The sequence below is a fragment of the Oncorhynchus tshawytscha genome, linkage group LG21 (assembly GCF_018296145.1).
Source record: "Oncorhynchus tshawytscha isolate Ot180627B linkage group LG21, Otsh_v2.0, whole genome shotgun sequence".
Classification (NCBI taxonomy): Eukaryota; Metazoa; Chordata; class Actinopteri; order Salmoniformes; family Salmonidae; genus Oncorhynchus; species Oncorhynchus tshawytscha.
In genome coordinates this window covers 22229664-22518021 of record NC_056449.1, presented here as the reverse complement: position 1 = coordinate 22518021, position 288358 = coordinate 22229664, and the positions used below count along the sequence as shown (strand labels likewise).

At 43.6% G+C, this 288358-nt stretch overlaps 9 protein-coding genes, 1 long non-coding RNA gene and 1 other non-coding gene across 20 annotated transcripts in view; 7 read left to right on the top strand and 4 right to left on the bottom strand.

The window, feature by feature from the left end:
- The window catches only part of LOC112221104 (ecto-NOX disulfide-thiol exchanger 2), a 302937-nt gene extending 233042 nt beyond the window's left edge, over positions 1-69895 (top strand). For 3 of the 4 annotated variants that reach the window (XM_042303213.1, XM_042303214.1, XM_042303216.1), the window contains 13 exons: positions 5510-5659; positions 14667-14873; positions 25555-25788; positions 34719-34931; positions 43196-43302; positions 49251-49356; positions 53415-53617; positions 55982-56122; positions 60754-60810; positions 61046-61102; positions 62306-62414; positions 63935-64020; positions 68848-69895. In XM_042303213.1, the coding sequence (XP_042159147.1) occupies positions 5510-5659; positions 14667-14873; positions 25555-25788; positions 34719-34931; positions 43196-43302; positions 49251-49356; positions 53415-53617; positions 55982-56122; positions 60754-60810; positions 61046-61102; positions 62306-62414; positions 63935-64020; positions 68848-68979 (1802 nt within the window). In that variant the 3' untranslated portion in view covers positions 68980-69895. The remainder of the gene's footprint in view (positions 1-5509; positions 5660-14666; positions 14874-25554; positions 25789-34718; positions 34932-43195; positions 43303-49250; positions 49357-53414; positions 53618-55981; positions 56123-60753; positions 60811-61045; positions 61103-62305; positions 62415-63934; positions 64021-68847) is intronic. The other variant, XM_042303217.1, reaches the window with a different exon arrangement.
- A 27232-nt stretch (positions 69896-97127) lies between these two features.
- On the top strand, positions 97128-148193 carry wu:fb13g09 (multidrug resistance-associated protein 5). 3 transcript variants are annotated; one of them, XM_024383217.2, is made up of 30 exons: positions 97128-97399; positions 99143-99346; positions 101450-101605; positions 105201-105348; positions 109537-109770; positions 113150-113323; positions 114533-114680; positions 120274-120422; positions 120589-120696; positions 120835-121197; positions 125101-125172; positions 125404-125528; positions 125825-125897; positions 126191-126394; positions 126795-126920; positions 127320-127437; positions 127758-127942; positions 128419-128583; positions 129586-129715; positions 129873-130026; positions 132555-132683; positions 133189-133375; positions 135124-135213; positions 135998-136190; positions 136474-136633; positions 141337-141415; positions 141719-141832; positions 142318-142482; positions 146786-146904; positions 147305-148193. In XM_024383217.2, exons 2-29 carry the CDS (start codon positions 99153-99155, stop codon positions 146888-146890), a joined length of 4248 nt encoding a protein of 1415 aa, XP_024238985.1. In that variant the 5' UTR covers positions 97128-97399; positions 99143-99152; the 3' UTR covers positions 146891-146904; positions 147305-148193. The 3 variants fall into 3 exon arrangements, with proteins under 3 accessions (XP_024238985.1, XP_024238983.1, XP_024238984.1); XM_024383215.2 differs by having other exon boundaries at positions 146786-148193; XM_024383216.2 differs by lacking the exon at positions 97128-97399 and adding an exon at positions 98631-98833 and having other exon boundaries at positions 146786-148193.
- Positions 148194-154534: 6341 nt separating this feature from the next.
- med12 (mediator complex subunit 12) lies at positions 154535-198645 on the top strand. The gene is made up of 44 exons (XM_042303212.1): positions 154535-154700; positions 155492-155596; positions 155711-155902; positions 156278-156437; positions 156711-156886; positions 161744-161854; positions 163220-163492; positions 163807-163953; positions 164718-164817; positions 165080-165216; positions 166999-167130; positions 167606-167732; positions 169100-169329; positions 169441-169500; positions 169681-169854; positions 170404-170548; positions 174776-174894; positions 176959-177102; positions 177343-177506; positions 178259-178390; positions 178586-178813; positions 178977-179121; positions 179319-179439; positions 181334-181444; positions 181568-181681; positions 182070-182233; positions 182959-183138; positions 183755-183826; positions 184119-184276; positions 185718-185879; positions 186104-186215; positions 186782-186871; positions 187374-187483; positions 188848-188983; positions 190365-190514; positions 190957-191322; positions 192069-192219; positions 192598-192812; positions 193100-193174; positions 193392-193612; positions 194036-194165; positions 194885-195160; positions 197898-197994; positions 198180-198645. Exons 1-44 carry the CDS (start codon positions 154599-154601, stop codon positions 198215-198217), a joined length of 6552 nt encoding a protein of 2183 aa, XP_042159146.1. The 5' UTR covers positions 154535-154598; the 3' UTR covers positions 198218-198645.
- Positions 198646-203750: 5105 nt separating this feature from the next.
- On the bottom strand, positions 203751-217931 carry mars2 (methionyl-tRNA synthetase 2, mitochondrial). The gene is made up of 3 exons (XM_024383213.2): positions 217276-217931; positions 206998-207332; positions 203751-206608 (listed from the first exon to the last, which is right to left on the bottom strand). Exons 1-3 carry the CDS (start codon positions 217568-217570, stop codon positions 205415-205417), a joined length of 1824 nt encoding a protein of 607 aa, XP_024238981.1. The 5' UTR covers positions 217571-217931; the 3' UTR covers positions 203751-205414.
- A 3636-nt stretch (positions 217932-221567) lies between these two features.
- Positions 221568-226092, top strand: zgc:101583 (uncharacterized protein LOC494104 homolog). 2 transcript variants are annotated; one of them, XM_024383208.2, is made up of 6 exons: positions 221568-221922; positions 222848-222986; positions 223138-223194; positions 223588-223678; positions 223952-224112; positions 224467-226092. In XM_024383208.2, the coding sequence occupies exons 2-6, from the start codon at positions 222848-222850 to the stop codon at positions 225129-225131; spliced, it is 1113 nt and encodes a 370-aa protein (XP_024238976.1). In that variant the 5' UTR covers positions 221568-221922; the 3' UTR covers positions 225132-226092. The 2 variants fall into 2 exon arrangements, with proteins under 2 accessions (XP_024238976.1, XP_024238977.1); XM_024383209.2 differs by lacking the exon at positions 221568-221922 and adding an exon at positions 221955-222400.
- A 58-nt stretch (positions 226093-226150) lies between these two features.
- On the bottom strand, positions 226151-227524 carry timm8a (translocase of inner mitochondrial membrane 8 homolog A (yeast)). Its single transcript, XM_024383212.2, has 2 exons — positions 227279-227524; positions 226151-226888 (listed from the first exon to the last, which is right to left on the bottom strand). Exons 1-2 carry the CDS (start codon positions 227393-227395, stop codon positions 226727-226729), a joined length of 279 nt encoding a protein of 92 aa, XP_024238980.1. The 5' UTR covers positions 227396-227524; the 3' UTR covers positions 226151-226726.
- A 10-nt stretch (positions 227525-227534) lies between these two features.
- On the top strand, positions 227535-229898 carry LOC121840374. The gene is made up of 3 exons (XR_006079570.1): positions 227535-227681; positions 228157-228343; positions 229649-229898. It is a non-coding gene; the product is annotated as an uncharacterized LOC121840374 (long non-coding RNA).
- btk (Bruton agammaglobulinemia tyrosine kinase) lies at positions 228026-249951 on the bottom strand. Of its 3 annotated transcripts, none has more exons than XM_024383203.2 (19): positions 249810-249951; positions 242429-242496; positions 241830-241996; positions 241034-241138; positions 240007-240088; positions 239679-239807; positions 239109-239167; positions 238798-238985; positions 235547-235609; positions 235080-235134; positions 234684-234760; positions 231751-231878; positions 231397-231471; positions 230931-231102; positions 229953-230172; positions 229270-229334; positions 228986-229104; positions 228605-228762; positions 228026-228363 (listed from the first exon to the last, which is right to left on the bottom strand). In XM_024383203.2, exons 3-19 carry the CDS (start codon positions 241968-241970, stop codon positions 228292-228294), a joined length of 1908 nt encoding a protein of 635 aa, XP_024238971.1. In that variant the 5' UTR covers positions 241971-241996; positions 242429-242496; positions 249810-249951; the 3' UTR covers positions 228026-228291. The 3 variants fall into 3 exon arrangements, with proteins under 3 accessions (XP_024238971.1, XP_024238972.1, XP_024238973.1); XM_024383204.2 differs by lacking the exon at positions 249810-249951 and adding an exon at positions 246176-246321; XM_024383205.1 differs by lacking the exon at positions 242429-242496 and having other exon boundaries at positions 249810-249935.
- Positions 249952-250563: 612 nt separating this feature from the next.
- On the top strand, positions 250564-255250 carry LOC112221099 (60S ribosomal protein L36a). Its single transcript, XM_024383210.2, has 5 exons — positions 250564-250701; positions 251578-251683; positions 251792-251859; positions 254156-254278; positions 255169-255250. Exons 1-5 carry the CDS (start codon positions 250633-250635, stop codon positions 255187-255189), a joined length of 387 nt encoding a protein of 128 aa, XP_024238978.1. The 5' UTR covers positions 250564-250632; the 3' UTR covers positions 255190-255250.
- Positions 253668-253804, top strand: LOC112221299. The gene has a single exon (XR_002949008.1). It is a non-coding gene; the product is annotated as a small nucleolar RNA SNORA9 (small nucleolar RNA).
- A 360-nt stretch (positions 255251-255610) lies between the features above and the next one.
- gla (galactosidase, alpha) lies at positions 255611-264036 on the bottom strand. 2 transcript variants are annotated; one of them, XM_024383206.2, is made up of 7 exons: positions 263762-264033; positions 262957-263131; positions 262187-262361; positions 261939-262030; positions 261604-261765; positions 261136-261333; positions 255611-257359 (listed from the first exon to the last, which is right to left on the bottom strand). In XM_024383206.2, the coding sequence occupies exons 1-7, from the start codon at positions 263938-263940 to the stop codon at positions 257096-257098; spliced, it is 1245 nt and encodes a 414-aa protein (XP_024238974.1). In that variant the 5' UTR covers positions 263941-264033; the 3' UTR covers positions 255611-257095. The 2 variants fall into 2 exon arrangements, with proteins under 2 accessions (XP_024238974.1, XP_024238975.1); XM_024383207.2 differs by lacking the exon at positions 261604-261765 and having other exon boundaries at positions 263762-264036.
- Between the last annotated feature and the right edge of the window lie 24322 nt (positions 264037-288358).

Sequence of the window (288358 nt, the reverse complement as noted above, 5' to 3'; positions counted from 1 at the left end):
GAGATGAAGCCAGTGGGGTGGGGGGTGGAGAAAGGGAGAGATGAAGCCAGTGGGGTGGGGGGTGGAGAAAGGGAGAGATGAAGCCAGTGGGGTGGGGGGTGGAGAAAGGGAGAGATGAATCCAGTGGGGTGGGGGGTGGAGAAAGGGAGAGATGAAGCCAGTGGGGTGGGGGGTGGAGAAAGGGAGAAATGGAGCCGGTGGGGGGTGGAGAGATGGAGCCAGTGGGGGTGGAGAAAGGGAGAGATGGAGCCAGTGGGGTGGAGAGATGGAGCCGGTGGTGGCGGTGGAGAAAGGGAGAGATGGAGCCAGTGGGGTGGGGGGTGGCGAGATGAAGCCAGTGGGGTGGGGGGTGGAGAAAGGGAGAGATGAAGCCGGTGGGGGGGTGGAGAGATGAGGCCAGTGGGGGAGCCAGTGGGGTGGAGAAAGGGAGAGATGGAGCCAGTGGGGTGGAGAAAGGGAGAGGTGGGGGGGGTGGCGAGGTGGGGTGGAGAAAGCGAGAGATGGAGCCAGTGGGGGGTGGAGAAAGCGGAGAGAGAAGACAGTTCTCTGCTGATTTTTCTTGCTCTGTCTCTGTCTCTAGACCGTTTTACCTCTGGCTGGAAGAGGTCTGTTTCACACTGAACATGGTGTGTGTGCATGTACACACTTGCATGCACCCGCGTGTGTCTGCGTGTGTCTGCGTGTGTGGGAGTTTCCAACCGAATATGTTGAAAGATGTGAAACATGTATTGAGGGGTTGAGTCTCCATTGTTCTGTCTGTACAGGGGGCTCCCAAGTGGCACAGCGGTATAAGGCACTGCATCTCAGTGCTCGAGGCGTCACCACAGACACCCTGGTTCAATTCCAGGCTCTATCACACCCGGCCGTGATTGGAGTCCCATAGGGCGGTGCACAATTGGCCCAGCGTCGTCTGGGTTTGGTCGGTGTAGGCCGTCATTGTAAATAAGAATGAGTTCTTAACCAACTTGCCTAGTTAAATAAAGGTTAAATAACAATCCTGCTGTAGCTGAAAATCCCTGAGAATGGCAGAGGGTAAATTGTTATCATACACAGTTCTGTCCTCTGGCTGTCAATGGAATAGGACACAGACCAGGGATGGGCATTTGACATTTTTCAACTGTTCGAGTACTCGCATTATTTATTTTTTATGTATACATTGATATATACTGAGTGTACAAAACATTAAGAACACCTGCTCTTTCCATGAGACTCTCCAGGTAAATCCAGGTGAAAGCAATTTCAAACCCTGCCTATTTCTACGATTTTTAAAAATCAAATTTTAAACGTAACCCTTAATCACACTGGTAAACCTTATGCCTAGCACTGACTTTAAATTTACACCAAAAAGTGTTTTTTTATTATATATTTTTTGCAATAAAGCCAAGTAGTTGTGTAGAGAGAGAGGTCGGAACGCAATTGAGTGCGACATGAAGGAGAAAGGACATTTAGGAGAATAACTGTTTGTTAACAAAGGCACATGTACTGATGGAATAGTAGAGGCAAAGCACATTTATGTTGTCTGGTTTTACAGTATAAAAAAATAAAAACATTTAATGGATTTGTGGTTCAAAATAGGGTTTTGACGTCAGGTCAAGTACTCGATTACCTGTCACAGACAGACACATAATCACATATAATCACACAAACACAGACAGACAGACAGATATAATCACAGACAGACAGATATAATCACAGACAGACAGATATAATCACAGACAGACAGATATAATCGCAGACAGACAGACAGATATAATCGCAGACAGACAGATATAATCGCAGACAGACAGATATAATCACAGACAGACAGACAGATATAATCACAGACAGACAGATATAATCACAGACAGACAGATATAATCACAGACAGATATAATCACAGACAGACAGACAGATATAATCACAGACAGACAGATATAATCACAGACAGACAGACAGACAGACAGATATAATCACACACAGACAGACAGATATAATCACACACACACACAGACAGACAGATATAATCAGACAGATATAATCAGACAGACACAGACAGACAGACAGACAGACAGACATAATCACACACACACAGAGACAGACATAATCACACACACACAGACAGACAGATATAATCAGACAGACACAGACAGACAGACATAATCACAGACAGACAGACAGATATAATCACACACACACAGACAGACATAATCAGATAGACAGACAGACATAATCACACACAGACAGACAGACACAGACAGACATAATCACACACAGACAGACAGATATAATCACACACAGACAGCCAGATTTAATCGCAGATAGACAGACATAATCACACACACACAGACAGGCATAATCACACACAGACAGACATAATCACACACAGACAGACAGATATAATCACACACACAGACAGACAGATATAATCACACACAGACAGACAGACATAATCACACACACACAGACAGACAGATATAATCACACACAGACAGACAGACAGACATAATCACACACACACAGACAGACATAATCAGACAGACAGACATAATCACACACACAGACAGACAGAGACATAATCACACACACACAGACAGACAGAGACATAATCACACACACAGACAGACAGATATAATCACACACAGACAGACAGACAGACGGATATAATCACACACACACAGACAGACAGACACAGACATAATCACACACACACAGACAGACAGACATAATCACACACAGACAGACAGACAGATATAATCACACAGACAGACATCACACACACACAGACAGACATAATCAGACAGACAGACATAATCACAGACAGACAGACACAGATATAATCACACACACACACAGACAGACACAGACATAATCACAGACAGACATAATCAGACAGACAGACATAATCACAGACAGATATAATCACACACACAGACAGAGAGACAGACAGACATCACACACACACAGACAGGCATAATCAGACAGACATAATTACACACAGACAGACAGACACAGATATAATCACACACACAGACAGACAGACGGATATAATCACACACACACACACAGACATACAGACAGACAGATATAATCACACACACACAGACTGGAAGGAATAAGACAAATTCAGCAGTGAAATGGAAACAGGCTGGTCTTGATCAAACCAGATCTTTTCTTGATGTGCACCCGGAGCCTGGTTTGGTTCCTATCATCTGTCATGTTCATGAATAAATATGGTGCAGAAATCTTTTATTTAATAGCTTTGTGTTTCTTCAAGAGTGACTCTGTGACTTTGAGGAAATTATTCTCTGTGCTCAAAATGTGTGTGTGGCAGCCAGGAGTGTTTTCCATTATTCATCAGCACTGTGCCCATTTCCTCAGTGTCAAGTGGTAGGGCTGCACGAAGTGGGCCAAAAATCGAGTTGCGGATGTTTTACAAAATATTGCAATTTGACGTGCAATAAAGATCAGAACATATGTGAGCTGTGTGAATTCTAGAAATTGAATGACATGTTAAAAAGAAAATCATTGTTTCAAACAATAATCTGTTCTATCTCAGAACAGCAACAAGCAGCCAGGAGGAATAACTGTCTTAAAAACCCACTGACCAGGGTCTGGTTTCACTGATGGACTCTTGACATAGAGGAACTAAGTCACTTCCTATGTCTATAAGAGAAAACAATTATTCCCGGGACTCAATCAACAAATCAAGAGGCAGACATGCCAGACTGTCGCGATTCAAAACCAAAGTTTGCAGGAAAAACCTTTGCAATGGTTTAAGTTAAGGTAGTTGATGTGAAATAACCTCTGATCTCCATCTTGCTAGCTACTATTTAGTATTTTATTCACGTGCATAAGGTAGTGACGTAGTTCCTCTATGATAGGAGTCCATCATCGAAACCAGACTCTAGTCGCTGGGGCCGAGGCTTGGTGTGTGTGTGTGGGAAGCAGCCGCAAGACGGTTGCGTTTTTATAGTTTGTCAATATTGCAATTTCGATGGGAATTTGATTAACTGTGCAGCCCTACTAAGTCGCCGTTATGAAGCAGCTCACACCTGTTGCAGTAAGGCCCATGACAGAGTTCTGCAGTGGGCCTCCCTCCCTAACCCAGAACAGCCCGACGGTTGACCAGAGATTTCCTCTGTGGGCCTCTTACTGCCACTGAGACTGGCCTTGGTATTCAGAAGACACTGTGTCCGCTGTACCCCTCCCTCCCTCCCTCTATCTCTCCTACTGCCATCATTTTACCTCTCCTCCGCCTCTCTGGGCAGAAGTCATCATCACCCAGGCAACAGGGTCCCTCTTATCACTTACTTACCAGAGATGAGGTCATCAATAAGGGTCACTGTAAAAGAGATGAAGCGGACCTAGACATTCTCTTCTACTTTTACTGTCCTCTCCTCTGATTTGTCCAGTTACACCTCTGGCTTGTTTCCCTCTCTTCCTCATCCTTCATCCAAATACCTTCCTCTCTCACACACAGAAAGCTGAAATTATTGAAAAGCTTTCGTTGCCCTTTCTGGGATTTAAACATAAGTTATCCACATGGTTTTACTAAGTGGTATTTAGTTATACTCAGGCTTTTGTGTGGTCAATCAAGGCACACGCGCGCACACAATGAAGACAAGCTTTCAAGCCCACAGTTATCTGCAGGTGCAGTAGAGGAAATGTAATTTCCATTAAAAAAATGATCTGCTGGAACTCAGCTAGTGTGCAGAGTGAATCCAGCTGCAGTCCAAATCAATAGTCTCCTACCTGTGAATTGAAGGCTCACTTGTGTGCTAATTCTCAGATCCATCTCTCCCTCCCTCTGGCTGACCTTTGATCTTCCTGTCAGTAGTCAATCAGTAGCAGAGAGGAGAGTCAGTAGAAGCTCATGTAGCTCCACTTTAAACATGTAGGATGTTTGTTAATTTATTCATTTTTTTTTTCTTTATGCCCTTATTTTGCCAGGTAAGTTGACTGAGAACACGTTCTCATTTACAGCAACGACCTGGGGAATAGTTACAGGGGAGAGGAGGGGGGGATGAATGAGCCAATTGTCAGCTGGGGATTATTAGATGACCATGATGGTATGAGGGCCAGATTGGGAATTTATCCAGGACACCAGGGTTAGCACCTCTACTCTTACAATAAGTGCCATGGGATCTTTAGTGACCACAGAGAGTCAGGGCACCCATTTAACGTCCCATCCGAAAGACGGCACCCTTCACAGGGCAATGTCCATTGGGATTTCTTTACCAGAGGAAAGGGTGCCTCCAACACCACTTCCAGCAGTATCTGGTCTCTCATCCAGGACCAACCCTACTTCGCTTTAGAAGTAAGCCAGCATTGGGATGCAGGGTGGTATGCTGCTGGCCTTGTGTGTCACCATTGTTGACACACAAGGCCAAAGTGTTCATGGAGAGACGCACAATGTCTAATGAAACATGAAAATGTCAACATGGATGAACTAATGCCTGTGGAAATGTTGTTTTTATATGCGTGTTATTCCATTCTCATGTGTGTGTGTTCTGGTGTGTGTCTCCTTCAGATTTCGACTCAGGCCTTGGCATGATGACAGGCATGAACCCCATGATGCCCGGCCTTGGTTACGTGCCCCCACCCCCCCTGCCCCATGATCTACCCATCGTTAAGGAGATCATTCACTACCAGAGCTGCACCCTCTTCCCCCCAAACCCAAGTAAGTCTATTGACCTCTTACCCAAGTAAGTCTATTTAATTTAAGCCATCAGCAAAAAATCGATTGAAGTGATGGGGCAACCCGCATGCTAGCAGATACCCATAGACTTATAGTTATTGCGCTAATGCTAGCTAGCAACTTATTTTAAACTGCACACAAAGGCATAAAAATCATATTTGCTAATTCATCTGACTCTGGGGATGTAGATAAAGGGCCTCATTGCTGAAATCCCAAAGTATCCCTTTAAGTTGTAAAATACTGAACTTCCCCTTTAATAAAGAAGTCATATTTTTACTACATTACATTCTTAGCGTCTACCTTCTCTCCTCACAGTTAATTTATGCAGCCATAAGCCTTCTCTCCTCCTGCGTTGTAAATGCCAATATTGACTCCAGTGGTCTGGTCTAAAATGCAAGGGAATGAAAAGGTGTCAAGGTCTCTGTGTAACTGATCTGGCCCAGGGAAGTTCTGCAGGGCCTTATCGTCTCCACATTACAATTCTGACAGCTTATAAACTCTCAAGCCTAGCAGTAGGTGTTATGGGTACACACCTTGTAGATACAGACACCATGTAGACACACACAACATGCAGACATACACACTGGTTCTTGTGTAAGAAACTATATACACTCATAGTCCACTGATAGACCTCCTACTCCCTCATGGTTTCACCTAGGATTTGTTTCAGCAGCGGTGGCAAAGTCAGCTACCGCAGAGACAAAATGTTGCTGTTTTTAAGCTAATCTCCTGCAATTCTACATGTTTTGCCAAAGTGCAGATAGAACACTTAAGTTGTTTCCTGAAATTCTACATACTTTGTCATGGGGCTGAGAGAAAGAATTGCCGTTTTAAAGCTAATTTCCAGCAATTCTGCTGATTTTGGCATGGCTTATGCCGTGTTCTTATTCTTTCTGAGTACCGTCATAAAATCTGATTTTAAACCTAACCACACTGCTAACCCTAATGCCTCACTAACATTCATCGTCATCTTGGAAAGCAACTCCAGTGTAGATTTGGGCTTGTGTTTTAGGTTATTGTCCTGCTGAAAGGTGAGTTAATCTCCCAGTGTCTGGTGGAAAGCAGACTGAACCAGGTTTTCCTCTAGGATATTGCCTGTACTTAGCTCCATTTGGTTTCTTTATTATCCTGAAATCCTCACCCGTCCTTAATGATTACAAGCATACCCATAACATCATGCAGCCACCACTATGTTGACAATTGAGTGGTATTCAGTTATGTTTTGTATTGGATTTGCCCCAAACATAACACTTTGTATTCAAGACAAAACGTTAATTGCTGTGACACATTTTTTTGCAGTATTACTTTAGTGCCTTGTTGCAAACAGTATGTATGTTTTGGAATATTTTGATTCTTCACTAGCTTCCTCCTTTTCACTCTGTCAATTAGGTTAGTTTTGTGAAGTAACTACAATGTTGGTCCTGAGCAGTTTCCTTCCTCTCCAGCAACTGAGTTAGGAAGGACGCCTTTATCTTTGTAGTTACTGGGTGTATTGATACACCATCCAAAGTGTAATTAAGTGTCACCTTGCTCAAAGAGATATTCAATGTCTGCTTTTCTTATTTTTACCCATCTACCAATAGGTGCCCTTCTTTGCGAGGGATTGGAAAACCTCCCTGGTCTTTGTGGTTGAATCTGTGGTTGAAATTCACTGCTTGACTGAGGGACCTTACAGATAGTGTGTGGGGTACAGAGATGAGGTAGTCATTCACAGTGAGTCCATGCCAAATGGTCCTCTACAATTTATTTAGGCTTGTCATAACAAAAGGGTTGAATACTTATTCACTCAAGACATTTCATCTTTTCATTTTTTATTAATTTCAAACATTTTGAAAAACTTAATTACACTTTGACATTATGGGGTATTGTCTGGCAAAAAAAAACTCAATTTTGAATTCAGGCTGTAAAACAAAAAAAGTTGATAAAGTTAGAGGTGCAAAATCATTGCCGCCACACAAAAAAATATGGATCATGAAAAGATATTTCTGCAGAGGCGCACTATGAAGATGCTAGAACAATCCAACAATTTACTTTTCCACGGCAAACAAAATGAGCAATGAATAGAAAAAACCCCATAGAATAGTTTATCTGTTTACCTAGTTAGCTTGTTATGTGTTCTATGTGAGAGAAATATTCCTCTCAAGGTGCATTGAAGTTGCAAGTGCCATAGGAGTGAAACATGCATTCTGACATGCAGTCAATGCACAACCATTCATAATGCAAATTTTAATAGCAGCAGTTTTAATGGCATTTGTTTAAAGAAGCGGATCCCAGGTTTTCATTCCTTCTTTATTGATTTATCAACTCCTTTAATATGTGTGAACTGCACCATTTTAAACCCAGTGTTTTTAGCAACTGCACGGTTAAGCATGTTACTGCTCTGCAATTTGCAAAGAGTGCCTAGGGGAGATTGGGTAATTCACCACCCTACCTCAAAATATTTTGGATAGTGACTTAAACAATTGTGATTAGATATTACATTTTTAGTTGAGCAAGAGTAGTGGCTACCAGGAAAATCATTGTGAGTGGAAATGGTTGCATGAAGGGGTTTCTGTGAGAAGTACAGGCAGTGAACGTCGGTAGAAATGCATTCATTAGGCCATAATCTATGGAATTCACATGACTGGGCGGGGGCGCAGCCATGGGTGGGCCTGGGAGGGCGTAGGCCCACCCACTTGGGAGCCAGGCTCAGCTAATCCGAGTTTTCCCCCACGAATGGGCTTTAATACAGACTGAAATACTCCTCAGCCCCCTTTTTGTGCGTATGGAAAATATCTTGTCTTTTATTTCAACTCGTGACCAACACTTGTGTTTCTATTTTTGTTCAGTGTATATATACAGGTGATAATGCTTATTGCTAATAGCATACCTGATAATATAGACCATGCATAGGCTATATGCATGGTCCAATCTGTTAAATTCATTTTCAGAAATCATTTTGACTATGTTATTGGGCTCATTTCTGGAAATTTAAATTATATTTTAGATGGTGTCAGCAAAATGTAATTTTCATACATTTTGAAGTAGAATGTCCTTTTAAAAAGTCACCAGAATGAACGGTGCTTCTCGGTCTCTACATAACAATTCTGATTGTGTGCGTACATGCGTGTTTGTGTGTGTGTCTGTGAAGAACACCCAGTAGGAGCTCTCCTTTAATATCTCTGAGAGAGAACTTTGTCTGGTGACTTTTTCAAAGAAAGCTCACTTGTCAGATTTGGAAGGGATCAATTTCACCCTAAACTAAAACAAAAGCCATTTTTCTCTCGTCAGTTGTTGGGAATTCAGGCTCCTTCAGAAAACAGAAAATACAGTCTGGAGTCACACCCCCTCTCCTTCCTTAAGAACACAATGCTTTCATGTTGTGTGTGTGTTTTCAATGTGAATATTCTTCCTGTCTCTCTCTCCCTCTTGCCTATTATTATGGTCTTCCCTCTCCCCCTGGTTTTTTATCTCCTCTTCTACCATCTTTCCCGCCCTCCCTCCTCTTCTCACCTATGGTCTTCCCCTCTATTTCTGTCTCCTCTCTCTGTCCGCTCCCTGAGTTCCTCCTCTTTCTGTCTCCTCTGAGTTGGCTCCTTGTCTTCCCCCTCTCTTTCTCTCGCTCCCCTCTGTCCGCTCCCTGAGTTCCTCTTTCTGTCTCCTCTGAGTCTGCTCCCTGTCTTCCCCCTCTCTTTCTCTTGCTCTCCTCTGTCCGCTCCCTGAGTTCCTCGTCTTTCTGTCTCCTCTGAGTCTGCTCCCTGTCTTCCCCCTCTCTTTCTCTCGCTCCCCTCTGTCCGCTCCCTGAGTTCCTCTTTCTGTCTCCTCTGAGTCTGCTCCCTGTCTTCCCCCTCTCTTTCTCTCGCTCCCCTCTGTCCCCTCCCTGAGTTCCTCTTTCTGTCTCCTCTGAGTCTGCTCCCTGTCTTCCCCCTCTCTTTCTCTCGCTCCCCTCTGTCCGCTCCCTGAGTTCCTCTTTCTGTCTCCTCTGAGTCTGCTCCCTGTCTTCCCACCTCTCTTTCTCTCGCTCCCCTCTGTCCGCTCCCTGAGTTCCTCTTTCTGTCTCCTCTGAGTCTGCTCCCTGTCTTCCCCCTCTTTCTCTCGCTCCCCTCTGTCCGCTCCCTGAGTTCCTCTTTCTGTCTCCTCTGAGTCTGCTCCCTGTCTTCCCCCCTCTTTCTCTCGCTCCCCTCTGTCCACTCCCTGAGTTCCTCTTTCTGTCTCCTCTGAGTCTGCTCCCTGTCTTCCCCCTCTTTTCTCTTGCTCCCCTCTGTCCGCTCCCTGAGTTCCTCTTTCTGTCTCCTCTGAGTCTGCTCCCTGTCTTCCCCCTCTTTCTCTCGCTCCCCTCTGTCCGCTCCCTGAGTTCCTCTTTCTGTCTCCTCTGAGTCTGCTCCCTGTCTTCCCCTTCTTTCTCTTGCTCCCCTCTGTCCACTCCCTGAGTTCCTCTTTCTGTCTCCTCTGAGTCTGCCCTGTCTTCCCCCTCTCTTTCTCTTGCTCCCCTCTGTCCGCTCCCTGAGTTCCTCTTTCTGTCTCCTCTGAGTCTGCTCCCTGTCTTCCCCCTTTCTCTCTCGCTCCCCTCTGTCCGCTCCCTGAGTTCCTCTTTCTGTCTCCTCTGAGTCTGCTCCCTGTCTTCCCCCTCTTTCTCTTGCTCCCCTCTGTCCGCTCCCTGAGTTCCTCTTTCTGTCTCCTCTGAGTCTGCTCCCTGTCTTCCCCCTCTTTCTCTCGCTCCCCTCTGTCCGCTCCCTGAGTTCCTCTTTCTGTCTCCTCTGAGTCTGCTTCCTGTCTTCCCCTTCTTTCTCTTGCTCCCCTCTGTCCGCTCCCTGTCTTTCTATTCATTTTCTCGCTATCACTTTTATGTTCCTCATGAAAGGCAGTCTCTTCAAGGAGGGATATCTTTAAAGCCCTAATTCAGAGGAAGCCTATTTATTCTCCAGATTAAAGTTATCACAGGGCTCCGTGATGAGCCTCTGTCCTTTTCTGTTTGCCAAATAGAAAGACATCTGCTCAGCCATTAGTTAGTGCATCATTGTGACTGTTGAGAATAGTAAACTCCACTGCGGCGGTTACAGCACCATGAGGATGATGTTTAGAGGACTTGTGGGGGGCCAGGAGGAAGAGGAGGGGGTCTTTTAGACCTCAACCTGAAGACGATGAAACAGAGTATTCGAGGTAGATTAGAAAATATGCCTATTGGGCAGTGATATAGGTGATGAGGAGAGAAAATAGATTACATCTACTAGGAAAATAAAAGAAAGAAAATGAATATAGAGAGAATAAAATAAAGGTCAGAGCTGAAGGGTCTGTTTTCTCTTATTTTCATAGAGATCCAAGCCATGTCATCTTTTTTTCTGCCCTTCACCTGTATGTTTGTGTGTGGTCCAGGGGCGTGTGAGGGTTAGAGGAGCCTGGTGAGTTAGTGGCCCTGTCATCCCCAGGGCAGCAGGTCAACAGGCTGCATATGGTGGCCATCACAGGGAGCAGGACCTCCAGGCTACCCTGACACCATACTGCCCCTCACACTGACCTTGATCTGAATTACACCTGCAGTGGCTCTCTCTCTCTCTTTCTCTCGCTCTACTCTTTCCCTCCCCTTTTCTCTCACTCTACTCTTTTCCTCCCCTTTTCTCTCGCTCTACTCTTTCCCTCCCCTTTTCTCTCGCTCTACTCTTTCCCTTCCCTTTTCTCTCGCTCTACTCTTTCCCTCCCCTTTTCTCTCACTCTACTCTTTTCCTCCCCTTTTCTCTCGCTCTACTCTTTCCCTCCCCTTTTCTCTCGCTCTACTCTTTCCCTTCCCTTTTCTCTCGCTCGACTCTTTCACTCCCCTTTTCTCTCGCTCGACTCTGTCTTTCTCTCGCTTTGAGCCGTTCAATTCACGTCTATCTAGCCCCCTCTTTCCTTATTTTCCCTCCTGCTTTTCTTTTTTCTCCTGCGTCCCTCCAAACAAACGTTCCAAAAGAGATATTGGCTGGCAACAGTAGGCTAGCCAAGACCAATGCTAGCTGTCTTTTTGTAGCTCAACAGTAGCCAGCATATTGCTAGTATGTTCACTATTGAAGGTTTAATATTGTAAATGACTTTCTCTAAAAGAAATAAGCTCAGTGAGTAGATTGATGGGTGCTTCTTGTTGCTCTGGGCAGCTGGTGTATGCTGTGTGATGTCATCAACTATGTACTGCTCCAGAAGTTGTAACTCGTGGAAGCGTGGTGGTGCTTGAATGAACGGCCAATCATATTGCCCAAATGCAAATTGCATGGCATTTACGCTTGTGGTCTTCAATGGTTGGTGACAGAGCAGGTAAATATTGAACTGGAATGCGAAGATGCGCTGAAAATGTACTGTCGGGCCATTGACTGACACATGTTTTTACTGGTCCTGGGCCGGCGGGCCATCATTATTATCGGATCCTGCACACGAAAGAAAATAAATGAATGTTCTAGAAAATAAATGGACTAAATGGATTTTGACTCCACGTTATATGGGACGTGCAAATTCATGCTCTCTCCATCCGAGTAGAAATTTGACTGCAACCACAATGCACACAGCGCACACACACACAGGTACCGAGAGGCGGGACAGATAGCAGACTGTCAAACCAGCAGTCTTTCCCTGTCATCGCTCACTTTGTGACTGACAGGCGCCTGTCCTATCAATAGATCGCTAGAAGATGCATATTGTTCATTCTAGACGCGAAGTGCACTAGCAGACTTTTTCTGACTAGCAAATTGAAAGGTTGTCTAGTTTAATTTAAGGCTGAAAATGAGTCTGTAATTGGCTGTATAGACAAAAGCTGGCGCAAGTGGAAAACACTGATGATGGATCTTAACATAAGTATAGGTGTGTGTTTGTCCCAGCAAGCAGAGTGGGCTGTACAGGATGGCCGTTATTGTCTTGTTTCGAGGAGATTTCGAGGAAAGAATGGAGAGCTCTATTGTCATTAAGTTACCGTTTGTCTGTTGTCCTGTGGTGCTGAATATCAGCTCCCAGGATACCAATGTTGCCTCTCCATGGTGCTGAAGATTCTGATCGGTGCTGAATATCAGCTCCCAGGATACCAATGTTGCCTCTCCATGGTGCTGAAGATTCTGATCGGTGCTGAATATCAGCTCCCAGGATACCAATGTTGCCTCTCCATGGTGCTGAAGATTCTGATTGGTGCTGAAGATTCTGATCTCCTTGTTGACAAGTAGCCACCACATTTTGCGTTCTCCAGAGTCACTCCCACCGTTCATACTCTTTCTGTAGTATCGAGTCCCCCCCGCTGAACCTAGAAAATACATGCACATTGGGTTTTAAAAGCAGACTTTCAGATCATACAGCCATCGGCTAAATGTCGAATGACTTTAGCTGAACAACAATGGCACAGGTCTGGTCCTCTGGAAGAGCTGAGCTTTGAAACAAACTTCATATCACTGACGTTTTAACATAAGAGGCCTTGCTCTTGCACCACAAGGCTCTGCCATAGATCCCTAGGAGGGCAGAGGCATCTCAGAGTAGGAATGAACCATTCACATGAGAGAATCAACCAGCTTTTGGCAAAGAGGATGCATTTGTGTTTATCCCACAATAGTTTTCACATTAACATTAGATATCAATAGAAAAGTTATCCAAGCGTATTGCTGTATGTTTTCGTCATTATTGCTACTCGTTGGTCATGGGAGATATTTCCAAATGTAATTTTTCAAATAATACTTTAATAGATTTTTCCCAGCATGAAGCCTCTGAATTAATCAGATGGATATTGTATAACATAAATTACAGCCTGCACATTGCATTATGATAACAGTACTTCTAAATGCATAAATCAATTTCACATAATTTTTTTCACTATAGAAACACTAGTTTTATATTGTGTTGTAAATTCAGACTGAGTATTTAACTGCTTCTTTAATGCGGTTCTGATTGATTTATGGGACCCAGTTTGTAGGTGGCATGTAAACCAAGGTTATTATAGTAAACTGTAATGAAAACTAATCATGAACTATTTAGTAAACTGAAATAAAATAATTAACAAACCTGTTTGAAAAACGAAAACTATACTGAAACGATTGTCTTTGACTCCAAAACTAACAAAAATAATAACCATCAATAGTTGTTTTTTGTGGGGTTGAATGAGTGTGTTAAGCTTTTTAAGCCTTAAGTTTTCAAGGTTCTGGTGGGTCACATTGAGGTTGACTTTATCATTTAAAGGTAGACTCAGCAAGACGACGTTGCCACGAGCAGCACTGCAGATATTGGACGCGTTTAAGTGGTAAGACTACAGCTTCCGACTATAGACTGAAGTCAGGAGAGGTACATCTGTGACAGCCGAAAGTCTGATACTAATGTGGTTTTTCTTCAGCAAGGCTCAGATCAACCGTGTCTGGTTTGGAGATGGCATAACCTATCACAAAAGCATGTCTGTTATACAAACAAAATAAATGGCCAAATAAATGCAGTCTTTACCACTAGCGCCAGCTCTTCTCTATACAGCCGATTAGTTATTTTATCTTTTTTCCACTTAAATTAACTAGGCTACTTTTCAATTCGCTAGTCAGAAAGTCCGAGCCTTCTCCCACTAGAATGATATGCATCTTCTAGCAATCTATTGAAATGACAGGCGTGTGCACTGAGGTCTTGCTCTTGCGACTCCTGTGGTGGGCCGGCCGCTGGCACCGTCGCCAGGTGTCCGGTGTTTCCTCCGACACATTGGTGCGGCTGGCTTCCAGGTTAAGCGGTCATTGTGTCAAGAAGCAGTGTGATTTTGTAATTATCATTAAATAAAATAACTGATTAGTTAGCAATGCTTATAATAATCTGGCTAGTTTTTAGAAGTGCTAGTGCAAACAGATTATCAGTTAGCAGTGCATTCAAAAGCATGGTGACGTTAACTAGGAGATGCTTGCCAGGAGATTCTGGACATTGTTAGAAAAAAACGCTAACTAACGCCTTTAAACTCAGGTCAAATTAATACTTTATCATTCATAGTGTCCAAGTTTACGGGTAGTTTTCTGTATTGATGCCTCTCTCTTCTCATCTACAGACCTTCCCTTTCCGGCCATGAGGGAGCGCCCTCCCGGCTGTAAGACTGTGTTTGTGGGTGGTCTGCCAGAGAACGCCACTGAGGCGCTCATTGTGGAGGTATTTGGCCAGTTGGGGGAGATCATCGCAATCAGAAAGAGCAAGAAGAACTTCTGCCATATCCGATTTGCCGAAGAGTTCACTGTGGACAGAGCCCTCTTCCTGTCTGGTACATTTCCTACGTTTTCTATTAAACTTCAAGCTGTATTGTGGAATAAATGTCTTCCCTCTTCAGTCAGAGACCTTAACTATGTTGGTCAATGAGGAGACAACGAGAGGTGTTGTGCAATAAATGTCCTCCCTCTTCAGTCAGAGACCTTAACCTCTCTGGGATCGTTCGGGACGCTAGCATCCCACCTCGCTAACAACCAGTGAAATTGCACGGCGCCAAATTAAAAACAACAGAAATCTCATAATTAAAATTCCTTAACCATACAAGTATTTAACACCATTTTAAAGATACACTTCTCGTTAATCCAACCACAGTGTCTGATTTCAAAAAGGCTTTTCGGCGAAAGCAGAACATATCGTAATGTTAGGTCAGCAACTAGTCACAGAAAGCATTCAGCCATTTTCCACCCGAAGAGAGGTGTCACAAAAAGCAGAAATATAGTTACGGTCTGTGACTGAAGAGGGAGGACATTTACTGCACAACACTTCTTGTTGTCTCCTCATTGACCAACGTAGTTAACTTCTTGGTGACAGGGGGGCAGTATTGAGTAGCTTGGATGAATAAGGTGTCCAGAGTAAACTGCCTGCTACTCTGTCCCAGATGCTAATATATCCATATTATTAGTAGTATTGGATAGAAAACACTATGGAGTTTCTAAAACTGTTTGAATGATGTCTGAGTATAACAGAACTCATATGGCAAGCAAAAACCTGAGACAAATCCAACCAGGAAGTGGGAAATCTGAGGTTTGTAGTTTCATTTAAGTGATTGCCTATCCAATATGCTGTGTCTATGGGGCCAGATTGCACTTCCCAAGGCTTCCAGCAGATGTCAACAGTCTTTAGAAAGTTGTTTGAGGCTTCTATTGTGGAAGGGTGTTGAATAAGAGCTGTTTCAACAAGTGGACTAGGCTGAGGCCAATCAGTTGTTTACTGCGCGGTCCCGCGGGCACGCCGTTTTTTCTTTTTCCTCTGTTATGAATACGCTATTGTCCGGTTGAAATATTATTGAAGATTTATTATAAAAAGACCCTAAGGATTGATTGTAAACATCGTTTGACATGTTTCTACAAACTGTAATGGAACTCTTTTGACTTTTGGTCTGGATTTTGCACTCGCGCATTGTGCCTTTGGAATATTTAGACATAAATATGGACGTAATCTAACAAAACGAACATTTCTTGTGGAAGTGGGAGTCCTGGGAGTGCATTCCGGCGAAGATCAGCAAAGATTTATAATGCTATTTATGACTTTTGTTGACTCCACAATTTGGAGGGTAACTGTATGGCTTGCTTTTGTGGCTGAACGCTGTTTTCAGATTATTGAATATTGTGCTTTTGCCGTAAAGCTTTTTTGAAATCTGACACAGCGGTTGTATTAAGAACAACTTTATCTTTAATTCTATGTAAAAACATGTATCTTTCATCAAAGTTTGAGTATTTCTGTCATTTGATGTGGCTCTGCAATTTCTCCAGATGTTTTGGAGGTATTTCTGAACATGGCGCCAATGTAAACAGGTTTTTGGATATAAATATGAACTTGATCGAACAAAACATACATGTATTGTGTAACATTGAGTCCTGGGAGTGTCATCTGATGAAGATCGTCAAAGGTTAGTGATTCATTTTAATTAACTATGTTGGTCAATGAGAAGACCACTACAGTTGTTGTGCAGTAAATGTCCTCCCTCTTCAGTCACAGACCTTAACTATGTTGGTCAATGAGGAGACCACTAGAGGTGTTGTGCAGTAAATGTCCTCCCTCTCCTAATGGTTCTAAATGAAGGAAATTAATCTCCAGTAGTAGTCCAGTTCTAATCTCCAGTAGTAGTCCAGTACTAATCTCCAGTAGTAGTCCAGTACTAATCTCCAGTAGTAGTCCAGTACTAATCTCCAGTAGTAGTCCAGTACTAATCTCCAGTAGTAGTCCAGTACTAATCTCCAGTAGTAGTCCAGTACTAATCTCCAGTAGCAGTCCAGTACTAGTCTCCAGTAGCAGTCCAGTACTAGTCTCCAGTAGCAGTCCAGTACTAGTCTCCAGTAGCAGTCCAGTACTAGTCTCCAGTAGCAGTCCAGTACTAGTCTCCAGTAGCAGTCCAGTACTAGTCTCCAGTAGCAGTCCAGTACTAGTCTCCAGTAGCAGTCCAGTACTAGTCTCCAGTAGCAGTCCAGTACTAGTCTCCAGTAGCAGTCCAGTACTAGTCTCCAGTAGCAGTCCAGTACTAGTCTCCAGTAGCAGTCCAGTACTAGTCTCCAGTAGCAGTCCAGTACTAGTCTCCAGTAGCAGTCCAGTACTAGTCTCCAGTAGCAGTCCAGTACTAGTCTCCAGTAGCAGTCCAGTACTAGTCTCCAGTAGCAGTCCAGTACTAGTCTCCAGTAGCAGTCCAGTACTAGTCTCCAGTAGCAGTCCAGTACTAGTCTCCAGTAGCAGTCCAGTACTAGTCTCCAGTAGCAGTCCAGTACTAGTCTCCAGTAGCAGTCCAGTACTAGTCTCCAGTAGCAGTCCAGTACTAGTCTCCAGTAGCAGTCCAGTACTAGTCTCCAGTAGCAGTCCAGTACTAGTCTCCAGTAGCAGTCCAGTACTAGTCTCCAGTAGCAGTCCAGTACTAGTCTCCAGTAGCAGTCCAGTACTAGTCTCCAGTAGCAGTCCAGTACTAGTCTCCAGTAGCAGTCCAGTACTAGTCTCCAGTAGCAGTCCAGTACTAGTCTCCAGTAGCAGTCCAGTACTAGTCTCCAGTAGCAGTCCAGTACTAGTCTCCAGTAGCAGTCCAGTACTAGTCTCCAGTAGCAGTCCAGTACTAGTCTCCAGTAGCAGTCCAGTACTAGTCTCCAGTAGCAGTCCAGTACTAGTCTCCAGTAGCAGTCCAGTACTAGTCTCCAGTAGCAGTCCAGTACTAGTCTCCAGTAGCAGTCCAGTACTAGTCTCCAGTAGCAGTCCAGTACTAGTCTCCAGTAGCAGTCCAGTACTAGTCTCCAGTAGCAGTCCAGTACTAGTCTCCAGTAGCAGTCCAGTACTAGTCTCCAGTAGCAGTCCAGTACTAGTCTCCAGTAGCAGTCCAGTACTCGTCTCCAGTAGCAGTCCAGTACTCGTCTCCAGTAGCAGTCCAGTACTCGTCTCCAGTAGCAGTCCAGTACTCGTCTCCAGTAGCAGTCCAGTACTCGTCTCCAGTAGCAGTCCAGTACTCGTCTCCAGTAGCAGTCCAGTACTCGTCTCCAGTCGTTGGTAGTCCAGTACTCGTCTCCAGTCGTTGGTAGTCCAGTGCTAACCCCTAGAGGTAGTCCAGTACTAATCTCCAGTAGTTGGCAGTCCAGTACTAATCTCCAGTAGTTGGCAGTCCAGTACTAATCTCCAGTAGTTGGCAGTCCAGTACTAATCTCCAGTAGTTGGCAGTCCAGTACTAATCTCCAGTAGTTGGTAGTCCAGTGCTAACCCCCTAGAGGTAGTCCAGTACTAGTCTCCAGTGGCAGTCCAGTACTAATCTCCAGTAGTTGGCAGTCCAGTACTAATCTCCAGTAGTTGGCAGTCCAGTACTAATCTCCAGTAGTTGGCAGTCCAGTACTAATCTCCAGTAGTTGGCAGTCCAGTACTAATCTCCAGTAGTTGGCAGTCCAGTACTAATCTCCAGTAGTTGGTAGTCCAGTACTAATCTCCAGTAGTTGGCAGTCCAGTACTAATGTCCAGTAGTTGGCAGTCCAGTACTAATCTCCAGTAGTTGGCAGTCCAGTACTAATCTCCAGTAGTTGGCAGTCCAGTACTAATCTCCAGTAGTTGGCAGTCCAGTACTAATCTCCAGTAGTTGGCAGTCCAGTACTAATCTCCAGTAGTTGGCAGTCCAGTGCTAATCTCCAGTAGTTGGTAGTCCAGTGCTAACCCCTAGAGGTAGTCCAGTACTCGTCTCCAGTCGTTGGTAGTCCAGTACTCGTCTCCAGTCGTTGGTAGTCCAGTACTCGTCTCCAGTCGTTGGTAGTCCAGTACTCGTCTCCAGTCGTTGGTAGTCCAGTACTAATCTCCAGTAGTTAGTAGTCCAGTACTAATCTCCAGTAGTTAGTAGTCCAGTGCTAACCCCCTAGAGGTAGTCCAATACTAATCTCCAGTAGCAGGTAGTCCAGTACTAATCTCCAGTAGTTGGTAGCCCAGTACTAATCTCCAATAGTTGGTAGTCCAGTGCTAACCCCCTAGAGGTAGTCCAGTACTAGTCTCCAGTGGCAGTCCAGTACTAGTCTCCAGTCGTTGGCAGTCCAGTACTAATCTCCAGTAGTTGGTAGTCCAGTACTAATCTCCAGTAGTTGGTAGTCCAGTACTAATCTCCAGTAGTTGGTAGTCCAGTACTAATCTCCAGTAGTTGGTAGTCCAGTACTAATCTCCAGTAGTTGGTAGTCCAGTACTAATCTCCAGTAGTTGGTAGTCCAGTACTAATCTCCAGTAGTTGGTAGTCCAGTGCTAACCCCTAGAGGTAGTCCAGTACTAACCTCCAGTAGTTAGTAGTCCAGTGCTAACCCCCTAGAGGTAGTCCAGTACTAACCTCCAGTAGTTAGTAGTCCAGTGCTATCCTCCAGTAGTTAGTAGTCCAGTGCTCACGTCCTAGAGGTAGTCCAGTGCTCAAGTCCTAGAGGTAGTCCAGTGCTCACGTCCTAGAGGTAGTCCAGTGCTCACGTCCTAGAGGTAGTCCAGTGCTCACGTCCTAGAGGTAGTCCAGTGCTCACGTCCTAGAGGTAGTCCAGTGCTCACGTCCTAGAGGTAGTCCAGTGCTCACGTCCTAGAGGTAGTCCAGTGCTCACGTCCTAGAGGTAGTCCAGTGCTCACGTCCTAGAGGTAGTCCAGTGCTCACGTCCTAGTGGTAGTCCAGTGCTCACGTCCTAGAGGTAGTCCAGTGCTCACGTCCTAGAGGTAGTCCAGTGCTCACGTCCTAGAGGTAGTCCAGTGCTCACGTCCCTAGTGGTAGTCCAGTGCTCACGTCCTAGAGGTAGTCCAGTGCTCACGTCCTAGAGGTAGTCCAGTGCTCACGTCCTAGAGGTAGTCCAGTGCTCACGTCCTAGAGGTAGTCCAGTGCTCACGTCCTAGAGGTAGTCCAGTGCTCACGTCCCTAGAGGTAGTCCAGTGCTCACGTCCTAGAGGTAGTCCAGTGCTCACGTCCTAGAGGTAGTCCAGTGCTCACGTCCTAGAGGTAGTCCAGTGCTCACGTCCTAGAGGTAGTCCAGTGCTCACGTCCTAGAGGTAGTCCAGTGCTCACGTCCTAGAGGTAGTCCAGTGCTAACGTCCAGTAGTTAGTAGTCCAGTGCTAACGTCCAGTAGTTAGTAGTCCAGTGCTAACGTCCAGTAGTTAGTAGTCCAGTGCTAACGTCCAGTGGTAATCTCCAGTACTAATCCCCCGTCGTAATCTCTAGTCGTAATCTCCAGTACCAGGTTGCACCAGGGTCTTTTTTTATCTCCTTTTCCATCAAAGCTTTTATACTCCAGACACATGCCATCTTAAATCTCTCTCTATATGCAAACTAGATACATATATCACAGCCCGACAAAGTACATTTAACACTGGCCTCTACAATAATATCCTATGCATTATTTATTGTGTGTGTGCGTGTCTGTGTGGTGCATATGTGTGTGCTTGTAGTGACTGTTTCTCATGAAACCAGTTTTGAAACAAGTAGTCACACCAAATCCTCATTGCTGAAATGTGTCCGTATTTAATTCTCAGGTCATTGTACTTCAGAAAAATATAAAACACAAAATATGTTGCTGTAGTTTGTCCATAAATCATAATGTTATATTACACTATATTTATTACGTAAAAAGTGTCTGGGTACATGTCTCATTACCGTAAACTCCAATCAGTTTTTCGACAGAATGCATCATGTGTAAGTAAAACTGTGTGCATTCTGTCTGCCCCCATGGGGCAGGACGGAGTTTGGGAAAGCCTGATCTAGAGGAGTTGTCCTTAGATGAGCACAAGTTCATTTATTTGCTTTTATGCCTTCAGAATGAGGTTCTTATTCTCAAACACTCCCTTTACCCCACTTGACTTTCTCACATTATGGCAAAAAAATTATAATTGGGGCAAAGTTAGAACTATTACCTTACCAACATGGGGGCATGAATGGGCTTTAGTGATGTGGTCAATTGTTTACTGACTCCTTTTATTTGCAGATTTAGCTAAGGGCTTCTCATTACCAAAATGGGAACCTTAATATCAGTAATTCTAATGTATAGACAATGGGTGTGCTGTGCTGGTAACTTCAATTATTTACTAGGTCCACTGCTTTTACTGGTTTGTATAGATGATTTGTAAAACAATTGAGTACAGGCTTAACTGAATGAACAACATAGACAGAATGCAGTGTGGAATTGTATTAAATAGTTTGGGGTATGGCAAGTGAGATAACATGGGTAAATTGACATGTAAATAGATCCCAAGGTTTAAATCCATTTGTTGACAGGAAAGTCATAATTGTATGAGTTAGCCCGTAGGTTAAACAGCAAGCGTGAGGAATGTGCGTTCTTGTGCCGTGCTTATAGGCTACAAGGTAAATAGGTGAATGACGTTCCACACATGGCAAATAGGAATGTGGAGAAGAACGAGATGCAATGCTGATGATACGTTTGTTTTCATTCCCACTACGCCTGTAAAATAGGAACCAGAGTGAATTATGTTATGCTGCTTCATGAAGTTAAACAACCATTCAGACCAGTCTTCCTGATTTGAACGTATTATTTGACAGGGTTTGTCAAGAAATATGGGGTGTTTAAACCCCATTTAACTTACTTTAAGCCACAATCTGCAATTTTAGCAAAAAGCAACCCTGCCACTTAAATTAGGATATGCCCCATTTTGACATGTGTACCTGTTTTAGCACTTACTTATACTGTTGTTTGATATCATAAGCCAGTTTTTGGTCCGTATCTCACATATTTAGATACTGTTGCTGTATATGACAACTGAAATGCTGAATTGTTTCAATGAGCACATTGTATCATCTGGTAAGCTGTCTGATTCAGTGTCCTCTGTCTCTGTACAACCCTGTGTGGATGAACCAGTGAGAGCTGGTCAAACTTTTAGCTCTTTGCCATTCTCGGTGCAGGTGGTACATAACGCCCTGAAATCCTTAGATCAGAGAAGGCCTGCAGGTCCTGATCTTTTGGATCCCTGCTTTTTAAATCTGGCATCTGATTTCATAGCTGAACCACTTACATATCTGTTCAATCTAACCCTGGAATGTCATGAAAATCTGGAAATCAGCATTTGTCCTACCACTTTTAAATAATTATGGGCCAATCTCAAAGCTGTCACCCCTGGTGGAAACACTTGAAACCCTTGTGAGTGAACAGCTAAAATAGTTTTTATTTACTAACTATATTTTATCAATGTACCAATCGGGCTTCAGGAAGAAGCATAGCACAATTACAGCAGCCATGATGGTTTTAAATGATATCACTGAAGCCCTTGATAAAAACAGCACTGTGTCTCACTTTTTATTGATCTCTCTAAGGCTTTTGATACAGTTGATCATGCTATAATAAGGCAGAGATTGTCAAGTGTAGGTCTTTCAGAGCATGCAGTTGCATGGTTTTCTAACTATCTGTCTGATAGAACTGTGCACTCAATTTGATGGGCTTATGTCTGTTAAATTGTCTGTCTTTAATGGTGTGCCCCAAGGCTCTGTACTTGGTCCTCTCTTATTCACTATTTATATAAATGATTTAGACAAAAATATCCAAAATGCAAAATTTCATTTTTATGCTGATGATGCTGTTATTTACTGTTGTGCCTCGTCTCTTACAAAAGCTTTCCAGAACTTGCAAACTGCTTTTTATACTGTTCAACATACCTTGTGTCAATTGAAGCTTATCCTCAATACTGACAAAACTAAACTAATGGTGTTTTCTAAAGCAAGAAATAGACCTCTGAACCTTTCACCTATTACTACCTGTCAGGGCAAGGAGATTGAGGTTGTAACCTCATATAAATATATTGGAATTTTAATTGATGACGGCCTCTCTTTTAAATTGCATATTCAACAACTTACAAAAAAATTTAAGCTGAAATTGAGATTTTATTTTAGGAATAAGGCCTGTTTTTCTTTTGAAGCCAGGAGGCGGCTAGTATCAGCTACATTTATGCCTTTACTAGACTATGGGGATATTTTATATATGAATGCTTCCATTCAGTGTTTGAGATCAATTGACACCCTTTACCATAGCACTTTGAGATTTATTTTAAACTGCAAAACCCTTTCGCACCACTGCACTTTGTATACCAGGGTTGGCTGGCCTTCTAGTCACTCGTAGGCTCAGTCACTGGTATACTTTTATTTACAAAGCCATTTTGGGTATACTACCTTTTTATTCTGACCTTTTTATTGTTCAGAAATGTGGTGGGTACCCTCTTCGTTCGCTGGACTTTATCCTGCTAACTGTTCCAAATGTCCGAACTGAATTTGATAAAAGGGCTTTTATGTACTCTGCGCCATCACCTTGGAACGCCTTACAAAATCATTTTAAACTGGAAGAACTTGTCCCGATTGGTATTTTTAAATCACTGATGAATGATCTTGAGACTGATTCCCTGACCTGTCAATGTTTTTAATTAGCTGTTTTTGATTTTGTTATACTCTTGTGAATTCTATGGTTTTTATGAGATTACTTGTAGTTTTTCATGATGTTTGTCTGTAATTTTTGTAATGACTTGGTGCTGCCTATCTTGGCCAGGACACTCTTGAAAAAGAGATTTTAAATCTCAATGAGCCCTTCCTGGTTAAATTAAAATAAAATTATAAATAAATACTTTGTTAAGCATTTGCCCATAGGATCCCATTCAATCCAGAAATGCATCTAAATGACCTTACATCCACGTCATAGTCCACCAATATTACCTTTAAAGACCTTTAAAGATCATGTATTGCTTTTTTTTAAATGAATAACTTTGTTTTGCGCTTAAGTTCACTTTTGACTCTTGAAAATACATGAATGTAGTTACAGTACTATACTGAAATAAGGGGTATTTTAGTCAGTTGCATTAAGAGCAGTAATTTTAGTATTATGCAAGTATGATGTATTGGGTTTCTGAATCTCTAGAGATCAGTACAGTTTTTCAATGGCAAACTATGCAACTCTCTGGGCAGGTGAGATTTTGTCCCAAAGACAACTGTTAATTCATGTTGACTCTAGTATTCCTTCCATTTGTTATGTGCATTAGCGACTCTCAACAAAAAATACACCTTGCCAAGTGATCAGTTCTTCTCCCTACAATTTCTCTTCCCTTTCTCTTACAAAATTTTGTTCCGACCACTCCCATTAGGCCTACAGAAATATAATGTATCTGATGGGATACACAAACAAAACTGTAGACAAGCTACATTCCTTGCCAAATCACAACAGCTTTATCACAAATTCAAAATGGACTGGTTGATTAAAAGTAGGGAAGTATGTGTTCCAACCACGTGCTGCAGTTTTGGAATAATAGATGTGGCTCGTCTATTTCAGGCTTTTTTGTGAACTGCTGTAGTGTGCCATTTAGAAAAGGTTATAGCCACCATAAACCTTCCAGACTGAAATATGCAACAAAACCATTGTTTTGATGAAGGCAAATAGTGTATTTATTAGTCTAGTCTATATCAACTGCAGTCATTTCTATAATCAGTACCTTTGTTCTCCAACTGTTGCTGGCGATGATGTGTGGTAAATAATTAGAAATATGCTCCGTATCCCCTCTTACAGCGTTGTTGCGTTAGGTAGGTCTATTTGTAAATAATGTTGGCTTCGTGGTGGTGATCGAGGCCTGTTGGTGGACATTTTTGTGATGAACATTTTGTGGAGAATATTTTTTTCTTAAAATTGACCATTCAATTTTGTTTTAACATTAACCGACCTTGAAAAATGCATAATATCTTATCAATAAACACAATAATGATCAAATAAATAAGTACAGATCCTAATATAAGTGATCCTAGAGGAACTTTTCAGTCTCCCTATGAAATATTGAATCACATCTGTGAGCCTGGAGCAAAGAGCAGGCCGTGTTCGTGTGAGAGCGCCCGTTTTCACCTAGGGTCATTTGAGTGAATGAGCAGCGATGGAGAGGAGGAGGAGTGAAAGAGACTGAAGAGTGAGACAGCAGAAAGCAGGAGGGAGAGAAAGAGAAACAGAGAGGAGCGGGAGAGAGAGAGCGAGATACAGAAGAAAGATGAGCAGGAGAATGGAGAGTGATGTTTGCTTGGGTGTCACTAGAGGACCAATTAGTCTCTAAGTCTTCTCTATGAATTAGTTTAGAGAACAGAAAGGTGTTTACTTCAACCCCACAAAGCTACTTTAGCTGGGATGCAGCTGTGACAGGAACCAACAGATTAAAAAGAGGAGAGCCTCAGAGGGATGGGGAGCGATGGATGGACCGATCGTTTCAACCCAAATAGAGGATGTCAAGAGAGAGATGCAGGTGTCTGATAGAAAGTGGTTTGTGGGTATTTACGGCGCTTTATCGCCCTGCACCTGCCCGTTTAGCAGAGTGAAATGTCACTTGTGATGTTACCAATAGGTTCTAACGCTCTCTACCCCTTCTCTCTCTCTCCCCCCTTCTCTCTCTCTCCCCCTTCTCTCTCTCTCCCCCCTTCTCTCTCTCTCCCACCTTCTCTCTCTCTCTCCACTCCTCCCTCTCTCTCTCCCCCTCAACCCCTTTCCTCTCCCTCCAGGCTACCGTATGCGTCTGGGCTCCAGTACAGACAAGAAGGACACAGGGCGGCTCCATGTGGACTTTGCCCAGGCCAGAGACGACTTGTATGAGTGGGAGTGTCGTCAGCGCCTGTATGCTAGAGAGGAGAGACACCGCAGGAGGATGGAGGAGGACCGTTTCAGACCCCCCTCCCCTCCACCCATCGTCCATTACTCAGACCACGAGTGTAGCCTGCTGGGCGACAAGATCAAAGGTGGGGCTACACACACAGTACACACTCACACAAAATAGAGATATAGAAATGTTTACACACACACAGCACACAGACACACACAGTACAGAGAGAGACGCAGAGAATAAAAACACACGGACACACACAGAATACAAAACTCACACATTATCAATGTGGTGGAAATTCTACCTTTAACTAATGAGGAGAGGCTAAATCAATAATCAATCAAGGTATTACTTTTATTAAAAACCTATTATAATGAGGCTGGTTGACTCCGCCCACACAGGTGAGATGGAGTGAGAGCCTCCTGTACAAAGAGTACAGGATCATTTATATAGTCAAGCTACCTCATGCAAGCATCTGCAAAACACGTGACCCTATGTGTGTGTGAGGGGAGACAACTGGGTGAAAAGGTTGCCTCAGTCTGTTGCAACTGAGTGAGAGCAACAGGGGCCAGAATGACAGGAAGTCAATCCAGACATACTTCCTCTAACAGTAGCTCTACAGTTCCCCAAAGTTGGGCAAGCAAGCGCTTTTGACTGTCGGGCCAGATGATGTATGGTTGTACTGGTCGCGCACGTGTATCTTTGGCCCAGAAACAGGCTCCAGGCAGAACAATAGCTCTGTTACTGGTGTGCAGGATATAACCTTTAGTCTGTCTCCGATCAAGAGGAACCAGTCAGTTTCTGTCAATCTTGGCTGAGTGGCCAGACATCATGGGGTCATTCTACACACAGTCAGGACAGGCCTCTATTAATGCACGCACACACGTTTCTATCCTATATATGTTAGTTTATCTGACAATCTCAAACCCAAAGTCCAGGCTAAACACAGATGTTTTAGTACACAAGCATTAGTAAGGTTTAACTTCAAAATGCCCTCACATCAAGCTGATCAACCGGTACACAATGTACAGTGTTCCACTGTGGTCCTCCTCTGGGTTTGATTTGGTTGACAAATCCTCCTGACACACGGCAGAGCTTGATGTTGTCTATATGTCTGATGAATCTGTCTCTGGGTTTAAAGAAGCTGTAGACTCAAAAGCCCCATCTTCTCTGAGGCTTAGTGTGATTCTGTACTTTCTCAAAGGCAGATGAACTCATGGATACCATTTTTATGTTTCTGCGTGTATAAAGGAAGTTTGGTAGTTTCACGAGCCAATGCTAAGTACAAAAATGGCCCTTTAATATGTTTGTGTGCATGCGTTCGTGCTTGTGTATTTATATGCTTAAAGATAGTGTAAAGCATGTCCCCACTGCTGAAGGACATAACTTTCTCCTCCCACAACTTGTACAACTTAGACCTCTGAATGTGAGGATTCCAGTGGAAAGAAGCTCAACATCATGTTTTGTGAATTAGGTTAGCAGACAGGTAGCCTCACTGCCATCTTAACCCAAACACCTTGAGACGTTCTCCATTAACTGCTACACAGAGCAGTGGCCAAGTAATGAATGTGGCTTCTCTACTTTCAGTTTAGCTGAGAAGCTGCTAGATATGAAAATGAGCTGCCAGGCAGTAGTTTTAGTAAACCACACATCTCTTCAACACATTCCTGTGCTTTTACTGTATGTGGGTTTTGTGAATCTTAGGGACCTCCTCAAAATTGGTTTCCTTGATAAGCCACTTCGCCTCCTCCCTGTATAGATGCATTGAAAGATATGTTTTTCATTATGTCCCAAATGGCACCCAATTACTATATAGTGCACTACTTTAAACTAGAGCCCTGATCAAAAGTAGTGCACTATATAGGGGAAAGGGTGCCTTTTTGGATGCAACTTCCATGCAGCAGATAAACCCTCATTTTGTCCAGATGTTATATTTTATTGGGCCCTGGTCATTGTCAGACATTGTGTGTGTATTGATAATGGACCTGTAGTTGGTAGGGAGGACTAGTGACTGTGGAGAGCCTGGAAACTAGATAGACTAACACCTCAGGGGCCTCTGGTTATGACACCTTAGGGGCTTCACCTTAAATAAATCAAAAGCCCTCTCGATCTTAGTGTGTGAACATGTACACAGAGTGGACAAAACATTAAGAACACCTATTTCCATACAATAGACTGACCAGGTGAATCAAATCAAAGTTTATTTGTCACGTGCGCCAAATACAACAGGTGTAGACCTTACAGTGAAATGCTTACTAACAGGCTCTAACCAATAGTGCAAAAAAGGTATTAGGTGAACAATAGATACGTAAAGAAATAAAAACAACAGTAAAAAGACAGTGAAAAACAGTAGCGAGGCTTTATACAGTATCGAGGCTACATACAGACACCGATTAGTCAGGCTGATTGAGGTAGTATGTTCATGTAGATATGGTTAAAGTGACTGCATATATGATGAACAGAGAGTAGCAGAAGCGTAAAGAGGTGAATCCAGGTGAAAGATTTGATCCCTTATTGATATCACTTGTTAAATCCACTTCAATCAGTGTAGATGACAGGGAGGAGACAGGTTAAATAATGATTAAGCCTTGAGACAATTGAGACATGGTTGTTTATGTGTGCCATTCAGTGGGTGAATGGGCAAGACAAAATATTGAAGTGCCTTTGAACAGGGTATGGTAGTAGGTGCCAGCCGAACCAGTTTGTGTCAAGAATAGCAACGCTGCTGGGTTTTTCAAAACTCAAATCAAATCAAATGTATTTATATAGCCCTTCGTACATCAGCTGATATCTCAAAGTGCTGTACAGAAACCCAGCCTAAAACCCCAAACAGCAAGCAATGCAGGTGTAGAAGCACGGTGGCTAGGAAAACTCCCAAGAAAGGCCAAAACCTAGGAAGAAACCTAGAGAGGAACCAGGCTATGTGGGGTGGCCAGTCCTCTTCTGGCTGTGCCGGGTGGAGATTATAACAGAACATGGCCAAGATGTTCAAATGTTCATAAATGACCAGCATGGTCGTATAATAATAATCACAGGCAGAACAATTGAAACTGGAGCATCAGCACGGCCTCAGGCCAGGTAGTCCATAGGCATGGTCCTAGGGCTCAGGTCCTCCGAGTGAGAGGATTAGAGAGAGCATACTTAAATTCACAAAGGACACCGGATAGGACAGGAGAAGTACTCCAGATATAACAAACTGACCCTAGCCCCCCGACACAAACTACTGCAGCATAAATATTTGAGGCTGAGACAGGAGGGGTCAGGAGACACTGTGGCCCCATCCGATGATGGGACAGTGCCAAACAGGAAGGATATAACCCCACCCACTCAACCATTTGAGGGTATGTCAAGAATGGTCCACCACCAAAAGGACATCCAGCCAACTTGACACAACTGTGTGAAGCATTATGGTAAACATGGGCCAGCATCCCTGTGGAACACTTTTGACACCTTATCAAATCAAATGTTATTGGTCACATACACATAGTTAGCAGATGTTATTGTGAGTATAGCGAAATGCTTGTGCTTCTAGTTCCGACAGTGCAGCGATATCTTACAAGTAATCTAACAATTCAACAACGACCTAATACACACAAGTCTAAGTAAAGGAATGGAATAAGAATGTATAAATATCTGGAAGAGCAGTGACCGAGCGGCAAAGGCAAGATGCAATAGATGGTATAAAATACAATATATACATATAAGATGAGTAATGCAAGATATATAAACATTATTAAAGTGGCCAAGAATTTCAAGTATATATGTAGGCAGCAGCCTCTCTGTGTTAGTGATGGCTGTTAAACAGTCTGATGGCCTTGAGATGGAAGCTGCCTCTCGGTCACAGATTTGATGCCCCTGTACTGACCTCGCCTTCTGGATGATAGCGGGGTGAACAGGCAGTGGCTCTGGTGGTTGTTGTCCTTGATTATCTTTTTGGCCTTCCTGTGACATTGGGTGCTGTAGGTGTCCTGGGGGGCAGGTAGTTTGCACCCGGTGATGCGTTGTGTAGACCGCACTACACTCTGGAGAGCCCTGCGGTTGTGGGCGGTGCAGTTGCCGTACCGGGTGGTGATACAGTCCGGCAGGATGCTCTCAATTGTGCATCTGTAAAAGTTTGAGGGTTTTAGGTGACAAGCCAAATTTCTTCAGCCTCCTGTGATTGAATAGGCGCTGTTGCGCCTTCTTCACCACACCATCTGTGGCTGGACCATTTCATTTTGTCCGTGATGTGTACACCGAGGAACTTGAAACTTTCCATCTTTTCCACTACTGTCCCGTAGATGTGCATTGGGGGGTGCACCCTTTGCTGTTTCCTGAAGTCCACGATCGTCTCCTTTGTTTTGTTGACCTTGAGTGAGAGGTTGTTTTCCTGACGCCACACTCCGAGTGCCCTCAACTCCTCCCTATAGGCTGTCTCGTCGTTGTTGGTAATCAAGCCTGCTATTGTTGTGTTGTCTACCAACTTGATGATTGAGTTGGAGGCGTGCATGGCCACGCAGTCATGGGTGAACAGGGAGTACAGGAGGGGGCTGAGCACGCACCGTTGTGGGGCCCCAGTGTTGAGAATCAGCGTAGTGGAATGTTGTTTCCTACCCTCAGCACCTGCGGGCAGCCAGTCAGGAAGTCCAGGACCCAATTGCACAGGGTGGGGTTGAGACCCAGTGCCTCAAGCTTCATGATGAGTCTGGAGGGTACTATGGTATTGAATGCTGAGCTGTAGTCAATGAACAGCATTCTTACATAGGTATTCCTCTTGTCCAGATGGGATAGGGCAGTGTGCAGTGTGATGGCGATTGCATCGTCTGTGGACCTGTTGGGACTGTATGCAAACTGAAGTGGGTCTAGGGTGGCTGGTAAGGTGGAGGTGATATGATCCTTGACTAGTCTCTCAAAGCACTTCATGATGAAAGGAGTGAGTGCTACGGGGCGGTAGTGATTTAGTTCAGTTACCTTTGCCTTCTTGGGTACAGGAACAATGGTGGCCATCTTGAAGCATGTGGGAACAGCAGACTGGGATAGGGAGAGATTGAATACGGCCATAAACGCACCAGCCAGCTGGTCTGCGCATGCTCTGAGGACACGGCTAGGGATGTCTTAGGGTTAACACGTTTAAATGTCTTTTAGAGTCCATGCCCTGTTCTGAGGGCAAAAGGGGGTGCAACTCAATATTAGGAAAGTGTTCCTAAAGTTTTGTACACTCTGTGTATTTGGGTGATTGTGTGTGTTAGAGAGACCATAGAGAACAAAACCATCTTAGACGTTTCCACTTAATAACAGCACTTGCAATTGACCAGGGCAGGAATTTAATGAACTGACTAGTTGGAAAGGTGGCCACGTAACCGGTGTGGCTGAATTTCAAAGTATGCGGTGTCCATATTGCAACAGAGCTTTCAACCGCAAGGTGGCCTTGCGTTTTCACTGCGTAACATCCGGCGCAGCATAAAGGATTGCTTATGGGTAATGTGAACGAGGACATCAACAATGAAAGTCAATAACACTCGTCTCTTCACATCTCCTTATCAGTCTACAACCCAAAACATGAATAATGCAAAACAACCACTGTTGTTCATACAAAGGCATTTGAAACATGATATTCACATCGCTACCATCCACTGCCCTCTAGTTAACATGCAGAGCAGACCTGGAGAAGAGCCAGAGCCTGTGCTGCCATTTAGAATACATTTTCGTGATTTTATTAAAGATATCACTATTTTCTCTCCTCCCTCTCCTTTCCTATCCTCCCTCCGTTTATCTCCTCTACTGCTATCAGCTTTGGGCTGAATGAATGAACTTGTTTCTCTTATGAGCTATGATGAAGGGGATGGCTGCCATCTTGTCGGCTCCTAACCAACAATTTTTGTTTTTTCGCATTGTTCGTAACTTGTTTTGTCCATAATGTTGCTGCTACCGTCTCTTATGACCGAAAAGAGCTTCTGGACATCAGAACTGCGATTACTCAACTCAGATTAGACAGATTAGCTAACATTAAATCGCTGGAAAATAAATGGGGCGAACTGAAAACACGTATATCCTGCCAACGGGACATTAAAAACTGTAATATCTTATGTTTCACCAAGTCGTGGCTGAACGATGACATTAAGAACATACAGCTGGTGGTTTTTACACTCTATCGGCATGCAGCCTCTGGTAAGACACGGGGCGGGGGCCTATGCATATATGTAAACAGCTTGTGCACAATACCTAAGGAAGTCTTGGTTTTGCTCGCCTGAGGTAGGGTATCTTATGATCAGCTGTAGACCAAACGATCTACCTAGAGTTTTCATCTGTATTTTTCATAGCTGTCTACATACCACCACAGACCGATGCTGGCACTAAGACCGCACTCAATGAGCTGTATAAGGCCATAAGCAAACAAGGAAAACACTCATCCAGAGGCAGCGCTCCTAGTGGCCGGGGACTTTAATGCAGGGAAACTTAAATCCGTTTGACCTACTTTCTATCAGCATGTTAAATGTGCAACCAGAGGGAAAGGAACTCTGGACCACCCATACTCCACACACAGAGATGCGTACAAAGCTTGCCCTCACCCTCCATTTGGCAAATTATATCCTCCTGATAACTGCTCACAAGCAAAAAGTTAAGCAGGAAGCACCAGTGACTCTGTCTATAAAAAAAGTGTCAGATAAAACGGATGCTAAATTAAAGGACTGTTTTGCTAGCACAGACTGGAACATGTTTCCAGGATTCTTCCGATGGCATTGAGGAGTACACCACATCAGTCACTGGTTTAATCAATAAGTGCATCGAGGACGTCATCCCCACAGTGACTGCATGTACATACCCCAACCAGAAACCATTGATTACAAGTAACATTCGCGCTGAGCTAAAGGTTTGAGGTGCCGCTTTCAAGGAGTGGGACTCTAACCCGGAAGCTTATAAGAAATCCCGCTATGCCCTCCGATGAAACATCAAACAGGCAAAGCCTCAATATAGGACTAAGATCGAATCGTAGTCCACCGGCTCCGATGCTCGTCGGATGTGGCAGCGCTTGAAACTATTACAGACTACAAAGGGAAGCACAGCCGAGAGCTGCCCATTGACACTAGCCTACCAGACGAGCTAAATAACTTCTATGCTTGCTTCATGGCAAGAAACACTGAAACATGCATGTGAGCATCAGCTGTTCCAGATGACTGTGATCACGCTCTCCGCAGCCGATGTAAGACCTTTAAACTGGTCAACATTCACAAGGCCGCAGGGCCAGACGGATTCTATGTACTCCGGACGTGTACTCCGAGCATCCGCTGACAAACTGGCAAGTGTCTTCACTGACATTTTCAACCTCTCCCGGTCTGAGTCTGTAATACCAACATGTTTCAAGCAGACCACCGTAGTCCCTATGTCCAAGAACACTAAGGTAACCTACCTAAATGACTATTGAGCCGTAGCACTCCGGTCTGTAGCCATGTAATGCTTTGAAAAGTTGGTCATGGTTTACATTAACACCATTATCCCAGAAACCCTACACCCACTCCAATTAGCATACCGCACCAACATATCCACAGATTATGCAATCTCTATTGCACTCGACACTTTCACACCTGGACAAAAGGAACACCTATGTGAGAATGCTATTCATTGACTATAGCTCAGGGTTCAACACCATTGTGCCCTCAGCTCATCACTAAGCTAAGGTTAGGCAACAATATATCCACCACGCTGATCCTCAACACAGGGGCCCCTCAGGTGTGTTCTCACTCCCCTCCTGTACTCCCCTGGGACTAAACACCTCCCTCCGCAAATGGATCCTGGACTTCCTGACAACCTCCCCCAGGTGGTAAGGGTAGGTAACAATACATCTACCACGCTGATCCTCAACACAGGGGCCCCTCGTGTGTGCTCAGTCCCCTCCTGTACTCCCTGTTTACTCATAACTGCACAGCCAGGCACGACTCCAACACCATCAATAAGTTTGCTGATGACACAACAGTGGTATGCCTGATCACCGACAGAGCCTATAGGGAGGAGGTCAGAGACCTGACCACGTGGTGCAAGGACAACAATCTCTCCTTCAGCGTGATCAAGACAAAGGAGATGATTGTGGACTGCAGGAAAAGGAGGACAGAGCACGCCCCCATTCTCATCGACAGGGCTGTAATGGAGCAGGTTGAGAGCTTCAAGTTCCTTGGCGTCCACATCACCAACAAGCTAACAAGGTCCAAGACAGTCGTGAAGCGGGCACGACAAAACCTATTCCCCCTCAGGAGACTGAAAAGATTTGGCATGCGTCCTCAAAAGGTTAACAAGACATTTGTGAAGTGGTTGAAAAATGAGTTTTAATGACTCCAACATAAGTGTATGTAAACTACAGACTTCAACTGTATTTACCAGGCGGTGTCATAGGAAGACCCTAAAAATTGTCCAAGATTCCTGCTACCGCACAGCAAGCGGTACCGGAGCTCCAAGTGTAGGTCCAAGTGGCTTCTACAGCTTCTACCCCCAAGCCATAAGACTTAAGACTATTTGTGTCACTCCCCCTCTCCTCTGTGCTGCTGCTACTCCGTTATCTATGCATAGTCACTTTATTAATTCTACCTACATGTACATATTACCTCAATTACCTTGACACCTGTGCCCCGGCACTTTGACTCTGTAACGGTACCCCCTTTATGTAGCCCCGCTATTGTTATTTACTGCTGCTCTTTAATTTGATATTGTTATCTCTTTCTTTTTTGGGGGGGTAATTTCTTAAAAATGCGTTGTCAGTTAATGTCTACTAAGTAAGCATTTTACTGTTGTGTTCGGCGCATGTGACAAATACAATTTGATTTGAAATGAGTTCGCCAAAATCTGTGACTTTCTGCTTCTGCCATTTCTGTATCGCCTTTCCTCTCAGTTCTCAATCAGACCATGATAAATAGGACAGAAGAACTTTCATACCATAGAGATCCTATTGAATTAATTGTTATTTAATTCATAAATGTATGTTCTAGTTCCTACCTATGTTTCAAACTATAAATGCATTTATTTTCGCCGCTAGTTGTAACCTTACCCCAAACAAACCACTGACCTTAACCTTAAGTTTTACCTTAACCCTCTCCTCAGATGAGGCAGCGTTTGCGGCAGCGGTGCACGTGCTGCTGACCTGGGTGGAACGAGGTGAGGTGAACCGTCGTAACGCCAACAACTTCTACTCAATGATCCAGTCGTCCAACAGCCACATCCGCCAGCTGATGAGTCAGAAGGCCGCCCACGAGAAGGAGTTGGAGGTGGCCAAGGACAAGTTCAAGACCGCCCTGTCTGGCATCCTGGCACAATGTGAGTACACACCAGGCTGACACACACACAGGACCCACAAAAGGGTAAGGGTCAACATAAAACCACGCGGCATTCCCTTTGAAGCAACGTCACATTGTCCCTCTAAACATTCTCATCCCTCAAGTGATTTTCATGTCACAAGTTCACAAGTTCCAGGTCAGTGCTCCATACATGATGGATCAAATACCCAGGGACATGGAACAGAGATGGTCTTTTCTGCAAACACACTCACACACATGCATGGCTGCACACAAACAGAGGATAGCACTTCTGAAGACCCACTCTATGGGATGACTCTTTGTAGGAGTAGTTTTGGGGCAGTTTGCCTGGTAAAGGCCAGTGATGGCAGCAATAACATTGAACAGGTTATTTAGGGAGCTGTTAGCTACCTCTCTTAGCCCATCATCATTAGGCCCAGAGTGGCTGCTTTTCTCTCTCCATCTCCCATCTTTCTTCTCTTTCTTCATGTCTCTGTCTCTCATAGTAATTAACACCTGTCTGAGGAGAGCAACTGTCAGCCGATTCACTAATGAGGCTTTTAGGTACTGGTGCTGATCTCACTGTAGACCCCTGTAAAGCTGACCCTGGATCAGTCAGAACTATTAGACTACCTGGGTCAGGTAGAGACATTCCCATAGTACCAGGGTCTACCAGAGACATTCACATAGTACCAGGGTCTGCCAGAGACATTCACATAGTACCAGGGTCTGCCAGAGACATTCACATAGTACCAGGGTCTGCCAGAGACATTCACATAGTACCAGGGTCTGCCAGAGACATTCACATAGTACCAGGGTCAGGTAGAGACATTCACATAGTACCAGGGTCAGGTAGAGACATTCACATAGTACCAGGGTCTGCCAGAGACATTCACATAGTACCAGGGTCTGCCAGAGACATTCACATAGTACCAGGGTCTGCCAGAGACATTCACATAGTACCAGGGTCAGGTAGAGACATTCACATAGTACCTGGGTCAGGTAGAGACATTCACATAGTACCAGGGTCTGCCAGAGACATTCACATAGTACCAGGGTCTGCCAGAGACATTCACATAGTACCAGGGTCAGGTAGAGACATTCACATAGTACCAGGGTCTGCCAGAGACATTCACATAGTACCAGGGTCTGCCAGAGACATTCACATAGTACCAGGGTCAGGTAGAGACATTCACATAGTACCTGGGTCAGGTAGAGACATTCACATAGTACCAGGGTCTGCCAGAGACATTCACATAGTACCTGGGTCAGGTAGAGACATTCACATAGTACCAGGGTCTGCCAGAGACATTCACATAGTACCAGGGTCTGCCAGAGACATTCACATAGTACCTGGGTCAGGTAGAGACATTCACATAGTACCAGGGTCTGCCAGAGACATTCACATAGTACCAGGGTCTGCCAGAGACATTCACATAGTACCAGGGTCTGCCAGAGACATTCACATAGTACCTGGGTCAGGTAGAGACATTCACATAGTACCAGGGTCTGCCAGAGACATTCACATAGTACCTGGGTCAGGTAGAGACATTCACATAGTACCAGGGTCTGCCAGAGACATTCACATAGTACCTGGGTCAGGTAGAGACATTCACATAGTACCTGGGTCAGGTAGAGCCATTCACATAGTACCAGGGTCTGCCAGAGACATTCACATAGTACCAGGGTCTGCCAGAGACATTCACATAGTACCAGGGTCTGCCAGAGACATTCACATAGTACCAGGGTCTACCAGAGACATTCACATAGTACCAGGGTCTGCCAGAGACATTCACATAGTACCAGGGTCTGCCAGAGACATTCACATAGTACCAGGGTCTGCCAGAGACATTCACATAGTACCAGGGTCAGGTAGAGACATTCACATAGTACCTGGGTCAGGTAGAGACATTCACATAGTACCTGGGTCAGGTAGAGACATTCACATAGTACCAGGGTCTGCCAGAGACATTCACATAGTACCAGGGTCTGCCAGAGACATTCACATAGTACCAGGGTCTGCCAGAGACATTCACATAATATCATCCACAAAGTCCCAGTGCATATCCCATTCCTATTCCCATGTTGAGTTCCAACTAGGGAACTCCTGTGTCATGTTGCCTCTCTGTTTAGCTTGAGGCCGGAAATACCCAGGGGCATGTTGGTAGTCTACAGACGTAACTCTTGTCTGTCAGCTTTTCAGCTTTACCTCCTGTTCATTTTTCTAAAGGGAAAAAACATAGTTTTATTAACCTGCTTCAACTTGTGCTGTGGCAGCCTCTCTGTATCTCACAGCTGTGACGTGCCTGACACTAAGAATCAAGATATAACACAGCTGTCATATACTCACATACACCTGTGGGGAATAGAGAGATAAACGTCTGAGGTTGCAGGAAACCTGTGATGGGTGGCGCTACCTTGCAAAAGGACAATTTGAAGTCACTCAAGTGATAATTGAATGGCAATGACCTGTCATTGGGCCTTTGTGAAATATTGATAGCACATACAGTAACTTTTTATGTACTAAGTACTCTTTCTATTGTAGGATTCATGAAAACTCAGCGTCAATGACACTTGAATATGATTCATGCTAAGGCTGTTGCGGTGACCGTATTATCGCCACACCAGTGGTCACAAGTCGTGAAGGCAGTCAAATGCCCCTGATGCTGCCGATGGTCCTTAGTAGCCTACTTGCTAACTGCCTGGTACTCAGCACTATATTGTCCCACTAATCACTCTGACATCAATGTAATTGAAAATCTAATCAAACACTTCATGAGAGCCCATGAGCTCATGTTGTGCAACATTTCTATAGGCTATGCAATTGAGTGAGAATACAGAGTGATTGCCTATATTAAAAAGAGGATCCCATCAGCTTTCTATAGGCTAGGCCTACTATATTTATTTCTCAACTTTCCTAATATTAAGCACATTGCTTATCTTTACAACAGGACAGTGGTGGAAAAAGTACCCAATTGTCATACTTCAGGAAAAGTGAAGATAGCTTAATAGAAAATGAGAAAAGTTTAAGTCACCCAGTAAATTCTACTTGAGTAAAAGTATTTGGTTTAAAATATACTTTATCAAAAGTAAGTGGAATTGTTGAAATATACTTTAGTATCAAAAGTAAAATAATAAATCATATCATCCTTATATTAAGCAAACCAGACTGCACCATTTTTTTTGTTTTTTAAATTTACGGATAGCCAGCGGCGCACTCCAACATTCAGACATAATTTACAAAAGAATTGTGTGTTTATTAAGTCCGCCAGATCAGAGGCAGTAGGGATGACCAAGGATGTTCTGTTGATAAGTGCGTGAATTGGACCACTTTTCTGTCCTGCTAAGAAAACGTAACGAGTACTTTTTCAAGGAAAATGTATGGAATAAAAGGTATAGTAGTTTCTTAAGGAATGTAGTGAAGTAAAAGTAGTCAAATATAGATAGTAAAGTACATATACCCCCCCAAAAAAGTGACTTAAGTACTTTAAAGTATTTTTACTTAAGTACTTTACAAATAGCCTAATAGTTTATGAACATTTTAAGATAAACACCCGATCACGTGATGGAGAGCCTTGCGAGTACGCAGCACTCGGATAGAAGGGCACAACGCAGCACTCCGGGCCAAGGGCAGAACAGCCACTGGCCGCAGAAGGCATAGATTTTTTTAGGGTGCATTACGGCCACACAAAGGGGGTGCCGCCGTGAAATTTGAGGCATTATTAAGTGCTTGTCAAATTGTGAATGAGAGACTGATGAAGTGTGTACGGCCTGCGCAAAAAAAGAAAGCAGAGCTCATGCCTTTCAAGTGACTCAAATCATCATTAGTCGCATCATGCAGCCTTACAATGTATTAAAAGTCTAAACATTTAGCCCAACGTTTGTAGAACTAAAGTTACATTAATAACTCTAAATGAAGCATATAGGAGTACCTATTTATTTTGTTCAACGCTCAACACAGAATAGCAGCATGTGGCACTCCTCAAATCATTTGGAGAAAATATCCTTTCTATTATATTCAGCTTTGTTCAATTGTCTTCGTATTATAAAATATAAACTAATGCCACAGAATTCTAAGCAAATCTTGTCTGCTAAATGAACTAGTGTAGCACACAGCCATTTGGCATAGCCAGATCAGGATAACTCACAACTCATAATATTCTATTCTGTTTTTCTGAAATAGACTTATTGTGAAGGTGTAGGCTATATTACATAGATGTATTAGTCTTTTTAAAAGTACATGTTCCAAAGACATGCATTTGTGGCTTGTAGGTTATGTGTGGAAACCAGGAGATGCTGAATGTGTTTGTTAATTAACGGCCAATTACTGTGAGACCAACCAGTTATTTGCTTGACAATCACTGGCTGACAATATTCTGTGACCCTAATTGCACCAACACAATCGCCAGACGGACGGACACAACAAATGCCACATAACACACACAACAAAGAAACACCTATGATTGAACAACTCTTTAATCACTTGATACACTTGCTATTGTATACATCTTGTGTGTTGAACTAGTATTTAGGATCAATGTTTTTTGATGATACAGAAGGTAAGTTTGTTTTTGGCCCCATAAGAACAGTATATTGGGCTGTATGTAGAAATAGTCCACTGTGATAGGTTCCCCAATGGTTGTGTTACCTGGTTAAAGCACCAGTTAGAGGTTAGCTCCCCACAAACTCCTCTGGTTAACTTTAGCCTGTATTGGTCTGTGGACAGCTCATCTGAAAGAACCCACTCAGCCATAGAATCAAAGTAAGTAACACCTCTCTACATGAAAACAACTGGAACTGAAGGAAGACATGAAATGAGTCATATTGATGATTGAAAAGCCAAAAGGGGAAATGTAGAGCTGACCTGATTCACAACTGCCAATGCTAAGAGCATGTATGAGTTCAGATATCTTTGGTGATACACCACTTACAGTAGTGTGCATACTGAGTGCTGTGTTAGTATGGATATTGGGATATACCACATAATCGGTTCCTGTTTATACAGTAATACAAATATTGGAAAGAGCAAAGTGGGTCTTTCCCCCCCTCTCTCTATCTCGCTCGCTCTCTCTCTCTATCTCTCGCTCGCTCTCTCTCTCTATCTCTCGCTCGCTCTCTCTCTCTCCATCGCTCTCGCTCTGTTTATCGTTGTCTTTTAAAGGCCACCGCCCTCCATCACAACAATCCACACAAACACTTAGTTGTATTCATGAGTTCGTCTTTCTCTGCAGTTCCACACATGCAAATGTAAACACAGAGGTTGGTGTCCCGGGAGACAGGTTCACACTGTCGTTCTGTCAACTAAAGGTGTCCCGGGAGACAGGTTCACACTGTCGTTCTGTCAACTAAAGGTGTCCCGGGAGACAGGTTCACACTGTCGTTCTGTCAACAAAAGGTGTCCCGGGAGACAGGTTCACTCACACTGTCGTTCTATCAACAAAAAGTTGTCCCAGGAGACAGGTTCACTCACACTGTCGTTCTATCAACAAAAGCCACATCCATATTTTCACAGGCTTTTTCACAGCCACACATTACATTATGAGTTGTTGAATAGTTTTATATCGCTGTGTTATGTGTGAGTACTCTGTCTGGACAATCTGTGATTATGTGATGCTGCATTATATCAACAGGTAGGTAAACGGGTCATTCTGACGCACACACACACACACACTAATTATGATAAATGAAAAGTTAGCACAGTCTCACAATCTTTTGTCTATTGAATCCTTTCTCCCTGCTCTGGGTTCACACACACAGGTGTTTTGGTAACTAATCTGGGGGTGGTTAAGACGAGGTCTAGCTGTCAATCACAGGTGTGGTTAGGTTGGAGTGATGAACAGAAGTGTGTTCCAGCAGCTCTCCTCCTCCAACCTTGAGCTCTGAATCATAGTTGCTCACCCTCTCACTCTTTCATAATCTCGCTCTTCTCTTCCTCAGGGATTAGACCATCCACCATCTCTCTCATCCCCAAGACTCTAGATTACCTCTTTCAAATCTGATCAGATTTCAGGGTCTTTATTATTGAGTGGTCGTTAGCGATACCTCCTCTCTAAAGATATAATAAAGACATTAACCTCTTGATGCTACCCATCCCGGATCCGGGATCGTGACTACGGCTCAAGCTCATTAGCATAACGCAAAATGTGAAAAAATATTCTTAGACATATTTAACCTCCACACCTACACAAGTCCAATAGCTCAAATGAAAGATAAACACCTTGTTCATCTACCCAGCAAGTCAGATTTCTAAAATGTTTTACGGCGAAAACATAGCACACATTTATATTAGACCACCACCGAAACAAAATGCAAGCGGCGGCCATTTTGTCCCAGAAAATATAAAATTTAAAAGTAGGATTAAAAAATAAATAATTCACTAACCTTTTGAAAATCTTCATCAGATGACAGTAATATTACATGTTACACAGTACATTTTTTTTTTTCAATAATATGCCATTAATATCCATAAATCTCTGTTTACAATGACGACATTTCAAAAAAATGCTACTCAAAATGTCCGGAGAAATTATGATAGCTCCGACAGATAACGTCAGATAACAAGCAATAAACATGACTAAATATACATGTTCTACATATAGTTACAAAGATACACTTCTTCTTAATACAACCGCTGTGTTACATTTATTTTTAACGTTACAGAATTCGTTCACTAGTCTATGCTATGAGTCGGCGCTCAGATATTAGCAGTGTCTCCTCTACGTTTGGAGTCCACAGAAACCCAAAATAACCACATAAATATTCCCTTACCTTTGATGTTCTTCGATCAGAAGACGTAGAAGGAGTCATACTTACCCAATACATCGTTTGGTTTCAAGTTGTGCGTCTTTGTATTAGCATATGCTAACAGCTTCAGCTGAAATGCACCCAAAATAACTTCTGCTCCTTCTGGTCCCGCACTCTTGCGCAATCAAACTTCAAAATTACATATTATATGTTGACTAAACTGGTCAAACTAAGTGCAGAATCGAGCAAAATGATGTTTTTATCATGTAAAACAATGATCATCGCGAACAAACGAACCGGCTTCAACTGGTGTCTATTGGAAAAGAACGTTCCCCAAATCGGCCGCGCGCAATAGAGTGCATGTATGTGAGAGTGAACCGGGCATTTTCGCCCGCCAAAGGATGAGGGAGCGCGAAATTCAAACAATGAACGTGCCAATTGAAAGCAGACATCGCGCTGAACAAATACATACTGTTCCCAGATCGGTAGCTGCCTGGGAAGGGTGGGGGCGATGACGTCAAAGTTGACCCAACTTTTCTCTTGACAAGAGAGAGTTTGGGAGAAAGGCTGCCCTGAGAGTTCTGCTTTACATACAGACATAATTTAAACGGTTTTAGAAACTTTAGAGTGTTTTCTATTCAATAATTATTATTATATGCATATATTAGCAATTTTGGAAAAAATATTTTCAGTTTACTATGGGCACGCACTTCCTCCAACGGGGGCAGTATTGAGCCATAAGCTCAAGAGGTTAAGATCAGCACTCCTGTCTAACCCACAGTGAGGAGAGCCAAGTCGGTCCCAAATGACACCCTGCTCCCTATATAGTGCACTACTGTACTTTAGACCAGAGCCCTATGGGCACTATATAGAGAATAGGATCTCATTTGACACGCAGCCCCACTCTCAGATAGAAACAGGCTTTTCCTTCATTAGGTCTGAACTCTACACTCTTTACACAAAGGCAGCCTTTGATTATGGCATTCCAAGCATCTGAGAGTCGATGAAGGTGAGAAATGTTGTGGTCATTAAAAACAGGAGATGTTTGAGAGGAAAAGAGGGTTTCAGTTAGAGGTAGATACTTTGATCTCTTTATAAGATGGCCTCTCTCTGTCCCTCTCTCTGTCATCACTCTTAGAGAATTCCCTTGTTCTACTGTCAGGCTCTCTTGAGAGACTATGTCCCTGTGGAGGATAGGAGGAGGTGGTGTGTTTGTGTGTGCCTTCCCATTGTCTGGGGGGGTGAGAGGGGAGCAGGAGCCTGCTGGTTGCGGTCTGGTCCTCCTGTAGCTTTCAGCACCATCTTGTGTTTTAGGACAGGTGCTCTGTGGTCACCTTGAGATATGGTGGTTTCCTTCTCCACCCCATCCCACATCCCCCACTCTAGACACTGACCCAGAACAGACTGTACTATAGAGCAGAATAGAACATTGAAAACACATCAACATGAACATACAGTGAAGTGCCTTCCTACCTGATTCCACTTTCTCACTCCTCTGCTCCTTCCCACCCGCCCCCTCTCTCCCTGCATCCCCCGCCACAGTTGAGCAGATTGTGTCTGTATTCCACGCTGCTTCCAAACAAAAGGCATGGGACCATTTCTCCAAAGCTCAACGCAAGAACCTGGACATGTGGCGCAAGCAAGCAGAGGTTGGTCCTTTACTTTTTCTACAATTATTCACATATTTTATTCATTTGGTGAAGTGCAGTATAGTCTACATATTATTGTTTCCTTTATGTGAACATAATGTGAGCATCCCCATCTCCAGTATTCCCGGATTCTAACTACTTTTTGTGGAATTCATGGTGTTGTCTTGGCAGGATGATTTGTGTTAAACAGTGTTAAAGTTAACACCAGCTTTAAAACTACACTCAGCATGATCCTAAAACTGACCTTAATATAAATGGGAAAAGGGAACCTTGTTGTATTCCTCTAGTAGTATCAAGGAACTGAGATGGTAGAACATCAACATTAAGTACTAGCCTAAGAGGTCATGTAAATGCTATAGCTAGGCTGAATGCTAAGCTACACCCAGGCTCTCTACTTAGTTCAGTCCCAGAGTGGGTGCTCCGGTCAGGTCCAGGTCCCGGCCACTCCAGCCCGGTGAGTGCTCAGTCTCACTGCCAGAAACAGGTAACTCACCCTTTAAGTCAACAACAGTACCCTGGACTGGTCTCTGTGCAGATCACTTCATCATACATGTATACTCTCTATCTGTTATTACTGACTGTGCTTTCTTCCAATAGAGAACAAATAACCAACTTTCAGTTTTTGTTTGGTGTAAAATCGAGGTCATGCTCCATGTTGAGATACACAGGTATTAGCTAATGAAACCTGGCAAGATTTGTTCTCTATTTTGTTCAGTACTTCCTGTCCAACAACCGCTGCATTAATTACCTCAAACATGTTTTCCTCTTTAATGGAGGGTGCTCAAGTGTGGCGCTGCTGTCATTTTAAGGCCAAATGGGTAAGTTTGATCTGGGTACAAATCTCTGAGGGTGTTAGTGTGTAAAAAAGCAGATTTGGTATGTAATTAACTGCCTAATCTCTGTATCATAGCAACACTGAAACAGTCACCATGGATCGCAGGCTGGAGATGGTTTATCTTTCCTTTGCAGATCCTAGTGCTGGAGATAGATTACAAACTAGTGGAACACATTCATTATAAACTCTTCATGCAGTTTGCCTGTGAAAGTCATTCTGTAAAGTGAGAAGAATTTGTATTTGTACAGAGTCATATGAATGTGTAACTGATGGTATAAATTGTAATGGGTTGGTAGCTGTGTGTTTGGGTGTGTGTACATCGTGATGGACTCTGAGATATAGCAGGTATGTTTGGTATTTCTTGATCTCAGACTAGGGACTCTTCTTCTCTAAAGGTAGGTGTGAGTTGGTGTGTGTAGACTAGTGACGTCACTCCTCACTAAGCGAAAATTACAACTAAAGCATAATTTATACCTTACGTACATACGCAATTAGCTACTCAAAATGGCGGTCTTGCGTCAAGTTTGTTATTGCAGCGTTGCACAGGTCTGCAAACAGGGCAGGCCAGCTCATTAGGCAGGATTAGGCGGCAGATTGACGAGCTGCATTTTCTGAGCTAAACTGACCAAGATGCACCAACAACAACACACAAAACCTTGTAATTCTGCCCCAAAACAATGACAATTTCTCACAACCAGTGGCATATGGGCTTTTTAGGTGAGCACTGATGCTGCTCAAAAAAATATGTTGCTTGTCCATTTCCAACACTCCTCTCCAGGGTGCTGTTGGAGAGACGTATTGCTGCGGCGCTCCACCAACGTTCTGTCAAAAAAACCTATCTAACATAAATTGTGTAGCACATATAGCCAGAGTAAAACATGAGCCATTCACAATAATTAAAGCATAATGTCAAGAAAAATTAGGCCATTACATCACTTTTTATCATTACTGCATTTCAGAGCCATGAAAAATGAGGGAATGGACTTAAATGGGTGGTTTAGCCTACGCGCAAATGCGTGGACCAAACCAAATGGATGGAAGGGTATTCGTAAAATCGCAGACACTGTAGACTACACCCCAGTGAGCACAGACCGACGCAGACGTCTTTTCGGCGTCTTGTTTTGGTCCGTTCCCGGACCGGCCGTCTTTTTCGGGGTGTTTTGCAAACGGTGGGCGTACCTCATGGATGGGTATTTCTAACATTTTATTTCAGGCGACACTGTAGGTTCCACCTCAGTAAGCACGGGCCGATGCCTTTTGGACCGGCCTTGATTTCCACATCCACAGGATGTTGGTTTTTAGTCCTGTCCGGACCAAATCTGAATCAATCATAGACGTCTATGTTTGGTTCAGATTTGATGTGGTTCGGACCGGCCTTGATTTCAATGTACACGGACATTGATTCTATAAATTACGTCTTTTCAACTTTCATTCAGAACCTAAAATTAACCTGATTTCTAACTGTAAAGTTTGGTGGAGGAGGAATAATGGTCTGGGACTGTTTTTTTCTTCCAATTCACAAAGACTGCTGCAACGTGTCCCTCTGCTGTCATACAGGATAATAGTAGTACAGGTAATGCAGGGAAGCAACATATTTCCAACATTTCCCCCCAAATTCCTAGGTTTTCCAGAAATCCTGGTTATAAAGGTTTCCCGATTTCCTGCTTATTCCATCCTGATTCCAGAAACCTTCCAACTAGGATTTCTTGAAAACCTTGGAATTTTGCAACCCTACAGCAGTATCTTTCTTGACGGGTCTGTTCTGTAGTCATCAGACAGAATGCACAGAACAGCAGGACTGAAAGACTGCAGGGGTTTCACTATCTGTCTGACACATAATCACAACACCCATATTCTACCATCCATCCTTTCATTTATCCATTTACCTGTTCTAATCCATCAATCCATCCATTTGGCCATCTAGCCATCAACCCTAAGAACACATCCATCCATCTCAGGCTGCATCCCTCTGGTAAAAAGTAGTGCACTATATAGAAAATAGCTTGCCATTTGGGTTGCAGTCAGTTTTTCTACGCATTGCACAGACACATTAACTTTTAATAAAATTTTTCAAGATTTCAATTGGTGCGTACACATTTTGCCGACATTATCGCAGGTGCAGTGAAATGCTTATGGTTCTAGCTCCAACAGTGTTGTAATACCTAACAATACACACAAATCCCAAGAAAAAATAATTAAGAAATATCAGAACGAGCAAAGCATATAATGGTGCGTATGGACAGTATACAGTATGAATAGAAAAGGTGTGTACACAAGCAAGAAATACCATAAACAACTTTCAGCTCCAGTCCACTGTGATTAAGGAAATGGACCTTGATAATAGTCCTGGACTGGCTAGACACCAGGGGGAATAGATGGAATAACCGAGGGCTAACTAGAGAATACAAACTCCATCTCCACTATACACCAGGGGGATGATAGATTGGAAGTAGAAATAAATAATACAACCCCTATATTTTACAACCCAAGTTAATTCCATCAAATCAAATCAAATGTATTTATATAGCCCTTCGTACATCAGCTGATATCTCAAAGTGCTGTACAGAAACCCAGCCTAAAACCCCAAACAGCAAGCAATGCAGGTGTAGAAGCACGGTGGCTAGGAAAAACTCCCTAGAAAGGCCAAAACCTAGGAAGAAACCTAGAGGAACAAGGCTATGTGGGGTGGCCAGTCCTCTTCTGGCTGTGCCGGGTGGAGATTATAACAGAACATGGCCAAGATGTTCAAATGTTCATAAATGACCAGCATGGTCGAATAATAATAAGGCAGAACAGTTGAAACTGGAGCAGCAGCACAGTCAGGTGGAAGTTGAAACTGGAGCAGCAGCATGGCCAGGTGGACTGGGGACAGCAAGGAGTCATCATGTCAGGTAGTCCTGGGGCATGGTCCTAGGGCTCAGGTCCTCCGAGAGAGAGAAAGAAAGAGAGAATTCCATGAGGGCTTAATTCCTTCAACATCCTGTGATAATCTATTCTTCTATCAGTTTTACTCCTTTAGGGCATTAGCTGGAGAGAGTAGGGACAACCTGTCATCCGACTGAATCCAGATGCTCTGTCTTTCTCTGTCTCTGTCTGTCTCTGTCTACTCCATTACAGACAAAGGTAAGAACCAGCATACATGCATGAAGGAGTTCAGCTCAATCTTGAACCTTCACCTAGTATCCCCTACCAGTGTAGCTAGACTCTGATGCTACCTTCACTGTTAGTGCAGCTGGCTGGCAGACACACCAAACAGTGAGTCTTGTCAGGTAGCAGTTAGCTGGATAGTCTCGTAGCTGCGACTCAGAGGCAGGATCAAAGTCTAACAGCTGGCGATTCTTATCTCACTGGGCAGATGGGTGTGCTGGTTTCTGACTACCTGTTTGACATCTTTGATTGGCCAGCAGCTCAACGTGTTATAGACACCAGACAGATGGTTGTTTACTTCAGGCTTTTTGTTGGTGTGAAATAATGATTCCCTCGCCCAGAGTTGTGAATGCATTTTTTGTGTGTGTGTTGGCAGAACACAGAGCTGTCTGTCTTTCGAATATACTCGCCTCATTAGCCGAAAACAGCACTGCCGAGCTAGCCGGCCAGACATACTGCTAGTTGACATACACACTACTGTAGCTCCCATCCACACACAGCAGGTCATGCCTCCTACTGAGCTAGAGGCTCCAGGGTGAAGTTTCCCCAAGGTACAGATCTACTCTACATGACCAAAAGTATGTGGACACCCCTTCAAATTAGTGGATTTGGCTATTTCAGCCACACACATTGCCTACAGGTGTATAAAATCGAGCACACAGCCATTCAATCTCCATTGACAAACATTGACAGTATAATGGCCTTACTGAAGAGCTCAGTGACTTTCAACATGGCACCATCATATGACAAGTTAGTTCGTAAAACTTCTGCCCTGCTAGAGCTTCCCCGGTCAACTGTAAGTGCTGTTATTGTGAAATGGAAACATCTAGGAGCAACAACGGCTCAGCCGTGAAGTGGTAGGCCACACAAGCTCACAAAACGGGACCGTTGAGTGATGACGCGCATAGCCCGTAAATATTGTCTGTCCCTGGTTGCAACACTCACTACAGAGTTCCAAACGGCCTCTGGAAGCAATGTCAGCAGCTATAACTGTTTGTCAGGAGCTTCATGAAATGGGTTTCCATTGCAGCCGCACACAAGCCTTAGATCACCATGCGCAATGCAAGTGGTGTAAAGATCGCTGACATTGGACTCTGGAGCAGTGGAAACAAGTTATCTGGAGTGATGAATCACGCTTTACCATCTGGCAGTGCGACGGACAAATGTGGGTTTGCCAGGAGAACGCTACCTGCCCCAATGCATAGTTCTAACTGTAAAGTTTGGTGGAGGAGGAATAATGGTCTGGGACTTTTTTTTTCATGGTTTGGGCTAATTCTACAGCATACAATGACATTCTAGATGATTCTGTGGTTCAAAATTTGGCAAAATCTGTGTGGAAAAACTTTTTTGCCGTGCACAGAGCCCTTACCTCAACCCCATCGAACACCTTTGGGATGAGTTTGAACACCCACTGCGAGCCAGGCCTAATCAACCAACATCCGTGCCTGACCTCACTAATGGAATGGAAGCAAGTCCCCGCAGGAATGTTCCAACATCATGAAAAGCTTTCCCAGAAGAGTGGAGGCTGTTATAGCAGATCAACTCCTTCGACGAGATGCTCGAAAATGCTCGACTGCTGCTGTCTATCTACTGTCTCATCAGTGTAGAGGCAGACTGCTGCTCTCTATCTACTGTCTCATCAGTGTAGAGGCAGACTGCTGCTCTCTATCTACTGTCTCATCAGTGTAGAGGCAGACTGCTGCTCTCTATCTACTGTCTCATCAGTGTAGAGGCAGACTGCTGCTCTCTATCTACTGTCATCAGTGCACCAGAGGGAGATATCAGTCCTGCTGTGTATCACTCTGGGTAGAAGCTGCCCTTAGGGACAGGTCTAGGATCAGCATTTCTTCCATAGGTGTGTGCGTGCGTACGCGACATTGTAAACCGTACTCCAGCCAGGCTACCCAGGAGGATCGTGTTCAGTATGAACATCCAGTGATATTCCTGTTTTGTTGTTTCCCTCCAGGAGATCAGAAACATGCAAAATGAAGAGCTGATGGGGATCAGACGAGAAGAGGAGATGGAGATGTCTGACGATGACATGGAGGATACACACGATCCTGACGACTCAGGTACACATACACTACACACATGCACACACATACCACACACACAGATGCACACACATGCACACACATACCACACACACAGATGCACACACATGCACACACATACCACACACACAGATGCACACACACTACACACATACCACACACTACACACATACCACACGCGCGCAGACACACTACACATACCACACACACTACACATACCACACACACACATATGAACACACACAACACACATACCACACACACACACACACGACAGAAAGGACTCTGACAACTATTGGTATATGGCTGGTGTCTTTTCTCCTTTGTTGTAGAATAGATCTGTAGCTCAGCCTTCTCTGTGTTGCTAATGAGGTGTTTTGTGAGTTCCTCTCCAGCCTCAGTGTGAATGGAGCTGTAACATTAGAGAGAAAACAGTCTCCAGCTCATTCACTCTCTAAATGGCCAAATTAAGCTGGAGAGGAGACTGTGTAACTGCATGCAGAGACTGTGTTACGGCCATCTCCAGACTGTTTGTGGCTGTGTGTGTTTGTGAGAGTAAGAAAGGGAGTGGGTGCATGCGGCTGGTAGATACTCAGTCACAGCTGGAACGAAGTGTTTATGTTTCTGTCTGTTGGCATGGTGCTGGTGTAATTAGCTGGTAGAGACACTGAGCTGGCTACTGCAGGCTCTTTTGCTCTCTTGGGCCCAGATTCACAAAACCTTTTTAAGAAGAAATGTCTTCACTGCCATTTTTTCCCCTAAACTATAGATTTAAGAAGAAAGTTAAAGCAAAGTTGCTATTCCTCAAAAAGTTATTTGGAAATGTTCTTGAAATATTTCTCCTTATGCAAAAAGTTGAGAAATTAGATTCTTGAAAATTAATTTATTGGAAATATTCTTAATTCCAAGATAGCTAAACCCTTGTCTTAAACTCAGGGGAGAGAGAGAGAGAGAGAGCTCCTTCAGTGCTGTTCTGGGCACCAGTGAAGTACCATTAAGGTCGTCTTTACGCAGAACATCCTGTTTATGTCTGCTGAGCCAACAGAGCTACTGATGTAAAACAGATTGAAACAGACCATAATATTCACCTGGACATTCAGATGACCCTCTGCTTCTCTCTAAAGCAGTTAGAGAGAGAAGGGAATTGAAGCCAAGAGAGCGGGGCTAACTGCTACAATCAGGTCTCCTTTTCAAGTGTGTCGTTTACTTTCTGCTTTTGAATTGTTGTGGTCTCTCCCGGTTAAGACCGCCTACCTAATTTCTATGCAGATATATGCAAATGTAATCATCAGCCAAGCAGGTTTTGATTTCCACCTTTTCATGTGTGACCTTGCTTATTAGAAAACACTAACAATCATTGTCAGGAGGCTGTCACAATGTTGGAAAGGAATGCTGTGGAGAAGGGCACAGGATGTGGCAGGGAGACAGGTGTTGATGTGACACCCTATCATATGTACAGTCTCAGTCACACCTGCTAGGGCTTCCTGTAATGCAGGAGCACAGGGGGAGGAGCTTGTTTAAACCTCCTCCAATCCTGTTTAAGAAGCCTAGTCTCTGTGCTCTCAATTATAGACAGGTGGTCTGTTTAACCTATCGGCAGGCTTGAAGAGGAACACCTGTATTCTGGGTTGGTGCTTCTACACTAATACAGTGCAGAGTGGGAATGGGTTGGTGCTTCTATACTAACACAGTGCAGAGTGGGAATGGGTTGGTGCTTCTATACTAATACAGTGCAGAGTGGGAATGGGTTGGTGCTTCTACACTAATACAGTGCAGAGTGGGAATGGGTTGGTGCTTCTACACTAATACAGTGCAGAGTGGGAATAATACAGTGCAGAGTTGGTTGCTTCTACACTAATACAGTGCAGAGTGGGAATGGGTTGGTGCTTCTACACTAATACAGTGCAGAGTGGGAATGGGTTGGTGCTTCTACATTAATACAGTGCAGAGTGGGAATGGGTTGGTGCTTCTACATTAATACAGTGCAGAGTGGGAATGGGTTGGTGCTTCTACACTAATACAGTGCAGAGTGGGAATGGGTTGGTACTTCTACACTAATACAGTGCAGAGTGGGAATGGGTTGGTGCTTCTACATTAATACAGTGCAGAATGGGTTGGTGCTTCTACATTAATACAGTGCAGAATGGGTTGGTGCTTCTACATTAATACAGTGCAGAATGGGTTGGTGCTTCTACATTAATACAGTGCAGAATGGGTTGGTGCTTCTACATTAATACAGTGCAGAGTGGGTTGGTGCTTCTACATTAATACAGTGCAGAGTGGGAATGGGTTGGTACTTCTACATTAATACAGTGCAGAGTGGGTTGGTGCTTCTACACTAATACAGTCCAGAGTGGGTTGGTGCTTCTACACTAATACAGTGCAGAGTGGGTTGGTGCTTCTACACTAATACAGTCCAGAGTGGGTTGGTGCTTCTACACTAATACAGTCCAGAGTGGGTTGGTGCTTCTACACTAATACAGTCCAGAGTGGGTTGGTGCTTCTACACTAATACAGTGCAGAGTGGGTTGGTGCTTCTACATTAATACAGTGCAGAGTGGGAATGGGTTGGTGCCTCTACACTAATACAGTGCATAGTGGGAATGGGTTGGTGCTTCTACATTAATACAGTGCAGAGTGGGAATGGGTTGGTGCTTCTACATTAATACAGTGCAGAGTGGGAATGGGTTGGTGCCTCTACACTAATACAGTGCATAGTGGGAATGGGTTGGTGCTTCTACACTAATACAGTGCAGAGTGGGAATGGGTTGGTGCTTCTACACTAATACAGTGCAGAATGGGTCGGTGCTTCTACATTAATACAGTGCAGAGTGGGAATGGGTTGGTGCCTCTACACTAATACAGTGCAGAGTGGGAATGGGTTGGTGCTTCTACACTAATACAGTGCAGAGTGGGAATGGGTTGGTGCTTCTACACTAATACAGTGCAGAGTGGGAATGGGTTGGTGCCTCTACACTAATACAGTCCAGAGTGGGAATGGGTTGGTGCTTCTACACTAATACAGTGCAGAGTGGGAATGGGTTGGTGCTTCTCTCCTGTCAGCAGCCTTGTGCTGAGGTGCTGGGGGTCGATACTAAAGCCTGTCACGTTGTGGAAGGGGAATCGGTCGAATACCCCAGACAGCATCTTGATGAGGCTCCCTGATCAATACACACCTCACCCAAAACCTCCTCGCCTGCTGGCTCTCTCTCTCACACACACACACACACACACACACACACAGCAGGTTGATGACTCAGAGGTCTCTCTCTCAGCTCAAACAGACATAATGCCGGATTTAAAGCAGGCAGCTGGAGTCCGTGTGTTGAGTTACGCATACGCACGCGCGCGCACACACACCCTATGCTGGGCCTCCCTCCCTCACACACTCACTCTCAGGTCTTATCTCCCCAGCTCAGCCACTCAAACACACCCTCTCATTACATTACACACATCCCCCTCCGACAGCTGTAAAGAACAGACTCTCCTGTCAAAGGAACAGGGGAAGAGTAGTTCTCATCACACTGTCTCTCCTCTCTGTCCAATAGGACAGGTTAGGATTTAATGAGCAGTTTTCATCACACCGTTTCATGTCTGTCCAATAGGACATTTTAGGATTTAATGAGTAGTTCTCATCACACTGTCTCCTGTCTGTCCAATAGGACAGGTTAGTATTTAATGAGTAGTTCTCATCACACTGTCTATCCTGTCTGTCCAATAGGACATTTTAGGATTTAATGAGTGGTTCTCATCACACTGTCTATCCTGTCTGTCCAATAGGACAGGTTAGTATTTAATGAGTAGTTCTCATCACACTGTTTCATGTCTGTTCAATAGGACAGGTTAGTACTTAATGAGTAGTTTTCATCACACTGTCTATCTTGTCTGTCCAATAGGGCATTTAATGAGTAGTTCTCATCACACTGTCTATCCAATGGGACAAGTTAGGATTTCATAGCCTCTCCAGTATAGTTACAGTAAGTCCTCAGATCACCAGTACAGACATTTGAAGGCTGTCTATACAGTACAATGTTATGATAGTTGTGATGTTCTATGTCTCGTGTGTGTGTGTGTAGGCCCTGTGGCCCAGGTGGAGGCCCTAAAGGAAGAGAATGACTCTCTGCGCTGTCAGCTGGACGCCTACAGGAACGAGGTGGAGCTGCTGAAGCAGGAGCAGGGCAAAAACCAAGAACACACACCTCCACAACACAGTGAAGAGGACACCATCAGGCAGCAACAACTAACCTTTCTACAACAGGCACTACAGGGAATGCAGAAGGTACTACTTCTACCAGACATACCCACTGTAGTTAACTTCTTGCAGCAGTTCCTGCCTTGGATTTATTTTAATCAATTCCACAGGAATTTTTCATTTCCTGGTTCCATAAAGATATTAAACCCCTGCAGATTCTGGCTGGTGAGACTCATAATCCATTGGTTTGGCTTCCTGGGGTGACCAGTCGTATTGAGGAAAAGTGACTTTTAATAGAGGTGGATAGAGAACTGCCCTCCCAATCTCACACACACATACGCACACACACACACACATACGCACACACACACACAACACTGAGAAAGAGGGAGAAAGAAGAGTAGGCGTAGAGAGAGAGAGCAAGAGGGGTGCACTCTGAGAGTAGGATGGATAGAGAGACTTGACAGGAAAAGAGTCCTTCTAGAATCTGATCAGTCTGCTGACCTAGACGCTGTACACAAACTAATACCAGCTGGAGGGGTTTTCTAATAAAATATCCCCCTCAGGGAAAACAAACTGTTGGTTAAACAACCCTCAGGCAGGAAATCTGTTGCTTCCATCACCTGCTGGGTCATCAAATATCCTCAAGTGGTCAACGGTCATGCTCATATGAATAGACAGATGGTAATTACATTTCCAAGTTTTGCGTGAAAATATTAAATGAATGGATAAAAATGAGGAGGAAGAGACGAAAATAGAATACTTCTTATTGCTGTGTGCTAAATTGTGATATCAGGCAGGCTCTGGCAAATTACCATAACATTTTATCAGCAGGTGATTTGAGTCTGCCCAGGTTCTGTGAATTTCTTCCACTTCTGAGTCATGTAATACTTGTGTATTTCAGCCTAAACCCAACTGAGACTATGATATAGTTTTTTAAGAAATGGATAAGGAGAAAGGACTTTTCGGCTTCTACATGGTTCTGACCTACATAGAGAAGCTATAAGCTAAAAGTTCCTTACTCGATGGCAAATCCTGAAACATAAGGGTTAGCACCGCTGGCTAACATGGTTTCCTCTATGGAGCTGATGGGTTAATAACCAGCATGAGTCATATGCCTGTAGAAAGCAAGAATCTGTAACTGTGTCTTCTCTGTCTTAAGGATTAGTTAGCATCTGTAGCTAACTGTGCCTTGGGTTAGGTATCATCTGTGGCTAACTGCTTTCTCTGTCTTAAGGATTAGTTAGCATCTGTAGCTAACTGTGCCTTGGGGTAGGTATCATCTGTAGCTAACTGCTTTCTCTGTCTTAAGGGTTAGGTATCATCTGTAGCTAACTGTGCCTTGGGTTAGGTATCATCTGTAGCTAACTGTGCCCCTCTCCAGGCCCTGAAATAAACATCTGCTACCTGCCAAATGACGGTAGATTTTGGTATTGACATTGGCTATTTCACCAACCACGTTGGCAGGTGGTCAGGGCTCCACCGTGGAGGCATTTAACTCTCATTTGTGAATAAAAATAGTCCAGTATGATCACATTTATAATCAAATAAATGCTGCAGTAGCAGTATACAAAGTATTTCCGCTGGTAAATTAATCGCTGGTAAATTAAAGTCAATGAACTACAAATCCTATATAGCCTATTCCATCTCTAAAGGGCAGGGGAACATTTTGGTAAAAAAGGTCTCACAAAATGTAATTATTCAATATACCACATTAGCTCTTACTAGTAATACATTTTTTTTTAAACATGCTCATCTGTTTTTTTGGGGGGGGTTTTGTGTAATTTTGACAGCAAAAAAACATTTAGGCTTATAAAAAATCTGAGTGGCTGATAGGTTTTTGTATCTCCCTGCCACAGTGGCTGGTGGACCAAAAAGTTAATTTTAGGCCCCGCTCTGTATCAGATGCTTAAGGGTTAGTTAGCATCTGTGGTTAACTTTGCTATGTCTGTGGTAGAAGCTAAGTGTTAGTTAGCATTTGGGGCTATCTGTCTTCTCTCTGAAGACTAGTGACTCCTTGTGGAGGGCCAGGCGCATACACGCTGACTTCGGTTGCCAGCTGTACAGTGTTTCCTCCGGCACATTGGTGCAGCTGGCTTCCAGGTTAAGCAAGCAGTGTGTCAAGAAGCAGTGCGGCTTGGCGGGGTCGTTTTTCAGAGGACATATTTCTCTCGACATTCACCTCTCCCGAGTCCGTACGGGAGTTGCAGCGATGGGACAAGACTAACTACCAATTGGCTGTCACGAAAAATAATATCTGTACTTAACTTTGCCGCCTCTGTATCAGAAGCTTAAAGGGATATTTTGTCATTTTGGCAATGAGGCCCTTTATCTACTTCCCCAGAGTCAGATGGACTCATGGATACCATTTTTATGGTATCCTTGAAGTGTCCCTTTAAAGGTTAGTTAGCGTACTGTATGTGGCTCACTGTATGTCCTTTGTGTTTGCAGCAACTGCTGAAGATGTGTGAAGAAATGAAACAGAGGGAGGCAGAGTTGGAGAAGAGTGTGGAGGACAAACAGCAGCTGGAGAGCCAGGTACAGAGCCTCAAGGAAGGACTGGAGAGTCTGAAGAAAACACGCATACCACAGGTCAGTAACACACACACACACCACAGGTCAGTAACACACACAACACATGCCCTTTACAGGCCCTAACACACTCATAGTGCAAGATTCAAAGAACACTTTACAGCTTGGCTCATTTCAAAGGTGCCTGTGGTTTGAAATGGAATTACCATATGGTAGACTTGAATTGCTATTTATTTAGTTTCATTCTTCAATATCAACTCACAGGGGTAAAGAAGTGTCCCCACTAGACATTGATTTCAAACAGTTAATTTAGAATCCCATAGAGCGAGAGGTTATAGAATGTTCTATATAGAGAGAGACAGGTCATTTTAGTAGTATGCCATACAGAGCATTCAGAAAGTATTCAGAGCCCTTTTTACTTTTTCCACATTTTGTTACGTTACAGCCTTATTCTAATGATCAATTTAATCCAATCTACACACATTACTCCGTAATGACAAAGCAAAAACAGTTTTTTAGACATTTTTGCATGATATCACATTTACATAAGTATTCAGACCCTTTACTCTGTACTTTGTTGAAGCGCCTTTGGCAGCTATTACAGCCTCAAGTCTTCTTGGGTATGACGCTACAAGTTTGGCACACCTGTATTTGGGGAGTTTCTCCCTTCTCTGCAGATGCTCTCAAGCTCTGTCAGGTTGGATGGGGAGCGTTGCTGCACAGCTATTTTTAAGTCTCCAGAGATGTTCGATTGGGTTCAAATTTGGGCTCTGACTGGGCCACTCAAGGACATTCAGAGACTTGCCCCGAAGCCACTCCTGCGATGTCTTGGTTGTGTGCTTAGGGTCGTTGTCCTGTTGGAAGGTGAACCTTCATATTTCCCTCGATCCTAACTAGTCTCCCAGTTCCTGCAGCTGAAAAACAACCCCCACAACATGATGCTGCCACCACCATGCTTCACCCTACGGATAGTGCCAAGTTTCCTCCAGACGTGACACTTGGCATTCAGGCAATCTTGGTTTTATTAGACCAGAGAATCTTGTTTCTCATGGTCAGAGTTTTTAGGTGCCTTTTCGCAAACTCCAAGCGGGCTGTCATGTGCCTTTTACTGAGGGGCTTCTGTCTGGCCACTCTACCATAAAGGCCTGATTGGTGGAGTGCTGCAGAGATGGTTGTCCTTCTGGAAGGTTTTCCCATCTCCACAGAGGAACTGGAGCTTTGTCATAGTGACCAATCGGGTTCTTGTTCACCTCCCTGACCAAGGCGCTTCTCCCCTGATTGGCAAGCTTTTGGATGAGTCTTGGTGGTTCCAAACTTCTTCAATTTAAGAATGAGGGTGGCCACTGTGTTATTGGGGACCTTCAATGATGCAGACATTTTTTGGTACCCTTCCCCAGATCTGTGCCTCGACACAATCCTGTCTCGGAGCTCTACGGACAATTCCTTCGACCTCATGGCTTGGTTTTTGCTCTGACGTGCACTGTCAACTGTAGGACCTTATATAGACAGGTGTGTGCCTTTCCAAATCATGTCCAGTCAATTGAATTTACCACAGGTGAACTCTAATCAGGTTATAGAAACATCTCAAGGATGATCAGTGGAAACAAGATGCACCTGTGTTAAATTTCGAGTCTCAGAGCACAGGGTCTGAATAATTATGTATTTCTATTTTATTTGTTTTGCAAAAAATTCTGAATACCTGTTTTCGCTTTGTCATTATGATATATTGTATGAAGTTTGAGAACAATTTTTTATTTAATCAATTTTAGAATAAGGCTGTAACATAACGAAATGTGGAAAAAGTCAAAGGGTCTGAATTAGGGATGCACAATATATTGGAATCGGCTGATATTAGCTAAAAATGCCAACATCGGCATCGGCCCAATGTCTAGTTTAACGCCGATGTGCAAAAACCAATGTCAAAGCTGACGTGCATACCTGTATAACGTAGGTAGATGATGTAATGATACCACAAAAAAATATAGCGCTTACACGTGCAACACAGCATTCCTAACCTAGCCCACAATGTCTGCTCTGTGGATCGAGCAGTCAAGTCGAGCAGTCATTTGAAAGATTAAGAACATTTCAGCGAGACAACTCAAAGGCGAAATCCATTAACACCAAGATAATGGAATTCATTGCCCTTGACAATCAACAGTTCTTTGTCGTGGATGATGTTGGCTTTCGCCGATTGGTCAAGCACCGGTACACACTACCAAGTAGGCGCTATTGTTCAGATGTTGCCCTACTGGAGTTACACAGTATTGTTGAAATACATCCATGAGCATCATCGCTATTCGCTTCACGACTGACATTTGGAGCAGCGATGTCATCCCCATGAGCATTATGAGTCTGACAGCACAGTGGGTCAACAAGGATTTTGTACTGAGGAAAGCCGTATTGCATGCTCCAGAATGTGTTGGTTCTCATACTGCTTCTGCCATTTCAATGGCATTTGAGAACATGTTTGAAACATGAACACTCCTAGCGCCATTTGAACAACTGACTCGAGAAATTAGCTCAACTGCATCTGCAGCAGACGTGATACCCTGTCATGACATTGAAATGCCTGCTCAACCAAAATGCCAACACAGACCATTGGGTTAACTTGAAAAACTACTTTACCAGAGGCTGTGAACAAGCGATTCGGTGGCATTCTCTCTGAGCCTCTACTGTGTTGCCACCATGCTCGATGATAGGTACAAAGACCACTACTTGGATGCAGACAACAGGGTTAACGTGAAATGTTAGACAGCTTGACAATAAGGAAACGGACACAGTGACAGTGGGCACCAAGCAAGAGAGGCCATGGACAGACAGAGCTGAAACTTATCATGTATGATGAAATCCTGGTTGAGACTGAACAAATTAACAATGAAACAGCACAGCAAGTAAGTGAAAGAAATATGTTTTGATTGTGTTTTACTGGTAATGGGGACATGTAAATGCCAACAAAATAACTTTTTGGTCTGTGTGTGTGTGTTTCAACTGTCTGACTACTAGAATGCTTAAAAGGCCGGTAAAATTATAATTTTCTTTATTTGTCAAGGAAAATATCGGTATCGGTGCATCTCCAGTCTGAATACTTTCCAAATGCACTGTATATAGAGAAGGACGTCTCAATCATCTTTACATCAAACTAGACTCTTCAAACTATCTACTAGACTCACCACCTCTTTATCTGGCTAGCTTCTTTAAACTAAACCAGCCTCTGTAAACTGACATAGCATATTACATTTACCATCTGTTATGATGTTTATGGCACTGTGCCATCGCACAGGCTAAAACTTTTTCATATATTTACATGTACCTTAGCCAAATACATTTAAACTCAGTTTTTCACAATTCCTGACATTTAATCCTAGTAAAAATCCCCTGTCTTATGTCAGATAGGATCACCACTTTATTTTAAGAATGTGAAATGTCAGAATAATAGTAGAGAGAATGATTTATTTCAGCTTTTATTTCTTTCATCACATTCCCAGTGGGTCAGAAGTTTACATACACTCAATTAGTATTTGGTAGCATTGCCTTTAAATTGTTTAACTTGGATCAAACATTTCGGGGAGCCTTCCACAAGCTTCCCACAATAAGTTGGGTGAATTTTGGCCCATTCTTCCTGACAGAGCTGGTGTAACTGAGTCAGGTTTGTAGGCCTCCTTGCTCGCACACGCTTTTTCAGTTCTGCTCACACATTTTCTATGGGATTGAGGTCAGGGCTTTGTGATGGCCACTCCAATACCTTGACTTTGTTGTCCTTAAGCCATTTTGCCACAACTTTGGAAGTATGCTTGGGGTCATTGTCCATTTGGAAGACCCATTTGCGACCAAGCTTTAACTTCTTGACTGATGTCTTGAGATTTTTTTGAGATTCTTTGTGGTGACATGTTCGTAAAGCTCACCATGAAGCCCTGACCACCTAACAACATGCCTGGTGAAATATACATCTTGCCCGCTAATGCCAAAATATACCCGCAGGTGTTATATACTGTTAATGCTTGTGTTGCTCATGGGATACCGTTGGCTGAGTAGGATTCCAGAGGGAGGGTTGACAAGAGCATGAGATTCCTGTTCAATCAGCTATTTAATTGGATAAAGATAATACTGATATGAGAGAGTCTAATGGTGCGTGGTCCATATTTGATTTCTTCTTTTCAAATCGAGACATTTTCACTTCTCTGCCCCCCGTAGCCGCTTGGCTAGTTGTTTCATTGACTTTGTTAATTTGTCATTTTAGACCTGAGTCTGGCTTCATCTAGGACCACTGAGTCGGGCTTCATCTAGGACCACTGAGTCGGGCTTCATCTAGGACCACTGAAACAGGGTGTCTTAACCATTTTAATAGAAAATGGAGAGACACCACTCACTGTGTGAATGTCAGTCGTGAACAGAGGACGTTTTGACATCCAATTATGTTTGGTTCTTACTCATGGAATGAACACAGATTCGTATGTACTGTATGTCTCTGCTTGATCTGATCTGATTCTATATCTGATTGCACATTACAACATACCCCCTCAAACTATTCAGGGCTTGTATATGTGATGTTGACCTCTCCTTCACGGTTATATAGTGGTCTTGCCAGAGGAGAAAGTGTGTCTGTATGTTTGTGTGAGTGTGTCTGTCTGTTTGCATGGGTGTGTGACATGATTGTCAGTGACGGCTTTTCTCATTTTTATAATTGACTCTAGCTGGAGACATCACCGCGAGATGACAGAGGGAGCGAGGAGAGTGCTGATCAAGTCAATGTAAGTGGAAAAGAGATGAGCCTCTCCATCCCTCTCTATTCCCTAGTTCCTCACTCTCTTCCAGTGACATGACAGAGCACCTTGTCGGTTCTGAGATTTAAACCAGCGACCTTTCGGTTACTGGCCCAACGCTCTTAACCGCTAGGCTACCTGCCGCCCCACATGCCTGTCTGTTTAAATAAGAATCTGAATGTTAGACAGTGACGGCTTTTCTCATTTTTATAATTGACTCTAGCTGGAGACATCACCGCAAGATGACAGAGGTAGCGAGGAGAGTGCTGATCAAGTCAGTGTAAGTGGAAAAGAGATGTGATCCTCTCCTTCTCCCTGTATCTGTTTCTCTGTTCCTCACTTTCTCTCCTCTTCCAGTGACATGACAGATCATTACAGACCAATCCAGTGCAGGAGGACTTTATTTGTCACAGGATTAATCAACCCGACACAACTGGGTTAGGAAATCAAGGGCTTGTCTCATCACACACACACACAGAATAAAATAGTGAGGACAAGCCAAGTCAGAAGGGCCACCACGACTGTAACGATAGGTCAGCGCCCACTAGGGTTGCCAACATTCTCACTACCAAATAAGGAACAGTGTATATTATTTTCCAATGGAAAGGCAAAACATTTTTATATTCCATTTAGTCTATAGCTTTACTAAAACTGTATCATTATATAAACTTATGTGAATAAACCTCAAAATAAATTATCAAAGAAATCACAATTTGAACCTTTAAAACAAAAACAAAAAAAACATTTCAAATGGAAAAGAGGCTTAACTTGCCGTCACGAAGAATGCACCGATATTACTACAGTAGCACCTTTAGCTAGCGTGGCCTTGTGCATTTCTATGGATGCATGCTAGGTCATTCTCCCCTCCATGGCCAATTGAGAATTCCCAACGGCATAAAGTACAGAAAGATTTCATTGCGTCACCACTGACGGGCTTAACCCATGTATTTGTTTGCTTCCCATTGTTTGTTGTAGCTGCACAGTCTTTTCTTTTTTGCAGGTTTATCCATATTTCCTTGATCTGCCAAACCGACTGAACAACAACATAAATTACTTTGCAGGAATTGGCGCGTTGACACTATACTGTGATTGGATGAATATACAGGACAAGGGAGGTCCTGTATGGGACAAACCAATTTATCCCAATATAAGGGACATCCCGGCTAATACGGGACAGTTGGCAACCCTAGCGCCCACACACATACCCGACCCTCCCTCCCTCCAGCCTGTCAAAGGCCCACAGTAAACAACAGCTTCATCATAAGCATCGCTAAAACTCCCATCTCTCTCTCTCCCTCCTCCCTCTGGTAGAGCTATTACCATCTCCTCTCTGAATGATCTCCCTGCCTTTGACTCCCCTCTTCTTCCACTGCATCTGTCTGTTGTTGTGTGGTGCGTCATCATGGCTGCTGAGCACTGATTGCTTGTGTGTGGGCAGGCGGGCATCATCTACCAGTCTGTGTTTTCTCCTCTTGTCCTGTAGGAGGCGACAGCATTAGAAGTGGTTTCCTGCAGTCAGGAGAAGGAGAGTCTGCCCCCAGAGAAGATTCCCTCTAGTCCGGTTTACTCTGAGAGAGAGGCCTTGCTAGTTGGTAAGTTCACCTAAAATTACAATAACCTTACTTCAACATTGTAACAATGTTGTGCTAACCTAACTATAGAGGAGTAGGACCCCCCTCCAGTCCAGTCCACTCTGAGAGGCCCAGCTAGTGGGTACATTCACCTAACATAACGTTACTAGGCTTATAACAGTACAATGACGTTATTTTACCCTAACATTAGTACAGGAGAAGATTCCCACAAGTCCTGTCAACTCTGAGAGAGAAGCCCTGCGTGTTGGTACGTACAACATGCAGGGCTTGGTACGTACAGAGGAGAACATTCCCCTTGCGCTGTCCACTCTGGCAGAGAGGCTCTGATTGTTGGTACACTTTTTGCTAATGGAACAGGTTATTTTTAGAGAAACTTTCATCAACCTCAATCATTTAGCAGGTTATTTGTGGAAAGCCTGGTTTTTCTCCCCAGTTTATTCCCAGTTCTCTGGGCGGGTTCACACGTTTTAATTGGCTGGTTGACTGAGGCCTTCAGCACCTCTACTGTTTCTAATCACCACAGCCTTCTGGCACATTCTCCATTTCAGTGGAGCGTACTTTCACAGGGAATGGTTGGTCCTGGATCAAAAAGTTTTTCTGAAATTGAGGTCTTGTGGAGTTACAAGGGAAAGGAGTTGTGGAGTTACGTGTAGGCCTGTGCCAGATGGCAAGATGCACACTATTGTGTGTTAGTGGGAGTTACCTGTCCTGTCCCACAGTGGTGTCATGCCAGAATGATCATATGATTGGCTCAGAGGTAGTTGTGTAGCCAATGAGGCGTTCCGCTCCCTCCCTCCATGCCGGCCCACTCTGACCTCTCAGCGGCTCCCAAGTGAACTCATGAAGAGTCTGCATCTTCAACTGCTTTATTCCTTCTAGAGCAGGGGTTCCAACCTAGGGGTCACGACGCATAACTCTGCCATGCTTAAGGCTAGAAACAAGCAGTAAAATGCCTGACGAAGATGTGACTGATTCATATGGGGATATAAATTGGACTTTTTCCTGTGTTTTTTGAGCTGGCTCCTCAGTGTACTATAATATATTATTACACAGAGGTTCAGGATTATCACTAGTGGATGATCTGATAACAGATGTTATCGTTGAAATTGATGAGAGAGAAAAACATGCTGGTGGTGTGTGTGTGAAGCGCCATGGTGCTCTGATCAGAGAAGCTTTAATGTAGAAAGCAGTGTCAAAGTCCTCATTAAACACTTATCTTAATCTGGACTGTTCAAACACAAGAGTCTTCCATAGAGCTGGGAGTGCTTTGGAGAAGACACACACTTGAAGAGTCCAGATGCATTTCATCAGTCAGACAGCATGAGTTGACGAGAGGTCTCTTGAATGTGAGCTTCTCGCTGGTTTTCATTTTGGACAGATGGGTAAATCAACACTGACTGAATTGAGGTGTTTGTACATATGATTGTAGGGTTGTAGTTTTTGAGAATTAAACTACATGTTAATATGGTATTCCAGTTTGATTGACAGCTGTATTGATGTCTCTGTTTGTTCTTCCTCAGGGATCATCTCTACGTTCCTCCATGTCCACCCGTTTGGAGCCAGCATCGAATACATCTTCTCTTACCTACAGCAGCTGGACACCAAGGTACTGCTGGCACACACACACTGACACACACACACACACACACACACTCTGTAATGGTTTTGACTTGAGGTTATTGTTTGTAGGGGTGCCAGGTAGGTCGTACCTACCAGAGAAAATATTGATTTCTCCCTTTTGTTTGTGAGGGAATGAGTCCCATCTGGTCTGTCAAGTCTACACCAATACAAAGGACAAACACATAACCCAACATGGTGTAAAACAAATTAAATACCGGTTGGAAAAAGTTGTAGTCAGTCAATCCAATCAAATCCATCAACGGATCTCCACGGAGAAACAGTGGAGACCAACTGAGATGAGTAGTTCAAAGGAAGAAATGCGTGGATCCTGGTTATTCTGAGACACGGCTACAAAGCACACTTTATAAATACAACAAAACTAACGGAGTAGAGGAGTTTCGGGAAACAAGGGTTGCACACTTCCTCATTCGTTCTGCCTTCACAACCATTTTTTGCACAGCTGATGCTGGCCATTTAATAGGGAGTTAAAGGGGAAGTACTGATGGTTCAGACCAATTCAGGGCTGTCACAACACACACAACACAGCCAGTTCAGCAATAGAGCCGTCTTGACACCACATACCCAGCACAAACATGGACTAAGCATCCCTACTGCACTGACATATGGGCCCGATGTATGCCAGGGCCCCACAATGCAGTTGGAGCCCCCTGGTGCAAGCAGCCTCCCCCTAATGCAATTTGAATCATCCCCTTGTGACAGCAGATCCCCATCGTGCAGCCAGACCCTGCTCATCTAATTTGATCCCCCTGGTGCAGGCAGGGCCCTCATAATGCTGAGGCATGGGTTAGAGTTGGCGTTAATGAAAAGTCCCACTCTCCACTCGGTGTAGCTACCATGGAGAGATATCCTATATTCATGTATATAGTACTGTAGCTAAGGGAGATATACATGAATATAGGACATCTCTCTATTTTTTTTCTCACCTTTATTTAACCAGGTAGGCTGGTTGAGAACAAGTTCTCATTTGCAACTGCGACCTGGCCAAGATAAAGCGTAGCAATTTGACACATACAACAACACAAGAGTTACACATGGAATAAACAAAACATACAGTCAATAATACAGTAGAACAAAAGAAAACAAAAAAGTATATATACAGTGAGTGCAAATGAGGTAAGTTAAGGAAATAAATAGGCCATGGTGGCGAAGTAATTACAATATAGCAATTAAACACTGGAATGGTATCTCCCTTAGCTACAGTACTATAGACATGAATATAGGATATCTCTGTATCTCTCAGTGCTACAGTTTCAACTAGGACCTGAGCCCTAGGACCATGCCCCAGGACTACCTGACATGATGACTCCTTGCTTTCCCCAGTCCACCTGGCCGTGCTGCTGCTCCAGTTTCAACTGTTCTGCCTTATTATTATTCGACCATGCTGGTCATTTATGAACATTTGAACATCTTGGCCATGTTATAATCTCCACCCGGCACAGCCAGAAGAGGACTGGCCACCCCTCATAGCCTGGTTCCTCTCTAGGTTTCTTCCTAGGTTTTGGCCTTTCTAGGGAGTTTTTCCTAGCCACCGTGCTTCTACACCTGCATTGCTTGCTGTTTGGGGTTTTAAGCTGGGTTTCTGTACAGCACTTTGAGATATCAGCTGATGTACGAAGGGCTATATAAATTTGATTTGATTTGAATATAGGATATCTATATCTCCCAGTGCTACAGTACTATAGACATGAATATAGGATATCTGTATCTCTCAGTGCTACAGTACTATAGACATGAATATAGGATATCTATATCTCCCAGTGCTCTTGTGGAAGTGTCTCAGTGTGATTTCCCTGGACACTGAGACCTGTTACATCTGGATCCTTCTTGTCTCTCCCTGACGAAGCAGAGCGGTTTTATTTATTCTGACTCTTCGCTAAAACACCTGTCTCCACATGTCGGGTTCCTCAGGGGCCTTTCTGGGATCTCAGCACTCCTCTGCTCTCGACTGTCAGATTGATTCTGTTCTTTTCTCTCCTTCACATATGACCACTACACTCACTGACACCTCCGCAAGGAGGCCTTCAGATATACTATATGGCCACTCTTACTGCTACCTCCATGAGGAGGCCCTCAGACATGACTACTGCTACCTCCATGAGGAGGCCCTCAGACATGACTACTCTTACTGCAACCTCCATGAGGAGGCCCTCAGACATGACTACTCTTACTGCAACCTCCATGAGGAGGCCCTCAGACATGACTACTGCTACCTCCATGAGGAGGCCCTCAGACATGACTACTCTTACTGCTACCTCCATGAGGAGGCCCTCAGACATGACTACTGCTACCTCCATGAGGAGGCCCTCAGACATGACTACTCTTACTGCTACCTCCATGAGGAGGCCCTCAGACATGACTACTCTTACTGCTACCTCCATGAGGAGGCCCTCAGACATGACTACTCTTACTGCTACCTCCATGAGGAGGCCCTCAGACATGACTACTCTTACTGCTACCTCCATAAGGAGGCCCTCAGACATGACTACTCTTACTGCTACCTCCATGAGGAGGCCCTCTCATTTATTGTTTGACCACTCTCACCACCAGCTCATTAAAACCTCTCTGCACTCATCAACACACTGACTCATTCCTTTTTTCTCCGTTTGGATTTTCCATTAAGGTCTGAGGGTGTGTTTGTTCCCACGCTGCTTCTCTGTAACACCACACAACAAGTCCACAGAGCTTTGTCAACAGTCATCACTGGATTCTCCACTAACTACATTACTCTCTACTTATCTACTGTGTTCATGATTCACTACTACATTGTTAAAGATGATACACCATTGACATCTTCATGATATAGTGTTTAATACATACTGACAGGGTTTTACCCATCTGGTTCTTACAAATGTTTTTTCTCTGTACACAATGATACAGTGCTTCCTGCTGTCATTGTTTGGTGTAATCTCACCTTTTGAAAGTGATGCTACAGTGCCTTGCGAAAGTATTCGGCCCCCTTGAACTTTGCGACCTTTTGCCACATTTCAGGCTTCAAACATAAAGATATAAAACTGTATTTTTTGTGAAGAATCAACAACAAGTGGGACACAATCATGAAGTGGAACGACATTTATTGGATATTTCAAACTTTTTTAACAAATCAAAAACTGAAAAATTGGGCGTGCAAAATTATTCAGCCCCCTTAAGTTAATACTTTGTAGCGCCACCTTTTGCTGCGATTACAGCTGTAAGTCGCTTGGGGTATGTCTCTATCAGTTTTGCACATCGAGAGACTGAAATTTTTTCCCATTCTTCCTTGCAAAACAGCTCGAGCTCAGTGAGGTTGGATGGAGAGCATTTGTGAACAGCAGTTTTCAGTTCTTTCCACAGATTCTCGATTGGATTCAGGTCTGGACTTTGACTTGGCCATTCTAACACCTGGATATGTTTATTTTTGAACCATTCCATTGTAGATTTTGCTTTATGTTTTGGATCATTGTCTTGTTGAAAGACAAATCTCCGTCCCAGTCTCAGGTCTTTTGCAGACTCCATCAGGTTTTCTTCCAGAATGGTCCTGTATTTGGCTCCATCCATCTTCCCATCAATTTTAACCATCTTCCCTGTCCCTGCTGAAGAAAAGCAGGCCCAAACCATGATGCTGCCACCACCATGTTTAACAGTGGGGATGGTATGTTCAGGGTGATGAGCTGTGTTGCTTTTACGCCAAACATAACGTTTTGCATTGTTGCCAAAAAGTTCAATTTTGGTTTCATCTGACCAGAGCACCTTCTTCGACATGTTTGGTGTGTCTCCCAGGTGGCTTATAGCAAACTTTAAACAACACTTTTTATGGATATCTTTAAAAAATGGCTTTCTTCTTGCCACTCTTCCATAAAGGCGAGATTTGTGCAATATACGACTGATTGTTGTTCTATGGACAGAGTCTCCCACCTCAGCTGTAGATCTCTGCAGTTCATCCAGAGTGATCATGGGCCTCTTGGCTGCATCTCTGATCAGTCTTCTCCTTGTATGAGCTAAACGTTTAGAGGGACGGCCAGGTCTTGGTAGATTTGCAGTGGTCTCATACTCCTTCCATTTCAATATTATCGCTTGCACAGTGCTCCTTGGGATGTTTAAAGCTTGGGAAATCTTTTTGTATCCAAATCCGGCTTTAAACTTCTTCACAACAGTATCTCGGACCTGCCTGGTGTGTTCCTTGTTCTTCATGATGCTCTCTGCGCTTTTAACGGACCTCTGAGACTATCACAGTGCAGGTGCATGTATACGGAGACTAGATTACACACAGGTGGATTGTATTTATCATCATTAGTCATTTAGGTCAACATTGGATCATTCAGAGATCCTCACTGAACTTCTGGAGAGAGTTTGCTGCACTGAAAGTAAAGGGGCTGAATAATTTTGCACGCCCAATTTTTCAGTTTTTGATTTGTTAAAAAAGTTTGAAATATCCAATAAATGTCGTTCCACTTCATGATTGTGTCCCACTTGTTGTTGATTCTTCACAAAAAAATAGTTTTATATCTTTATGTTTGAAGCCTGAAATGTGGCAAAAGGTCGCAAAGTTCATGGGGGCCGAATACTTTCGCAAGGCACTGTATATGCTAACGTGATGCGATTGCATATGTAGGTGTGGGTTTGTGATGAGTATAGTGTTGGTGTTGGCGTTTGTCACTCAGATCAGTTCATCTGAGATGTGGGGCTCTGAGTTTGTAGGAGTGTGTATCAAATCTGTGTGTTACGTTTGTATTGTGATTGTATCTGTTGATGTGTGTCAGTGTATGTATCAAATGTGTATTTATAGTGTGTGTGTGTGTGTGTGTGTGTGTTTCAGATAAACACCGGACAGGTGGGGGCTCTACTGGGTCGGCTGCCCTGTACCTTCAGACAGGAGCTGACAGGGGTGGGTGCCAGCCTGGAGAAACGCTGGAAGTTCTGTGGTTTCGAGGGAATCAAGACCACATAGAGCATTACAGAGACACAGCGGATATCACAGGAGAAACAGCATAGAGATCTGACGGTCTTATGAGGATATTGTTTTATGGGGACCGGCACTGGTCCCTTAGCTGTTGCTCACCAGTCCCTGTGATGGTTAACTGATCTTGATTTAGTCCGTTCTTAAGTGCTAGTTATAATGTAAACAGTTTTCTGGTCCCTGTCACAAATAAGGTTGAGAAACACTGGCATAGAACTCTTGACTGTATTATGAAGACACAGAAGTAACAACATAGAACTCAGACTGTCCGTCACATGAGCGGGTCGGACCGTTCTCAGAACCTCTAATTGGTTAACTCTGCTGTCACTCAGCCAGGACTACTACCCAGGGAGGTTATCAGGGTCTGCTGAACACTGTCAACCTCCAACCCCTCTGGCCTCTCACACTCTTTTCTTTCCTTGTTTGTACAATTCTATGAGTAAAAATGAATATATTTCTTCATTTTCTGTAAAGGCTGTTGAAGGGATACTTCTGGGTTTTGGCAACGAAACCCTTTCTCTACTTCACCAGAGTCAGATGAACTTGTGGATACCATTTTATATGTCTGTGTGTAGTTTGAAGGCATTTCCTAAGTGATGCTAGCGCAATGACTGGAAGGCTATGGGTATCTTCTAGCTAGCATGCTAGCAGATACCCATAGCCTTCCCGTCATTGCGCTAGCTAGAGGTAGTTACTTAGAGGTAGTTTTGTAAGCCAATGCTAACTTCCTTCGTACTAGACTCGGAGACATAAAACTGGTATCCACTAGTTCATCGGATTCTGGGGATGTAGATAAAGGGCCTCATTGCCAAAATCCTGAAGTATCCCTATAACAGTTGCATAGATTGATTTGTTTTCCTACTCTGTAAATGCTTGGATGATATTTTTAAATAAAAAATCAAAGCAATCTGAAGAATTGAGAATAGAGTTGTATTGAATAGAGTTATGCTCGCTGGCACTTAGGTAGGTTGCGTGTAGATGCTGTATGTAGCATGAGTGGGAGCAAACTGCTAATCCAGTCAAGGATGGTCCCCAGCCACATGAGGAGCCTCTGATAGGTACACACTCACTCACACACACACACACACACACACACTGCTCCTGCCCAGCCATGCCTGGAGAGATGCCCGAGACCCTTTGTGATGCTGTTTTTTTTTTTATCTCTTAGCGCTGCCCAAGGCCTGTCATTAAACCTTACCTAAGGCCATTTAGAACCATCAAAATAACATTATCTGTGCTCTTGTGCCTGGGCAAAGCTGAAACACGCTGTTGGGGGTCTTCTTAATGAAGCATCCTTATCTAATTATAGAGGCATGTGTGTGTGCCTCGGTGAGCATGCGAACATGTACTGTTTGTGTATATAAGGCTGTTTTACAACAGAACAGATGTTGGTCTCCCCTCCAGTTTCCCCTCCTTCCAGGTTGAATCCTGGCTGCCAGGACCGGAGGTCCTTCCCAAAAGCCTGCTGGAGAGTTCCTAATGCGCCTCCGTCGGGCAATTTGTCGGCGTACTCTTTCCTTGTTGCTCGGGGAAACCGAAGGTTTATTACACATGATTTGCTTTCATCAGACTCTGCCATCTCCTAACGCCTTGTGTATGAAACATTAAGTCCACGCACTTGTCAGAACACCATCCGTCCTTCCTAAATTAATGATAAGTATTGAGTTGGTTTTCCCCCTGCAAGGCTCCCTTCTATACATATGAATTTGCCTTGGCATGTGTTATTATCATGGGGTCCAAAGGGGAAGAGAGTGGAGAGAACACACATGGCAGAACCATAGAGCTGAGTGGAGATGTGTGTGTACTGTATTTTATATAGATCTGCAATGCATTCGGAAATTATTCTGACCCCTTGACTTTTTCCATATTTTGTTACGTTACAGCCTCATTTTAAAATTGATAAAATATTTTTTTTCCCTCATCAATCTGCACACACTACCCCATAATAACAAAGCAAAACATTTTTGCAAATGTAAAAAAAAAAACTAAAAAACATCACATTTCCATAAGTATTCAGACCCTTTACTAAGTACTTTGTTGAAGCACCTTTGGCAACGATTACAGCCTTGAGTCTTCTTGGGTATGACGCTACAGTCTTGGCACACCTGTATTTGGGGAGTGTCTCCCATTCTTCTCTGCAGATCCTCAAGCTCTGTCAGGTTGGATGGAGAACATCGCTGCACAGCTATTTTCAGGTCTCTCCAGAGATGTTTCATCGGGTTCAAGTCCGGGCTCTGGCTGTGCCACTCAAGGACATTCAGAGACTTGTCCCAAAGCCACTCCTGCGCTGTCTTGGCTGTGTGCTTAGGGTCGTTGTCCTGTTGGAAGGTGAACCTTCGCCCCAGTCTGAAGTCATGAGTCCTCCGGAGCAGGTTTTCATCAAGGATCTCTCTCTACTTTGCTCCGTTCATCTTTCCCTCGATCCTGACTAGTCTCCCAATCCCTGCCGCTGAAAAACATCCCCACAGCATGATGCTGCCACCACCATGCTTCACTGTAGAGATGGTGCTAGGTTTCCTCCAGACTTGGCATTCAGGCCAAAGAGTTCAATCTTGGTTTCATCAGACCAAAGAATCTTGTTTTTCATGGTCTGAGAGTCTTTAGGTGCCTTTTGGCTAACTCCAAGCCGGCTGTCATGTGCCTTTTACTGAGAAGTAGCTTCCGGCTGGTCACTCTACCAATTGCTCAGTTTGGCTGGACTGCCACTTTTCAAGGATGATCAATGGAAACAGGATGCACCTGAGCTCAATTTCGAGTCTCATAGCAAAGGTGCTGAATACTTATGTAAATAAGGTATTCATTTTTTATTTGTAATAGATTTCTAAAAACTTGTTTACACTTTGTCATTATGGGGTATTGTGTGTAGATTGATGAGGAAAAATAATGTAATCCATTTTAGAATAAGGCAAAATGGGAAAAAGTCCAGGTCTGAATACTTCCCGAATGCACTGTATATAGTCCTCTTCTAATTCTTAGGTTTTGTCTGACAACAAAGAGCATGGTGGTTCTAGTAATGAAGTTGGGCCCGCACACTCAACTGCTTCAACACGTTCCCTTTTCAGGTTGGTTAAATGCACAGTTATTTCCATGCTTGGAATGGTTCATGTTTGGCATTCAGACACAGTGTTAAATACTTTGAGTCAGATTCTCTCATGGACTCACCAGAAGGCCCAGGGAAAAAAACGTGGACCCCCCCCCCTTTCAAACACTTATCTCTGTCATACCAGGCCAGCCCCATTTGACAAATGAGAGTGCACTTCACAGCATGACTTCACTCTAGTCTCCTACAGGCACCGATGATCATACTGCCAGTTTCTATCCTCACTGAAGTTGCTGTGTTCTTTCTGTCAAGTCCAATCTCCCCATAGACTTGATGCCTCTGTAGAGTTAGATGGGAGTCATTCATAATTCATCTGTTCTTCAGACTTGAGAGTTTTTTTGGCATGTGAAGCTTTCAGTGCGTCACACAAAGGATATAAACACAGCCTAATTAAATCGGCCCGCAGTCCCCGGTGGATTTTTTCCATTTGGTGTTGTCTTCCCATCGTCCCACCGGGGAGAGTTCCTCATTAATTCAATCCAAGGTGGATTCAAAATTCAAGCTAAAGCTATTCAAGGGTGTGATTCACCGTGCCAGCGAAAGCCGAGGCGCATATTTCCCCTATTTGGAAGATGAATCTACAGAAGCTTTTCGGAGGATGTCCTTGAGCATCTGCCCTCATTCTGCTCAAGTTGTATAGAAGAACAAATATAGGAGCCTGCAAGTAGGAAGGGAAGTAGTGTCAAACTATGAATACCCAGAAGTTAAGAGTTTAAATCTCTTAAGACATTCAAATCATGTGTAAAAAAGGAGTAATTCGATTTGAGACGATAGCAAGGTTATTTTGGGTGGTATCATGGTGCTTGAGAGAATTGTAATTACTGCAGCCTTTAAATCACTTCCTGACGCCATCGAGATCCAGTTAATTATAAGCATGGTCTCCATTGACTACACAGGTGAAAATATGCTGGGCGCATGTGTTTGCATATCTTTGGTTGCAGCTTATGGGTCTACGTGTGTTTATATGGGTGCGAAAGTGATGGTACTTCTGAAAAGTAGGACCACTTTTTAAGAGCATGGCTCCATCCTTTCCCGTGACCCCTAACAAAATCCATCTGTATAGGAAACAACTCAGACGGAAGCAGCCAATGGCCCTACTGAACACAAAGTGGAGAGGGAAGCTGCCAGTGTCCCTACTGAACACAAAGTGGAGAGGGAAGCTGCCAGTGTCCCTACTGAACACAAAGTGGAGAGGGAAGCTGCCAGTGTCCCTACTGAACACAAAGTGGAGAGGGAAGCTGCCAGTGTCCCTACTGAACACAAAGTGGAGAGGGAAGCTGCCAGTGTCCCTACTGAACACAAAGTGGAGAGGGAAGCTGCCAGTGTCCCTACTGAACACAAAGTGGAGACGGAAGCTGCCAGTGTCCCTACTGAACACAAAGTGGAGAGGGAAGCTGCCAGTGTCCCTACTGAACACAAAGTGGAGAGGGAAGCTGCCAGTGTCCCTACTGAACACAAAGTGGAGAGGGAAGCTGCCAGTGTCCCTACTGAACACAAAGTGGAGACGGAAGCTGCCAGTGTCCCTACTGAACACAAAGTGGAGACGGAAGCTGCCAGTGTCCCTACTGAACACAAAGTGGAGACGGACTTTACTAGGGATGTCGCGGTCATAAAATTTTGTCAGCCGGTGATTGACAAGCAAATAACTGCCGGTCTCCCGGTAATTGTTGGTTAATTAACATAAACACTTTTACTGTATCATCTCCTGGCTTCCACACACAGCCTACAAGCCACTGATGCAGACCTTTGGAAAACCTACATTTTAGAACATCTAATAAATCCATTTAATATAGCTTACACATCACAAATTCATTACTTATTTTAGACCGACTACATTTTATTTTATTTTTTTACCTATTTCAGAAGAACAGAATAGCATACTCATCCTTATGTCAGGCCCTGATCTGGCTATGCCATATGGCGGTGGGCTACACTAATTCATTTAGCAGACAAGATTTGCTTAGAATTCCATGGCATTATTTTATAGTGTGAAGAATACAATAGGATGTTTTATTCAAGATTTCTGAGGGAGTGCGCAGATGCAGCTATTCTGTGTTGAGGGGTTAACAAACAGGTCCTCCTATGAGTTAAGTATGCAACACGTTTTTCTTTTGAATACATTCTAAGGCAGCATGATGCGACTAATGATGATTTGAAAAAAGTCTCATGAAAGGCATGAGCTCTGCTTTGTTTCTTGCACAGGCTGCACACACTTCATCAGTTTGACAAGAACTTGATAATGCCTCGAATTTCCCAGTGGCATCCCCCAAGTGTGGGCGTAATGTCCCCTAAAAAAATCCATGCCTTTTGCGGCTAGTGGCCATTGTGCCCTTTGGCTGAAAATAATAATTATAATTCCCTTCTCTTGGCTGCGTGTTCCGAAACACCTCACACTCACATGGTTCGGTCAGATATCTCAATTCTTATTAGCCAATGCCTGTCACGTGATCGGGTTCTTCTCACAGGCATCTATCTCAGCTCCGAAGTAGGCTACAAGTGAAGACATTTTCAACTGTTCTGCCTATGGCCATGGAAACCTGACCTGTTCACCAGACGTGCTACCTTGTCCCGGACCTGCTGTCTTTGACGCTCTCTACCGCACCTGCTGTCTCTAACTCTGACTGATTGGCTATGAAAAGCCAACTGACATTTACTCCTGAGGTGCTACCTGTTGCTGTCCTCTACAACGACTGTGATTATTATTATTTGGCCCTGCTGGTCATCTGAACGTTTGAACATCTTGACCATGTACTGTTATCTCCACCCGGCACAGCCAGAAGAGGACTGGCCACCCCTCAGAGCCTGGAATCTTCCTAGGTTCCTGCCTTTCTAGGGAGTTTTTCCTAGCCACCGTGCTTCTACATCTACATTGTTTGGGGTTTTAGGCTGGGTTTGTGTATAGCACTTTGTGACATCGGCTGATGTAAAAAGGGCCTTATAAATACATTTGATTGATAGGGGATGCAACTGAGCACGTCCTTCTTATCGAATTCCAAGGCACATATTGAAGATGTTAGAAGAACTGTCCACATTTACTTTTCATCAGCCAACAAGATGAGTAACAAACAGCAAAAGCATTAATACCCATAATACAAAAGTTGACCTATCAACTTGCCCTTCTGTGCGAGAAATATATATTCCAAACATAGTCTGGGAAAGTAGTGGGATGCGATAGATCCCAAATGAATACAACCACTAGCATAAAAAAAAACTTTTAAAAGCAATGGGGCTGATGCAACAAATGAGAACGTTTAGCTTAAAATGTTGATCTATTTGGCTATTAATTCACATTATAAGCGCAGCAATGTGCACGCGGCAGTAGGATATAAGTGAAAATATTCCAAAATGAAACAATTAGCAGGAAAACACCATTCTCAAAAGTGACCACGAATGTGGTTATGCATGTAATGCTTTTATTATAAAGGTGCATTTTTATGGTGAAAATTATCTTCTCCAAACTCACACGTCACCTATGTATGCCAGTTAGCGGATTAATAAAGCGGATTAATATTCTTAATTGTACTTGGCCACTTTTTTTTTTTTTTTTGGCCACTTTAGTTGTGATACAAAACATATAGGCCTATGATTCGAAAAATTTGCAAAAAAAGGCATACGCCTTACTGCTGACCAGCTGGGCATCATTCACAAGTGATATGTCATTCACAAGTGATAGACTTATATTGTCACCCATCAACCTTTTCTTGATTTAATCTTGTCTTTACATATTCTCAATAATATATGTGTGAATTGAGTTTTGATTTAGAATTGACCATTATCATACACCTATACACTTAAATAACTCTGTGATTAATTGTCATGCTAGCCCGCTAGGCTATACTCCTGTTGTAAAGTGAAGCAATATGCTTAATATTATGAAAGTTGAGAAATAATTATAATAGGCCTAGTCCATAGAAAGCTGATGGGATGCTCCTCTTTTTAAGAGCCCATCAAAACTCTGTTTTCTCATGCGATTTCATACCCTATAGAATTATTGGGCAACATGATACTGGGCTCTCATTTAGTGTTTGAATTGATTTCTGATTACATTTGCATTGTTGTCAAAGTGTTTAGAGGGACAATAGAGGGCTGAGTACCAAGCAGTTAGTTTGGTAGGCTACTAATGACCAGCAGCAGCATCAGAGCTTGGAGAAGCCTAATTACCCTGACTAAACGGTCACGACTCGTGCATCTGCCGGTGTGACGGTAATATGGTCACCGCAACAGCCCTAGACCCTACTGAACACAAAATGGAAACGGAAGCTGCCAGTGACTATACTGAACACAAAGTGGAAACGGAAGCTGCCAGTGACTACTGAACACAAAGTGGAAACGGAAGCTGCCAGTGACTACTGAACACAAAGTGGAAACGGAAGCTGCCAGTGACTACTGAACACAAAGTGGAAACGGAAGCTGCCAGTGACTACTGAACACAAAGTGGAAACGGAAGCTGCCAGTGACTATACTGAACACAAAATGGAAACGGAAGCTGCCAGTGACTACTGAACACAAAATGGAAACGGAAGCTGCCAGTGACTACTGAACACAAAGTGGAAACGGAAGCTGCCAGTGACTATACTGAACACAAAGTGGAAACGGAAGCTGCCAGTGACTCTACTGAACACAAAGTGGAAACGGAAGCTGCCAGTGACTCTACTGAACACAAAGTGGAAACGGAAGCTGCCAGTGACTACTGAACACAAAGTGGAAACGGAAGCTGCCAGTGACTCTACTGAACACAAAGTGGAAACGGAAGCTGCCAGTGACTCTACTGAACACAAAGTGGAAACGGAAGCTGCCAGTGACTACTGAACACAAAATGGAAACGGAAGCTGCCAGTGACTCTACTGAACACAAAGTGGAAACGGAAGCTGCCAGTGACTCTACTGAACACAAAGTGGAAACGGAAGCTGCCAGTGACTACTGAACACAAAATGGAAACGGAAGCTGCCAGTGACTCTACTGAACACAAAATGGAAACGGAAGCTGCCAGTGACTCTACTGAACACAAAGTGGAAACGGAAGCTCCCAGTGACTATACTGAACACAAAGTGGAAACGGAAGCTCCCAGTGACTATACTGAACACAAAATGGAAACGGAAGCTGCCAGTGACTACTGAACACAAAATGGAAACGGAAGCTGCCAGTGACTCTACTGAACACAAAGTGGAAACGGAAGCTGCCAGTGACTATACTGAACACAAAGTGGAAACGGAAGCTGCCAGTGACTATACTGAACACAAAGTGGAAACGGAAGCTGCCAGTGACTACTGAACACAAAATGGAAACGGAAGCTGCCAGTGACTCTACTGAACACAAAGTGGAAACGGAAGCTGCCAGTGACTCTACTGAACACAAAGTGGAAACGGAAGCTGCCAGTGACTCTACTGAACACAAAATGGAAATGGAAGCTGCCAGTAACTCTACAGAACACAAAATGGAGATGAAGCTGCCAGTGACTCTACTGAACACAAAGTGGAAACGGAAGCTGCCAGTGCCTCTACTGAACACAAAATGGAGATGAAGCTGCCAGTGACCCCACTGAACACAAGTTAAGTGTTCTATACAATATAGAGTTCCAATAACCCATTGAAAAGCCCTCACAAGTCCTCCTTAATGAGTTGGTGAGTCAATAGCTCCCCCTATGGGCCAGAAACGCAGCTACATAACGGTATAATGGATTCCACAGCTAATGTGATGCTGGTCATTTGCTGTGGCAGCTGGTATATGGCCACAGCATTAGGGAGCAGCTCACGCGGACTCATGTCTCAATAAACCCTGAACCGAGCTCATTCATTTATGTATGGGTAGAAAGGGGCTTTAAAATCAGTGTCCCCTAAGAGCCAGTGCTGAGACAGCACAGGAAGCACCGCTCCAGAAACTCTTGCCCTGTGGGCACTTGGAATGGCATCTTAGAAATGGCAAACTATTGAATATTAAAGCTCGAACTAAAGAGATTTCTCTTTCTTTGAGGATATTAGTGGGAGAGCGGAGCCAAGCTGTGCTATGTACAAAGATTTCCTTTAATTATTTATATTCAGTTAAATAATTATTAACACCTCCAGACTTTGAATGACTGGCAGGTTTTTGGCCACTGTGCTTTCTTAGCTGGCACAGAATAGTGTCGGCTACAAGCTTGGGGAAAGGGTGCATGTCAATTGTCTAAAGTGGCTTTTTTATTTTTTATTATCTGCACTGAACTGAACATAGAATAGGTAGAATGTCCTATTGAAGGAAAGGAGTTGGTAGAGGAAGCTACTTAGACTATTGAGATGTACCCATGGAGTGAGAATCTGTCTCAAATCCTATCACAGTGTGTGCTGACAGTGTAGTTCATATTTAACTCCCAGGGAGAAAGGTGCTATTTTTTCTGGCCCATTAAACAGTGTAATGACCATCCTGATCTGCTCCTAAAATGTTTGATTTGAAATGCCAGCCTGATGGTTCCAGCCCCTGATGCCAGAGAGATGGCGTAATGTAGCACTGCACCTAATGAACGATGCCTGCTCTTCATGCCCATTAGATTGCATGACCTTTCGCAGAAAGAAGAGGAAACTGATTGTTTGTACAGGTGTAATTTTTCTGCTCCAAAAGCATGTCATATTTATTGTTGTAGAATTATTATCAGATTTTAGATGCTGTTCTTCGGGAGACTGTTTTCTCTGAAAGCTGAGCCATATTGTCTTTCTCACAAACCAGCTCCAAACCAAAATTGTAGATGGAAATTTCAAAGAAATTAATTGCCTGAGTGAATTGTGATTTACTGAGTGATTCTGAGGGTGAAATAAATGATAGAGGGCATTGCATTTCTCATTCTTTCAGACAGTGATCTGCAGATAGGCACACTGTAGAACACCCCCAGTTGACTTTATATGGTCATACAACATGATAGTGCTAATTATACATTTTAGTCATTTACAGACATTCTTATCCGGAGAGACTAAAATCTCATTTTATTTGTCACATGCTTCGTAACCAACAGGTTGTAATACTTACTTACGGGGCCCTTACCAACAATGCAGAGAGAAAGATAATTGAGAAATAATAGGAAAGTAATAATAAATACAAAGAGTAGTGATAACTTGGCTATATACACAGGGTACCAGTATACACGGGGTACCAGTACATAGTATACACGGGGTACCAGTACATAGTATACACGGGGTACCAGTACATAGTATACACGGGGTACCAGTACATAGTATACACGGGGTACCAGTACATAGTATACACGGGGTACCAGTACATAGTCAATGTGCAGGTTGTAGCGGTGTTTCTTTGAGCGGGGTAAAGATACAGATTTTATTCGGGCGCCAGGCAGGTATTAACCATGCCGAAAGGAAAAGAGTAGAATAGAGAGAGTACCACTACCAGACCCACAACTTCATACAAGAAAGAACCCAGTCATCAACAGAGGAATATGTATTGTCTTTCAGTGGAGGAGTGCAGAGGGTATGAATGTGGGGGGTGTTCATAGATACAACAAAGGCCTTAAAAATGTCCCCAATCTTCTCGGCCACATGTCATTAGTACACCCCGCCTCAATACAGTTCAAATAACAATACACAACTTGCAACAACCTCCCTTTTAATTAAAATGTCCACCCAAATAATCCTGGCAGGGCAATAATAGTCCAGCTCCGTGCAGGATTTCGCCACACTCCTCCCCCCATGAAAAAACAAAGCCTGTAGCAACCGGGAGGATGCAGGCTTTGACAGGTTCATGTTCCTGCTACACAAAACCATTGAAGTCCTCATCAGAGTCCTCCACGAAGAGGTCCTGCAGGTGTTGCTTTGGCCTGCGATCCAGCTCTTCTGCCGTAGGGTAGCAGGGCTTTAGGTCAACAACATGCACCGTCCTGACATCTTACCCAGTGTCCTCCAAACATACCAAGTAGTTCACTGGTCCCAACTGCTGTACTACACGGTATGGACCTTTCCATCTCGAAGCTAGCTTGGCAGTGAACTTCTTAGACGCCTTTGACAGATGATGTGAACGTACCCAGACACGAGACTTGGGTGGGAAACACGTCTCGTCTATGTTTTTCATAGTTTCTCAGCTGTCGTTGTTTGGCTTTGGTTTTGCTGGCCTCCACCCTGACTAGCAAGGTGTGGTGGTGTTGGACGACATCAAATGCTGGGCAGTCAGGTGAAACATTGGAACTTTGCAAGACTCAGTCCATCGGACCTTTTAGTGGTCTTCCCAGATGGAGTTTTGCGAGAGTGACCTCAGAAGTCTCCTGCACCGCAGAGTTCAGTGCAAAGCAAAATTCAGGAAGATGCTGATCCCAACTTGTGTGCTGATCCCCCGCGAATGAAGCAATCATCCCCTTCAAAGTTTGGTTTACCCTCTCGGTCAGGTTGGTCTGAGGATGGTAGGCTGTGGTCAGCTTGGCATTTACACCCCAGTAGGTACAGAGCTCTTTGTAGATTCCTGATAAGAACTGCAGACCTCGGTCAGAGAGGATTTGGTCTGCAATTCCGAATCTGGTAAAGACCTCCCGTAGCAGAATTAGAGCAATGACTGATGCAGTGGCTTTGCGGAGGGGAAACAACTCCAGCCAGTGTGTGTAGTAGTCCACTACCACCAATAAAAATTCATTCCGGGTCCCCCGGCTGGGAGGAAAAGGTCCCATGAGATTAATTCCCAACATTTCATTTGGATGGTTCACCACGGTCTGCTGCATTTTCCCGGCAGGTCTGCCAATGTCTGGTTTGTATTTCTGGCAGACTTCACACTGCTGTACAAACTTCCGGGTGTCAACCCACATGCCGGGCCAGTAAACCACCTCTTAAAAACTCCAAGGTGGCCACTCACGGGATTGGCATGATAAACTTGGATTATCTGGTTACTCAATGTAGAGGGAATGAAGACGCGGTAATGGGTGCTGTGTATTCCATCTCCTCTTGGAGTTTTTCGATACACTTTATCCTGAGTTATGCTGAACTTATCATTGAAGCGACTCTTCGAGTCTTCTTCAGACAGACTATTTTGGATCATCATGATGGCAGCATCCTTCTGCTGTGCTCTCCATACACTCTCATCATCCAGAGGAAAGGAATCATCCAGACACTTAGCGGTAGTGTAAGTGCTGCACAAGGGAGGACAAACATTGGCAGTCTCTGTAAAAAGGGCATCTGGTACAACGTTCAGTTTTCCTTTGCGATACTCTATGACAACGGTGAAGATCTTCACCTCCAAGTAGTAGCTCTATTTCTCCAAAGCCCAGACCACAGCGATGTACTCCCTTTCAGTCGTTGAATAATTCCTCTCGGCTGAATTAAGGGTGTGACTTGCATAGACAAGAACTTCTTCTGTTTCAAGTCCTGTTTGTTGAGACAAGACTGCTTCAAGTCCTGTTTAACTTGCATCCGTGTACACAATAAAATTGGCATTCAGGTTAGGATGTCCAAGCACTGGAGGAGTAATAAGACTGTTTTTGAGTGCTTCAAATGCACTTTGGCATGCAGGGGTCCATTGGAATTTCACACCCTTCTTAAGGTGGATGAGGGGTTCGGCGACCTTTGAATAGTCAAGCACAAATCTGTGGTACCATCCAGTCATACCCCGAAACCGCTGAACAGCATTGAGGGATGTGGGAATTGGGAATTCCTGCACGGCTGCAACTTTGGCTGGATCTGCATGGATACCTTCAGCATTAACCACATGACCAAGGAACTTGAGTTCTGGCAAACAGAAACAACACATCAAGGTCAAACCTGCAGCCTATAGTCTGTCGAAGACGGGCTGTATGTCTTTCAGATGATTTACGACAGAGGAAGAATAGATTATGATGTCATCCAGATCCACAAGACAATTTCTACCCCTCAGATCTCCCAGGACAGTCTCCATCAACCTTTGGAAGGTTGCTGGAGCATTCTTCAAACCAAAAGGCATGACTTTGAAGGAGTACAAACCAGCAGGGGGGACAAAGGCAGTCTTGTCCTGACTAGTGGGATCCATTGCCACCTGCCAATAGCCACTGTTCAGATCCAGATTACTAAAGATGGATGCTCCTGCCAGAAATTCCAGTATGTCATTTATGTTTGGTAGAGGGTAGGCATCGCTTTCTGTTATGGCATTCGGCTTCCTGTAGTCCACACAGAATCTATATCCACCATCTTTCTTAGGAATCAGGACAACCGGAGAAGCCCATCCGGAAAAATGAGATTCCACAATTCCATTGTCCAACATGCTATTGAGCTGTACATTGAGAATTGCCAGTTTGGCGGGGGACAGCCTGTAGGGACGCTGCTTAATGGGGACATCATGCCGGGTATAGATTGTGTTTGAAGACGGTTGTACGGCAGAGTGTAACAGTACAGACCTCACTGTTCTTCTGCAACATCTGGGAGAGCTGCCACCTCTCATCATCCGACAGACATGCCTGTTCCACTGCTTGTTTGATGTAGAAATCAGCATCATGTTTACTTTTGCTCTTGGATAGAAGGGGGGGTATGGCGGTAATCAGGGTGATGGTTGGGTTGTCGGACTTCACTGGTGGAACATGTTTTTGTCTTTCTCTTTATATTTTCTCTGTCTCTGACTTGACCTTGTCTGGACTCTGCATAATGTAGCAGGATCCAGCCTGAAATCAGTGCATTACCAGGTTGAAATGGATGAGGCTGGGAATATAATGAGTGCAGCCAATAGGAGGGTTCGGACGTAGAGATGGTCAGTCCACTGAAGAACAGGAAGTCTAGGCCAAGGACGACAGCAAATGCAAGGCTTGAATCTGCGAGAATAGCCACAGGAAGATAATAGTCTCATCATGCAGTTTTATTATTATACCAATCCAGCCCAAGGGGGTGGTAGGTTCTCCATTGGCCAAGTACAACGGTCCCTCCTCCCATGTTCGTAGCTCCTCATGAGGTAATGCCATGTTCTGCCACAGGGCCTCTTCCATCAGGGTGTAAGTTGCTCCTGTGTCGATTATGGCCTTCCCTCTCCAGTTCCTAACAGTCAGAGGAACAAATAGTTGTTGCGGAATAGGAATTGGAGTAAGACCGCTAGTTGTGCTGTCTAAAGGCTTCATGGTGGGCATTAAGGCTGACCCAATTGTATGCAAGCCACCACGCCTGTCTAGACTGTCAGTCTTCTGTCCTTTCTGACCTTTTCCTGAATCCTGACGCTGGACATAGAGGGGACAAGAACCTGGAGGATGTTGGACTTTACACCTCTAACACATCACTGGACTTTTGTCTTGGATCTTGGGTACCAATATCTGAGACGGTTTAGCCCCAGGAGAGTTATGGGTATACTGGGATGAGGGAACATGGTTTTTAGTTTGGAGGTGGTGCTTCCAGTCCCAACACGCACCAGATCATCTACATTCTGCACACATTCTCGAAGTTGACTAGCAAGGCGGGGAACCATGTTCTGAAGAATGAGTTTGACCATCTCCTGCTCAGTAATGTCAGCCTTCCATCTCCTACATAGAACTCGATAGGAGAAGGCAAAGTCCCGTATTGTCTCTGCTTCAACCTGGACTCTGTTACGAACACGTTCCGCCAGTTCATCCCCATAGTTCTCTGAGAGGAAGGCTGAGAGGAATATTTTTTTTAACTCCTCCCAGGTTGACATGTTCATGGGCTATCTCCCACCAGTCTCTTGTTGTACCATGGAGGACACTATGGAGGGTGGCAAGAACCTCCAAGTCAGTAAGGGGCCGGATAAAAAGAAAATCATTACACATAGATAAGAAAAACAGTGGATCCACATCATCTTCTGGGCTGCCAAAAGTGGGGAAAAGTAGTTTGATAGGGAGGGAGCGCTCTAGAGGAGGCATGACAGTGGCAGCGGGAGTTCTGTTGCTTAACAGTATCTTCAGAGGGTTTTTTGTAGTACTACCTGTTCCTATTCCCTTACTGGCCAAGCCAGTGGCAGAGGGAGTTCTGTTGTTTAACAGTATCTTCAGAGGGTTTTTTGTAGTACTACCTGTTCCTATTCCCTTACTGGCCAAGCCAGTGGCAGAGGGAGTTCTGTTGTTTAACAGTATCTTCAGAGGGGTTTTTGTAGTACTACCTGTTCCTATTCCCTTACTGGCCAAGCCAGTGGCAGAGGGAGTTCTGTTGTTTAACAGTATCTTCAGAGGGTTTTTGTAGTACTACCTGTTCCTATTCCCTTACTGGCCAAGCCAGTGGCAGAGGGAGTTCTGTTGTTTAACAGTATCTTCAGAGGGTTTTTGTAGTACTACCTGTTCCTATTCCCTTACTGGCCAAGCCAGTGGCAGAGGGAGTTCTGTTGTTTAACAGTATCTTCAGAGGGGTTTTTGTAGTACTACCTGTTCCTATTCCCTTACTGGCCAAGCCAGTGGCAGAGGGAGTTCTGTTGTTTAACAGTATCTTCAGAGGGGTTTTTGTAGTACTACCTGTTCCTATTCCCTTACTGGCCAAGCCAGTGGCAGAGGTAAAACCTGAGGGAGGTGCAGAAGATTTGTCCAGAAGGGAAAGCACTGTATTACCTCCTGGTGCAGCTCTTCCAGTTGAAGGTCTGTGGCCTTCTGTGCTTTTTCCATCTCATTAACGGTGTCCTTTTGAGCCTGTTCAATCAAACATCGTAATTCCCCTGTGAGAGAGTTCTTCATGTCCTCCATAACTTCCTTCAGATAAGAACACACTCCCTTCACAACAGAGGCTGACTCTTCTGCTCTCTGTTTTTGTTCCTCCTCAAGATAGATTATGACTTGATGATGGTTAGTTTCCATTTGTGTTTTGAACCAGTTCAGTTTTCCTTGAATATCCTGCTTCAGAGAATCTTGTAAATATGTCTGTCTCTGAACAATTTGTTGTTGGTCTTCCTCCATTTGACAGGGAAGGTAATCCAACCTCTGCTGCACTTCTGTCTGATGAGCTTCCACACATTCACTGAGTTTGCGAATATCATTCTCCTGCGTTGTCAAACTATGATTGGTGTGTGTCCATTGATGTTCCATTTGTCCAGTGATCACAGAGACACCTCTCCCAGTCTCTCTGGACAGGGTAACGGGAAGAGGTTGAGGGGAGGGTAATTGTGGAGATGTTATAGGTGAGCCGGAACCCTGTGGATTAGGATCAGTACTATCCAACTCCATTAGTCCATCGAGTCCTTCCACAATGAAAGAATCCCGAACATGATTACCATCAGGTGTGTCCACATTGACACATTATGGGGTTCCAACAAAAGACATGATTCAATCTTGTGTGGATGGTGTCATGGGTGTTTCTCTTCAAGTCCCTGTTCGGGCGCCAATTCTGTAGCGGTGTTTATTAGACAGGGGTAAAGATACAGATTTTATTCGGGCGCCAGGCAGGTATTAACCATGCCGAAAGGAAAAGAGTAGAATAGAGAGAGTACCACTACCAGACCCACACACAGCAGAAGAGACTGCCTAGAGTGTAGCCTGTTTCCCAGATAGCCAGTGGAGAGAAGAGAATACACACCCTATAAAACCCACATCACAGCACAGGGGTAACCCCACCAAGAATACCTCATACAATAATAATAATAATAATAATAATGGCAGAGCAATTGAGCAGCAACTTCATACAAGAAAGAACCCAGTCATCAACAGAGGAATATGTATTGTCTTTCAGTGGAGGAGTGCAGAGGGTATGAATGTGGGGGGTGTTCATAGACACAACAAAGGCCTTAAAAATGTCCCCAATCTTCTCGGCCACATGTCATTAGTACACCCCGCCTCAATACAGTTCAAATAACAATACACAACTTGCAACAACCTCCCTTTTAACTAAAATGTCCACCCAAATAATCCTGGCAGGGCAATAATAGTCCAGCTCTAATGAACATCAATGGGAAGTGCATTTGAAAAATAGAAAATCTGTTGCAGGGTAAAGCACTGGATCGATAGAGGAACGAGAACAAGAGAGATCTTAGCTGTGGTCTTCAGGCTGGCAGTTGTCCTGTCTGACCATCCGATGGTTTGTATGTTAAAGCTTCACAACAATGTTGCTACTAATCCATGCGATCCATAACAGGTGCGGTCCCAAACGATAACAACCACAACCTAGAGCGGTGTTATGGGATTTATATGAATAATGACTAAATGATGTATACATTTAACGTAGAACTATAACTAAACAGAATACTACCCTGTCACTGTATGAATGTATGAATCTTATTATAATCATAACACTGAATATAATATGTGTAGTTTTAGTTCTGAATTAGAACACGGACTTTCTGTTCCTTGTTAGAAACTAATGGAGCTATCGTCAGACCGGCTGGAATACTGTGTTCCTTACAGGACATTCTGTCTCCACCCAGGGAGGGGAGAGACCTTGGGCTTGTAGTAGATTGTTTAACAGGTGGCAGAAAATGTGCATGAGTAGGAGAAGACTTGTGAACTATGTTGCCATTGTATCTGAGAGGAGATGGGGTATTTATGACGAAATGTGTGGTATATAGACCAATGTACAGGAAATGATAAGCAGAACGTTCCCGTGAATAAACATTTAACTATTGTACGATTGTAGACTGGGCCTCTGTCTGTCTTCATTTATATGAGTATCTTACAAATCCTGATATAGCAGACTGAGTAATTACAATTGAATTGGTTAATGAACACGAGAACAAAATTCTCTTGACAAGCCGTCACACTGATGATTGAGTTAAATACTTTAAAAATGAACAAGGACATCTGCAGCATAGCACACACAATCAAACTGTCGCGCCAACCAAGAGCTCCTCCCCAGAGAGCTGAAAGAGCTGTCTTTGTTTCCTCCTTCCTTACTGCTGATGCGCTCTTAAAGTGGCAGCGCATGGTGAAGGCTCCGTGCAGGATTTCGCCACAAGGTGTGTGAGGTAAATATGTACATTTAACCAGGAATAGTGTGACTAGGCAACAGGATAGTTAAAACAGTATCAGTAGTGCATGTGATGAGTCAAAATTCTATGCAGGTAGATATTTGGTTCACTATTTAACTAACTATAGCAGTCTTATGGCTTGGGGATAGAAGCTGTTCAGGGTCCTGTTGGTTCCAGACTTGGGTGGCTGGAGTCTTTGACAATTTTTAGGGACTTCCTCTGACACCGCCTGGTATGTTGGTCCTGGATGGCAGGGAGCTCGGCCCCAGTGATGAACTAGGCAGTACGCCCTACCCTCTGTGTGCCTTACGGTAGGATGCCAAGCATTTGCCATACCAAGTGGTGATGCAGCTGGATCAGTCAAGATGCTCTCAATGATGCAACTGTAGAACTTTTGGAGGATCTGCGGGCCCATGCCAAATCTTTTCAGCCTCCTGAGGGGGAAGAGGTGTTGTCGTGCCTCTTCACGACTGTGTTGGTGTGTGTGGCCCATGATCGATCCTTAGTGATGTGGACAAGAGGAACTTGAAGCTCTCAACCCGCTCCACTACAGCCCCATTGATGTGAATGCGGGCAGGCTCGGCCCTCCATTTCCTGTAGTCTATGATCAGCTCCTTTGTCTTGCTGATGTTAATGGAGAGGTTGTCGTCCTGGCACCACATTACCAAATTGACCTGTCTCATTGTCATCAGTGATCAGGCCTACCACCGTCATGTCGTCAGCAAACTTAATGACGGTGTTAGATAAGTGCACGGCCACGCAGTCATTGGTGAACGGGGAGTACAGGAGGGAACTAAGCACGCACCCTTGAGTGGCCCCCGTGTTGAGGTTCAACATGGCGGATGTGCTGTTACCTATCCTCATCACCTGGAGGTGGCCCGTCAAAAGTCCAGTGATGAGCTTGGAGGGCACTATGGAGTTGAACACTGAGCTGTAGTCAATTAAAGGCATTTTCACATAGGTGTTCCTCTTGTCCAGATGGGAGAGGGCAGTGTGCAATAGAGATTGCGTCATCTGTGGATCTATTGGGGCGGTTTGGGATTTGGAGTGGATCCAGGGTGTCTGAGATTATGGTGTTGATGTGAGCCATGACCAGCCTTTCAAAGCATTTCATGGCTACAGATGAGTGCTAAGTGGCGATAGTCATTTAGACAGGTTACCTTGGCGTTCTTGGGCACAGGGACTATTTACAGTCAATGCTTTGAAATAAGTTTAAAGGGATAGTTCACCAAAATTACAAAATTGACACATTGGGTTACATACCCTGTTATCGGTCTATGGACAAGGTACTGTATGACAGCAATCCATGCTTTGTTTTATTTTCCCTGGTACTGATTCCACATGCTAACATTTCAGCATTTGTGGCACAAATCCCATTCAAGTCGGGACCGGTAATATAATTTTCGTACATGTCCAAATCATCCGAAAGTCACTTAGATGTTTTGAATACGGTGTGTAAAACATGCTAATATTGTTCCCATGACTTGAGTAAAAAACAACCACAGCAGAAAAACAAACACATACTGTATCACAGTTATCATGCTGATTTTACTATGGTTGTCATTACCAAAACGATTGAGTCAAACATCAATCACTCTTCATTATAAGACTACCTATGAAAATGGGTAAATACATTTAAGTGTTCTTTGTGTAATTCCTATTTAATCTGCATCGGCCCAGTGTGTTTCAAATGGATTTTTATCCTTTACTGTAGAGTCTGAGAGAAAAGCTAAGACAAAATGACAGCCATAAGTCCGTGAGCTCCCACTGAACACATGACTGACCCCTTATTGTCTCCTGTGGCATCACAGAGAGCACACTACTGTCTCTGGAACAGCTCTGAACTGGTTCTCCTACCTCTCCAATTGGAAGCAACACATCACTATTGGAGAGTCCAGAGTCTGTAGTCACATGTGGTGTCCCATAGGGGTCAGTGCTGGGGCCTATCCTGTTTTGAATTGACATGCTCCTTCTCGGCCAAATCCTCCGATTACAACATCCACTTCCACTGCTACACTAACGATACCCAGGTTTACATTAACACCAAACCGGACACCATCTCTGCCCTAGCAAATCTCAGCAGCTGCCTAGAAGACATGGATGAAAGAGAACTTTCTCCATTTGAACAGTAGCAAGATTAGGGCTATGCTTATTGGGACACCCAAACTGGTCAACAATGCAGGAAACTGCCCTACAATCAGTGGCCAGGCTATCCCTGTCATCTCTAACGTAGGAGTTAAGTTTGATCCTTCTCTGTCCCTCAATGACCCCCCCCCCTCCAAAAAAAAGTCCATCTAAAAAGTATTGCCCGCGTCATACCATCACTCTCCCAGCCAGATGCAGAGAAACTAATCCACGCCTTCAACTTCTCTTAGATTGACTACAGCAATGCGCTGTTTGGGGGCCTCCCAGCCAAATCACTACAGAGGCTCCAACTAATCCAACTAACAGTGCTGTCAGAGTCCTGACCAGGACCAAGAAGTCAGACCACATGACCCTGATCCTGGCCAAAATCCACTGGCTACCGGTTAACTACAGGATCGGCTTCAAAATCCTCAAAATGCTTGTATTTAAAGTCATGAATGGATTAAAACTCCCTTCTATGTTTTTCATAGTCCTAGTCTCAATCTAATACGTATTTGCACCAAACCCACTATTGCTATTTTACCTGCCTTGATTCTAAATATTTGTTGTTTTCATTGTATGTAATATTAAAAAGAAATCCTCAGACATTTGAAGTGTAATGAAAGTAATGTATTATTATTAGACCTGATTGATAGTCAAGTTGTAAACCATGCTCCCCAAAGATTGCCCAGGGATTTCAGCGCCTCTTGGTAAAGAAGAAGAATCCCAATAGCAAGCTAATAGGATTGTAACTTATCCAGCCGTAACATTTACATTCGTTATTATTCAGGTCATGTAAGGGCCCAATTATGAGATGGGTTGCCAGGTTTGGATCTCTGACTTTATGAATTTCTAGCATTGAGATAATCTGATTAGAGTTGCTGATTGGAAGTCGACACCATTCTGAAGGCCACCACTGAGCATGCTGTCAAATTGCTGGTGTAGCTCGCCTGCTCTGTCTTGCAGGAGAATTAAATGATTTCTTCCTCGTGTGAAGTGCACCAGAGCAGCATGAGGCCTTCATTTGCTCCAGCCTGACACAGCTAGTCTTAAAGGGATACACTCCAAATCCAGTTGGTGCTTTATATTTCCCTTTCATTTGCCTGAAGTCTGCAGATCTCTTCCAATGCATAGAGCATTACTCACAGTAAAGATAAGCATGGCCTTAATTTGACTTTAGACCACTTCTGATTTATTGAAACATCTGCCAAACTATTGAGTGAACCATCTCTTTAACTATTCCATCTTTGACCCAGCGCTCCCTCAATCTAAAAGAGTTTCTCTCAGTTTCTTCACCATAGCAACAAAGTTCTGTCTGTGCTATGGAACTTTTTCTCCAAACTCAGCCATCGGTTGCTACATATCAGGAATCACCCAGGAAATGGAAAGAGGAGACTGGATCCAGTTCATTGATCTCAGGCATTCAGAAAATTTCCCAGTTCAGTAAAGTGAGACGACTCCAATGATTTTCTGGGCCGGTTTATGTATTGATTTCTGCTGGCTGCCGGTGGTACAGAGAAACCAGTCCATGAGATGGCATCACTGTATTAAGATGATGGCATTGGGCTGAATACAAATTATCAAAGAAATGGAGAGCGAGACTCTGGGTCCTGTTCCAATACTATGACAAGCCTTCCTTCAGCCCTTTCTCACTTCCTTATTGGTACCTATCCAATGATCGGTCATGACTGGATTGGAGATTAACCTACGTAGTAAACCCTTGATTTTCACCTTTCCAACAGTATTAAAGGTCAACTGTCGCTTAGAACCAACTTGTCTCGTTTAAAATGGCCTCTGTGGCATCGATATGATTCAAACATGTATAGTGTCTTAATAGGATAATTTTCGTCATAAGGTCAGTCTCGTTCCAAACTGAGTTTTGCAAGTGAGTTTGTCACAACTTACAGGAGGGTTGGGTGTTGCGATCTTACCCAGTGCCCACTGACATGAGAGAAGCTGCTGTGCTGATTGCGCTCTATCAGTTGTGTGCACTGTATTCAACCATAGCAGCCAGAACCTCCAGACAGTGTGACGACAGACCTGCCCATTACACACCGCCTCACGACTTGTTTACATAAGATAAGTCGCCAATGTAATGTTGAAATGACCCTTGGCCATAAGCTCTTTATGGTGCGGCCACTTGCTAGTGTGTTTTATAGTGTCTGCCACTTTTTGGGTAAAATGAGAATTGAGACTATCAGAGCGCACTTGTATCCCAACTGCAACCTGTCAAAATTCCAAAACCCATTCAGAAGCATCTTGTCCCCCGCGACCTGTTTTGTAACATGATTCCATATGAAACACTGCCGGACAGATGCACAATTTTTTATTATTTTTTTTAATAAAAAAAACAAGATGCACAAAAAACAAATAGCAATGAAGCACACACAGCCACTCGCCAGTGACCTGATAAGCTGATTGTAGCCTGGCTCAATGTGCCTGCTAGCTTCATTGACAAACACAGAGTTGGAATTTAGCTAGCTAGCAAGTGATTTTGGGCAGTGTTAACAGCTTAGTTTCAGAAGAAAGTTATTTGTTTCTGGCCATTTTGAGCCTGCAATCGAACCCACAAATGCTGATATTCTAGTCTAAAGAAGGACAGTTTTATTGCTTTAATCAGAACAAGATTTCAGCTGTGCTAACATAATTGCAAAATGGTTTTCTAATGATCAATTAGCCTTTTCAAATGATTAGCTAACACAACCTGCCATTGGAACACAGAAATGATGGTTGCTGATAATGGGCCTCTGTACGCCTATGTAGATATTCCATTAAAAATCAGCTGTTTCCAGCTACAATTGTCATTTACAACATTAACAATGTCTACACTGTATTTCTGATCAATTTGATGTTATTTTAATGGACAAAAAAATGTGCTTTAAAAAAAAGGACATTTCTAAGTCACCCTAAACTTTTGGGACAGTAGTGTATATAAATATAGGACAGCACACACATCACGACAAGAGACAACACTACATAGAGACCCAAGGCAGCAACACATGACAACACAGCATGGTCGCAACACATGGTAGCAGCACAAAACATGGTACACACATTATTGGGCACAGACAACAGCACAAAGGGCAAGAAGTTAGACAACAGTACATCACGCCAAGCAGCCACAACTGTCAGTGAGTGTCCATGATTGAGACTTTGAGTGAAGAGATTGAGATTAAACTGTCCAGTTTGAGTGTTTGTTGCAGCTCGTTCTAGTCGCTAGCTGCAGCAAACTGAAAAGAGGAGCGACCCAGGGATGTGTGTGCTTTGGGGACCCTTTACAGAATGTGACTGGCAGAACGGGTGTTGTTTGTGGAGGATGAGGGCTGCAGTAGATATCTCAGCTAAGGGAGAGTGAGGCCTAAGAGGGTTTCATAAAATGTAATAAGCATCAACCAGTGGGTCTTGCAACAGGTATACAGAGATGACCCGTGTACAAAGGAGTATAGAGTGCAAACATAATGTTATCTTTCACTGCTATGCGGATGACACACAGCTGTACATTTCAATGAAACATGGTGAAGCCCCAAATTGCCCTTGCTAGAAGCATGTGTTTCAGACATAAGGAAGTGGATGGCTGCAAACTTTCTACTTTTAAACTCGGACAAAACAGAGATGCTTGTTCTAGGTCCCAAGAAACAAAGAGATCTTCTGTTGAATCTGACAATTAATCTTAATGGTTGTACAGTCGTCTCAAATAAAACTGTAAAGGACCTCGGCGTTACTCTGGACCCTGATCTCTCGTTTGAAGAACATATCAAGACCATTTCAATGACAGCTTTTTTCCATCTACGTAACATTGCAAAAATCAGAAACTTTATGTCCAAAAATGATGCAGAAAAATTAATCCATGCTTTTGTCACTTCTAGGTTAGACTACTGCAATGCTCTACTTTCCGGCTACCCGGATAAAGCACTAAATAAACTTCAGTTGGTGCTAAATACGGCTGCTAGAATCCTGACTAGAACCAAAAAAATTTGGTCATATTACTCCAGTGCTAGCCTCTCTACACTGGCTTCCTGTCAAAGCAAGGGCTGATTTCAAGGTTTTACTGCTAACCTACAAAGCATTACATGGGCTTGCTCCTACCTATCTCTCTGATTTGGTCCTGCCGTACATACCTACACGTACGCTACGGTCACAAGACGCAGGCCTCCTAATTGTCCCTAGAATTTCTAAGCAAACAGCTGGAGGCAGGGCTTTCTCCTATAGAGCTCCATTTGTATGGAATGGTCTGCCTACCCATGTCAGAGACGCAAACTTGGTCTCAACCTTTAAGTCTTTACTGAAGACTCATCTCTTCAGTGGGTCATATGATTGAGTGTAGTCTGGCCCAGGAGTGGGAAGGTGAACGGAAAGGCTCTGGAGCAACAAACCGCCCTTGCTGTCTCTGCCTGGCCGGTTCCCCTCTTTCCACTGGGATTCTCTGCCTCTAACCCTATTGCAGGGGCTGGGTCACTGGCTTACTGGGGCTCTCTCATGCCGACCCTGGAAGGGGTGCGTCACCTGAGTGGGTTGAGTCACTGACGTGATCTTCCAGTCTGGGTTGGCGCCCCCCTTGGGTTGTGCCATGGCAGAGATCTTTGTGGGCTATACTCAGCCTTGTCTCAGGATGGTAAGTTGGTGGTTGAAGATATCCCTCTAGTGGTGTGGGGGCTGTGCTTTGGCAAAGTGGGTGGGGTTATATCCTTCCTGTTTGGCCCTGTCCGGGGGTGTCCTTGGATGGGGCCACAGTGTCTCCTGACCCTTCCTGTCTCAGCCTCCAGTATTTATGCTGCAGTAGTTTATGTGTCGGGGGGCTAGGGTCAGTTTGTTATATCTGGAGTACTTCTCCTGTCCTATTCGGTGTCCTGTGTGAATTCTCTAATTCTCTCTTTCTTTCTCTCTCTCGGAGGACCTGAGCCCTAGGACCATGCCCCAGGACTACCTGACATGATGACTCCTTGCTGTCCCCAGTCCACCTGGCCGTGCTGCTGCTCCAGTTTCAACTGTTCTGCCTTATTATTATTCGACCATGCTGGTCATTTATGAACATTTGAACATCTTGGCCATGTTCTGTTAAAATCTCCACCCGCACAGCCAGAAAAGGACTGGCCACCCCACATATGCTCTCTCTAATTCTTTCTTTCTCTCTCTCGGAGGACCTGAGCCCTAGGACCATGCCCCAGGACTACCTGACACGATGACTCCTTGCTGTCCCCAGTCCATCTGACCGTGCTGCTGCTCCAGTTTCAACTGTTCTGCCTTATTATTATACGACCATGCTGGTCATTTATGAACATTTGAACATCTTGGCCATGTTCTGTTATAATCTCCACCCAGCACAGCCAGAAGAGGACTGGCCACCCCACATAGCCTGGTTCCTCTCTAGGTTTCTTCCTAGGTTTTGGCCTTTCTAGGGAGTTTTTCCTAGCCACCGTGCTTCTACACCTGCATTGCTTGCTGTTGGGGGTTTTAGGCTGGGTTTCTGTACAGCACTTTGTGATATCAGCTGATGTACGAAGGGCTATATAAATAAATTTGATTTGATTTAGAGTGCAGTGATGTGTCCTGTAAGGAGCATTCCTGGCAAATTTGATGGCCGAATGGTAAAGAACATCTAGCCGCTTGAGAGAGCACCCTTACCTGCCGATCTATAAATGATGTCTCTGTAATCTAGCATGGGAAGGATGGTTATCTGAATCAGGGTTAGTTTGGCAGCTGGGGTGAAAAAGACATGTTATTCGGCCTCCCGGATGGCGCAGTGGTTAAGGGCGCTGTACTGCAGCGCCAGCTGTGCAACCAGAGACTCTGGGCTCTCGCCCAGGCTCTGTCGTATACGACCGGGAGGTCCGTGGGGCGACGCACAATTGGCCTAGCGTCTTCCGGGTTAGGAAGGGTTTGGCTGGGAGAGTTATCCTTGTGTCATCGCGCACCAGTGACTCCTGTGGCGGGCCGGGCGCAGTGCGCGCTAACCAAGGTTGGTGCTGCTGGCTTCCGGGTTGGATGTGCGCTGTGTTAAGAAGCAGTGCGGCTTGGTTGGGTTGTGTATCGGAGGACGCATTACTTTCAACCTTCGTCTCTCCCGAGCCCGTACGGGAGTTGTAGCGATGAGACAAGATAGTAGCTACTAACAATTGGATACCACGAAATTGGGGAGAAAAAGGGGTAAAATTTAAAAATATATATTTATACAGTGGGGCAAAAAAAGTATTTAGTCAGCCACCAATTGTGCAAGTTCTCCCACTTAAAAAGATGAGAGGCCTGTAATTTTCAACTATGACAGACAAAATGAGAAAAAAGACCTGATGCAGGTCTACAATTTTGTTTCTGGTGTCCTTTGACAGCTCTTTGGTCTTGGCCATAGTGGAGTTTGGAGTGTGACTGTTTGAGGTTGTGGACAGGTGTCTTTTATACTGATAACAAGTTCAAACAGGTGCCATTAATACAGGTAACGAGTGGAGGACAGAGGAGCCTCTTAAAGAAGAAGTTACAGGTCTGTGAGAAACACATTGGGCTTATTTTGGACAGATTTTGTCAAGAGAGAAACCTCTTGCTTCACCTTTTTTTCCTCTCTGACATAACACACCCACATCAAACCACACCCCCACGACCCTTGTTTGGCTTTAGTCATGGCTGCTTGCATTTCTTAATGAGCAATCTTCAAAACGAGGCAAAATTGAGAAGTGCAGTCTCCCTTTAACTTCAGTGTTTGGACTGCATGGGCTGGGTTGGACAAAGAAACAACTGCTCTGCCTCTCAAAACCCATAGAGGACACTGTAAAGAGTTATGGTTTCTTAAAAATTTTCATACTGTAACAACACAGTTTCTTTTGTCCTCAAGTGGCTTTTACAAGCGTGTTAGTTCGGAGTGGATCACATCACTGGCCAAGGTTAAGCAGCACTTACAATGCAAAAGAGTTCGACATGCTAACAAGGGTCACAGACTAATTCAGAGGTGAGATGATTCGTCCATTGGCCACCCTGGGGATCTCTACAAGAAGCAGCAATGTCATCAAGTATTTTTCTATTAGATAACAGTAGATTCTGAATAGAAATGGATGTTGGCCATAATGACTTGATTAGACTACATCTTTGTATCTGAGGTGTTAATAATAAATGAGTGCAGTGCGCCCTATGGGTATTTCAACTTTCTCAACCTCTCAAGTTGACTCTTCAAAGCTTGATTATTTATTGTTATTCATACATCTACCGGAAACATTATCTTTTTCATCCCATCTTGCCAGGGGCCGACTGACTATTCAGTTGCAAAAAAATATAACTTTGTCTCCCCCGCCCACTCCCCTGTCAGCTGGGTAAACAAAGCCTGGTGCAGACATCCCTACTAAGAGCTACAACCTGGCCATTACACCAACTGTAAGAATGCTAATGACTACCCTTCCTATACACACAAACACAGGGTGGCAGGTAGCCTAGTGGTTAGAACCTAGTAACTGAATGGTCGCTAGTTCGAATCCCTGAGCTGACAAGGTGAAAAATCTGTCCTAATTACTCAATGGTCACCGTTAATAATTTCAGACCCCAGCTGTGATTCCACTCTCTGAGGGTGTTTCGGGAGAGTTGGAAAGTGTAAAGAAACACATTTCCATTTACATGTGTGAAATAGGACAAACATAAGGACCCACCAAATTATTTTTCAGTTTCAATAGTTTATTGAAATACATTGTGAAAAATAGGTTGATTTTGAAGAAATTACATAGGCCTCTCAACCCCGTGTTTTTCATAAGGAATCTGTGCATCTTATCAACAACAGAGCACAATATTCCTTATTGTATTTGGGGAGCTTGCATCCATTCATGATGCAATGCAGGCATGCTTAAAGCCACCATGTTATCTAGATGATTGTTCTTCCTTGGAAATCACATGCACCCAACCCAACTAAGCGCCAAAGAGCACACAACTCAGCTTCTTGGCCTTGGCTGGACTGCTGTTTCCCGTCTCTCCATAGCCAAATATAGACAGAGAAACGTAAGCTGTTCGCGCGCCCTGCTGGAGATCACCACGTGGCTTTCTTGTAGTCACCATTCACGTTGCTACGGCGACGATGCAAGCAAGGCTACGGTTGGTTGAGCAGCGATGACGTCAGGTGGATATCGGGAATTCCGTATGCACTGAGTGGAAGAAAAGCTGAGTTGAGAACTCATCAGAGAGGTCCGGAAAAAGTGGTAACACAACTAGCAAGAAACATTCTGTGGGACATGGCTTTTAATTATTTTAAAGTTGATGTTATAGAAGTGTTGCCTATGTATTTTATTAAGAGAAAATTAGATGCAACCTTCGAAAGTGGTATCAAACCCAATGACCATACCTCAACCAATATTCATAAACATCAGATTTGAGAGCTACACCGCTGGGGGACAACTGAGGGCAGACTGCAGACTTGCACATGTAAGTTTCTTACACAGAATAATGTAGATGTTGACAACTTTTTACAATGTTTCACTGGAGGTGATGATTGTGAAGGATGTTGGTGATTGTGGTTGTTACACATGTATATACAATTTTCGAATTACATCAATACATAGTTTTTTCCAGATAAATTTGACTTTTTTACTGAATGACCTCATTTATTTGGACTTGACATTTCCAGCAAACAGGGCAGTTCGAATGTAGGGTTAACAAAAATGTTTTGTTTGCTTATGCTCCGGTCACATCCTTTTAACGTGGGTCAATTAAAAGTAGAGTCTACAATGGAACTTGGGTTAATATTAACCTGCTTTGGCATCATTCTATATGTTTGTTTTGTCCATTTATCGTTCGCTGAGTTCGTTTTTAGTGGACTATTGAGTTCATGCACTTACCCATCCTCCAGGACTTATTTGACATAAGGAAATTGTATAACCGATGTAAACTTGATCATGTAACCGATGTAAACTTGATCACTTGAACATGTTTGGGCAGTCCAGGGGCTGTTTCCTTGGCGGTGGCTGTTTTTAATAATTATTTAAACCTGGTCTCTGCTATAGCAGCTGGTTCTGCAAAGTTATCAGCCTGGTGACCAACTTCACATGATGAAGGGGCCACGTGATAAAGGTTGGAAGTGAGGGAAAATCAGTGTGATCTTTCTCGCGTATGTCAAGTGAAACGTCTCACTTCTCTGCAGTTCTCATGCTACATACACTGTCCACTGACTCGTACAGTGCTACTTCTCAGCGCATATATCGATACGATCTGTCTGACGTACATGTAACTGACTCTTTCAACATGCTACTTTACTGTGTGTGTCTGACCCATTGGGTGTAGTAGACCTATGGCTGCTTTTCCTTGCTAAACTTTATTGGCAGCATGTCTGTGTCAATAAATACATTCTTAAATAAACCTTTAGTCTCCAGTCCACATTGCTGTCTTTAACCTGGTCAAGGTCGATCTGCAACATACGTACTCTGAGTGACCTTATCATGGAGCTTTGCCATAGAAGGATCACTGACGCTGTGCGAACACACAAGCGGCTCAAATATCCTCCCTCCTCTCAATGTTTCCCAAGCCATTGAAGCCGCCAGCGGGCCGTCTTTAAATAGATAAGCACTTCATATTTGTGGCTGAGGGCTGTGGGGGGGGGCACAACCTGAGTGTAACTGGTGTGAAATGGCTAGATAGCGTTAAAATCGGGGACGTCACTGGGCCTGAGACCTTGAAGTAGTTGTTTCCCTTACCCTGCAAGGGCCGCAGCTTTTGTGGCGCCATAGGTAACGAAGATTCATGGGAGGCTGTTGATGTGTTCAGAAGGTCTCTGGTTCAAGCCTAGTTTAGAACATGGAGAGGGCCAGAAGCAATATTGTTACAAGAGCAAGGTGCTTTTCAGTCATACCAGGTCTCCACAAGGTGAGTCAGCAAAACAAATATACTTCTCTAATAGGGCTCAGAAGAGAGGTGGTTAGGCAATAGATAGATGGATAGAAAGGGTTCCCATCAAGATCATGAATTGAAAATGACCCATTATTTGCTATGAGGACTTTTCAACTCAAGTGCTTGAAATCACTGCACTCAAACTTGCTGTTAGGTTGTTCAGATTGTTTAAGTGTCTCTCCAAAAACCCTAGTTCAACTCCAACCCAGGTTTTGCACAGAAAGGGCCAGTTCGAACACTTTTACGTGTCAACTAACTTTTATGTTTGCATTTTCCCCTCTACAGAAAGTCAGCCATGTTCCCTGATGCTCTGGAGGCAGTTGGCAGGGTGGAAGGCTTGCCCCTGACCTCCCCCGCAAACCCAACCTTAACCGACCCCGATGAAGAGGAAGGCCAGAGGGAGGTTGTGCCGTGGACCAGTCCCAGGCGGAGGGCTGGCCGCTATCGTCACAGCCTGCAGATACTGAAGCCCTTCAGGATAACACACAAGTAAGTAAGCACACTTTTTTTTTAGGCCAGGGGTTCCCAAACATTTTGGGCCCACGAGCCCATTTTGATATCTGAAAATTCTTGTGACCTTGACCATGTTTATTTTATTTTATTTTGGGCTATGACAGTCAATTGAAAAACATTCTAGCATTATTTCTGACTGTCTTCTCAACTCATCATCACATAAAATATATATATTTTTATTTTTGGTACTTTTTACCCCTTTTTTTCTCCCCAATTTCGTATTATCCAATTGGTAGTTAGTCTTCTCCCATTGCTGCAACTCCCATACGGACTTGGGAGAGACAAAGGTCGAGAGCCATGTGTCCTCCGAAACACGACCCTGCCAAGCCGCATTGCTTCTTGACACACTGCTCGCTTAACCCGGAAGCCAGCCGTGCCCGGCCCGCCACAAGGAGTCGCCAGAGCGTGTTGGGACAAGGACATCCCGGCCGGCCAAACCCTCCCTAACCCGGACGAGTTCCCAGTTGTTTTGAACGCAACCTTAATACCCAGAGGGAGACGGCAGGCTATTCCCTTTGAGTCAGTAACCAAAACTCCTCTGTAGTGACCTATGAATTTGGATACATTTCACTCACCGGCATCGCAACTGAGCCAGAATCACAGTCAAACGGATTGGGAAGTAGGTACCAAAGTCAAAGTGCTCTTCCAAGCATTGGAGGTGAGCAGTCGTCCCTTGTGTGGGACACTTATTGATGCTGTTTTTTGTTAGGAAACATGCACAGCCGATGGGAAGGGGGCATGGGTCACTTTTGAAAGACTGTCCAATAAGAATTATTTCCACTGATTCGGTCACTTGTCTGTAGAATGTTTTTTTTTATTTTCCCTGCATGCTTGCGTTCAGTTTCCCAAATATGTCTGTTACGTAGGCAAGGAGACACAACAGTTCCTCTCTCAAAGCAAAAAAATATTTCAAACACTCCCCCTCGATAACCACAAAGCCTCAGTATGAAATAGAACGTTGTCATGCTCTGATATCGTATCTCCACATAGCTTTGCAAACAGGCGTTCGCTCAGTGGATGTGGTAGTTTACAATCGAAGTTACCTGCTGCAGTATACAGTATCTCAGATTTCTGTGCTCCGCTCTCTTGCCACCAGTTGCTTTTGGTGTATCATACAATGTGTCCATATGGCAGAGGGAGACACATTCATAACTAGAGTGCAGAGGCCTGCCCGTCATACATTTTTTAACAGTGCTATATGACAAAGGTATTGATTTGAGTTTGTGCCTCCCCACACATTGTTTTCAATTGCGGACGGTAATATCGAAGTCTCATAGCGTAACAGGCCTAGCCATTCACCGTGGGAATGATTCAAGTGCAACAGTCAAGTGAGGCCTTTTCCCATGATCTAAGGGAGCTCTCTGGTTTAATTTTTTCTTTTAGATTTGAATAATTTCATTTTGATTTTTAAGGTTAACCACATTACAATGATTTTGAGATACAAAGACGATATTATAATATATTTATTTTTGTATATATTTCCAGAATTGTGGAAATTCTCCCACGACCCCGTTTTCATATTAGGCAACCCCTAATTTGGGAACCGCTGTTTTAGAGCCTTTACTAATCGGCATAAATCCTGCAATGTCAACATGAGACAGTGTGCCCTGCTGAGTTGTGAGTGTATAGGGTAAATGTTTGCATCCCAAATGGCACTCAATTCCCTTCATAGTGCAGTACTATAGGCCCTGGTCAAAATAAGTGCACTCTGAAGGGAATAGGGTGCCATTTGGGACTCATATATAGTCTTCCTGTTTCAAGCGAGCAGCAGGAGGCCATGATAAGGGAATTGACTTATCCCCCGCTAACAGAGGGCTCTGTGTTTGAACGCACACTGACTGATAAACTGTCCCTGAACTTTTTTCACAGCTCCCCAAGATTTCTATGAAGTGCCTGCAAACTGCTGTTCAAACAACGGTGGTTCATGATTCATCTTTCCCCGGTCAAAGTGAAGGTTCAGGGGCTCTTTTCTTTTCTCTCAGGGGCCAGTGTGTTCTCTCTATCTCTCTCCACCTAGCACCCAGATGATGCCTAGATTTTCACTCAGTCCGTTCTTTTCTGCTCCTGGCTTTCTCGCAGGCACCAGCACCCAGTCGACAACGCTGGTCTCTTCTCCTTCATGACTCTGCACTGGCTCACCCCACTCGCACGGAGGGCCCACAAGACATCCAGCCTCTCCACAGATGACGTATGGGGCCTATCCTGCCACGAGGCCTCTGAATTCAACTGTCAGAGGTGAGGCTATTGTCAAACATCAATCCCCAAGCACCCTATGGTCCATTGACTCTCCATAGGTTCAACAGGGTTATTATTTTGTATCTTATCAGAAACCCAATGTTTTCCCCTTCAACAAATATTTGATGAATCACTTTTCCTGCCCCTGTACGAATTAAACCAGTAAACACTAGTGCAGCCAAGGTTTCTCAAGGTAATCTCAGTGGACCTCCACATTTGCCGTTTGTGGGATTTCCCAGAGTCACCTTCCACAGAGGTTGATTGCCTGATTTGATGAACATCTTGTCACTTCCAGGAGAGTTATGGCAGTTAGGGAGGGTGGTATTAATAGCCTAGGATTAGAGATTAGGGTGTTAGAGTTAGCCAGGACTAGCCTCGCTCAGTCTTGCCTACAGAGAGAACGGTTATGTCATTATCCCTTGTCCTCGCCTCAATGCGGCTGCCAAAACAGCATCTCAAGCAATCCTTTGAGTCTTGTGTCCTCACCCTTATGGAGGTGAATCTGTCATTCATGCATGAATGAATGAACACAAGAAGGACATTAAATGGTGGATCATTTGTGACTCAAATCTTAAAACGACTTCCACATTTTGATCAAGAGCAAAAATTCCTGTCAGCTAGGCTTATAACATGTTATACGGGACTACAGGAGAGAGAGGCATGAGAAGAGCTCGCATTATGTCCCTGGCCTGGGTCCAAACGTGGCCCAGAAAACGGACACAATGATATATGCTTGTGTCACGTCTGAGAAAAAGAGGTAGAGTGGAGGGTTTAACTTTGTGTTTACATGGCTAGAACAGTTACGTAACGCAACTACCAAAGAGAGGGATGGGAGACGAGCCAGAGAGCCCCTGGGAGAGCCCCTGGGAGAGTTGACACTTGAGTGCCAAAAGAAGGTGCTATTCATGAAAAGCTAGCAGACTAGCCCCTATCTTCATTCAGTCACCACATTTGTTTTCTTAGGCAGGTTTTTTTTCTAAGGCTAGCCAGTACAAAGTGTTGCTGTTAGGCCTACATTTTGTAGCACCGACTTCTTATTTTATTACTTTCAGTATTATTAAGACAAGTGAAAGGCGATTTATAGTTGCTTTATGTGCATTTACACTCCATAGTGCACTACAAATAGACTCTAGACAGTGGGTGGGATTTATTTTGCTTGTATACCTTTTACAGGCTTGAACGGCTTCTCTCTAAGTTAAACTGCTTGACTTATCGACCATTGATATCAATTCAAACCAAAAACTCCAATGGATATATATTTACCCAAAGCTTTGAATGTTTCATTTCCTGCAAACCTCTCTCTGCATAGACGGCTTAGTGTAGTTATAGTGTTAATTGTAATTTCTCACTCAGCTCGGAGGTAAATGTGAATTAATGAATTATCTGCCCATGGGAGAATGTGCACGGGTTAGTGCACTTTGTATCTCTGTAACGTTTTTAATAAACTCATTAACACATCAATTAGATGTGACACCTGCTCTATCCTTCTCTTTTTCCAGCCATTAGGAATGATACATTTTGTCAAGGCATTTTTCCCTCTTTATGGAGAATTTACACACCGGTAAAAGAGTGCATTACCACATATTTAACATGCTTGCATGTAATGCTCACGCGACTATTATCCTACGTGCCATCCATTCTCATCTCCATTGGGCTCGTTGGCCGTTTTTGTGATCAATCTGACCCACGATGTTAAATTAGTCTATTTAGTGTAAAATACTGGTATGAATTATGCATTTTTCCAAGATAATAATTTTGTCCTCAAAATGCTAATTTCCATCACCATCTTAATATTAGCTGATCTATCACCTTCATCTGTCTGCAGAGTGCATACTAATTTGGAAAGATGTACAGATACAGTGCATTCGGAAAGTGTTCAGATCCCATAACTTTTCTACATTTTGTTACGTTACAGCCTTATTCTAAAATTGATTTTAAAAATATATATCCTGATCAATCTACACACAATACCCCATAATGACAAAGTGAAAACAGGTCGAGAAATTTTTGCAGTTGTATAAAAAAACATGTTTATATTTTTATTCAGACCCTTTGCTATGAGACTCGAAATGAAGCTCATGTGCATCCTGTTTCCATTGATCATCCTTGAGATGTTTCTACAACTTGATTGGAGTCTGTCTACATAAGGTCCCACAGTTGACAGTGCATGCCAGAGCTAAAACCAAGCCATGAGGTCAAAGGAATTGTCCGTAGAGCTCCGAGACAGGATTGTGTTGAGGTACAGATCTGGGGAAGGGTACCAAAAAATGTCTGCAGCATTAAAGGTCCCCAAAAACACAGTGGCCTCCATCATTCTTAAATGGAAGAAGCTTGGAACCACCGATACTTTTCCTAGAGCTAGTCGCTTGGCGAAACTGAGCAAATGGGGAAGAAGGGCCTTGGTCAGGGAGGTGACCAAGAACCCGATGGTCACTCTGATGCTTTTCATCCAACCTGACAGAGCTTGAGAGAATCTGCAGAGAACAATGGGAGAAACTCCCAAAATACGGGTATGCCAAAGCTTTTGTAGCATCATACCCAAGAAGACTTGGGTGTAATCGCTGCCAAAGGTGCTTCAACAAAGTACTGCGGAAAGGGTCTGAATACTTATGTAAATGTAATATTGACTTTTTTGGGGGTTTCTAAAAACCTGTTTTTGCTTTGTCGTTATTGGGTATTGTGTGTAAATTGATGAGGGAAAAAAATTATTTAGAGGCTGTAACATAACAAAATGTGGAAAAGTTTGAGGTCTGAATACTTTCCGAATGCACTGTAACTGCCAAAATAAAGGAAACACCAACGTTGTCTCTTAATAGGGCATTGGGCTACCACAAGCTGCCAAAACCATTTCAATGTGCCTTGGTAGAGATTCTATAAGTGTCTGGAACTCTATTTGAAGGACGTGACAATTCTTCCACGAGAAATTCCATCATTTGGTGTTTTGTTGATTGTGGTGGAAAACCCTGTCTCAGGTGCTGCCCCAGAATCTCCCACACATTCACACATAACACACACTCACACCCCTTAAACACCCTATGCTCCTTTGAGATCCCTCATTCAACATCACTGAGATCTCTTTTAGCGATGGTAGCCAAAAGATTGGGCTACTGAGCATTTCATTTATAATATTTGGCCTAATTCCAATACTTCCAATGTATACAGCAAATAAGCACATTGTCACCATAAAAGGTGAATGATGGACATTTTTCAGGCGGCGTTATAATGCTCTTTCACGCTCACGCAGGTTTACGATGTGTGTGATTTATATCAGAATCATGCATCACCCCTAGATGGGACTGCCTTGCCTAGTTAAATAAAGGTTAAATAAATAAAATAAAAAATGGCGTGGGCCAAGTTTATAAATTGCAATATTTTTGTGTGTGCACAATCTTTGCAGAAGTGGCTAATTATTTAGTGTCAAATTTAGGCAACGGTTATAAATGAGGCCCAGGTGTTTTTGCCATCCCTTGAATAGGAAAAGGTTTGAACTGGGTGAAGGCTAATCAGATCCTTTTGCCATGGTCTCCAGTTTCATCTGTCTATCTTAACTCCTCTCTCTCTCTCTCTCTCTCTCTCCTCCCCCACCCATGGTCAGACTGGAGAACCTGTGGTATGATGAGCTGAAACAGAAGGGGAAAGACGGGGCATCACTGTCTCGCGTCTTCTGGAGGTTCTGCCAGACCCGCATGCTGGTTGCCATCTTCTCTCTCCTCATCACCATGGTCACTGGCTTCGTTGGGCCAGTAAGTACACTCCAAGTCCCTCCTACTTCTTTGTCTTCTGCTGCAGCCCTCAATCTGCCTGCATACTGGCTCAGAGACTGGGGATGTGTTCACACATAATGCCATATTCCCTATGTAGTGCACCTACTTCTGACCAGGGCCTGTAGGACTCTGGTCAAAAGTTGTGCATGCTCCAGCAGCGGTCCCCATTGCACCATGGACCGTTTTCATATAGACAATATTTTCCAGGACCGGCTGTGGGATATCGATTAGGCCTACAAGTTTAGTATAGCTGCTTTTTCGTAACATTTTAGTTTAAGTAGGTCTAACGTGATATTATAAAAACATAAAGTGCATATATTTTTCTCTAATAACAATATAATAAACATTGCAACTCACCTTGACGCTGAATCAATGGCAACCTCAAGGAGTTGATCTTCTTCCTGTACGGAGATGGACAATTCACCTGGGACATTCACAAATGGGTTGAGTATCCATTCCTTAACACTTTGTGGGTCTTTGGCGGGAAGTAACACTCAAACTCCATTGACAGCGAAGCTAGATGACCGTGCACCAGCTGGGAGAAAGACAGCCCAGTCTCAAGTCTCCCGAAATCCCTGCTAATGTTTGGAACATGTAAAATATGCCCCTGTCCACTCGCCATCCCCGCAGTTCCAGTTTGGCTTTGAATGCAGCCACTTTATCTGCCAACTTAAAGACAGTTGTCATTCTCCCCTGAAGTGACCGATTGAGTTCGTTGAGCAGGTTGAATATGTCACACAGGTAAGCAAGTTTTGCGACCCATGCCTCATCTATGAAATGTGCTGCCAGTGGTGACTTTTTTTCTGAAAAATCTCTGCAGTGGCTCTCATAACTCAAACACTCAGGCAATCCAGGGGGAGATCGCTTGCCAATCTCCACATACTGTGCACAGGGGTCTTGGAGCATGCGAGTCACCTGTTGCAATAAACCATATTTGAGGTAGGAGTCATATTTTCTATTGAATGAGGCTTTATTTTATTTATTTTTTGCAGCCTCGGGCTCTGCTATCTTTGCATTATCGTCATCTTTGGGCCTTTTTAATATCCTTTACCCCTTCAGAAGAAGCTCTCCAGCGACGTTTATTTGTTTATATTCATGTCAGCTAACGTAGCTAGCTAGTAAAAAGTTTGCGGGCAACACAGCTCAAGCAGACCGTGATGAACTCGCAGCCAGTGATGCCAACTTAGCAATTTTGTTTCTATATTTAGCAACTTTTCAGAGAAACCTGGCAACTTTTATTTCCAGACAGCACCTAGCTACAAATTTAGCTACTTTTAAAAAATGTATTTGGAACTTTTAGCAACTTTTGAAAAGTGACTCAAACGCTAAAATGCACGCATTTTCCCTCAAAATGACACAAAAACGTTTTTCACTGTCACACACTCAGTCACAACACACGTGCCTGGCTGCAAAAGTGCGTTGTGAGTGACGTCAGCAGCAGGCGCTCAGCTCGTGCACAGACAGCAGCAGCAATTTGCAAGTCATTGTTGGCTGGCTGGCTGACAGAAGCAGTAGTACGGGTTCGACGAGCCAAACCCAGTGAATATAGTTGGTCACCAATGTTTGATCTTGAACAGAACTTACAACATCAAACAACATGTCTCAATCAAAATTGTACAGAAAAGAGTGGGAGCCTGTACCTTAACAAAAATGTTAAATCATATTTTTTGCCGAGATGGCCAGTCAATTTGAGTAACGTTATTGTGTATTCTACGTAATGACGCAGTTTTACGTTATCACGCAATGACATCACAACGTCATTTAGCAACTTTTAGCAACAAATCAACCTGCCTCTAGCAATTTACCCTGAAAATTAGTCGGCAACACTGCTCGCAGCGCGCACATTACTCATTCAAAATCTGCAAACTGTTGTGGGCGTGACAGAGATATTAGAGTGGTGAGAAAAGGACCAACAGACTGCAACACGTTCAACATAATTACTGCACAAATATACAATATGGGCTATTATTTTTTTATTTTACAGATTTAAAAAAAATTATGATTTATCCTTTCCGTGCGGCCCGGTGGTGGGGACCGCTGCTCTACAGGGAATAGATTGCCATTCGGGACATACCTACCCTAGCTCGAACTGTTTGAAAAAGCACTTCATCCAATTTCACGCTGGTCTGAAAATTGAAATGAAAACATACCCGAAGATTAGAAAGCTTTAGATGGTGAACCAATATTAATCCTCCAGCTTTAGATGGTGAAACCCATATTAATCCTCCAGATTAGCCATTGGTACCACGATTACACTTTGTCCCAGAAATAGGCTGTTCTTTTCCAACTGCCATACTTCGGACTTCATTTCTCCCTCCCACCTAAAATTCCCCAAATTAGTACACGTGTGCTGATATTGCACCACAATGCGGGCGCTTATTACAGCCATATTAAACACAATTTCAGATGAAAGGCAATTCAATTCGTGGGTTCCTTAACTGAGATATTGAATGGCTGTATTGTTTCCAACACCTTTGGCTGTTTATATGGATGTTAATCTAGGTCCATGTGTGGCATGCTACTGTACATGCTAGCAGCTTTCCTCATTCCACTAATTATTAACTGTATTTACAAGTTACACAATGAATCATTTGTCTCACATTCCTGCCTGGGTGCTATGTAGGCCTACTGTACAGATTTATTTGGCATAAATTGAACTATAGTAGCACTGGTAATCTTACTGTAATTACAATTTTGGACACCTGCACATTTTCAGACCTTGAGTGGTCTAATGTTGAGATGAGTTCATGACCTCAGTAAGTTGTTATGCACGGTGCATTCAAAGTATTCAGACCCCTTGACATTTTCCACATTTTTTACTTTACAGCCTTATTCTAAAATTGAGAACGTATTTTTGGGTGCAAATGTATATAAGTATTTAGACCCTTTACTCAGTACTTTGTTGAAGCACCTTTTGGCAGGGATTACAGCCTTGAGTTCTTCTTGGGTATGACTACAAGCTTGGCACACCTGTATTTCTCCCATTTTTCTCTGCAGATCCTCTCAAACTCTGTCAGGTTGGATAGGAAACGTCACTGCACAGCTATTTTCAGGTCTCTCCAGAGATGTTAGATCGGGTTCTAGTCCAGGGTCTGGCTGGGTCGCTCAAGGACATTCGGACACTTCTGCGCTGTCTTGGATGTGTGCTTAGTGTCGTTGTCCTGTTGGAAGGTGAACCTTCTCCCCAGTCTGAGGTCCTGAGCGCTCTGAAGCAGGTTTTCATGCAGGATCTCTCTGTGCTTTGCTCCGTTCATCTTTCCTTCAATCCTGACTAGTCTCCCTGCCGCTGAAAAACATCCCCACAGCATGATGCTGCCACCACCATGCTTCACAGTAGGGATGGTGCCATGTTTCCTCCAGAAGTGACGCTTGGCATTCAGGCCAAATAGTTCAATGTTGGTTGCATCAGACCAGAGAATCTTGTTTCTCATGGAGGCCGCTGTGTTGTTTGGGGACCTTCAATGCTGCAGACATTTCTTGGTACCATTTCCCAGATCTGTTCCTCGACACAATCCTGTCTCAGAGCTCTTTGACCTCACAGCTTGGTTTTTGCTCTGATATGCAATGTCAACTGTGGGACCTTATATAGACAGGTGTGTGCCTTTCCAAATCATGTCCAATCAATTGAATTTACCACAGGTGGACTCCAATCAAGTTGTCGAAACAAACATCTCAAGGATGATCAATGGGAACAGGATGCACCTGAGCTCAATTTTGAGTCTCAGAGCAAAGGGTCTGAATACTTATGCAAATAAGGTATTTCTGTTTTTAATTTTTTAATACATTTGCTAAACTTTAAAAAAAAATATTTTTTCGCTTTGTCATTATGGGGTATTGTGTGTAGATTGATGATTTTTCATTTTAGTTAATCCATTTTAGAATATGGTTGTAACGTAACAAAATGTGAAAAGTCATCAAGAGGTCTGAATACTTTCCGAATGCACTGTAGATCCGTATAGATGGGCACCATCTAATGTCATCATTTGTCCTTCCAAAGTCTTCAGTTCACTCTACGTCGGTCTTCCTCAATTACCATATTGTATGTCTCTAATCTGGCTCAAAATGTTCCTCTTTCTGCCTACTCTTTCTGCCTACTCTCCTCCTTCCTCTCCCTCTTCTACACTTCCTTTCTTACCTCTCCCTTTCCCACCTCATTCCCATTTCCAGGCTCTCCTGGTGCGTGCCCTGCTGGAGTATTCTCAGAGTGCGGAGGCCTGGCTGCCCTACGGCCTCTCCCTAGTGGCAGGGATCTTCCTGATGGAGCTCATGCGTTCCTGGTCGCTGGCGCTCATGTGGGCCGTCAACTACCGCACTGCCGCTCGCCTCCGGGGTGCAGCGCTCACATTCGCCTTCCACAAGATCCTCCGCCTGCGCAGCACCAAAGACATCAGTGCTGGAGAGGTGAGTGATTGTTAGCCTGGTCCCAGATCTGTTTGTACAGTATAGGCAACTCCTATGGTCATTGTCATGCCTGGGCCCAAACAGATCTGCGAACAGGCTAGGGTGTTTGAGTGATGGTGGACCAAATCTACCCCTGTACCCCACAGTAGGATTACGAAGGGTCTGAACATTACGGTAAATTTCCGGAATTTTTCCATGGGAAGTTAAGCCCGGGAATATGGGGAATTTTGCTTAAATTTATCAAAAATTTATCTCATAACAGTGAACCTTTTTTGTGTGATATGCATAAGGAAATTCTAGGTCTTGTGGCATATTTTGGTTAAACTATTCCTAATTCAATGGAATTGCAACCCTCTGCATGCACAGTGCATTCTTCCATCACATGTGCAGTGTATTCTTCCATCACATGCGCAGTGCATTCTTCCATCACATGCGCAGTGCATTCTTCCATCACATGCGCAGTGCATTCTTCCATCACATGTGCAGTGTACTCTTCCATCACATGTACAGCTTATTCTCAAGATCTTGCACACTAATGAGATGCTGTTGAGCCCATACTACTACACTGTCTGAGCCAAGGACTACATGCTTTCTGGTAAGTTTTTATTTCAATACTGGGTGGGGTGAATATACTTTATAGGACATACATGATTTTTTTGTTAACTAGTAAATAGTAGCCTACAGCAATGTGTGTTTAAATCCTTTCTAACTTGTTAACAATTTCAGCTAGTTAGTTTTTGCTACCATGTGGGTTTTAGCTTGCTTGAGCCTGCTAACTGAGTGTTAATTCACCTGTTTCCATACATGTTTAATTTGAAAACATTTCTTACAAAGGTGTTAAATAGTTCAGCAGTTAGATTAATCTGTAGATTGAATTTTATTTTTATTTTTTTACATGTATTTTTTCTCATCTTTACAGGAAAATGCCACGGGCACTATCTGATGTGTGGAGACATTACACTGCAGCTAATGTAGAAGGAAAAGCGGTGTACATTTGCAAATACTGTCCCAAATCATATGTGAAGAATGCCACAAAGATGCAGAATCATCTGGCCAAGTGCATAAAGTTCCCTCTGCGCTCACAACAAGCAACCTCTGACAAAAGTTCCTCTATTTCTATTCGAGGTGAAAATGATGAATCAGACGAGTCAGAAGTTTTTTTGACTCAAGGGAGGAACGTAGTCAGAGAAATGCTGATGAATGTCTTGCTCGAGCTGTCTATGCAACTGATTCACCTCTGATGCTCATAGGCAATGTGTATTGGAAGAGATTTCTGAATGTTCTTCGCCTAGCATACACCCCTCCAACCAGACATGCTTTATCTACTCATTTGCTGGATGCAGAGTTCAAGTCAAGGTCAAGAAAATCATAGAGAAAGCAGACTGTATTGCAATCATCTCTGATGGGTGGTCAAATTTTCGTGGGCAAGGAATAATTAACTACATAATATCCCCCCTCAACCAGTTTTCTACAAGAGCACAGGCACAAGGGACAACGGACACACCGGTCTCTACATTGCAGATGAGCTGAAGGCAGTCATCATTGACCTTGGACCACAGAAGGTATTTGCACTGGCGACAGACAATGCTGCGAACATGAAGGCTGCTTGGTCTAAAGTGGAGGATTCCTACACTCACATCACACCCATTGGCTGTGCTGCTCAAGGACATCATGGCACTGAAGATGCACTCTACAAGAGAGCCAAGGAAATGGTTAGGTATGTGAAGGGTCATCAAGTTATAGCAGCAATCTACCTCACTAAACAAAGTTAGAAGAATAAGCGCACCACATTGAAGCTGTCCAGCAACACCCGTTGGGGTGGTGTTGTCATCATGATTGACAGTGTCCTTGAGGCGAAGGAGTCTTTCCAAGAAATGGCCATACCACACACAGTCAGCTCATATGGACAGCCCCATCAAGAGGATGATGTATTTTGGGAGAGAGTGGTAAGCAGCCTGAATCTCCTGAAACCTACTGCAGTAGCCATTGTACGGATTGGGGGAGACGATGCCATCCGGTCTGATGTTCAGACTCTGCTTGCAGATGTAAGAGAAGAAATCCGTACTGCCCTGCCCACTTCACTGTTGCTCCAAGCAGAGGAAACTGCAGTTCTGAAATGCATCAAAAAGCGTGAAGACTTCTGCCTGAAGCCCATACACGCCGCAGCGTACATGTTGGACCCCAAGTATGCTGGCAAGAGCATCCTGTCTGTTGTGGAGCTCAACAAGGCCTATGGTGTCATCACTACCATGTCTCGCCACCTTGGCCTGGATGAGGGCAAGGTTCTTGGCAGTCTGGCGAAGTACACTTCCAAGCAAGGGCTTTGGGATGGAGATGCAATATGGCAGTCGTACCAACATATCTCATCAGCCACCTGGTGGAAGGTACTTTGTGGCTCTGAGGCTCTTTCCCCTGTTGCCTACATCATCCTCAATCTCACCAACATCAGCCGCCTCTGAGTACAACTGGTCCTTGTTTGGGAACACACACACCAAAGCACGCAATCGGCTGACCATTACAAGGGTCAAGAAATTGGTGTCCATCTGGTCAAATTTGAGTCTTTTTGAGCCTGACAACGAGCCATCCTCAACAAGGTTGGAAAGTGACAGTGAAGATGAGGCCTCAGAGTCTGATGTTCAAGAGGTGGACATTGAGGAGGTCCAGGGAGAAGACATGGAAGCCTGAGAGGATGACAACCAACGCTTTAGTTTCTAGACTATCATTTTACAGATGTACGTTGAAAACATTTTTGGGAGATGCGATGGATCATTGGGGATCATTCAATATTCCCTTTTGTGGTTCAATGAAATCATCCCATGTGAAGAGTCAACTGATTTAATTAAAGTTAAATTTGTAACTAAATAGTTTTTTATTTCTATTGGAAGGATTTAATCATTTGCAATTATGTCTACTTATGATAAAGGTTTCTGTTTCTGTTTCCATATGATATGGTAAATATATCCAATGCAAAGAAACATCTACATTTAAATGGTATTAATACTAATTTGCATATATTCCCGTTAATTCCCACAGAAAGTTTCCACCTCTCTGAATATTCCCCAAAATGTGCAACCCTACCCCACAGACACTGCCTTCAGTTCTGAAAGTGAAATGCACTTCTAGTGGTTACATTGTAGGTGTGTCTCAGATAACAAATAACTATTAGTTTGATTGTTTGTTTCAATTAAAAAAATAAAATCCTCTGTCGTGCCAATGTCTCAGCCCTTTGTCCATGCTCTACTATTGTAGCTTATTCTCATTGCAACATTTCAGGATTCTGTGGGTTAATTTAATTCTCTTTGACTCACTATGTCCTTGTGAAGTAAATGGTCTGTTCAATGTGTCCACTAACATTCTGTGTCAATGTCCCTCCCTACAGCTGATCAACATCTGCTCCAGCGATGGCCAGCGGGTATACGAGGCAGTCTCAGTGGGCTGTCTGCTGGCCGGGGGCCCGCTGGTTGGCATCCTGGGTCTGTCCTACACTGCTTACTTTCTGGGACCCACTGCACTGGTTGGATCAGCCATATTCATCTTCTTCTACCCTGCTATGGTAGGAAGTCCTCCACATGTCTCCTAACAAAGGAATGCACACCTTATGGAAAACAAAAGTGTTGACTAATGAAAAAATGTGAACCGATGTCTAAAGGAAAGTTACTCCACTTTCATTAACTCAGAGGCATCTTAGTGCGACCTTTTCATATAGTTTATTTATTTAGGAACAAAGCTTTAGTTACTGAAAAAAGAATACACTATGAAAGTAAACATTATTTTGACAGCAGTGTTACTTGGAGCATGATTCCTTTGAACTTATCTCATTCTCAGCACTTAGTCATTCATGAATTGTCTTTCCTGTTTATAGTATTAGTGATGAACAGCATCATATTTCCCCATAACTGTAGAACTAAAGTGAACGTCCTTCACTTCACAGACCGTTATCCTTTACAGCACAGCCTGTTAATTCCCCTTAAAAGGGTTTTGGGGAAGTTAACGGGCGATTCTGCCATTTTTCAATCTCATATTCTTCATCTACAGCAGTAAACCAGTGTCTACACATGTGAAAACAGCTTGCTTCTATGATCTGTGGTTAAAAAGATAAGAAAAAAGGTCCTAAAAAGGGCTTCTCTGTGGCATCACAGGGTAGGTTAAAAAACAGTGATTTTCAAAACCTGCAACGGATTTCTAGGGAGGGTATTTTCTTGCTCCCCATGTCACTGCAAATCTGTGTTTTGAAAATCACTGTTTATATAATGTTTTAACTTTCGAGGATGTCATCGGGTACAACTGTTTTTAAACTTGATTTGTTTCTACAAAACACAGTTTTGCACTGTTTTCACATATGTTGACACTGGTATTGTGCAGGAGATAATGAAATTGTGGTGGAGTTGCCCTTCAACTTCCCCAAAACTCTCCGCCTGCCAATCTCCTGTCGACTTTGCTGCTGTTAGTCTTTCAATTGAGTTCGCTTCAGTCTGAGCCTGTCTGTTGGGGACCTTTGCCTTGATGTGGAATCCGTTTATAGCCTGTTCCTTGCAGTAACCCTGCCGTACAGCTGATGCAATAGGGCTGTCTCTGCGTCCCAAATGGAACCTTATTCCCTATACAGAGCACTACTTTTGACCAGGGCCCATGGGGCTCTGTTCTAAAGTAGTGCACTAGGGGAAACATAGGGATGTAGACTGTGTCTGCCTTCATTTCCCTGTTACGACACTCACATTTCTCCTCTGTTACTTATTTTCTTGCTTCTCTCTATCCGGGACAGATGCTGGCTTCACGTCTCACAGCGTATTTTCGTAAGAAGTGTGTGTTAGTGACTGACCAGCGCGTGAGGCTCATGAATGAGATCCTCGGCTGTATCAAGTTCATCAAGATGTATTGCTTGGAAAACGCTTTCGCTCAGAACATCCACAGTGAGTGTTTGGTAACACTTGCGTGCACACACACACACACACACACACACACACACACACTGGGCTTGTATTGTTTTTTTTCTGGTCAGGTCACTTGGTGAGGATAAACACCAGACCACAGTCATATTGTTTATAGCACGGGCCCAGTGACTCAGCAGTCATATTGTTTATAGCACGGGCCCAGTGACTCAGCAGTCATCATGTTATGGCACGGGCCCAGTGATTCAGCAGTCATCATGTTGTGGCACGGGCCCAGTGACTCAGTAGTCATCATGTTATGGCACGGGCCCAGTGACTCAGCAGTCATCATGTTGTGGCACGGGGCCAGTGACTCAGCAGTCATCATGTTGTGGCACGGGGCCAGTGACTCAGCAGTCATCATGTTATGGCACGGGACCAGTGACTCAGTAGTCATCATGTTATGGCACGGGGCCAGTGACTCTGCAGTCATCATGTTTATGACAGAGGGCCAGTAGCTCTGCAGTCATCATGTTTATGACAGAGGGCCAGTAACTCTGCAGTCATCACGTTTGTGACAACTGGCCCCAAACTATAAACATGATAACTCATAAGTCATCATGTGTGTGACAAAGGGCCAGTGACTCAGCAGTCATGTTTCTAGCACAGGACCAGTGACTCAGCACTCATGTTTCTAGCACAGGGTCAGTGACTCTGCAGTCATGTTTCTAGCACAGGGCCAGTGACTCTGCAGTCATCATGTTTATGACAAGGGGCCAGTGACTCAGCAGTCATGTTTCTAGCACAGGGCCAGTGACTCTGCAGTCATGTTTCTAGCACAGGGCCAGTGTCTCAGCATTCATCATGTTTATGACAAGGGGCCAGTGACTCAGCAGTCATGTTTCTAGCACAGGGCCAGTGACTCAGCAGTCATGTTTCTAGCACAGGGCCAGTGACTCTGCAGTCATGTTTCTAGCACAGGGCCAGTGACTCTGCATTCATCATGTTTATGACAAGGGGCCAGTGACTCTGCAGTCATGTTTCTAGCACAGGGTCAGTGACTCTGCAGTCATGATGTTTATGACAAGGGGCCAGTGACTCTGCAATCATGTTTCTAGCACAGGGTCAGTGACTCTGCAGTCATGATGTTTATGACAAGGGGCCAGTGACTCTGCAGTCATGTTTCTAGCACAGGGCCAGTGACTCTGCAGTCACGTTTCTAGCACAGGGTCAGTGACTCTGTAGTCATCATGTTTATGACAAGGGGCCAGTGACTCAGCAGTCATGTTTCTAGCACAGGGCCAGTGCCTCTGTAGTCATGTTTATGACAAGGGGCCAGTGACTCTGCAGTCATGTTTCTAGCACAGGGTCAGTGACTCTGTAGTCATCATGTTTCTAGCACAGGGTCAGTGACTCTGTAGTCATCATGTTTATGACAAGGGGCCAGTGACTCTGCAGTCATGTTTCTGGCACAGGGCCAGTGACTCTGCAGTCATGTTTCTAGCACAGGGTCAGTGACTCTGTAGTCATCATGTTTATGACAAGGGGCCAGTGACTCTGCAATCATGTTTCTAGCACAGGGTCAGTGACTCTGCAGTCATCATGTTTATGACAAGGGGCCAGTGACTCAGCAGTCATGTTTCTAGCACAGGGCCAGTGCCTCTGTAGTCATGTTTATGACAAGGGGCAGTGACTCTGTAGTCATGTTTCTAGCACAGGGTCAGTGACTCTGTAGTCATCATGTTTATGACAAGGGGCCAGTGACTCTGCAGTCATGTTTCTAGCACAGGGTCAGTGACTCTGTAGTCATCATGTTTCTAGCACAGGGTCAGTGACTCTGTAGTCATCATGTTTATGACAAGGGGCCAGTGACTCTGCAGTCATGTTTCTGGCACAGGGCCAGTGACTCTGCAGTCATGTTTCTAGCACAGGGTCAGTGACTCTGTAGTCATCATGTTTATGACAAGGGGCCAGTGACTCTGCAGTCATGTTTCTGGCACAGGGCCAGTGACTCTGCAGTCATGTTTCTGGCACAGGGCCAGTGACTCTGCAGTCATGTTTCTAGCACAGGGTCAGTGACTCTGTAGTCATCATGTTTATGACAAGGGGCCAGTGACTCTGCAGTCATGTTTCTAGCACAGGGCCAGTGACTCTGCAGTCATGTTTCTGGCACAGGGCCAGTGACTCTGCAGTCATGTTTCTGGCACAGGGCCAGTGACTCTGCAGTCATGTTTCTAGCACAGGGTCAGTGACTGTAGTCATCATGTTTATGACAAGGGGCCAGTGACTCTGCAGTCATGTTTCTAGCACAGGGCCAGTGACTCTGCAGTCATGTTTCTAGCACAGGGTCAGTGACTCTGTAGTCATCATGTTTATGACAAGGGGCCAGTGACTCTGCAGTCATGTTTCTAGCACAGGGTCAGTGACTGTAGTCATCATGTTTATGACAAGGGGCCAGTGACTCTGCAGTCATGTTTCTAGCACAGGGCCAGTGACTCTGCAGTCATGTTTCTAGCACAGGGTCAGTGACTCTGTAGTCATCATGTTTATGACAAGGGGCCAGTGACTCTGCAGTCATGTTTCTGGCACAGGGCCAGTGACTCTGCAGTCATGTTTCTAGCACAGGGTCAGTGACTGTAGTCATCATGTTTATGACAAGGGGCCAGTGACTCTGCAGTCATGTTTCTAGCACAGGGCCAGTGACTCTGCAGTCATGTTTCTAGCACAGGGTCAGTGACTCTGTAGTCATCATGTTTATGACAAGGGGCCAGTGACTCAGCAGTCATGTTTCTAGCACAGGGTCAGTGACTCAGCAGTCATGTTTCTAGCACAGGGTCAGTGACTCAGCAGTCATGTTTCTAGCACAGGGTCAGTGACTCAGCAGTCATGTTTCTAGCACAGGGCCAGTGACTCTGCAGTCATGTTTCTAGCACAGGGTCAGTGACTCTGTAGTCGTCATGTTTATGACAAGGGGCCAGTGATCCGCAGTCATGTTTCTAGCACAGGGTCATTGACTCTGTAGTCATCATGTTTATGACAAGGGGCCAGTGACTCTGCAGTCATCATGGCACAGGGTCATTGACTCTGCAGTCATCATGTTTATGACAAGGGGCCAGTAAGTCAGCAGTCATCATGGCACAGGGGCTAGTGACTCTGCATTCATCATGTTTATGTTACAGGGCCAGTAACTCAGCAGTCATCATTTTTACAGCACTGGCCCACTGACACAGCAAAAATCATAATACTCACTTCCTGTTTTTGCGTCTGGGTCAGAGTGATTATTTCCAGCTGAGAATGCGCCTCTCAAATTCGTACTTCCTTTATTTGACTTTATTTACATTTTCTTCTCTGTTAGGCCAATTCTCGTTCAATTCCAGTCAGTCCAGGAAATTCAACCCGTTACCTGAAATCCATTAGTTCAAATCCTCCAACCATCAATTCAAATTAGATTCATCCCCGGAATTGACCCGGCAACTCCATTCCCGTTAGGTTCCATTGGCTGAGATTCCTCCCATGCCTTCCCACATTACACAAGCCCTGATTGGATCACTGCGCCCAAAGTTTAATTTGAAAAGCGTTTAAAGCTCTTTGATACCTAAGACCTGCAGAGGGTTGTTCCACTTAGAGGATATTGAAGAATTAGAGAGGGAGGGGGGGCATTTCTCACGAGGCTCTGCCTTACATTGTGGATAAGAAAAGTTTGGTGCTTTTAATCATGACTGTAATTAGCCAGGTTGGACTCATATCCTCATAACAGCCCGCTGTTTGGATAATAGTGATAATACCTATTATTATGATCATTAATTGCACATTCATCTTAAGGGCTATCGAGTTTCATATCAGGAGTTCTGATATCGTTCTCTTCAGTTAGTGTTAGTATATGGCCCTATTCCACCTGCTGATAAAATATACATTGTATATGTAGCAGCTTCTACAAAGGCAATCCAACAACCCTGCTGTGAGTCCCTGGAGAATAATATGAAATGTGTTTTAGGAGGAGTGCAGTCATGTTATAGCTTTCCTGGAGCACGTAGTAGCCTTGGGTGTGTTAGAAAGAAACCTTTGCTTGGAGCCAGAGTGCACTGAATGGTCTGTTGAATGAAGCAGCCAACACATGCATTTAGAAGATGTACACAATCATGGATGACAAGCCACTTGACTTGGACAACTGCCAATGGCCCACAATTTTAAAAGTCCATTTCATACCATTTATGGCCGCGAGGCCCAACATGTCTCTCTTATTTCTGGCAATGACTGTAAGGGACTCTCTCTAATGTTGTTTGGGGCTGAATATAACTGTACAGTGCCAGGCGTAAATTCCTGAAAGACTCTACAGTGGTAATACAAGGGCTCATTGTCTCTGTCTGTCGCTCGCTCGCTCTGTCTGTCTGTCGCTCGCTCGCTCGCTCTGTCTGTCGCTCGCTCTGTCTGTCGCTCGCTCTGTCTGTCGCTCGCTTGCTCTGTCTGTCGCTCGCTTGCTCTGTCTGTCGCTCGCTTGCTCTGTCGCTCTCTCGCTCTGTCTGTCGCTCGCTCGCTCTGTCTGTCGCTCGCTCTGTCGCTCGCTCGCTTGCTCTGTCTGTCGCTCTCTCGCTCTGTCTGTCGCTCTCTCGCTCTGTCTGTCGCTCTCTCGCTCTGTCTGTCGCTCTCTCGCTCTGTCTGTCGCTCTCTCGCTCTGTCTGTCGCTCTCTCGCTCTGTCTGTCGCTCTCTCGCTCTGTCTGTCGCTCGCTCTGTCTGTCGCTCTCTCGCTCTGTCTGTCGCTCTCTCGCTCTGTCTGTCGCTCTCTCGCTCTGTCTGTCGCTCTCTCGCTCTGTCTGTCGCTCTCTCGCTCTGTCTGTCGCTCTCTCGCTCTGTCTGTCGCTCGCTCTGTCTGTCGCTCGCTCTGTCTGTCGCTCTGTCTGTGTCGCTCGCTCTGTCTGTCTGTCGCTCGCTCTGTCTGTCGCTCGCTCTGCCTGTCGCTCACTCGCTCTGTCTGTCGCTCGCTCTGCCTGTCGCTCGCTCTGTCTGTCGCTCACTCGCTCTGTCTGTCGCTCACTCGCTCTGTCGCTCGCTCTGTCTGTCGCTCGCTCGCTCTGTCTGTCGCTCGCTCGCTCTGTCTGTCGCCGCTCGCTCTGTCTGTCGCCGCTCTCTGTCGCTCGCTCTCTGTCGCTCGCTCTGTCTGTCGCTTGCTCTGTCTGTCTGTCGCTTGCTCTGTCTGTCGCTCGCTCTGTCTGTCGCTCGCTCTGTCTGTCGCTCGCTCTGTCTGTCGCTCGCTCTGTCTGTCGCTCGCTCGCTCTGTCTGTCGCTCGCTCGCTCTGTCTGTCGCCGCTCGCTCTGTCTGTCGCCGCTCGCTCTGTCTGTCGCTCGCTCGCTCTGTCTGTCGCTCGCTCTGTCTGTCGCTCGCTCGCTCTGTCTGTCGCTCGCTCGCTCTGTCTGTCGCTCGCTCTGTCTGTCTGTCTGTCGCTCGCTCTGCCTGTCGCTCGCTCGCTCTGCCTGTCGCTCGCTCGCTCCCGCTCTCTCCCTGTCGCTCGCTCCCTCGCTCACTTCCTCACTCACTTCCTCTCTCTGTCGCTCATTCTTTCTTTCTGCCTCGCTCGCTCTCTGCCGCTCTCTGCCTTGCTCGCTCTCTGCTGCTTTCTCTTTCTGCCCCCCCCCCAGCGGTGCGATCTGAGGAGAGGAAGATACTGGAGAGGGCTGGTTGTGTTCAGAGCCTCACAGTGGGCGTGGCCCCCATCGTCGTGGTGATTGCCAGTGTCTGCACATTCACTCTACACATGGCCCTGGGTTTTGACCTCACTGCTGCCCAGGTAAACCCCTCCCCTCAGCTGTCACTAACTTTTCAAGAGTCAAGTGACTTCAATATCTACCAGTAGCTTTTGTTGTTTGTTTCAATAGAAAGCTCCCCAGTAGCTTTTAAATATGTGGAATTCCACTAAATGTGAAATTACTTGACCACTTTGTTGCTCCCTTCAGGCCTTTACCGTTGTTGCAGTCTTCAACTCCATGACCTTTGCCCTCAAAGTCACGCCCTTGGCTGTACGAGCATTATCAGAGGGTTCTGTGGCAGTCAACCGATTTCAGGTAAATGAAAGACAGGCGAGATTGTTGTACAACATTGGGAATGATTGTAGCGTTCAGTTGTCAGCATAGCACTTCAAAATAGACATGTTCATTCATTAATCTTCTCCATATATCATACAGTATATCATATGTCAACAGAGACTCTTCTTGATGGAGGACCGAGAGGTTGTGTTGGCCAAAACGGACGACCCGATGAACGCCGTGGAGTTCCGGTACGCCACGTTGGCCTGGGAGAAGGCCAAAGCTCCCGCCAAAGCCACCCCCGTCCCCAAGAAGCAGTGCAAGAGAGGTGGAATGCATCGAGTACTGCGCAAGGAGAAACTGAGCTTGTATATCACAGCAGAAGAGGGTAAGGGAAACAACGAGGGTCCCAACGGACAGAGTCTCCTTACCCACATGGAACAGGAGAGCCCCCAGAGCACCATCTCCTCTACCCAGAGCTCCATCATCCGCCCACCGCTGCACAAAACCCTACATCGCATCGATCTGCGCGTCAAGAAGGTAAACTGCTCGAACAAGCACCATCAATCAGACAGGTGTACTCACCCGTGCACAAAACAACCCTGATTTACATTCATACAAGCCTACACAAATGTTTGTACACATTGACAAATATATGCATGCACGCACACATGCAAACCTGCACATACACACACACACACACACACACACACACTAAAGCAGTGGTGTTCAAGGTCTGGGGGGGAACGCAGTGGGGTTGGCTATTTATTTATGAATACAATTGGAACAAAGAAATCAGAGGACAGATTATTGTATTCAAACATTTTTAGAAAATTGTATTTAGTAAAAGTATTTTGTATTTAGTAAAAGTATTGTATTTTGTATTTAGTAAATGTATTTTGTATTTAGTAAATGTATTTTTTGGTTTCTTTCATATTGATAAGAGATGAAAATGTAATGACTTGAAGGTTATTTGTTGATGTAAAATATATACAGTTGAAGTCGGAAGTTTACATACATTTAACTCATTTATCAACCACTCCACAAATTTCTTGTTAACAAACTATAGTTTTGCCAAGTCGGTTAGGACATCTACTTTGTGCATGACACAAGTAATGTTTCCAACAATTGTTTACAGACAGATTATTTCACTGTCTCACAATTCCAGTGGGTCAGAAGTTTTACATACACTAAGTTGACTGTGCTTTTAAACAGCTTGTAAAATTCCAGAAAATTATGTCATGGCTTTAGAAGCTTCTGATAGGCTTATTGACATCATTTGAGTCAATTGGAGGTGAACCTGTGGATGTATTTCAAGGCCTACCTTCAAACTCAGTGCCTCTTTGCTTGACATCATGGGAAAATCAAAACAAATCAGCCAAGACCTCAGGAAAAAAAATTCTAGACCTCCACAAATCTGGTTCATCCTTGAAAGCAATTTCCAAATGCCTGAAGGTACCACATTCATCTGTACAAACAATAGTACGCAAGTATAAACACCATGGGACCACGCAGCCGTCATACCGCTCAGGAAGGAGACGCGTTCTGTCTCCTAGAGATGAACGTACTTTGGTGCGAAAAGTGCAAATCAGTCCCAGAACAACAGCAAAGGACCTTGTGAAGATGCTGGAGGAAACGGTACAAAAGTTACTATATCCACAGTAAAACGAGTCCTATGTCGACACCTGAATGGCTGCTCAGCAAGGAAGAAGCCACTGCTCCAAAACCGCCATAAAAAAGCCAGACTACGCTTTGCAACTGCACATGGGGACAAAGATCGTACTTTTTGGAGAAATGTTCTCTAGTCTGATGACACAAAAATAAAACTGTTTGGCTATAATGGCCATCGTTATGTTTGGAGGAAAAAACGGGGAGGCTTGCAAGCCAAAGAACACCATCCCAACCGTGAAGCATGGGGGTGGCAGCGTCATGTTGTGGGGGTGCTTTGCTGCAGGAGGGACTGGTTCACTTCACAAAATAGATGGCTTCATGAGGATAGGAAAAGTATGTGGATATATTGAAGCAAAATCTCAAGACATCAGTCAGGAAGTTATAGCTTGGTCGCAAATGGGTCTTCCAACTGGACAATGACCCCAAGCATACTTCCAAAGTTGTGGCAAAATGGCTTAAGGACAACAAAGGCCTCAATCCTATAGAACATTTGTGGGCAGAACTTAAAAAGCGTGTGTGAGCTAGGAGGCCTACAAGCCTGACTCAGTTGCACCAGCTCTGTCAGGCAGAATGGGCCAAAATTCTCCCAACATATTGTGAGAAGCTTGTGGAAGGCGACCCAAAATGTTTGACCCAAAAACAATTTAAAGGCAATGCTACCAAATACTAATTGAGTGTATGTAAACTTCTGACCCACTGGGAATGTGATGAAAGAAATTAAAGCTGAAATAAATCATTTTCTCTACTATTATTCTGACATTATTTCACATTCTTAAAATAAATTGGTGATCCGAACTGACCTAAGACAGGGAATTTTTACTCGGATTAAATGTCAGGAATTGTGAAAAACTGAGTTTAAATGTATTTGACTAAGGTGCATGTAAACTTCCCACTTCAACTGTATACAGTACAAGTAAAGTTTGGATACCTACTCATTCAAGAGTTTTTTCTTATTTGTTTCTTATTTTTCTTATTTTTTCTTATTTCTTTCTTATTTGTACTATTTTCTACATTGTAGAATAACAATGAAGACATCAAAACTATTAAATAACACACATGGAATCATGTAGTAACCAGAAAAGTGATAAACAAAATATATTTCAGCTTCTTCAAAGTAGCCACCCTTTGCCTTGACAGCTTTGCACACTCTTTGCATTTTCTCAACCAGCTTCACCTGGAATGGTTTTCCAACAGTCTTGAAGGAGTTCTCACATATGCTGAGCACTTGTTGGCGGCTTTTCTTTCACTCTGCGGTCCAACTCATCCCAAACCATCTCAATTTGCTTGAGGTCGGGTAATTGTGGAGGCCAGGTCATCTGATGCAGCACTCCATCACTCTCCTTCTTGGTCAAATAGCCCTTACACAGCCTGGAGGTGTGTTGGGTCATTGTCCTGTTGATATTCAAATGATAGTCCCACTAAGCGCGAACCAGATGGAATGGTGTATCACTGCAGAATGCTGTGGTAGTCATGCTGGTTAAGTTTGCCTTGAATTCTAAATAAATCACAGACCGCGTCACCAGCAAAGCACCCCCACTGCATCACACCTCCTCCTCCATGCTTCCCGGTGGGAACCACACATGTGGAGATCATCCGTTCACCTTCTCTGCGTTTCACAAAGTCACAGCGGTTGGAACCAAAAATCTCAAATTAGGACTAATCTAACCAAAGGACATATTTCCACCGGTCTAATGTCCATTGCTCGTGTTTCTTGGCCCAAGCAAGTCTCTTCTTCTTGTTGGTGTCCTTTTTAGTGGTGGTTTCTTTGCAGCAATTTGACCATGAATGCAGCGGAGGTAACTCTGGGTCTTCCTTTTCTGAGGCGGTCCTCGTGAGAGCCAGTTTCATTATAGTGCTTGATGTTTTTACCGAATGCACTTGAAGAATATTTCAAAGTTGTTGAATTTTTCCTGATTGACTGACCTTCATGTCTTAAAGTAATGATGGACTGTCGTTTCTCTTTGCTTATTTGAGCTGTTCTTGCCGTAATATGGACTTGGTCTTTTACCAAATAGGGCTATCTTCTGTATACCACTGCTACCTTGTCAGCACACTACTGATTTAAGAAGGAACTCAAACGCATTAAGAAAGAACAAAAATCCCACAAATTTACTTTTAACAAAGCACACCTGTTAATTGAAATGCATTCCAGGTGACTACCTCATGAAGCTGGTTGAGAGAATACCAAGAGCTACTTTAAAGAATCTGAAATATATTTGTATTAGTTTAACACTTTTTTTGGTTACTACATGATTCCATATGTGTTATTTCATAGTTTTGATGTCTTTACTATTATTCTACAATGTAGAAAATAGTAAAAATAAAGAAAAAACATTGAATGTGTTGGTGTGTCAACCTTTGATTGGTACTGTATATATTTTTTATTCTGAGAATTTTATTTTTTAGCTTTTGCGGCAGCAGCTTCTCTTCCTGGGGTCCACAAAATGTACAGATTTTTAAGGTTGTGTCATTATATTTGGGGTGGGGTTGCTAGAAATTTGTGCCCCAAAAAATGGTGTCATCTGAAATTCTGGTGGAAAACATTGGGTCCCTGCTGAGAAAGTTTGAATACCACTGCTCTAAAGCATTGAGTCACTGGCACTGGATTTAGCATGCAAGGAACATTTGATTATAGTAACACAACTCATAAAGAGAACGACTGAAAGAGTAGACAATTGGAGGGAGTCAGCAACTTCTTTCCTTTTTGAAATGGACTGAGTGTTTCAATTTCAAATCCATACCAATACTCCCTGGTATCCTTCTGATCTGCAGGGGGCGTTGGTAGGAATATGTGGAGCTGTGGGGAGTGGAAAGAGCTCTCTGCTGTCTGCTCTGCTGGGACAGGTGAGGTTCTATATCATTGGCCTTCAAATCAGCTTACTGGGGGATTTCCCCACAAACCAGACTGGAAAGCATTTGAGGTGCGTTTGATTAAGCTTGATTTTTGCACTTTTGGGACTGTTCCGTTGTACCAGGCAATCAAACGCAGTTCAAGTATTTTCCCTCTCGTGAAAGCCCAGGTCAGCTTTACCTCTAGTATGTTTTAACATGAGTCTTATCTCTGGTGTTCAACAGATGACTCTGCTGGAGGGCAACGTGGCAGCCAGTGGCGGCTTTGCCTATGTGGCTCAACAGGCCTGGATCCTCAATGACTCACTGAGAGAGAACATCCTGTTCGGAAAAGAATACGACGAAGACAAGTAAAGATTGATTGATTTATTTGTGTTTATTACTTTTTGAGTCATTTATTATGGAACAGTACACAATGAAAGCAACAACGCAGACCATTTAGAGGTGTCTTAGTGCTGGATTTAGGTAGACGGCTCATTTTCATCTGTAGTCTATGACCAGTCACGTTTGGATGTCATAGTTTGATAGTTTCACATTCAGAAGGGCCAAAGGCTCATTTCTAACTCATGGTTTACTCATTTCTCTGGACCATGACTGCGTTTCCCTCTCATGTTAAGTCATGTCCTTGGCTGTGTTTCCTTATTAGGTATAATGCTGTGGTCTCTGCCTGCTGCCTGATTCCTGATCTGACAGAGCTGCCCTATGGGGATATGACTGAGGTATGTATCAGACCGCTATTACATCTCTCTGCTGGAGATGCTCTCAATATGAACTCTGGCCATTCTGGACAATACATTTGCCTTACACTTTCTGCTACTTTGGTATAGTGTATTTAACATGTAACAGGCTAGTAAGTAGTACATGCATTTATAGATGTGGTGTTTTGTGAGAGAACATGATAAAGTGTTATATAAGTACATGTCTGGTCTGTTGCTGCCTCTGTGTGAAGCCTATCAGTCAGAAATGATCCTTGATACATTTTGTCAACATTGTCCCAATGTTTTCACTCCAGATAGGTGAGAGGGGTGCCAACCTGAGTGGCGGGCAGCGCCAGCGGGTGAGCCTGGCACGTGCCCTGTATAGCGAGCGGCCCATCCTGCTCCTGGACGACCCTCTCAGTGCCGTGGACGCCCACGTGGGCTCTCACCTCTTCCACAATGCCATCCGAACGGCGTCCAAGGGCAAGACCACCATCTTTGTCACACACCAGCTGCAGGTAAGAGCTTCTGATTATCTGAATGATCAATTCAAATTGTATTTATGTGAGAAACAGAAGAATTTGCAGCAAATAAGTGACTTGTGTACTATGGCCAAATTATAGGAAATGGCTTTCTTAACTACTCTCTTGTATATCTTTGTGACGCCTAATCTGAAAGGAAATGAGACCCTATGTAGACCACCTAGGTCGGTGATTATAGTGCCACTTGAGTTTTCACACAAGTCTCCCATTGACATTAATGCATAAAAGCTAAGTTAAGAGTGTGACTCTCAAGAATTTGTCCCGAAATGAGAAGGCTGAGGAAAGGGAGCCATATAGAAATATAGAGGAGCATACTATAGCCCAGGATTCTTCATCAGGAGAATCACAGATCTCACTGGTGTTGCCCCTCTCTCAGTACCTGGCAGAGTGTGACCACGTGATTCTGATGAAGGACGGGCAGATTGCCGAGCATGGCACCCACTCCCAGCTTATGGGCAGAGACCGTGACTACGCCGCTCTCTTCAACAGCGTACAGCAGGAGGTAATGCCAACCACAGAGCGCATGTCCAGCTCTAGCCTGATCACAGATCTGTTGCCTTTCATTGTCATGCATTGGCATGAGCTGGCAAGACAGCATAAACTGACCTGGGACCAGGCTAGCCCAGCTCTCCTCTATTTAAAAACACCTTCTTCATCCCTCTTTACACAACACTATCGTACGTCACATCCTGCGTAATTCATGAGGCAGGAGAAGCCAAGTGGGTGGCTGGGAAATGTTAATGCATACACAGGGCCTTTCATTATTTAGGTCTGCGTTGATTTATCGGTGTCACACTGCTAAAGACCCTGTCACCAATATCTCTGTTTAAATGACTTACTGGCAGTGTTATGACTTGGCCGATTGTCTTATGCTGTAGGTCTCTTTGGCTTGCTCTCCTAGAACCTGGTGAAAAAGAACCTGGTGAAAACAAACCTGAAGAAAGAGGGAGATGAAAAGGTTGAGACCACCGGGAATTTCGCCAAAATTGCCAGACCGCCGGTGGAGAAAGGGAAAGGAGGTGAGACTCGACTGCGCCAAATAGAATGTGTTAATGTGTTCCCTTTTAAAGCGGTTGGCTTGAAATGAGGAAATTACTCACAGGTTTCTTCCTTCCTCTCTCTTCCTTCCTCTTCCTTCATTCCTTTCTTCCTCTTCTTTCCTTCCTTCCCTTTCTAATTCTCTTCTTTCCTTCCTTCCCTTTCTAATTCTCTTCTTTCCTTCCTTCCCTTTCTAATTCTCTTCTTTCCTTCCTTCCCTTTCTAATTCTCTTCTTTCCTTCCTTCCCTTTCTAATTCTCTTCTTTCCTTCCTTCTTTCCTTCCCTTTCTTCACTCTCCAGACCAGCTCATGAAAGCGGAGGAGAAGGGCTCTGGTGCCGTGGCCTGGGATGTGTACAAGGCCTACATCAATGCGGCTGGAGGCCCTTATGCCTTCATCATCAACGTCATCCTCTTCCTCTTCACCACTGGCAGCATCGCCTTCAGTAACTGGTGGCTGAGCTACTGGATCCGCCAGCGCAGTGGGGTGAGTTTGGATTTTCTGATGGCCTTACACACGGACACATAACTAGGATCAGATTACCCTACCTACAATACTTAGAATTATTAGAATTTAAAGAAATATCTGATGCTGTGTTAGTGGGATAGGACAACTTCTGCCTACTCTGAGGGATGTCTATACTGTAGCAGGCTGTCTCCCACGAGTAAAACGACTTCTGTGCATCACTGAGTTGTAGTGGGGAAAGTGCGAGCATTAATCTCAGCACGTGTAATTAAAAAAGTACCGGTGTCTCTGTAAACGTAATTAAAACAAGAGACGAGCCGGCAAAAAGCAGATGTGCTGCAAAGCTGTCATCCGTGTCTGATTGAAGGATGTGTTTGGAATAGCGACATTACCCAAATGGCTGCTTCTTTCATGTCTTCTGTCTCAGCTGGCTTTGTTTAATGTATTTCCTTCATTGGATAGAAATGCCGTGTGTGTATCCCTCCATCTGCCCTCAGAATACATCATTAATCCTGGAGAACGAAACCAATGAAACATTGGCGGGGTTGGCAAGCGACAGCATGAGGCTCAACCCTCACATTCAATACTACTCAAGAGTTTATGTGCTGTCCATGGGGGCCGCTCTCTTCCTGAAGACAATGAGGGGGCTAGTGTTCGTCAAGGTAAGCATCTTGCTCAAATGTCTTTTAGAGTGGTTCTTGTGGATTGTTCTCTCGTCTTGAAATGTCAGGACCATTCATTGATGCACTCTAAGGCCTGTCAAAGGAGAGTGCATCACTGACCGATTCACTCCAGGGTACTACTTTTAACAAGGGCCCATAGGATACCATTCTGGACGTAACCATAGTCTCCATAAGTCAGGTTTTCATTGATTTACGCTCAGGCCCTTTTCAAAGGAAAGAAGTGCAAAGTTGTTGTGGTACAACCTTGACTCTCTCTATTTGTCTTTAAGACATTTTCATGAGTTGCACTACTATAATTGAAAGTGCCTGCAGGCTAAATCCATTTCTGTCCAGTGCCGTGACACGCTGCTTTAATGGCTGTGTGTGTGTGTGTGTGTGCCGCTGTGTGTCCCTGTCCCTTTGGATATGTCCCCTGTGTTTGTTAAACTTTCCTGACAGCCCATTACAGAGGTTATGTCCTCACGTAATTGTGTGACACAAACTTTTCCCGAAGATGGCTAATCTTATTTTTTTTTTACGCTTAACTGTAACATGAATGTGGGAGTGTTGCATATTCTATTAATAGATTGAATGTGTTCTCTCCTGCCAAAAGTCATTTCTGCCAGATGTTTCTCACTGCGTTAGCCTAGACATGGGTTCATAACCTTTGTGTCAGCCTGCCAGACATTCATTTATGTCTGAGGATTTGACAGTTTGCATGACCCGAGAAACTTTCCACTTGCTCTTAAGAGCACTGTGACTACTATTAGGGACACATCATCAACAACAACAACATATGGCCAACTAGCATTAGCAACATGTCATATGAGCGTTAGCTAGTATGTGTTCATAGCTGTGAATGCTGGCAACAATTCTCTAATGTCTACTCCTACTTGCATTTGTTGCGCCTGGGTGTTGAGCTTTCCCGAGTCCCGACAACCCATCTGTTTACCAGTGTTATGTCTGGCTCCGTGTTGAAACACCACTGTGTTTGTCTGACAGTGCACTGTTCGGGCTGCCTCGGTGCTCCACGACAAGCTGTTCCACCGCCTCCTCCTGAGCCCCATGCGCTTTTTTGACACAACACCTTTGGGCCGCATCCTCACCCGCTTCTCCCGAGACATGGACGAGGGTGAGGTGTCTTGCCTTGACTTCATACTCCGAGCCTTGAGGTGCCCATACCACCCAGACAACACAGTGTGATCTGACAGTTTTTTGTTTTCTCTCTCCCTTTGTGTCCTCTTTCTTTCGGTCTCCTTTTCTCTCCCTCTCTCTCTAACCATCCACAGTGGATGTCCGTCTGGCCATGCAGGCTGAGATGCTTCTCCAGAACATGACCCTGGTGCTCTTCTGCCTGGTCATGGTGGGCATCGTATTCCCCTGGTTCCTGATCTCCCTCCTGCCCCTGGGAGCCTTCCTCCTCATTGTCAACCGCGTCTCCAGGTCAGGCTACAACCAATCGATTTATACGTGTATGCTCATGCGTGCTTTGATTTAAAAAAGATAAGTGTAGAGATAGATTAGGGTTCCCTAGGTCTTTGGGTAATTTATTATTCAGCGTGACGCATCTAACCAGTTTCCTCATTAAAAGCAAGCTCAAAAGGCACCCCATTCCCCATATAGGGCACTACTTTTGACCAAGGCCCGCACAATATAGGGAATAAAGTGCTTTTTGGGACGGGTCCCATTTATTGATGTGGTGTACTTTGCCAGCTGGCATCTTGAGATGAAAGTACAAACTGCATAAACATGTTTGTGTAGGTAGTCTCAGAATAAGGAGTGTCATGTTCTTTAATCCCCTGCCCTCTTCTCCTTCCCCTCCCGCTGGGGATGATTCGTGAGCAGACTTGTTATTCACATGTGCAGCCTATCTATGGACCTAAAAGTAGAACTCCACCCCACCTTTGTCAATAAAACCCTCTCTCTCACACTTCCCTGCTGACTCAGTCGAGTGTTGTGGTAGTGTGGGTCTGTGGCTCATAAATCACACATCATTCAGAAATGATTCTAGCGGAGCCAAGGAATGGCCTGAGCTGTGCCAGGAAATTGTTGTCCTGTCCTGGGCAGAATTACACTCTGACTCCCCTGTGTCCTCTCATCATACACTGCTCAAAAAAATAAAGGGAACACTAAAATAACACATCCTAGATCTGAATTAATGAAATATTCTTATTAAATATTTTTTTCTTTACATGACAACAAAATCACACAAATGATCAATGGAAATCAAATTTATCAACCCATGGAGATCTGGATTTGGAGTCACATTCAAAATTAAAGTGGAAAATCACACTACAGGCTGATCCATCTTTGATGTAATGTCCTTAAAACAAGTCAAAATGAGGCTCAGTAGTGTGTGTGGCCTCCACGTGCCTGTATGATCTCCTTACAATGCCTGGGCGCGCTCCTGATGAGGTGGCGGATGGTCTCCTGAGGGATCTCCTCCCAGACCTGGACTGAAGCATCCGCCAACTCTTGGACAGTCTGTGGTGCAACGTGGCGTTGGTGGATGGAGCGAGACATGATGTCCCAGATGTGCTCAATTGGATTCAGGTCTGGGGAACGGGCGGACAAGTCCATAGCATCAATGCCTTCCTCTTGCAGGAACTGCTGACACACTCCAGCCACATGAGGCCTAGCATTGTCTTGCATTAGGAGGAACCCAGGGCCAACCGCACCAGCATATGGTCTCACGGGGTCTGAGGATCTCATCTTGGTACCTAATGGCAGTCAGGCTACCTCTGGCGAGCACATGGAGGGCTGTGCGGCCCCCCCAAAGAAATGCCACCCCACATCATGACTGACCCACCGTCAAACCGGTCATGCTGGAGGATGTTGCAGGCAGCAGAACGTTCTCCACGGCTTCTCCAGACTCTGTCACGTCTGTCACATGTGCTCAGTGTGAACCTGCTTTCATCTGTGAAGAGCACAGGGCGCCAGTGGCGAATTTGCCAATCTTGGTGTTCTCTGGCAAATGCCAAACGTCCTGCACGGTGTTGGGCTGTAAGCACAACCCCCACCTGTGGACGTCGGGCCCTCATACCACCCTCATGGAGTCTGTTTCTGACCGTTTGAGCAGACACATGCACATTTGTGGCCTGCTAGAGGTCTTTTTGCTAATTGCCTATAATTTCCACCTGTTGTCTATTCCATTTGCACAACAGCATGTGAAATGTATTGTCAATCAGTGTTTCTTCCTAAGTGGACAGTTTGATTTCACAGAAGTGTGATTGACTTGGAGTTACATTGTGTTGTTTAAGTGTTCCCTTTATTTTTTTGAGCGGTGTATCATAGTCCACTAACCTGTCAGATAACTGCACTGTCATTGGAGTTATAATGTAGTGTTTGTCAACCCTCTCCTCGACCACCATCCCTAGATATTTCACAATGTTGTTGTTGTCCTGATCTAGTGTCTGGTTTGGTAAGGAGTTCACAAGTTGAATCAGGTTCCTTAGAACACGCAATGGAAAACATTTTTGCAATGGGAAATTAAAATGTTTAACCCTCCCTAAGGATTGGCTGGAGGGTCACAGAGTAGAGGTTTGGCTGGGGGGGTCACAGAGTAGAGGTTTGGCTGGGGGGGTCACAGAGTAGAGGTTTGACCGGGGAGGGGGTGTTAAAGGAATTTTGTTCCAATGTGTTCATTAACCAATGCAATTAATACACTCTCTGTCTGTTTCTAAGAATTTGTAAGGTTCTTATTTAAATGAAACGGACAGAGATCAGTCAACTTAGCCAATAGTGTTTATTCTCGAGAGCTCTGCTCATAATACCATGTACATTGGTTTATCCCGTAAGACGGCAGCTATCCACTGCATCATTGTGAGTTGAACAGTAGAGGTTTGGCTGGGGGTCACAGAGTAGAGGTTAGAGAAATGGTGAGTGAGTGGACTTCTTTAGCATCCCTAAAGTGGTGCTCTGGTACGTTTAAGTAATCGACTTGATGTTCCACTTCCTCTTTGTCTGACTAGGGTTCTGATTCGCGAGCTGAAGCGTCTGGAGAACATCAGCCAATCACCTTTCACCTCGCACATCACCAGTAGTCTCCAGGGGCTGTCCACCATTCACGCTTATGGCAGAGGGGACGACTTCTTACACAGGTGAGAACAGTACACTAATATACTGTATAGCGCTCATAGGAAGACACTTTATCTGTCACAGGACGTTTTTTCAAACACTGATAAGACATTGGTTTTGACAGTTCATGTCCAGTTAGCTTCGCCCACCACACGTCTACATTTTTAAATGACATTTTTTTGTCATTTAGCAGACGCTCTTATCCAGAACGACATACAGGGGAAATTCGAGTTAAGTGCCTTGCTCAAGGGTACATCAACTTTTTTTTTACCTAGTTGTCTCGGGGATTTGAACCAGAAACCTTTCGGTTACTGGTCCAACGCTCTTAACCGCTAGACTAGGTGCCGCCCAAATTGCACAACTAATAATGAGAGAACCCCCCTAAGTAACATTTCCTTGACTTTTGAGTTGAGTAGCATTTGATTTCTGCTTAGCTAATGTGGGCACTGAGCAGCCTTCCACTTAGTCTGTTATTGGTCCGTTGACTTTCACTAACCATTCCTATTGGTTTATCTCTGTGTATCTCAGGTACCAGGCTTTACTGGACACCAACCAGGCTTCCCACTACCTGTTCAGCTGTGCTATGCGCTGGCTGGCTGTACGGCTGGACCTGATCAGCATCATTCTCATCACCACCGTAGCCCTGCTCATCGTTTTCATGCACAACCAGATCCCCCCAGCCTACGCAGGCTTGGCTATATCCTACGCTGTGCAGGTACACACACACAAAAGCACATTCATGCACACGCATGTAAACAGACACGCACTGCTAGAGTATGTCCTTGCGATCTGTGTATTATTTCGCCTGCCCTTTATGGGAATGTTTTTATGAAGGCTTTTTTGATGTTCCATACAGTACCAGTCAAAAGTTTGGACACACCTACTCATTCCAGGGTTTATCTTTATTTCTACTTTTTTCTCCATGTAGAATAATATTGAAGGCATCAACACTATGAAATAACACATATGGAATCATGTAGTAACCAAAAAAGTGTGAAACAAATCAAAATATACTTTATGTTTGAGATTCTTCAAAGTAGCCACACGTTGCCTTGATGATAGCTTTGCACACTCTGTGTGCAAAGCTGTCATCCCTGTCATCCCTGTCTTAGGTCAGTTAGGATCACCACTTTATTTTAAGAATGTGAAATGTCAGAATAATAGTAGAGAGAGTGATTTATTTCAGCTTTAAATTCATCACATTCCCAGTGGGTCAGAAGTTTACATACACTCAATTAGTATTTGGTAGCATTGCCTTTAAATTGTTTCACTTGGGTCAAATGTTTTGGGTGGCCTTCCACAAGCCCATTGGCCCATTCCTCCTGACAGAGCTGGTGTAACTGAGTCAGGTTTGTAGTCCTCCTTGCTCGCACACGCTTTTTCAATTCTGCCCACAAATTTTCTATAGGATTGAGGCCAGGGCATTGTGATGGCCACTCCAATACTTTGACTTTGTTGTCCTTAAGCCATTTTGCCACAACTTTGTAAGTATGCTTGGGGTCATTGTCCATTTGGAAGACCCATTTGCGACCAAGCTTTATCTTCCTGACTGATGTCTTGAGATGAAGCTTCAATATGTCCACATAATTTTCCTTCCTCAATATGCCATCAATTTTGTGAAGTGCACCAGTCCCTCCTGCAGCACAGCACCTCCACAACATGATGCTGCCTCCCCCGTGCTTCACGGTTGGGATGGTGTTCTTTGGCTTGCAAGCCTCCCCCTTTTTCCTCCAAACATAACAATCGTCATTACGGCCAAACAGTTTTATTTTTGTTTCATCAGACCAGAGGACATTTCTCCAAAAAGTACGATCTTTGTCCCCATGTGCAGTTGCAAAGCGTAGTCTGGATTTTTTTAATGGCGGTTTTGGAGCAGTGGCTTCTTCCTTGCTGAGCGGCCTTTCAGGTTATGTTGATATAGGACTCGTTTTACTGTGGATATAGTAACTTTTGTACCCGTTTCCTCCAGCATCTTCACAAGGTCCTTTGTTGTTCTGGGATTGATTTGCACGTTTCGCAGGAAAGTACGTTAATCTCTAGGAGACAGAACGCGTCTCCATCCTGAGCGGTATGACTGCTGCGTGGTCCCATGGTGTTTATACTTGCGTACTATTGTTTGTACAGATGAACTTGGTACCTTCAGGCTTTTGGAAATTGCTCCCAAGGATGAACCACACTTGTGGTTGAAAAACAAGATTTAATGACTCCAATCTAAGTGTATGTAAACTTCCGACTTCAACTGTATGTCTGTCTATAGGGGTCGTAAAGGTTTATGGTTTGTGCTGCTCATTCATCCAAATGGTATCAGCGCACACAGTGACCAACACTAGTGTTGACGTGAGCCTGGGTTGATTGTAATAGGGTGTGAGGGTGTTAATCATTGACTAATCACTTCTCTCTCTCTCTCTGTCTGTCTGTCTCTCTCTCTGTGTCTGTCTCTCTCGTACTCTCTCTCTTCTCCAGCTGACCGGTCTGTTTCAGTTTACCGTGAGATTGCTGTCAGAGACTGAGGCTCGCTTCACGTCAGTGGAGAGGATCAATCATTATATAAAGGTAGGTAGGCCTAATGACACCAGGGATGCTGCCAACAGTCGGGGGAAGGGTTGCTGATTGGCTGAACCATGTGTGGCCGAATCGAAAGTACACACATGGTGTGACACAAACAAACACAGGCTTATATACTTAACGCAGCAGGACACAGGCACAGATGAAGCAACACACACACATACAGGCACAGCATACTCACATGCAGACACACACTCTAAATCCACATTCCTGCGTGGGGTGCACCCACGCACTTACACAGGTCCATATCCCAATAACAAAAGCTGTTGGATAAGGTTGACATACTCACACATACACAATCATGACGCACACCCATGCACACACACATAACCCAATCCACAATAACACAAAGCTGTTGGTCATGGTAGGCTCCAGACAGACACAGTGTACATCCCAAAGTTAACCCTATTCCCTATGTAGTGCACTACTTTTGATCAGGGGCCCATAGGGTTTGGTTAAAAGTAGTCCACAGTATAGGGAGTCGTGTGCCGTTTGGGACACACCCCGTCTCTGAGAGGCCCAGCAGGAAGCAGATGGAACCCAGTGTGTGGCCCGTCACACATCACAGCACATGACAGGACCTGTTTCACACAACACCCATCAAAACATAAACACCCCCATATCAGAGGAACAACTTTTTTTCTCTCAAAGTGCCAACAAGCTTTTAGAGATCTATAAATTACAGTTATATTGAGAGGTAGAGGTCTTTACTTCATGGGATTGGAGATACAGAGATTAGCACTCCATATTGGATCTATTTTTTCTGTCTCAGACCTTAGAAGGTGAGGCGCCGCGGCAGATCACTGGACCCTCCTCTCCTGCCCCCTGCTGGCCAGATAAGGGACGGATCTCTTTCCAGGATGTGGAGATGTGTTACCGGGACGACCTGCCGCTGGTGCTCAAGAAACTTTCCTTTAACATCCTGCCAGAGGAGACCATCGGCATTGTGGGTCGCACTGGCTCAGGTACTTCCCTCCTTATTTCCATGTATCGTTTTACATCGTTAATGTTTAATTTGATTATCTTTGTTTCCGCTGGTGTTTACCTGGTATTTACTAAGAAATAATGTAACAATGGGTTGAATTGATGGTAATGGTGTTTGTTTTCTAATGATTCTCATTCAAAAATATTCTCATAAAATAAAAGTAATCATTAACCAGTGAACTGTAATCTTCACATGTAGATGTGGTTATCATCTATCCGAACTAATCGTAGTTCACTCACAACCCCCCGTTTCTATCTATCTAGGGAAGTCCTCACTGGGCGTAGCTCTCTTCAGACTGGTGGAGCTGACTGGGGGCTCCATCACCATCGACGACATCAACATTGCACAGATCGGATTGGAAGACCTGAGAAGCAAGCTGTCAGTCATTCCCCAGGAGCCTGTTCTCTTCATTGGCACTATCAGGTATGTATTAATGATTTACCTAAGATTCCCCTGGGTACAGATGTAAGATCAGCTTTCCCTCCCCAATCCTAACCTTTAAGGGATCCTTGGGTAAGTAGGAAATTACCAAATATCCAAGAGTCAGACAAACTCATGGATACCATTTTATGTCTCTGCGTGCATTTTGAAGGAAGTTGAAGGTAGCATATCGTTAGCTTAGCACAATTTCTGGAGGTCTATGTGTATCTACTAGCCAGCTCCTCTCAAAAGCAGGGAAATAGACCTAACTAATACAAAGCTATGTGGTTGGTCATTTATAGTCTAACAAAGGTATACATAGAATCTAATTTCATAAAATATAGATTACTATCAACTTCCTAATTTACGGACTGGGGGTCTTGATATCTATGGCAAAGAAAGTAACGCACACAGAGACTGTAACAAACCCTGAGGAATTTTCTGCGCTTATCAATCCTGGAGTTATGGAGACATTCTTCCATATCCCAAAATGAAACTGTAAGAAACAGCCCCTACCTGCTGGACCGAATGGACAGCTGTCTATCGAGTAAGTGACATTATTCTTGCTTGTCCCACCACACAGTAACAAAATATAAAGAAGATAATCTATCGGTAACTTTTGTTTCATAATTGCACTCTGATCAAATCAAATAATTTATTATTAGATTATTTGTATCTAACGACTCATGAATAATAACTTATTTGTTCTTAGTCAATACAGGCTGGTTGCATATCGACTGGTGTTTGAGTGGGCACTGAAGGGAGAGAGACTGGGATGAGGGAACAGAAGAGTTTTGCATTCAGCTTCACAGCCAGACATTGCCTAACCAATTCTGTCAAATCATTGAAATAAATGCCCTTAGGAACAAAATAGGTGGTACTGGTTCTATCTGCTAGAAGTGATTCATTACAGTATGCTACAACATCTTATTTTTATTATGAAATATAGCAGTCAGATCTATGTGTCAGTAACATTTGAATACTTAAGGTAAATTGGTAGAAGCAACAAAACAGCGTATACCTATGTAATGACATGACAATCGATGAAGAGGCAAAGACCATTATGTATTTTACAACACAGTATAGACATTCAAACAATGCACATCAATTAAAGGTCAAATATACAATAAAATAGACAGTACAAAGTAAGTATGGGGGTGGTGTTATGTAGTAGTCTACAGTGAATGGTATGGGGGTGCTGTTTATCCAGTGGTAGTCTACAGTGAATGGTATAGGGGTGCTATTTATCCAGTGGTAGTCTACAGTGAATGGTATAGGGGTGCTGTTTATCCAGTGGTAGTCTACAGTGAATGGTATGGGGGTGCTGGTATGTCCAGTGGTGTCTACAGTGAATGGTATAGGGGTGCTGTTTATCCAGTGGTAGTCTACAGTGAATGGTATAGGGGTGCTGTTTATCCAGTGGTAGTCTACAGTGAATGGTATGAGGGTGCTGTTATGTCCAGTGGTGTCTACAGTGAATCATTTTATTATGCTACAGATGCAGTGTGATAATGACCAGAGTGTTTGTATTTATGTAGGTAGTTGTTCAAGGACGACCATTTCCATAGATACCAGATGAGTTGGGGGTGTCAGAATAGCCCCCAAGTGTCCTTGAATCTTGATGTATGTCCCGCAATGATCTTGACGTGAGTGACTGTCTTTGTCTATCAGTATATCACTGTTTTGTTACTTGTCATGTTTTATGTTTTTGTGTGGACCCCAAGAAGAATAGCTGCTGCTTTAGCAAAAGCTAATGTGGATCATCATAAACCAAAAATGACATCCTCCTTGCTGGGTTTTGGGATGGGGCTATGTTGGTTTTGGGATGGGGCTATGTTGGTTTTGGGATGGGGCTATGTTGGATTTGGGATGGGGCTATGTTGGATTTGGGATGGGGCTATGTTGGATTTGGGATGGGGCTATGTTGGATTTGGGATGGGGCTATGTTGGATTTGGGATGGGGCTATGTTGGATTTGGGATGGGGCTATGTTGGATTTGGGATGGGGCTATGTTGGATTTGGGATGGGGCTATGTTGGATTTGGGATGGGGCTATGTTGGATTTGGGATGGGGCTATGTTGGTTTTGGGATGGGGCTATGTTGGTTTTGGGATGGGGCTATGTTGGATTTGGGATGGGGCTATGTTGGATTTGGGATGGGGCTATGTTGGATTTGGGATGGGGCTATGTTGGATTTGGGATGGGGCTATGTTGGATTTGGGATGGGGCTATGTTGGATTTGGGATGGGGCTATGTTGGATTTGGGATGGGGCTATGTTGGATTTGGGATGGGGCTATGTTGGTTTTGGGATGGGGCTATTTGGGATTTGGACTCCCAGTATTTGTCCATGCGTCTCTTCAGGGCGCGCTCCATCAGGTCATTCCAGAATCTTTGTGTGGTAGGCTGACATATTGGCTGGGCAATCCACTATTTTGATTGTTTTGGGTGGACAAGTTGAATCTTGGAGTGTCTGAAATGAGGAAAGAGGAGCCGATAAACCAGTGAATACAATGTAAACACAAGGATGTTTCCATACATACAGAAAGAACTGAATGTGATGTTACTCCAGCAAACATGGAGTCCGTTCCTTGTGGACTGTCCACAGCAGGCATGTCTTTTATCTAAACCAGAGTGAGCAATAAAGGGAACAGGACATGCGGTAAATCATTTGAAATATACAAAGGATATACAATATACAAATATACACCTGAAGAAGGCCATAATAGATGTTCTGATTTAGTGGCATGATGTCATGCATTATATAGCTAACACTATAAAGTCAAGTCAATCTATTTGTTTCTCAAGCATGTGGAAAATGTATAATTAGTTGGAAAGTACTTGAATAAAGACTAAAATAATGGCACCACTTAATGTTGAATAATGAAAAAAGGAGAGCACATAATTTTGTTGTACTCTGGTTTTCGTTGGCTTTGAGCGCAGGGCATCGCAGATGTAATGGACAGCCCATCCACAAGAAAAGTGACAGGCCTATCACATTTTATCATGAGAGCAGCTAGCTACTATTCAATCAATCAGATAATGTAAGATCGCATCACACTTACCCCCATTCCACTTTGTCCTGATGTGCGTAGAATGACCACTGATTGGACCGCTGTATTCCTTCAGGAAATGTCTCATCTTATGGCTTGTCAGTTCCATCCTCTCATAATAGTCCCCTAGTTATAAAAAAAATTAGAGCAAACCATTAACTTTCGGAGATCCTTGGTCAGAGTGTTGTTATCTAGCTTGCTAACGTTATTTTCATGGCAACTCAATCAAACAAGGTTTATAAAAAATAGACCCTTACAAACAAATACAATAACATGTTTCAGTTCAATACAATACGCTAAAAAACAAGATATAGATTTATCAATAATGTCTGTTGATGCTGAAAAGGCTTTCAACCGTCTTGAATGACCTTTTTCTATTCAAAACTTTGGAAGCCTTCAACTTTCCAGAAGTATACAGTGAGCTCAAAGTACTGGGACGGTGACCATGTTTTTGTTGTTTTGGCTCTGTACTGCAGCACTTTGGATTTGAAATTATACACGGCCAGCTTTAATTTGAGTGTATTTTCATTCATGTCGGGTGGACCGTTTTTAGAAATTACAGCACTTTTTTTGTCCCCCCCATTTTAGGGGACCAAAAGTATTGGGACAAATTCACTTATCTGTATTAAAGTAGTCAATAGTTTAGTGTTTGGTCCCATATTCCTTTACATTTGTTGGTTCCATTTGCTGTTTTGTTTTGGTTGTGTTTCTGATTATTTTGTGCCAAATGGAAATGAATGGTAAATAACCTGTTGTCATTTTGGAGTCACTTTTATTGTAAATAAGAATAGGATATGTTTCTAAACACTTCTACATTAATGTGGATGCTACCATGATTACGGATAGTCCAGAATGAATCGTGAATAATGATGACTGAGAAAGTTAGACACACAAATATCATACTCCCAAGACATGCTAACCTCTCACCATTACAATAAGATGGGAGGTTAGCATTTTTTATGCCTTTAACATTGTTGACACTGCTGGAAGTTGAGTGACAAACTTTACACTCACGGCTGCGAGGTAAAAATATTTGCTCTGGACAAGCTTTGGCAGTCTGATGTACTCTTTTTCTTTTGTGAGGTTTATCTTCTCACACTTCGGTTACTTGATATCTATCTAGCAACCTCGTTCAAACTGCCGCTGTCTCAGCTGGCCTGCTGTGTTTACACTTGCACACAGCCAATGCTTGTGCCCACCGTCGATGAATGAAATACGTAGTCCGGTGAAAATAGTTCCAGAAATAACTATAATAAAAACATTATAATTTCATATATACTTGTAATGAATACTTAGAGTACAAAGTGCTAACCACCCAGCCTTTGAATAGTTAGGTTAATTTCCATGCTTTTGAGAGGAGCTGAGTAGTAGATACTTATAGACTTCCAGCAATTGCGCTAAGCTAACAATATGCTACTGTCAAATTCCTTCAAACTACACACAGAGACTTACAAATGGTATCCATGACATGAGTTTGTCTGACTCTGGAATTTCGGGAAATGTCCTACTTACCCAAAGTATCCCTTTAACCATTAGTGGGGTATATGTCAAACTGACCCCACGGGCAACTTCACCGGACTCTTGTTGTACTGTTATCTAGGCTTGTTTACAATTATGGACATTGATTCTTTATTCTTATTTTTCCTTATCAAATAGGTCCAATCTGGACCCATGGAATCAATACTCAGATCCCCAGATCTGGGATGCACTTGAGAGGTCCCATATAAAGGAGATTGTAAGTAGGGATAGATGGTAAATGTTAACATAAATAGAGTAAGCAATTCATTGCTATGTCAGTTTAACCCCAAATATATTGATAATGTCTTTCTGTATACAAATGTCAAGTAGTCCTTATGTGTTGACATCATACTATGTATCCATTGCCTTGTACACCTTCTGATAGTGTTACTAGCCCTGACAGTAATTGATAACAAATCCTAGACCTGTGTAAGATTAAAGTTCCCCACTAGAGATTTTTTAACAGTTGAAAACAATATGTGGCTTGTGTTTTGACTCCATTTCGTCTCATCATGTTCAGATCAGCCAACTGCCCCACTCTCTCCAGTCCGAGGTGACCGAGAACGGAGAGAATTTCTCAGTGGGAGAGAGACAACTACTGTGTGTGGCAAGAGCACTGCTGAGACACAGCAAGGTAAACACACACAAACACAGACACATCACACATGCACGTGCACACACACACTCTAGCATTGCATCACGTCTCTTTCTCTCCATAGCACACACACACACACACAGGACAATAGACAAGGGCAGTTAGATTGATTTTCTCTTTTCTGTTACCACAGAGGAAAGCTTTTGTGCCTCACATCCTAATATTGAGGTAGTCACATAAGGTGGGCAGAAGGCAGCAGCTTCTCCAAGGCGTAACATTGCCACCACATGGCTTGTGTTGTAATGTCACTCTGATTCTATACAATGCAGTTGGAAATTCAATCAACTGAAGATGACGACAAAAGACGTTTAGGGACTAGTCCTACATAGTTATAGCACTCCTTAAGATTGTAATATACACATCCATATTCAATGTTGTTTCTATATTGTTACTTCCTTATTCTACCAACCTTTGTGATTGAACCTCTGCAAAGTTTGCTTAAATGTGACGTGTTTGGTTGCCAGATCTTGCTGTTGGATGAGGCGACTGCAGCCATCGACACAGAGACAGACCGGCTGATTCAGGAGACCATCCGCGAGTCATTCAGCAGCTGCACCACGTTGATCATCGCCCATCGCCTCAACACTGTGATGAGCTGTAACAGGGTCATGGTATTGGACCAGGGACAGGTGGGTCTTCTGCACCATAGACATATAGAATGCGTCTTAATGGCACCCTATTCCCTATGTAGTGCACAGCTTTTGACCAGGGCCTTTTGGGAATAGGGTGCCATTTGAGATGCTGCCATATCATTCTATTTCTTCTATGTTCTGCAGCTCTTAGCTCTGTGTTTATTTGAGAGGGACTTGTAACCATTTGTATCTATTGAATCATACCAGTGGCTAATGAAACACATTTGACGTCTTCTAATTCTGGGTTTGTAGTATAGTGTAAAAATATACACAGTTCCTTCAGAAAGTATTCACACCTCTTGACTTTTTCCACATTTTGTTGTGTTACAGCCTGAATTTAAAATGGATTCGATTTAGATTTTTTTTTTTCACTGGCCTACACACAATACTCCATAATGTCAGTGGAATTAATTAAAAATGAAAAGCTGAAATGTCTTAAGTCAATAAGTATTCAACCCCTTTGTTATGGCCAACCTAAATAAGTTCAGGAGTAGAAATGTGCTTAACAAGTTGCATAATAAGTTGCAAGGGCTCACGCTGTGTGCAATAATAGTGGTTAACTACACATACAACTATCTGTAAGGTCCCTTAGTTGAGAAGTGAATTTCAAAGACAGATTCAGCCACAAAGACCAGGAAGGGTTTTCAATGCCTCACAAAGAAGGGCATCTATTGGTAGATGGGTAAAAATGTAAAAAGCAGACATTGATTATCCCTTTGAGCATGGTGACGTTATTCATAACACTTTGGATGGTGTATCAATACACCCAGTCACTACAAAGATACAGGCGTCCTTCTTAACTCAGTTGCCGGAGAAGAAGGAAACTGCTCAGGGATTTCACCATGAGGCAAATAGTCACTTTAAAACAGTTAGATGACTGTGATATGAGAGAACTGGATGGATCAACAACATTGTAGTTACTCCACAATACTAACATAATTAACAGAGTGAAAAGAAGGAAGCCTTTACGGAATAAAAATATTCTAAAACATGCATCCTGTTTGCAACAAGGCACTAAAGTAATACTGCAGAACCATGTGGCAAAGAAATTAACTTTTTGTCCTTAATACAAAGTGTTATGTTTGGGGCAAATCAAATACAACACATTACTGAGTACCATTCTTCATATTTTCAATTATAATGGTGCCTGGATCATGTTATGGGTATTCTTGTAATCGTTAAGGACTAGGGAGTTTCAGGATAAAAAAGAAATGGAATGGAGCTAAGCGTAGGCAAAATCCTAGAGGAAAACCTGGTTCAGTGTTTCATCAGAATAGAGGTCGACCGATTATGATTTTTCAACGCCGATACCGATTATTGGAGGACCATAAACGCCAATACCAATTAATCGGCAGATTTTTTTTATTTTGTATTTATTTATTTGTAATAATGACAATTACAACAATACTGAATGAACACTTATTTTAACTTAATATAATACATCAATAAAATCAATTTAGCCTCAAGTAAATAATGAAACATGTTCAATTTGGTTTAAATAATGCAAAAACAAAGTGTTGGAGAAGAAAGTAAAAGTGCAATATGTTCCATGTAAAATATGTGCCATGTAAGAAAGCTAACGTTTCAGTTCCTTGCTCAGAACATGAGAACATATGAAAGCTGGTGGTTCCTTTTAACATGAGTCTTCAATATTCCCAGGTAAGAAGTTTTAGGTTGTAGTTATTATAGGAATTATAGGACTATTTCTCTCCATACCATTTGTATTTCATTAACCTTTGACTATTGGATGTTCTTATAGGCACGTTAGTATTGCCAGTGTAACAGTATAGCTTCCGTCCCTCTCCTCCCTGGGCTCGAACCAGGAACACATCGACAATTAGCGCGCGCTAACTAGCTAGCCATTTCACTTCGGTTACACAAGCCTCATCTCGGGAGTTGATAGGCTTGAAGTCATAAACAGCGCAATGCTTGACGCACAATGAAGAGTTGCTGGCAAAACGCAATAAAATGCTGTTTGAATGAATGTTTACGCGCCTGCTTCTGCCTACCACTGCTCAGTCAGATACTTGTATGCTCCGTCAGATTATATGCAACGCAGGACACGCTAGATAATATCTAGTAATATCATCAACCATGTGTAGTTAACTAGTGATTATGATTGTTTTTTATAAGAAGTTTAATGCTAGCTAGCAACTTATCTTGGCTTGCTGCATTCGCGTAACTCCTTGTGGAGTGCAACGAGAGAGAGGCAGGTCGTTATTGCGTTGGACAAGTTAAGGTTGCAATATTGGATCCCCCGAGCTGACAAGGTGAAAATCTGTCGTTCTGCCCCTGAACAAGGCAGTTAACCCACTGTTCCTAGGCCGTCATTGAAAATAAGAATGTGTTCTTAACTGACTTGCCTAGTTAATTAAAGTTTAAATAAAAGTGTTTTAAAAAAACGGCAAATCGGCGCCCAAAAATACCGATTTCCGATTGTTATGAAAACTTGAAATCGGCCCGAATTAATCGGCCATTCCGATTAATCGGTAGACCTCTACACCAGACAGATGAATTCACCTTTCAGCAGTACAATAATCTGAAACACAGGGCTACACTGGAGTTGTTTACCAAGAGGACAGTGAATGTTCGTGAGTCACCAAGTTACAATTTTGACTTAAATCATGGCAAGACCTGAAAATGGTTGCCTAGGAATGATCAACAACTAATTTGACAGAGATTGAAGAGTTTTGAAAAGAATAATGGGCTAATGTTGCACAATCCAGGTGTGGAATGCTCTTACAGCTGAAATTGCTGCCAAGGGTGCTTGTACAAGGTATTGACTCATGGGTGTGTGAATACTTATGTCAATTAGATATTTCTGTATTTAATTTTCAATAAATTAGCAAACATTTCTAAAAACATGTTTTCACTTTGTCATTATGGGGTATTGTGTGTAGCTGAGTGAGAAAATAATAAATTTGAATTCCGTCTGTAAAACAGCAAAACGTGGAATAAGACAAGGAGTATGAATACTTCCTGAAGGCATGTATTTAACCCCTTTACACTTGTGGGAATTGGCCTATATGGATAGGATTAAATTGAAATGTTTCTGACGGAAGAAATATGGAAAACATATGCATGACCATGGTAACAATTAAACAGGAATAGTTAGGAGATTGTGGGGAAATTATTGGACTAAAGGTGTAGGACACAACAGTTCACCTGACACAATAATGAACCCAAACATTACACTGTTGCTTTTATGTGCATTTTACATTTACTGTACTTTTCATCTCATTTGACAATAACAAAATCTGAAAATACTCTGGATACATTGAGTAACATGATGAGAATATTCCTGGAAAATGTGGGACAGGTGCAACATAAGAGAAAAAAATGACATGGATTTGAGTGAGAGGTCTAACTGGTGTTTCCAGTTCCTAAGTAATTTCAACTATAAGGTGCTTTTTTGAGCTCTCCTAGCTGTGCTGTTGAGGAACTGGAGCAAGTACACTTGTAGTTGTTTTGTTTGGAACACAGCCCTGAAAACTCCTGCCTTTACACAATTACTGTTGTTTACGCAATCCAAAAGCATCCATTTTAACCGCAATCTGGGACAGGTAGGCATAATTTGAAAGCTTGTTCTATTGCCAACATGGCTAGCTAAATTATAAAATACAATATTACACTGCTAGGCCTTCACAAGGCAATTCAGAGAAGCAGAACATAATTTTGATGGGCTTAGAATGGAGTCTTAAGTGCATTGATGCGTGGTCCATGGCAAATGTTCATCACAATACAACAAACAGGCTCATTCTGTTCAAGACAACCCAGGGTATAACGCCATGTCATCTTGTAACTGTATATCAAACATAGTGATCATAAACACTGACTGTATATTACATGAGTTTTATGATATGGAAATGTGAAGTGCACATTTGGGCTCACAGGCGTTTGACATCAAAGTTATATTTCTCATTGTAATCCTCAGCGTCTCATATTTCAAAATGCATTGTGTCCTCTTAATTTACAGCTTTTCCCTCACTCAGACAAAAAAAATTGTGAAAATTGCCAAGTTCAGAACGGTTGTCAGTCAAAACCCATACAGCGCTGTGAAGAACAGAGCCTGAGCTCTGACGTCATGTATAGTATGTTACTGTACAGCCACTGTGTTCCAATTTAGGCACTTATCAGTGTCCAAATCTGCAATTTTCAACCTGTATATTGGTACGAGTGTAAAGGGTTAACGGCATATACTAAACAAAATATTTGATATACTACTGTGTACCTAAGGAAACATTTTTCTAGTGGGTCGAAACACTTGTTGGTCAGAACTTGTTTATTTTCTTCATTCCAGATTTTGGAGTTCGACACCCCTGCTGCCCTGCTGGCAGATGACAACTCCAGATTCCGTGCCATGATCGAGGCATCTAACGGCAAGCTCAGTGACACAGAGCAGTGAACCGAGGCGAATGGGTACAAATTAGCGCTTATAAAACGAGGCAATACAGCAGAGGACATGACTTGCACAAACTTTGAAGATTACCATCCTGCCATGGAGCGAGTCAGATGTTATTTTAGAAGGCATTAACAGAGGTTCTTACCAACGCTGCTAAATCTAGTGATGTCTGTTGATTTCAAAAACCAATGATGACAATGTTCCAAAAGACGCATCAAAGATGTGGATCTATTGAGAGTTGGGAGTATCGTACCTGCTGACCTTTACTGCTGTGTGGAAAGAGATAATTTCTCAGAGGCAAAAGGAGAATGTGCAAATCAAGAGCAATGACTCTACAATGGCACTTTATATTCCATGATGAAACACTGAAGCGTCTGATAACACTGAATGTTGCTTCCTTTCACCCTCTCTCTACAGGGCTATCAGTGAGACTTGGAAGAGACCGTAAAATGATCTATATATTTCACTGATATAATTCGAAAGGAACCGATCACTTGTATAAGCCTCAATGCTAGTTGGGGTGGAATGGATTTTATATTATGATATTTGCAATCAATACAGCCAGCACATTCATCAGTCAAATCACTGGGCAACTGAGACTTCCAAAGAATCACATTGATATACCAAAGTAGCCATTCCACATGAGCAAGGTCAGGAATATATTGACTGGTAATACGTCAAGTTATAATAAGGCAGATTATTATATGGTAATCATTTCAGTGAATCCTAACAGATGCGGTGTATATGTGCCTCTACAGTTATGTCATTCGTTGTGTAGTAATGTTGTAGCCTATGCTTTTTGGAATTGCATTTGTGTTGCATTATTTTCTGTTCTGGGTGAATCATATGCTGGTATGTGGGAACTGTATCTGCATAGTCTCTTGTATTGTTGCAGGGTATATGGCAGGAATGTTGTTTTTATCAACGTGTAATCATTCTGTTGTGTAGTAATAAAGCACAGTTATATTCATGAGTTTGAAGGACAGCAAAACAGAGTTATGGAACAAATAATGAAAGGTACTGAGTATTGAGTATTTTTTTTTGTTCTAAACAACCACAGACAATGTCTGCAAATCAGTGTTTTTGGACGACGTTTTGGATTGTAAACATCTAGATGCCTTAAAAAAAAAATGAATACACTGAGCAGACATTGTGTGCAATAAGCAATAGGTTGTTAGATAAACCGTAAAGATGGCCTTGTGAAAGACTTGAGATTGTAATTTTGCTATATTTTTTTATTCTTATATGTTAAGATTTTTTTTGTCTTAGAAATGCTTTACCAATAAAAATGTTTTCATACTTGAAATATTGTCCTTGCATTCATTGTTATCGCATATGGAGCCTTCCTGGCATGCATGGTGCTCTGATAATGAATTAGATCAATAGTCCATGGGCCAGAGGGCCAAATTTCACATATTGGTCCACTATGGGGTGGCAAGGGTAATGTCTGTGAGCTATATTTTGATATGATAACCACTATCGGACATTGATAAATTGTGGTAATCACTGCATGAATATTATGACCCCTATGCGGTTAATAAGGACAACTGGATTTATGAAATGTATTACAAAACAACAATCTTCTCAAAACAACTTATGTGTTATTAACTTCATAATACAACATGAAAGAAGGCCATTTGAATCATAGTGGCATCTCTATGGGCCCACGTGGAGGGTGAAAGGTCATTTATGTATGAATGTTGGGGTATATATATTGAGCCAGAATGGACGTACGGTATAGGGAAGTGCTCCATTATGACATGGTACGTAGATAATCATCATCACAAAATCACACAAGGAGACCCATTGAGACATTTTTGTATTCAGACCCCTTTTTCCACATTTTGTTACATTACAGCCTTATTCTAAAATTGATTAATTTAAAAAAAAGTTATCAATCTACACACACTACCCCATAATAACAAAGGGAAACCGGTTTAGGCATTAATGCAAATGTATTAAAAATAACAAACTGCAATACCTTATTTACATAAGTATTCAGACCCTTTGCTATGAGACTCGAAATTGAGCTCCGGTGCATCCTGTTTCCATTGATTATCCTTTGTTTTTACAACTTGATTGGAGCACCTGTGGTAAATTCAATTGATTGGACATGATTTGGAAAGGCACACACCTGTCTACATAAGGTCCCGCAGTTGACATTGCATGCCAGAGAAAAAACCAAGCAATGAGGTCGAAGGAATTGTCTGTAGAGCTCTGAGACAGGATTGTGTCGAGGCACAGATCTTAAATGGAAGAAGTTTGGAACCACCAAGACTCTTCCTAGAGCTGGCCGTCCGGCCAAACTGAGCAATCGGGGGAGAAGGGCCTTGGTCAGGGAGGTGACCAAGAACCGATGGTCACTCTGACAGAGCTCCAGAGTTCCTTTGTGGAGATGTGAGAACCTTCCAGAAGGACAATCATCTCTGCAGCACCCCACCATTCAGGCCTTTATGGTAACTCTTTGGCCTGAATGCCAAGCGTCACATCTGGAGGAAACCTGGCACCATCCCTACAGTGAAGCATGGTGGTGGCAGCATTATGTTGCGGGGATGTTTTTCAGCTGCCGGGACTGGGAGACTAGTCAGGATCGAGGAAAAGATTAACAAAGCAAAGTACAGCGAGATCCTTGATGAAAACCTGCTCCAGAGCGCTCAGGACCTTGGGTGAAGGGTCACCTTCCAACAGGACAATGACCCTAAGTACACAGCCAAGACAACGCAGGAGTAGCTTCGAGACAAGTCTCTGAATGTGAAAATAGCTGTGCAGCAACGCTCCCCATCCAACCTGACAGAGCTTGAGAGGATCTGCAGAGAAGAATGGGAGAAACTCCCCAAATACAGGTGTGCCAAGCTTATAGCGTCATACCCAAGAAGACTTGTGGGTGTAATTGCTGCCAAAGGTGCTTCAACAAAGTACTGAATACTTGCTGTTCAGGGTTTTAGGCTGGGTTTCTGTGTAGAACTTTGTGATATCTGCTGATGTAAAAAGGGCTTAATAAGTACATTTGAGTAATTATGTAAATGTAATTTTATTTTTTAAGTAGCAAACTATTCTAAACCTGTTTTTGATTTGTCATTATGGGGTAGTGTGTGTAGATTGACGAAGCAAATCAACTTAATCCATTTTAGAATAAGGTTGTAACATGACAAAATGTGGAAAAAGTCAAGGGGTCTGAATACTTTCTGAATGCACTGAATATACAAAACATTAAGGACACCTGCTCTTTCTGACAACTGACTAGGTTAATGCAGGTGAAAGCTATGATCCCTTGTTGATGTCACTTGTTAAATCCACTTCAATTCAGGACGCCTACAGCACCCGATGTCACAGGAAGGCCAAAAAGATAACCAAGGACATCAACCACCCGAGCTACGGCCCGTTCATCCAGAAGGCATGGTCAGTACAGGTGCATCAAAGCTGGGACCGAGAGACAGCTTCTATTTCAAGGCTATCAGACTGTTAAATAGCCATCACAAGCCGGCCTCCACCCAGTACCCTGCCCTGAATTTAGTCACTGTCACTAGCCGGCTACCAACCGGTTACTCAACCCTGCACCTTGGATTATGTACATAAAATTGGATTATGTACATAGACATGGAGTCACTGGTCACTTTAGTAATGGAACACTGGTCAATGTAATAATTTTTAGATAATGTTTTACTCATTTCAAATCAAATTTTATTGGTCACATACACATGGTTTGCAGATGTTAATGCGAGCGTAGCGAAATGCTTGTGCTTCTAGTTCAGACAGTGCACTAATCTCTAACAAGTAATCTAACAGTTCCACAACAACTACCTTATACACACAAATGTAAAGGGATGTAATAGGAAGATGTACATATAAATATATGGATGAGCGATGGCTGAGTGGCATAGGTAAGATGCAATAGATGGTATAAAATACAGTATATAGATATGAAATTGCATATCTTACATTACTCATATGTATATACTGTATTCTAGTCATTCCACTCTGACATTGCGCATCCTAATATTTACAGTATATATTTCTTAATTCCATTCTTTTACTTTTAGATTTGTGTGTATTGTTGTGAATTGTTAGATACTACTGCACTGCTGGTGCTAGGAACACAAGCATTTCGCTACACCCGCAATAACATCTAAATAAACTCTGAAAAAAAAGAAACAGACCTTTTACAGGAACCTGTCTTTCAAAGATAATTCGTAAAAATCCAAAGAACTTCACAGATCTTAATTGTAAAGTGTTTAAACCCCGTTTCCCATTCTTATTCAATGACCCATAAACAATTAATGAAGATGCACCTGTGTAACGTCGTTAAGACACTAACAGCTTACAGACGGTAGGCAATTAAGGTCACAGTTATGAAAACTTAGGACACTGAAGAGGCCTTTCTACTGACTCTGAAAAACACCAAAAGAAAGATGCCCAGGGTCCCTGCTCGTCTGCGTGAACGTGCCTTAGGCATGCTGCAAGGAGGCATGAGGACTGCAGATGTGGCCAGGGCAATAAAATTGCAATGTCCGTACTGTGAGATGCCTAAAACAGCGCTACAGGGAGACAAGACGGACAGCTGATCATCCTAGCAGTGGCAGACCATGTGTAACAACACCTGCACAGGATCGGTATATCCAAACATCACACCTGCGAGACAGGTACAGGATGGCAACAACAACTGCCCGAGTTACACCAGGGACGCACAAACCCTCAGACTGTCCGCAATCCCTCAGACTATCAGCGCTCAGACTGTCCGCAATAGGCTGAGAGAGGCTGGACTGAGGGCTTGTACGCAGGTCCTCACCAGACATCACCGGCAACAACGTCTCGCATGGGCACAAACTCATCGTCGCTGGACCAGACAGGACTGGCAAAAAGTGCTCTTCACTGACAAGTCACGGTTTCGTCTCACCGGGGTGATGGTCGGATTCGCGTTTATCGTCGAAGGAATGAGCGTTACACCGAGGCCTGTACTCTGGAGCGGGATCGAGGTGGAGGGTTCGTCATGGTCTGTGGCAGTTGTCACAGCATCATCGGACTGAGCTTGTTGTCATTGCAGGCTGTCTCAACTCTGTGCGTTACATGGAAGGCATCCTCCTCCCTCATGTGGTACCCTTCCTGCAGGCTCATCCTGACATGACCCTTCAGCATGACCAATGCCACCAGCCATACCGCTCGTTCTGTGTCTGATTTCCTGTAAGACAGGAATGTCAGTTTTCTGCCATGGCCAGCGAAGAGACCGGATCTCAATCCCATTGAGCACGTCTGGGACCTATTGAATCGGAGGGTGAGGGCTAGGGCCATTCCCCCCCAGAAATATCCGGGAACTTGCAGGTGCCTTGGTGGAAGAGTGGGGTAACATCTCACAGCAAGAACTGGCAAGTCTGGTGCAGTCCACGAGGAGGAGATGCACTGCAGTACTTAATGCAGATACTGTTACTTTTGATTTTGACCCCCCCCCCCCTTCAGGGACACATTATTCCATTTCTGTTATTCACATGTCTGTGGAACTTGTTCAGGTTATGTCTCAGTTGTTGAATCTTGTTATGTTCATACAAATATTTACACATTAGTTTGCTTAAAATAAACACAGTTGACATTGAGAGGAAATTTATTTTATTGCTGAGTTTGTGTATGTGACCAATGATTTGACTTGAGATGAAGTAGACTAGACAAGCACCATACTTTCATGATGGCCAACATTTATTCTAATGAGGAACTACGTGGATTTTGTATGGCTATAACTAAATAAGGATTCAGTGTAATAAGTCAAATAATGGCTTAAAATGTGTGTTACAATAAGGACAATACACACACCCCGCACACACAATTTAGACAGGGCCACTTGGACCAGCCCATCTGGCGTTTGCCAGAAATGCTATATGGTCAGTCCATCCCTTGACTGATGTGTGCACTATTCTCTTAAGACAAGAATAGACATTCATTTACACTGAACAAAAATGTAAATGCAACAATTTAATTGATTTGACTGAGTTTTACAATTCATATGAGGAAATCAATCAATTGAAATACATTTATTAGGTCCTAATCTATTGATTTTACATGACTGGGAATAGATATGTTGGTTGCAGATACCTTTAAAAAAAATGGGCCTCATATTGGGCCTCAGGATCTCGTCATGGTATTTTTGTGCATTCAAATTACCTTAGACAAAATGCAATTGTAGTTTATGCCTGCCCATACCATAACTCCACAGTCACCATGGGGCACTCTGTTCACAAAACTTGAGACATCTGTGGCATTGCGTTGTGTGACAAAACTGCATGTTTTTTGAGAGGTCTTTTATTGTCCCCACTACAAGGTGCACATGCTGTTAAATCAGCTTCTTGATATGCCACACCTGTCAGGTGGATGCATTGTCTTTGCAAATGAGAAATGCTCACAAACAGGGATGTAAGCAAATTTGTGCACAACATTTGAGAAAAATAAGCGTTTTGTGAATATGGAAAAATGTTGGGATATTTTATTTCAGCTCATGAAACATGGGAGCAACACTTTACTTTTTGCATTTATATTTTTGTTCAGTGTCGATGGGTTTTATAATTGTACATTTTGTCCAGGTGAGAAAGGGCAGTGAGGAGTGCAATAGAGATTATGTCGTCTGTGGATCTTTTTGGGGGTGGTATGAAAATTGAAGTGTGTCCATGGTGTCTGAGATGAAAATATGATGAGACAGCTTCTGAACAAATTGTTATCTCCATAAGCTAGGCCAGGTGTTCTCAAACGTTTTGGGGCCAGGGACCCCTTTTGTTATAGCATCTTCATCAGGAACCCCCTCATAATCAGAACACAACTGAAGTGAGATAAACTCCTTGTATGCTATTTTTAACTGACATCGGGCCATAATGAGGAACATTTAAAAAGCCCTGCCTCTTGGCTTCAGAGAGGAAATTGAGCCGTTTTCAATCTAATTTCTTGCAATTCTACACATTTTGTCACAGGCATATATATTTTTTGTTGTTGCCGCTTTAAAGCTAATATCATACAATTATACACATTTTGTTTTAAATCTTACATTACAGTGCATTCATGTTAAAACACATACATTTTTGGGAATACAAGTATTGAGTTGAAAAATGTATAGTTGGTGGAGTACTGTGGATATCAATATCCTTGTGAACCTCCCAAGCCCATGTTGCCCACGGTTAAAAAAATAAATTGTAGATTAATTATACTACGTTGTATTGTATTACTCCCTCTAAATGTATTCCACGCATCCCTTGTCCAAAATTCGTTGAATCTGTTTTTGTTAGTATTAATAAATACCCCCTACAGTACCGCGGACCCCCACATCGAGAACCCCTGGGCTAGGCTACATAATATTCAATCAACTTTCTGTTCAGCAAATCCATTTATATCTTCAGCCAGACAGAGACAATTTGTACAATGAGAGAGACTGTTTAGCGGACAAACACTTTGTTGCAATATCAGACAGTGTAAATCCCACACTATGCATTAAACATAATGTTTCAGCCAATCAGCATCCAGGATCTAAACTAACCGGTTTATAAATAAACATATAGCATGAGTAAAAATGGGGGAAAATAATAAATAAATGTATTATTTTGTAGCTAGAATATGAAATGACATGCAGTGGGGTATTATGGGATATATTTGAGTTTTCTTGTCTGCATTGGTCTGCATCGGCGTTCTTCCGGCTTCCAAGACTCGAACGGAAAGGGGAAAGCCTTGGCTGTGATGCCGCTGGATGATGGCTGCTTTCGGGATCTTAAGTTACGAACACCGGCCCCTGAAGCGGCCACGACTCGGACCTCCGGACGTTTATCCCCAAGACCCAAAGCAAAAAGAGGTCAGATAAACTTAAATCGTTTGTCAAACCAACGTTGCAAAGAGAAATGGGCACAAAGAGCCTATTTGGAAATGAGCCCTTAGCTACGCTATGGTTGCTAACGTTAGCTAACGTTAATCCCCCCAGACGGCTATCAGGCCCAAACCAGTCTCTAGTAATAACAATGAACAGCAACTTGGCTTGTCAGTTTGCCTGCTCGCACTGAAAACACCAACTAGCTAGCTGGCTAGCTATCTTGATAGCTTTCTATGGGGCTAACGTTAAGTCGTAATTTAGTTAACGCTAGCTAGCTAAATGATTCGACAAATATAATGTTGGTTAACTTTCAAATGAACAAATATTTCACGAACCGTTGTTTGCATTTCAAATAACGTTAACTAGCAATACAACTAGGATACATTTGGAGCAGCTTGGTAGATAGCTAGCTAACGTTAGCCTTATTAGCAACTAGCTAATGTAGGTTAGCTAGTTAAATGTCGTCATTGATGGTCATGATGTATTTAGCTACTTTGACATGTCACTTAACGTTTCTGGCATATGTGGAATGGGATCCTAAGACTTAGTAAAAAAAATAATAATAATTGCCCAACAACCTCAACTCAATTTGATCATGTAGCTAGCTAGTTACCTAGTTGGCAAAGCAGTCCCCCACTGAGATAATCATTTGTTTTGTAAACAAAGGTGGCGAATGTGGTATCCAGTGTCCAGTACATGTGCTCATTGGGTGACTTCATCAACTGCATGGTTTGAATTTCACAATAGAGAACTAATGTAAATAATTTGTGTTCCAGGATGAATTGACTGCGTTGAATGTGAAGCAAGGATTTAATAATCAACCGGCTGTGTCTGGGGATGAACATGGAAGTGCTAAAAATGTCAACTTCAATCCCTCAAAGGTGATCTTCTACTCATCACTGTTTCTTTGTCATCTGTATCAGACACATGTAGTGAATAATGATGCATGTTGTAGGATCTCTTGTTCATAGCATACTTTCCTATTACCCAAACAGATTAGTTCAAACTTCAGCAGCATCATTGCAGAGAAGTTGCGCTACAACACATTTCCAGACACAGGCAAACGGAAGCCTCAGGTCAACCAGAAGGACAATTTCTGGCTCGTTACTGCCAGGTCACAGAGCTCTATCAACAACTGGTTTACAGACTTGGCTGGGACTAAACCCCTCACCCAGCTGGCCAAGAAGGTAGGACTTTGTACCAAAACACCCTTGGGGGCACGTTCAGCAGAGCATCACATTGTGATAGAAATATGTTACTGTATGTAAAACAAACAAGACTCTGACATGTAGACTAAGGAATCATGCTGGCTCTATTCATGCCATTTATATATATATATTGTTCCAAAATGTTTGCCTGCTGAACGTGGCCCTATTCTTCCTGTGACCAACTCAAATTTAACCACAATATGTCTGCCTTGGGAGACTTATACACTATCTTTCTAATATTATTCAAAGTAACTACGTTGCGATTTATAAGACTGACTTGTAAATTATAAAAAAATGTATGTTCTTTTTCTGCTGCATCTTCCTTTACTGGGTTTGTTTGGGTTTGTGTACCAGGTGCCAATCTTTAGTAAAAAGGAGGAGGTTTTTGGCTACTTGGCCAAGTACACAGTACCTGTGATGCGTTCGGCATGGATGATCAAGATGACCTGTGCGTATCACGCGGCCATCACAGAAACAAAAGTCAAGAAGCGGCACGTGATTGACCCCTGCATAGGTAATCAAGCACTCCTTAAAAAATATATAGCCTAACCATTCTCCCTTGAACAACATCGTTTTTTTTAATGATTGAGCATGTTCCAGCTAGCCCCCTGTGGCCAAAGCTCCTCAATAATGGAACATTCCAATATCCTGAGTGTTTTCACTGCCATTTAGAAAAGATAGGCTGCTACATCTCTAGAATTTTGCTCAGTCATGCTGCATTAACAGGAGCATATGCCACTGGGATGAATTGAACTCTAACTGTATGTTATTTCTGTCTGCACTGCAGAATGGACTCAGATCATCACTAAGTACCTGTGGGAGCAGTTGCAGAAGGTGGCCGAGTTCTACCGCCAGTCTCCCAGCCAGGGCTGTGGCTCCCCCCTCCCGGCCAATCCGGCCGAGGTGGACACGGCCATGAAGCAGTGGGAGTACAACGAGAAGCTGGCCATGTTCATGTTCCAGGTTGGTTGGTCCTTTGTTTTATCTGTTGTTTTTTGTCTGTTTGCCTGCCTATCTCAGGTTCCACGTCTGTCTCCACCGGTGACCTATGTATCTGCCATGTCTGATGCGTTTGATAAGCAAAATAAATTTGCTTCAGTTGGTAGAGCATGACCCTTGAAACACCAGGATTGTGGGTTTGATTCCCGGGGCAACCCATGCACCAAATGTATGCAAGTCGCTTTGGATAAAAGTGCCTGCTAAATGTTATATTATTTTTGATATACAGTGCCTTCGGAGAGTATTCAGACCCCTTGACTTTGGGGAGTTCCTCCCATTCTTCGCTGCAGATGCTCCCAAGTTCTATCAGGTTGGATGGGGGGAGTTACTGCACAGCTATATTTGTCACATGCTCCGACTACAACAGGTGTGGTCGACCTTACCGTGAAATGCTTACTTGCAAGCCCTTAACTAGCAATGCAGTTCAAGAAATAGTTAAGAAAATATTTACTAAATAAACTAAAGTAAAAAATAAAAAGTAACATAATAAAATGACATAACAATAACGAGACTATATACGGGGGTACCGGTACCGAGACAATGTGCAGGGGTACAGGTTAGTCGAGGTAGTTTGTACATGTAGGTTGGGGTAAAGTGACTGCATAGATAATAAACAGCGAGTAGCAGCAGTGTAAAAACAAAGGAGGTGTCGAAGTAAATAGTCCGGGTGGCCATCTGATTAATTGTTCGGCAGTCTTATAGCTTCGGGGTAGAAGCTGTTAAGGAGCCTTAAGTTAAGGAGTACCGTTTGCCGTGCGGTAGCAGAAAGAACAGTCTATGACTTGGGTGCCTTTTCAGTTCTCTCCAGAGATGTTCGATCGGGTTCAAGTCCGGCCTCTGGCTGGGCCACTCAAGGACAGTCAGAGACGTGTCCTGAAGCCACTCCTGTGTTGTCTTGGCTGTGTGCTTAGTGTCATAGTCCTGTTGGAAGGTGAACCTTCGCCCCAGTCTGAGGTCCTGAGCACTCTGGAGCAGGTTTTTCTTGGTCACCTCCCTGATCAAGGCCCTTCTCCCCCGATTGCTCAGTTTGGCTGGGCGGCCAGCTCTAGAATGAGTCTTGGTGGTTCTAAACGTCTTCCATTTAAGTATGATGGAGGCCACTGTGTTCTTGGGGGACCTTAAATGCTGCAGACATTTTTGGTACCCTTCCCCAGATCTGTGCCTCGACACAATCCTGTCTCGGAGCTCTACGGACAATTCCTTCGACCTCATGGCTTGGTTTTTGCTCTGACATGCACTGTCAACTGTGGGACCTTATATACACAGGTGTGTGCCTTTCCAAATCATGTCCAATCAATTGAATTTACCACAGGTGAACTCTAATCAAGTTTTAGAAACTTCTCAAGGATGATCAATGGAAACCGGATGCACCTGAGCTCAATTTTGAGTCTCATAGCAAAGGGTCTGAATATTTCTTTTTTTTTTTTAATAAATTTGCGTCCTCTCACTGTCAACTGTGTTTATTTTCAGCAAACCCAGCATGTGTAACATTTGTATGAACACAACAAGATTCAACAACTGAGACATGTACTGAACAAGTTCCACAGACATGTGGATAACAAAGGGGGTCAAAATCAAAAGTAACAGTCAGAATCTGGTGTGACCACCAGCTGCATTAAGTACTGCATTAAGTACTGCAGTGCATCTCCTCACCAGATTTGCCAGTTCTTGCTGTGAGATGATATATATATATATATATATACACACTGCTCAAAAAATATATATATAAAGGGACACTGCTCAAAAAAATAAAGGGAACACTAAATAACACATCCTAGATCTGAATGAAATATTCTTATTAAATACTTTTTTCTTTACATAGTTGAATGTGCTGACAACAAAATCACACAAAAATTATCAATGGAAATCAATTTATCAACCCATGGAGGTCTGGATTTGGAGTCACACTCAAAATTAAAGTGGAAAACCACACTACAGGCTGATCCAACTTTGATGTAATGTCCTTAAAACAAGTCAAAATGAGGCTCAGTAGTGTGTGTGGCCTCCACGTGCCTGTATGACCTCCCTACAACGCCTGGGCATGCTCCTGATGAGGTGGCGGATGGTCTCCTGAGGGATCTCCTCCCAGACCTGGACTAAAGCATCCGCCAACTCCTGGACAGTCTGTGGTGCAACGTGGTGTTGGTGGATGGAGCGAGACATGATGTCCCAGATGTGCTCAATTGGATTCAGGTCTGGGGAACGGGCGAGCCAGTCCATAGCATAAATGCCTTCCTCTTGCAGGAACTACTGACACACTCCAGCCACATGAGGTCTAGCATTGTCTTGCATTAGGAGGAACCCAGGGCCAACCGCACCAGCATATGGTCTCACAAGGGGTCTGAGGATCTCATCTCAGACCTAATGGCAGTCAGGCTACCTCTGGCGAGCACATGGAGGGCCGTGCGGCCCCAAAGAAATGCCACCCCACATCATGACTGACCCACCGCCAAACCGGTCATGCTGGAGGATGTTGCAGGCAGCAGAACGTTCTCCACGGCGTCTCCAGACTCTGTCACGTCTGTCACATGTGCTCAATGTGAAGCTGCTTTCATCTGTGAAGAGAACAGTGCGCCAGTGGCGAATTTGCCAATCTTGGTGTTCTCTGGCAAATGCCAAACGTCCTGCACGGTGTTGGGCTGTAAGCACAACCTCCCCCTGTGGACGTCGGGCCCTCATACCACCCCCATGGAGTCTGTTTCTGACCGTTTGAGCAGACACATGCACATTTGTGGCCTGCTGGAGGTCATTTTGCAGGGCTCTGGCAGTGCTCCTCCTGCTCCTCCTTGCACAAAGGCGGAGGTAGCGGTCCTGCTGCTGGGTTGTTGCCCTCCTACGGCCTCCTCCACGTCTCCTGATGTACTGGCCTGTCTCCTGGTAGCGCCTCCATGCTCTGGACACTAAGCTGACAGACACAGCAAAACTTCTTGCCACAGCTCGCATTGATGTCCCATCCTGGATGAGCTGCACTACCTGAGCCACTTGTGTAGGTTGTAGTCTCCGTCTCATGCTACCACTAGAGTGAAAGCACCGCCAGCATTCAAAAGTGACCAAAACATCAGCCAGGAAGCATAGGAACTGAGAAGTGGTCTGTGGTCACCACCTGCAGAACCACTCCTTTATTGGGGCTGTCTTGCTAATTGCCTATAATTTCCACCTGTTGTCTATTCCATTTGCACAACAGCATGTGAAATGTATTGTCAATCAGTGTTGCTTCCTAAGTGGACAGTTTGATTTCACAGAAGTGTGATTGACTTGGAGTTACATTGTGTTGTTTAAGTGTTCCCTTTTATTTTTTTGAGCAGTATATATATCATCGGTAACACACTACGCCGCCAGGGACTCAAATCCTGCAGTGCCAGACGTGTCTCCCTGCTTAAGCCAGTACATGTCCAGGCCCGTCTGATGTTTGCTAGAGAGCATTTGGATGATCCAGAAGAAGATTGGGAGAATGTCATATGGTCAGATGAAACCAAAATAGAACTTTTTGGTAAAAACTCAACTCGTCGTGTTTGGAGGACAAAGAATGCTGAGTTGCATCCAAAGAACACCATACCTACTGTGAAGCATGGGGGTGGAAACATCATGCTTTGGGGCTGTTTTTCTGCAAAGGGACCAGGACGACTGATCCGTGTAAAGGAAAGAATGAATGGGGCCATGTATCGTGAGATTTTGAGTCAAAACTTCCTTCCATCAGCAAGGGCATTGAAGATGAAACGTGGCTGGGTCTTTCAGCATGACAACATGACAATGATCCCAAACACACCGCCCGGGCAATGAAGGAGTGACTTCGTAAGATGCATTTCAAGGTCCTGGAGTGGCCTAGCCAGTCTCCAGATCTCAACCCCATAGAAAATCTGCATGGAGGAATGGGCCAAAATACCAGCAACAGTGTGTGGAAACCTTGTGAAGACTTACAGAAAACGTTTAACCTCTGTCATTGCCAACAAAGGGTATATAACAAAAGTATTGAGAAACTTTTATTGACCAAATACTTATTTTCCACCATAATTTGCAAATAAATTCATTAAAAATCCTACAATTTGATTTTCTGGATTTTTTTTCATCATTTTGTCTGTCATAGTTGAAGTGTACCTATGATGCAAATTACAGGCCCCTCATATTTTTAAGTGGGAGAACTTGCACAATTCGTGGCTGACTCAATACTTTTTTGCCCCACTGTGTATATATATATTGGAGTTGTTACTTGGTTAGAATTTTGTGACTTCAATGTTTGCTTTTTGTCATTACACCGCTATCTGTCATGGTAGTATAACCCTATTTCACTCTGTCACGGCATAAGAAAAATAGCGGCAAACAGCTAGCAAGTTAGCTTCTATTTAGAGGGTGAGCCGTTTCTGTTAACTAAACTATGAGGTAACTGATAAGACAATGTATGCATTTTATGAATAAGGCCATATAGAATCACAAGCACGACAAAACAGTTTAGGAATTTTTGGGGTGATCGTCTCTTGCTCGCCCGCATCATTGTTTACACTGACTAATAGTGAAGTGAAGTAATTGCATAGCGTTAAAGATGCAGTCTGGAATCTTAAGCACAACAAACTCATAACATAAATTGTACCAATTACGTTTGTAAACATATCATACGAATTGCAACAACAATGCATGGTGTAACTTATCATAGGAAGTGGATCACGTAGTACACAAAAAACGGGGTCCTGCTTTCGCTCGTGATCGCCACTTTCAAAACTAATGGCTGAAATTATACAAAGTTCTGGAGCATCACTTTAACTTACCATAAATACTTCATGCAGTAGAAGAACAAGCAATTACAAAAGGTTGTTTGCTTGTGTCCAGGATGGCATGCTAGATAGACACGAGTTCCTGACGTGGGTGTTGGAATGCTTCGAGAAAGTCCGACCTGGAGAGGATGAGCTTCTGAAGCTGCTGCTGCCCCTCCTGCTACAGGTAATGCCGATATACGATCCCTTTAGCTCCCATCTTAATAATAATTTGGTGGGTGCTTCTATTTGTCCTATTTCACACGTGTATTAATATGCATGTGTGAATTGGAAATGTGGTTTTTGCTCATCCCACTCTCCCCGAAACACCCTCGGAGCAATTAGGGTTAGGTTCCTTGTTCAAGGGCACATTGGCAGATTTTTCACCTTGTCGGCTTTGGGATGCGAACTAGCAACCTTTCAGTTACTGGCCTAATGCTCTAACCGCTAGGCTATCTTTCTCCTAATGCAGTGATGAATTTCATTCTCCATCCAGTAGCAAACCATGTATTTCATGTGGAAGAAGTAACTTGAGGAGACACTCAGAGATGTAGTTTATCTTCACTAATCAGGGACAGTCCAGGTTCTTACATCCTCTAATTATACCATTGGGGACATTAAAAACTTATTTTTCAAATTCCTTTTTTTGCAACAATGGTACATTGTTAATGCAACAAATTATCTTGCAGGGTGATGGCAAGCACCAAGTAAAGTAGCAATCGTCTAACAATAACCTATCTAATGAAAATAAATTCTGACATGCCCTTGGAAGTGCAGTTTAATCTACTTTAAAGAAAATGTTTTTACCTGAGCTGCAGTAAATGTTAAGTTTTGAATGCCCCCAACTGTATATCATTGAGGCTGACCTAGCTACCCTCCCCAGTTTTTCCCCTATATTCCATTGCTGTGATTATTTAACAGCTCTGAAGAGTTAGAACTGACATTGTGAGTCATGTCCCCTCCCTCACTACTCAGGGGGGTTAGAACTGACATTGTGAGTTGTGTCCCCTCCCTCACTACTCAGGAGAGTTAGAACTGACATTGTGAGTCGTGTCCCCTCCCTCAGTACTCAGGGGGTTAGAACTGACATTGTGAGTCATGTCCCCTCCCTCACTACTCAGGGGGTTAGAACTGACATTGTGAGTCGTGTCCCCTCCCTCACTACTCAGGAGAGTTAGAACTGACATTGTGAGTCGTGTCCACTCCCTCACTACTCAGGGGGTTAGAACTGACATTATGAGTCATGTCCCCTCCCTCAGTACTCAGGGGGTTAGAACTGACATTATGAGTCATGTCCCCTCCCTCAGTACTCAGGGGGATTAGAACTGACATTATGAGTCATGTCCCCTCCCTCAGTACTCAGGGGGATTAGAACTGACATTATGAGTCATGTCCCCTCCCTCAGTACTCAGGGGGATTAGAACTGACATTATGAGTCATGTCCCCTCCCTCAGTACTCAGGGGGATTAGAACTGACATTGTGAGTCATGTCCCCTCCCTCAGTACTCAGGGGAGTTAGACCTGACATTGTGAGTTGTGTCCCCTCTCTCAGTACTCAGGGGAGTTCGTGCTGTCGGCCTACCTGTCTCGGAGACTGGCCTACTTCTGCACGCGACGCCTCAACCTGCTGCTAAGCGACGGGAGCCTGGGACCCGGCTCCGGGGGGCACCCGGCACACAGCATCCTGGCACAGCCGGGGAACACCCTGCCCCCCACACCCACCTCCCAGCCCACGGGGGGCAACCAACCCCAGACCCCCTTCACAGACTTCTACATCTGCCCTCAACACAGGCCCTTGGTGTTTGGGCTCAGCTGCATGCTACAGGTACAAACACACGGAATAGCCTTTCCACTGAATTGAATGGATTGTCTGCTACTGCAGTACTATTACACTGCTATTAATATGACTGTTGAGTCATGAGGCTAGAATAGTAAATACTATTACACTACTATTAATGTTATTGTTAAGCCATGGGGCTAGTATAGTAAGTACATGGCTATGTTGGTAAACTAGCTCTGGTTACATTATCAAGTTTGGTATTGTTCCTGATAATTCTATTGTAGATTAAATTTTTCCTGATTTCCCATATTGTCAATCACATCCCTGAATTCTTATTTTGCTGGTCTTTGTTTCATCAGAGTATCGTGCTGTGCTGTCCCAGTGCCCTGGTGTGGCACTACTCTCTGACAGACAGCCGGAACAAGACTGGTTCCCCACTGGACTTACTCCCCATATCCCCGTCCAACCTGCCCATGCCAGGGGGCAACAGCACCTTTACACAGCAGGTAAGGCCCAGAGTCTGGTTCCTGTCAAGGTTTCTTCCCGCCTTGGAAGAATCTGACTTCCATGCCACTGTACCTTTGGCATTGGCTTTATATTGCTTAGAGTTTGGGTTAAGACTAATATATTTGGGGTTTCGGATTATGACTAATGCATTTGGGTTTTGGATTATGACTAATGCATTTGGGTTTTGGATTATGACTAATGCATTTGGGTTTTGGATTATGACTAATGCATTTGGGTTTTGGATTATGACTAATGCATTTGGGTTTTGGATTATGACTAATGCGTTTGGGGGTTGGATTATGACTAATGCGTTTGGGGGTTGGATTATGACTAATGCGTTTGGGGGTTGGATTATGGCTAATGCGTTTGGGGGTTGGATTATGGCTAATGCGTTTGGGGGTTGGATTATGGCTAATGCGTTTGGTGGGTTGGATTATGGCTAATGCATTTGGGGGTTGGATTATGGCTAATGCATTTGGGGGTTGGATTATGGCTAATGCATTTGGGGGTTGGATTATGGCTAATGCATTTGGGGGTTGGATTATGGCTAATGCATTTGGGGGTTGGATTATGGCTAATGCATTTGGGGGGTTGGATTATGACTAATGCATTTGGGGGGTTGGATTATGACTAATGCATTTGTCAGTTGATTGATTGAATGCCCTCCACGCGCTGACAGGTTGACATCATTGCATGCCTATTGACTTTGTCTTCTTAGTCGTCCCGTCTGCTTATCTCAGTCTTATCTGTGCTTTTACCTCAGGTCCGTGCAAAGGTCAGAGAAATAGAGGAGCAGGTCAAGGACAGAGGGCAGGCTGTGGAGTTCCGCTGGTCCTTTGATAAATGTCAGGAGACAACTGCTGGTAAGGAAACTGCTCCTTCATGATTAGATCAATAACACCTGTAAAATGACATGACATTTCATCCAGACAATGACTATATGGGCTGGTTTCCCAGACAAAGATTAAAACTAGTCCTGGACTAATAATCTAATTCAACAGAGATTCTCCACTGAGCATGCTTTACAGCCCAGCACTAGGCTTCATCTTTGTCTGGGAAACTGGCCCTGGATGTATAAGGAAAAAGGAAATTAGTAACATTTTGTGTTTTACTTGCTTTCGCCAGGCTTCACCATTGGAAGGGTCCTACACACCCTGGAGGTTCTAGACAACCACAGTTTTGAGAAGTCAGACTTCAGCAACTCCCTGGATTCCCTTTACAACCGCATCTTCGGCTCGGGCCAGAGCAAAGACGGCCACGAGGTAAAGATGTTTTCTCTTAGATGACCACTCTTGCATATGTCAAGTCTGAAGACTTCAAAGGCCCAGTGCAGTTAAAATGTGATTTTTCCAGTTTTTTATATATCACACACTGCATTTGGAAAGTATTCAGACCCCTTGACTTTTTCCATATTTTCTTACGTTACAGCCTTATTCTAAAATGTATTAAATAGTTTCCTCCCTCATCAATCTACACATAATACCCCATAATGACAAATCTAAAACAGGTTTTTAGAAATGTTTGCAAATGTATAAAAAAAAAAATACTTAGCACATTTACATAAGTGTTCAGACCCTTTACTCAGTACTTTGTGGAAGCACCGTTGACAGTGATTACAACCTCGAGTCTTCTTGGGTATGATGCTTTTAGCTTGGCACACCTGTTTGGGGAGTTTCTCCCATTCTTCTCTGCAGATTCTCTGAAGCCCATGTCAAGTTGGATGGGGAGTGTAACTGCACAGCTACTTTCAGGTCTCCAGAGACGTTCGATTGGGTTCAAGTCTGGGCTCTGACTGGGCCACTCAAGAACATTCAGAGATTTGTCCTGAAGCCACTCTTGCATTGCCTTGGCTGTGTGCTTAGGGTCATTGTCCTGTTGGAATGTGAACCATCGCCCTAGTAAGGTCCTGAGCGCTCTGAAGCAGGTTTTCATCAAGGATCTCTCTGTACTTTGCTCCATTTCCTTCAGATGTGACGCTTGGCATTCAACCAAAGAGTTCAATCTTGGTTTCATCAGACCAAAAATTCTTGTTTCTCAGAGTCCTTTAGGTGCCTTTTGGCAAACTCCAAGCAGGCTGTCATGTGCCTTTTACTGAGGAGTGGCTTCCGTCTGGCCACTCTACCATAAAGGCCTGATTTAGTAGAGCGCTAGTAGAGATGGTTGTCCTTCTGGAATGTTCTCCCATCTCCATAGAGGAACTCTGGAGCTCTGTGAGAGTGACCATCGGGTTCTTGGTCACCTCCCTGACCAAGGCCCTTCTCCCCCGATTGCTCAGTTTGGACAGGTGGCCAGTTCCAGGAAGATTCTTGGTGGTTACAAACTTCCATTTAAAAATGGAGGCCACTGTGTTCTTGCGGACCCTCAATGCTGCAGAATTTTTTTGGTAGCCTTCCCCAGATCTGTGCCTTGACACAATCCCTTTTCAGAGCTCTACGGACAAATCCTTCGAACGCATGGCTTGGTTTTTTCTCTGACGTGCTCCATTTCGAGTTTCATAGCAAAATGGCTGAATACTTATGTAAATACTTTTACATTTTTAAATTATTGTTGTCAAAAATTTCTAGCGCCATTTTCGCTTTGTCATTATGTGGTATTGTGTGTAGATATGGGGGGGTATTTAATCAATTTTAGAATAAGGCTGTAATGTAACCAAATGTGTAAAGAGTAAATGTTTTTATACTTTCCTGAAGGAAATTCATGTTTGATAAATGTCCCTTTGCTAAGAAGTTATTTTTGTTTCTTTTTGACCATTTGAATTAGAAACAATCAGTTAGGTACTTAATTGTTGCCCAGAAATGATTTTGATATTGAGATAAAAATAGCTGCATTGGACCTGGAATGGTTTTCAATCACATATGAAAAGGCAAAATGTCAAGTGTGAGCAAGAGGCCAATTAACACCATCTGGCCCTAACCATTACTGTAGAACACATAGAATTTCTTCTTCTGGAGACAATGAACTGTATTCTTATAGAAACACTACTTAGATGGCCCCAGGCTTCTGTGCTGTATGGTCTTCTCCCTGACATGTTTCTCTCTATTTAGATGTCCCCTGATGACGATGCCGTGGTGACCCTGCTGTGTGAGTGGGCGGTGTGCTGCAAGAGGTCTGGCCGTCACAGGGCCATGGTGGTGGCCAAGCTGCTGGAGAAGAGACAGGCAGAGATCGAAGCCGAGGTGAGACAGTGGCCCACGCACTCGTGCACATACACATTTCCGATTCATGACTACAGCACCGTGACTGCCCCACAGTGACGCCTTGTCACTCGGCCACAGCTTTTCCTGAGTATTCTCAAGGATACTTCTTACCTTCTTTCTTGTCTCGTGAGAACAGGTCTCTCTTGCAAAAGAGATCTTAATCCCGAGATTTCACCTGTGTAAATAAAGGATGTAGATGGCCACAGCCTTTAATAACAAGATTCTGAATTGTTTTAGAAGATGTGAGGTGTAGGTTTTTGTATTTCCTCAGGGCTATTGTTGTGTGCAATGCTGTCTCAATCCATATAATTAAATTGTATTCCCTGCAAACTTGTGTATACAAAACTGAAGAAACTATTGTTCAAATGTTATACCATGCTTATCACAGATGTAAGGGATATTTGCTCAATGGCAGTGGTTCTCAGGCTGTGTGTGTGCTTGTCTGTGTTCACAGAGGTGCGGTGAGTCGGAGGTGGTGGATGAGAAAGGCTCAGTTTCATCAGGATCTCTCTCGGCGGCCACCCTGCCTGTGTTTCAAGACGTGCTCCTGCAGTTCCTGGACACCCAGGCCCCCATGCTCAGTGAGTCTGCCCTTCACTTCACTAGTAGTCAATTATATTCCCTTATTTGGGTTGTCTGTGGCTGCTTCCCAAATCACACCCTATTCCCTATACTGTAAGGTGTCTACCCACTCTGCCCAGATTTCCTAACTTAATACATCTGATAAGCACTGAGCTCTCTTGACAGAGTGGTGCGCTTTCTCGCAGAGACTTTTGAGGATTCTACATGTTGTGGTGTTCGTCTGCAAAGTTGTTTCCGCTGGTCGCAAAAAGCCAAATTAACATGACACAAACTGAATTAAATGTAAAAGGCTTTGAAAATTAAAAGCTAGCGGTACGCTCAGTGGCTCCGTTGGTGTTTCACAAATGTTTTTCTGAGAAATCTTTGAATCATTCATATGAAAAGTGTATACTAGAATATGAAAATGTATATATTTCCTCTATACTGTTTTATGTCCTCTGGGTTTGAGAAGTAAGATGAGTTCCACTGTGAGCCTGTCCGTTAGCCTTAATTCTTCCACAGCATCCAGCCCAGCTGACGCAATACTATTTTCCAGATAGTTTTTTTTAATAACTTTTTTCTTCTTCTCTGACCTCAATTGATTTATTCACTCTAATTTTAGCCATCCTACAAGAGTAAAAATGTTACCCATTTTTGATTAAACACCATATATAATGTTATACTTTTGATTAGGGCCCATAAGGGCACTTGACCACAGCTCAATGGGTCCTGGACAAAAGTAGTGCACTATATAGGGAATATAGGGTCCCATATATGAGCCTGCTAGGTTCTCTGCATCTCCTGATTCCAGCACTCTTTTGGATTTAGTCTGCCCAGCGGTTGAGTTGTTATGCACTACTATGGGTTTGGGACTTGAGCTGTACTGTACTGCGCTGGCCTGGTTACGCATCCACCATAGTGCTGAAAAGGACAATGGTGAAAATTAAAAAATCCATAACAGCACAGTATGGATCAGGTCAGCAACATAGTGGGAAAAGGGTATTGGTGTTGAGTAGGGTGAAAGAAATCCAGGTTAGAAGATTCCTGGACTCTGGATGGAATAAGCAGAAAATTATGGAATTCCCCACAGGTATTTCTGGAAAACCTGGGAGTTTTTGGAATGTTACCCAAATTTTGCAACCTTAGTGTTGGGTTAGCATGGCACACAGGGTCCTGTGTGGCTCAGTTATCAGAGTAGGGCGCTTGCAACGTCACGTTCAATTCCCGCTTTAGCCACCCAATATGAAAATGTATGTGTGCACTACTGTTAGTCGCTTTGGATCAAAGTGTCTGTTAAAGATGATATTATAAAGGTTATGACTGGTCTCTTACTGCTGCTAATGCTGGAGTGTATAGTGACAAACTATCCCCATATGTCCCTTCTCAGCGGAGGCAGGCAACGAGAGCGAGCGTGTGGAGTTCTCTAACCTGGTGCTGCTCTTCTGCGAACTCATCCGCCACGACGTCTTCTCTCACAACATCTACATGTGCACGCTCATCTCCCGCGGTGACCTGGCCTCTGACTCTCACCTGCCCCGCCCCCGTTCCCCTAGTGATGAGCCTTCAGACGAATCAGAGCGCAAGGAGCAGGATGCAGGCAGCAGCGTCAAGAACGAGGCATGTTATGTGGTGGCAGCTGTGCTAGTGTCCACAATGTATCATCGGTAGTTACTCACTGCTTTTGAATTGATTTTGGAATGAAACGTGTATTTTCTTTTCTTTATACAGGACACTGGTCTTTCCGAGTTAATGGAGATCGATCACAACTCGAGCGCTAATTTTGATGAGGTAGGTGTATATGCATCATGCCAGTAGAAGTGGGCAGCTAATGTGTACAAGTGAATATTGTCCCTGGCACAACTATATAGTATTCTTACCTGTGCTCCATCAGACTGTCCCATTGACCTCTGGATAACCTTTCCATGCTGTGTGCAGCCCTATTAACTTGAGTTGTCTCTTTTTTTGTAGATGTTTTCTCCCCCCACTCACTGTGAGTCAAAGGGCAGCCCCTCTCCCGAGAAGCCTGCCCCAGAACAGGAAGGGAAGGGCGCCTGCAAAGACAAGGCCCTGGATCCTGCCTTCCCATTGGTGTACGAGCAACCCCGCCACATTCAATACGCTACCCACTTCCCCATCCCCCAGGTAAGCAGCCCTGAGAGAGGCTTTGGCTCAGCTCTAACACACAGATGGAATTCAATCTGGGTCATCAGTGCAACTGTAGACCATGATAGCCTTCTGAGCTAAAGCCCAGGCTCTGGGTGCTTTATAGCTTCAGACAAGTTTACTTATCACCACAGCAAAGCTTAGTGAACTACCGTAGCTACATTGGGACTGGTTGTTGGTCTAACTCAAGGCAATTTTAGCTCTTCAAGCTAAAACACACATTTTCCGCTTCCTGGCGTTGCTTTGCACCCAACCTCAACTACATAGCCTATGCACAAATTGACTCACTTGACACAGTTAGCCCTCTAAACAAAAGACAGACCTCAGGTGACTCATAACAACTGGGTGGCTCTGTGAACTATCTCCACTATGCATGTATTGACTCACTCCTTGACAGTTAGCCTTCTGAGCTAAAGTCTAGGCATTAGCTATTAGTGCCGGCCTAAGTCCTCAGATCTCAGGCAATGTGAACTACCTCCACTACATAATGCACAGTGCACACATTGACTGACTTGTCATCGTCCCTAGGAGGAGAGTGCCAGTCATGAGTGTAACCAGCGACTGGTGGTGCTCTACGGCGTGGGCAAGCAGCGAGATGAAGCGAGGCACGCCATCAAGAAAATCACCAAAGACATCTTGAAGGTGCTCAACCGCAAAAGCACAGCAGAGACCGGTAAGAACAGTACTAGTTCCAGTTCTTATTTGACTCTTGTTTTTAATGACCTCATCTATGGGCCTTCTGTTTTCCCCGGAGCAATATGGCCTGTCAGTTTCTTTCTGCCGTTGCTTTTAGAATTGTTCACGTAGAGAGAAAGACTGCTCGTTCTGGAAACTCCGGGCTTTGACATGAATTTGAGCACCAGTCGTGGTGACGCGCAACCATAGATTTATTGAGTGAGGTTGTATATTCCCACAGCTCTCAGCAGATGTGCCCCCTGTCTATCACATTACAGATACTGTTTGAGCAGATTGCAGTGATACGTTATTTTGTTAACTTTGTTTTTGATGGACACTGTGCCTGTTTTTAGTGCATCACAAACGGCACCCTACTTAAAGTAGTGCACTATGTAGGGAATAGGGTACCATTTGAGAGAGTCTGCTCTTACATCTGCCTCCATCTGATCCCTTCAATAACATTTCCCAAGTTGAAAACTTTCCTCAGAAACCTTTCTTTTCTCCAACACTCTTTCCTCTCTGTTCTTCATTATTGAACACAGGATTTTGACGATTGACTCCAGGGCTAGCATCCTATATTCAATATTCATTTCCACCCAGTCCAATTTCTATGCTAGTAGCTGTAATTTGCTGCCACTCATCTTATCTCTCTTAGCATGTGACATTAACAGGGGGGATTTGAGAAGTTATAATTATGCAGCCTAAAGGGCTTTTTTTCTTATGTCATTCAAGTCATTTATGTTCAGCCATATTCCTGCTTAGGAGTTGAGCAGATGGCCTTCTGGTTACAAGCCCATTTCCCTTGTGCTTTGCATAACCTTCTCTGTTCCTTTTTAGATGTTAAGCCATTTGAACACTGTCATTATAATGTGAACTTTGAAAGTGAAGGGTCTTGAGAATGTGATTATAATGGGTGCAACCCAAATGCCAACCTAGTCCCTATATATAAGGGCACTATTTTTGACCAGAGTCCTAGGGGCCCTGATCAAAAGTTGTGCACTATTTATAGGGACGCATTCGGAAAGTATTCAGACCCTTTCACTTTTTTCACATTTTGATTCGTTACTGCCTTAAACATTTAATCCATTGTAGAATATTTTCCCTCAATCTGCACACGATACCCCATGATGACAAAGCAAAAACAGGTTTAGAAATTTAAAAAAAATGTAAAACGTAACACATTTGCATAAGTATTCAGACCCTTTACTCAGTACTTTTTTGAAGCACCTTACAGCCTCGGGTCTTTTTGAAGCAATTACAGCCTCGGGTCTTCTTGAGTATGACGCTACAAGCTTGGCACACCTGTATTTGGGGAGTTTCTCCCTTCTCTGCAGATCCCCTCAAGCTCTGTCAGGTTGGATGGGGAGCGTCGCTGCACAGCTATTTTCAGGTCTCCAGAGATGTTTGATCGGGTTCAAGTCTGGGTTCTGGCTGGGCCACTCAAGGACATTGAAACTTGTTGCGAAGCTACTCCTGCATTGTCTTGGCTGTGTGCTTAGGGTCGTTGTCCTTTTTGAAGGTGAACCTTCGCCCCAGTCAGGTCCCGAGCACTCTGGAGCAGGTTTTCATCAAGGATCTCTCTGTACTTTGCTCTGTTCATCTTTCCCTCAAGGCTGACTAGTCTCCCAGTCCCTGCTGCTGAAAAACATCCCCACAGCATGATGCTGCCACCACCATGCTTCACCGTAGTGATGGTGCCGGTTTTCCTCTAGACGTGACGCTCGGCATTCAGACCAAAGAGTTCAATCTTGGTTTCATCCGACCAGATAATCTTGTTTCTCATGGTCTGAGAGTCCTTTAGGTGCCTTTTGGCTAACTCCAAGCAATCTATCATGTGCCTTTTACTGAGGAGTGGCTTCCGTCTGACCGCTCTACCGTAAAGGCTTGATTTCTGGAGTGCTGCAGAAAAAGTTGTCCTTCCATCTCCAGAGGAACTCTGGAGCTCTGTCAGAGTGACCATCAGGTTCTTAGTTACCTCCCTGACCAAGGCCCTTCTTCCCCGATTGCTCAGTTTGGCAGGTCGGCCAGCTCTAGGAAGATTCTTGGTGGTTCCAAACTTCTTCCAATTAAGAATGATGGAGGCCACTGTGTGCTTAGGGACCCTTAATCCCACAAATGTTTTTGTACCCTACCCAAGATCTGTGCCTCGACACAATTCTGTCTCTGCGCTCTACGGACAATTCCTTCAACCTCATGGCTTGGTTTTTGCTCTGACTTGGAATGTCTACATGGGGACCTTTTACAAGTGTGTGCCTTTCCAAATCATGTCCAATCAATTGAATTTACCACAGGTGGACTCCAATCAAGGATGATCAATGGAAACAGGATTCACCTGAGCTAAATTTCGAGTCTCATAGCAAAGTGTCTAAATACACTGCTCAAAAAAATAAAGGGAACACTAAAATAACACATCCTAGATCTGAATTAATGAAATATTCTTAATTAAATACTTTTTTCTTTACATAGTTGAATGTGCTGACAACAAAATCACACAAAAATGATCAATGGAAATTATATTGATCAACCCACGGAGGTCTGGATTTGGAGTCACACTCAAAATTAAAGTGGAATACCACAATACAGGCTGATCCAACTTTGATGTAATGTCCTTAAAACAAGTCAAAATGAGGCTCAGTAGTGTGTGTGGCCTCCACGTGCCTGTATGACCTCCCTACAACGGGCATGCTCCTGATGAGGTGGCGGATGGTCTCCTGAGGGATCTCTTCCCAGACCTGGACTAAAGCATCCGCCAACTCCTGGACAGTCTGTGGTGCAACGTGGCGTTGGTGGATGGAGCGAAACATGATGTCCCAGATGTGCTCAATTGGATTCAGGTCTGGGGAACGGGCGAGCCAGTCCATAGCATTGATGCCTTCCTCTTGCAGGAACTGCTGAAACACTCCAGCCACATGAGGTCTAGCATTGTCTTGCATTAGGAGGAACCCAGGGCCAACCGCACCAGCATATGGTCTCACAAGGGGTCTGAGGATCTCATCTCGGTACCTAATGGCAGTCAGGCTACCTCTGGCGAGCACATGGTGGGCTGTGCGGCCCCCCAAAGAAATGCCACCCCACACCATGACTGACCCACCGCCAAACCGGTCATGCTGGAGGATGTTGCAGGCAGCAGAACGTTCTCCACGGCGTCTCCAGACTCTGTCACGTCTGTCACATGTGCTCAGTGTGAACCTGCTTTCATCTGTGAAGAGCACTGGGCGCCAGAGGCGAATTTGCCAATCTTTGTGTTCTCTGGCAAATGCCAAACGTCCTGCACGGTGTTGGGCTGTAAGCACAACCCCCACCTGTGGACGTCAGGCCCTCATACCACCCTCATGGAGTCTGTTTCTGACCATTTGAACAGACACATGAACATTTGTGGCCTGCTGGAGGTCGTTTTGCAGAGCTCTGACAGTGCTCCTCCTGCTCCTCCTTGCACAAAGGCGGAGGTAGCGGTCCTGCTGCTGGGTTGTTGCCCTCCTACAGCCTCCTCCACGTCTCCTGATGTACTGGCCTGTCTCCTGGTAGCGCCTCCATGCTCTGGACACTACACTGACAGACACAGCAAACCTTCTTGCCACAGCTCGCATTGATGTGCCATCCTGGATGAGCTGCACTACCTGAGCTACTTGTGTGGGTTGTAGACTCCGTCTCATGCTACCACTAGAGTGAACGCACCGCCAGCATTCAAAAGTGACCAAAACATCAGCCAGGAAGCATAGGAACTGAGAAGTGGTCTGTGGTCACCACATCAGTGTTGCTCCCTAAGTGGACAGTTTGATTTCACAGAAGTGTGATTGACTTGGAGTTACATTGTGTTGTTTAAGTGTTCCCTTTATTTTTTTGAGCAGTCTATATAATGTATCTGTTTTTTAATTTTTAATACATTTCTAAAAAACAGTTTTCTCTTTGTCATTATGTGGTATTGTGTGTAGAATGATGAAACTATTTAATACATTTTATAATAAGGCTGTAATGTAACAATGTGAAAAAATAGAGGGAATCTGAATACATTTTAGTGGCCTTTTATAGTCCCCAGCACGAAGGACAAATGCTCACCAACAGGAATATAAACAAATTTAAGCACAAAATTCAAGAGCAATGAGCTTTCTGTGCGTATGAAACAAGTTTTGAATCTATTTCAGCTCATGAAACATGGGACCATCCCTTTACATGATGTGTTGTATATATTTTTTAATTGGACTTTGATTTGTCTCTTCTCTGTCAGGAGGAGAGGAAGGACAGAAGAGGAAGAGGACTAAGCCTGAAGCCTTCCCCACAGCAGAGGACATCTTCTCCAAATTCCAGCACCTCTCCCATTTTGATCAGCACCAGGTCACCTCTCAGGTGAGACCCCCCCCCCCATAGCTGTCCAGTCTCATCGTTTTAAGTGTGCTCCAAAACCTGCTATTGGAATCTTCAAGTTATTCGGTATAAAATCGATACTTATGATATGTCTGCCATTCAATTCTTCTGGGGGTACAGTTAAATGATTCTCATAAAACAATGTCTTTAACAGCAAACTGATTTTTCAATTACTTTACTAGAGTATACAATGTTATGGATATTTGGTTATGTTTTTACTGTAGGCCTGTGTAGTAGTGATGAAGTTCGGCTCTTTACTGACAAGCCTTTTTGACTCGTTCAGTCAAAATAACCAATCTTTTGACTAATTTCATTAATTTGAGTCAGTAACGCGAAGCACACAGGACCCCCTACCGCGAACGATGGAGCTGAAAACTCGAAAGAGTCATGATCAGGGTTGGAAATTAACATCTGCCAAATGCGGGTCGATTTTGTCATTGGTAGAATTGATATTTTACCAGGCAAGTTGGCGGGTGGTCACACAGAGCATTTGGAAAAGGTTTTGAAAAATCCAAAGCCCACATGTAAATGTTGGTCCAATTGTCAAGAAAGGCTACTGAAGTGTGACTTTGTCCTTGTGTTTCTTGACTAGTTATATCGTTCTGTTCACACGCTAGGTTTTTCAATGTTAGTTTGAGTTTACTTTACCTGTCTGCTGCAGTCTGAGATTTTCTTTTTATCACCGACAAGCAAGTGCCCAAATTACTATGGTAATGGCCTGTCCCTTGTTAAAGGGCCATCTGACAATTTTTTTTGTCTCACCTTATAATTGTGCTTGATTGAGCATGGATGACTCCCCCCAAAAATATCAGCGTAGATCCCCGAACTAATAATAATAAATAAGCTGGGCTGGTAAATAAATCTGAGTAGCTGGTAGATTTTTTTTAATCTACTTGCCACAGTAGCTGTTGGGCCAAAAAGTACATTTCCAAGCCTGATCATGATTCTACGAGCATGGCGTTCACCATAGGGGGATTATTGGAGCTGTCATTTGTGACAGACTTGTAAATGTGTGCTTTAAACTATGTATATTGGTTGATTGCTAGGCATACAAATACAATTATTTATTGATAGCTTTGAAACAAGGTCTAGTTCTGGCCGCAACCAGACTAGATTGTGAAATACTCTTGGCGGAATGCATTGACTACTGTCAGGGTAATAAGTATCCTGACAACTCACATTAAATTCTTCCGCTGCTCTGTTGTTCGCTCCATACTGTACATCACATTGCTGAGAAAAAACATATGTGTGGTGTAGCGTTTGGCTAGGGTAAGGTAATAAACACAGTCGTTCGCTAATTGAAGCCCCCCAAACGATTCGAGTTTGTTGAGCAGAGGCTGAGGCTTTTGGTTCTTCAAAGCTGTGTCCATCATAACGTTCAATAATCAATTAATTGCAGTCATTCTTGCTCCAATGCGATCAATTATCAGTTCTAAACACTGTGGTGTGTATTCATGTATGCGCAGGGAAGTCAGGCTTCCCACAAAAAATGTACCAATTAAAATAAAAAAAAATGTATCTTTCGTCTATCTGTTTCATAATTTTCCTTCAATTCGCAAGAGGCTGAATGTATCTCACAGGAGGAAGCATCTGAGTGAGCGAAACAGCACCCCTCTGTCTCTCTACGTGTTGGCCATCTATCTGATGCTGTCTGGTCCAAATGAGTTGACATTGTTACCGCCCGTAGCATTGAAGACGAGGGATGCCTGCGATCATTTGGCCTTGTCCTTCCCAGTGATTTTACCCACCCACCGCTACTGTCTAAACATGTTTTTTTCTTCTCTATGCTCATGACCTATTGTCCTGCACGCATATGACCGACAGTTGGTGGTTGGAGCACGTCTCTGGAGCCGCTGAGCCGGAGGAACATGTATTAATCCTGCTGTAGGACTCATTGCGACCAGCAGGTCAAACAAAGTAGTTACTCAGGGGGAAAAAAATGACTCCAGTCAGTAAAAAGAGTTGTTCCAAAATAACTAATTGTTAGCGAACTGCACATCACTACTGTATAGAGGTAATAATCCTGTTGGCCTTCTCTCTGACTAGGTGTCCAGGAATGTTCTGGAACAGATCACCAGCTTTGCCTTAGGGATGTCCTATCACCTGCCCCTGGTCCAGCACATCCAGTTCATCTTTGACCTCATGGAGTACTCCCTTAACATTAGTGGCCTCATCGACTTTGCCATTCAGGTATAGCGTTGTCTCAAATGTCAAGGCATATAATCACAGCATTTAATTCCACTTCTCATAGTTATACAGTAATATTTCCTTTAAGGTCTACTCTTATGCCTTGAGTCTGCTTCTCTCTCATCAGTTTCTGTTAGTGGTTGTTTACTGCTGTTCTCCCCTTTATGCTTTAGTATAATTTGTATGAATCATCTTTCTATAACTAGCCTTCTCTCTCTTCCCTGTGCATTTGTGTGTATCTAGCTGCTGAATGAGCTGAGCCTGGTGGAGGCAGAGCTACTGCTCAAGTCATCCAGCCTGGTGGGTAGCTATACCACAGGTCTGTGTCTGTGCATCGTGGCCGTGCTGAGGAGGTACCACTCCTGCCTCATCCTCAACCCAGAGCAGACGGCACAGGTCTTTGACGGGTAAGTCTTACAGGCTTAACCATTAGGCTTTAGCCAGACTGCTCCGTGGAGAACGGAAACCAAATTAGAAAGGGTGATTTTTGGTCTGTGTGCGTGCTCTTCTTTTCTAATTGGCTAATGTACCGTCGGCCTGTCAAAAGTTCAACTTATCTGAACTTTTTGTTTGTTGACCGACAACGTGCGACTCTCATTGAGAAAGCATTGGAAATCACGGATATGGATAAAATCTACGGTCCAATTTGGCCACGCCCTTAACCACCTCTATAGCCTGGGTGTTAATGTTATCCAAGCCTTAACCATTCACCTCTATAGCCTGGGTGCTAATGTTATCCGAGCCTTATCCAAGCCTTAACCATTCACCTCTATAGCCTGGATGCTAATGTTATCCCAGCCTTAACCATTCACCTGTATAGCCTGGATACTAATGTTATCCAAGCCTTAACCATTCACCTCTATAGCCTGGGGGTGCTATTCAATAACATTGCGTTATTGGATGCAGAAACAGTCGGGTACCTAATCTATTCACTGCCAATAAACCCGCCTCTGTTTTTTTTACAGACCTGGGTCATAAAAAATTGTAGCTAAATCAAATATGCCCCTCAAATACTTTGAAGTGTGCACTTTTGGGACTATTCCATTGGTGCCCTTGTATCCTGCACTCGATTCAACCTGTCTTCTATAACTCATTTAGTACAGAAAGATTTCTGTCCTTTGTTGTTTTGCATTGTGTTTGAATACTATTCATTGACCAGGTTACGCATTGTGGTGAAGTCGGGGGTGAACCCAGCCGACTGCTCCTCAGCCGAGCGCTGCATCCTGGCCTACCTGTACGACCTCTATACCTCCTGCTGTCACCTAAAGAGCAAGTTTGGAGAGATCTTCAGGTAAAACATAAACATGGACTAGCAACTGTTTAATGCAGTTTTATTGTATACTGTAGTTTCCCTGTGATGTTTTAGGGGGCCAAGTCATGTTGCATGCTAATATTGTTTTGAAACTAAAATATTTTTACCCACATGGTAGCCATATAATGATAGGAGAACCAAACGGTGGCCTTTCTCTCTCCCTCTTTTGTCCAGTGAGTTCTGCTCCAAGGTGAAGAACTCCATATACTGTAACATCGATCCGTCTGACTCCAACATGCTGTGGGACCCTGTGTTCATGATGGAGGCCATCGCCAATCCGTCGGCCCACAATTTCAACCACAGCATGGTGGGTAAGATCCTCAATGACAGCCCCGCCAACCGCTACAGCTTCGTCTGCAACGTGCTCATGGACGTGTGCGTGGACCACAGGGACCCCGAGAGGCAAGCATTGTTTTTCTATAAAACCATTATCAACAATCAATTATTGAAACGTCCAGATGCATTGAAACAATACAGGATTCTTGACTTAGTAACTGTCAACTTACCAGGTATCTTACCTGAATTCAATAGTAAGGTGTTACGAGTTTAATGTCTATCTCTGCAGGGTGAATGACATTGGGATCCTATGTGCGGAGCTGACTGCCTACTGTCGCTCTCTGAGTGCTGAGTGGCTGGGCGTCCTCAAAGCCCTCTGCTGCTCCTCCAACAACGGCAACTGTGGCTTCAACGACCTCCTGTGCAACGTGGACGTGAGTGTTCACCCCCGCAGCATACACACACCTTGCAAGCCTTGCGCCTCTCTCTCTGCACCAATTAATGTGCGTTGCTCACTCAGGCTCTGAGAGGCACAGGTTAGAGGGAAACACTGACAGTTACATTCCAATAATTAGCAGTTCACATCAAATGTGAACATTTCCTCTCTGTTTCCTTCTCTCTTCCGTCTCAGGTCAGCGATCTCTCCTTCCACGACTCTCTGGCCACCTTCGTAGCCATCCTCATTGCCCGCCAGTGTCTTCTTCTGGAAGACCTGGTCCGCTGCGTAGCCATCCCCTCCCTCCTCAACGCTGGTAAGAGCTCCTCTGTCAGCCCCAGACCCGTAGCCAGGGTCCTGTTCTTAGGCATCAAATGGAAGAAAACGAACTGAAACATTGAGGGACTACCTGGACTTGTCCAATAAGAAATGTACTAGGGCTGGGTGATATGGCCAAAATCTCATCCTGATAATGATACATATCACAATATAGCACATTTTCTGTAAATTAAATGAATGTTTATATGAAATGACCATGTAAAGGCCTATTTCTTATTACATTTTGAATTATACTCAAACAAATAGAGGTACTTACTCATATTAGATTTTTTTATTTTATTTAGAACCTGTGCAGATTTTAAATTAAGCATGTAAAAATATGAATGTATAAATAGAAAACACTTCAACTACAGTTGCAAATAAAATAAATGTAGGCGTAAAATATATGTATTTTGGGGGGCTTGCTTATTATGCATGTTTTGCATATTATTTTGGCATTAATACGTGTCACATCAATTTGTATTTGGTACCTTGGGTCGAGTGTTGGCACCAACTCACGAAACACCCGTTTCTCGACCGTGCAAATTGTGTCCGTGTCTTTGCAGATGTAAGTTGTAACTGCAGCTGTTATCTCCTTCCATCTTCGTGATTCTTTGCCATATGGTGTGCCGCGGGCAAAAGCCTCTTGCAATGTCTGAGTCGAGGGTTTGTTTTGAGCACTCGACTGTACTTTTTGGGGTCTCATCCGTAGACTCTCTCCGTACTGTTTTACAGGATTCTTGTGTAGGTGGTAAAATAGGTTAGTGGTGTTTCAGCCTGCTTTCGGGACCGGCCTCCGGCATATTTTGCAGTGCACAGTTTTCTGGTCCGTGTCAGACTTCATACCAAACCACGTCCATGCGACCGAAGTTGCCTCTCTTTTAGGTATGAGCTGTGTGTCACAGACTGTCTTCCATATTTGTGTGGAAGAACGCAAAGCATCATCCAATTGACAAAAAATATTGCCGTAAAGAGTATGATTTGCGACACAACAAAATAAACTATAGAGCACAATATGAAACGATAGAAAAAGGTCTATCATCACACGATATATATTGTCATATCGCCCAGACCTAAAATGTAAATTTTCACTTTTTGTTGGAAAACGTTTTCAAGCTCATGCCCCAATGAATACCACCCAGACTTTAACTAACAGATTCTCAAGTTTCTCTACAGGATCTATATTTAATGTAGCCTAGCTACCCAGCCAACAGGTCCTGTTAGAAATGATTGAATGGTACACCGAGGCCTGCCCTGCTTGAATGACTCTCCATGTTCTGAAGGAACTCCCTGCCCCATAATGCATTGCTTACTTCTGTCTGTCTGAGAGGGAGGTAAATGCCACAGTGTGTTTGAGCCCACTCTGCAGTTTGTGTGCACGCACATGCGCTGTGGCCAGTCAAGGCTGCCCCTTGCTCAGGGGACAAGGCCCCATTCAGCCTGTTTTCAAAGTTCCCTGTGGGCGTTAGTTACCACACGTACGGCCAGACAACCCCCTCCACCCTTCCCTTCTCCTCCTCAGCCAGCAGTTCGAATTCTTGTTTGGCGACACTCCTTCGCAGCCAGACTCTGAAAATGGCACTTAGTATTTGGTACTCCTTGAAAGTCAATTTAGGACACCTTCCAAGTTCTTCAGGCGCTTCTGTTCTCTATAGTTGGCTGTGTTATTCATTTGCCATGTCATCTTGACAACTTGAAGCTCAAGGCTGTTAGTGTAGTCTATATTTTTTTGGTCATACTGGCCCATTCATTATGTATTAGAATTTTGTTTAAATTTGAAAAATGTGACTTTGCTAAAGCAGTTTTAATCCCCTTCAGATTCCTTGTTGAGGGTGTGTGTGTGCCCCTCTAACCTACCTTTCTACTGCTCTCTGTTTGTCTCTTCCCCCCAGCCTGCAGTGAGCAGGACTCTGAGCCCGGAGCCCGTCTGACCTGCAGGATCCTGCTGCACCTCTTCAAGACCCCCCAGCGCAACCCCTGCCCCCAGGATGGAGCCAAGTCAGGTACACACACAGCAATCCCCGGCTCCCCACTCCCATTTGAACTCACATCGGAGCAAATATTAATTAATTAATACATTATTTGATTTAATGGTTGTTTTAAAGATACAATTTTATATTTTGCAGATAAATCTTCTGTTGGGATCCGGTCGTCGTGTGACCGTCACCTTCTGGCTGCCTCACAGAACAGCATAGTGGTTGGAGCTGTTTTTGCTGTCCTAAAGGCCGTCTTTATGCTGGGTACAACTCTCAGTATTATGCTATTATTTTGTCCTTAAAGTTGCATATGAGTCCACTTTGACAATTGAATGTGATTAGATTGATGTAATTATAGTTATTAAATGTCTATCTATTACAACTGGTCAGCAGTAATTTATTTTTAATTTTTTTATTTGACCTTTATTTAACTAGGCAAGTCAGTTAAGAACAAATTCTTATTTTCAATGACTGCCTCGGAACAGTGGGTTTAACTGCCTGTTCATGGGCAGAACAACAGATTTGTACCTTGTCAGCTCGGGCAACCTTGCAACCTTTCGGTTACTAGTCCAACGCTCTAACCCCTAGGCTACCCTGCCACATAACCCTTAAGTTATATATTTTGTAACATTTTATCTCCATCTCTCTCTAGGCGATGCAGAACTGAAGGGATCGGGATTCTCTCACCCTGCCGCCCTCGATGACATCGCCGACGACGACATCGGTTCCAAGAAGTCGGGCGGCCGCACCGTCTCCATAGAAACGGCCAGCCTGGACGTGTACGCCAAGTATGTGCTGAAGAGCATCTGCCAACAGGTGAGAACATGAGAAAGAAGATTATCGTTCACACCAGGGTTACATTTTTCCCCTCACACCAGAAGCTGCATATTTCCGAATGCAGTAATGTCCATGTGTGGAGTCCATTTCATTACAGTTTCATTTCAGTCAACCGAGGAGTAAACTGAAATTCAAATTTTTCAAATTGAAATCTACTGGAAGTTCTGTTCACTTCCTGAATTGAAATGGAATTGACCCCTTCTCTGGTAATGGCACTCTATTTCTATGCATTTAATCTTATACGATAGATAACTTTTGAAAACGGGTCACTTGTGCTCTCATGAGAGGCAAGGTTGACCCCCCCACCCGTTAGTCTGTTATTTTCCTCCACAACACCAACAATTACAAACTTGAGTCCAGTACTTCTGTTTTCCACAGAGAAGCACATTGTCTAGTGGTAGTTGCTGAATGTCGACAGGTGCAGTCATTGTAAATCTCAATTTGCTCTTACCATAAATTAAAGGAGTGTGTGCCTAGATGTTGTAGACAGATTGTGTACAGTGGAAAAACAGTATTTTTAAATTGATGTAGTGAATATATTTTTCTTCATATGATACAATAAGGAATTTTCTAATTATGATTTTAATTTAGATTCTCTTTCTGCATTGACTGAATTGAAAACTGAATTAACCCAAACCCTGTTCAGTATATACCCCTTGGTGATCTCTCTCTCTTCACTCATCTCTCCTGCTATCCTCTGTCAGGAGTGGGTGGGCGAGCGCTGTCTCAGGTCCCTGTCGGAGGACAGCAGTGCCTTGCAGGACCCGGTGCTGGTTAACATCCAGGCCCAGCGGTTGCTGCAGCTCATCTGCTACCCCCACCGCCAGCTGGACAGTGAGGAGGGGGACAACCCCCAGAGGCAGCGCATCAAACACATCCTCCAGGTCAGCCCACACAAGCCCTATGCACTGACCACAGGGCTGCGTTCAGCAGGTCACAATGTTGTGGAACGTTCAGATAAAAACTTTGTGGAACAAACATGCCTTTCTGTAATGTAGAATAAGGAAACATTACATTTCTGTCTGCGCTGAATGTTGCCCTGGCAACAGACAGCACTTCTCATGGGCAGAGTAGACTTTTCACTTTTCCATCAAGGGCAGCAGATGTATGACCTAAAAGCTTTTTCCGGAAATTGCTTTGAAATGGTTTTTTGAAGCCATCAAGGCAAGTTGTAAGTGAATCAGTGTCAGCCCTAGATGATCCTTGGGGATGGCTGAGAGCACAGCAGAGAGACTCACACGGCGCATTCATTAGAAATGGGGGGGTTGTGGGTGCTAGAATGAATCAGTGGGTGAACTGTCTCTGAACCCCTGCCTTAGCTCAGCAGACCACATTAGGGTACATGAGTGTTCTGAGTTTTGTGAATGGCATTACTGCCATCTGCTGACTAAAGCAGCACTACAGGGAGAGTGGAGCTAAAGGTCTCTGACTATTTAACTGCTTAGAGATGATTGTGTTATATACATGTCTAAAAGTGGTGTCCTATCCTCCTGCGTCTAGAACATGGACCAGTGGACCATGAGACAGTCATCCCTGGAGCTGCAGCTTATGATCAAGCAGAGTACTAACAACGTAAGTTACCAGACTCCAGTGTCCTGTAAGGCCCTGAAAACACTCTCAACACTGCCATCTAGGCACAATTAAGCATTTTTGTTTTTTTCTCAATAAAATATTGATTTAGAATACAATCCATCTGTAAAGTTCAAGTGTACCTTTGATTCAATGAAGTACATTGAGATAGTGGAGTATGTCATAACCCTTCATAACTGTAGAATGTGGTGATAATGGCAGCCATCTTGTTCAGGGATCAATTCCCTGTGATTGAGGTTAAGTGGACGAACTCGTCTTCCTTGTCTCCCTGCAGGAGCTGTACTCCTTATTGGAGAACATCGCCAAGGCCACTATCGAGGTGTTCCAGAAGTCAGCGGAGATGAACTCCACCAACCTCTCAGGGAACGGGTCAGCCGGCGCCGGAGGTTCTGCCTCCAACAGCAACAACCCAAGCAAGAAACCAGTGTTGAGGTGTGTATGTGTGACCTTTATACATTCTCCCTCCCATTTTAAAAAATAGTCAGAAACTGCGGAACTGTAGGTAACCTCCCCCTCACGCCCCCATGAATCCCTTTTCACCAGAGCTGAAGATCTGAATCACGTTCTGCGCATGGGTTTCTTTGCCTCTACTTTACACACAAAGTAGAGGCATCATTGTCATGCTGAAAGACCCAGCCACGTTTCATCTTCAATGCCCTTGCTGATGGAAGGAGGACTTCACTCAAAATCTCACGATACATGGTCCCATTCATTCTTTCCTTTACACGGATCAGTCGTCCTGGTCCCTTTGCAGAAAAACAGCCCCAAAGCATGATGTTTCCACCCCCATGCTTCACAGTAGGTATGGTGTTCTTTGGATGCAACTCAGCATTCTTTGTCCTCCAAACACGACGAGTTGAGTTTTTACCAAAAAGTTCTATTTTGGTTTCATCTGACCATATGACATTCTCCCAATCTTCTTCTGGATCATCCAAATGCTCTCTAGCAAACTTCAGACGGGCCTGGACATGTACTGGCTTAAGCAGGGGGACACGTCTGGCACTGCAGGATTTGAGTCCCTGGCAGCGTAGTGTGTTACTGATGGTAGGCTTTGTTACTTTGGTCCCAGCTCTCTGTAGGTCATTCACTAGGTCCCCCGTGTGGTTCTGGGATTTTGGCTCACCGTTCTTGTGATCATTTTGACCCCACGGGGTGAGATCTTGCGTGGAGCCCCAGATCGAGGGAGATTATCAGTGGTCTTGTATGTCTTCCATTTCCTAATAATTGCTCCCACAGTTGATTTCTTCAAACCAAGCTGCTTACCTATTGCAGATTCAGTCTTCCCAGCCTGGAGCAGGTCTACAATTTTGTTTCTGGTGTCCTTTGACAGCTCTTTGGTCTTGGCCATTGTGGTGTTTGGAGTGTGACTGTTTGAGGTTGTGGACAGGTGTCTTTTATACTGATAACAAGTTGAAACAGGTGCCATTAATACAGGTAACGAGTGGAGGACAGAGGAGCCTCTTAAAGAAGAAGTTACAGGTCTGTGAGAGCCAGAAATCTTGCTTGTTTGTAGGTGACCAAATACTTATTTTCCACCATAATTGGCAAATAAATTAATTAAAAATCCTACAAAGTGATTTTCTGTAAAAAAAAATCTCTCATTTTGTCTGTCATAGTTGAAGTGTACCTATGATGAAAATTACAGGCCTCATCTTTTTAAGTGGGAGAACTTGCACAATTGGTGGCTGACTAAATACTTTTTTGCCCCACTGTATGTTCTGGCCCACCAACCATCCGCTGTGACACAAATCATCCCATGGCTGAATCTAGTTTCCTACCCCTAAGCTAAAGAATCATCAAACATGCTTTCTCATTGTTGGTGAAATCTAACCTCAGCGTAACAGCTTATTATTTTTCTTTGTGTTCCCCCCAGTTCGTCTGAGCGGTCTGGTGTGTGGCTGGTGGCGCCACTGATTGCCAAGCTGCCCACCTCGGTCCAGGGCCACGTCCTGAAGGCGGCAGGGGAGGAGCTAGAGAAGGGCCAGCATCTGGGGTCCTCCTCACGCAAGGAGAGAGACCGGCAGAAACAGAAAAGGTCAGACGACTCACCCCGACTATTTTGGGTCATGTCGATAATGCTCATTTTGTCAACATGGTTGTACTTTCCTCCAGAAAGCGTGGTAATCTGCGTTAGATACAACAACAAAAAATTGGATGCAGGAGTTATTATGATGCAATTATGATAACATTTTTGCCCCAGCTTCAATATTCCCAAATTGATGGTGGATGTATTGCCCTTACACTTTTGTCTGTTTCCAGCATGTCTCTGCTGAGCCAGCAGCCCTTCCTGTCTCTGGTGCTGACCTGTCTAAAAGGCCAGGATGAGCAGAGGGAGGGCCTCCTCACTTCCCTCTACAGCCAGGTGCAGCAGGTAACACTCAACACAGCCTCTCCTCCATTTTCCTGTCTACCCAAACTCCAAATCCTACGCCACACCCACAGAAGTTCGTTTCCTGAGTCTCGATCGGAGTTACCTCCCTGACGATTTCTAGAACGCAAACACATTCAAATTTTTTCGATTGGTCCCAGAAATTGATGGGTTGGGCCAGAGCCAGAACACATGTGGGTAAAGCAGCGGTTTGAAAATCCCATTGGTTTTAGTACTCTGATTACTTAGAGATAATCCAATCACTGATGACTTTGTTTTGTACAACAGTCAGACTGACATTGTTGACGTGACGTCAAAATGACAGAAGTATGTAGCTAACATAGAGCAGCGGAAGAATTCAGCTGGAGTCGTCAGACAACTCCCCAGTCTTCTCCCACCTCACCTCCTAGATCTGTGTGCATAACTGAAGATTCCATTGACATCAATGAACACACTTTTGTGTAAAAATGTACATCTCATGTTAGGATTCCCCCCTCAGTGTGCTTAATGTTGGCTAAATGTGCCGTCTCATGCTGACTGCGGCTATTGGCTGCGTTTCCATCTTCCAGATTGTAACGAACTGGCGGGAGGACCAGTACCAGGACGACTGCAAGGCCAAGCAGATGATGCATGAGGCGCTGAAGCTGCGGCTTAATCTGGTGAGGGCTCTTCGTCACCATCGTCATCATAGTCATGTTATCCCTGTCATGCCTGGAAGTGGTCACTTGTATCAGTTTGGACCAGATGGTATCTAAGGGGACAGAAATTCCTCACTAGGAAGGATTGGAAAGTGTTAACTTAAAATGACATGATGACTAGGTTCCAGTTTAACAACGTTTACTAAACCTTATTTCCACAGTACATGGTTGCCATTGCACTCAGGCCAGGTCCATCAACAGTGAGACTCCGGCACAGGCTTACTAATAACAGAGTGATAGCATCGTAATAACAGAAATATAGGGATACTTAAAACATGAACTTAACAGAAAGTACGTCTGTAAACGGATGAAACCCATTTACTTACTGCTACAGAACACTGTTGTTTTATCCATTTAAACTACGTAGAGATCAAATTATTATAATGTTGTTTTTTTTAACTCTCGCCCTTTGAGTTTTCATGCATACTAAAAAGAAATTGGATGTGTTATCTTTGCTGTCCAGGTGGGTGGGATGTTTGACACGGTACAACGCAGTACACAGCAGACCACGGAGTGGGCCGTGCTACTCCTCGACATCATTAGCAGCGGTACAGTGGACATGCAGTCCAACAAGTAAGTCACAACACAACTGCTCACACATTTTAAACTTCATGTGTTCATTTGTTGTTGTTGTAATGTCACAGTGTAATGCATCACTGTATAATTTCCCCCCTTCCCTCTCTCTTCCACCTCCCTCCCCCATGTTCTTTCTCTTTCTTTCTCTCTCTTTCTCTCTCGTTCTCTCTCTCTCTTGTTCTCTCTCTCTCTTGTTCTCTCTCTCTTGTTCTCTCTCTCTTGTTCTCTCTCTTGTTCTCTCTCTCGTTCTCTCTCTCTCTCTCTCTCTTTCTCTCTCTCTCTCGTTCTCTCTCTCTCTCGTTCTCTCTCTCTCTCGTTCTCTCTCTCTCTCGTTCTCTCTCTCTCTCTCGTTCTCTCTCTCTCTCGTTCTCTCGCTCTCTCGTTCTCTCGCTCTCTCGTTCTCTCGCTCTCTCGTTCTCTCTCTCTCTCGTTCTCTCGCTCTCTCTCGTTCTCTCGCTCTCTCTCGTTCTCTCTCTCTCTCTCTCGTTCTCTCGCTCTCTCTCGTTCTCTCTCTCTCTCTCTCGTTCTCTCTCTCTCTCTCGCTCTCTCTCTCTCTCGTTCTCTCTCTCGTTCTCTCTCTCGTTCTCTCTCTCGTTCTCTCTCTCTCTCTTTCTCTCTCTCTCTCGTTCTCTCTCTCTCTCTCTCTCGTTCTCTCTCTCTCTCGTTCTCTCGTTCTCTCTCTCTCTCGTTCTCTCTCTCTCTCGTTCTCTCTCTCGTTCTCTCTCTCTCTCGTTCTCTCTCTCGTTCTCTCTCTCTCTCTCGTTCTCTCTCTCTCTCTCGTTCTCTCTCTCTCTCTCTCGTTCTCTCTCTCTCTCTCTCTCTCTCGTTCTCTCTCTCTCTCTCTCTCTCGTTCTCTCTCTCTCTCTCTCTCTCGTTCTCTCTCTCTCTCTCGTTCTCTCTCTCGTTCTCTCTCTCTCTCTCGTTCTCTCTCTCTCGTTCTCTCTCTCGTTCTCTCTCTCTCGTTCTCTCTCTCGTTCTCTCTCTCTCGTTCTCTCTCTCGTTCTCTCTCTCGTTCTCTCTCGTTCTCTCTCTTTCTCTCTCTCGTTCTCTCTCGTTCTCTCTCTCGTTCTCTCTCTCTCTCTCTCTCGTTCTCTCTCTCTCTCGTTCTCTCTCTCTCTCTCTCTCTCTCTCTCTCTCTCTCTCTCTCTCTCGTTCTCTCTCTCTCTCTCGTTCTCTCTCTCGTTCTCTCGTTCTCTCTCTCTCGTTCTCTCTCTCTCGTTCTCTCTCTTGTTCTCTCTCTCTCGTTCTCTCTCTCTCGTTCTCTCTCTCGTTCTCTCTCGTTCTCTCGTTCTCTCTCTCGTTGTCTCTCTCTCGTTCTCTCTCTCTCTCTCTCGTTCTCTCTCTCTCTCTCTCTCTCTCAGTGAGCTCTTCACCACGGTACTAGACATGCTGAGTGTGCTAATTAATGGCACGCTGGCTGCTGACATGTCTAGCATCTCTCAGGGCAGCATGGAGGAGAACAAGAGGGCTTATATGAACCTGGTCAAGAAGCTCCGGGTAAGATCACACACATCACACTGGATGTACACTATATATACAAGAGTATGTGGACACACCTTCAAATTAGTTGATTCGGCTATTTCAGCCACACCCTTGCTGTATAAAATCGAGCACACAGCCATGCAATCTCCATAGATAAACATTGATGTAGAATGGCCTTACTGAAGTGCTCTGACTTTCAACATGCCACCATCAAAGGATGGCACCTTACCAACAAGTAAGTTGATCAAATTTCTGCTCTGCTAGAGCTGCCCCGGTCAACGGTAAGTGCTGTTATTGTGAAGTGGAAACATCTAGAAGCAACAACGGCTCAGCCGCAAAGTGGTAGGCCACACAAGCTCACAGAACGGGACTGCCCAGTGCTGAAATGCGTAAAAATGGTCTGTCCTCGGTTGCAACACTCACTATTGAGTTCCAAACTGCCTTGAAGCAACATCAACACAATAATTGTTCGTCGGGAGCTTCATGAAATGGGTTTTCATGGCCGAGCAGCCGCACACAACCCTAAGATCACCATGAGCAATGCCATCTGGCAGTACGACGGACGAATCTGTGTGTGGCGGATGCCAGGAGAACACTACCTGCCCAATGCATAGTGCCAACTGTAAAGTTTGGTGGAGGAGGATTAATGGTCTGGGGCTGCTTTTCATGGTTTGGGTTCGGCCCCTTAGTTGCAGTGAAGGGACATCTTATTGCTACAGCATACAATGACATTCTAGATGATTCTGTGCTTCCAACTTTTGAGGCAACAGTTTGGAGAAGGCCCTTTCCTGTTTCAGTATGACAATGCCCCCATGCACAAAGCGAGGTCCAGACAGAAATGGTTTGTTGAGAACGGTGTGGAAGAACTTGACTGGCTTACACAGAGCCCTGACCTCAACCCCATCGAACACCTTTGGGATGAATTGGAACGCCAACTGCGAGCCAGGCCTAATCGCCCAACATCAGTGCCCAACCTCACTAATGCTCTTGTGGCTGAATGGAAGCAAGTCCCTGCAGCAATGTTCCAACATCTAGTGGAAAGCCATCTCAGAAGAGTGGAGGCTGTTATAGCATCAAAGTAGAGACCAACTCCATATTAATGCCCATGATTTTGGAATGATATTCTTGATGAGCAGGTGTCCACATACTTGTGGTTATGTGGAATATATAATAATGTATGTCCTATGTAGCAGAGTATTCCACCATTTGTATTTTATGTATTGAAGTCAATAGAAGGGTGTTACGCACTGTGCTCGCCACAAGAGGTCCCCACTCACCTAGAATTCATTTGAATCAAACTACTTTCAAAAAAATGCTATGAAACATTTCAATGAAATACTTTTTGTCTCGTTCTCTGCTCAAAGGTATCAACAACTCAAATGTTGTGTATTTGCAGAAAGAGCTGGGTGACCGGCAGTCAGAGAGTCTGGAGAAGGTGCGGCAGCTGCTCCCTCTGCCCAAGCAGACCCGTGATGTCATCACGTGTGAACCACAGGGCTCGCTTATTGACACCAAGGGAAACAAGATCGCTGGCTTTGAGAAGGAGGTACAGTACTATGAGCTCTGATCCTTTGAAGGCATTGTCAACTCAATTGTTGGCTAATATTACTGTTTCTCTGTCACCAGTATAGAGATTGACTTTTGGCCCACACGGTTCTTCATAAAATCTTGTCTTTCAGCTGTTCACTAGGAATGTCTTCAGTAACTTCTCTAAATAGCAGACCTGGGTTTTAGTTCAAATACTTGATTGAGATTTCCTGGTGAAGTGGAACCAATGGAATAGTCCCAAAACTGTAAACCATACACTCTGTCTAGATGCAGTCCAGGCACCTTCAAATGCTCAAAGTTTCTGAAAACATATAGTATTTTAACCCATGTCTGCTTAGTTTTCCTGCATCTCAATATCGTAGTTGTCAGGAGATATTTGTGGCAACACCAATAATTGTAATTTTTATCAATGTAAAACCATCTTCCTCCTTTACCGTCAGGGTCTCCAAGTGTCGACCAAGCAGAAGATCTCTCCGTGGGATGTGTTCGAGGGCCTCAAGCACTCGGCCCCTCTCTCCTGGGGCTGGTTTGGTACGGTGCGCGTGGACCGTAAGGTGACCAAGTTCGAGGAACAGCAGCGCTTCCTCCTCTACCACACCCACCTGAAGCCCAAGCCGCGCAGTTACTATCTGGAGCCCCTCCCCCTGCCCCCTGAGGATGAGGAGCCGCCCACGCCCGCGCCCCAGGAACCCGAGAAGAAGATGGCGGAGCCAGTGAAGCCGGAGAAGAGCGTCCCTGCGGTGTCGTCCGATTCAACCAAGAAGAAGACCAAGAAGAAGAAGACACCGTCCACCAACAAGACTGAGGTTAGTGAGACATTGGCACAGGTCCTGTCCAACACTGGGACAGGTCATGTATTCTACCTAGCCTATCAGAAGGCAAGATCTAGAAATATAAAGTTACTCATAGCTTTAAGCACTCATGCGTGGCATCTTGATGAGGGATTTGAAGGCCTTGTTCTAACGGTCCAAAAGCTGGATGATGTTATTGCACATATGACCAGTCTTTCCCCCCCCCCTTTTTTTCGTTTTACTCCTCCTTCTCGCCAATTTCATGATATCTATTTGGTAGTTACAGTCTTTTCCCATCGTTGCAACTCCCTTACGGACTCAGGAGAGGCGAAGGTCGAGACCCATGCGTCCTCCGAAACACAACCTGACAAGCCGCACTGCTTCTTGACATACTGCTCGCTTAACCAGGAAGCCAGCCGCATCAATGTGTCAGAGGAAACACCGTACAACTGGCGACTGTGTCAGTGTGCATCTGCCCGGCCCGCCACAGGAGTCACTAGAGCATGATGGGACAAGGACATCCCGGCCGGCCAAACCCTCCCCTAACCCGGACGACGCTGGGGCAATTGTGCGCCGCCTCATGAGTCTCCCGGTTCGTGGCTGGCAGCAACACAGCCCGGTATCGAACCCAGATCTGTAGTGATGCCTCTAGCACTGCGATGCTGTGTCTTAGACCGCTGCGCCACTCGCGAGGCCCACGTATTACCGTTCTATACAAGTAGCGTGTCTCATAGAAGATGCATGTCTTCTCCTCTCTCCAGGACTATGTGACCCGTACCCAGGGTGGACTGCCGTATGGGACGTGTATACCCCCAGACCCCCTCATGGGCCAGCAGGCCCACCCCTACAGCAGGATAGGCTACAACCAACAGCCCATGGGCATGTATGCCCAGAACCAGCCTCTGCCTCCAGGTCAGTGCCAACATTATCATTGTCTAAAATCAGGGTTCTGATCCACGATCAGGTTTGCCTTATAGATCATGACGAATAAGATGACAAGGACAGCGGGGGTGCGTACCTGATCTTTGGTCAGCACTCCTACTCTGATACTGATGAATACATGCCCTGTTGTATTTATTACTAGTGTGTTTTTACATTACTATCAAGAAACAAAACACTCTGGAAACCTGTATTCCTCTCATGACCTTTGAATGTGACATGTTTTGTTCCAGCCCAGGACTAGATTTTAATGCTGGGGTGGTGCAAAACTCTGCAACCTTGTAGTTCCCCCGGGACTGTTGAAGCTATTTGGAATTTTGATATTATAACGCTCATCTTTTTCCCCTTCAGGAGGCCCTGGTTTGGACACCCCGTACCGACCAGCCCGGAACCCTCAAATGGGCAAGATGATGCCCACACGGCCCAGCTACCCAGGCATGATGCCCGGCATGCAAGGTGGCATGCCAGGCATGATGGGCATGGACAAGCAGTACCCGATGGGCTACAAGCCCCAACCCAACATTCCGCAGGGTCAGATTCTGCGCCAGCAGCTACAGGTCAGACTGGTGAGTGTGCAGTAACTAGACTCCACTGGAAGGGGACAGTAGTGAGTACAGAGGTTATTCTGGACTGGATCTACCACAGTGTGCCTGAGGGGTTTTCTAGAAGTGTTATTAACATGCTCACAGAATAGGACCTTGAACCTGGCTTTCGCTGTACGCAGGACATGTTGATAAGTTTGAGTTGGAATTCACTCCCTGTGGAGAAAAAAATGTTGGCCTTCAGGTGTAAAAAGCAGCACATTGCTTTTAGAGAACGTCGGAGGATGACTGTTGTCTCTTGTAATTCTCAGAACCAGAGTATGATAGGACCACAGATGAGGCAGATGACGCCTAACCAACAATACAGCTCCATGCAGCCAAGCCAGGCAAGTCTTTCAGATGAGACACTCTCAGCAACATTTCATGTGATTTTCTTTCCCGATGAATCCGTATAACCTGTTTTCTTATTTCCTCCACCTCTGAAATTGACCGCATGTATAAACCAGTGTCCTCTATTCCTGATCATCAGTATTCTACCCATCTCCTCCCTGCATATTGGTCCTATTTTCATGAACATTCTGGTTTCCCTCTCTCCATGTGCAGAACATCTCCCAGGGATATACCACGTACGGCTCCCACATTGGGATGCAGCCACACCCCTCTCAGGCGGGTGGTATAGTCCCGCCATCGTATGGGAACCAGGGCTTCCAGGGCAGCCACCCGGGGGCCAACCCGGCCGTGGTGGACTCTCTGAGGCAGAGGCCCAGCGGCTATGTTCACCAGCAGGCACCGGGCTACTCACACACCATGCAGAACACACCAAGGTGGGCAGGAGGGAGGAGTTGCAGAGGGGTGGGGGTGTGGACAATACACTCCAATAGCACAGGGTTGTCTACTGTCCATTTATTAAGGATATTTAGGTTACATTTAGCTCATATTGTGTTCATGGGGTTCCATTTTTCACTCCTTTTTCTTGCACATATCAAGGCCTAAAATATGTCACATTTAGCATCACTGCCTAGTATCTGGATACAGCGTTATCAGTCAGTCCCACCTTTAAACTGGACTCTTGATTTACTTTAATGAGGTAGATGGGAACATTGGACAGTGCAGTCACAGAACACGTCTTTGTTCCATGCTGTAGCACTATTGGACAATAGTGACCTTATTCAAGATATAGTGGTGTATTTATGAAACATTGATGATGTACCGGTCCACTGAATCTGTCTCTCTTCCACCATCTCCAGGTTTCCCCACCAGTCCATCCAGCCAGCTCCCGTCATGCAGCCCTTGAGCCACATGGGGGTCCACCCGGGCATGAGACCAAACCAGATGCTGGCCGAGCAGCAGCAGCAACAGCAGGCCCAGCAGCAACAAGCCCAGCAGCAACAGCAGCAGTACCTCAGACAGCAGGCACTCAGAGTATGCTTTGTCTAATTGTCTAAATACTACTAACAATCTCTAACACTACAGACCAACATGGAACAGTGGGTCAATACTATTGCAACAACACATGTACTGCTATTGCCACTCAATGTGCTATATATCTACATAACCACTTGAACATTAATTCAATGCTTTACCTGATGATCTAACACAGGTGTGGACAAATTTGTTTGGCTCTAGGGCCACATGGGATTTTGAAATTCAACTGAGGGCCACACAGATTTTTTGGGGGGGACCGATTTGTTCTTCAGTCTATTTACAGGCCAGAAAAAGGGCTGTTGTTTGAAAGAATATAGGTCCCATTTCTACATACTTTCTATCTAGTTCTAGATGTTCGAGAGGCCTGGAGTGTTTTTTTGCAACCCAAAATAATCAACCCTAATAACATCCCATGGGCCGTTATTAGCCCACTGCTGCTCTAGCATCATAGTCAGTGTTGGAATTCCTGTATAGTTGTACTATGGTCTAACCCTGCTCTTTTCCTGTGTTTATCCGTGGCCCTATAGGCCCAGCAGCAGGCTCAGCAACAACAACAACAGCAGCAGGCTCAGCAACAACAACAGCAGCAGCAGGCTCAGCAACAACAACAGCAGCAGCAGGCTCAGCAGCAGCAGCAGGCTCAGCAGCAGCAGCAGGTTCAGCAGCAGCAGCAGGTTCAGCAGCAGCAGCAGCAGGTTCAGCAGCAGCAGCAGCAGGTTCAGCAGCAGCAGCAGGTTCAGCAGCAGCAGCAGGTTCAGCAGCAGCAACAGGTTCAGCAGCAGCAACAGGTTCAGCAACAGGTTCAACAGCAGGTTCAACAGCAGCAACAGGTCCAGCCCCAACAAGTTCAACAACAGCAGCAGCAACAACAACAACAGCAGGTAGCGTCGGCCCAGCCCCCCGGTACCCAGGCTCAGAACCAGGCCCTGGGCATGCAGCAACCCATGGTACGTTCCACTTAGAGGGTTACGCTGTCAAATTACCCGGGGGTGGTTCCAAAAAGACGGATCAACTTAGCCAACTAACTGTCCTAAATATTCACATTTAACTTAATCTTTTTGAGAAATATAGACTTGAAATTAGCATGGTATAATTGACTTGACAACCAACAACGTGTATTCAAGTTTATCTTTCAAAATGAACCAGAAAATGATATGTACAAATTTGTGTGTGTGTATACTATGTTTGTGCAGTACCAGTCAAAAGTTTGGACACACCTACTCATGAATTGTAGAATAATAGTGAATACTTCAAAACTATGAAAGAACATATATGGAATCATGTAGTAACCACAAAAGTGTTAAACAAATCAAAATATATTTTATGTTTTAGGTTCTTCAAAGTAGCCCCTGTTTGCCTTGATGACAGCTGTGCACACTCTTGGCATTCTCTCAACCAGCTTCACCTGGAATGCTTTTCTAACAGTCTTGAAGGAGTTCCCACATAAGCTGAGCACTTGTTGGCTGTTTTTCCTTCGCTCTGTGGTCCAACTCATCCCAAACCATCTCAATTGGGTTGAGGTCGGGTGATTGTAGAGGCCAGGTCATCTGATGCAACACTCATCACTCTCCTTGGTCAAATAGCCCTTACTCAGCCTGGAGGTGTGTTGGGTCATTGTCCTGTTGAAAAACAAATGATAGTACCACTAAGCGCAAACCAAATGGGTTGGTGTGATAGCCATGCTGGTTAAGTGTGCCTTGAATTGTAAATAAATCACTGACAGTATCACCAGCAAAGCACCATCACACCACCACCTCCATGCTTCACGGTGGGAACCACACATGCGGAGATCATCTGTTCACCTACTCTGCGTCTCACAAAGACACAGCGGTTGGAACCAAAAATCTCCAATTTGGACTCATCAGACCAAAGGAGAGATTTCCACCGGTCTAAAGTCCATTGCTCGTGTTTCTCAGCCCACGCAGGTCTCTTCTTCATATTGGTGTTCTTTAGTGGTGGTTTCTTTGCAGCAATTCGACCATGAAGGCCTGATTCACACAATCTCCTCTGAACAGTTGCTGTTGAGATGTCTGTTACTTGAACTCTGTGAAGCATTTATTTGGGCTGCTATTTCTGACGCTTGTAACTCTAATGAACTTATCCTCTGCAGCAGATGTAACTCTGGGTCTTCCTTTCCTGTGGCGGTCCTCATGAGAGCCAGTTTCATCATAGCGCTTGATGGTTTTTGCGACTTGAATGAACTTTCAAAGTTCTTGACTGACCTTCTTGTCTTAAAGTAATGATGAACTGTCATTTCTCTTTGCTTACTTTAGCTGTTCTTGCCATAATATGGACCTGGCCTTTTGACAAATAGGGCTGTCTTCTGTATTCCCCCCCCCACCATGTCACAACACAACTGATTGGCTCAAACGGATTAAGAAGGAAAGAAATTCCACAAATGAACATTGAACAAGGCACACCTGTTAATTGAAATGCATTCCAGATGACTACCTCATGAAGCTGGTTGAGCGAATGCCAAGAGAGTGCAAAGCTGTCATCAAGGCGAAGGGTGGCTACTTTGAAGAACCTCACATATAACATATATTTTGATTTAACACTTTTGCTTACTACATGATTCCATATGTGTTATTTCATAGTTTTTAATAGTTTTTCATAGCTATTAATAGTAAATTAAAGAAACCCTTGAATGAGTCGGTGTGTCCAAACTTTTGACTGGTACTGTGTATATTTACTATATATATATAGTACCAAGAAAAAGTATTTGCCCCCTTTCTGATTTTTACTATTTCTGCGTATTGTTGATACTGAATGTTATCAGATCTTCAACCAAAACCTAATATTAGATAAAGGGAACCTGCCACTTTCATGGTACCGGTTATCCCTAACACAGAGTTGTCCGAAGTTACCTCGCTAACTCATCAAACCACGTATGTAGTATAGGGCTCTGCTTTCTGGAACACCCCACAAGTCCAAAATCAAACCCTACCTCGCCTTGATCTATTTCCAAATATCACGCTGACCTGAACAGTTATTTGCTAGTCTATTTTTTCACTGAGGTTGGTTCAGTTTAAGGTTAGCGCACCATGCTTATGTCCAGCCTGGTTTAGTCAAGGCATGGCTAGTGAACTATGCCCCTCTAGGTTGGCACCAGCCACGTTATTGGATAGAGGTTTGGGTCAGCACGATATATCGAAAATATATTTTATTCCTATATCGATAAGGATAATAAGGGTATAAGTAATTAGCAGGAAACTAACATATTAAAGCTGGCTAGAGGAAACTCCTGCCTTATTGCCAGTTGGGGCCCTCTCACAGAGTACTGATATGAGATTCACTAGTACAAGACTGACGTAGCCAGACAGAAATTCATTAATAGGAATTTGTATCTTATAAATTGTCTGTTTTTTCCATTAAAAGTTAAACTCAAGTCAATTATTTTTGGGACGAGTTGCATATGCGCAAAGGCCTAAATGTTGTGTTTTTGGACGGACAATCTTGTCAGCGGTCTCAAACATTGGTTACATTTTCGGATTCTGAATACATTTTCGGATTCTGACCTCTCTTGCCTCATCTTTTTTTCTAAATGTGTGCTACTGGAAAGAGACAATGAGTCCCAAGTCAAGGTCACAGTATTTTTTTTATTAGTTCATTCCTCTCAAATTAGGTATGATGTGAAGTTATAGTCTGTACGTTCAACCACCAAAATATGTGTGTGTGTGTCAGTTCCCACGACAGGGGATGCAGCAGACTCAGATGCAGCAGACTCAACAGCAGCAGCAGACCGCAGCACTGGTCAGGCAGCTCCAACAACAACTCTCAAGTAAGAAACAGACTCATTGTGTCAATGTACTTTAGTGAGATCTGCTATAGCCTTGTACTAACCCCAGGGTCACATTCATCAGGCACCAAACAAGAAAATAAGTCACTAAATGTGACATTCTATTTTCACCATTTCCAGTCATTTTAGGTGTGTTGATAACAGGTGTGTTCTTTTCTTTTCCCCAGATACACAACCCGGACAGAACACCAACTCATATTACTGATAGTGCTTGTTGTATATTAGTGTGTGTGTGGAAGGATAGGGAGACCCTGTGTGTGGGCGTGTCCCCAGCCAGCCCGTAGATTGGCAGATAGATGTGTCCAATGCCCCGCAGACCCCATATTTAGAGGTGTAGGCTCTTAGGAGGGAAAGGCTGCTATTGGCCAAGAAAGACGACCAGGCGGAAGAACCCACAACTCAACCACAGAGGCCCAACATGCCATTCGAAAACCATCTCAACTTCAGTCATGTAATTTCTGAACATCCAAGGAGGGATTGTGCTGTGAAATATGATCATGGAGAATAATGGAATGGAAGAGTCTATGTAAAAAATAAGTACAAGAAATTATAAGAATAATGCAATTTTTTATTTTATTTCAATTTGTACAATTTTTCAGTTTAGTGTATTTCTCATTAAATATCATGTCAGTTTTTATGTCTTGTACTTGTGTTTGGTGCGTTCTTTTCATCCTGACACAGCGTTTTACTAATCAGGTTGTGAATAATCAGGATATTATTAATGATATTGAAATACTATGAGTCATCATTATTATCCACTTATAGATTGTAGATAGTATTGTTTTCATTTTTTGTGTAGTCGGGTTCGCACAGGTCAGTGATTTGTTTTTGGAAAGTCATGGAATTTTCTGATGTGCATTCCAGGGGGATAGTCAGGGAATTTTGCATATTGATCACTCCTTGGAAATGAAATGATCAGAAAAATGTATTCTGTTCTTTTTCCACATTGTATTGCCCAGTGAGCTTTTGTCCATTGTCATGTACATTCTGTAAGGTATATGGAAAGTCATGGAATATTTTAGAAATGGGAACCCTGTTAGATATGTCGCTAAAACCAGGCAGTCCACTAATAAAAAAATATGGAGGTTAGTCTTTTTTTCTTCATGCGAGCTTCTTAAGAGGACTTTTGATCTAAAACCATGCCCCCGCTTCAACATCTTTATGACTTAACAGGGGCTTGATGCTTTCATTGGACAGAGCAACAACAAAAAACTACGAGCAGCAGACTTGTCACAGGGTTACTTGCGCTAACCAAAAAGTTATGCTTATGACTATTAGGGTGTCTTTTGAGACGCATCATGTAATGGTGCAGTACTTTTCTAAGAGTCTCAGGAGGCACGCAGAGGCCACATTTAGCTCTTTACTGCATCGCGGTGAGCTTCACATTTTGCAACAACGCGGAGGGCTCCGCATTGACATGATTATTTGCAGGTAGGTGAGGGCGGGAGGTCCTAACTTCACACCATCTCTGCACTGCTCCGCTAAGCACAAGAAGTATGAATGTCCTGACTTCTGCAGAAGCCACATCACCATAAATGCTGCACGGCCAATACAGACAACAGATTGACCATGCGGCGCATTTCACTAATTACCAGAGACGATGGAAACTGAAATGTCATGACCAGTGATGTACGCAGTGGAGGGGTAAACTCAGTTATGCACCTTTATTTTGTGAGTAGGATTTCCATGGCCAGACACAGCTCCTGTTTAAAAATCCTTTATTTAGAAGAATTTAGATCATTGACGTTTCCATCTTGGCCATTGGAGAGTATGCGTGGGGACAAACTTTCCCGAAAAGAGGGGAAAGTGTAACAAACCATGCCCAAGAAGGCCTGTTTCAATCCCCCCCAAAAGGGTTAACTGTTAGATGATAGTATACTGTAGTGTACAGTAATAAGGAAAAGTATTACTACTATTGGTTGTGGGTTTTTATTGTTGTTATTAATATAATTTTCATGTAAATCATTGTAAATAACTGATGCTAAGGCTCTCTTTGTTGCATTTTATTTTGGTAGCGGTTAGTTTGTTAGTATTATGAACAAACTTCTTTCGAGAGCGACGGCCCTGTCCTTCGTGAGTCCCAGGCTCAGCTGGCCCGGCTGTCAGTACCTGGTAATGCATCGAACACACCGACAGTGTTTTTGCACAAAATAGTATGCAGCGTCATCTGGATAAGTATGAAACAAAAGTTCAACATTCACCTTCTGCTACCATTTCTGTCAAGCCGTCTTCGCATACAGTTTGACGAGTTGTTTTGAGTGACACAAATCATGCTTAATTGACGGCATGGCCAGTGTTGAATGTTTACAATTTTAAACTTGGAAAAGAGACCCTTAATCTTAGACTTGGGACCACACAGCCACTCCACTGAATAGCAGGCTAATGATTGCTTTGCGATGCCTGCTGTTAGCCGATATGTTTTATCTATAATTTCTCTTCATTATTTCTATTCATTTGACAAGGATTAAAAATTATTTGACAGATTGTCGACTTGATACATGATGACTGCCAGCTAAAATTTTGAAAGTATGATGTTGACATGATCAGTCCAATCAAAGCTACTGTAGATATGTGATTTTATGTCATTTTATCTGTGTCCAATGACCTTGAGCCTTCTTGGATGGGCACTTCTAATGTAACTATGGCAGCACCCAAGGGGATAGAATTTAAGAGCTCTAGCCTTAGACTTGGAGGTGACGTAGTGTCCCCATGAGTGACAACACTGAGCCAATCACGGCGCAGAGCTCCGTATTTTCTGTAGGCTTGCTCCACCACCACAGAAAGCACTGAGCTAGGCTGAAGCACCTGCATTTTGGAGCTGCCTTTACTCAAGAAAACAAAAGCGACCATGTTTGTATGCTCAATGATATATATTTTTACATTGTTTGCAAACTGAGATGGGACACATATTAATGCCAAAATAACATGCAAAACAGGCTAAATGTAGGGCTCAAAACAGGTGGAGCTTTGCCCTGAATGACAGGTCACCACAGCATGTCTATGAAGTTTTACAGATTTGTTGTGGAATCCACAAGAGCAGGGATAAGCCCCACGACATGAGAGTCTATTACAGCAAACTGGTTCAAAATGATGCATTGAATGTGGATATTGGTGATAAGGACAGCAATATGTAAGTAGAACAATTTCGTATGTGAGGTGATTACATATATAAATCATATATGATGATACAAAACATAAATAAGTAATAATAATTGAAAATAATTTCAACTCTGTCATTTGGGCCAAGATTGTGTCAAAGATCTATTTTAAACAGTAAACAGTAAAAATATACAGTGCCTTGCGAAAGTATTCGGCCCCCTTGAACTTTGCGACCTTTTGCCACATTTCAGGCTTCAAACATAAAGATATAAAACTGTATTTTTTTGTGAAGAATCAACAACAAGTGGGACACAATCATGAAGTGGAACGACATTTATTGGATATTTCAAACTTTTTTAACAAATCAAAAACTGAAAAATTGGGCGTGCAAAATTATTCTCGATACCATCTACTGTATCTTGCCTATGCTGCTCTGTACCATCACTCATTCATATATCCTTATGTACATATTCTTTATCCCCTTACACTGTGTATAAGACAGTAGTTTTGGAATTGTTAGTTAGATTACTTGTTGGTTATTACTGCATTGTCGGAACTAGAAGCACAAGGATGTCGCTACACTCGCATTAACATCTGCTAACCATGTGTATGTGACAAATAAAATTTGATTTGATTTGATGTGGAGGATGAGGGCTGCAGTATATATCTCAGATACGGGGGAGTGAGGCCTAAGAGGGTTTTATAAATAAGCATCAACCAGTGGGTCTTGCGACAGGTATACAGAGATGACCAGTTTACAGAGGAGTATAGAGTGCAGTGATGTGTCCTATAAGGAGCATTGGTGGAAAATCTGATGGCCGAATGGTAAAGAACATCTAGCCACTCGAGAGCACCCTTACCTGCCGATCGATAAATTATGTCTCCGTAATCTAGCATGGGTAGGATGGTCATCTGAATCAGGATTAGTTAGGCAGCTGGGGTGAAAGAGGAGCGATTACGATAGAAGACACCAAGTTTAGATGTAACTTTAGCCTGCAGCTTTGATTTGTGCTGAGAGAAAGACAGTGCACTGTCTAGCCATACTCCTAAGTACTTGTATGAGGTGACTACCTCAAGCTCTAAACCCTCAGCGATAGTAATAACACCTGTGGGAAGAGGGGCATTCTTCTTACCACACCACATGACCTTTGTTTTGGAGGTGTTAAAAACAAGGTAAAGGGTAGGAGAAAGCTTGTTGGACACAGCTTTGTTGTAGAGCATTTAACACAAAATCCAGTGAGGGGCCAGCCGAGTGTAAGACTGTATCTGCATGAGAGGGCTTCCTACTGCCTGAGCTGTGTTGTTGTAAATTGAGAAGAGCATGGGGCCTAGGATCAAGCCTTGGGGTACTCCATTGGTGACAGGCAGTGGCTGAGACAGCAGATTTTCTGACTTTTTACACTGCACTCTTTGAGAGAGGTAGTTAGCAAACCAGCCCAAAGACCCCTCAAAGACACCAATACTCCTTCGCCGGCCCATAGGAATGGAATGGTCTACCGTATCAAAAGCTTTGGCCAAGTCAGTAAAACTAGCAGCACAATATTGCTTAGAATCAAGGGCAATGCGGACATCATTGAGTGACACATCCATAACCTGAACAGAAACCAGATTGCATACCCAAGATAATACTGTAGACATCAAGAATGCCAGTCATTTGATTATTTAAACATTTTTCAACACTTTTGATAAACAGGGCAAAATAGAAATAGGCCTATAACAGTTAGGATCAGCTTGATCTCCCCCTTTAAATAAAGGACGAACCATGGCTGCCTTCCAAGCAATGGGAACTTTCCCAGAAAGGAGAAACAGGCTTGGCGATAAGGGCCCGGGGGAGGGGGCATCAATGTAAATTGTCCTGTAGCCATTTTGATGAATTGTTCAGCAGTCTTATAGCTTTGGGGTCCTAGATTTGGTGCTCAGATTCCACTTGCTGTGCGGTAGCAGAGAAAACAGTCGATGACTAGGGTGACTGGAGTCTGACAATTTTATGGGCTTTCCTCTGACACCGCCTATTATATAGTTCCTGGATGGCAGGAAGCTTGGCCCTAGTGATGTACTGGGCCGTACACACCACCCCTCTGTAGCGCCTTATGGGCAGATGCCAAGCAGTTGCCATGCCATGCTCTCGATGGTGCAGCTGTAGAACTTTTTGAGGATCTGGGGACCCATGCCAAATCTTTTCAGTCTCCTGAAGGGGGGTCATTGTGCCCTCTTCACGACTGTCTTGGTGTGTTTGGACCATGATAGTTTGAAACTTTCGACCCGCTCCACTACAGCCCCGTTGATGTTATTGGGCCGTTATACAGTCCTTTATTATCATTGTGCTTTGGAATATACAGTGTATTCATTACCAGTTTTCTGTCCATTACATAGCCACTACCATTCCACTACCTTTTCATCCTTGTGTGTAATTCTTACCATGTTTTGTGCTGCTGCCATGTTGTTGTAATGTGGTGTTGTTGTCTTGGGTCTCTCTTTATGTAGTGTTGTGATATCTCTTGTCGTGATGGGTGTATTGTCCTATATTTTTTATTTTGAATCAAATCAAATTACATTTTTAACATGTGCTGAATACAACAGGTACCAAATACAACCTTACCATGAAATGCTTACTTACAAGCCCTTAACCAACAATGCAGTTCAAGAAAGAGTTACTTTTTATTTTTTTTACTTTAAGAAAATATTTACTAACACAAAATAAGAAGCACAACAGACTACTGGAGCTCTTCTGTAGGACTGACCAGACATGTGAGTGTCAGTTCTACACTGAGACAGACCACAAAACTCACCACACCGTCCCTCTAGAGGAAGAGTTTGGAGAGAGGAAGGCTCAGCTGGGGAAGACAGAGGCAGTGCAGTAGATGATCAAGGAGCGATTGCAGAAGGTTCAAGATATCAAACACTCAGTAGAGCTCATTCAGAGAGACTCAGAGAGAGATATGAGACAGTGTGCAGGTCTTCACTGCTCTGGCACACTTCATTGCGAGAAGCCAGGCTGACTACATTGAGGTGATCGAGGAGAATCAGAAAGCAGCAGAGGCAGGCTGAAGGGCTCATCAAAGAGCTGGAGCAGGAAATCACTGAGCTACAGAGGAGAAGTACTGAGCTGAAGCAGCTCTCGCATAGTGAGGACCACCTTCACCGCTCCCCATCACTGTGGCCACTGACACTCATCAAGGACTGGTCTGAGATCACAGTGTTCACAGTGAACTGTGGGAGTGGAACCTGATGAGAGCTTTGTCTCAGCTGGAGGAGATGGCAAGGAAAGCATTTTCTGAACTTGAGAAATTCAATAAAGAGATGGAGAGGTTTCCTGAAGAGGATGCAGCTGTGACTCTGGACCCTGATACACATCTCCTTTTGTCTGAGGACAGGAAACAAAGACAATACATAACCTCCCTAACAACCCAGAGAGGTTTTTATACCAATTGATGTGTCCTGGGAAAGGAGGGCTTTTCCTCAGGGAGATTCTACTATGAGGTACAGGTGGAGGAAGAGTAGGTGGTTTTTAGGAGTAGCGAGAGAGTCCATCAATAGAAAAATTAGGATAGCACTGTGCCCTGAGAATGTATACTGGACTGTGGGACTGATGTATTGGAATGAGTGTCAGGCCTGTACTAGCCCCACTCTCTCCCTAAAAAGAGAAGCCCCAGAAGGTTGGTGTGTTTGTGGATTATGAGGAGGGACAGGTCTCCTATGATGTTGAGGCCAAGTCTCATATCTTCTCTTTCTCTGGCTGCACCTTCACTGAAAAACTCTATCCATTTCTCTACCCAGGTTATCATGGTGGTGAAAACTCTGGCCCATTGGTCATCTCTCCTGTCACTCAGATTGAACTTTAACCTCTCAGCTGATGGTCATTCTAAAGAGGAGATAACAGTAAAAGGAAATGTGTTAGAGGAGATACTGTACTGAACTTGTATGGTCTTTATATGGGAGGTGGGAGAGAAAATAATAATATGGAACACTTCCAACTTTTTGTACTTTTTAAAGTAGTGTTAGTTCTGTACCTACAAATGGTAACTTGATTTGATAAAACTACTTCAAATGAAAAGGTTTATTGAACAGTGTTGTCACAGTGTTGACTACACCTCCCACTTTTTGTTGATTGGTGGTTGTAGGTAGAACCATTTCATTTCTCTCAACAACCCAAAAATGTTTAACACTATTTGAATTTAATAATGATCAATTGTAAACAAAAGCAGCAGTTAGGACAGCTCAAACAGACAGGAAAAATAATGCATTACACTAATGACATATTTCAACTCATTTTACATGGACAGAAAACATAGAATTTCCATGTTTATGATTTCACTTTAGTGGCTTTCTTAGCCTTCTTGGGCTTTCCCTTCTCTGCATTTGGCCTCTCCAGACGATTAAACAGGACTCCAGTGTCAGGACCCAGTGCTCTGCCCTCAAAGGGGCAGTCCTTTCCCTGATATTTAACCAGGAAGTCCAGAGCAGCCCAGCTCTTCTCCACTGGCTTCACCCCCAGCCTGGACAGAAGTTTGTCTGCTATCTCTGGCACTATAGGCTGTAGGAGTGTCCCATACATCCTCAGACACTCTAGGGACACATGGAGGATGGTGTCCAGCCACAGCTGGTCTCTCCCATCCCCGCTGCCCAACTTCCATGGTGTGTGCCGCTGGACAAAGCCGTTGGTCTGCCTCACGCACCGGTTAATGGCCTCCAGAGCTTTGTACACCTGCACACTATCGTAGTGCTGCTCCACCACAGCTGGTAGTGCACGTACAGCATCCAGCATGTGATAATCTTCATCCACAGCCCTCCCCTTATGTGCTACAGCCCCTTGACTGGGGAAGGAGTCAGAGCAGAAGTGGGGGTAGACCTGAGCTGGGTTGAGAGAGGGGGCAGTGCAGCGGTTTAGAAGGCCACCCAGCGAGTCTGTCAGCTCGGCATTGAGCAGTTTGACCACTTTATCATCGTCATAGTCGCAGTCTGTGTCTGGGACCCCCTGGCGCAGGAGGAAGTACCTCATACCGTCTATGGTGAACCTTTGAGACCTCTCCAGGGGGTCCACCACATTCCCCAAGCTTTTAGACATTTTCTTCCCTCCCACTGTCCAATGAGAGTGCACATGTATGGTCTGTGGGAGGGGCAAGTCAGCAGCCAGTAGGAATGCTGGCCAATAGATGGCATGGAATTTGAGAATGTCCTTTCCCACGACATGATGGGCAGCCCTCCACCATTGAGAGTGTGAGTCCGGGTAACCAGCCACTGTGAGGTAGTTGACCAGGGCGTCTAACCACACGTAGATTGTCTGGTCGAGGTCACCAGGAACTGGAATGCCCCACTGGAGGCGGCTTCTCTGGCGGGAGACAGAGAGGTCTGGGAGGTCCTCCTGGAGCCACTGGAGAACGGCGCGGTGGAACCGTTCTGGCTGCACTGCTCTGGGGTTCCCCTCCAGCCACTCCTGCAGCCGGGACCGGAACTCAGACAGACGGAACATGTAGTTCTCCTCCTTCATCCACTCCACCTGCAAAAGACAAACCAGATTTTATTTGATGAGAAAAACAATGTATAAAAGAGCACTAGAGTACTAAATATAGTTTTTTTTATTTTTATAATTCAAACCTGCTTGAGTCACTGGACCTGAATTTATCTGAGTCAATGGATATGATTTTTCCTGTTCTCTTTCAGATTGTGTAGGTGTTACTTCAGAAACATCACGTTTTGAATACAGACACCTTCTACATTTTATCTCACCTTCCTAATCGTTATTACATTTCTTATGCTAGAAAGAGAAGCGTTACATGGCCATACCAAGGAACAACACTCAGTAAATGACATGAATCAATGAGATGTAGTAGTAAACCTTGTTATGATGCGAGCAACAACTATTTATGAAGTCATCCTTTAGCCTACCTTGTGGCCGCTCTCCAGAGAGATCTTGATCTCCTTCCCTGATGAATCCTTGGCATCTCCCACCTGCGATGGCATGAGGAAGCTCTCGTCCTGCGTGGAGTACCAGCCTTCATAATTCCCCTTATAGATGAAGCCTTTACTCTGAAGCACGGTCCAGAAGTGCTCCACTGCACAGCGGTGTCTCTCCTCAGTGGTACGGATGTAGTCAGTGTATGAGATGTGACAGCTCTTGAAGAGGTATTTGAATCTCTCAGATACTTCAGTGCAGAAACTTAGAGGATCCTGTCCGGCAGCATTGGCAGCCTGTTGGATTTTGAGTCCGTGCTCATCTGTACCTGAAATGCAAAGATGTTATTTAGATACTATGAATGAAGGGGGTGAGTCTCGAAACTCGGGTCGCCTGTCACCAAGGTAAATCAAATGACAGTTTAGCAGATGTTATAGCCGTTACAGCGAAATGCGTGTGTTACTAGCTCCTAACACTGAGGCAAAATGCCAAACAAGTACACAAACATTCAAAAACTAGACAATAAATCACGAATGTCAGAGCGAATACAGTTAACAACCCAAATAACATTACAATTGGATTACTGAAACAATCTATGCGTATATACACCAACAAGACATACCTAGAATGATATGTACAGCAGTAGATATTAGTGAGCTATGTTGAGAATCCAGTGTATAACAATAACTAAAAGCAATGTACAGTAGTAGATATCAGAATGAGGTAAGTGAAGAATACAGTATAAATGAAACAGTCCCGTGTTCAATGTCTCTATATACGTGGGACTGCAGCATTGGCTGTGTGTCTGTGCATTTGTGATGTGCGGGTGGGTTTTGGGTCATGAAATATTGTGTGGATGAAGGGCGGGTGGGTTGCAGTCAGATTGAAAAAAAATAAAACAATATAGAAAAATAAAATGTGTAAATGTATAATTTCTATGGATTACATTGAGGTTTTTACTTCATTATTTTGGCATAAGTGAGTAAGCATGCTTCAGTAACAGAGCTCAGCTAGCCGAACGAGTGCTCACATACTCTCTTAAAAGACCTTCGCTTGAAAAACAAGAAAAAAAAGCAACAATAGTACTGTGTTGGTCAATTTTGAGACACTGTAGACTGAATTAATCTAGGATAACTCAAGAAATGTCATGAATTGACGTTTTTGCATCTGACTTGGATGTTTGGTGCAGTATTTCTCAAGTGAAAATATGTACACGAGAACAACTCATCTCTCGTTGAATGACAACAGGCACTTCATTGAAGAATCCCTACTGTTAACCAATCACCGACGAGTGGGCGGAGACTTGGGCTAACGACTTCGGCTTGCCTCAAGAAAATGTTTTGTGTGTCCGAACAGAGAATTTCTGTGTAGGTAGTTGTGGAAAAATGTAGGGACGTGACAAATAGACAATTTTGTCAATGTTTAAACTGCCATTTTTTAAAATCAGCTTTCCATAAAAAATGATAAGACCTTTTTATAAAATTCCACGTGAAATCCTATTGCGTGATATGAACACTAGGAGACATTTCCTTTTGCCGTCTTCACTGGAGTCTCGCCCCACTACTGAACTGACAAGTGTTGTGTTTGTAACACAAGATGGAGGAGAGCCTGTCTCCTGTCAGAGATTACAGTCATTTTTGGGAGATTGCAAAATGACTTTTTCATTAAAAACAGGATAAATATATAGTTTCAGGTGATAATAAAACATGTTTTGTTTAGTTACTTCTACCTCAACTTGTTTCTTTAACTTTATTCTCCATTGAAAAGCATGTAATCCGTCGCAACGTAACAGAGTGCTTATGGGTAATGTGAATGAGGTTTATGCGTTCATCTGGATGTGTGTAACACAAGTTCAACATTCACCCTTTGCTACTATTTCTGTCAAGCCGTCTACAGAGCATACACAATCAATCCAATGAATGCACCGCATAGAACGCGCTGCAAGGCAAACACATCGTTCCATTGGAAATGAATGCACAGTGCATTCGGAAAGTTCTCAGACCCCTTGACTCTTTTCACATTTTGTTACGTTACAGCCTTATTCTAAAACAGGTTAAATTGTTTTTCCCCCCAACAACCTACACACAACACCCCAATATGACAAGGCAAAAATAGTTTTTTTTTGATGATATCACATATTCAGACCCTTTACTCAGCACTTTTGGCAGCGATTCCAGCCTCAAGTCTTCTTGGGTATGACGCTACAAGCTTGGCACACCTGTATTTGGGGAGTTTCTCCCATTCTTCTCTGCATATCCTCTCAAGCTCTGTCAGGTTGGATGGGGAGTGTCATTGAACAGCTATATTCAGGACTCCAGAGATGTTCGATCGGGTTCAAGTCCGGGCTCTGGCTGGGCCACTCAAGGACATTCAGAGACTTGTCCCGAAGCCACTCCTGCGTTGTCTTGGCTGTGTGCTTAGGGTCGTTGGCCTGTTGTAAGGTGAACCTTCAACCTAGTCTGAGGTCCTGAGCGCTCCGGAGCAGGTTTTCATCAGGGATCTCTCTATACTTGGCTGCGTTCATCTTTCCTTCGATCCTGACTAGTCTCCCAGTCCCTGCCACTGAAAAACCTCCATAGCATGTTGCCACCACCACGCTTCACCGTAGGGATGGCGCCAGGTTTTCTCCAGACGTAACGCTTGGCATTCAGGCCAAAGAGTTTAATCTTGGTTTCATCAGACCAGAGAATCTTGTTTCTCATGGTCCGAGTCCTTTAGGTGCCTTTTGGCAAACTCCAAGCGGGCTGTCATGTGCCTTTTACTGAGGAGTGGCTTCCGTCTGGCCACTCTACCATAAAAACCTGATGGGTGGAGTGCTGCAGAGAAGGTTCTCCCATCTCCACAGTGGAACTCTAAAGCTCTGTCAGAGTGACCATCGGGATCATTGTCACCTCCCTGATCTCTAGGAAGAGTCTTGGCGATTCCAAACTTCTTCCATTTAAGCATGATGGAGGCCACTGTGTTCTTGGGGACCTTCAATGCTGCAGAATTTTTTTGGCACCCTTCCCCAAATCTGTCCAGACACGATCCTGTCTCGGAGCGCTACGGACAATCCCGTCGACCTCATGGCTTGGTTTTTGCTCTGACATGCACTGTCAACTGTGGGACCTTATATAGACAGGTGTGTGCCTTTCCAAATATACTCAGTCAGTTAGGAAAGCTAAGGCTAGCTATTTCAAACAGAAATTTGCTCCCTGTAGCACGAATTCCAAAAGGTTTTGGGACACTGAAGTCCATGGTGAATAAGAGCACCTCCTCCCAGCTGCCCACTGCACTGAGGATAGGAAACACTGTCACCACCGGTAAATTTACGATAATCGATCATTTCAACTTCACAGCAACTTGCCCTAGCCCCCCCCCGCTTTTCCTTCACCCAAATAGCTGATGTTCCCGAAAGAGCTGCAAAATCTGGATCCCCAGAAATCAGCTGGGCTGGACAATCTGGACTCTCTCTTTCTAAAATTATCCACCGCAATTGTTGCAACCCCTATTACTAGCCTGTTCAACCACTCTTTCGTATTGTCCGAGATCCCCAAAGAATGGAAAGCTGCCGCGGTCATCCCTCTCTTCAAAGGAGGTGACACTCTAGACCCAAACTGCTATATCCATCCTGCCCTGCCTTTCTAAAATCTTCGAAAGCCAAGTTAACAAACAGATCACCGACCATTTTGAATCCTACCGTACCTTATCCACTATGCAATCTGATTTCCGAGCTGGTCGTGGGTGCACCTCAGCCACGCTCAAGGTCCTAAACGATATCATAACCGCCATCGATAAAAGACAGTACTGTGCAGCCGTCTTCATCAACCTGGCCAAGGCTTTTTACACTGTCAATCACTGTATTCCTATCGGCAGACTCAATAGCCTTAGCTTCTCAAATGACTGCCTCGCCTGGTTCACCAACTACTTCTCAGATAGAGTTAAGTGTGTCAAATCGGAAGGCCTCTTGGGCCGAATCTTTTCTCTCTCTCTCTCTGTGTGTGTATGTATATATTTCAATGATGTCACTCTTGCTGCGGGTGATTCTCTGACCCACCTCTACACAGACGACACCATTCTGTATACATCTGGCCCTTCTTTGGACACTGTGCTAACAAACCTCCAAATGAGCTTCAATGCCATACAACACTCCTTCCGTGGCCTCCAACTGCTTTTAAATGCTTGTAAAACGAATTGCATGCTCTTCAACCAATTGCTGCCCGCACCCTCCCGCCCGACTAGCATCACTACTCTGGACGGTTTTGACAACTACAAATACCTAGGTGCTGGTTAGACTGTAAACTCTCCTTCCAGACTCACATTATTAAGCAACTCCAGTCCAAAATTAAATCTAGAACCGGCTTCCCATTTCGCAACAAAGTATCCTTCACTCATGCTGCCAAACATACCCTCGTAAAATTGACTATCATACCGATCCTTGACTTTGGCGATGTCATTTACAAAATAGCACCCAACACTCTACTCAGCAAACTGGATGTAGTCTATCACAGTACCACCTGTTTTGTCACCAAAGCCCCATATACTACCCACCACTGCGACCTGTATGCTCTCATTGGCTGGCCTCACTACATATCCTTTGCCAAACCCACTGGCTCCAGGTCATGTATAAGTCTTTGCTAGGTAAAGCCCCGCCTTCTCTCAGGTCACTGGTCACCAGAGCAACACTGACCAGTAGCACGTTCTCCAGCAGGTATATTGCACTGGGCATCCCCAAAGCAAATACTTCCTTTGGCCGCCTTTCCTTCCAGTTCTCTGCTGCCAATGACTGGAACGAATTGCAAAAATCACTGAAGCTGGAGACTCATATCTCCCTCTCTAACTTTAAGCATCAGCTGTCAGAGCAGCTCACAGATCACTGTACCTGTACACAGCCAATCTGTAAATAGCACACCCAACGACCTCATCCCCATATTATTACTTACTCTCTTGCACCCCAGTATCTCCACTTGCACATCATCATCTGCACCTCTATTACTCCAGTATTAATGTTCAATTGTAATTATTTCTCCTCTATAGCCTATTTATTGCCTACCTCCCTACATTTGCACACACTGTACATTTATGTTTATATTTTTATTTTCTATTGTGTTATTAACTGTATGTTTGCTTATGTGTAACTCTGTTGTTTTTGTCGCACTGCTTTGCTTTATCTTGGCCAGGTCGCAGTTGTAAATGAGAACTTGTTCACAACTGGCCTACCTGGTTAAATAAAGTTGAAATAAGATTAAAAAATAAAAATCATATCCAATCAATTGAATTTACCACAGGTAGACTCCAATCAAGTTGTAGAAACATCTCGAGTATGATCAATGGAAACAGGATGCACCTGAGCTCAATTTTGATTCTCACTGAATATTTATGTAAATGTGATATCAGTTTTTGTATTTGTAATATATTTGCAAACATTTCTAATAACCTGTTTTACACTTTGTCATTATGGGGTATTGTGTGTAGATTGAGGGAAAAAAAATATGTAATACATTTTAGAATAAGGCTGTAACGTAACAAAATGTCAAAGTCAAGGGGACTGAATACTTTCCGAATGCACTGTACTTCTGGCGTACCAAAATGCAAGGTGTTACCAAAGTGTTAAGGTTTGGGCCTAACATTATGCACGCCAAATATCTTACATACCAATCGCTTTTTGGGAATGGGCAGAAAAAGTCAACCTTGATCCACTGTCTCAAAAAGGATCATGTCTGAGTTTAGGGTTAAATGGACACTGAAATCTGGACACTGACTATGTCTATAACCTCTCTCATAGTCTTAATATTAACTCCTGCAGGATTAAAAACATTTCTTGCTGTAAAATTATACACCAAATGTACATTTTGACTAGGGAACAGGAGTGAAGAAATATGATTTCTTCCAGCATTTTGAGAGAACGCAAATGCACAGTCTGTAGAGGTTCCATTTTTATCAGCATCATAAAAGCGGACGGTATTTCAACCACATAAAATATGCATCCAAGCCGAACTGAAATGTTAACAGAAACATGTTGGGTCATTTTCACAGCTTTCTATTTCCTTACAAATCAGTTAAACTGATGTCATTTAGAAATTTTGCACAAAAAAAACAACATCTTCACAGTTGGGATGGTGTTCTTTGGCTTGCAAGCCTCCCCTTTTCCTCTCCAAACATAACGATGGTCATTATGGCCAAACTATGGTCATTATAGCCAAAACGTTTGACCTCTGTCATTGCCAACAAAGGGTATATAACAAAGTATTGAGATAAACTTTTGTTATTGACCAAATACTTATTTTCCACCAAAATTTGCAAATAAATTCATTAAAAATCCTACAATGTGATTTTCTGGATTTTTTCTTTTTTAAGTAACATTATATAAGGTAGCATTGTTTAAAGTGGCTAGTGATATATTTACATCATTTCCCATCAATTCCCATTATTAAAGTGGCTGGAGTTGAGTCAGTGTCAGTGTGTTGGCAGCAGCCACTCAATGTTAGTGGTGGCTGTTTAACAGTCTGATGGCCTTGAGATAGAAGCTGTTTTTCAGTCTCTCGGTCCCAGTTTTGATGCACCTGTACTGACCTCGCCTTCTGGATGATAGCGGGGTGAACAGGCAGTGGCTCGGGTGGTTGATGTCCTTGATGATCTTTATGGCCTTCCTGTAACATCGGGTGGTGTAGGTGTCCTGGAGGGCAGGTAGTTTGCCCCCGGTGATGCGTTGTGCAGACCTCACTACCCTCTGGAGAGCCTTACGGTTGAGGGCGGAGCAGTTGCCGTACCAGGCGGTGATACAGCCCGCCAGGATGCTCTCGATTGTGCATCTGTAGAAGTTTGTGAGTGCTTTTGGTGACAAACCGAATTTCTTCAGCCTCCTGAGGTTGAAGAGGCGCTGCTGCGCCTTCTTCACGATGCTGTCTGTGTGAGTGGACCAATTCAGTTTGTCTGTGATGTGTATGCCGAGGAACTTAAAACTTGCTACCCTCTCCACTACTGTTCCATCGATGTGGATAGGGGGGTGTTCCCTCTGCTGTTTCCTGAAGTCCACAATCATCTCCTTAGTTTTGTTGACGTTGAGTGTGAGGTTATTTTCCTGACACCACACACCGAGGGCCCTCACCTCCTCCCTGTAGGCCGTCTCGTCGTTGTTGGTAATCAAGCCTACCACTGTTGTGTCGTCCGCAAACTTGATGATTGAGTTGGAGGCGTGCGTGGCCACGCAGTCGTGGGTGAACAGGGAGTACAGGAGAGGGCTCAGAACCCACCCTTGTGGGGCCCCAGTGTTGAGGATCAGCGGGGAGAAGATGTTGTTGCCTACCCTCACCACCTGGGGGCGGCCCGTCAGGAAGTCCAGTACCCAGTTGCACAGGGCGGGGTCGAGACCCAGGGTCTCGAGCTTGATGACGAGCTTGGAGGGTACTATGGTGTTGAATGCCGAGCTGTAGTCGATGAACAGCATTCTCACATAGGTATTCCTCTTGTCCAGATGGGTTAGGGCAGTGTGCAGTGTGGTTGAGATTGCATCGTCTGTGGACCTATTTGGGCGGTAAGCAAATTGGAGTGGGTCTAGGGTGTCAGGTAGGGTGGAGGTGATATGGTCCTTGACTAGTCTCTCAAAGCACTTCATGATGACGGAAGTGAGTGCTACGGGCGGTAGTCGTTTAGCTCAGTTACCTTAGCTTTCTTGGGAACAGGAACGATGGTGGCCCTCTTGAAGCATGTGGGAACAGCAGACTGGTATAGGGATTGATTGAATATGTCTGTAAACACACCGGCCAGCTGGTCTGCGCATGCTCTGAGGGCGCGGCTGGGGATGCCGTCTGGGCCTGCAGCCTTGCGAGGGTTAACACGTTTAAATGTCTTACACACCTCGGCTGCAGTGAAGGAGAGACCGCATGTTTTCGTTGCAGGCCGTGTCAGTGGCACTGTATTGTCCTCAAAGCGGGCAAAAAGTTATTTAGTCTGCCTGGGAGCAAGACATCCTGGTCCGTGACTGGGCTGGATTTCTTCCTGTAGTCCGTGATTGACTGTAGACCCTGCCACATGCCTCTTGTGTCTGAGCCGTTGAATTGAGAATCTACTTTGTCTCTGTACTGACGCTTAGCTTGTTTGATAGCCTTGCGGAGGGAATAGCTGCACTGTTTGTATTCGGTCATGTTACCAGACACCTTGCCCTGATTAAAAGCAGTGGTTCGCGCTTTCAGTTTCACGCGAATGCTGCCATCAATCCACGGTTTCTGGTTAGGGAATTAGAACACACGTTCTAATGAACTCGCACACCGAATCAGCGTATTCGTCAATGTTGTTATCTGACGCAATACGAAACATATCCCAGTCCACGTGATGGAAGCAGTCTTGGAGTGTGGAGTCAGCTTGGTCGGACCAGCGTTGGACAGACCTCAGCGTGGGAGCCTCTTGTTTTAGTTTCTGTCTGTAGGCAGGGATCAACAAAATGGAGTCGTGGTCAGCTTTTCCGAAAGGGGGGCGGGGCAGGGCCTTATATGCGTCGCGGAAGTTAGAGTAACAATGATCCAAGGTCTTTCCACCCCTGGTTGCGCAATCGATATGCTGATAAAATTTAGGGAGTCTTGTTTTCAGATTAGCCTTGTTAAAATCCCCAGCTACAATGAATGCAGCCTCCGGATAAATGGTTTCCAGTTTGCAAAGAGTTAAATAAAGTTTGTTCAGAGCCATCGATGTGTCTGCTTGGGGGATATATACGGCTGTGATTATAATCGAAGAGAATTCTCTTGGTAGATAATGCGGTCTACATTTGATTGTGAGGAATTCTAAATCAGGTGAACAGAAGGATTTGAGTTCCTGTATGTTTCTTTCATCACACCATGTCACGTTGGCCATAAGGCGTACGCCCCGCCCCTCTTCTTACCAGAAAGATGTTTGTTTCTGTCGGCGCGATGCGTGGAGAAACCCGCTGGCTGCACCGCCTCGGATAGCGTCTCTCCAGTGAGCCATGTTTCCGTGAAGCAAAGAACGTTACAGTCTCTGATGTCCCTCTGGAATGCTACCCTTGCTCGGATTTCATCAACCTTGTTGTCAAGAGACTGGACATTGGCAAGAAGAATGCTAGGGAGTGGTGCACGGTGTGCCCGTCTCCGGAGTCTGACGAGAAGACCGCCTCGTTTCCCTCTTTTTCGGAGTCATTTTTTGGGTCGCTGCATGGGATCCACTCCGTTGTCCTGTTTGTAAGGCAGAACACAGGATCCGCGTCGCGAAAAACATATTCTTGGTCGTACTGATGGTGAGTTGACGCTGATCTTATATTCAGTAGTTTTTCTCGACTGTATGTAATGAAACCTAAGATGACCTGGGGTACTAATGTAAGAAATAACACGTAAAAAAACAAAAAACTGCATAGTTTCCTAGGAACGCGAAGCGAGGCGGCCATCTCTGTCGGCGCCGGAATCTCCCGGCTTTGATGCACCTGTACTGTCTCAGTCTGCTAGATGGTAGCAGAGTTAACAGACCGTGACTCAGGTGGCTGAGATCCTTGATGATTTCTTGGCCTTCCTGTGTGTAACCGATGTAAAATGGCTAGCTAGTTAGTGGGGTGCACTCTAATAGCGTTTCAATCGGTGACGTCACTCGCTCTGAGATCCTGAAGTAGTTGATCCCCTTGCTCTGCAAGGGCTGCAGCTTTTGTGGAGCGATGGGTAACGATGCTTCGTGGGAGGCCGTTGTTGTTGTGTGCAGAGGTTCCCTGGTTCGAGCCCAGGTAGGGGCGGGGAGAGGGACGGAATCTATACTGTTACATGTGACACAATGCTGTAAAGCTTTTGACTCCCATGCGGATGAGGGCATGCTCCCTCTCTGTCTCCTGTAGACCACAATCAGCTCCTTTGTTTTTTTACGTTAAGGAAGAGGTTATTTTTCTGGCATGACTCCGCCAGGGCTCTAACCTCCTCCCTGTAGGGTCGTCATTGTTGATAATCAGGCCTACCACTGTCATGTCATCAGTAAACTTGATGATTGAGTTGGAGTCGTGTGTAGCCACGCAGTCATAGGTAAACAGGGAGTACAGGAGGGGGCTGGGGACAAACCCATGGCGGGCCCTGTGTTGAGGATCAGTGTAGCGGAGGTGTTGTTGCATACCCTCACCACCCTGGGTCTGCCCTTCGAGGATGGGCTAGGTAAGTGTGTTAACCAATGCTTCAATAGGGATATTTCACTTAGCTTATAAACAAGGGCAACTACAATATTACCACAATAGTGTAACGACCCTGGGTTTATAAGCACGGAAATCGACTCAATCAATCCACATTGATTTGCATGCGTTTTTCACTCACCTGTGACAAACCTGGAGTTGAACCCCTGTAGAAGCTTGTATCTGTGCAGGAAGTCAGCAGTAACAGCCGAGTACAAGTGTCCAATATGAGGGGCAGCGTTCACATAGAAGATAGGGGTGGTGATATAATAGTTCCGGTCTTCTGTCGGAATATCAGTGCACAGGCGTCTCACCATGAGCCTTTTGCAATTCCAGAATGATGGGGATGGAGAAAGTGCACATCTTGTAGCATGGTTGAATGACCATCTCTGTGCAACCTTACAGTTTCTGATAATGGAGAGGTACGTCTTCATCATGGGACAATAGGCAACTGTTGACAGCGTCCACAAACTATGACTGTGAGGTTATGACGGACCATATGACAAACGTTACCAACTCAGCGTTGATATTGCGGTCCATTGTAAATGGCAACAGTGATATCCTCACCCGGTGTTAATTCATTTCTAAAAGCCCATGAGTCGTAAGAGAAAAGTAACGACACCAGAAATGTCAAAACAGTTTCGTATTTTGAGTAATCCTGGTAATTGTTTGTTTTTATATAAATATAATTCCGTAGAGGACTCCACTTTACATATCTTAATGAAACCCACGTCTGTTTCCCTGCCAAGGTTAGATCTTCTTCCGTTTGCTACAACGTAATTTCGGATTAATCCAATCACAGTGCACAACAAACTAATACCACCCCTTTCTACAGGGAACAACCAATCCGATCAGCAGGAAGACGCACGTGGCATTGGGTCAATTCGTTTTACATGGCCCGGTGCCCCGGTTTAACGTAGTTTTGCTTATTTTAAACTATTCCATTTAAAAAAAAAATATCCACTCACCCGTGGCACCGGGCCTTGTAAAACGAGTGTTATGCGTTATCCTTGGGACAAAACAACATATGCGTAAATGTGAAGCATCCGGTTGGCGTTTCCACTCACTACCAAATATGGTGACAAGGAAGCCCAGTGGCCGGTAGTGGGAGAAGATGGGGCGAGATGGATTTTGGCCAACATTCTGATCATTTTCTCTCAACGATTAAACATTTGATCTCAATACAGTTTCCTGAACTGAGTTTTATTTATTTAACCATGTAGGCCAGTTGAGAACAAGTTCTCATTTACAACTGCGACCTGGCCAAGATAAAGCAAAGCAGTGCGACAAAAACAGTTACACATACACAAACGTACAGTTCTGAACCGAGTGCACTAAATTTTGTAGACTTCACACTTTGCCAAAGTTTTTTTTTTATATATAATCGCGTTGTTTAGGAGTGCAAGGGCGAATTGAGTTATTGCACATGCGCAACTTCACATTCCCGGACTGAACTATGCAAATACATGCTAGAACGCGCCAATGCTCGTGCTTGACTATGCCCACTATGATTCATTTGCTCCCATTGGAAACGACAGGCTGTAGTCTAGGGTTAGTTCTTATCCTAACCCAGGGTTTTCCAAACTCAGTCCTCATGACAACAAAGGGGGGCACATTTCATTTTCTGCCCTAGCACGAGTGTGGGCCAGAGACAGAAAGAAACTAAAGCCTACCTGCCAGCCCCATTGCTTTAAAAAAAATATAACATATTCTAATGACGTTTGTATCTATGTACTCTAAACTAATTTCCAGTATCCCCGTCTCTTATTCAACTGCGCCTGCCATCGCTGCACCATCAACATCCCCACTTCTAAGTGCTTGTTTAGCCAGTATATCAACTGCCTCATTCCCCTCCACATGAGCTGGGACCCAAGTAAAGCTTATCTGTATTCCCATCTGTCTAATCCTGCCATGGGTTTGTAGCACCTCATAAAGCAGGTTGTCTGCTACATGACTTAAAGGACTGGAGACTCATTAACGCTGCACATGAATCAGAGCAAATAACTACTCTGTCTGGCTTGACTTTCTCCACCCACTGCAAGGCCAACAGTATGGAAATCAGCTTTGCCGTAGATGGCTCCCGCATGGCACAGTGGTCTAAAGCACTGCATCTCCGTGCTAGAGGTGTCACTACAGACCCTGGTGCGACTCCAGGCTGTATCACAACCGCCCGTGATTGGGAGTACCATATGGCGGCACACAATTGGTCCAGCGTCATCCAGGTTAGGCCGGGTTAGGCAGTCATTGGAAATAAGAATTTGTTCATAACTGACTTGCTCAGTTAAATAAATATATATATATATATATATTTTTTTAAATACAGCCAGATTATCTGTAATATGTTTCCTGACTTCCACCCCAAATTCCTGCACTACAAATGCTGACCTAGTACACCCTGTCCTTGGATCTTTTGAACCATCTGTGTAAATGGCCACAAAATCATGATATACAGTATTATAAGTCTTTTTAAACAAATCAGATGGATCAACACCCTCACCACAGACGATGCAATCTCAACCACACTGCACACTGCCCTAACCCATCTGGACAAGAGGAATACCTATGTGAGAATGCTGTTCATCGACTACAGCTCGGCATTCAACACCATAGTACCCTCCAAGCTCGTCATCAAGCTCGAGACCCTGGGTCTCGACCCTGCCCTGTGCAACTGGGTACTGGACTTCCTGACGGGCCGCCCCCAGGTGGTGAGGGTAGGCAACAACATCTCCTCCCCGCTGATCCTCAACACTGGGGCCCCACAAGGGTGCGTTCTGAGCCCTCTCCTGTACTCCCTGTTCACCCACGACTGCGTGGCCACGCACGCCTCCAACTCAATCAAGTTTGCGGACGACACAACAGTGGTAGGCTTGATTACCAACAACGACGAGACGGCCTACAGGGAGGAGGTGAGGGCCCTCGGAGTGTGGTGTCAGGAAAATAACCTCACACTCAACGTCAACAAAACTAAGGAGATGATTGTGGACTTCAGGAAACAGCAGAGGGAACACCCCCCTATCCACATCGATGGAACAGTAGTGGAGAGGGTAGCAAGTTTTAAGTTCCTCGGCATACACATCACAGACAAACTGAATTGGTCCACTCACACAGACAGCATCGTGAAGAAGGCGCAGCAGCGCCTCTTCAACCTCAGGAGGCTGAAGAAATTCGGCTTGTCACCAAAAGCACTCACAAACTTCTACAGATGCACAATCGAGAGCATCCTGGCGGGCTGTATCACCGCCTGGTACGGCAACTGCTCCGCCCTCAACCTTAAGGCTCTCCAGAGGGTAGTGAGGTCTGCACAACGCATCACCGGGGGGGCAAACTACCTGCCCTCCAGGACACCTACACCACCCGATGTTACAGGAAGGCCATAAAGATCATCAAGGACATCAACCACCCGAGCCACTGCCTGTTCACCCCGCTATCATCCAGAAGGCGAGGTCAGTACAGGTGCATCAAAGCTGGGACCGAGAGACTGAAAAACAGCTTCTATCTCAAGGCCATCAGACTGTTAAACAGCCACCACTAACATTGAGTGGCTGCTGCCAACACACTGACAATGACACTGACTCAACTCCAGCCACTTTAATAATGGGAATTGATGGGAAATGATGTAAATATATAAACAATGCTACCTTATATAATGTTACTTACCCTACATTATTCATCTCATATGCATACGTATATACTGTACTCTATATCATCGACTGCATCCTTATGTAATACATGTATCACTAGCCACTTTAACTATGCCACTTTGTTTACATACTCATCTCATATGTATATACTGTACTCGATATCAGCTACTGTATCTTGCCTATGCTGCTCTGTACCATCACTCATTCATATATCCTTATGTACATATTCTTTAACCCCTTACACTGTGTATAAGACAGTAGTTTTGGAATTGTTAGTTAGATTACTTGTTGGTTATTACTGCATTGTCGGAACTAGAAGCACAAGCATTTCGCTACACTCGCATTAACATCTGCTAACCATGTGTATGTGACAAATAAAATTTAATTTGATTTGACTATCCTTCTGTAGTCTGTCTAATACTTCTAGATCAACTACTGGAGGTGGGAGTAGCCATGGTGGATTTACAGGAATAGCTACCATTGGACTAAACTCCCTTCCATACAGTCCAATCTCTTTCACCTGGGTATTACCCACCCAAAGTTTGTGTTCTGTCATGTTTCCAGCATGCCTGTAAAATCCCTTTTGTAGGATGAGACACCCCTTGTCCCTGTAGGTTAACCCAATAATGAATTGCCAACTGCTGTCTCCTAATCTACAATGGCATGTCACCCATCTCCACCTGCAGTGCAGCCACTGGGGTGATTCAAATAATCAACTAATCATCACGCTTTGATCATTTGAATCAGCTGTGTAGTGTTAAAGCAAAAAACAAAACGTGCACCCCTTGTGAAACGCTGTCCTAGCGCTTACTTTAACCATTTTAAATGTCAACTTCAATGGCGTAGGGATGTACCAAGGATTCCGAATAGAACAGACCCGTGTAAAACGAACTCGCCCATTTTTGTCTCTGATATGTCACACATAAACTTCCATTTGCTTGTTAATTTGGGTTTTCATAAAGTCAGTTGATGTAAATTAAAAATGATTGTGGCGAGTTCGTAAACGTTGGCCAGATATGGTATGAAACAAATATAGCTATACAATTATATATTCGATACTGACACTGCACGAGGAAGTGCAGTATCCATTCTGGGCGTACTCCAGCAGTCAGCTGCTTCTTTTCAGATCGAATGGGTTGAAACCAAAGGTGAGCTCAAAGTACATTTTAGGATGTGTACTATACTAGCCTTTCGTGTTCACGTGAATGTTGTGTGCAAACAAGAAAATAGGATAGCAAGTCAGCTATACAGCCCAATCTGTGTTGTAGAAACTTTTCTCTTCTGCCTGGCTTGCTTACTTCAAAAGTTAGCTGGCTAACGTTAGGTAGCTGGCTAGCTAGGCTAATAGCCCCGCTACATTGCTTTGCCAGTCAAGTTATTGTTACCAGCTACGTCTTATGACCTCTGTTCAGAATGAGTAATTACAGGTAAAAAAAAAACGTTATTCAGATTCAGGTAGAAGATATTGCTGCTAATACTACCTCACCGCATAAATCTGATCAAATGTGTAACGTTAGTAGACATCGTCACCCGATTAAAAAGTTAGCTAGCTAGCTGACAAAAATAAGACTATCAGCTGAAGGAAATATTCAGGCTGAAGTCAACACGCTGAATTGAACTGTAAAAGTAAGTATGCGATCGTTACTGTAATTTCAATGAATGTCCATAGGCATTGCACCTTGACTCATTTATAGCTCCTCGTGAGCATATTACTGTTTATCATAACTCAATGTTTGTTTAAATTCAGACAGTTTGTAAAAAGTAACGTTTTTGTTTACAAACCCAGACACTATATAGCTTCTAAATATGCCTATGATCTAATCCATAGTTGCATCTACAAATTTGAGAACGGTTGGGTTTCTCCAGCCCGTTCCTCAACTGTATTGCAAACCCGTTGTGTCAAGGCTGCGGGATTGAACAACGAATACATTGATTGTCTTTAGGGTTAGTTAGGTGTTTAGGTTAATAGACATTAACAGTAGTAGACATGGTTAGAGAACCGCCATCCAGAACCTTTCAGAATCTGCGATCGGTGTACTCTGCATTATTATCAAATCTGGTGGTGTTTTTCAGATGGATATCGGAACAAACCGCACTGACTTCTACATTGGCCTCTCTCTTGCCATGAGCTCGAGCATCTTCATTGGAGGAAGCTTCATCCTTAAGAAGAAAGGTCTTTTGCGATTGTCCAGCAAAGGGTTTATGCGAGCAGGTATTACCACCATCATACATAACTTCATCTTAACTTTAGCTACGTTGGGCAATTGAAAGTATGCTTACTGAATAAAACTTTAATAAACACTTGTATTATTAGCATAGTAGGCCCTATCTGTATGATCATACATTATATTTGTATTTATTAGGTCAGGGGGGATATGCTTACCTCAAGGAATGGCTATGGTGGGCAGGACTAATATCAAGTAAGTGTAGAAAAATCTGTCACCTGATCACTGGTTCTTTATTTTTAAAATACCAATTTAGCATTACTGAACTTTAGCATATGGTACAGTAGGGTAAACCTTGTAGTAACAGTCCTCATTGACCTTTCCCTGTTAACATTGTGGTCTTTGTTTTCAAAGAGAAAGGGAGGCTGTTGTGGGTTTGGTATTTTTGCTGGTAGTCTTTTGTGATGATGCAACGACCCACATTGTCCTATTGAACTCTTTGAAGTACACATTCCTCAGAAGATCACATTTGCACATGTAGGCTGAATGAGAGCATAGTTATCAAAACTCACCTCCCCTTACAATTACAGTACCATGTGCATCATCCCATGTCATTGTTGCATACTAATGCTGTTTTCTGTGTTTCAGTGGGAGCTGGGGAAGCAGCTAACTTTGCCGCTTACGCTTTTGCCCCTGCCACATTGGTAACACCACTGGGAGCAATGAGCGTTCTTGTGAGGTAAATGGCTGATTACTGAACTGCAGCTTGTGCTTTGATCGGTACTGAGTTCCTCACACCTCATCTCATGAACTGTTAAGATGAGCGTAAGGTGACATTCTGTTTCAAATGTAATAAGCCATTTGCAAAGAGCTAGCTCTAGGATGTTTTCCTAACATGTATTTGGGCCTAAAGTCAGTCAGACCTTATTGCATGCCATTAAAATGAAGATCGCTACAGCAAAAAAATCTGTTAATTTTGACTAGACAAACTTATTTTGCCTGCTTCCTGCAGTGCTGTGCTGTCCTCATACTTCCTGAATGAGCGGTTGAATGTTCACGGGAAGATGGGCTGCTTGCTGTGCATCCTGGGTTCCACTGTCATGGTCATCCACGCCCCTCAGGAGGATGAGGTGGCCTCCCTTACTGCCATGGCTGAGAAACTCCAAGACCCAGGTACTGTAACTGACATCATGGGTCCAGATATACACAAACACTTTTCTATAATATCATCTTGCATCCCAAATAACTACTCATTATGTGATTTTTAAGGTTAAAAAAATATGTGCAGTGCCTTTATGCCAATAACCTTGCATGCGCTGATAATGTTTGTGGCCATGTTGAGAAACGTATTACTTCAGTCATACCAATGTCTCACATGTTGACCTATGCTGAATCACTCAGCAGCTGTTCAGAGCCACTGATCCCAAAAAGCATTGGCTTGTTAATAAGTAAAAATGCAAGAATCAACTATTGTATCATGCTCTTACAATGTACTCATTCAAATGTTCCGACTGTGATGTCTCCCAGGATTCATAGTGTTCGCCGTGTCTGTCGTGGCGAGCAGCTTGATCCTCATCTTCCTGGTCGCCCCGCGCTACGGCCAGAAAAACGTGCTGGTTTACATCCTGATCTGCTCCGTGATTGGCTCCCTGTCGGTGTCCTGCGTCAAGGGCCTGGGCATCGGCATTAAGGAGCTGTTCGCTGGCACTGCTGTCCTAAAGGAACCCCTGTTCTGGTGTCTACTCATTTGCCTGGTGATCTGCGTCAGCATCCAGATCAGCTATCTCAATAAAGCCTTGGACATTTATAACACGTCCATCGTCACGCCCATCTATTACGTGTTCTTCACCACCTCTGTAATGGCATGTTCAGCTATCCTCTTCAAGGAGTGGCTGAGCATGAGCACGGACGGAGCTGTGGGGACAGTCAGTGGGTTCCTCACAATTATCTTGGGTATCTTCCTCCTTCATGCATTTAAAGATCTCACATTCAGTTGGGACTCGCTGCCACTGTACCTGAGGAAGGGACCTCATGGATCCCCTTGGGGCCAGCAGGCATACGTGGCCCTGCCTAGCCAGGAGAGCCAGGCAGAGGGGCCAGGGGAGGGGAAGCTGGCCAGAGAGGGGAACTCAAAGGGCAACTACTCGCCAGAGGGCTCAATGAGGAGGAACAATAGCTTTGTCACCACTTAGCACTTGGGATCAATTCAGTTCTTAATTCAGTATGATTGAAGCTCAATTCATGACTCTGAAAACAATAGGCAATTTTGAATTCCTTAATTGAATTTCAGCTAATTTCCTGAATCGAAAACTGAATTGACTCCAACCCAATTTAGCACGAAGGCCAAATGTTTAGAGATCAATTTCCCATTGCCAGTTTTACATTTCTGTTCATTTGATATTTAACCACCTGCGTAGACAAGTGGAAAATATGTTTACTAAATATAGTCTTACAATGCAATAGCCACTGGAAGGATTGTTTGCCTAATTATCATGCACTGCAATCCAGTGAGCACATTGCATTTCTATACCGACAAATGTACAGTATGTCTAGAGATTAGCAAAGTTCAACAGAATTGTATTTTACTTCATGGTACGCCTAAACCATTCAACTGGTTGAAAGTATTAGTCCTACAGGTTTCCCCTTAATCCGAATGGTTTCTACTATATAAAATAAACTGGTGTACATACACTTAATATTTAATCATGGACAGTGATAATTGAATGTATTGATTTTAGTTCAGATCCACTAGTTTTGATATGAACCGACTAGTGCCTTCTGTTTTTTACTGACTGAACTGTAACTTAGGCCTGTCTTATTCCTTTGTTTTAATGTTTCTTTAAAAATGCAAGACCTACTGTGAGTCAAGGCAATACAGCTTTTACCTTGTGTACTTGCTTCAATCATCTCTTTCAAAGTTAGTGATTGTTCAATATTCACAATCTGAGTGTGAAGTTACTGTAATACCTCAATTGAATTTATTGATCATGTATATGAACATCAGTATTAACTGAGGCACTTTTCTTGAAATAGCCTCTCTTGAAACACATTCCTACTACTGCATGTGTCGAACTTAATGTATTTCTTAATCATTGATTTATAACATACTGCTCATTCTTTTAGTATGTCAATAAACAATTACCTTTTTATACAGCAAGACCCTAATACTTGGACCACACTGTATTCAAAATGCCAATGATGACAAAGCAGGCAATAAGATTTTTGTTTATTGCATATATATACAATGGAACACTTGTTTCAGCCATAGATCGTGCCCTTTTCCCAACAAGACATTGTTCGTACTCTGACTTGGTACTGAACGCAGTGAGTTTTTGTGGCTTTCCGACGCGGTGTCAAATTGAATGTCCCAGATTTTTGGCTCTTTGTTTCTGCCCCAGGACAACCTCTACAGCTGGGTAAGCTTGTTTTAAAAGCATACTAATGAAGTTCTCCCATCTCAGTTTTCATGATATGATTGACATGCAACAGGCTCATTCAATTTACTACAGTTTCAGAATCACCAACAATATGAAGATATTAGCTAGCTACCAACCAGAATTGTTACTACTGCACTTAATCTCATGTCCCACTAGATGAGAGAGGACTTGGCTAGGTGACATGATACAAGGTGCAAAACCGAGGCACTTATCAAGACGACTTGTTTCTTCCCCACCTGGTTATTGGACAGTGTTCTCATTGCACCATATAGAAAGCTGGCATTGCTGTAAAACAACTTGATTGGCTGTTCAGCGCCTTGTCAGTCTATCCAGTGGAGGATGTTGCTAGACTATTCAGACATGGATTCTGAGAAGGAGCCCTTACTCCTCTGTGTTTGTTCGAGTCTGTTCAGGATGAATTGGCTTGTGTCAATGAAGCGCTCTACACAGTTCACAAAGCAGATCTCTGTCCGGGAGTCCAGCTTGGGCCCAGGTTTGTCCATGCATTTCTCCTGTAAGGAACCAGAGTAGACGGGTGCTCAATCATTGGCCGGATCACGTCATTGCATGGAGTGGAAGACATTGCATCGTGCATGAGTAATTTGTTCACATCTAAAACACTATTTTAGGCGAGTACCCTACAGGTAGTTGATTGTGTAGGAGCTTAATTCAGAAGCGTAGTTATTGTAGCTAGTTAGCTTAATGCAGCAAACGTTTGCATTTAGCCACAAATACTGGCATTACAAGTTAGCTAGTACAATAAAGACGCCTACATGTCCAATGTATCACTGGCAAACTATGTACATTTTTATGCATTCATGTACTTGATCGCCAGATGTTCAAGTAGCTAGCTACAGTAGCTCACCTAGCTTACAAGTTGTCATTGCAGAAGCGTTTCTTACCCAACACACTTCAGTCATCTGATGGACCAACTGCTGAAACCTTTGTTTTTGGGACTCGATTTCGATGAATTGCTGAAGCTGAGGGTCTGCTGTGGCTCCTTGGTTTTCCATGTTCATGGGCAAATCGCTTATAAATTAGACAGAAATGTACAATTATTTGATAATTGTAAACGATTGACTGCAGTTCCTGACCTTCACGTGTGTGAATCGGCTTGCGCATCACAGGAAACGGAAGAGTGCTGGACCAATCAGAAAGTGCGCCACTAAGAACAGTAAAATCCATTGGATGTGGGGACATTCTACAGTCACCAAAATATTTTGTTATCAAGCTTTATCGACTTGATCCATATTGTCATTATATGCAATATGTTTCTCTAAGATACGGAGGCTCAGACGCTGCAAGGTAGGCTGCTGCTCTTTCTCAATAATTTAATGAAAGAACATAGCTACATTTTCAGTTGTTAAAGGGTGTTTCTTCTTACTATACATTTCAGTGGCTAGACATAGAAAAGAAACAAGAAATCTTACAGAAACAGATAGGCCTCTCTCGCATGTATGTATGTATGTATGTATGTATGTATGTATGTATGTATGTATGTATGTATGTATGTATGTATGTATGTATGTATGTATGTATGTATGTATTATTGAATGCAGTTCACCAATGATAGTAATAAAAGAAAACATACAAAATAAATAAGGAAAAACTTTTCATATCTAGCATGTTCTCAATAACCAACAGATACATTCATCAAATAATATTTTATTTCACTACTGGAGTTCATCATGGGTGTCCCATGTTCAACCATATAGCATCTCTCAGCGCTCCCATAGGATGGCCGATCCTTCTTTAACAGTTTTATCTACTTCTCCTAAAGCAGGGTCCTCAATGGCTGATGCACAGAATGAATGAGGCCCTGAGGGGATGAAGCCTTGAGTCTGCTCTGCATGAGGAAGTGTCAGAGGGATGAGTCTGCGAACTGTGTTTCAATCTCAGAATGTGGTGGTTGGATCTACTGGAGCTCATAGAGCAAGTCCTGAACAGTCACCGACAGCTCCTGAAAGGTGGGTCTCTCGTCCGCCTTCTGTCAGTCAATTCAAGAGGAGAGACAAGACATGAGGGTGAGGTAAATTGTTTTAGATTAGAAGCTGTCAAACTGACATGTCCATTCTACTGACATTTATCTTTGACCCCCACTCATCTAGCCTGATCCCTGAACTGTGCAGTTTTGCAAACTTGGTTTGACAGTGACCATGAAATTTGGCAAGACAGAATATACAGATCTGGGACCAGGCATTATTCTGGCTACTTTATACTGTACGTACTTCCAGCCAACAGCTGGTCATGATGGTGTAGACTCTGTCGTTGGCCAACTGGGGGCGATAGAGGCGATGGCCTCGGGACACCTGTTCCACTATCTCATTGTTGTTTAACCGTTCGTAGGGAAGCCTCCCTAAGGTGTAGACCTCCCACATTAAGACCCCTATGGAGAGCAAGGTAACCTTGTCAATATTTATTAAATGATCAGCAGTAATGTAATGATCAGTTAGTGAATAAAGGCTAAATAGCTGTAGCCTGTTCCCAGATCTGTTCGCTCTCGCCAACTCATATGGTCATTGGTGTGACAACAACCATACTGAGTTGACAAGACAGCTCAAACAGACCTGGGACCTGGATCTGAGCTAAGATAGGAGGCCTATACAAACCATAAGCCCAGATGTCTGACTTGCTGCTGAATTTACAGTAGAGCAGGACCTCAGGAGGAGACCAGCGCACTGGGAACTTGGAGCCTGCAGAGCTGGTGTACTCATCATCCAGGACATACCTGAAATGACAGGGAGAGTTGTCAACTTGTCAAGAGAGTAGCAAGAATTACATAATATTGCTATAAGAATCAACTGTAGATTTGATTTATTTGTCAGGTATTTCTGCAGTGTGTGCTTTTTTGTAAAAGCTGCCAGATTCAAGTACAACAATCCCAGTCGTTTACCTCGACAGTCCAAAGTCAGTGACTTTAATGGTCCCATTGGTATCTACCAAGCAGTTTCTTGCAGCCTGAGAAACAGAACAGAGTATGTGTTATTTGGGCCCAGTATTGTTTAGTATAGGATAGTAGTAGTACCATGTCAGGATCAGACCTGCTGTGTCTTTCAAATACGTGAGCTGCACTTGATTTAGTTTGAACAATCAGTGTAATAGTCCCAAAAGGGAGTCAGTGGAATAGTCCCAAAAGTGGAAATGGCAAAACCCAAGCTATTTGACTTATAAGTATGTGATGGAAATGTTTATCATGTGAAGAGACAGCCTTAAATGTTAATCTTGTCTTAGTGTTGTAAATAATCCTTGGTTCCTGCCTGTGCTTGGTAAAGATATGAGTGGAGGGGCGACATGACCACCTCCTTAGGACCATCTGGCAGAACGCCCAAGAAGATGGGAGACGATGCCAGACACATGCCGGAACCAATCCTATGAACGAAACCTATGCAACATGTCTGTAACCAGTATATAAGGATCTAACAGGACTGCCCCAGGTAGAGCTCCTGATTGACATGTGTACTTTGTGCATTGAGTTGGTTGGAACCTCTCCAGCGCGCTGATAATAAACAATGAATCATTTAAGATTGACTTCGAGTGTCCCTCTGTAGAATTTCCACAACAATTATAATATCTTACCAGGTCTCTGTGGATGTACTGCTGAGCCTCCAGGTAGGCCATGCCCTCTGTGACGTCTTTACACATTTCCAGGAGCTGGATGGGGGATGGATGCTGCTTCAGCCCTTCCCGCAGATAGCTGAGTAGGCAGCCGTTGGAGAGGAACTCTGTGACAATGTAGATGGGCCTTTGTTTCGTGCACACGCCGTACAGCTGAACCAAGTTCTCGTGGCGGAGCTTCCTAGTTCAAGAGAAAAGAGACAAGATTAAGCATGTGTTATAGGCCTATGTAGGTTAAATTGAGCAACACTATTGTCTAAGGTTGCAAAATTCCGAGAACTGTCAATAAATTCCCTGGTTTTTCCGAAATCCCATTTGGAGGATTCCCAGAATCAGGAGGGAATAAGCAGGAAATCCAGAATCCTCCAATCAGGGTTATAAGAAAACCAGGGAATTTATTGAAAGTTTAATTTTACAATTCGACTGCCCCATATGAGGAGAATTTCAGCAGGCGACAAGGTAGAGTTGTTACCATATATGACTCTAAATACTGTACCTCTTGTCCAAAGGAGGTAGTTGGCATCTTAATTGGGTAGGACGGCCTCATGGTAATGACTGGAGCGGAATTAGTGGAATGCTATCAAATACATAAAAAATATGGTTTCCATGTGTTTGATGCCATTCCATTAACTCCGTGCCAGCCATTATTATGAGCCGTCCTCCTCTCAGCAGCCTCCAAAGCTCTGGATATATCTCTACCTATGGATCTATTCCCTATGGCTCTAGTCCCGATTGCTCTAGTTACCTAGTCACTTTACCTCTACCTATATGTATGTGACAAATACGATTTTATTTTATTTACATCAGCACAAGTGCCTTAGGTGTAGCAGGTATGGTAGTAGGAGATAGGGGTTGAATTGAAATTGAGCATTAATTTAATACATTTGACCCCATAGTCCACTGACTGCAGCCATCTGAGATAGAAAGAGCTTTGCTTACATCATGACTTTGGCCTCCTCTATGAAGTCGTCTTCAGACATGGAGCCCTCCTTGATCATCTTAATGGCCACGTCATGCTGGCCCTGCCACTTCCCATACTTCACCACTCCAAACTGCCCGTTGCCCAGCTCCTTGATGAAGGTGAGGTGGCGTGGGTCAATCTCCCATACCCCTGGAGGACAAAACAACAAATTGAAGGAACACAATGTTTACTCATGTTAGCAATCAAGCCACAGATAGCATTTCTCAAAGTCAGTCAAAAGGGTTTCTGTTACTACACTAGTCTGGACCCATATTGTATGTGCCACGACCAACTATTCTATTGTTGTCAAGTGGTACAGCTACATATCTTCAGCCTGACAACACAGACAGAGGAGTTGCTCAGAACACAAACAGACCGGACCACCAGGCTACAGTATATACATAATACTCTCTCAATAGAAATGTATTGAAAGAACACACTCACCATAACCAAGCCCTGCTGTGGAAGGGGCATTTTTTGCACGACTTGACACAATGTATTTCAGCCTGCTGACCATACCTGGAATGGGACATGATGGACAATATATCTTAAGTGCTGTATTTCATCATGATGAACCTGTACTGTTACACAGATGCATATGAAGTGATGTGTTGGTGTAGGGATGCACATTTCCGGTTAGTTTCCCAAAATGTCCTGGTTTTCCAGAAATCTCGGTTGGAAAATTCCTGGAGGGAATAAGAAGGAAATCTGGAACCCTCCAACCAGGATTTCTGGAAAACCTGGGAATTTTAGGAAAGTTACTGGAATTTTGAAAACCTTAGTTGGGGTTAGTTGTACCTGCTGCATTGTGCTGGTGGTAGTTAATGAGGTCTGGGATGCTGCTGAAATTGTGCTTCTCTGCCAAGTAGAACTGGCCTTGTTGGGTGGTGCAGATGTTGTAGTGTCTGCAGTTACCCGCAGTCTCCCTAATGGGAAGAGTCAGTAGTGTTTGGTTTGAGTTAGGAGTGTTATGTTTGGTGTGAGTGAGGAGAGTTACTAGGTTGTGTTAAAGGGATAGGAATTTAAAGGGACACAACACTCCAAAATCAAACTTTGTCAGATGCTTTTAGACCTCAAAAGTAGCCTAATTCCATTGAATCTACATCCCACGCCCTTGGTTGTGTAGATCTAGTTATATGCCTCAACCCCAAATGAATGTAAAAGATAAGCACTGCAAACCTAGAAATTACATAGTTCTTATCTCTTTTGTAAAAAAAAATTCATGTGGTGTATAGCTGGATCTTTAATATTGGAGTGTAATGTCCTTTTAATAGTTTTGTTTATTTTCATGAGCTGTGAATCTGAAAGTAACACCAAGATGCTCTGTTCACTGACACATTGATTGCATCCAAAATGGCACCCTATTCCCTATATCTTGCAAATTCAAACCTGGACCTCGAAGCTAGTTCCACTGCTTTAAAAAAAATATTCCCCATAAATCGGGGATTGATTTAGACCTGGGACCAATGTTCCCCCTAAGCTGCGTGCGTGCGCGGACACGCAGCTTCGCTCGGACTGCCACGCAGAAGAAATATAAACCCGCGCAGAGAAGCACGAGATTGAACTTTACTCAACCTTCTAGAGTTTTCCCCTTTCGTTAACACTATCAACATTTGTCCTCGGAGTGGTGGGTGTCCTCGGATGGGGCCACAGTGTATCCTGACCCCTCCTGTCTCAGCCTCCAGTATTTATGCTGCAGTAGTTTATGTGTCGGGGGGCTAGGGTCAGTTTGTTATATCTGGAGTACTTCTCCTGTCCTATTCGGTGTCCTGTGTGAATTTAAGTGTGCTCTCTCTAATTCTCTCTTTCTTTCTCTCTCTCGGAGGACCTGAGCCCTAGGACCATGCCTCAGGACTACCTGACATGATGACTCCTTGCTGTGCCCAGTCCACCTGGCTGTGCTGCTGCTCCAGTTTCAACTGTTCTGCCTTATTATTATTGGACCATGCTGGTCATTTATGAACATTTGAACATCTTGGCCATGTTCTGTTATAATCTCCACCCGGCACAGCCTTCTGGCACAGCCAGAAGAGGACTGGCCACCCCACATAGCCTGGTTCCTCTCTTGGTTTCTTCCTAGGTTTTGGCCTTTCTAGGGAGTTTTTCCTAGCCACCGTGCTTCTACACCTGCATTGCTTGCTGTTTGGGGTTTTAGGCTGGGTTTCTGTACAGCACTTTGAGATATCAGCTGATGTACGAAGGGCTATATAAATACATTTTATTTTATTTTGCTCTACTGTGAGAATTGTGCTCAAATCAATGTAATATTAGCCACTTTCAATGTCACATACCCAAACAAAATGAACTATGCAAGACTTAACTAACTGTTTAAGACTGTTTTCTTGTAGGCAGAGCGCATTGGAGTAGAATTCAATTGCATTGACAGACACAACTCAGGCCTGTATTCTACACAGACCACTGCACCATAACCAATCAGAGCTGAAGTAGGCCTATATATGCAAATAGCCATTGCCATATGGATCTGTGCCATTCACTTTGAACTGGACTGTGTTTACAGTGTGAGCAGTCAAGAGAAGATGCGCTTGTTTTGAGATCAAAGCGAGAGCTGCATGTAGCCACCTGTGCACATTTGTTAATATTCTTTGCTAGTAAGTGAGATATTAGCCCAGTTCTAGCTAATTTCTCCTCAACAATGGGGGAGTGGTTGCTTCCTACAAGAGCACAAAATGTGTGCATTTCTAGCCATCTTTGAAAAGCAAGTCAGGTCAATAGCTTTTTTTTATGTCTTAAAGGGTCTGTGTTGTATTTTGGGGCAGTGTTGTATTTTGAGTCAGGCTTGAATAAACTAAGTAGCCAATAGGTTGATGGTAGCATAATTTGTCTGATTCTCTGTAATAATGGTATGTGAATAATGAATGCTATTTTGTAAAGTGGTTTCTTGCATCAAACAACACACCCTTTTTCATCGCCTGTTGTCGATAAGCAGGATAATGTCAAGCCCTGCATGTTTTTTCAAAACTCTCATTGAACACAACACATTGCTGTTACTGTAGACTGAGTAACAGAACAGATATTTCATGTTCAGATGTTATGGGATGCATTTTTCTCCATGTTTTTTTTTTATGGTAGGCCACTCTGGTAGGCCTACATTATGATCAAATAGCCACAGTAACCTACTTGGCCACAGTTAAAACTATAACTTAAAGCGGGAACAGTCTCAGTGTTCACAGCCTCTGTGCTCACAGTAAATTACATTTGCTCAGTGCCAAACATTTTTTGAGGGAACATTGCCTGGGACACCAACAGTTTCAGGTAGAACATTTGAATACTCCTGCCATATATAGTGTGGTACTTTTGACCCAAGCCCTTTGAAAGGTTGTTCAGAAAGAATAATCCTGGTTTTGCATGGAGACATTTACATCTCTCTTCCTCTGCAGGCGGCTGTTTTTGCTTTCAATATCTACTGCTGAGCAGTTCTTCTTTTGACTTTCCATTTATGGTCTGTGTTTGACATTGCATCCAATTCCTATGTAGTGCACTACTTTAGACCAGAGCCATATGGTCAAAAGTAGTGCTCTACGTAGAGAATTGTGTACCATTTTGGACTCATTCACGGTTTTGACTAGTGGATAGGCCTACTCACAGGATGCGTCCCAAATAGCACCCCCTGGGCTCTGGTCAAAAGTATTGGACCATAAAGGGAATAGGTTGCCATTTGGGACGAGGACACAGTTAGCCATGCCCAATCTGTCTGCCCTCAATAAACTCACCCGCCCTTGGTGAACACAGAAACAGTGTACTTCCCAGCTTTGCTTGAGTCACGTACTAAGAAACCACCATCTTTGTTCTGGGAAAAAAGAAAAAACAATAACCTCAATAGCAGAGGTACATACAAAGCAGAGGCAGTATTGCTTTGTGAGTATCCCATAGCAATGTTCTGTCATTCTAAGCTATTTGACAGATGATGGTGCCCATAGCTAAAATTGGTGTCCATAGCTAATGGTATAAGGACCACAGATCAGAGGACCACAATGGAAATAACTTTTGTGATATTTTAAATGATTTTAAATGCAGCACTTGTGTTGCTGGTGTAAGCAAAGGAGAGGAACAGTGGTATGTCAACTGATACTGTATGTTACAGATGTTTGTTTTTTCATTGAGATTACCTCTGTCTTCAACAGATTCTCTGCCTGGCTACGGTTCATGCTCTTGCAGTACCAGCTGGGAAAAAGAAAAGGTGAAATGTGCATGTTATAAACCACTATGGTTAACCTGACCTCATAGCAACGGGTATTAAAGCAGGTCACCTGAGGCAGTATTCTGCTGAATTGTGTTAATTAGGCACTAAACGGAAGAAAACGGATTGAAACAGGGAGGGACTACCTTGATTCATCCAATAAGAAATGCACATTTTCGCATCCAGTTGCAAAACATTTTGAAACGTTTTCTGTTGCGTGCCCCACTGAACACGGCCCTGCTGGGATTTAATGTGTTCGGAAGGTGTGGTGACTTGGTACCTCATTATTTTTGGTTCCCACAGGATTAGAGAGGTGTAGGATTACACCTGAAACCCTATCATTGTAATGCAATGTTTAATAGTCAATGTTTTGTAGCAAGAGAATTCCATACTCACTCAAACTTTTCCAGTTCATTTCCAGCCTCCACAACGTAATTACTGGGAATGTATCCCTCCTTGCTGCAAAGGAAGGCCACACACAATCTCCTGATAAGTCAATGTACATTTAGCATGTTAAAGACACAGGGTGACGTTTTCATGCTGCACAACAGTTCACATCTGTGAAAAACATACCTTAAAAGTCAAAATTTTAATCTAGCTGTGTGATTCAATTTAACACTTTTCCTCAACAATATGCATGATAAAAATAAGATTATTTAACTGAGTTTAGTAATCTCAGCAATGCCTAAACACACATTTCTGAAGAAAAGTATCAAATTAAATCACACTGCCAGATTAAAATGAGTTTTACTGTGTTTTGCATCATCACTATTTTGCATCATGAAAATGTTGCCCATAATGTATGAAAGGGATATGATTGTTATTCTTACTGCATGTTAAAACAACACACATATCATGAAAACAGTTTAAATGCACCTGTGACTTTAAGATACCAATGTACCTTAACCTTGGTATACTGATCATATCACCAGTCCTCATCTCTATTCTTGGAAGCATGTCATTGTTTTGTTACAGGGCCAAGGGTCAGTCAGGGCTTTTTTAAAGTGTTTTTCTAGTGCTTTCTTGTTGATAGGTGTTATGTTTAAAATCGAGGGGCGGCGGACTATGTATTTTGTAAATAACAGCTGGTGCACGATATCTAAGGAAGTCTCAAGGTTTTGCTCGCCTGAGTTAGGGTGGTCTACAGAGTACCTCATGATAAGCTATCCACCGAGAGAGTATTCATCTGTATTTTTTGTAGCTATCTACATACCACCACAGACTGAGGCTGAGACCGCACTCAATGAGCTGTATTCCGCCATAAGCAAACAGGAAAACGCTGATCCAGAGGCGGCGCTCCTAGTGACCGGGGACTTTAATGCAAGGAAACTTAAATCGGTCTCACAAACTTTCTATCAGCATGTTAAATGTGCAACAAGAGGGAAAAAACTCTGGACCACCTTTAAAGTGATAAAGTGCTGCTGCTCCAGTTTCAACTGTTCTGCCTTATTATTATACGACCATACTGGTCATTTATGAACATTTGAACATCTTGTCCATGTTCTGTTATAATCTCCACCCAGCACAGCCAGAAGAGGACTGGCCACCCCACATAGCCTGGTTCCTCTCTAGGTTTCTTCCTAGGTTTTGGCCTTTCTAGGGAGTTTTTCCTAGCCACCGTGCTTCTACACCTGCATTGCTTGCTGTTTGGGGTTTTAGGCTGGGTTTCTGTACAGCACTTTGAGATATCAGCTGATGTATGAAGGGCTATATAAATAAATTTGATTTGATTTGGATTTTCTTTACTCCACACACAGAGATGCATACAAAGCTCTCCCTCGCCTTCCATTTGTCAAGTCTGACCACAATTCTATCCTCCTGATTCCTGCTTACAAGCAAAAATTAAAGTAGGAAGCACCAGTGACTCGATCAATAAAAAAGTGGTCAGATGAAGCAGATGCTAAACTACAGGACTGTTTTGCTAGCACAGACTGGAATATGTTCCGGGATTCCTCCAATGGCATTGAGGAGTAAACCACATCAGTCACTGGCTTCATCAATAAGTGTATCGATGATGTCGTCCCCACAATGACCGTACATACCTCAACCAGAAGCCATGGATTACAGGCAACATCCGCACTGAGCTAAAGGTTTGAGCTTCCGCTGTCAAAGAGCGGGACTCTAACCCGGAAGCTTATAAGAAATCCCGCTATGCCCTCCGACGAACCATCAAACAGGCAAAGCGTCAACACAGGACTAAGATTGAATCTTACTACACCAGCTCTGGCTCTTGTCGGATGTGGCAGGGCTTGCAAACCATTACAGACTAGAAAGGGAAGCACAGCCGGGCGAAGGGTCGGTCAGGGCTTTTTTAATGTGTTTTTCTTGTGCTTTCTTGTTGATAGGTGTTATGTTTTAGAAGTGTTCTTCCAGCAAACACACAGCCCAGCAGGTAACATACAACATCATAATGGTATCATTTCCAGGTTGTAAAGTGGTTACATTTTACTGATTGCTAAAATACTTGTTCCTTTAAAAACAGTGTACAACCTGAACAACTTCACATAATATTGTCATAATGATTGCAACCAAGTTTTGCCCACTGGGAGGCGAGTGCACAAAACATTAAAAACATCTGCTCTTTCTAGGTGAAAGATATGATCCCTTAATGATGTCACTTGTTAAATCCACTTCAATCAGTGTAGATGAAGGGAGGAGACAGGTTAAAGAAGGATGCTTAAGCCTTGAGACAATGGATTGTGTGTGTGTGTGCCATTCAGAGGGTGAATAGGCAAGACAAAAGATTTAAGTGCCTTTGAACGAGGTATGGTAGAAGGTGCCAGGCGCACCGATTTGTGTCAAGAACTGCAACACTGCTGGGTTTTTCACACTCAACAGTTTGTCGTGTGTATCAAGAATTACCCATCACCCAAAGGACATCCAGCCAACTTGAAACAACTGTGGGAAGCATAGGAGTCAACATGGACCTTGTAGAGTCCATGCCCAGACAAATTAAGGCTGTTCTGAGAGCAAAAGGTGGGCGGTGCAACTCAATATTAGGAAGGTGTTCCTAATGTTTGGTATACTCAGTGTATGTCAATCACTAGCAGTTACTCAATTAGCCCATGTCATCTAAAAAAATATATATATATTGGTAAATTAGTCTAGTTAGTCTAGCCAGCTATTCAAACAGGGGCCCTGACCTCCAGGGGCCCCGATTGATTGTGTTAGTCCCTCTCACTCAGATATCATATTAGCATGGCGTAAGTCAAGGAAAAATGTGTAGAATTGCAGGAAATTAGCTTTAAAACTGCAACACTTTCTCCCCACCCCATGGCAAAATGTGTAGAATTGCAGGGAATATACTGTAAAACTGCAAAAAACATTGTTCTGTAAAGCAAAACTATTTGTTTACCTTATTTTAATAAAATACCTTTTCTGGTAACAGATCCCTCTGTATATATTAAATGTGAGTTCATGTGTAGTGGCTAATTGTATATCTAATAGGCTATGTGTTTGTAGATGGACTTAGGTGAATGAAGCTAAAGTGACAATGGCTGTGGCCATTTTTGCTTCTTTTTGCTGTTCTCCAAATAGCATTTTAAAATGAGCATAAATTGTATAGAAATGCAGAAAATGAGCTTCAACTTTCTTAAACAACCGTTCCTCCACCTGTCTCTTCTCGATTTCCTCTCTGCCTCTCTCACCCGTATTTGTCCCTGGCCCTCCACCAGTTGGAGTCAGACATCTCCAGAATGATGTACTCCTCATCCTTCCTCAGCTCCAGATCCTGGGGCGTGGAGGGTGTGTACTCATACTCAGCGACCACCGTCATGCCTGTGGTGAGAGCAGGCTCCTCGGGAGGCTGCGGAGGTAAAGGCCTCAAAGGTTTCTCCTGAAAAATGGGATGGGAGACAACATTGATAAAGATGGGTGATACTGTATATCCTTCCTGTATCACTCAGAAGTAGAGATACTGTAACTGAACGCAGGAGTGGCGAGAACATGTAAGACAGACCTCTTCTGGAGTAGGTGGAAGGGGTTTTCTGGATTGCCTCCGAGACCCCTTTGAAACCCCTATAAGGGAAAGGGAGTGCTTCATGTTTTGTTCTCTGTGACTACAATTTATGCTTCTCTGCCGTTACCTATAATACTTATTTCCTCAGTTACTTGTTATCACTTCAAGCCTGCAGGTACAAGTTTTAATGGTTATATAAGTATGTATCTCTATGTATCAACATTTATACTGATACAAAATGGCTGGTATTAGTCTGGGGCATTATGAGATGATTATAAGACATCATAGATGCATTATAAAGACATCATACATGCATTATAAAGACATCATACATGCATTATAAGACATCATCATCATATATCATACACATCTTTCAATGCATCAGAGTCATATATTGAGGTATATCTGAATATATGGTTCTGCGATGCATTATAACAGCATCATAGTGCATTATACCTGCAAGCTTTAAGTAAAATGTTCCCATTTACTTCCTAATTACATAAGCTGGTAGAGAACACATACTCTTTTTACTGCCAGTTTTATTGATGGCTTTCCCACCACATTACTGACCTACATTCTTGATCTCCAGCACCCTGCAGCCCATGGCTTGTTTGACTTCCTGCTGGCAGCACTGCCACATGCCGTCCATCCAGAAGCATGGGTGGTACTTCTGCATCAGGTCCTTGTTGAAACGCACCACTTAACATGGCGGCACAGAATGTGGGACGACATTTACATTGGATCAACACTGGCAATTTGCATAGACACCTAGATCTGACTAAACAATGGGGCTGGTATTATGGGCCGTAAGGAAATGTTTATGGTATCTCATGTCTCCCTTTGTCTATTCTTCGTCCGACACTTTAGTGTTAGGTGTATGATAATGCTGCAAACTGACCATGCTTCAGCTTGTGGAGCCACTGCTTTCGGACCTCGTCGCTCTTGGCGAATATGTAAAGTGGGCCCTCATCGTAGATTATCTGTGGTAAATTGGGGGATAGAGAGAAACAGCTGTTTCTTCAGTTGGTGAAGGGTAGTACCAGGTCAGGCCGTACACATGAAAGCAATACAATAGTGTAGAAGTATCTATTTTATCACAACAATAGGGACGAAAACACTATTTTCTGAACCTGCTCTCAGATCTGTTTGTGCTATATAGCAAGCAATGACCATAGGTTACTGCTTTGGAGATAAATAAATGCCTGCTACATTAGGTTAGCTTATTGTGCTTCTGAGCCTTGCTGCCACCCATCCCACAAACTCCTCATTTAGGGGTATGCAAATATATTGGGTATTTCCTGTGTCTTTATAGAGGCTGTAATATCATTTGCTGCTTAGTCACCATGTCTACTGTGGTGACACCTGCGCTGTTGTTGAAACCCTCAGTTCAGCTCGGTCTCCACTGTCAAGAGAGTTGTTTTCACTTCTTCTTATTGACTTTCAGCATGTTAACCATTTCTGCACTGCTGGGTAAATTAGTTTCTCTGTTGAGGTAGATTGACTTTCAGCATGTTAACCATCTCTGCACTGCTGGGTAAATTAGTTTCTCTTAGGTAGATGCAGTATATCCCTTTTCACCTCAAAGCTACCTGAATAGTCTCTATGGGCTTTTCATCCTGCATGATTTTAGCCCAGGGCTAACTGGACTCTCAACTAAGACTGAGCTAAGTAAATGCCTGGAGAATTGTGTCAGAGAGTTAAAGGAAGCACAACGCTTCATTAAACATCTACAGTATCTAGAGGTCATCTGATGTCACTCAACTGGAGCAACAGTGATGGAGGTCATTCTCTTTTTACTGCCACACAGAATTATTGGAACAGGACACGAGAAGAAGAAAGAGTGAACTAAAAACATCCACAGGTCTGAGATCTGTGGTTGTGTTAATCTCATTGGTCTCACTGATCTAGGACCAGCAGTAGCTCACCTGGAATGGGTACTGGCGCTCCGCGGGGGCACTGGGCTCCGGCTGTACTGTCCCCACACACTTGATCTTATCGATGCCCACGGTGCCTTTCAACCCCTTCTTTTTCTGCACAGAGGACAAGGATTACAGTGAGTGGGGGAACAGCAGGACTACTAAACCCAGACCTATTGAGATGATCAACAATACAGGTACTGCAGTATATTTGTGGGAGCATAGCGTAGTATGATAGAATTGTTATAGTGTTAAACTACGCTTGGGTTATGGTCAATGTTTATAAAGATAACATAAGCCAGCAGCATACCACCCTGCATACCACTGCTGGCTTGCTTCTGAAGCTAAGCAGGGTTGGTCCTGGTCAGTTCCTGGATGGGATACCAGATGTTGCTGGAAGTGGTGTTGGAGGGCCAGTAGAAGGCTCTCTTTCCTCTGGTCTAAAAAAAAATATCCCACTGCCCTGTGTAGGGTGCCGTCTTTCAGATGGGACGTTAAACGGGTGTCCTGACTCTCTGAGGTCATTAAAGATCCCATGGCACTTATCGTAATAGTAGGGTGTTAACCCTGGCTAAATTCCCAATTTGGCCCTCAAACCATCACGGTCACCTAATAATCCCCAGTTTACAATTGGCTCATTCATCCCCCTCCTCTCCCCTGTAACTATTCCCCAGGTCGTTGCTGCAAATGAGAATGTGTTCTCAGTCAACTTACCTGGTAAAATAACAGATAAATAAAATGTAAAATACAGTACATTAACCTGGTCCCAGATCAGCACAAACAGATCCAGGCTACGAGTACATACCCCTTTGTCCAGATCATAGTCGTAGTAGGCGATCTTGTCCTGTGTCAGGATGAACAGCCTCTCTTTGAAGTTTAAAGGGGAGGTCTTCTTCTTCTGCTGGGAGCGTTTTATAAAGATCTCTTCCAGGAGATTGTCTGACATGGTCTGATCAGATGTTATCCCCCTACCTGGAGAAAAGGCAAGTCAACTTAACAGCTACAGTCAGAGATGGAAGAAGGTATAAAATGTTTTGGTCCCATGCATTCAAGGCCTAATGGGGGATAAAGAGACCAGCAGCTTCAACCACATCAAGTGCTGGAGCAAACCTTGCTAGTGACCGTAGCTACTGGAGGAAACGTGTAGTTGACTGTTCTCCATTGGATAAATCATGAACAACATCATTTGATTAATGGTGTACTGTACAGGTATTTACCCGAAACTCAGCTTATCACAAGTTTCCACAGTGCTTAACAGAGTAGGGTAACATTTCCCTCTAGACACTGCCCTAGGGTCAGTTTTACATTGTCATCCCTCATGGTTAAGGTTAGGATTTTGGGAAGGTATATCTATAAGACTATAAGACCAACTTCCCCCAGGTTCTTATACGACTAACTACTTACCTACTCTTCATGAACTCTGCGCTTTGTCACTACAGCATAGATCTAAAGCATAGATCTACAGCATAGATCTGAAAGCAGATAGAAACAGATAGTAACAGATGTGATCCGGAGCAGATATCAGTGTATATATATTAACCCCTGGTTTGCATGAGCGCTCCTGCCAATGTTTCCTCCTTTGTTGTGGCACAACTGTTTCCTTTACCCACATCTTCCTGCTTCTCTACAGATGTAGGATCTTAATTTGATCCAGTTTGCTACAGCAGGAAAGTAATACTGCAGCAACAGGAAATATGAATTATTATGTAGATTATAATTAATGGACATTTTTGTGGGAGTTGATACATTGAATATCAAGTCTGAAATTTCAAAGTGGAACCTCAACATTTTTTAAATGTCCTCCATTGCAGGAAAGTTCTCCAGCAACAGTGTGATCAAATTAACATCCTATATCTGTAAGATGGTGCCAGAGAAGAAGGCTGACAATTTACTTGTTCCTATCCAATTGTGTTTTTGTTTGTTTCTTTGCAACTTATTTTTTTACTTATTTTGTACATAATGTTGCTGCTACCGTCTCTTATGACCGAAAATAACTTCTGGACATCAGAACAGCGATTACTCATCATGATCTGGCAGAATCCTTTTTTTCCTTTAACGACAAGCCCGACGTGAATGACATGCTGCTTTACTGGGACCAGGCCCAGATCCCCGTCATTTGCGTGAAGAGAAGGCGGAGAAAAATGGACCGGAGGGCGGGCTGCCTTCTGAGAATTCGTAGGCGATCGAATAAACCCCCACTGCCTTCCATTCTGCTAGCAAACCCGCAATTTTTGGAAAATAAAATCGATGACCTATGCGGAAGATTAAACTACAAACGGGACATTCAAAACTGTAATATCCTATGGTTCACGGAGTTGTGGCTGAACGATGACATTATCAACATACAGCTGGCTGGTTATACGCTGTATCAGCAGGATAGAACAGCGGCGTCTCGTAAGACGGGGCGGCAGACTATGTCTTTTGTATATAACAGCTGGTGCACGATATCTAAGGAAGTCTCAAGGTTTTACTTGCCTGAGTTAGTGTGGTCTACAGCTTACCATGAGGTACTCTATCTACCGAGAGAGTTTTCGTCTAAATACCACCACAGACCGATGCTGGCACTAAGACCGCACTCAATGAGCTCTATTCTGCCATAAGCAAACAGGAAAACGCTGATCCAGAGGTGGCAGGGACTGATCCTAGTGGCAGGGACTTTAATGCAAGGAAACTTAAATCGGTCTCACAAAATTTCTATCAGCATGTTAAATGTGCAAACAGAAGGAAAAAACTCTGGACCACCTTTACTCCACACACAGAGACGCATACAAAGCTCTCGCTCGCCCTCCATTTGGCAAATCTGACCATAATTCTATCCTCCTGATTCCTGCTTACAAGCTAAAATTAAAGCAGGAAGCAACAGTGACTCGATCAATAAAAAAGTGGTACAGGACTCTTTTGCTAGCGCAGACTGGAAAATGTTCCGGGATTCCTCCAATTGCATTGAGGAGTACACAAAATCAGTCATTGGCTTCATCAATAAGTGCATCGATGACGTTGTCCCCACAATGACCGTACATACATACCCCAACCAGAAGCCATGGATATCACCGACAATAACAAGACAGCCTATAGGGAGGAGATCAGAGACCTGGCTGTGTGGTGCCAGGACAACAACAACCTCTTCCTCAATGTGATCAAGACAAAGGAGATGATTGTGGACTACAGGAAAAAGAGGACAGAGCACTCCCCAAATCTCATCGACGGCGCTATAGTGGAGCAGGTTGAGAGCTTCAAGTTCCTTCGTGTTCACATCACCAACAAATTAACATGGTCTAAGCACACCAAGACAATCGTGAAGAGGGCACGACAAAACCTATTCCCCCTAAGGAGACTGAAAAGATTTGGCATAGGTCCTCAGATCCTCAAAAGGTTCTACAGCTGCACCATCGAGAGCATCCTGACCGGTTGCATCACCACCTGGTATGGCAACTGCTCGGCCTCTGACCACAAGGCACTACAGAGGGTAGTGCGTACTGCCCAGTACATCACTGGGGCAAAGCTTCCTGCCATCCAGGATCTTTATACAAGGCGGTGTCAGAGGAAGGCTCTAAAAATTGTCCAAGACTCCAGCCACCCAAGTCATAGACTGTTCTCTTTGCTACCGCACGGCAAGCGGTACCGTAGCACCAAGTCTAGGTCCAAGAGGCTCCTAAACAGCTTCTTCCCCCAAGCCATAAGACTCCTGAACACCTAATCAGATGGCTACCCAGACTTTTGCATTGCCCCCCTCTTTTACACCGCTGCTACTCTCTGTTATTATCTATGCATAGTCACTTCAATAACTCTACCTACATGTACATATTACCTCAATTACCTCAACTAACTGGTGCCCCTGCACATTGACTCTGTACCGGTACCCCCCTGTATATTGTCTCGCTATTATTAATTTACTGCTGCTCTTTATTTACCTGTTACTTTTATTTCTCATTCTTATTTGTATTGCATTGTTGGTTAAGGGCTCATAAGTAAGCATTTCACTGTAAGATCTACACCTGTTATATTCGGCACATGTGACATTTTATTTTATTTGGATGTTCCATAACACATTGACCCTCTCTTTTCCCCATACGATGAAGGCAGGACATTATCGGCTACCCCTCGCAAACCTTTCCCCACCTACAATCGTTGCCAATGCTTATGCTCTCATGTCTGATATTGTTAAAGGGAAAGTTCACTAAGGATTTGGGTTCATTGACTTACAGCTTAGCATTAATATTGCTTAGTGCAAAATAATGCGTATTTCTGTTGGCATGCTGGCATACACTATCCCTTTTATTTGATGAATGTCCACAAACTCTATTTTTGGTAATGCAGTTCTATTGAAGTGGCAATACTTTGTTGAACTCGTGAAATATGGGGAGAAATAGGTCCCTATTGTAGGAAACATAAGACACAGAGACAAAAGGATTTCTATGCTCTTCTTTGTATCTACCACTCATTGCACCTTGCTGGGTTGGTCAACCACACCACTGTCAGCCTTCCACACAAAACAAGGCCTCTATTGATTCATTCCAGCATCAGACGGAAGGAAAGCAAGTTTGACAAATAGACAGATAGCGTCAGATATTTGTTAATTATCTGGGGATCAGGATAATGGCTCCACTATGGACACTGGTGTGGTGATGTCACCTCAGCTGATACCACAGGCCACAAATGTACAGAGTATGATCAACTGATAACATAAAGCATGAAAATGCCATTGTTCACCATGCAGAAGAGCTGGGTCCAAATTCATACATATGTCAAATACTTTGTATTTGAGGTACTCTAGATTTACTGGTATCTTGGGGTTTTCGGGTACTATTCCATTGGATACACTGCAAACGTTGGCAAACTAAATCAAGCATACATATCAAGTATTCAATAGTATTTGATCTACTTGACCTTCCCTTTCATACAGGCCACAGAATCAACAACAGTTTTTCTTCTTTCAAATAACTGACTTAACCCCAAATGACTTAAATCCAATGAGGAATTATTTCAAAGTCCAAGTAACCATGTATAGTTCCCTCCCTGCATCATCAATACAACCTTCTAGTTCTCTTTTAACATAGGCAGTGTCCTAAAATGAACACAGCGCTCAAAAAAGGAATACTTCAATGTCACAGACATGTAACGACAGAACGTTTCTCACCAACTCCAACTCACCCATGTTCCTTATACCGTAGATATATTCAAAAGAGCTTAATCGTTAAGGTTCCTCTGCATGCTATCTCCATGATACAAGTTTACTCAGCTCAGCTCCGACTATTTTAAACACCCTCCTTCTCACTTCCTGATTGCATCTGCTGCTGATACCCCCTCTCTTTTCACACTACTAGATAGTAGACACATCCGACTAGCCATGAGTGTAATGTTTTTTTTCCACACTAGCTAGATGATTTTGATACTATGCAGTATGTCAACAACAGTATTATAATTTTGTGTAATGTTATGTTACAAATAATCCTCTTTGACACATAATCAAACCCCTTGCCTCTGCTTCAAACTCATACTGTGCAGTCCACACAATATTTCAAACAGGTTGTTTACATGCAGATATAAGCCTGGGTAAAACACTGACCTAAAGCTTCTAGGTAGAGCAAGTATAAATGTGTCTCTTTAGTGGCTGCAGCTGTCCTATCAATCGTAATATCTTGTATTACAACAGTCGTGTTTAGCCTGTCAGCCACACAAGTGCTAGGTTTTTTTCTAAAGAGCTTGAGTCACTTGGGCTGACACAGTAGAATTTATAGGGAAGTTGCAACAGTGTTGCACTGCAATGCTAAATAAAAAGAGACAATGTTGGAAAGTATCAGTGGCGCCTCTGTGGTTCAACTGGTTACTGTTACATCCCCTCTTCCTCTCTTGACACTGTCATAACACTACTAACACATAGTATAATACATACTACCAACAACATACCACCAAAGTATTCATTTGTTTGATACAAGCCTCAATGTGGGATAAACAAAATGCCAGGGACACAGCATCCAATCAATGACACTGAGGATGTGTCTCTTAAATCGACTAACCAATGCTGAAGAGGAATACAGACTTTATGCACAGTAACATACATGGGTTCAGTGTCATTTTATGGAGTACTTTGTCTTCTTTTCAATGACACACTCCCTTCCAATGAAAGTGTTGGTTTGTTGATAACAGGAACCTTGCAACAAATGCTCTCTGGACGTTTCCTGTCTGATAAGTGTGTGTGTCTTTACATGGAGAGTTTACTTTTGTGGTGACACACATACACACTCAGTCACAGTAACACACATACACACTCAGTCACAGTAACACACATACACACTCAGTCACAGTAACACACATACACACTCAGTCACAGTAACACACATACACACTCAGTCACAGTAACACACATACACACTCAGTCACAGTAACACACATACACACTCAGTCACAGTAACACACATACCCACTCAGTCACAGTAACACACATACCCACTCAGTCACAGTAACACACATACCCACTCAGTCACAGTCACAGTAACACACATACACACTCAGTCACAGTAACACACATACACACTAGTCACACACACATACACACTCAGTCAGTCACAGTCACAGTAACACACATACACACTCAGTCACAGTAACACACATACACACTCAGTCACAGTAACACACATACACACTCAGTCACAGTAACACACATACACACTCAGTCACAGTAACACACATACACACTCAGTCACAGTAACACAGTAACACTCAGTCACAGTAACACACATACACACTCAGTCACAGTAACACACATACAGTCACAGTAACACACATACACACTCAGTCACAGTAACACACATACACACTCAGTCACAGTAACACACATACACACTCAGTCACAGTAACACACATACACACTCAGTCACAGTAACACACATACACACTCAGTCACAGTAACACACATACACACTCAGTCACAGTAACACACATACACACTCAGTCACAGTAACACATATACACACTCAGTCACAGTAACACATATACACACTCAGTCACAGTAACACATATACACACTCAGTCACAGTAACACACATACACACTCAGTCACAGTAACACACATACACACTCAGTCACAGTAACACACATACACACTCAGTGTGTGTCTGACCACAAAAGGAAACTCTCCATGTGAAGATATTTAGGCAGAAGGGTTCCTCACATCCTCAGATAATACAAACAGGCCAAAACATACAAACAGATCTTGGTTTTACAAACCCTACTTTCTTCCTTAATGTAACATACCAGCTACTAAAAGAAATGGGTCAAGAAGATGTACTGCATAGCGGGGTGACTGTTCTTTGTAGAAGCGAAGGCAGCTTTCGGCTTACAATTTCTTTGCATCAATGTTTCGGGGATATTGCTGAAATTGCACAGACCAACATACACTGGGTGCACAAAACATTAAGAACACGTTCCTAATATTGAGCCTCAATTCGTCGGGGCAAGGTGTAGAAAGTGTTCCACAGGGATGCTGGCCCATGTTGACTCCACTACTTCCCACAGTTGTCTCATGTTGGCTGAATGTCCTTTGGGTGGTGGACCATTCTTGATACACACGGGAAACTGTTGAGCGGCAAAAACCCAGCAACATTGCAGTTCTCGACACACACAAACGGGTGTGCCTGACCGTACCAAGTTCAAAGGCAGTTAAATATTTTGTCTTGCCCATTACCCTCTGAATGCCACACAGACACAATCCATGTCTCAATTGTCTTAAGGCTTAAAAATCCTTCTTTAACCGGTCTCCTCCCTTCATCCTACACTGATTAAAGTGGATTTAACAAGTGACATCAATAAGGGATCATAGCTTTCCCCTGGAATCACCTGGTCAGTCTATGTCATGGAAAGATCAGGTGTTCCTTGTGTTTTGTACACTGTGTATGTTATCAAATTAATATGAAGTCATTCATGTTTAATATCCAGCTCCAAAACTCTCCACTGTGAAATGTAAACATAAGAGCATAGACAGTGGACACGTAACAACAAAGTTTAAGAATGAACATGATAGTGTTTGTTTTCTATTTCCAATCACTCCACTGCTATCCAAAGTGGATTGTAACTCATTCATTGACAAAATATTGTACATATTGCCCATAATGCAATGTCTTTAATATGAAGAAGGGGAAAAAAAGTACCGACTACATGTTCTTTGATATGCATGAGGACATCATCCAGCCTCCAACATACAATGTGTTCAAGACAGGCCTGGACAATGAATGAACATCTAATAGAGATTCTGAGGAATGATACATGAATGATATGATGTAGTTTGTTTGGACATTTTCCATCACTTTTCATGAACAAGAAATTTGATTTAACCATGTTGCTGCTTTGGATACGATAGTGAAAGTCCAGAAACGTCAAGCTTGCTTCAATGTTGGAGCTCCCGATGTCCTCCCAATGTAATGGTAACTTACTATCATTCATGCTTTACATAGTCCCATTCCTGGTTGAAGCCTCATCAAAAGAGACCAAATTGATGACTTTTCATTCATTCTTAGATATCATGTAGTGGTAATGTCAACCTTCTGACTTACCTTTGAATATAACAATTTAAACCTTTATTTACCCAGGTAAGTCTTTCAGAACAAACTCTCTTCTACAATGACAATCTGGTTCTCTCTCAGGTAACGAGGACCTGCATACTCAATAGAAGCCTATTTTTCAATGTAACGCATACAGTAATACATTGCCTGCATGTAACCTACAGAGCTTTCATCTTTCCCAGCAGATGGACCCCTACCATTTAGTTAGCAAATACCTCATCACTTACCTTAACTCTGACACTCAGCAATGCCTATAGACAGACCACTGTCTGCAGACTGTGATGTGGAGAGTTGACATGGACAAAGACCTCTGCTATGGCTGCTCTTATTCCATGTACTAACAGTGTGTGGCAGCAGGAGACTAAACCCCACCCTTTCAGAGGAATTGACTTCACGCAGTTCCCTTTTTGCTTCCTGCTCAGTTTTATATTAGCTCTCTGAAGCAGAGTTTGTGTGATGTCGAAGAGGGCCAACTAACCATTAACGCGCCAGTATCCGTAAAGTAGGCTAAGGAATAAGTTATTTACAGTAGCATTAGACTGTGTTCAAAGTTGACTGCCTCTGTGAAATGATAACTTCCTTGAGGCCTTTACAGACCAATGATAAGAAGAAAAACAGCTTGAGTATAGGCTTAGTGATGAATATGGAATGTATGTGTATACATTATTGTTACCATTTTGTCAGCAAGGACTTTTGCCTGTGTGTCATATAAATAGAGTGGTGCAAAATAGTGTATTTATGGTCGTCATCTGCAATTAAATATATGTTTAGCCCTAATTTATCACATCACCTGCATGGAACCTAAAGGAACCTGATTTAAATTATGATTATTAAAGTATAATTTATCGGGTAATAATTTATAATTCAGAAAAATGTTGTGACTTCATGGATTCTCATATGATTAAGCATACACACCAGTAGCCTTGTCATTTGACTAATCTATCGATATTTTTAAAGCTTTGTACTGAAGGACGACTGTGGTCAACTTGGTTCTATTCTACACTCAAACACAAGGTGGCAGTGTTCAAAATTAGGACCCATTGGTATCCAATGTTCTTTATGAAAAAGTGCTTCCGGCGTCAACCTTCCTCTTTTCGTCTGGATCGGATTGTCGTCATGGTATGAAACTCAATCACTAATAGACTTAAAAAAACTATCAACTGTAATCTTCAAAATATACATTCACTTGTCACATTTGAAAGTACCCAATGTGTGAATGCAATGGTTAGGGACATGTATATGCCATTATTAATGTTTTTATCTGTATATCTCCCCGCAAAAGTTGCCAATATACAAAACTCGAGCGAATGGCTACGGTGATTGTATCGCTAACTACCTAGCTAGTTAATGGCAGTCTCTTATTGAAATTGCCCTTATTACTGTATTCTTGGCAATATAATGGTGTTAACATTTTATAAATGCATCCCTGCCAAATACCTTTCAAAGTTGTAATCATAGCAAATGCATTATAACTACCAAGTAGTGCTGCCCAATGTTGCGTGCTATCAAGGAGATCCTGTTGTGTAACGATGGAGCTAGCTGCTCACACCAAAGCCTTTGGCAAATGGATTTGTTGGTAGAGGTGTTTCTACAACTTTTTGAGTCAACAACACTAAACGTATGTACATGTAGTCGTTGGAACAAAAATGCCACATAGATGGTGAAAAGGCTCTTGGCCTACCTGAGAAACACTTAGCTACTCAGTTATCATCACCTAAATTCAGCTGCGCGACGAGCGGGTGGTCGGATTTTTACAGATATTGACTGCTGGTGACTCAATTTTGTTGAAGGGAAATTGCATGACCAGATATCCAAACTCCACTCTTCCTCGATATGCGAAGGGAGTTAGTGTTCCTCGGCTAGTAGCCCCCTAGGTTGAATGGTAGTGACCTGATATTGGCTGTGAAGCCCAGAGACTCAATTTGAATGAAGAGGTACTTGAAATGTACCAGACTGCAGCACTTTGGCAGTATACATTCTAAATCTGTGATTCAGGTGAACGTGCCAAAGACACGCAGGACCTACTGCAAGAAGTGCAAGAGACACCAGCTTCACAAAGTTACCCAGTACAAGAAGGGAAAGGATTCCCTCTACGCACAGGGTGAGTTTCTGTCGCAATATGAGCATTGGCAGATGTGATGAACATTTGACGTAGTATGGACTGCTATGTGTTACAAATTAAATAATTGATGTACGATCTGTGTTTTAGGTAAGAGGAGATATGACAGAAAGCAGTCCGGTTACGGTGGACAGACCAAGCCTATTTTCCGCAAAAAGGTAAGCTTGCAAAGCTTTGTGTGTACTGGATACGTTACCAAAAGGTACCTTTATATCAGTGGTATACTTCTATCCTTGAGGAACCCAAACAGTACAGTTAAGTAGTCCTGGCGGTCTGGGGAAACATACAGTTGAAGTCAGAAGATTACATACACTTAGCTTGGAGTCATTAAAACTTGTTTTTCAACCACTTCACAAATTTCTTGTTAACAAACTATAGTTTTGCCAAGTCGGTTAGGACATCTACTTTGTGCATGACACAAGTCATTTTTCCAACAATTGTTTACAGACATATTATTTCACTTATAATCACAATTTCAGTGGGTCAGAAGTTTTACATACACTAAGTTGACTGTGTCTTTAAACAGCTTGTAAAATTCCAGAAATAGATGTCATGGCTTTAGAAGCTTCTGATAGGCTAATTGACATAATTTGATTCAACTGGAGGTGTACCTGTGGATGTATTTCAAGGCCTACTTTCAAACTCAATGCCTCTTTGCTTTACATCATGGGAAAATCAAAAGAAATCGGCCAAGACCTCAGGATTTTTTTTTTGTGGACCACAAGTTTGGTTCTTCCTTGGGAGCAATTTCCAAACGCCTGAAGGTACCACGTTCATCTGTACAAACAATAGTTCGCAAGTATAAACACCATGGGACCATGTAGCTGTCATACCACTCAGGAAGGAGACGTGTTCCGTCTCCTAGAGATTAACGTACTTTCCTGCGAAAGGTGAAAATCAATCCCAGAACAACAGCAAAGGACCTTGTGAAGATGTTGTAGGAAACAGGTAAAAAATATCTATATCCACAGTAAAACAAGTCCTATATCGACATAACCTGAAAGGCCACTCAGCAAGGAAGAAGCCACTGCTCCAAAACCACCATAAAAAAGCCAGACTACGGTTAGCAACTACACATGGGGACAAAGACCGTACTTTTTGGAGAAATGTCCTCTGATCTGATGAAACAAAAATAGAACTGTTTGGCCGTAATGACCATCGTTATGTTTGGAGGAAAAAGGGGGAGGCTTGCAAGGCCAAGAACACCATCCCAACCGTGAAGCACGGGGGTGGCAGCATCATGTTGTAGGGGTGCTTTGCTGCAGGAGGGACTGGTGCACTTCACAAAATAGATGGCATCACGAGGAAGAAAAATATGTGGATATATTGAGGCAACATCTCAAGACATCAGTCAAGTTAAAGCTTGGTGGCAAATGGGTCTTCCAAATGGACAATGACCCCAAGCATACTTCCGAAGTTGTGGCAAAATGGCTTAAGGGACAACAAAGTCAAGGTATTGGAGTAGCTATCACAAAGCCCTGACCTCAATCCTATAGAAAATTTGTGGGCAGAACCTGAAAAGGCGTGTGCGAGCAAGGAGGCCTGACCCGACTCAGTCACACCAGCTCTGTCAGGAGGAATGGGCCAAAATTCATCCAACTTATTGTGGGAAGCTTGTGGAAGGCTGCCTGAAATGTTTGACCCAAGTTAAATCATTTAAAGGCAACGCTACAAAATACTAATTGAGTGTATGTAAACTTCTGACCCATTGGGAATGTGATGAAAGCTGAAAAGCTGAAGTTCTCTCTTATTATTCTGACATTTCACATTTTAAAAATAAAGTGGTGATCGTAACTGACCTAAGACAGGGAATTGTTTTTAGGATTAAATGTCAGGAATTGTGAAACTGAGTTTACATACACCATAGCCAAATACATTTAAACTTCGACTTCAACTGTACATGTACTGTTGATTACTCAAGGAAAGGAGTTGAACCACTGATATACCTTACAAATGTATACTATTTGTGCAGGCCATTGTCAGCGAGGCTTGGCCTGTGGTGGCTTTGTCATTTCCTAAAGTGTCTGCTAGAGAAAACTGAGATGGTTTGAGGCCCTGTTGTGTCTCTTCCGTGGCAAGGTTATAGGTAAACCTCAGACAACTTGATTAATGAACACTTTATTTCTCCTTTACTTCTGCACCTACATAAAATACAGTATTGACAATCTTTTTACACTCCAGAAAATGAAAAGGTGTTAAGGGGTAAAATTTTGAGCTCTAAAATAGAGAAACACAGGCAACGCTCTGATTGTCCACCCCTTTTCCATATTTTGCCCTCAAACGCCCCCTCATGGATTTGAAAGGAATGGGTGGAAACTTCCTCTAGCCATTTAATGCATGAAGGGGAGTGAACGAGAACACACTTCAAGAGAGGGGTAGATCATCAGAATGCCGCTGCCTTGTGTCATGTGTGCATGGATCCTGGACTGTGGTAACATTGTATTCTCTCCTCAGGCCAAGACCACAAAGAAGATCGTGTTGAGGCTGGAGTGTGTGGAGCCCAACTGCAGGGCCAAGAGAATGGTGCCCATCAAGAGATGCAAGCACTTTGAGCTGGGAGGTGACAAGAAGAGAAAGGTAAGCACAAACTCTAGCCATGTAGTGCAACACAGATGTTCCGGGCCCGTGTTTATTCTGCATGTGGGATGGGTTGTGTATTTGTTCCACAGCCATGAAAAGCAATGTGTGTATGTACAGTGCATTTGGAAAGTAAGGGTCTGAATACTTATGGTAATGTGATATTTCAGTTTATTTTTAATGTGAGAATTAAATGAGAATTATTATTTTTTATTTGTCATTATGGCATAGTGTGTAGATTGATGAGGGGAGGGGGGCAATTTGAATCAATTTTAGAATAAAGTCAATGGGTCTGAATACCTTCTGAATGTACTATACCAGGGGTATTCAACTCTTACCCTACAAGGTCCAGAGCCTGCTGTTTTTTTTATGCTCTGCCTGATCATTAATTTCACCCACCTGGTGTCTCAGGTCTAAATCTATCCTTGGTTCGAGGGGTACAATGTACAAATGTAGTGGAACTGGCTTCAAGGTCCAGTTGCCTTTGAGGGGTCTATGGTTTCTGGACATCTAAATGACGTTTAGTGTTATCGGTGACATTTGACAATGTTCAACTATCCTTGATACACATCGGAGCTCTTCCACTTTAAAACGTTGCTCTATAGAACATTTAGTCAATTACAAAAATGCATGCTTCCTCTGAACTCAGGGGATGTTAGACAGCCTGGAGAGGAATTGACAATAGCAGTCTGAAGGCCCTCTCTGGCCTAACGTGTGTGGCTCTTGAATTGTTTGGATTTTAGATATGCCCTAATGAATGTTAACAAGTTGTCGATGTGATTGGATTCAGAAGGGGTGTTTTGTATTTTTCATTGTGGAAATGTGAATAGTTTCAATGTGCTGGTTGAATATCTGAGCTGCCTTATAACCTTGTTTTTGTCTCCTTTCAGGGCCAGGTCATCCAGTTCTAGGCTGTGGGTCAATCTATTGGATGGACTTATTTTCCCCCCCAATAAATGTATTAAAATTGTACCAGATGTCTCATCTCTCCTTAACTGTACCTTGGTGGTAATTGCAAGAGTGATGGCAATTACAGTTGGTGGATATGAAGATGTTATTGGCCATTCCAGAATTTACAACTTAACCTTTCCAAGAGTGGTTGAAGCATATCAGTATAAACACACTAGCGAATAACCATGCCTGAATCGTATCTTCATGGGCTTAGTACAACAGTGTCAACCCATCAGAACCGAATGATGTATATAAACCCTAGAATGCTGACGCTATTATGTATTGGCCATTGAGAGGCTTTGAAGACACTGATTGGCCATATTGGCACTCCTTAGTAGGAGCAGTCCTCCATAGGAATGAATGGACTAATAGTGTTTCAAGGACAATTGCATGTATTTAATATCAAATTATACTTTAGGAATGTTTGTATACATTCTTGTTTAGCTCACTTTTAAACATGTAATAAATGCATTTCTATAACTTCAAATATTTTTACAATGGTGGGGTCCCATATCTAGTGTGTGTACGTATATTGAAGTGATAAGAACCCAAAATAAGGTTAAAGGAGTACGGTGAGATTTTGGGATTAAAGCCCTTGTTCTACTTAACCAGAGTCAGATGAACACATGGATACAATTTTTTCCTGTGTAGTTTGAAGGGAGTTGGCAGTTTGCCAGCCAATGCTAACTAGGGTAGAGCAAAGAAAGCTTTAAAACAATTTCGATATCAGTTCTTGCCTGTGGAAATTTGTGGACACCCAGCATCATAAGTTTGATACATTGCATTATTTTATGGCTAGTTAAGACGACTACAGAAGTGTAAACCTACCGCAGAAGTTATTTTATGGCTGGTTATGACCCCTACCACACAAGGCAAAACATTCCATTACACCATATAGCCTACTTGTCAACAGTATGTTTATAATTTTCTAAAATTGACCAAATTAAATTTCAATTGCGCACACATTGATATCAGACATGCACCGACCCCAACACTTGCTGATGACTGGGATGAATGCAGGACAAAGACACCCTCTTGACATAAGGGCATATATTATGGTCAGACACTTTGAAAAAGCATTTTTTTTGTCAAAGTGTTTTCTAAAATATGAAGAAAAAAGTGACTAAAGAATTACGAAGGACTTCTTGGCAGGGAAAAAACATGAGTAAATGTAGGTTGACACTTATGCAAGTGTCATTACCAGCCATAAAAATGTCACAACAGGTAAATATGGGTCATGACAATGTTATGATCCCATTTTGACAAGTTATGTAAGCTGTTATGACATTGACATGGTTATGACCATGTTATAACACTGGTTGTGAAGTGTTACCGTAAATTTAAGTGGTAATGTTTTTCCAGCCCCATCCCGAAGCTTACCAAAAAAGTGGCAGGTTGATGGCTTTGGTTTTGTTTGAATTCCAGATTGCCACTTTAATTGTGAACATTTCCAAATTGTTACAGTACTACTGATTTTTGATATCTGAACATTCAGGTGTCTGCCATCCAGCAAATCTCCTTTTTGTGACCAGATCAATTAGCATACAAAACATGGACAATTACTAACACATTCCACACTTAAAATAATGAAAAATCTCTAATAATTCAAGGGAAGCACACCAACTAAATAACCTATTCAAGGGTGAGCATATACATAGCTCTTTGGCAAATAAGCACACTATCTAGAATAATCATAATAAGCAACGTAACTTGCTGTGAATTAAAGTGCTCATAAATCCTGTGCATTTCAATCAGTGCTGGGTGAGGGCCAGGGCCCATATGCTTGTCTGCTAGCTACACCATACTAAAGAACTGTTCACGTTGGGCATGTCCTTCCATAATTGCCATTGGGTGTTGAAGTCACACTTAAATGGGGGTGACAGTCAGCAGTGCTGTGCCAGAAGGGTTGACCACCACCACAAGTTTACTGAGGAGGGTCTGGACCCCGAGCTCCTTGTAGCTGGGCAGGACCTGGGTGACATTACACTGGGGGTGGCAGATCTTCCAGCTTGGCAGCGTGGCCAGGGTGAGGGGGAAGCCTCGGGGTCCACCGATCTCCTGCTTGTTCATCACTGCCAGAGCCAACCGGCCACCAGACAGGTGTCTTTCCCACACCTCGAAACTGTCCACCTGTCAATCAACAGTCAGGTTAGTTTCAACAGCCTGATTTCAGATTATAACTGGGTGGTTCGAGCACTGAATGCTGATTGGCTGAAAGCCGTAGTATATCAGACCGTATACCACGTGTATGACAAAACATCTATTTTTACTGCTCTAATTACATTCGTAACCAGTCTATTATAGCAATAAAGCACCTTGGGGGTTTGTGATATATGGCCAATATACCATGGCTAAGGGCTGTTCTTAGGCACGACGCAATGCTGAGTACATTTAAACTCAGTTTTTCACAATTCCTGACATTTAATCCTAGTAAAAATTCCGTCTCAAGTCAGTTACGATCACCACTTTATTTTAAGAATGTGAAATGTCAGAATAATAGTAGAGAGAATTATTTATTTCAGCTTTCATCACATTCCCAGTGGGTCAGAAATGTACACACACTCAATTAGTATTTGGTAGCATTGCCTTTAAATTGTTTAATGTGGGTCAAACGTTTCAGGTAGCCTTCTACAAGCTTCCCACAATAAGTTGGGTGAATTTTGGCCCATTCCTCCTGACAGAGCTGGAGTAACTAAATCAGGTTTGTAGGCCTTGCTTGCACATGCTTTTTCAGTTCTACCCACACATTTGATATAGGATTGAGGTCAGGGCTTTGTGATGGCCACTCCAATACCTTGACTTTGTTGTCCTTAAGTCATTTTGCCACAACTTTGGAACTATGCTTGGGGTCATTGTCCATTTGGAAGACCCATTTGCGACCAAGCTTTAAACTGCCTGACTGATGTCTAGAGATGTTGCTTCAATATATCCACATAATTTTCCTCCCTCATGATGCCATCTATTTTGTGAAGTGCACTAGTCCCTCCTACAGCAAAGCACCCCCACAACATAATGCTGCCACCCCTGTACTTCACGGTTGGGATGGTGTTCTTTGGCTTGCAAGCCTCCCCCTTTTACCTCCAAACATAACAATGGTCATTACGGCCAAACAGTTCTATTTTTGTTTCATCAAACCAGAGAACATTTCTCCAAAATGTACAATCTTTGTCCCCATGTGCAGTTGCAAACCATCTCCTGGCTTTTTTATGGCGGTTTTGGAGCAGTGGGTTCTTCCTTGCTGAGTGGCCTTTCAGGTTATGTCGACATAGGACTCATTTTACTGTGGATATAGATACTTTTGTACCCGTTTCCTCCAGCATCTTCACAAGGTCCTTTGCTGCTCTGGGATTGATTTGCAGTTTTTGCACCAAAGTACGTTCATATCTAGGAGACAGAACGCGTCTCCTTCCTGAGCGGTATGACGGATGCGTGGTCCCATGGTATTTATACTTGCGTACTATTGTTTGTACAGATGAATGTGGTACCTTCAGACATTTGGAAATTGCTCCCAAGGACGAACCAGACTTGTGGAGGTCTACAATTCTTTTCCTGAGGTATTGGCTGATTTCTTTAGATTTTTCCCATGACGTCAAGCAAAGAGGCACTGAGTTTGAAGGTAGGCCTTGAGATACAAGTACACCTCCAATTGACTCAAATGATGTCAATTAGCCTATCAGAAGATTTTCCAAGCTGTTTAAAAGGCACAGCCAACTTAGTGTATGTAAAGAAATTTGTGGAGTGGTTGAAAAACTAGTTTTAAATGACTCCAACCTAGGTGCATGTAAACTTCCGACTTCAACTGTAACTACCACAACATAAGCTACAGATGATGATCAGTCTTGCATATGGCCAGTAGGTGGGGTATATACAAAGAGATCACTCAGAAGGGTCTCAAGCTGGGTTGGTTGGCTGACCGACCATGCAGCGAATCGATGTCATATCTATGCTAATATGGCAAGAACTTGCTAGCTAAACAACTAACGATGTATTTGAGACACAAGTGTTAATTGTACAAATGTATTTATGTTTTCTATGAACACAGGCTAAATATAGTTTATGTCAACAGTCGAAGCCAACCCCGTCTATATTGCCCCATAGTTCGCCACGTGACTGTTGTGTTGCTAAACAACCAACCCAGCTATATGCGTTACCGGCATCGGTGGTGTTGATCATTGGGGGAGAGTAAATAATTTATGTGGCAACAGATGAATGCCATATGGTTACAGAGTTGGCAATTTATAGTGAATGCATGATGTTAGATGTAATTTCTTTGGAGTTTCAGGCTTTTTGAGTTTGATTAGGCTCTGTGATAGTGTAGCTGCATAAGGGTATTTGACCATTATTACACTGAACAAAAATATAGAACACAACATGCAACAAAGATTTTACTGTGTTACAGTTCATATAAAAGGAAATCAGTCAATTGAAATAAAATAAAAAAATGGGCCCTAACCTATGGCTTTCACATGACTGGGAATACAAATACGCATCAGTTGGCCACATATACCCTTAAAAGTCAGTATGTGGTGTGACCACCATTTGCCTCATGCAGCGCAACACATCTCCTTCACATAGAGTTGATCAGGCTGTTGATTGTGGCCTGTGGAATGTTGTCCTGCTCTTCAATGGCTGTGCGAAGTTGCTGGATAATGGTGGAAACTGAAACACGCTGTCGTACACATCAAACCAGAGCATCCCGAAGATGCTCAATTGGTGACATGTCCGGTGAGTATGCAGGCCATTATCAGCTTCTAGGAATTGTGTACAAAGCCTTGCAACATGGGGCTGTACATTATGCTGAAACATGGTGATGGCAGCGGATGAATGACACGACAAGGGTTCTCGTCATGGTGTCTCTATGCATTAAAATTGCCATCGATAATTGTCGGTAGCTTATGCCTGCCCATACTATAACCCCACTGTCACCATGGGGCACTCTGTTCACAACATTGACATCAGCAAACTGCTCTCCCACACAACGCCATACACGCCGTCTGCTCACTACAGTTGAAACAGAGATTAATCCGTGAAGAGCACACTACTCCAGCGTGCCAGTGGCCATCGAAGGTGAGCATTTGTCCACATAGTCGCTTACGATGCCGAACTGCATTCAGGTGGTCAAGACCATGGTGAGGACAACAAGCACGCAGATGAGCTACCCTGAGACTGTTTCTGACAGTTTGTGCAGAAATTCTTTCTTTGTGAAAACACCGTTTCATCAGCTGTCTCAGAAGACGTGGCTGGTCTCAGACAATCTCCCAGGTGAAGAAGCCGGATGTGGAGGTCCTGGGCTAGTGTGGTTACACATGGTATGCGGTCGTAAGGCCGGTTGGATGTACTGCCAAATTCTCTAAAACGATGTTGGAGGAGGCTTATGGTAGGGAAATGAACATGCAATTCTCTGGCAACAGCTCTGGTGGACATTCCTGTAGTCAGCCAAATGCAGCCTCCCTCAAAACTTTAGATATCTGTGGCATTGTGTTGTGTGACAAAACAACACATTTTAGAGTGGCTTTTTATTGTCCCCTGCACAAGGTGCACCTGTGTACTGATATGCCACACCTGTCAGGAGGATAGATCTTGGCAAAGGAGAAATGCTCATTAACAGGGATGTAAACATACTTGGGCACAACATTTTAGACAAAAGCTTTTTGTGACAATTTCTGGGATCTTTTATTTCAGCTCATGAAACATGGAACCAACACTTTAAAATGTTGCGTTTATATTTTGGTTCAGTGTTGTATTGAACTGTATTAGCACCGAGTAGTCACATTTAAAGTAGGATTTGGTACTGCACAACAGAAGTTGCATATGCCCTGTTTGTTTTATGTGTGGCGGTAATACTATTCTCCATTGTGCATTACCATGAAATATCCCCAGTGAGTGACAGAGTAGAGGTGTACTACCTTGGCGGTGCGATAGCCCTGCCTGCCCAGTGGGTCCTGACTGATGGCGATGATCCTTGTGTTCTGCAGCAGCTGCTTGGACCGGGGGCAGATGTCTCTCAGGTCATTGGACATCAGCAGAGGGGAGGCCATGATGGCCCACAATGCCATCTGAGACTCCTGTTGGGCGTGACTCAGGCCAAAGTTTCCAATCACCAGCTGAGGAATGAACACCGTCAATGTCAATCAGACATACTATTCAGACAAAGTACATGGGTTATGGCAGGAACAGCTGGTAGGAGTAAGGGGAAGAGTTGATGATTAATCATTACTCAGACTAGTTTTACTGTTTCACTGAACGCCATCAACTGAGTAGCAGGATTGGATTGGTCAATTGAGGAAGTTCACTTAAACATTCCCCATAGAAAACAATGGGATGAATTGGCCCCAACCCCTTATCCATAGCGAAAAGTGGAACCGCCACAGTACCATGTCAGGGTCATTCCAGCCCCCAGGCCCAGCCGCTGGGACAATGACATCCTGATGGTCGGCAGTCCAGTCCAAGATGGTCTTCACACTGTCCCAGGAGTCATACACATCCGCAAAGTTGCGCCAGTGGTTACAGGCCTTCCGTATGGCAGCATAGTCTGGCTGTGAGTACATCATTGACATGGTGGGACACCATCAATGCAAACTGAATCATGAATGAATCCTCCTGACTAAGATGAAATCAATTCAGTTTCAGGTATATTTAGCATTTTCATTAGCCAACGAACTGAAGGAATGCTAGGAATAAAGGCATTTACCACCTCACTCTTTCTTACCTGATGGTGTGGCCACTCATACAGTGGCCACTCACAGGAGTACAGGATACTTCTCCCAGTTTGGTTCAGTGCTATTGACATGTTTGTGTAACCTGGGGGGAAAAAAGGTCACACAGCAGTAATTATAGGGTTTCGGGTGTTACCAATCAATCATTCTTTATTCAATTCATGAAACGTAATTTAATCTGAAAGACTTTTGAGCTGTTGAATTAGTAGTTTTGTAGCATGACATTTAATATATAAATCACCTTCTCCCAGTAAAGTCCACTTCATGTAGCACCCATCAAATTTGAGCAGATCCACACCCCAATCAGCAAAGGTCTGAGCGTCGATGTCGTAGTATCCCATGCTCCCTGGAAAGCCTCCACATGTAAAGGTTCCCAAATCAGCATAGATCCCCAACTTGAGACCCTTGGAATGAACCTGTATAACCAATCACAAATAACAATCTTACAATAAGGCTTTTAGAAAAGGTTTGTCCTGTAGGCCAAAATCCATGAACAAAGTGGACCCTTACAGTTGAAACCAGTAGATGGTGATGTTGTATTACCAAACCACATTTTCATGGCACTTCAGAGGGTTTTGAAACCTTTGGTAGTTTAGCACCATGGTAATAGCAATATTCCCTTTCTGTTTGCTCATATTTATGTGTCACTCTTAGCAAGGTGGATGATCTAATTAGTAAACCACAAACTTAGTCCCATTGTGTAGGTTATCACTCGAGGAAGGACATGTTTCTGTTGTGTTAAAGTGACACAGAGTGTGTGATAAAAAAGCACTGGGAACTAGAAAACATTGGAGTTAGAGCTGACATAAGCAGTGCATCACCAACTGTATGTGGATAATATAAGTTGTCCCTCAACAACTGGTTCATGTTCAGTAGACATGAAACCAAATAAAATGGCCCAAAAATAATTGTTTTAATTTTCCATTGCAAAATTATTATTATTTTTTGTTATTAGTTTTTTGTACATGTGTGCCCTAATGAGCACGACCTCTCTGTAGCCTATACACTCACATAGTCGGCCAGTTTCTTGATGCCTCTGGGGAACCGCTTCGGGTCTGCCTGAAGGCGTCCCTTGGCGTCACGTTGGTGGCTGGGCCAACAGTCATCGATGCAGACATACTCGTAGCCAGCCTCCTTCCAGCCTTCTGTCACCATCACATCTGCCATCTGCATGTAGAGATTCTCACTAGCAGCAGACATCAGGGACAGATAGAGGAAACTATTAGCCAGTTCATATTGTGATATTAACTATGCTTCAATGTGTCAATGAAGTACCAGTGAACGTGTGAGGCCATTTATACCTGATGAATGTAGAACCATACCACTTACCGCCTATTGTTACTCTACTTCCTGCTATGAGTTTGAATTGAGCGGTCATCAAAATGGTCTAAGCTAGTTTAGCGGTGTCAATTAGGATGGTTATACTTTGTGGAACGTTCCAACAGGAATCTGTTGCAAAAACGTCGTAAATAACAAGGCTGCCAACAAACAACGCATACATAGTTGTATAGCGGCAGAATAAGATTTTATTTCGAAAAATGTCTGTCCTCACGCTGGTAGCCTATGGACAAACATTAAGAATAAGCTACGTGGTGAGTTGATGCCGATTCGGCAGCTAGTTAGCTAGGTGAATTGATCATACTACTTTGTATGCTTTTGTTGGCATCCTACTTTACGAAGTTTTTGGAACAGATTCCCGTTGGAACGTGCCACAAAATTATACCCATCCTGTCAATTGTGTTTCCCTTGCCTTCTATGTTTGATTGAGTCTGGAACATTTAAATGTACGTGTTGAGGGTGAAGCCAGATGTCATACCTGATGCAATTATTGGGGTCCGTGTCACAGTCGACATTGCACATGAATCTCTCCCAATGCAGCCAACCCATTGTAGGCTTGAGCGCGAGACCATTGTTCAGAGATTTAACTGGACTGATAAAAGCACCGATTGTAAATAGCACCAGAACTACAGCACCCATTTTAGTTACTGGTTTCATTTGACTAACGAATAATCTTCATTAACAATGTGTGAATTGAAAGCACGTCTATTTCCTGATAGTGAAACAAACTGGGTCTGCCTTACCGGAAGATTGACTGCAACATGGACCAGTAATATCATGATGCGCTGGAAACTAGCCAATCACGTTGCACCAGTGTCTGGCTATAAACAAGGAAGCGCACTGTGTCAAGTGTTTGCTTGATGACATGGATTGTATTTCAACATTTTTGCCTGTAATTTCTTGTGATGTACACCTGGCCATAACTTCATAATCTTTTTTGCTAGGTTTGAAAAAGAATGGGCTACAGGTCTGGCTGTAACTTTTTTGGGGCCCTATGCAGGCAAGACATTTTAGTGACACCCCTCTTGATGGCAAAGAGAAAAATGCACTTCACATGTACATTTTAGTAATTTAGCAGAAGCTCTTATCCAGAGTGACTTACAGTTAGTGCATTCATCTTAAATAGCTAGGTGAAACAACCACACAACACAGTTATAGTGAGTACAGTTTTCCTCAAAGTAGCTCTCAGCAAAGTCAGAGCTAGTAAGGGGGGGGGAAAGTAAAGTGAGAGTGTTAGTTCACGAAAGGCATATACTGTATACAGTACATTGAACAGTGTTAGTTCAATATTTATTTATTTAATTATTGAGGAGCTGCTGTAGGAATATTTAACATACTCTTTGAAGAAGTAGGGTTTCAGAAGATAGGCCTGGACTCTACTGTCCTAGCTTCAGGGGGAAGCTGGTTCTATCATTGGGGTACCAGGACAGAGAAGAGCTTGGACTGGGCTGAGCGGGAGCTGCCCTCCTGTAGTGGTGGGAGGGCCAAGAGAACAGAGGTTAATTTTCCTGCAATTCATTTCCTACAACTCTACACATTTTCCATGGGGTGAGGAGAAAATGTTGCAGTTTTATAACACATTTCATGAAATTCTACTTATTTTGCCCAGGGGTGGAGTTAATTGTTTTTCAGTTTTAAAGCTTCCTGCATTTCTACACAAGCCCTGTGTGCCTGGTAGTTGTTCTGCCATGATAACTACACGTTTAGATAGCTGGCTAGACTAATTTACCAATCTGAAAATTGTTAGCTGACATGGCTAATTGAGTGACTGACATAAAAATACAAAAATTGTTGATGCACAACCAAATTTTCAACTTCCACCTTGTGTATTCTACTATGTTAACTGTCAACAGTCAGTTGAGACCCTGACTGAGTCACCCCCTCCAAAAAGGAGGCTTGAGGCCTGAAGCGACCACTTATGTCACTTATACCTGGAGCCGGTGTTGTGCCGAAAATCTCCTCCTGCCAACATTCGTGGCAAGAAAATGGTCTTGCCGAATCCCCCCCTTCTAATTTCCTTAATTTTGTCACTAGAGTCAAATACTTTCTGTGGCACACATTAGAGTCAAATACTTTCTATAGAACAAACTTCACATCAGGATAGGCAACCAAAATTAATAATTAATGTATGTGTGTTATATTAAACATAGAGGAGGGAGTCAAATGTAGGCAAGCAATAAACATTTCAGAACAACTAAGAAATGGGAGAGATGACACATTTTGGCAAAGAGATTTATTTATAGACTAATACACTTGAAACAAATAGCCAAACTGAAAACTGCAGACAAAAATGCTCTCTGCTACTAAGATCAGTGAAATGTAGGCTAAACTGACAACGGAGTGAAGAGCAGAAATCTCAACTAGCAGGCAAGTCGCAGCAATGAATAATGCGAATTGGGGGGAGAATTCTGGCAGGGGGGACATTTTCTGCACAATACTGGCCCTGATGGTCTTGTTCGACATTGCATGCAATTGCTGACTGGCTGAGCTACAAAGAACCTTGCATCATGAATAACTACTCATTATTATTTGTAGATCAGTCAGTCAATTTACCCATGATGCATTATGGTTTTAATCCTCTCGAACCGTCTCGAACACAGTCAATGTTTTACCCACCTCAAGCGTATTTTAACGAGATTATACATGTTCACACACCGTTGGCAGCGTTAGAGAAGCAGCCAGTCAATGACTTGACTATTCAGCAGCATTGAAATCAACAGAAAAAGCAAGTGTATCAGGTATGAAATAGGTGTCAAAAATGGTTATTTGACCTGTGTGTCAAGGCTCTCCAAATCTGATATGGAGGCTATCCCTGTGTCGGCCTAATTGAGGTCCACATAAAAGATTATCACAACCACATGCACAGAAACATGCACCAATTAAACATCTTACTATAATTTGTTTGACCAGGCCAAGGCCTATCCAATGATCAGAATGTTGCCACACCGAAAAGACAACTTCTTGACTGGTGAACACCTGGCCCTTGATCATGACTCTCAGTTCCATTACATTACATATAAGAGTCATTGGACGAAGGGATCTTCTGTATGGTGGAGTTTTGTTAAGAGCTCCGACGCTCGGTCTAAACATTAACACGAGTCTCTTGCGGTACGGTTTTGGAAGCATAAGGACCATATCTTTTATATCATCAAGAAATATTTTTTTCCAAAAACAAAAGGTTAAATTGATACACGTTTATAGGGTTAGGGTTACCACATATTTCCATGTTACAGCGCTTGTTTACGGAAAACAGACAGAAGACAGAGTATTGTATTTTGTGTATTTTGCATTTGTGAATTTATTTTTATGTGGTATGAACTTAAGTTTCTAGAACCGTACTGCAATTGAGAATCAATTCACGTTTAGATGGAGAATTTGACTGTTCTGGCTTCCAGACCCAATTTGCCTTTAAACAGAACATTTAAGGTCCTTGGACTATGACTGACTTTAGGTTCCTTTAGTCCATTATTGGGCTAATGAACACCAAGCCTACATTGTAAACAAGCAAGGTAGAATTATTGAGATGGCAAACCCCAGACTATCATAATAATCCCTGTCGCTGTGCTGTCATGTGTCTAGAAAGCGAGCATCATAAAATGAACACAAAACCTGACCTTTGTGCAAATGTCAAGGGTGTGTATTTCAGCCCTGAACATCATCAGAGGCCTTACCAAGAGGGACAGGCCTGATACAAAGCATTTGTCACTCACTGTATTTCATATCAGAGAGCCTGGGCAAAGAAGTGGAGGCTATAAATGACTCGTCCCACCTGAGCGATTGACCATCGACTTACTTGGTTACAAACCTACTTGGTTTCCTCACTATAAAAAGGATCTCGCTCCCAGCCACAGCAGTGATAGATTCTTAAATTTTTCTCAAACTGAACTCGCGGTCATGTGTTTCCAGGCGATGTGTTTCCACTCCTCAATTGTCCAGCGTTGGTGATCGGGTGGCCCACTAGAGTTGCTGCTTCTTGTTTTTAGCTGATAAGAGGGGAACCCGATGTGGTCGTCTGCTGCAATATCCCATCCGTAACAAGGATCGATGAGTTGTGCGTTGCACACCACTGTTGTACTGCGCCGTTATTTGTCTGTTTGTGGCCTGCCTGTTAGCTTGCACGATTCTTACCGTTCACCTTCGACCTCTCTGATCAACAAGCTATTTTAGCCCGCAGGACTGCTGCTGACTGGTTGTTTTTTTGTTTGTCTAACCATTCTCTGTAAACCCTAGACACAGATGTACATGAAAAGCCCAGGAGGGCAGCTGTTTCTGAGATACGGGATGCAGCGAGCCTGGCACCGATGATCAATACATGCTTAAAGTCGCTTAGGTCACTCGTTTTGCCTATTCTAATGTCCAATCGAACAGTAACTTTTTATAGCAAGCCATGGCCACGTGACTGACTGTCTGTAGGAGCTATCCATTTTTGTGAACAGCCTGGTGTACCTAATAAACTGTCCCGTGAGTGTATTCTGCCCACCTCATAAGCTCCCTGCCCCCAAGACTAAACATACTTTTGTATGTGCGGTGTATGTGGACTCCCCTTCAAATTAGTGGATTTTGCTATTTTATCCACAAACGTTGCTGACAGGTATATAAAATCGAGCACTCAGCATGCAATCTCCATAGACAAACATTGGCAGTAGAATGGCCTTACTGAAGAGTTCAGTGACTTTCAACGTGGCACCGTCATAGGATACCACCTTTCCAACAAGTCAGTTCGTCACATTTCACAAAAATCGTCTGTCCTCATTTGCTAAAACTTCCAAATTGCTTCTGGTAGCAACGTCTTGCCAAGAACTGTTTGTCGGGAGCTTAATGAAATGGGTTTCCATGGCCGAGCAGCCACACACAAGGCAAAGATCATCACGCGCAAGCCAAGCGTCGGCTGGAGTGGTGTAAAGCTCACCGCCATTGGACTCTGGAGCAGTGGAAATGCGTTCTCTGGAGTGATGAATCATGCTTCACCATCTGACAGTTTGACGGACAAATCTGGGTTTGGCAGATGCCAGGAGAATGCTACCTGGTTCAATGCATAGTGCCAACTGTAAAGTTTGGTGGATGAGGTATAATGGTCTGGGGCTGTTTTTCATGGTTCGGGCTAGGCTGCTTAATTCCAGTGAAGGGAAATATTAACACTAAAGCATACAATGACATTTTAGATTATTCTGTGTTTCCAAGTTTGTGGCTATAGTTTGGGGAAGGCCCTTTCCTGTTTTAGCATGACAATTCCCCCATGCACAAAGCGAGGTCCATACAGAAATGGTTTATCGAGATCGGTGTGGAAGAACTCGACTGGCCTGCACAGAGCCCTGACCTCAACCCCACCTAACACCTTTGGGATGAATTGGAATGCTGACTGCGAGCCAGGCCTAATCCCCCAACATCAGTGCCTGACCTCACTAATGCTCTTATGGTTGAATGGAAGCAAGTCCCCGCAGCAATGTTCCAACATCTGGTGGAAAGCCTTCCCAGAAGAGTGGAGGCTGTTATAGCAGCAAAGTAGAGACTAACTCCATATTAATGGCTGTGATTTTGAAATAAGATGTTTGACAAGCAGGTGTCCAAATACTTTTGGTAATTTAGTGTATATCAATGACCTATCAACTTTTCACCTCATGAGTATGGCAAATGTAGTCAGATTGCATCTTTATAAGCACTTTAAGGGCTTCAGTGTGTCAATTTAGTTAATGTTTTAAAAAGTGTAGTATACCATTCATCCCTTTCACATATAAACTCAACTCAACCCTTTTTCAGGACCCTGTCTTTCAAAGATAATTAATAAAAATCCAAATAACTTCACAGATCTTCATTGTAAAAGGTTTAAACACTGTTTCCCATGCTTGTTCAATGAACTGTAAACAATTAATGAACATGCACCTGTGGAACGGTTGTTAAGACACTAACAGCTTACAGACGGTAGGCAATTAAGGTCACAGTTATGAAAACTAAGGACACTAAAGAGGCCTTTCTACTGACTCTGAAAAACATCAAAAGAAAGATGCCCAGGGTCCCTGCTCATCTACATGAACGTGCCTTAGGCATGCTGCAAGGAGGAATGAGGACTGCAGATGTGGCCAGGGCAATAAATTGCAATGTCCGTACTGTGAGACGCCTAAGACAGCGCTACAGGGAGACAGGACGGACAGTTGATCATCCTCGCAGTGGCAGACCATGTGTAACAACACCTGCACAGGATCGGTACATCCGAACATCACACCTGCGGGACAGGTACAGGATGGCAACAACAACTGCCAGAGTTACACCAGGAACGCACAATCCCTCCATCAGTGCTCTGACTGTCCGCAATAGGCTGAGATAGGCTGGACTGAGGGCTTGTAGGCCTGTTGTAAGGCAGGTCCTCACCAGACATCACCGGCAACAACGTTGCCTATGGGCACAAACCTACTGTTGCTGGACCAGACAGGACGGGCAAAAAGTGCTCTTCACTGACGAGTCACGGTTTTGTCTCACCAGGGGTGATGGTCGGATTCGCGTTTTTCGCCGAAGGAATGAGCGTGACACCGAGGCCTGAACTCTGGAGTGGGATCAATTTGGAGGTGGAGGGTCCGTCATAGTCTGGGGCTGTGTGTCACAGCATCATCGGACTGAGCTTGTTGTCATTGCCGGCAATCTCAACGCTGTGCATTACAGGGAAGACATCTTCCTCCCTCATGTGTTACCCACAATGCCACCACCCATAATGCTCATTCTGTGCGTGATTTCCTGCAAGACAGGAATGTCAGTGTTCTGCCATGGCCAGCGAAGAGCCCGGATCTCAATCCATTTGAGCACGTCTGGGACCTGTTGGATCGGAGGGTGAGGGCTAGGGCCATTCCCCCCAGAAATGTCTGGGAACTTGGTGGTAGTGTGGGGTAACATCTCACTGGAAAATCTGGTGCAGTCCGTGAGGAGGAGATGCAGCTGGTGGCCACACCAGATACTGACTGTTACTTCTGATTTTGACCCCCCCCTTTTGTTCAGGGACAGATTATTCAATTTCTGTTAGTCACATGTCTGTGGAACTCGTTCAGTTTATGTTTGTTGTTGAATCTTATGTTCATACATATATTTACACATTAAATTTGCTGAAAATAAACGCAGTTGACAGTGAGAGGACGTTCCTTTTTTTGCTGAGTTTATCTGTATATTGGTAAACAGCCACCAAAATACTTTAAACTATTTCTTCACTCTTATTTACTTGTAAATTTCCGGAGAGAACAGATTATCAGCCCCACTTGATGGGACACTTTCTAGGGCCAGACACTCTGGTCCTTGCACACACACACATTGGCATTTCAATAGTCCTACTACTGAAAGCTCTGTTGAAACATCTATTTGCAAAACTTAAGCCCAAGCCCAGACAGTGAATCAAACAGTGGGGAGAGGGATACTGTGAAACGTATGCACCTAATTATAATTTTACATTGGTCGCTGTTATGAAAATGGTTTTCAATAATGGCTTCCTCGTGATTACAATCAAAAATATTATTAATAATGATCTAGCAGAGCTACTATACCTCATTGATGACTTACAAGGCCTTGGTGAAGGGCCTTTCAGTATATTAGAAAAATAAAAATCAATTTTAATAGTGTAATCGATACATGATTCAGCTTGTAGTCCTTTAAAGAGTCTGAGAGTACACAAAGCCTAACCTTCGCTCTGACTATGATTACTGTTCGCAGCACTGTACTGCATGCAAGGTTGCCATGACTAATCTCAACTTTGAGGAGCCTTGATGGAGCTCATGCCCCCTGTAATAATTAGATAGACCTGCATATTATTGCTTTTTTTGCTGGAGTAGGAGCTGGTAAACGAATAGCCACAGCAAAATGCCAAGCAAAGAGTAGCGGCAGTATGTTTCCCACAGAAACAGGCTGCAGGCAGGCTGGTGGAGAGAGCAGCTCAAGGATCTTTGCAGACAGTCTTCCTGTTGTTTGTCTGAGTGCATTTTTTTCTCCAGCACAGTCACAAATCATCTGTCTGTCTGTGTAGGACTTGACTAGACAAGTAGATTCATGGGTACCGGTAACACTGGATTTTATAGTCCTAGACCTAGGCTATTTCAGGGAGGTGGTATTTTTTACCTGGTGTGACACAGAGGACATTCACTTCAAATAATTCAACACGATTAGCAACTACCTGATACCAATTTATACTGTGTGGTGCTTGTTTTGGTGTTTCACAAATGAAACAAAATGAATTACTTGGCAGTAAATGTAACATTTTATCAGATTATACCTTTGTAAAAAAAAAACAGGTAAACCAGTGGTACACACAAAATACATAAACTGTCCTTCACTTTTAAAGTTAGCATATTTTGTATTCTTTTCACAGATAAAATAATGTGAAAGGGAACAAAAAAAAGTTGATTTGCTCCAGGAGGCTTTGATGGGTCCTCTGTGTCATCCAGCTACTGCCATGCTACTTTACACCACTGGTCCTTCACGCTGAGTAAGCTGCATCAGCAGTACCTTTGTGCTCACTGATGAGGTAAATAATATCCTCAGGTGATTTTTGATTTGAGAATTATTGTTGTGTTGCCTGACAGAGAGGAGACGGCAGTCACACTGTATAATGCTCTGCCTCTCTATCACCGTACCTTGCCATATGGCACAAAGTAAGAGATTTTTACTAGGATAAAATGCCTTTTTTTTTACGGTTCACAGCACATGTTGCGTGAGAGAGTACAGAAATGACCTTATCATTCTGAGATATAAACAGTGGTGGCCCCCAAAGGCTGGATGAGACATAAAGCCTAGTTTACACACCGAGCTCCAAGGCACTTGAAACTCCCGAGGAGAAACCGAAGCTTTAGATTTCCTGATTTGTATAAGAATCATAAAGGAAAGTCATTTTACTGGCTCTGTGTTGCCAGGTTTGTTCCAACGATACAGTATTGGATTTGATTTGGGATTTTGTATACCACATTTGTTTGTGGTTTAAAAGAAGTCAAATCAAATTTATTTATATAGCCCTTTGTACATCAGCTGATATCTCAAAGTGCTGTACAGAAACCCAGCCTAAAACCCCAAACAGCAAGCAATGCAGGTGTAGAAGCACGGTGGCTAGGAAAAACTCCCTAGAAAGGCCAAAACCTAGGAAGAAACCTAGAGAGGAACCAGGCTATGAGGGGTGGCCAGTCCTCTACTGGCTGTGCTGGGTGGAGATTATAACAGAACATGGCCAAGATGTTCAAATGTTCATAAATGACCAGCATGGTCAAATAATAATAATCACAGTAGTTGTCGAAGGTGCAGCAAGTCAGCACCTCAGGAGTAAATGTCAGTTGGATTTTCATAGCCGATCATTAAGAGTATCTCTACCACTCTTGCTGTCTCTAGAGAGTTGAAAACAGCAGGTCTGGGACAGGTAGCACGTCCGGTGAACAGGTCAGGATTCCATAGCCGCAGGCTGAACAGTTGAAACTGGAGCAGCAGCACGGCCAGGTGGACTGGGAACAGCAAGGAGTCATCATGCCAGGTAGTCCTGAGGCATGGTCCTAGGACTCAGGTCCTCCGAGAGAGAGAAAGAAAGAGAGAATTAGAGAGAGCTTACTTAAATTCACACAGGACACCGGATAAGACAGGAGAAGTACTCCAGATATAACAAACTGACCCTAGTCCCCCGACACATAAACTACTGCAGCATAAATACTGGAGGCTGAGACAGGAGGGGTCAGGAGACACTGTGGCTCCATCCGATGATACCCCCAGACAGGGCCAAACAGGAAGGATATAACCCCACCCACTTTGCCAAAGCACAGCCCCCACACCACTAGAGGGATATCTTCAACCACCAACTTACCATCCTGAGACAAGGCCGAGTATAGCCCACAAAGATCTCCGCCACGGCACAACCCAAGGGGGGCGCCAACCCAGACAGGAAGATCACGTCAGTGACTCAACCCACTCAAGTGAAGCACCCCTCCTAGGGACGGCATGGAAGAGCACCAGTAAGCCAGTGACTCAGCCCCTGTAATAGGGTTAGAGGCAGAGAATCCCAGTGGAAAGAGGGGAACCGGCCAGGCAGAGACAGCAAGGGCGGTTCGTTGCTCCAGAGCTTTTCCGTTCACCTTCACACTCCTGGGCCAGACTATACTCAATCATATGACCCACTGAAGAGATGAGTCTTCAGTAAAGACTTAAAGGTTGAGACTGAGTCTGCGTCTCTCACATGGGTAGGCAAACCATTCCATAAAAATGGAGCTCTATAGGAGAAAGCCCTGCCTCCAGCTGTTTGCTTAGAAATTCTAGGGACAATTAGGAGGCCTACGTCTAGGTATGTACGGCAGGATCAAATCAGAAAGATTTAAGTCACAAATAATATAAAATAATTTGTGCTGTTTTGCATTGAGCCATTGCTGCTGTAAAATGTGCAGAGATTTTCCTGGCATTATGACTGCACTGTTTCACCAACTATCAACCAGCAAATAGATTTCCTAGTATTGTGAAGCATTTCTTATTCTCCTTCCTCTGAGGTAGAAAATATGTCACGATTCACAAACATGGTTCTTCTAAATCTTATCTACTTCCTAAACTAAACACAATGTGCAATATGGCTCTATTTGGCGAGAAAACAAATCTGATAAGACGATCAGGTTATCAAATGATTTCATCTAGTCACTTAGGATGGTAAGATGAGCCAAAGGCAAGGGTTTGGGAAGAGAACACATGGGATCTCAATCCTATCAGTTTGGTTAAAATACCTTTTTAAATTTGTCATGTCTGTTGCAATCGCCTTTGAAATCAACACACTGGTTGTTAACTTGATAAGCTAGTGGAGAAGGAGCGAGTACATAAGTTGTTTTCTTTATACCATAGCATTATTTACTATAGAACACAATAAATGATTATCAACAAATATATCCACAGCCATATACAGTGTATGTCTATAGACCTAGCTATATAGCACTGGGTATATCCATATACAGTGTATGTCTATAGACCTAGCTATATAGCACTGGGTATATCCATATACAGTGTATGTCTATAGACCTAGCTATATAGCACTGGGTATATCCATATACAGTGTATGTCTATAGACCTAGCTAAATGGCACTGGGTATATCCATATACAGTGTATGTCTATAGACCTAGCTATATAGCACTGGGTATATCCATATACAGTGTATGTCTATAGACCTAGCTATATAGCACTGGGTATATCCATATACAGTGTATGTCTATAGACCTAGCTAAATGGCACTGGGTATATCCATATACAGTGTATGTCTATAGACCTAGCTAAATGGCACTGGGTATATCCATATACAGTGTATGTCTATAGGCCTAGCTAAATGGCACTGGGTATATCCATATACAGTGTATGTGTCACGTTCTGACCTTTATTTCCTTTGTTTTGTCATTATTTAGTATGGTCAGGGCGTGAGTTGGGTGGGCAGTCTATGTTTGTTTTTCTATGATTTGGGTATTTCTATGTTTCGGCCTAGTATGTTTCTCAATCAGAGGCAGGTGTCATTAGTTGTCTCTGATTGAGAATCATACTTAGGTAGCCTGGGTGTCACTGTGTGTTTGTGGGTGATTGTCTATGTTGATTGCTTGTTTCAGCGCAGTTTGCATTTAGCTTCACAGTTGTTCTTTCGTTTATTGTTTTTGTATAGGGTTTCAGTGTTCAGTGTTTTCTGTATTAAAATTAATGATGAACACATACCACGCCGCATTTTGGTCCTCCGATCCATCTCGCCTCTCCTCTTCAGATGAAGAGGAGGACGACCGTGACAGTATGTCTATAGGCCTAGCTATATAGCACTGGGTATATCCATATACAGTGTATGTCTATAGGCCTAGCTATATAGCACTGGGTATATCCATATACAGTGTATGTCTATAGACCTAGCTATATAGCACTGGGTATATCCATATACAGTGTATGTCTATAGGCGTAGCTATATAGCACTGGGTATATCCATATACAGTGTATGTCTATAGGCGTAGCTATATAGCACTGGGTATATCCATATACAGTGTATGTCTATAGACCTAGCTATATAGCACTGGGTATATCCATATAAAATAGGGATCACTATGGAAACTAGACAAGTTAATATGCTTGAATCTATGTTCAGAAGATCCCATGGAAGCAGTGGGAGTGTTCCTCTGCCCAGGCATCGCTGACGCATGCCAGATCCTACAATGCCTGGAAAGGTATTTAACGTATCAGCTAACCACATCATATGCTATAGCAATCTGTCAGTCGATGACGTGGCACTCAACCATTGGTTGATGCATGCAACATCTGAGCAGGGTAACGCGACCAATATGTCCCCATGGCTGACATCAGAAGGTTTTGGAGCGTGTTCATAGACTCATATCAGAGATATGAGTGTTCATATCAATGTTCAGAGACTCATATCTCCCTCACTAGCTTTAAGCACCAGCTGTCAGAGCAGCTCACAGATCACTGCACCTGTACATAGCCAATCTGTAAATAGCCCATCCAACTACCTCATCACCATATTGTCATTTATTTTGCTCCTTTGCACCCCAGTACCACTACTTGCACACTCATCTTCTACACATCTATCACCCCAGTGTTTAATTTGCCATACTGTAATAATTTCACCACTATGGCCTATTTAATGCCTCACCCCCCTTATCCTACCTCATTTGCACACACTGTATTTAGACTTTCTCTATTGTATTATTGACTATGTTTGTTTATTCCATGTGTGTTGTTGTTTGTGTCGCACTGCTTTGCTTTATCTTGGCCAGGTCGCAGTTGTAAATGAGAACTTGTTCTCAACTAGCCTACCTGGTTAAAAAAAGGTGAAATAAAAAGTGTTCCTCTTCCCAGGCGTTGCTGACACATACCAAATCCTACAACGCCTGGATAGTTATTTTTACTTATCAGCTAACCACATATGTTATAGCAATCTAGTCGAGTCGACGGCGTGGCATGCAACCATTGGTTGATGCATGCAATGTCTGAGCAGGGAATGCAACTTAGATTTTCATTCTTGTGGCATCCAGACATTGTCTGGTCTGAAATTTACATCATGCTAAAACGGGAAGGTTCAACCCATCATCGCCTCTTGTTGCACTTGACTGGCAAGCATGGCGACGTGGGAATCATGTGGCAAAGGCAACATTTTATTAAAATTAGTTTTACATCCAGTCAAAAATAATATATTTCTCATGTGCATGAAGGTCTTATAATAGGAATGCACATTTTGGGGGGGGGGGATTAGAGAAACTGATCCAAGTAGTGCCTAGTCCCTAGTAATCCCTCTTGCCTTTTGTTAAATACCTCCCATTGCCTGTTCAGTCTCTGTTACTGTGCTGTATGATGTGGAACACTGCCTCGTCCATGTTACACCTTGTCTTTCAGTGGTAAAATATTATTTCCCAAGGGTTTTGTACAGTATGAAAAACTTTTCCGAAAACAGAACAAGATCTGATGTTGTAATACACAATTTCTTCTCTGTCCTTAGAGGGGAAAATAAAATATGCTCCTAATCATTTGTACGAAGCGAGAGTGGCTCATCTTTTATGAGTTTTGTGTAAAGCGTCAAACATGCTCAGGGGATTTTCAGCAGTATGAAACAAACAATACCAGTTTCATATTTGCAACCACCAGTAAACCAGTAAGTAACTCTTTCCCTGCGAGAAAATTAACAGGAAAATATATCAAACAATATGTAGCCCACAGGTTTTTGCTCCATCAATGAGCCAGGTAGCTAAAGCAGATAATCAATTTTCTCCACGTTTCTCATGAATGAAAATTCAAAGGCTGCAACTTCAAGCCCTATCAACGATTGATTCAATCAAACAATGCTCTCAGGTACCTCTTGTTATTGTTGTCTATGAATACAAATATAAAAACTTATTCATAAATTATTAAATGACTTTAAGTTCAAGTACTAGAATACGTCCTTGAATGTAGAGAAGAGTTTTATGTGTGTCACACTTGCATTTTGTAGCCCATGCTCATCCAAAATGAAAATATAGGTGATGCAGGGAAAAAGTGATAACTTTTCCAACTCGGGAGCAGGGTTGAGTGCTTGACAAATAGCATTCATGGACCCATTTTCTGTATCTGCAACACGTTTATTTGTTTAGATTATGAGCAATGGCAAGGCCCCAGACAAATTTGAGTTTGTACAGCACTTTTTATTTCCAGTAGTTAAGTTGACACATTGCGGTGGTGTGTAGCGGGGGATGACTGGACTGGATGGGCAACCAGCAGCATTCAGTGCTCAACGCAGAGGGCAGACAGTAAATAATGGAGCGTAGGAGCACCTCTAGAGCCTTGCCCTCCTGAGCCTCTTGCACCACCAATTGGTGGGCCAGTCCGCCCCTACAACACTCCTTCACCTCCACCCAAACACAAGGAGCTGTGAAGCAAGGCTTCTCCCCTTCAACGCAGTTAATAAAGAGAGATGGGGAGACAAATGTTGTTGATGGTGATGATGATGTCGGGAGTTGGGGTCATCCAGGGGTGTGTGCATGTGGAGAGGAGATGGGGGGGGTAAATGGTCCGAGAGTTCAATTCAGCATGGTTCTAGTCACATCTTCTCCTCCCCCCTCCTCACCCCACAGCTCTTATGGGTTAGGTTGCCCCCCTCCTCCCACAGAATGACTTGCTCCCAGCTTCTCAGCAGGCCCTTGTTTCCAAGGCAACAAGATGTTGCTGTGTATCTGGGAGGTTGTTCTGGTCTAGACAAACATCATTATTTTGGTAACCACACATAAAAGAAGCAAAGGCTTGATTAGAAAAAATGTACGTTAAATTGAATTAATAATAATTCATTTATGGAGCACATTTCCCCATAATGTTAAACAATAAGAAGACATTTTATATTTCCAGCTCTTGCATCCGCTTTGACTCAAATCTCTTCTTGGGAGACATACACTACATATACAAAAGGATGTGGACACCCCTTCAAATGAGTGGATTCGGCTATTTCAGGACACACCCGTTGCTGACCGGTGTATAAAATTGAGCACACAGCCATGCAATCTCCATAGACCAACATTGACAGTAGAATGGCCTTACTGAAGAGCTCAGTGACTTTTAATATGGCACTGTCATAGACTGCCATTTTTACAACAAGTCAGTTCGTCAAATTTCTGCGCTGCTAGAGCTGGGCTGATCAGCTCACAGAATGGGACCACTGAAGTGTGTAGCGCGTAAAAATCTGTCTGTCAGCCTCCCGGGTGGTGCAGTGGTCTAGGGCACTGCATCGCAGCGCTAGCTGTGCCACCAGAGACTGGTGGAGGTCCTGGGAGGTCCGTGGGGCGACGCACAATTGGCCTAGCGTCGTCCGGGTTAGGGAGGGTTTGGCCGGTAGGGATATCCTTGTCTCATCGCGCACCAGTGACTCCTGTGGCGGGCTGGGCGCAGTGCGCGCCAACCAAGGTAGCCAGGTGCATGGTGTTTCCTCCGACACATTGGTGCGGCTGGCTTCCGGGTTGGAGGCGCGCTGTGTTAAGAAGCAGTGCAGCTTGGTTGGGTTGTGTTTCGGAGGATGCATGTCTTTCGACCTTCGTCTCTCCCGAGCCCGTACGGGAGTTGTAGCGATGAGAGAAAAGTGGGTAAAATAAAAAAAATCTGTCTGTCCTTGGTTGCAACACTCACTACCGAGTTCCAAACTGCCTCTGGAAGCAACGTCAGCACAAGAACTGTTAGTCGGGAGATTCATAAAATGGGGTTCCATGGCCACAAGCTGGCCACCATTGGACTCTGGAGCAGTGGAAACACTTTTTTGGAGTGATGAATAATGCCTCACCATCTGGTAGTCCGATGGTGAATCTGGGTTTGGCGGCTGCCAGGAGAATGCTACCTGCACCAATGCATACTGCCAACTGTAAAGTTTGGTGGAGTAAGAATAATGGTCTGTAAGTGTTTTTCATGGTTAACCCTAACCCTGCACAGAGCCCTGACCTCAACCCCATCGAACACCTTTGAGAGGAATTGGAACGCCGACTGTGAGCCAGGCCTAATCGCCCAACATCAGTGCCCAACCTCACTAATGCTCTTGTGGCTGAATGGAAGCAAGTCCCCGCAGCAATTTTCCAACATCGAATGGAAAGCCTTCCCAGAAGAGTGGAGGCTGTTATAGCAGCAAAGGGGGACCAATTCCATATTAATGCCCATGATTTTGGAATGAGATGTTCGACGAGCAGGTGTCAACATACTTTTGGTTATGTAGTGTATAAATAGCTGCAGTGTATATGAAGGAAAGAGGATCTTATCAATGCTCTTTGACAATTAGTTTGACACTCAAAAAGAAAACCACCAACTCGTAGTTGGCAGGGAACTTCTCCAAACTTCCCTTAACAGAAAAACAAAGCAGCAGTTCAGATGAAAAAAATTGAAAAATAAATCAAAACAAACCATTAACTCCAAAAGGAGTCCAGGAGCTTTGTACCCCTCCAACACCTTGACCTTGCAGCAGTATTATTATAGTTTTGTTGCTGACAAGAGCAGACAGTGTAGAAAGTGAGAAATGGTTTGGCTCGCCCAGACAGAAGGTAGTCTTCTAATTCCAGGACAAAGTGGTAAGAAAAATACCCCTCTAAGTTTGACTCTTTTACCTAAAATAACCCAGAATTACCCAAAGTTAGTCCAAGGCACAAATTAAGATCAGCTCTCGAGATGCACCATTTGGGTGAGAAAACACTAATTTAACTTATCTTACCTAGATTAATGTGTTTGTCGCCTTCCCAGTTAAACTTATTCAGAATCCTATCTCAAACAAATAAAAACGGTGTTATAAAGTAGTTTCCACTGTGTTTGGGTGACATTTTGTAAATTGACATTTGTTAATTGTACTGATTAAATACCCCTGAACAAGGCAGTTAACCCACTGTTCCTAGGCCGCCATTGAAAATAAGAATTTGTTCTTAACTGACTTGCCTAGTTAAATAAAGGTCAAATAAAATGAATAAACATCAAATGCGGCAAAGAGTAAAGAAATACCTTGAGACTAAACCCAGTGTGAGAGGATCCTCTTCCCTATTGCCTTGCCTATCACCTGTCCTTGGAAACAAGCATGAGGATGACGAGAACGGACAGGCTAACCTTAAGACGCTCATTATAATGCAGTGTGGCATTCGGAGGGATCCACATGATATTTAGCAGAGGGACTTTTACCTCCCCACCCCACCCCCTTGCTAATTAGCATGGAGGAAGTTACCTTTTGATTCATTACAGGCCTCTTCCGTTGTTGCCCTGGTGAGGTCCAGGCCACTGGGATGACACCTTGGCTGTGTTCATTATGCACCAAACAGAGAAAAACTGAAACACACACGGACTTACCAGGACCCGGACTTGTCCAATTACAAATGCTTCTGTTACAAAACGTTTTAGAATGTTTTCTGATGCGTGCCTTTATTGAATACGTCCCTGTTTCTTGAAAGATGCTTGTATGTTAATGCAAAGCAACTTCTTTTGAAAGGCATACCAAAGCATTTACAGTGCATGGCCGCCTAAAAGAAAAGCCTGAGGAATCAGATAGTCAGACAGTCATACCTTTCACTGATAAGAGATGGAAGATACTGTCCTTGGCTTGATGAATTAGGGGTTTGAAGACTACATTTAGATGTCATTCCCCTATCTGTCTTCTCTATGGCTTTTACAAAGTATTTCTTAACACAGTGGTTTTTAAAGTTACATTTTAAAAGAGCCCAACTGTCAAAGTGTAAAGGATTGCCAATGTCCCTGTCAAGTCTGACAAACTCTGATGGGTATGTCTCATTAACCCCCCCCCAATAAAGGGAATCGCAGTGAAAAAGTGATCAATTGGATTCAAAGCACAGACATGTACCTTCAGAGTGACCGACGTATGGAATGGTGAGACAGACAGCCACACTGTAATGGTCATCACTCAGTGGTGTGGTATTGACAGGGGAGCAAGAGGAAGGGGGGTTAGTGGCTTTCCTCCATATTTCCTCTGCGGGGAGGCAAGGAGGCGTGTAGCTGTGTTACCTTAACCCTCCGCTGTGTATCTGAGCATCAGGAACAGAGATGCCCACACACACACACACCTCCCAGGGATGGAAGTAATTATTTCCCCCGTTGCCTCTCTCCCGGGCCAAACCTACAGCACTGAATCAGTGTCAGAGCGCGGTGGAAACCGGTGCGGGGCTGTCTCACTCACCCATTCTCCTGGGCATTTACACCAGTGTGAGTGAAGTCAGATGGGCAGAAAAAAAGGGGGGAGGAGAAGAAATCCTCTTGGAGATAGGGGTTAGACCTAAGAGTGGAGGTGGATGAGAGCTGAGTTGGAGACACTGTAGAGAGACAGTCAGGCAGAGGCAGCAGCATATGCACTGTTCCTGCCCATCTCTTCTTCTCCTTTCAAAGCTGTCAAAGTCCCCAGGTCTAGCCTCCTACCTGCAGGCTGCTTAAATCAGCTCAGTTAATAATATAGCGCCTGGACAGATGGAGAGACTGAGAGGAGAGAGGGAACCGAAAGGAGATGCGGTTGAGGGAAGGAGGAGGGGAGGGAGGGATTCCAGAGAGACGGTCCGTTTCGTGTCTGCAAGGGCCAGCGTGGACAGACCTCCAGAGAGGTGTTATTACAAAAGAGAGGTTCTTTCTCTCTCTTTTTTAATATCATATCAGTTTGTTCCACTTCTGCTCTTTTCAGATCCATGGGAGGGAAGTTTGGAGAGAGGGGAGATCTGCTGTGAATCTAATTGAGTTTGAGGTGAGATGAAGAAATTAAAGTTCTGATATGGCATGCCTTTGTACTTTGTGACCTGGGCAATTCCACACCAGCGAAGGCGTAAAATGTTTTTGGTAGCTCAGATTGTTCAGGGATTGTCATGGATCATAAGGTTTTACAGCAGGCAGTTGAAGTCAGAAATGTACATACACTTGGTTTTTCAACCACTTCACAAATGTCTTGTTAACAAACTATAGTTTTGGCAAGTCGGTTAGGACATCTACTTGGTGCATGACACAAGTCATTTTTCCAACAACTGTTTACAGACAGATTATTTCACTGTATCACAATTCCAGTGGGTCAGAAGTTTACATACACTATGTTGACTGTGTCTTTAAACAGTTTGGAAAATTGCAGAAAATGATGTCATGGCTTTAGAAGCTTCTGACATCATTTGAGTCAATTGGAGGTGTACCTGTGGATGTATTTCAAGGCCTACCTCCAGACTCAGTGCCTCTTTGCTTGACATCATGGGAAAATCAAAAGAAATCAGCCAAGGCCTCATCCAAAAGTCTGAAAGTACCACGTTCATCTGTACAAACAATAGTACGCAAATATAAATACCATGGGACCAAGCAGCCGTCATACCGCTCAGGAAGGAGATGCATTCTGTCTCCTAGAGATGAACGTACTTTGGTGCGAAAAGTGCAAATCAATCCCAGAACAACAGCCAAGGACCTTGTGAAGACTCTGGAGGGAACAGGTACAAAAGTATCTATATCCACAGTAAAACAAGTTCTATATCGACATAACCTGAAAGGCCACTCAGGAGGAAACCACTGCTCCAAAACTGGCATTAAAAAGCCAGACAACGGTTTGCAACTGCACATGGGGACAAAGATCATACTTTTTGGAGAAATGTCCTCTGGTCTGATGAAACAAAAATATAACTTTTTGGCCACAATGACCATCGTAATGTTTGGAGGAAAAATGGGGATGCTTGCAAGCCGAAGAACACCATCCCAACCGTGAAGCACAGGGGTGGCAGCATCATGTTGTTGGGATGCTTTACTGCAGGAGGGACTGGTGCACTTCACAAAATAGATGGCATCATGAGGTAGGAAAAGTATGTGGATATATAGAAGCAACATCTCAAGACATCAGTTAGGAAGTTAAAGTTTGATCGCAAATGGGTCTTCCAAATGGACAATGACCCCAAGCATACTTCCAAAGTTGTGGCAAAATATCTTAAGGACAACAAAGTCCAGGTATTGGAGTGGCCATCACAAAGCCCTGACCTCAATCCTATAGAAAATTTGTGGGCAGAACTGAAAAAGCGTGTGCGAGCAAGGAGGCCTACAAACCTGACTCAGTTACAACAGCTCTGTCAGGAGGAATGGGCAAAAATTCACCCAATTTATTGTGGGAAGCCTGTGGAAGGCTACCTAAAACGTTTGACCCAAGTGAAACAATTTAAAGGCAATGCTACCAAATACTAATTGAGTGTATGTAAACTTCTGACCCACTGGGAATGTGATGATAGAAATAAAATATGAAATACATTTTTCTCTCTATTATTTTTCTGACACTTCACATTCTTAAAATAAAGTGGTGATCCTATCTGACCTAAAACAGGGTATTTTTACTAGGATTAAATGTCAGGATTAGTGAAAAGCCGAGTTTAAATGTAGTGTATGTAAACTTCCGACTTCCACTGTATTTGTCTAAAAAGGGCATAAAATTGTCACTTTCATCATGAACTTCTCAAAAATGGTTTGACACAAATGTAAAAAGCACACCAAACATCCTTCCTCCCAATAAAGTTTCTATGTGAGAACTGCCAGAACATGCCAACAATAATTCCCACCTATGCTGGCATGGAATCGCCCACCTGTGAAATAAATGGGCTATAGCTGGTCATTCAGGTGTGTTTAAAACATTTTTTTTATTGAGTATGGTTGAGTTTAGTTCTTGATAATATTGTGAAATTACGCAACATGCTAGATGTGTTTTCTACATAGAATCACAGTTTCTGCTTTGTTAAGTGAAGAGTTTTTACATTATGTGGGTCTTGTTGTCCATACCATGAGCTACAACTACACCTACTCTCCGACCGTAATTTAAATTATACTGAAAACGGTTTAATTCTGTACATAAATCCGAGACACTCCATTTAGTATTGTAATGTTACATTTCATATACAGTAGTATGTATTAATTTGTGGATCATCCATCATCCATTTCATATGATATGTTACAAATTACAATTCTTATTATATGTTACAAATGTGCAAAATCTTATGTTACGAATTTGCAAAAAGTACAATATGTTATGAATTTACAAAACATACTATATGTTACGAATTTGTAAAATGTATGATATGTTACGAATTCTAGCTAGGTGAGCATCTGCTAAATGACTAAACTGTCAAATGTTTTATATTTAGGAGTTAGGTTAAAGGGTTAAAGTTATGGTTAGGGGAAAGGTTAGCTAACCTGCTAAGTAGTTGCAAAGTAGCTAAAAAGAAGTAAGTATTTGTTAATTGGCAAAAATGCTAAGTTGTCCGTAATGAGATTCGAACTCGCTACCTTTGGGTTCACACTATACGCCCACCCATCCACACCGACCAACCACCCTATTTTTGTTTTTGCCTTAAGTAACCATCAGTCTTATGTAACCATACCAAACGTAACATACCATACTAATTTCAGTGTCACGGATTTAAGCTTACTATGTTACGACTTGTCTATGTGACTAGACTGCTCTCCCTGACTTTAATCATGTAAGTGAAACTATTTGGGTAGGAGACTTGGCAGTCATTTCGGTGATTCTTTTCCGCAACATTGAAGGATTTGCCAAAGTGCTATTTCTCTTTCTGTCATGTTCTCAGACAAAGAGGAGAAGGGTAGTGGGAACACATGCACGTAATCATTCCACATAAACCGTGAAGCATATAGGCTGAAAATGAATTTCTCTCAGATTACTGAATTAAAGAAATGCAGAAGCAGTGAGGGGGATTTGTGAAAAGGATTGTCTATGTAGGCTGCTATAGCTAAGTGTGCAGAACAGTAAGCACTTAAATGCTTTTTTAAATGGATTTTCTTCCCACTCTGAGGACTGATCACACACTGGACTGTATCCTTGTCTTCTCACTCGGAGGACTGATCACACACTGGATTGTATCCTTGTCTTCTCACTCGGAGGACTGATCACACACTGGACTGTATCCTTGTCTTCTCACTCGGAGGACTGATCACACACTGGACTGTATCCTTGTCTTCTCACTCAGAAAGGTGGGGGAGGGGTGTGTTCAGAAGGGCTTCAGCCGTAAATCTAGCGGAATGTTTGAAACCTCTGCCACAGGGACAGGGAGCCTGGTTACAAATGTTATCTGGTTACAAATATTATCTCTCTGTGACCTTAAGGCACCATCAATTATGGGGGCTTTTAACCTTGGTGTTGAGATTGACAGATGAGCTGCAGGATACCGGGGAAATGTTTTCCTCTGTTTACTGAAAATCTGGAGGAAACCTGCAGTATACAGAGTCTCGAAATTGAGTTTCTATCTCTGTAATGGTTGTGTGTTGTGGCATCTCTGCTGTTGCTCCCAGTGGACTTAACAGACGTACTGGCACCTCAGACAACAGAAATGAGAAAATAAAAAATGAACCATGTTTGTGTATGGACGTGTCTCCTTTTATGTGATTACAGCTGATGTAGAATCTCTAGCTGGTTAATTGTGGTGCACCTTGGCTTTTCTGGGCCAGTGGTATTGATGGTGCTTTTTTAGTTGTGTTGGTGTGCAGAGGATTGTGCGTTTGCACCGTGTTTCTCTGCACAGCATTTTCAGTGGTTTTCCTGCAGGAGAGGCCCGAGTATTTTGTTTAATGTAGATGTGACATTGTGGGGGAGACAGACCTTGACATGAGCCTTTATAAGGTTGTCAGGGGAATTCTAAGGGAGAGGAACTGCTAAATAGGATCACTCCTCTCTCCTGGCCCCTACGTAAAGGGAGCTATTGAAGTGACCGCATATTAAATTATTCACCATTATTCACCAGTGTATTCACCATTTTTATTTTTATTTCACCTTTATTTAACCAGGTAGGCTAGTTGAGAACAAGTTCTCATTTGCAACTGCGACCTGGCCAAGATAAAGCATAGCAGTTCGACACATACAACAACACAGAGTTACACATGGAATGAACAAAACATACAGTCAATAATACAGTAGAAAAAAAAGTCTACATACAGTGAGTGCAAATAAGGTCAGATAAGGGAGTTAAGGCAATAAATAGGCCATGGTGGCGAAGTAATTACAATATGGCAATTAAACACTGGAATGGTAGATGTGCAAAATATGGATGTGCAAGTAGAGATACTGTGGTGCAAAAGGAGCAAAATGAATAAATACAGTATGTGGAATGAGGTAGATAGATGGGCTGTATACAGATGGGATATGAACAGGTGCAGTGATCTGTGAGCTGCTCTGACAGCTGGTTCTTAAAGCTAGTGAGGGAGATGGGAATCTCCAGCTTCAGTGATTTTTGCAGTTTGTTCCAGTCAGTGGCAGCAGAGAACTGGAAGGAAAGGCGACCAAAGGAGGAATTGGCTTTGGGGGTGACCAGTGAGATATACCTGCTGGAGCGTGTGCTATGAGTGGGTGCTGCTAGTGACCAGTGAGCTGAGATAAGGCAGGGTTTTACCTAGCAGAGACTTGTAGATAACCTGTAGCTAGTGGGTTTGGCGACGAGTATGAAGCGAGGGCCAGCCAACGAGAGAGTACAGGTCGCAGTGGTGGGTAGTATATGGGGCTTTGGTGACAAAACGGATGGCACTGTGATAGACTACATCCAGTTTGCTGAGTAGAGTGTTGGAGGCTATTTTATAGATGACATCGCCGAAGTCAAGGATCGGTAGGATGGTCAGTTTTACGAGGGTATGTTTGGCAGCATGAGTGAAGGAAGCTTTGTTGCGCAATAAGAAGCCGATTCTAGATTTAATTTTTGATTGGAGATGCTTAATGTGAGGTATTTGTAGTTGTCCACGTATTCTAAGTCAGAGCCGTCCAGAGTAATGATGCTGGATGGGCGGGCAGGTGCGGGCAATGATCGGTTGAATAACATGCATTTAGTTTTATTTGCGTTTAAGAGCAGTTGGAGGCCATGCACGGATATCTATATTTGAAGTGCCTGGTGACATTTTCAAGGTCTACATTAAAAACCCTGCTTGGAGCAATTCCCTCTGTCACTCTATCATATTTTATAGTGTGCGAGTCCGAGGAAGGTAGTGGGTCGAGTGCATATTTGCTGTTGATAGCTGTGTTCCTTGGTATCCTTGTCCCTTGTAGCGTCAGCTGGGTTCCTTGGTATCCTTGTCCCTTGAAGTCTCAGCTGGGTTCCTTGGTATCCGTGTCTCTTGTAGCGTCAGCTGAGTTCCTTGGTGTCCTTGTCCCACATAGCGTCAGCTGGGTTCCTTGGTGTCAGTTCCCCCGTCTAGTTGTGCCAACAACCATTCTATTTGGTTTTTATTTGTTATTTTATGCACTTTGAGAAAAGTGCTTTACAAATGTAATGAATTATTGTTATATTCATGTATTTCTATGCTTGTGAGTGAGAAATGGTACTGAAAGACAGAAAAGGCTTTCATCCAAAAGGACAAGAGTATTGATTACAACAGTCCTAGGATGCTCCATGGTGGCTTACACATCAGTTTTTACCTGTGGCTTCCATTGACATTCTACTCCGAGGAAGTGGCAAAAGCATGTTGATTATCCCCAAGGGGGAGGCAAGGACATGCCCTTGACATAGTGGACCAACGCATCCATCAAACCAACATGTCTGTCCTTTGTTCACTTGTGTTGTTGAATGCTCATGGACAACCAGAAAATGATAAAGCCTGCCATGAAGAAATGGAACAAACACACAGACCATATCCTTTTCTCCAGTGCCTGGTTGGGCCAAATTCCCTTTCTTAGACACAAAAACACGCCTCGCTACAGAAGTCATCGAAGTCGACTGATGTCACCTGTTGGGAATGGCGCGGCATCGTCAAGTGGCTCACGGTCGAGTGAGTGAATAAATATTTAATATTCTCATTTGAAGCCATCGTTCCGATGGAAAATTAGTTTATTGATTAGAACGTTAGAGGGCTCTGTGGTTCCGCCTTTACCTATGATGCCCATCAGGAGAAAACCTGGGGGCCACCTCGCCAAGATCAATCATGCTACTCTCACAGAGAGTGCAAGAGAGCGAGAGCGGCGTTTGTAAAAGTCCTCACGTTCCCGGGGATTAAGTGCGTAATGACAGTTTATGAATCCCGGTTGCTTGTCAAGAGGAAGGTCCACGGAGTCTTCTTACAGGGGCATCCGTGAGATTCCACTTTATTGGAATCTATTAGAGCCCCACCACCCTTCAATCTTCCCCCATTTCCCTGAGTAAA

Bases quoted from the DNA above. Each gene is read 5' to 3' on its own strand.
- wu:fb13g09 (XM_024383217.2), top strand. From the start codon at position 99,153: ATGTTCCCTGATGCTCTGGAGGCAGTTGGCAGGGTGGAAGGCTTGCCC. The intron at 125,529-125,824 runs GTAAAGATTGAT...TTTCCTTATTAG, and splicing joins AAAGAATACGACGAAGACAA to GTATAATGCTGTGGTCTCTG. The intron at 136,634-141,336 runs GTATGTATTAAT...CTTATCAAATAG, and splicing joins CTCTTCATTGGCACTATCAG to GTCCAATCTGGACCCATGGA.
- LOC112221099 (XM_024383210.2), top strand. From the start codon at position 250,633: ATGTTCTTTATGAAAAAGTGCTTCCGGCGTCAACCTTCCTCTTTTCGT. The intron at 250,702-251,577 runs GTATGAAACTCA...TCTGTGATTCAG, and splicing joins TGGATCGGATTGTCGTCATG to GTGAACGTGCCAAAGACACG. The intron at 254,279-255,168 runs GTAAGCACAAAC...GTCTCCTTTCAG, and splicing joins GAGGTGACAAGAAGAGAAAG to GGCCAGGTCATCCAGTTCTA.
- gla (XM_024383206.2), bottom strand. From the start codon at position 263,940: ATGAAACCAGTAACTAAAATGGGTGCTGTAGTTCTGGTGCTATTTACA. The intron at 263,132-263,761 runs GTATGACATCTG...GTCTGCTGCTAG, and splicing joins GACCCCAATAATTGCATCAG to TGAGAATCTCTACATGCAGA. The intron at 261,334-261,603 runs GTACTGTGGCGG...TTCATTCCTCAG, and splicing joins GCTGGAATGACCCTGACATG to CTGGTGATTGGAAACTTTGG.
- btk (XM_024383203.2), bottom strand. From the start codon at position 241,970: ATGTCAGACAATCTCCTGGAAGAGATCTTTATAAAACGCTCCCAGCAG. The intron at 230,173-230,930 runs GTAAGCAAAGCT...CTCTTGAACTAG, and splicing joins GAGGAGGCCAAAGTCATGAT to GAAGCTCCGCCACGAGAACT. The intron at 228,763-228,985 runs GTTTGTATAGGC...TGCTCTCCATAG, and splicing joins GTCAGACATCTGGGCTTATG to GGGTCTTAATGTGGGAGGTC.
- mars2 (XM_024383213.2), bottom strand. From the start codon at position 217,570: ATGATGAAGACGTACCTCTCCATTATCAGAAACTGTAAGGTTGCACAG. The intron at 207,333-217,275 runs GTGAGTGAAAAA...TTTGCATTTCAG, and splicing joins CAACTCCAGGTTTGTCACAG to GTACAGATGAGCACGGACTC. The intron at 206,609-206,997 runs GTAGGCTAAAGG...TGTCTTTTGCAG, and splicing joins CTCTGGAGAGCGGCCACAAG to GTGGAGTGGATGAAGGAGGA.
- zgc:101583 (XM_024383208.2), top strand. From the start codon at position 222,848: ATGGATATCGGAACAAACCGCACTGACTTCTACATTGGCCTCTCTCTT. The intron at 222,987-223,137 runs GTATTACCACCA...TGTATTTATTAG, and splicing joins CAAAGGGTTTATGCGAGCAG to GTCAGGGGGGATATGCTTAC. The intron at 224,113-224,466 runs GTACTGTAACTG...GATGTCTCCCAG, and splicing joins TGAGAAACTCCAAGACCCAG to GATTCATAGTGTTCGCCGTG.
- timm8a (XM_024383212.2), bottom strand. From the start codon at position 227,395: ATGAACATGGAAAACCAAGGAGCCACAGCAGACCCTCAGCTTCAGCAA. The intron at 226,889-227,278 runs GTAAGAAACGCT...GGTTCCTTACAG, and splicing joins AGATGACTGAAGTGTGTTGG to GAGAAATGCATGGACAAACC.
- med12 (XM_042303212.1), top strand. From the start codon at position 154,599: ATGATGGCTGCTTTCGGGATCTTAAGTTACGAACACCGGCCCCTGAAG. The intron at 154,701-155,491 runs GTCAGATAAACT...TTTGTGTTCCAG, and splicing joins AAGACCCAAAGCAAAAAGAG to GATGAATTGACTGCGTTGAA. The intron at 164,818-165,079 runs GTAAGGAAACTG...TGCTTTCGCCAG, and splicing joins ATGTCAGGAGACAACTGCTG to GCTTCACCATTGGAAGGGTC.